The following is a 288358-nucleotide window of genomic DNA, read 5'->3' on the forward strand; positions in this document are numbered from 1 at the left end:
GGGCGAGGCGCCCCGCGAGCCCTCGGGGCAGGTCCGGGGAGCGCTGCGAGCGGGGCATTTTGCTGGCATGAAACTCACTTCCATTCCACGCACAGCCGTGTGTCTATATGTGTGCTTTTATTTTCCTAGACACATTAGTTTTAGTTATTTATCCATTTGTGCTCCAGATAATTACACGCTGCGGATTCAATTGGATGCAGATTTATTCTTCACTTCCTGTCCTAAATTCTCCGCAATTAAACAGCTGCTGTGTGCTTGGTGTAATGAATTTACACAAAATCTGTGAGGGTTTGGCATAGCAGAAAGGTTGTTTGGCACGGGCCTGGGATGGCTACGTTACGTATAACTGGCACCCCCTGCGCGGGCTGTGCCTTCTCTCCCGAGCGAGCACCACCGCGCCGCGGTGCAGCCGGATCGAGCCATGAGCGGGATGGAAATGGTTACAGATTCACCACTTGATTTGCTTGGCTGTTTTGAATGTCCTCTCCCGATTTGAAAAGAGAATTTCCTCAGCTTTCGATGGGCTAAGTCTTTTGGGAAGACCCAGATGGAGAGGAAAGAATTATTCAGGAAGCCTCCGCCTGCAGAGATGCCTCCACACCGTTTTGCCAGGAGGAGCTTTCTCCCGCTGCTCTGCTGGGAAAGCCAGAAAATACAGAACTGGGCTCTTTTACATATTTCTGCGTGTACCGTGGCGTTTTGCAGCGTTTTGCATAGTCATTGATCAAATGCAGATCAGGAGGTTATCCTACCCCTTGCAAGGGCACGCAGAGAGCAGCATCTCTTGGGCCTCGCTGCCCTACACCCTGTCCTGACCCGCCTGGCTCGGGAAGTGATGCCGGAGCCCCGTGTCGTGCAGTTCCCTCCCGATACCTGCCTGTTGTCCCCACGGTGTCCCCATATCCCCATGGCACCCGCAGCCTCAAGTTACTGTGCTCAGTGTGGGTGTGTGGGCAGCACTCAGCCCTTTTGGGGAGCAGATGCAAAGTTGGCTAGAGTGGGGCTCAGAGTGGAAATCAGCGATGCACTCCTGTTTATGAGCTAGCACACATGTCTTTTTGTTTCCCGATACCTTCTGCATAATGAAGTCAATGAGAGTTAAACTCCTCAGCTGTGATTCACATATTCATTAATCTTCTGTAATAAGAAGAACAAATTTTTACGGCGCATACAGTACGCTTATTACCAGCATAAACAACTTGCTGCATCAAAAAAAAAAATAAAAAGGAAAAAAAAAAAGTGTTGTGGGAATTAGGTCCCATTGTATTGAACTGAAGGGAAGAAGAGTTAGAGAAATCTGCTTTGCACCGCTGGCTGGGCTCAGGCGGCTGCAGTGTGGTTGTCACCCGGCAGCGATTCTGGATGTGCTCGAGAGAGCCAGCCTCACGGCTCCCACAAGTGTCATCGGGGGTTGCTGAGGCCCCGCAGGAATTAACGGGGATTTTGCAAGCCCTGGGAGTCGCTGAGAAATGCCTACAGAAGCAGCGCATCTGAAAGCAGGACAGATGATTTATCTAACTTATCAGTGTAGTGGTGAAAGAAGCAGAGAGCAGACCATGCCGGCAATCCTGAGGCATCTCCTTTCTGAGAGATCGCCCCGTGGGACAGCTTTTGGGGCTGGGATATCCGTCCTCGCAGCAGATGACTTTGAACTTCAGTTAGGATCACAAGAAACATCCACCTCTTCCTTTCCACCCCCTCCACAACCAGCGCCTGTATTTGCTGTGACCACCTATCCCTTCTCTGGGAACATGCCTGTTGCTTGGCTTTAATAAAGGACAACCTTGGGCATTTTAAAAAGGATCATTTTCCATTTCCCATCCCCCTTGACTCAGCTCCTGCTCATGGTATAGTGGTTTTTTTTTTCCCATTTTTCCCCCCACGGAGTTCAAGAGGAACAGGATCAGGCCCGTGACATAACACTGTGATACTCCTTGTGCTTTCTGCTCCTCGAAGGCTGAACTCCAACCCACGCTCTCTTCCCTCTGTTAAATGAAGTCGGAGTTCCCAAGGCTTCGGGTCCAGCTCCGGGGGAGCTTTGGGCCAGACAAAAACTGAGCGGACAGGAGCTGCAGCCCGCAGGTTGCTGGCTCCTATAAAGACGTACAGAGAGCAGCATCTCCGCGAAGGAGGCTGACGTGTTTAGTGACATAAAGTGGCTTGACTGTTAGCTTCTTTTTTTGCCTCCCTCCAAATGACAAGACATCTCTGCTCCCCTCCAAGTCCCCTCACCCTCCCAGCCGCCCCCTTCCCCCTAGATGCTTGGTGTTTCTTCTTTTTAGAGCGAAAAGAGAGAGAGGGAGGGAGGGAGAGAGAGAGACATTTTCTTTCACACAAGCCCTCAGAATTACAGTTCATGAACTATTCAGTAAACTGACCAGCATGAACCTCCCTTCAACGGCCTAATCTAAGGGGTGGATCTATGTGTTTTGTTGCTTGTCAAAAACAATCACTGCTCGGCCCATTACATTTACAGCACGTCGTCCTTTAATTGGTGTAACACACTGAGGGCTGAAAGGAAGAAAGTCCTACAAAAGCCCCCGAGTGAATGAACCCTGACTCACACAAAAATACTCTTCAGAAGTTCAGAGCTGGGCACTAACAAGGGAGGTAGAGAGTTAGCTTGAAAAGGGGTTAAGTTCAGAAATGTGCCACCTTGAAGACCCTCCCATCAAAGCCATGATAGCATTGACAAGATGCAGGGGAAAAAAAGTTAATATTCTGGCCTTTGGGGGGCTGAGGAAGGGAGGGGGGAGGACTGGGGACTCTTCTCCGCGCCCCTTCCCCATGTAACCCTTTTCGCTTCGGGGGCATTCCCATTGTGTCCTTCGGCTGCCTAAAAAAAAAAAAAAAAAAAAAAAAAACGAAAGGGGAGAAGGAGAAAAAAAGGAAAAAGAGAAAAAAGGGAAAAAGAGAAAAAGTGGAAAAAAAAAAAAAAAAGAAAAGAAACCAACGACGACAAGCGAGGTGCGGCGCAGCCCGGCCGGCGGAGCTGGCCCCGCCCGGGGGGGACAAAGCCTTCCCTCCCCGCTGCATGCCGCCTCCCGGCCCTTAATGATTAGACTAATTAGCAAAATCGATGTTTAAACGTCCGAAGCCACACTTCGGGGGGAGAGAGAGGGGCGAGGGTGCCGGGGCCAGCGCCAGATCCGACATCCAGCGCCCCCGGGAGCCCCGGGGAGCCCCGGCGGGGCCGGCGGCAGCGCGGAGAGGGGGCCGGGGGGGCCGCTCCGCCTCTTCTCTTCTCTTCTCTTCTCTTCTCTTCTCTTCTCTTCTCTTCTCTTCTCTTCTCTTCTCTTCTCTTCTCTTCTCTTCTCTTCTCTTCTCTTCTCTTCTCTTCTCTTCTCTTCTCTTCTCTTCTCTTCTCTTCTCTTCTCTTCTCTTCTCTTCTCTTCTCTTCTCTTCTCTTCTCTTCTCTTCTCTTCTCTCTCTTCTCTTCTCTTCCTCTCGTATTTTTCTTTTCTTTTCTTTTCTTTTCTTCTCTTCTCTTTTCTTTTCTTTTCCTCTTTTTTTTTCTTTTCTTTTCTTTTCTTTTTTCTTTTCTTTTCTTTTCTTTTCTTTTCTTTTCTTTTCTTTTCTTTTCTTTTCTTTTCTTTTCTTTTCTTTTCTTTTCTTTTCTTTTCTTTTCTTTTCTTTTCTTTTCTTTTCTTTTCTTTTCTTTTCTTTTCTTTTCTTTTCTTTTCTTTTCTTTTCTTTTCTTTTCTTTTCTTTTCTTTTCTTTTCTTTTCTTTTCTTTTCTTTTCTTTTCTTTTCTTTTCTTTTCTCTCTCTCCTCTGTCCCACCTCTGTCCCACCTCTCTCGCACGGACTCTTGCTGCCGCGGGATTTTTTCGCTCTCCCCCCGAAGATACAATAACTATTTTGATGTAAATGGCGAGCCTTGGGTGGGTCCCTGGGGTAGAGAGTTAATGATTCTTCTTCCACCGGGCTGCGCTTTCACTTTTCCTGTCTGCACCGTGTTAATAAATTAATGCACCTTTCATTACTCCTACACGCATCAAACCCCAGCTTTGCATTTTCCGGACTGACCCCCGTTCCTACACTTTTGTGAGCGAGTTGCCCCCATGCTAAGGCCGGGGCACTTTCAAATGCAGCCCCATAGTCCTATCCAGGTTTGTAATCCGTCAAAAAGCCGTTGATTGCTGCAAGCGTTACTTTTCATTAAGAAAACTTAGAAGCAATTTGGAAGAACCCTTCTCAATGAATACATTTACCCCCAAATGCTTTTTATTCTTCGCCTATACTTGATGAGTTTCTCTGGCACAAATCAGTTCTTACAGGCACAGAATGGGCAATCCCCTGATCCCCATCAATTGTCATCCAGAGTTTGGGCCACTTTGACCGCCAATAGTGGGGAAGTCAGAGCTAATCCTCAGAAGGAATCACGGGAAAAGAAAAGCAACAATAACCAAGTCAAGCGTAAAAAATGAAAGAGAAATCTCTATTATCACTCACTACATTTCCCAGCGATGTACTGAAAAAATCAGCTCGTTTGTCATTCGAGTCAGACACCCGGAGAAGAATATGGGGTCGTGGTGGGTTGGTAGACTCACACGACGTAAGGAACAATATTTTAGAGCGAAAGGCCTCTTCATTTGCCAAATCCTCCTCACATCCGCCATAACCATTAAATACAGACTGACTTTATTCTGTATGGGAAGAACAAGGGGAAGGGAGCCTTCAGCCGCAGAGCCAGACAAAAGTCCCCAGGGCCGGGGACAGGGGAGCCGAGGCGGGAGGAGAGCGCGGGCTGCGTGTCGGGGAGCACGCGTGGGGGCGAGGGCGTGGGGGGGTGTTGGGGGGTTTGGGGGGGATTTAGGGGATCGTGGGGGAGTGCCGGGACGCGTGGGGGTGCTGGGGGCTGCGAGGGAGCGGCGCGCCCACGCGTGGGGCGAGCGATGCGTGGGAAAGGGGCTGCGTGCGGGAAACACGCGTGTGCACGGACAGGGGGGCTGCGGGGGGGGACACATCGCCGCTCCCCACGCCGACACCCCCGGCTGGCTCCCCAGGAAGGCCGCCAGTCCTTTTCTCCAAGCGAGGGGCAAAGGCAGCGCTCGGCCGGCAGCCGCCAAGCCTGCCGCGGGTGGCGGGGCTCCGGCGACTCAACAACTTCAGAGCCACCCGGGGGGGGGCACCGGCTATTTCGGGGAGCCCCCCAGAGCCCCGGGGCCCTCCTTGCTCCCTCGGGCTGCCGGAGTGGGGGGCACCGTTTGATTGTTCTATTATTTTGTTCCTGGTGAAAAATAAAATCAGTTTTTAATTTTTTAACGGATTTGAGCAAAGCTTTGATTTATTTATTTTTTTCACCATTTTTTTTTTTTGCCTTTCTTTCTCGGCCCCCGTCCCCGCAGGTCTCGGGGCAGGCCCGGCTCTCCCCGGCGGCCCGGCCAAGGGCAAGGGGCGAGCCGGAGGGCTAGGGACAGCCGCGGGCCACTAGCCCCGGGCCACCAGCCCCGGGCAGACCCCGGCCGCTCTCGGCAGTCCCCGCCGGGGCGCAGCGCCCCGGCCGCGCTGTCCTGCCCGGGATTTACATAAAAGTGCGCTCTCTTTGCATCATCCCTCATCTCGAAAGGGTGCTTGAAGAACTCGAGACACTCTGCAGTCCTAATTAGTGATTTTTGTCCTCTTGTTACGGGGCTCAGCATCTCATGCAAATGAACTCTTCATCGCCGGCACCATTACCCCTGCGCCAGAATTAACTGACTCTTATCTTTAATGATATGCCGCTGAACTTCTCGGAGCCCGGCTAGCTTTTTATCTTGATTACTCTAATCAATAAGAAATGATAGAGTAGAATTATAAACTCTATTGGCTTTTGAATGTTGCCGACAAGCCCTCTAGATGCGCTCCCCTTTCATTGTTATTTATTAAAATGATCTTCAGCTAACGGCGGATGCAAATAGGGGAACGAGCCGGAGCGGGGGCCCTGCTCGGAGGGCCCCCCCCGGCCCCCCTTGGCCCAGCTTGGAAGGGGGCAGAGGGGCTTTGTAAACAAGTGCCTCCTTTTACCAGAGGCGAGAGTTAAAAAAAAAATAATAATAATAATTAAGGAAAAAAAAAATACAGCGCCACAAAACCAAACCTCCCCCTTCACAACAAATTAGGACACCCCCCCGACACCCCGCCCCGAAGCCCCGCACCCCCGGCAGAGGGGGCACCCCAAGGGCCCGATCCCGGCCGGGCTGTCCCCCGGGTACCCGGGGAAAGGGCTGCGGGGTCCCGCGGAGCCAGCGCCCCCCCCCTCCGGTAAGGCGGCCGGCAGCGGCTCCCGGGGACGTGCCCCGGCATCGGCGCCCCCGCTGCAGCCCCTCGCTCGTCGCCAAAACGGTTTTTGCTTCTCTGTCAGCAGCAATTAGACACCCTCCCGGTGACACGCAGCGCTTTGCTTTCAGGGGGAAGGATGCGGGGGTATGCGCGCACACACACGCTCCCGCTAATAGAGAGGGCGAGTTTGGTGGCTGCCCTTTTTCCCCCCCCTTTTTTTTTTTCCTCCCTTTTTTTTGAAGCTAAACGAGTTGGGCTGCTGTCAGTCCGTCCCGTGGCCGTGTGTCCCGCCGCAGCCAGAAGGCGTGGGGTGCCCCATCCCGTCCCATCCCATCCCACCCCATCCCTCCCATCCCACCCCATCCCATCCCACCCCATCCCATCCCATCCCTCCCACCCCATCCCACCCCACCCCACCCCATCCCATCCCTCCCATCCCACCCCACCCCACCCCATCCCATCCCTCCCATCCCATCCCATCCCATTCCTCCCATCCCATCCCTCCCATCCCATCCCATCCCACCCCTCCCACCCCATGCCACCCCACCCCATCCCATCCCACCCCACCCCACCCCATCCCACCCCATCCCATCCCATCCCACCCCATCCCTCCCATCCCACCCCATCCCACCCCACCCCATCCCATCCCTCCCATCCCATCCCATCCCATCCCACCCCATCCCACCCCATCCCATCCCTCCCATCCCATCCCATCCCATCCCATCCCATCCCATCCCATCCCATCCCATCCCATCCCATCCCATCCCATCCCACCCCACCCCATCCCATCCCACCCCACCCCATCCCATCCCATCCCATCCCACCCCATCCCATCCCATCCCACCCCATCCCTCCCATCCCATCCCATCCCATCCCATCCCATCCCATCCCATCCCACCCCATCCCATCCCACCCCACCCCATCCCATCCCCTCTCCCTGCCCGCAGCGAGGGGTCAGCGCCCTGCCAGTGCCGCAGAAATGTAGCTAAACTGCCAGGCATGCGAATTTTCGAGGACTGCCGAACAGGGGAGGATGCCTTGGGTTGTCGGCGTGGAAACGAAACGAATTTTGGGGAAGGGAGCTCGGTGGGGAAAATCCCCGTGCTCTGGGGCCGTCGCTTCGCCCCTGTACGAAGCTGCACTGCGCTCCCCAGGCGCGGTGCTCAAGTTAGCGCCTTGCTCTTTGCCTATCGGGGAAACTCTCCGGGGCGTGCGGATCCCCGCTGCAGACACTTTTCCCTAACCGCTGAACCGCTGTGATCCTTTTTGTAGGGCCCTGTGCTGCGTACGAGCCTGGCCCCTTAGCGGGACAAGTGATCAGAGAAACGGCGGCGAGGGCGGAGATGAGTTAAACGGGGAAGAATCGTAAAAGTAGCACCGCCGGCCAGCCAAAAAAAAAAAAAAAAAAAGTGTTTTTCCGTCCTCAGGAGGAGCACACTGGGATTTTCGGTGCCGCACCCGGGCGGCGGAGCGAGGCCGGCAGAGGCAGGGGCAGGTCCCGCATCGCGCCCCCACCCCTGCGGAGCCAAGTCGGGCGCCACAAAGGCAGCCCCGGCCATGGGGGAAGGGCTGAACGTGGCAAAATCATGTAAAATCCCGCTTCTTAGTAACATCTCGTTATTAGGAATGATGACTAAACCTCCGGGATTATTCTGGACTGTAAGTTATCAAGAGCCCACTAATTTCACATTAAAACCCATTGACTGCAACGGCGTGATTGAAGGGTTTTTAACAATTAACATAATCAGAAAATGAGCGGAGATAATTTTTATTCAACTCATTACTTTTTAATCATGTATTTCTTTTAATTAATATCTGCTCCGTGAAAATAACAAAAAGCCGAGTCCCAGCGCGGCCCCGGGCAGGGGAGGCGACCCCGAGGCGGGCAGGGACGGGCCGGGGGGGGCCGGGGGCGGCGGGGCCGGGGACAGGAGGGGACCGGGGGGCCGGGGGGACCGGGGGGGATCGGCACCGGTCCCAAAGCCTCCCTTGGGGCTGCAAAGAGCCCTTCCCCGGCGCTGATCCCCGCTGGCTGGGGCTACGAGGTCCCCCGGCCCCCCAGCACCCCCCAGGGGCGAGGGGCAGCCCTGCGCCTGGGGCTCCGAGCCCTCCTCGCTGCTCCCCCCCAGCCCTGCGGCTGATTTGAGCCGCGGAGGGGCTGCCCCTGGCCCAGGCGGAGCCGCCAGCGAGGGGAAGGGGGATCCCGACGTCTGTCCGTCCACCCGTCCGTCTGTCCCCGCAGAGATCCCAGTGCCCCCTCGAACAGGGCCGAATCCTGCCAGCCGTGGGGAAACACCGAGCACGCAGCGGTTTGAAGACCAAAAGGTTGTGGGATTGGGTTTTGGTTTTGGTGGGTTTTTTTTCTTCTTCTTGTTTTTTTGTTATCTTTTTTTTTTTTCCCAAACTAGCTATTTTTTAATGAAAAATCAAAAACTAAATGAAATATATATATATATATATTTCTTTTTGGAAAAGAAGCCAAGCATACCCATCCACACCATTCTACCCATTTAAGGTGCATTCACCACGTTATATTTACCTTTGAGAGACTATTTTTTGTTTTTTAATAAGTCCCGTGGGAACCCGTGGGACAGGGGAGGTGACTTTCGGGTTAGAGCAAAGGGCCCAAAGCCCTGCAATCAGCACAGCCAGGTGTCGCAGCGGCTGCTTACAAAACATCACCAGGAGCCTTCGATCACCTGAAGCCTTTTGGAAGTGACTGCTGGATCCTGCCAGCATCAGGAAGGACGTGGGGCATTCAGCGTTGCGCTTACTCCCCCTCGGCCAGGGCACGCTCCCTTCCGTGCCCACGCACAGCCTCGGTGCTGAGCAGACCCGCAGCCTGGCAGGTGAGCAAGCTCGGCCCTTTTGGGGACGCCGACGCCGTCAGCACACCCCTGGCTTGTCGTCCCGAGCAGCACCCAGCTCTGAGCGGAACCTGGGCTCTCCCCCAGCCGTGGTCATCACCGGCATATTGCTGGTATAACAACCCGAAACTGTGCTGTGGGGTCTTGGCTGTCTTTTTTCCTTTTTAACCCTTGCGGTCAACAGCCATCTGAGAGGAGGTGGACTTGTGGAGCTGGGGAGCCAGCACCTGCCCCAGCACGTGTCCTCGTTGCTGGGGGTCGCTCATCGGGGGCTTTCTCCACGTCTGGAGGGCAATCCCTGGGCATTGCCAAAAAAAAAAGAGAAGCAGGAAGCGGCATTGCAGAAACGTGCTGCTTGGCTCTGTGTGGAAACGCTGAGAAGACAGACAGACAGACAGACCGACCTGTGGATCTGAGGTCTGCTGAGGCCTGGCCTCTTCAAAAGTCATTTTTTTTTTGATGCATACCTACCTTCTTTATCTATATATTTACTACTTCATCAGTATCTTCCCGTTTTACTGTCACGAAAGGCATCCAGTCTAGCAGCTTTTCTTTCATTTCATAACGAATGACACAATTAAGACTTAATTAGAAGCATATGAATAAGGAAGTGGCACGCCACCCAGGACCTTAAATGTGATATCATTCAATTGCTCAAGTACAGCATTCTCCTGGAAAAAAAAAAAAAAAAAGCCTTTTCAATCTGGATCTTTTCAGACTGATGTGACTGACTACTGACAACTAATTGTTTTCTAGTCATGGTTCTAAAAAAGATAATGTGCTTCTTCTCCCTCCAACCCCCCCCAGCAAAAACTGCTGACAGGTGCATGGAAATGACACTTCTCTGTGCATGGGATCCTCAGAGATTATTATATGCAAACATTCAAGGTCTAAGCAAAGATCATGTGGCCCTATATGATTCCACAAGCTGTTACACTGTTATGAGCTTACAGAAAATAAAAGCCTTCAAACCAAAATGCGAGGTTGTTTTCCCTCTTCAGAGTGTGATGGTGCTAAAGAGGGAAGGGCCGTAGCTGGCAGATCTCCTGTTTATGATTGATTGTGAATGACAGCATTAATGCTGGCTTTCTGGCTACATATCTCAGGTCAGTTCTCTTCCCTCTGATGTTCTGGCCACAAGGACAGGATAGCATCCACGACTCTTCCTCCTCCCAGATCCTTCTGGGCGAAAGTGGCTGGAGTATCCACCAGAGGCTACAACAGCCATGGGTTTCAGAAGAGGATGGCTATGGAAAAGTGCAGATGAATGCAGGGCAGGCCTCTGTGATGGTCAGAACTGTAACCTCTGATCCCCTGAGGATCTCAGGTGCCGGTTCAGCCTCCCCCAAGTGAACCAGCTAGCCGTAGGGAGGAGGTAGATGTACCAGGTGGCATGTAATCCTCACTAAACCTTTCTCTGAGGTGGGGGAAGCTCCGAAATGAGAGCATGGTGGTTTGGGTTAGGGTGGGAAAACCATGCGCTCCCAATTCCCTGTATCATTGACCAAGACAGGCACAATGAAGATCCTGCTCGAGCTGGACAGTCAGGCATAAAAATTTTAGCCACCAGCTATTTGGAAAATGTCAGTGCTATCATTCTTCCTTGTTTCTTTGGTGAGTTCAGGGAGACAACTTTGACTTTCTAGAAGGTTTGTAAAAATGTGTGAGGCATCATCACCCTTTTTCTGTAGGTCTAAAATTTCTGACATTTATTTGGGAATAGCATTTCTCATGTAGAGTGTGCTGTCTGTGAGTGGCTTCACATCCCGAGTGTCTGACCTGCCCTGATTCCCACATAGCCAAAGCATCTTTACTGCTCCAGAGTGCTAGAGGATGAAGGACAGGACTACTTGGCATCTGATTTGCAAATCCCCTGGTAATTTTGGGGGTTCTTCAGAATTAAAGACTGAAATTATTTTAAACCATCAGTGTCAATATCACTGAACTGTGATTTTTTTTTTCCTAACTTGTTCTTTTGCTCATTCTTCATGATTTAGAGCAGATGTAACTGTCTTCTTGCACTGAGTGAAAAGGCTTTAATATTCTTTGCTATGCACATAGAAAAATAATACTCTGACAGGACTGTGCTAACAGGCACCATGTCTCAGGCTGGCCAGAAATATTGCAGCTAGACAAGGCTTTGTCAATCATTTTTAAACAAAGGCTCACATAATCTTTTGAAAATAAGAAATTGCTTAGACAATTATGCAGCATTGCCAGGATGATTTTCACTTGCAAGCAAACAAAAATAGATCTACAAGCCAGTAGTTTATTTAACATATTTGTTCCCCCCCAGGTTCATTTTCTTGGGTGTGATGGGGATGTGTGCATACCCGTAATTAAGTAGTTGTGCAAAACTGCCTTCTGGACTGCTGTCTGATGCTTTGTGGTGTCTGGAAAGCAGTTGTTGAATGTGGTGATCACTGCTGGGCTTTGACGTAAGCCATAACCATCACACGAAGGAGCCAACATTGGCCCTGTGAATAATCAGGGACAGGCAGGGCTGTGAGGGAGGCAGGGAAGAAAAGCTTTCCATAGGCAGGAAATGTTTTTTTCAGGAAGGTGTAATAAGCTGGTCATGTTGAGCTTTGCCATCTTTGCAGTGAAATTATTTAAAATTAATAAAAACATTCCTATTTTCCCCTCCTCAGAGATGCCTCTGCAGATAACACTCGCACTCCCAGCTCTTGCTGGCCCCTGTTTCAGCTGAGGACAGCCGTGTCAGCTCAGGGCATCAAGTCTCAGCTCCCAGGGATGTAAATCAGGAGTAAGACCACTGAAGGCAGCCGGGAGACACTGTACAGGCAGAGATAAGAACCAGGTTTGCAGCTCCAAACTCATCATTTTCTCCATTTCAGGCTGACATCTCCACAAATCCAGCAAGACAGCATAGGAAATCAATACTCGCCTGCTGCGTCCTGCTTCTTCACTGTTAAGTAAAGTCAGGCTCTTCCTCCTGCTGAATTATACGGACCTTTTCCTGTAGGCAGGGTGGGCACCGATGTACTTTCTGTGTTTTCAGGAATAACTGGGACTGTACAATAATGCAAGCCTTCTGATAGTCTGAGTGTTATTTCTGAGATTTCCTGGTAAAGGCCTTGCTTGCTTTAGCCATGAGTATAAGCACTTGAGCAAAAAGGTAACAGCACCGCTTTTATAAGGAAACTGATCAAGTTTGCTCCACAGCCAAGCTGTCAGTTAGGGTAAACGCTGATTTCTGCCTGATAACAAAATTTGTCTGTTATCAGAGAAGAGATGTGGCCCCTGCTTTTCTCAGACCCTCTTTTTGATCCACAGCCGACAAAGTTCATGAATTTCTAATTTTGCTTTGTAATGTCAGGGTTAATACTGATAAAAATGAGAAGTACTTAATGACAGGATGCCTTTTTTACGTGTCTGCAGCAACGCATTTATTAATGCCAGAAATATGTGTATTCAGATTTTATTCTAAAACCCTTTAGACTTGTCTTTTTTCTTTCCTCCAAAGGCCAGTTTTCCACCCATAGGAAGAATATGTGCTCCATCGTTTAGGAGGAGGAAAACACACTCCCTCGAAGGCCAGGATTTAGCTGCCACATGCCGTGGGACAGCACATCCCTCCTGACCTGGGAAGACGAAGCTGGGGCCACCAAAAGCCCCAGCAGGTCCTTCCCAGTGACCGTGCCTGTCTGCAGGAGGGAAAGCCCCGGCGAGGAAGGCTGCTCCGGGGATGCGAGAGGCTTGTCCGTCCGTCGGCCCCCGGGATGCCAGTTTTCTGCAGGAAACGCTGGCCTTGGGGCAAGGGGCGAGCGCGGCCGCCATGCGCCCGAATGCTGCTGCCCTCTCCCGGGTGGATGCAGCCAGACAGGACACATCGGGCGGGGACGGAGAGCCCAGGGGACACCTTCACCCTGCTGGGGGGCAAGAGAGAGCAGGGCAGGCCTCACCACCAGAATAAAGCGGTCCCCAGGCTGGGAGATGCCGCAGGGGCACCTGGAGCCAGGGTGATGTCGCCAAAGCTCCTCAGACTTCGGGCTGCACGTGGGAGCACGGGCCACGCTCAACTGAAGAGCGTGTTGTGGCTCTCAGGCTTTGCCCACCCTATCAAGGGATCCTGGTCTTGCAAACGTGGTGCTCTCGGCCATGCTTGGGCTGAGCCTGCAATGCCGGGTGTTATGCAGGAGGACTCGGCCAAAATCTCTTAGACTTGGCCAAAATCTTGGCAGGGTCAGCTCCGAACACGGAGCCACAGGGCTCTATTCTGCCTCTGCGGTGTGTATCTGAGCAGAGAGCCTGAGCCCCGGTGAAAGGCCCGTTGAATTCCCAGGACTCTGGTGACACGGAATGGGCACAGGGTCAGGGTCCCACCACCACAGCCGCTGGCACAAAGCGAGGCCCTGCGTCTGCTGCCGAGGAGGCTGCGTGGTGCCATAACTCACACTGCGTGCCCTGGCAGGGACCTCCTTCAGGGGCTGCAATTTTGGGGGGGGGAAACACAGGTACAGCTGGCAGGCGGGCACGAGCAGCGTGCCCAGCTGGGGATTGCATGGTGGGGTGTGCACTGCAGGAGGGTGTGCGCCATTCCTCACCGGCGCTTTTTATGACCGGGGGATCACTGCTGTAATTACTGCATTTTTAGCACTTTTTGGGTCGCTTCCTATGGGACAGACACCTCACAGTTCCCCCCACCACACACAAGCCACGCCCACAACCACAGAGCCACGCCCCTAAACACGAAGCCGCGCCCACCCCCATAACCCACGCCCACCCGATAACCCACGCCCACCCCAATAACCCACGCCCACCCCCATAACCCACGCCCACCCGATAACCCACGCCCACCCCGATAACCCACGCCCACCCCCATAACCCACGCCCAGCCCAGTAACCCACGCCCACCCCAGTAACCCACGCCCACCCCAGTAACCCACGCCCACCCGATAACCCACGCCCACCCCGATAACCCACGCCCAGCCTGTGAGCGGCGCGGCGCTTCCGCTTCCTCAGCGGGGCCGCCATGGCGCCGCCGCCCGGCTTCCATCTCCTACTCCTCCTCCTCCTCGTGCTGCTGCTGCCGCCCGGCCCCGCCGCGGGGCTGCAGGCGCTGGGCGAGGCGGCCGAGATGGCGGCCGGGCTGCGGGCCGGGCTGCCCGGGCTGGAGCTGGAGCTGCCCGGGCTGGAGCTGCCCGAGCTGCCCGAGCTGGAGCCGCCCGAGCTGGAGCCCGAGTGCCGCCGGCTGCTGGCCGCCTTCGCGGAGGGCAGCGCGGCGCTGTCGGGGTGCCTGGCCCGCCGAGCCCGCCCCGTGCGGCTGTGCCAGGCGTGCCGCGGGCAGTACCGCAGCCTGCTGGGCCGCTACCGGGACATCGCCCGCGCCCTCGGGGTGGGTCCTCGGGGAGGGGGTGGATGGGGATGGGGTGGGGGTAACGGTACCGGGGGGCAGCGGGGGCAGCTGCCCCGCACCCCTTCGGGAGGCGGTCTGCGAGTACCGGCGTGTGTCCGAGCGTTGGCTCGGTGCAGAGGGGTGCTTGGGTGAGGTTTGGCCTCTCCAGGGCAAGCGTCCGGCCGGCAGTCCTCTGAGGTGGAAACCTGTGCCGTGTCTGCTCGGTTCTCACAGGGGGGCTGTTCTGTAAGGCCTCCGATCAGGTCGCGTGGAGGCGAGGGATGGAGCACGTAGTTCTCGCTTTTACGTGGCACCTTGCCTCCTGAAGGGTTTGTAACGCGGCCGAAACGCTTCAGGGTGGAGGCCATCGCTGGGGAACTTTCAACATAATGTTTTCATTGCCAAACAAATCCCGGTACTTATAATGTGTATGAACTCGCTATGGCCTCTGTTCTGGAGTACCGGCAGCCTGGGAGGGCAGGTTCAGCATTTCGCCTGAAATGCACGTCTGTGTTTGCCTTTCCCTCTGTGCATGGATTGCCTAACCGAAGAAATAAAGGAGGCAACCCCTTGTGACCTAGGTCCATGATCATAAAAGTGGCCAGATACCTGATGTAACCTCGTGTTCTGTCCTGCAGTAATGGCACTGCAGCATGGAAGAAGCGGCCAAGTTAAGTTTTGGACAGCTCTGCAACGCAAAATCCTCAGTAGGCTTATAAATAAGCTAGGCAAACATCCTTAAGGAGTGATACAGTTCCACCAGATCCAGTTTGGGATTTAAAGTGTTTTTTTTTTCCCCACTCAGGATTAAAGCTGGTGAGGAAGCTTCACAGTTTTGACTCGCTTCCTGAAGCAACCGGGGAGTTTCCTGCATAAACAACTGCCTTGCATGTCTGCATGCCACTTAGCAGAATGGAAGCGTGGGAGTTACCAGAAGTGACTTCTGCCTTTGAGTCTCATGGGGAAACCTATTTAAAAAGTAAACCCATTTTAAAAGAGAGAGGTGCTGGATCTCTCATAAAGCTGTGCAAGCAACATGCTTCTTGCTGAAGGGATTCTTTTCTTGCGTGTCCCATGTTGCTCATCAAAGAGGCTTTTGGCAGCCTTGGCAATTTTGGGGAGTGCTTAAGGCAATTTAGCAGCTAGAAACCAGGAACTGGAGCATGGGAGTCAGGCGACTGGAGAGTGTGGTTTTCTATCAGTGACTTGGGGAAGAAATGAAAGCTCTGGAGGAGAAAAACGTTAGTCTAAGTTCTGATAGGGATGCTTTGTTTCCTCTTTATTCTGTAACTGCTTTTGGAGTGATTCTGCATTTTTTACTAGCTTGGTCCAGAGAGTAATTTGCTGTAAGAGTTCTGCCACGCCTCCCCTTGGAGGACGGGGTACATTGGATGGCTCTCTGAGATGAGATCAGCCTGGTACCTGCACTGGGTGAAGGAGAGCCTGGCCAGACACCAGGCTTGTGCGAGCGACCGCTGTGCAGAGGACCCGCATTCCTGTATGCGGGGGGGTGGCCGTGGTACAGAGTGTTGGTACGGCACGGCCAGACCTTGCTCTCTCTTGTTTGGGTTTTGTTTGCTTGGAGGCCGTTCTGTTGGTTCAGCTCCTTCAAATAAGTCTGCAGTCTGGTGAGAATGGTACCCTACCCATCTCTGGCTTGAGCTGGCTCCTAGGGCAGCAGCCCAGAACTGGATGAGTACACGCTGGCTGGCAGAGGAGGCTCTGACTCTGTGCTTTCATGCGTCTGTGTATTTTTGACCAACAAGCGTGCAGTCCTAGTAGATCTTCAAAGACCGTGTGCACTAAGCTGTGTTGCGTGTAGGGTGATTTGGAGGATCAGAAGACGTTTATCGTTCAGTTGATTCTGCTCTAGAAATGGCAATGTGATGAGATGCGTTCATTTAGCTGTGTTTACCTAAAAATACTTCTCAAACTTTCACTTCATATTTTTAACACCAGATGGCTTTTTTTTCCCCCTTTTTGTTCTAGAATTCTTCTGAGAGCCACAATTGTGCCAAAAGCATCTTGACCTCGGACAGGCTGCAGATAGTTGTGACCCTTTCAGAGTTCTTTAACGAAACCTGGGAGACGGCCAACTGTGCAAGTAAGTGACTCGTTCTGCAGCTTTCATGCCACTGTTAAGTTAAGTCCTAACTTTGGCCCTAAGATTTGCATGGATCAGATTTGTATGTATTTGTTTAAATACATACAGTATATAACATAAAGATCCTAAACTAGAGCAACTCCGATGAGGGCTACAGGAGGTTTTTATTGGTTAAGGGATACTGCCAAAAATCTGAGGGTGTTCGTCTATATAAAAAATTGGAAGTTACATGTATTTGTTCTAGGCAAGCCTTTCAAAAGGAGGTTACATTAGGGTTGTGTGTGTTTGTGCAATCTGCAAACCCTGCTGGAGACTTCCCTTAGTTTCACTGTAGCTTCTTCTGTTTTTCCCATCTTTCCTTTTTTTTTAATTTATGTAAGGAACTTTGACTTTTTTGTTAATAAGTCAGTAACTGCAATGCTTACTTGTATCTGCCTCCACAGTCATGCCTGTGATTTCATTTCATGGGTGGAGGGTGTCCAAGTCCATCCTTGTGCCTCGCTATCCCCATGCTGATGGTGCTGTGCCATGCTTGCAGATGAACTGCAGCTCTTGGCTCTTCCCCAGGTGTGGGAAGTGGGACGCTATGCTAAAAGGTGCACTAGAAAATGGAGGGAATAGCACTGTGAAGCTAAGCATTACGGATAATGGGGCTTTCTACAAAGTCCTCTGAGAGCCTGGAAGAGTGTTGTGGTTTTTTTTTCATTTGCGAGTCTGGCTCCGTGAGGGCTGGAAAGGCAGTGTGGAAGGAGCCCTTTGGTCTGTGCTGTGCTGCCATGCTCAGATTTTGATCTGTGTGCTGCCTTCCCTGTGTCCTTGTGAATGCCCACTCAACGCTGATGGTGCTTCCTTCTTTCATGAGAATTTTCTAGGATGTCTGCTTGCTCTCGTAGTGCTGTTGCTGAATGTCTAAATTCCCAAACCCCTGTCACTTCCAAGGATTTGTCTGGTTAGAGCACCTGAAACTGGGTGGCTGGCTGCCTGGGAGTGCAAATGGGCTGGGGTTGAGTGGGTCTGTGACTTGGAGGAAAGCCCCAAAGCTCCCCTGAAAGCTGGTGAAATGGTCAGTTCTTGTATTAAATAGCATTAACCTACACTCTGATTTCTAACGCTGTTCATGGTCCAGCTTTTCCCTGGGTGCCCCCCCTTTCATCTCTGCTTCTGATGATTCTGCTGCCATATAATGGCTGTTACTGTTGCTGGGCAAAGCCAGATTTTCAGGGTAGAAAATAAAAGTAATGTCTTGTTTTATCTTAAAGTCCAAGGATAATTCAGACCTCCTCTTCAGAAAGCTCTTGATGATAGTCTTCATCTCTCACTTAATCAAGGCCAATTAATTCTGAAAAATGTTCTCGATGAAGAGTTAGGTCAGCAGGTCTAAGACATCAGTGGCAGGCGGATAAGGAAAATGCAGTGTTGACTAGACCTGTCTTTTATAGTCGAGAGCTCTCTTTGCAAGAGTGGAGTGCCTGGGGCTTGTCAGCTATGGAAATGTTAGAATATCCTGATGTTTTTCTTTCTCTTTGACAGATTGTTTAAAGAACAACAGTGAGGGATTATCAAATTCTACTGTAGAATTCCTGGATTTATTCAATAAGTCTCTGACATGTTTTGAACATAACCTTCAGGTATTTATGCTGTTGTATTTAAGAGAATCACTAAATCCTCTAATTGCTAGAAAAATCTTGTTTATGCTGAATAAACTGCGGATACGTATTAGGCAAATAAAACTCTCAAGCTCGCCAGCAGTTTAGGCACATAGATCAGTGATCTGCAAAAATGTGGTTATTTACAGACTGAGAGCCTAAAATTAATTCTAATTGATATTCACCTTGACTTCATTTTGTATGTAGTTGCAATGCTACTTCACATCAGAATTTCTGAATTCACAACAATTGATAATTACATAGTAAGTACGATAATGTCTGACTGCTGGCACTTGTTCCACGAAGAGGTAGAAATGTTGTCTTCTGACTTAACAATGCAATCTTTAAATAACCTTTTGATAACATAGACTAGTTCAGAAACACCGGCTACCTTATATGATTGTTACAATTCTCTTGACTAGTGAATTTTTTGGTAGTCCGTACCAGAAAGGCAACATAACGCACTTTGTGAAATAAATGTGGTAATTTTCCTTAAAGAAAATGCCATAAATCGCCTAAGAAAAGGCACATAATCCATTTCATTTGGAAACTAGCCAAGTTCTGACATCATTCAATAGGAAAAATGGGAAATGATGGGTATGGTACAATTTCTGAGGGAACCATCTGTGTTTTTCATTATTAATGCTATCTAGGAAATGTGCCTGGATAGGCCTTGGTCAGGTGCAACACGGAGTGGTCTGTCAATCAAATATCCAAATTTGATCTTAACCCAGTGGTCAGTGGTTAGCTGATACAGTAATTACTGGGTTTGGAATGTCGTTAGAAACTGTAGTTTTGTTTTCAAGTATGTTCTGTTGCATTTGGTGATGGTGAAGGCCATAAGTCAAAAGGGTTGTTTATTATGGCAAAGTCTGTGGTGGTCAGAGTTGCTCAGCAGTAGCAACAGTTACTTGCCTATGGTCAGATGATCAACCTGGTCAAATGAAAAAAAAAATACAAAACACTGTTAAGGAACCTGATCTGTGGCTCCAGAATAACAGTTAGTTGCTTGCAGTTTTTCTTCTGTCTCTCCTTCTGGGAGCTGGTACTTTTAAAAATGTTTTTTAAAAAACATAACACCTGCTGATTCAAGAGATGCATAATCTGCAAAAAAAAAAAAAAAGGATCTTGTCACTAGAGCAGCCCAATGAATTAGTGTTTTGGCCCCTTTTCCTCCTGCATTGTCATGTGAGTTGTCTGTCTGGGCCTTTCCTCAATGTGGGTTGTTATAAATCTGAATTTTGGTTCAAGCTTGACTGTAGTTTTTATAATTCCTTCAAACTCTGTGTGAGTGCTGTTCTGTAACCCTAGGGACAAGCCGTCGATGTGTCACCAAATAACTACACCGACGTATGTAAGAACTGCAACGGAACCTACAAGATGTTGAACGACCTCTATAACAACTTGCAGAAGCTGAACAGACACGGCAGTGAGTCTGGACACTCCGCGCACTTGTGTATCGATGTGGAAGATGCAGTAAGTACTTGTTCATACTCAACAGGGAGACCTTAATCTGTGTCATGCGTGCTTTTCTTGCTAGGGATTGCTTTTTCCCCATTCAGTTTGGGACCAGCAGCAGGGCTTTTGGCAGGCTGATGTCCAGTGGAAGGGAGGGAGCCGAGGGAGGCTGTCTTGGTAGGTCCTGTCCTCAGTCAAGCAGCGGGAGCGTGACTGAGGCTCCTGATTGCCTGAGCACATTCCAGTTTGAGTAGCTGCACTTTAATTTCTTGTTACAGTGAAGGGGGTGGATTTAAAAAAAAAAATCTCTTAATCTTCTGGCTTTTAATGCAAAGCTTTACTGCTATTGTTCTAGCCGGTGTGATAATTGATTCCCTATTACAGCAGCTGTTTCTAGGGGTCCTCAGTGTTTGCCACCTGTGTTTGGAAGGAGCTTTGCTACATTGTGAGGTTTCAAGCAGTTGGGCAAAAAGAGTGTTACTGAATGTGTGAGATTAACCCTGTCCCCACAAACTGTCAGTGAGTTCTGCGGCAAATGAGCATGTGGCATTGTCTACATTATATCTGAGTATAGTCTTTTTTTTTTTTTTGAGGCTTGTTGAAACTTTGATGTGAGATTTTGGCTCCACGTAAATTGCATGTTTCTACATTTCCAGGGATTTGCTTGTTTTTTTGGGGGGAGATCTGTTCAAGCTGTTTTCTGAGGTCATGTTTGAGTGCTTGAATATCCTGAATATCCGTATAACCTTGAATCCTTGAATATCCTGAATATCCATATAATACGTTCTCCTTCACCGTTTCCTTATGTTTCCGTGTAGATGAACATCACTCGGAAGCTTTGGAGCAGGACTTTCAACTGCTCCGTTCCCTGCAGTGATACGGTCCCGGTGATTGCAGTTTCATCCTTCATCCTCTTCCTACCTGTTGTTTTTTATCTTAGTAGCTTCCTTCACTCAAAGCAGAAGAAACGGATACTCATTCTGCGTAAGTGATGTTGCTGGCATTGTGCTGTTAGAGTTGGGTGGTGCCAGGGACTCTCTTGGCTCCCGTGGGAGCGGGGGCCCAGCCGGCTCTGCCTGCAGCTGTGCTGACAGCGCTAATAGCGACTATTAGTCTGCTGCTGTCCCCTGAAGAAGGGTAGGAAAGAGCTTCAGCCATATCTTTTCATTAAAGTTTTTGGACGTGAACAGAAAGCTGTTTGCAAGTCTGTGGCGGATAAATAGAGGGAGTGGAGAGACGAGTTTTGTGGAATTCTTTGTGTTTAATTTTCATATAATTTTTCCCTTTCTAGCCAAGCGTATCCAGTCAAATGCCAGTCTTGTGAACATCCAAGAAAAATACAGCTGAGCTGCAAAACAAAACCTGAGAACTGCTGCTGGTATACAGTGGGTACAATTGTGTTGGAATGAGGCCGGCACAAAAGAGGAGTTAATTATGGTTTAGTGTAATGATACAGAGCAACACAAGTTAAACAAAATGCTGTCTGACTTCTAAGCAAGGATATTAACAAACATGACAAGGCAGGGCTGTGTGACACTGTATGGACTCTGGCTTTGAAAAATCTGTGGTTTTTTTTTTCAGTCTCAGGCTGAAGCTGGTGTTTTTCTCTCTAAGCTTTTGTACTTCTCACCAGTAGAATAGCTATACTTTCTTTGCATGTTTTTTTTTTCCCTCTTTATCATATTTGATTCACAGAAATCTATCTGAGATTCTGGATCTTTTTGAGGTGATTTTCGTAGACAGGAAAAACTTGAAGTAGTATTTGATGTTCCTGTTTGAAACATTATTTCCATGTAACACTCTGTCTTGTCAGACTTGGAATGGACAGGAAAGCTTCAAAAAAAAAAGTTCCCATCTTTTTGATCCTTCTCTCTAAAGTCATGCTGCTGCTCAGTTGATTGTAATGGTCTCTGTGAAAAGCATGAAATATGCAGAGGAAGTGGTAATATTTAATGTTTAAAGCCAGCAACAAAAGCAACAGAACTGCCAGTGCTAGACGTGAATAGTGATCATTGATGACTACAGTATTCAGCTATCTCTGATATAAGTGGCATATTTAGTCATTTGCACACTTCAACCACTAAAATATTTGCTTTTCAAATGTTATATTTTCAGAGGCTTATTCTAGGTGTCTGCCCAGGTCACTGGGAATGCATCACTGTTTGTCTGTTTGTGTTGTTTGCTTTGCCTTTAAAGTGTGGGTTTTTTTTGCTTTTTTAAAGTGTTGAGGTAAAGTCAAGTCACTGGACATACTGAATTTCCTAGCCTAGAGCTTGCTGTGGCTTAATACAGAGGTATTTACAGGAGTGTGGTAGGGAAAAAATGGTCCTTTCATGCACAACATGTATTGTACAGGTAAATGAACCAGGGGGTTCATGCAACTTGAAAACTGTCTTGAAGGACAGTGAAGATGCTGTGCTTGGAATTTGATGACTTTCAAGAAATAGTCTTTAAAAATTAGCCCTGTGAAACAGATGAATAATAAATACAAGCATGTGGAATTCCAAAGCAGATGAAAAATCTGTACAGTAACTGCAGGGATGGATAGTGCTGCTGACAGGCAGTGGGTACGGTTCAACAAGCAGCAGCTGCAGTGATACCAGAGGTTCAGTTTGGCTGATGATGGTGCTAATTTGGGAGAGTGATGGGGTTGAAACAACTTATAGCTGTACTTGATGTTAATGAATGGCTTTGCTCCCATTTGGAAATACCTGTTTTTATAACCATGAGATAAAACTAAATGGCCATATCATCTAAAAATCAAATTTCTCTTGAAACCTGCGTGTCTGACTGTGGTCAACAACTGTATGAAAGTCTTACGTACTTGACTTGCATTTGAGCCTAGTTTGTTTAATTATTTCTTTGCACAAGGGCTCAAATACATATATAATGGTTTAACAAAACAGTCCTGAAGTCATCCTAGTCATTGTGTTTTTTTTTGGTTTTGAGCCATGACATACTGTCAGTTTTAAAGTCAAGTTGACACTGTGTGTTTGTTATCAAGTAAAATACTGTGTTAGTGATTGGCTCCATCCACATGACTGCTTTTTTTTTTTTTTTCATTCTATGACTGAGAAGTATTTATCTTCCTCTGTTAAACATGAATTACTAGGTCAACCGTCAGTTTGTTCTAGGTAGCTCGTAACAATAATAGAAAAGTTTTTCTTCTGGTTATTCTATAAAGTTACTTCCTTGTGGCTAGGAGAGGCATGTTGCCTTTAGGAAAAAAGACGTTTAATATTTTTATATTTGTTATTCTTAAACTTCAACTTTCAGGGACTTATTCAGCTGCCTGCTCTAATAGCATTACATCGATTTGGGACATCATATGATTGAGAGCTGTTCAAAACAATCTTTCATTCATGCAGATAAAGCCAGTTTGTATGTGCAGCACTTCAGAATGACAGCTTTTATACTGTAAGCGGTGGCTTTTTGAGCACATTCGTGCTAAGTAGGTCTCAAAGTCATTACTTTTGGATATGGTGGTTAAGCACTTTACAAAAAAAAAAATAAAAAAAAAATCAGCTTTTCTTATTTTCCTGGCTGCTAAGCCAAACGGAAATACTCATGTGACTTTTTTTTATTTTAAAGCAGCAGTAATGTTTACACTTGAGATTTTAAATCTTATATCCACTATTTCTCCTTTTTCTTTTCCAAACTTTGTACTGCTAACTTGCTTTACACAGTTATATTTTTGGTAGGATGCTTCACATATAAATTGACTGAATTCTCTTTATAATCTTTCCAAGAGTAATGTGGAAGCACACAGATGGTGTGTTTGAAGGAGAACTAGAACTCATTTTGCTGCTAAACTTTCATCTTCGTTTATTTTTTGCCTTTTTGGTATTATATGTACAAAACAGTGAACTTTGGAAATACTGGTTGTTTGTATCCTTTTGTGCAAATAAAGATTTCTAACTGTGGGGTGGCACTTCGATTTGTATTTATACTTATTAGGAATCCTCTAAATGCTGAGAGTCAGCTTTAATAAAGATTGTCAATAAACAGTGAACAGTGTGGTTTCTTAATTGCTCCATTTATAGGAGTTTTATATTCCTGCTGTTCGGGGTTTGTGTTTAGAGGCACCTGCTTATTATTCCTCATTATGCCATTTGCAGGAAAACAGTATCGGAAGGACATTTTCAAAGCGGCGCTGCAGTGAATTACAGAAGAAATGAATTGCAACTGCTGAGAAAGGGTGGAGTTTGAGTGCAGTTAAATCCTGCAGAAGTATACAGAAAGAGTCTCATTAGCTGCAATGGAGTTTCTTAGACAGTTGTCTGGGGGTAAGGGTACTTGGGATAACTTGGTGTCCTTGTGGGGTGGCTTTTAGTTACCTGCACTGGCCCCTCTTTCAGCTCCAGCAGTCGCATTACGTCTCCCAGCATTGCAAATAGTATCTGTTCCTACTTGCTAGAGTCAGCCAGGATGACCTGTGGGCAACTAGTCATCTCGTGTTGTGCCAAGGGTTGAAACGAAGTTGTCTGCTGGAAAGATGGTGCTGGTCCAAGCTGTTTTCCCCCAGCATCTGCTCTGAGGTCCAAGGAGCTGCCTGGGGTGTTCCTGATTTGTGTTGGCAAACGTAAACGTGGGAGCAGCCACAAGCACATCTGCTTCTCTGCGGCGGGCTAGGATGGACCTTTGTTCCTTGCACAGATTAGAGATAGGGAAGGAGGAACATTTTTGTCCTGTGGGGTTTTTGTAACTTTCAGCCCTAGACAGAGAAGAAATGGTTGTCTCTACCCCTAGACAAAACAACCTCCTTGCCCACCTTTCCTGTTGAATCCTGACTTTGAAATATTTGTATACGGTGACACTGACTTTCACTGTCATCAGTGTTTTATATGGGATCTCCACTCTATATAGATATTGCCAGATTGCTTATGCTGTGGTGAGGCTGTCTGCTATCAGGGAGCATTTTGCTCTTCTATTTAAGCCTTAACTGTGTTTCTTGTTCTCTGGGCATCTCTACTTTGAGACCGCTGGAGGTCACCAAGTCCAGCTCCCTGCTCAAGCAGGACCATCTCTAAAGCTGGATCAAGTTGCTCAGGACTCACAGACGTGTTTGGTTCCCCGCTTTTGGGCACTATGGGGTTCTGCTCCAAGCAGGCTGTGCTTTCAGCTCCCCAACACGCAGGGGTGCAGGGTGGCTGCCACAGCTTGAAGAAACAAGTCTGAAAAACTGATGTCCCCTGCTGCCAGCCCATTGTGGATAAAGAATACAGGGATAGTTTATACTATGGTGTAGCTTCGAAAGGAGTCTGTGGTTTAAAGTGTGAGCTGTGTTTGGTTTTTTATTTGTTTCTGTGCATCTCACCGATAGAAGTAGGACTGATCAGGTGGCAGGAGGGCAGGGATGCTGTCGCAATGCTTTGCAATCGAATGCAAAGTTGCAGAGTTAACTGCTAATTATTATTTTTTTTAAATTACTTAATGATTTTTGCTGGAAATAAGTTAAATAGTTAAATGAACCCTGAAATCTTCACCTACTCCCATCTAAGGTGAAAATGTTGGAAAGCTATTTCAAATATTTAATAACAGAGAGACACTTGCTAGTAGCTCGGTTGAAGTTTTAACTTTTAATACTGAAAATTCCACTCTAGTGCCAGCACAGTAAGTATCATGGATTGCTGCAATTAAGCCAGTGCCTTAAGTTATTCATAATACACTTTCTGGGCAACATTCCCACCTGCTTAATCTCTGCTCTACAAGCGTTTATTAGAACTGACTGTTGAAAACACCAAGCTAAATCAGACACTGAAAAAAATAATAAAAGAAAAATCAATCAATATGATGCCTTAAACTGGTTTAATGTCTTTCCTCTTCAATAATCCTACACGTTACTGATTTATTTGCTGTAATGAACATGCCATTCAACCAAAACAAGATTAGCTGAGAACACCACAGCATTAAGCACAGAGCAACTTTAATGCTGCTTTACATTTCATTGTAATGCTCAGCACTTACAGTGTTGTCTCTTTCTTTCCTCTGTAATAAAGAGTTTGTGTGAGGATCACGAAGGGCTCTGAAGTGTTGTTTTGTTAAAGCATTTGAAGCAATAGATTTGAGTCTGAGTTGCAACGCAGCAGCTCCTTCGTCCAACCGTAAGTGGAACCAAACTGGTGAGCAGGATTAATGCATGAATTTCTATTCCCTGCAGGATTTTTCCGGGGTTAACCATGAAATAAATGGCTTATGTCAAACTGATCTAGGTTAAGACAGAGAGTACAGCCACTGGCAATCAGAATATTCCTTTGGACTTCATTCAAAAAAAATTTTTTTTTTTTTTAGTAGCATTTGGAACAGTAGCAGTCTTCTGTGCTGCCGGAAATGCACACTGCAGTGAGCAGGTACATTGTTTTTTTACAGAGGAGTCCTGGGATAGCTGTGGTAAAGACAGATGACTTTCAAGGCAGTCTGTAGAAAGAATTGGGAAAATATGAATGACAGAAGTATCTTATACCTGGCCAAGCTGTAAAAACAACACCTGGCTAGGTATAATGCAAAGTCTGAAGACTGTAAGCTCTCCAGCATCCAGGTAAAACTGTGTGTACCTGTCTTCCCATTACAGGGGCAATCCTCAACTGGGAATCTCTAAAGACAGTGGGTTTAAATTACTTTGTTGTATTTTTATTTTCCCTCGGTCATGGAAAGAATGCTTTAGACAGTAACATTCCCTTCTTGATGATTAAGAAGCAAGTTGTATTTGTTAGGACATCCATATAATCTCCATAGTTCTAAAAAAAAAAAAAAAAAAAAAAAAGAATTTTCCAGGGATGCTGCTTGCAGTACAATGTTATTTTTCATTTTCTTTGGAAGACTATGATAAGTTGCATGTGTGTACTTCAGCAGCTTTTTGTGTCTTGGAGTCAAGACTTGCAGTTAAGTATTGCAAAAGTGTGCTGAACTGGGAGCAATTAGTCAAACAGAGAAATGAGAAAAAGGTCAGAGTGTTTGCACTGTGCTGGAAGAGGCTTTCAAATGTGGGTTGTGTTTCTGATGCTGGAATGTGCATGTTTCTTTTGGCGAATGCTGCTTTTTTTTCCTGTTGATCAGAACAGAGAATTGAAAGTGATCTGGCAAAGGGAGAGTCAAGAGATTCAAGGCAGCTGTTGCTGGAGGAGGAAATGGACTCTGAAAGTCTGCAGCCTTACTTTACATGTCTCCATTGAAAAAATAGTCTGAAGATGCTTTCAGAATGTCTGCCTGGAAGGTGAGTGCTGGGGTGCAAAGAGAGGGCTAGCAAGTATTGGCAGAGATGCTAGCTTGCCATTAATATGGCAGGATTTCCTGAAAAATAGAATCTAAAGCTGAATGGGATAGAGCGCCCAGAGGGGAGCATGTGTGCTTGGAAGGGAGAATTTCTTCCAGAACAACTGGTGTAAAGCTGGACATGGGATATAAATAACAGCCATGTTATTTATATGAAATTTGGCCGTGCCTTTTTTTTTTTTTTCTCAGTTATCAGAAAACACCACAGCACCATTTACTCTTTTGCCCAGGCTGCACAGGTATTAGCCATGACTGCATCTATCAGTGCACCCCTGCAGTTTAGCTGCTTTGCATTACAGCAGACTGTTTCACTAGTGCAGAATTTGCTTTGTTGTCTGTTACACAGATAAGCAGTATAAAAGGTGTATGTACATACATGAGTGTGTATTTATATATAAAAGAATATGTGTGCTTTACTGTAGCCACTTGTGTGAGTTACTTTAGGTCTGCTCATGAGCCCCCAGATGCGTTTTATTTAAAGACCAAGTGATCTGTGTGATCTCCTAAATCATGGCAACGGAAGCACTTGGACTGACCTGCTTGGTGTCCAAGCAAACATCAGGAGAAGGGACAGTGAGAAAGAAGGAATGAGGCAGAAACAGCAAGACTGCTTAAGAGAAAGCAGGATCGAATAGTTCTGGGAAAGCCTCTGCCCAGCCTTGGCTTGTATAACGGGGACTTATACAACACGTAACCCAATCTGACCCTGACCCTGCCAGTGTTCAGAGACTATATTTTTACTGAGATTAAGCTTTTATTTTCTTCCTTTTTCCCGGTACAGTTCCCTTGGCTTTCAGCTTGCCTGTTGGCTGTCTGTCTGGCATGGCTGAGGCTACCTTACCTGTTTGTTCCTATGACACTCGGCCAGCTGCCCTTTGCGAAGGGCGGCCCTGTGCGTGCCCAGCCACGCCGTGGTACCCCACGGCGGTGCTCACCAGGGACGGCCTGGTGTCTGTTCTCTGCTGGCAGCAGCACTGGCAGGGAAGGAGAGACGAACACGGTAAATGTAACTGCACCTTTCAGTTTGGCAAAGCAGCTGTGAGCTTCCCAAATAAAATGTCACGCTGCATGGGAAGTGGCAGAGCTTGGATCCTCTGGGAGGCCCTGTGTTTTTTTCACCTTTCTCTTCATGGTAACGTGAGGGAGTGGTGTCATGCCACCTTGCTGTCCTGCCTGCTGGCCTCACCCCTGGAAAACGCTGAGATCCCCATGCCATGAGAAAGGCCAGGGGAAGACCCAGCCCTGGAGGCTCCCTCAGCCATCCTACGCAGCACGGGGCCACCATGCAGCCCCCTAGGCCTGCTTGCCAGAAGCATGTGGGATGGCTGCAAACTTGTGCCCCGTTTTCACACAAACAAATCATCTTGCCTAAAGACAGTCCCAGCTCAGGATGCCCTTGGTGTCCCCCATTTCCAAACCTCTGGGGGTGCAGACTGCACTGGGCACGTGCAGCCCTGTGTCATGGTGAGGAGCTCCTGCTGACTGCCTCACCTCCTGCTCCCCTGGCCTTCTGGGGACCATCTTAGAATCATAGAATCATTAAGGTTGGAAAAGACCTTCAAGATCTCCCTTCCTTCCAGGTCTGTGTGGTCCTCTCAGTGTCTTTAGAGTGGGGATGAGCTTTTTCCCTAGCTAGGACACAGGTCATGGATGCAATGTGGGCCTACACCGCTGGCACAATGGTGTTTTTTGGTCTCACCTTTGAGCTTCCTGGTTTTAGCTTGCTCTCATCTCAAGCTGCCTGGTTTTACACTTGCAACTTTAAAGCATCTCTCCCTGGGATAGCTGTCCCCACCTCTGTGGCACCATGGGGGAACAGGTAGGAATTCCAAGCGGAAAAATGCTAAACATTTTCCCCATTACTGACTTGGGAGTTCAAACCTAGCCTTCAAAAATGTGCTAAAATCCACTGACTCAGAGTACTGTGCAGCATCCCAACAGCCAGGGCACTTGAAAGGCAGGGCTTGGACTCCTGTGAGACTCTGTGATTGCTGGAAAATATTCCTCCTCTTTCAGATACTAGGTATTTTTGAAAACACTTGGTCAAGTTTGGCATGCAAGTGGTCATTAGGTCATATTTCTCAACTTATCTCAATTGATAGTTTCCTGTTTTTTCTCTAGTGGGGCTTTGAACATTCTTATCCAAGGGCTGCTGTACAGGGTATATGGACTGGCTTTTCCCTGTCACCCATGAGAGGGCCCTTCAGTGCTATGTGTCGTGCCCCTGGGGTTGAAAGCCACCACTCAACTCAACCTTAAGCTGTTAGGGTCAATGCAAGGATGAGCGTCTGGATGTCCCTGGCTGGTGCTGTAAACCACACTAGCCTCAGTGCTTCTGACCGTTTCTCTTGGATTTAAAATCTTCCAGCAACACCTTTCAGGTGTTCTTCTGTGCTCCCAGGTCTTGGTGGCATATCTCCCTGCTCTGAATTCCATGATCTTCACGGCTTCTTCTGGCTCCATACCATTGCACCACGATGCGGTAACATTTGCAATCCCAGGATGGTTTCTTCACCCCACGGTTCCCACTCTGTCTTTAATACTTGCCGTCCTGATTCAGGCAGGTGGGTGCAGCTCCCTGTGATGCCATCAGATGGGAGCTGGGTTCTCGTGATAATGCAGAAATGACCATGGCAGCCTTCCCAAGGAAGCATTGCTCAGCCAGCTGAGAGGGAGAGCAGAGACTCGCAATCACTGGGGGCTGAAAGCAAAGAGAAGTCTGTAGCCTTGAAGGGCAAAAGAGACCGTTGGAGGTGAAAGCAGATTTAGGTAGACTATCTCCCAAAATGCTGAGCAAAGACAATCTTGCAGCATAATCATTTTAACATTTGATATTTTGCAGCATGAGCAGATTGTGGATTTGTACGAGGAAGAATTGTTTAACCCTCACCAATACCCAAGTGCTTCAGAAAGAGCTTTCCGCCTGAACACAGATTGTCTTCCCAGTCACACATCCAGCAAGAACTCCAAGTTCACAGTGACTGACCATGACAAACACTTGAACTTTGTAGGCTGCCAACCCTGCTCCTTCCTGCCCTTTTAGCACGCTGGGACCTACGTGTTCACTGTTTAAGCTAACTCCTCTGGACCATCTACAACATCTAGAATACATCAAAGCTGGGAAAACCTGTGTTTTTGTCTCTAAAATGACTCATATTTATGAATGCTTCAATTCAAGATTTGCTTTTTTTATTTTTTTTTTTATTTTATTTTTTTCTGTACTCAGCTGAGAGTGCTGAGTACAGGAACAGTATTGTCCTTTACATGATCAGGGCAGTTATTAAACTGCATGTTATGTTGATGGTGTGATGCTATGAAACTTATTTTTTTATTCACACTAGAAATTCATTCCAAGGGGACAATAAGCATAAGATAACAGGGACAGGAAAAAAAATAGATTTATAAATATATATATATATATTTCTTTTTCTGCTAAGTGCATCTTCTTGATTTCAGAGCACATTACCTAGCTGCTGCACTGTGAGTCAGACAATTCATGAAGTGGGTTGCACAGATTGTCTAATTTACTCACTTTCAGGGTCTGAGGGGGTTGGTAAGGGAAAAGGAAAAAAATGTTAGGGATTGTTAGATGTAAGACTAAGAGATCCCATCTTACTGGTAGGAAAAAAAAAAAAAGATACATACTGCTAAAAGGAGATAAAAAGAGCATAAATTCCAGTCAGATGTGCCTCTCGTGAAAAATGACTAATTAAATGACATCGGTAGCTTAAAAATAGACCCTGCTTTAATGGGAAAATATTTTAGAGGTCATTTAAAGAGAAATCAAAACCCAGGAAAGATGAGCAAGTATGACTGCTGGCCTGGGCTTTGTTATTTCTTGGAAGTAAATCTCATTTTGGGGGCAGTTTCAAGAACAGTGATAAAGCCCAGCACACCTACAGTAGCCATGCTCATGCAAACAAGCACCGTGCAGCCTTACAGAAGGCCCATGGAGGTCAGAAAACAATGAACTGAGCGGTGGATAAATGATCCAGCTATGGGGTGAGGAGTACAGGAGGGCAGCCCTGAATCCAGCCCGTAGGAGCTGCCGCGCTGGGCCGGCGCTGCTCCAGCAGCCTGCCTCCACCCTGCGCTGCCTCGCGCACCGTAAATAACCGTTATCGGTTCCTGTGATCCACCCCGGTCATGATTTCGTAAACCTTTGCCATTTCTCTTCTGCAGTTGCCCCAAATAGATATTTCTCAGACCACGTGCCCGAACACCTGCAGGATGAGGTTTGGTTTAAATTTAGTTTACATGCTGAAAACATGAAAAGGATTAATGCAAAGGGGAAGCGTTTGATCTCTTTGACCAAATAACCATATCAAAAGCTCTTTTCAATGCCTTTTGTTGAAACATATAAAAGTCATGAACTCCCAGGCTTCTAGCCAAATACACCCGAGCGTATGGGCCAGGCTGTTGCCCAGTGTAAGCCAATGTCACTCTGCTGATCTCGAGGGATATGAAGTGACTTTCCCCATGTTTGGACCCAGCCTCCGGGGATTAACAAGGTGCTTGTATGAGCAGTAATGCTGATCAGCCTGCAAAGAAGTGGGACAAACGGGTTTGCAAGCCTGTGACTGTATCTGAGAGGAAAAGCTAGCTCCTGAAGTAAAATAGATATTATCCCCAAGAGGAACTGATAGATTATCTTTGAGATGATTAATAGGAATAGGATTAAAAGCATTATTTTATTCAAAGCCTCGATTTGCTCTGAATACTTCGGTGTTGACTTCCTGCTTAGTGCCAGCTGAGGTGGCTCCCCTGCAAAGGAGAAGTTCCCTTTAGTTCTCATTTTGATAGCAGCAAAACCTGATAGCAGAAATTCCTCACCCTCCTGAGCTGCGCCGATGGTCTGAAGAGAAAAGAGGAGGTATCTTACTCTGTTTGTTCGCCCTGTCCTTTACTTCAGAGGTTTTCCAGCTTACTAGGAGGGGTACTGATGGTTCCCCAGCTGGGAACCGCCAGAGAGCTGTGAAGCTGAGGAAATCCCTGCCGAAATGGGAGCTGGAGGCATTTCGTGGGTTGCTCAGAGCAGGTGTCCCAGCAGCGGTCCAGCTCCCCACAGCTGTGTGCCCGCAGCAGGACAGCCAGCACAGCTCCTGGAGTCTGCAGGGTGGGAGAAACTTCTCCTCGTGTCTTGTCTGCAGCTGCTTCTGCCCATGTTTCACGCAAGCCCGTGACAGGGGTGGAAGCATCCCTCCTCGGTGGGGTCTCATAAAATTGCAGCCTGGCAGCAGTGGATGTGGCCGTGGTGCTGGCGAGCCCTGCGTTTCTCCAATGCAAGAGGCTTTTCTTTCCACTTGGTACCAAGGAGTTTTATGCTGAACTGACGGAATAAGACTTTCCAGCAGAATAATTTTCCTGGAAGATTAAGAAAGTCAAATATTTCTTAGGATCTCTATCATGTCTGAAATCCCCTTATCCTGCATATGAATTACTTTTTTTTTTTCTTTTCAAACCAACAAATGCACTGATGCTGAACCCGATGCTTTCCCTCCCAGCTGTTGCTGCTTAGCTGCTCTCCTCTCTACTTAAAAACTTTTTTTTTTCTTTTTTATTATAGAGAGAGCCTGAGGGAGGTCAGATGGAGCATAAGTGCTCTGCTTTTTTCTTTCATTAGCACAAGTGATGGCTACCCATGGATTTCAAATTTGTTTCAGCTCTTACTGGGAGCTCTTTGCAACCTGAAGCAGGGATTGATTGTCGGTGAAGAGGCTCTGCAATAACAAAGACAGAAGTCATACAGCAAAGGTCTGACATGTGAGCTGTCAGAGGTGATGCCACCAGCAGCTGACCTATCATAAGACCTCCGGGAAAAGCCACCGGGCGCCGTGCTTGGGAGTTTCTAGTGCCCTGCTCCCCGCTAGTTTGTGCTTGGAAACAGATTGACTAACATAATAGAGTGATTTTGTAATCTGTCATAATACCATAAGCTACAGATCCACAGACTTTGACCCCTCGCAGGTATAATGAGCTCCTTTATTCAGCTGCACATGCTCTCTCGATGGGGGAGGAAGGGGGGGGCTTTTTCTAATTATATATCCAAAGCATATGTTTTGCCCAGAAACAAAGCATTATATTCATTAGCAAAATCCTATAAGCTAGGCTCTTTTTATTAGCCAGTTAACTAATTGACAGTTAAGAACGTGTATTAATATCACGGTGTAACCATGCAGTCACTTAATCTGACAGCTTTATTAAAATCATAGCATTGCTCTTCTAAGTTGCTGCAGCGAGAGGCTGTAGCATTTGCATTATAAACCTCGGTGTTCGGAAATGTTGGGTGCTCAGCTGCAAAAAAAAAAAAAAATCGATACATCATCATGCAGGCTCAGCCTAGTGGCTGTCTCCCTTAGTGCTTTGACAGGACCGGAGAAGAGCGCTAAAGGTCCTCGCATTGTTCTTTAAAAATCCGCTCAATCAATTTTAAGTAGGTCTCGGGAGCGCGCAAAGCATATGTTGGTGCATTTTCTTTCTCCCTTCCTAATTCAGAAAGTGATCTCACTGGAAGAAAATGCAGAGCGTCGCGCGTCTGAAAGCATACTGTGGGATGCTGAGAGCAGCACGGGGCGGGGGGCGTATGTCGGGGAGAAGGGGGACCCCGAGTGCAGCTGCGGATGTTGCACCGAGCAGAGCCCGTCCATTTGCGATGGCGGGTTAAAGAGGTGAGTGACTTGTGTATGGAGACGCTTAGGGAATAAATACCGGTAATGGAACCAGTGTCATCACAGTATGAAGACGTTGTACAAACCAATCTTCCATCCTCACTTCATCTAAATAATAACCCTCTACAGTAGCCCATGCTTGAAAAGGCTTTGGTCACAGATTTATGCCGCAAAGCACGGTGTTTTGGTGAGGAATAATAATAGGGGCTCTGCAGGATTACATTATTCCCTTCGTTAGGCTTGCACAGCCTCTGCATTTGGCTTATAGATCATTATCACTCAGTGTCGGAGGTGGAAGATGGAGAATACAGTATGAAAACACACAATGATGTTTTCACAGGTGATGTCACATTTTATTTCATATACCTTGGCAGAAAACAAGGGAAAAATGTTTTCAGCTCCCTGCCCCGAGCTGCCACTTGTCTGGCTGCAGCATTCCCATTGCAGCTGGGAGTTTTGTGTCTAGCTGGGCTGAAGCTACTGGGTATTTGCTGAGCTGGTGGGTGCGATCACTAGGCAGGATAATGCCTTGCTAATCAACATTTTGTGGAGTGCTGGCCCAACCTTTTCCATGGCAAAGACATGCATGTGTGTCCCTGCCCTCACTAGGTCAGGCTAAATCCCGTTGATTTTACTCTTCCTTCTCTACCCAAATCTCCCCAGCCATTGTTTCAGCTCACTGAGCAGAAGATCGCCGCCTGGCACCGAGGACCATCTTGCTCCTGGTGCCCTGGGTGCACAGCCCAGGCAGGTGGGAAGATACAAGCTGCTGATGTTCTGGTTTTTCATGATCTGTCCCAGCTTGCAGGAATGATCCGGGACGGGATGGTTTGGACCAAGTTAAAATCATCAGGGCTGAGGAACTTGAATTTGGGCTGGACATTTATAATGCAGAAGCAGAGAAGTCAACAAGTCCTCAAGAGACTGTTGATCATACTGCAGATAGGAAGGCTGCTCATGAAAAAAAGGCAGTTTTTGAAGCAAAGAAACCTCTCTACACAGATGTCAGTGTGTGTGCATGAATATAAGGACAGGCGGTGCTCCTTTCACTGGACAGTGGCAACAGGAGACATTTCTTCTCAGAAAGAGCAGTCAAGGAAAGGTTGGACCTAATGCTTAGGGACATGGTTTAGTGGGTGACATTGGTGGTAGGGTGATGGTTGGACCAGATCATCTTGGAGGTCTTTTCTCCCATGCTAATGTTGCAATATTTGTGCGCAGCAGCGCTTCCTATCTTTATTCTTCAAAGCTTTGTAGACCTCAAACATGCCCCTTCCCACCATCCCCTCTGCAGAGTCCCCACCTGCCGAGTTACTCCTTGTGCTGTGACCACAAGACGGTTCCCTCGATCCTTCCAGTTGCCCTTCCCTGTGCCTCCTCTATCTCCACTTTCTCTGCCAAGTGTGTACACAGACAGCCATTCACTTCGGCCACAAATGTGAGATGCGGTTCAGTTCAGCCAGTGGGTACTAGCTTCTCTTCAATATATATTAACTGTATTTTAATCCTCATGAAAAACATTTTTTACCCTTTGCCTTCTGACACTTTAATCAAAACTCAGGAGCTCTTACCCCCTTAAAAATAAGCAGAGGACAAAGTGAAGCAGAGAACTGTAGTTAATTATAAATTGTTAATGAAAGCTGACAAAAGCTTTCTGGAAGCCAGCACAAGTCCTGATGCGTAACATTTACATGCATGGTTCTACAGCTATTTTTAAGGCAAATCTTGCATTGGTGTCTATCAGACAAGAGTGTCAGTGGGAGTTTTGCCTGATCACTGGCAGCATGATTGAGATTATTGAGAAATAAATAAAATGTCAGGGAAAGCTCTTCTTAAACATTCAAACAACATTCATTAATGAAAAACAGGCACGGCGAACAGACTGTAGAGTTATGCTGTGCTAAGCCTCTGTAACTTGGGCCAGGCTTGTGGGGTGGGCTATAATATCACACTTGCTGAGCATTTTCTGAGCAGCAGAGGAGTAAACAATACCTCTAATGCGAAACCAGAGGTAAAATGAATTAGGTGATGATAACCCTTTAAAAAGAAAAGGTATTTTGTGAGTTTCTGTGCAAAGACCTTTTGAGCTCTAAGCTTTATAATCAGCTTGGAAAATAGTTTAACCCAGAGGATCTTTGTGACTTACTTCTGTCTTCCCCAGTTTACACGGTCAACCATCAAAACACATGTTGTTTGAAGAACTCTGAATGTCAGGCGGCAAGGTCAATTTGTAAATCATTTCCCAGTTCTAAAGGCAGTGCCACTGCACTGTTTTTAGGCTATGATTAATATCATGGCATAAAATAGTTAATTTAAACAAACAAACAAAAGGGAAACTCAGTGAAAAAAAAAAGAGGTGCTTTTCAGATAATCCACTTACTGCATCTTTGTTGTGCCTATCGTCATAATACCCCTCAGTCCCAGTTGCTGGATTTAGCCACAACGCTTTCTAATTTCCAGAGAGGCAGCAGCAGCACACCAGCTTTTATCGTTAGTATTCCTGATATGAGCACAATGTCCTGATGCCTTTGCAACCCTGCGGCAAAGTCTGCACCTCCGCAAGGGCTGAACCTGCAGGCATGCTCCCTTTGTGAGGCTGGCGAAAGGTAAAGAAAAGGAGAGAGGGGAGAGAGGAAGAAGAAAAAGAGAGGAAGAAAAAGCAAGAGAGGAAGAGAGAAAGTTGAGAGAGAGCTGAGAAAAAGATAAGAAACAAGAGAGAGATAGGGAGAATAGAAACAGAGGAAGAGAAACAGAGTTTGTCTTCACCGAGGGCCTAGAAAGACTGGAGAGAGAGCTCCCTTGGAGAACCTGCATTTTGGACCTAGGTCCATGGAAACCCCCTACCCCTAATGCACTGCTCAGTGTTCCCACTCCCAGAATTATCCCAAGCACCCAACAAGAAATAAAAAAGTAGGCCAAAATGCCAACCAATTTGATTCCTGATATAACTTGTTCCATCCTCAGATTTTCATCTGAGGGTAAGACTCCAGGGAATCACAGCCCAAATGTTACAGAGGAGCTTATGAGGTGCACGAGCTCTTCTTTTCCCACTCTGGGCACCATGCGTTGTTCAGGAGCATTATGTGTGTTTTTTCTGTTTGTTGCTGTTGTTTGGTTTGTTTGTTTGTTTATTTGTTTTCCTTTTCCCCCTGACATTAATCCCTATAAAACTGAGATATAAGTTCCCAGCAACTTGCTCTAGTAACTTCTGTCCTGAATTTGTCATCTCTAAGTAGGAAATACCCCTGATTTCCTACCATCTTTAACTACAGATGTGAACTACAGACAGATGTGAACCACTGAGAGAAGTTCTGCAGTATCCAGCACACTGCCCATGAAAGCTCCACTTCGCCGTCCTACAGATCTTCTGCCATCGCTGCCCTCCAGTGCTTCTCCACTGCCTCCACCATCCCCTTGCTGTCAGCCTGGCCAAATCCTTGCACCTAGTCAGGAGTGGATCTATGGAAGCTTTTGTGGAAATCACTCCAAAATGTTGGGAAGCGTGCCAAGGAGAAGGTGTTACATGGCCTTTCGCATCTCTCTTTGGAAACAAATCAGGTACTGGGGACACAAGAATGTGATAATCCCAACCAGAGGGAGTCACACACTTGTGGGAGCCCCAAGAAGAGGTTAAAACATAGTACTTTTCTCCCTCATATGGTCGTGTTAGATGCGTTACACAGTGAACTCCTTGATGGCCCTGGGCAGCCATTGTATTTGTTGCCATTGAAATCAGCATGTAAATCCTAAGGTGACAGGTCTACTCCAGTCCCAGGGTGGATCACGGGGCCATTTATTTGAATCTGGCTTCTCTGCCAGAAACAAGTAAAATAGCAGCAATAAAAAATGCTAGCCAGATAAGCAATGGTGTTTGCAGGGCAGTGAAGGCAGGTATCCATCCATCCTAGTACATTTAGCTGGAGGCACCTTCCCTCCTGTAGTGTATTTGTCTTGAGATCGTTTTCATTTCACATGTGTCCAGGCTGGTCACATACAACCTTTGCTGACTGGAACTAATTGAATTGACCACCTTGTGTCATGAAACATGCACACAGGAAGAATATTTCTAAAACAGCTGGGCCAAATACAAAGGCTCCTGTGTGACATGGTCTGCAGAGCGGAGGAGGCTGCGAGACGAGAAGCAGGGGTCCTGCACTGCCACTGAACACAGCTGGGTAGCCTGAGGTGGGCCACAGCCACATGCACAGTGCAGAGCCTGCTGCCTGGCTCATGCCTGTAGCTTTTCCACGGCTACAGGTGCTTTTGAAGCTCTTACAAAGAGCTATTTTCTTAGTAATGCCCATTTCAATTAAATATGTCATGCAAATCTGTTATCTTCTCTCCTTCCCACCTGAACACACTAATAGCATTCTTCCTTTCTTGGTTTAATGACCCAGATACGGTAGACTTATATAAAGTCACATTGCATTTTGTTGGAAACCAATACACTTGCAAAACTGGCAAATTGAAATCCGTCACCGTCTTACCGGACGTGTTTGGCAATGGCATGAGCTGGAGAGCTCCCCACGGCTGTGTTTGATCGCCATCTGCCGGCCATTCCCTACCTCTGGAAATTCCTGCTCTCCGCATTCCCTCGGCTGTAGGAAGGCAGTTCACCACCACACAGAAGTTCAGGAAGGTCATGACATCTGGGATACGAGTTCCCACAGCTATAGGCATATCTGCTAAATTGTAATTACCATTTCACAGGTCGTAAAATCTTACATTCGGGTTTGAAACTGCCTATTTGTTACACCAGAAATGTTCTACATTTCACCATTCCTACTAATTCCTGCTAAAACAGTCCAACTGTCATCTTTGGTGCCTTACTAGATCTGTAGTAGCTGTTCTTCTGTAGAGATTATGGGATTTTGTCAAAGCATTGTCTTTCTCCTGACCTGGCACCTCCTCTTCTTGATTCACGGAACTGTATGGTTCCCTCAAGCCGCTTCTGATAAAAGCGCAGGTGTGCTGCTAGGTAACACAAGGGGCAGAAGATTTGTCCAGCTCATCAGAAAATGGACGTGTTTTCAGCATGAATATGCATCAGTTGTTGTGCAGTTTCAGATACCAGGCTTACAGCTTTTCTGCCTTCACGCTACCATTTCTCCTTTCTGTGCCTTCTGCAGCCAACCTTACCAGTAGTTTGGGTCTCTGGTTCATGTTTAGGGATGAAGGTAGGACTGAAGATAGAATGCTTTTTTGTATCTTTCCTTTGATGAAAGTCCCAACCTGCACGCTTGGTAGAGGTAATCAGCAGCTGACAATCTCCAGTGACACTGGAAACAACATCAGAGGATATGCAAAAGCGATGCTGGTGGCTGTGAAATCACTGTGTGAATGACCATGCACATAACACCAACCCCACAGGTCAATGTTACCAAGCCTTTTGCACTGGAAGGAGAAGTCAGACTGATGAGTGTGCTGGGAGGTGCAGGAGGCAGCCCCCGTGCTTCTGGGGTAGTTGCAATAAATCACTCTGCCCCTGTGGAAGGGCCCACTACGACTGCGAGTAGTGCAGCAGGGGTGTGTAATGCAAGAATGCACTTTTGTGACTTGACACAATGAGTGTTAAACGTATTCTGAGAGTGTTTGGGGAAGATCAAATTCTTCTAGTTTAGAAATAGCTATCTACTGGGGTGTTCCCAAAATGTTGTCTCTACCTCCAATAGACACAGCTGCACCTGAAATGTAAACAGGTTGGGGTTGTTTGACAGGCTGCCAGTGGCAAAAGCAACACTGATTCCTCCCTTTCCCCATGGAAGTAAGGGATAACCATTACTGTTCATGGAGAAATTGTGTACATAAGGAACAACACTCAAACAGACTGTTAGGGTCTATGCTAGAATGGCCTCTGCTCATTGCTATTCAGCTTCTGGGTGACACACCTCCTAACCAGGAAGCCCAGAGCTGGACAGCAGAAATTATTTTTCCAGTGACGGTTCCCTGATAGCTGGAACAGGCTCACAGGGGAAGAGCAGAGACAGGATGAAGCCCAGAGCAGCCTCCAGGACTCCCTCACTAGATCAGTTAATGCCAAGGCAGCCCCCTCACAAGCCAACTTTGCCAACACCTGACAGAAAATCAATAGCTGGGCTCCATAATAATGGCATTAAGAAGCAGTTTTGTGACCTGCCCTGTGAGAGATGCCTGCTTTCCTCCTGATCTGGCTCCTGTGACCGGCTGAATGCATCGACCAGAGATTTGTTGCGTGGCACTTACACACACTGTTCCCTGTGTGGATTGTACAGTGCTTAGGTAAGATGTTACCTTAGCTCACCCACTGCTGGTCCTTCACCTTGGAGGACCCACAAATCTTCCTCATCCAACAGGTTAATTTTGCAAAACCTGTAGGAACTTAATTGTCTTTGAGAGCTCTACCCCTTTATCTGAAGAAACGGACTCGGCAGCTGAACACAGTGGCAGGAGCATTTCCTCTGCTTATAAAACCAGGCTAAGGTTCTTATTGATTTTTTTTTTTTTTTTATTTTTACTGTACGGAAACGTTTCACTGTCTCACTGGGAAATTTAGGACTAGAAATGTTCTCGGGGGGGTGAGTGCTTTATGTATTCAGGCGTCTTCCAAAACAGCTATTGCAAGAGCTGTCGCTGCTGCAGGAAGTACTCAGTGAAAGGCCACGCACGTAGCAAAAGACATAGCAGGAAATATTTTATTCTGCCTATGAACTCTGCGAGGGCCTGACAGGGCATTGTTACAAAGCCACCACGCGCCCCCCTCAGAGCCCCCAGCCCTCCCTCACGGGCCGCACCCGCCGCGCGGCGCGGGCGCCATCTTGTGGCGAGGGGAGCCCCACGCAGCGCGGACAAAATGGGGGCGTGCGCTGGGCGGGAAGGGGCGTGGCCACGGGCGGGGCGGGCACGGCCCCCCCCCCCGGCGGAAGGCGAGGGGCGGGGCCTCGCTCGCGGCGAATCACAGCGCGGGCGGCCGGTGCGGGCGCGGCGGTGTGACGTCACAATGGCTATGGTGGCTGCGCAGTGACACGTCTCCTTGCGGCGGGGCCGGCGGAGAGAGCGGCGGGGGGCGCGCGCGCGCGCTCGTGGCCGTCTCCGCGGGAGCGCGCGGCGCGTGCCCGGCGGGCCCCGCTTCGAGCCGTTTGAGGGCGAGGCCGGGCCGGGCCTGGCGGTGCCGCTGCCGCCGCCGCTGCCCACGGGCGGGCGGCCATGGCGGGGCAGCAGTTCCAGTACGACGACAGCGGCAACACCTTCTTCTACTTCCTCACCAGCTTCGTGGGGCTCATCGTCATCCCCGCCACCTACTACCTGTGGCCCCGCGACCAGCACGCCGGTGAGCGGCGGGGACGGGGCTGTGCGGCGGGGCTCCCCCCACCCCCACCCCCCCGGGGGGCGGCCCCAGGGGTTCCCGGGGCGCTCTGAGGCGTTAACGTGTCCCCCCCCCCGGTGCTGCCCCGCTGTTGGGCTTTGTGGGGTGCCCGGGGCCGGCGGGGTGCTGGGGGCCGGCCCCACTGGTGCCTCTTTTAGGGGATTTGAGCCGGGGATAAACCCATTTCGCTCGCCCCACCTTTCTGTCTCGTAGTTATTTTTCACCTTTGTGTGCCATTTTAAAGGGCTTACGTGGTTCGCTTTGACTGGCTTTTAACCGCAAAAGAAATGCTCGACGGTGAAATCTCCTTCCATTAGCTCCTAGGAAGGAGTAAGTAGGAAAAAATCCCAGAACTAGTGTCATTTCAGTGCTAGATCGCAGCTGTTTACCTATCTCCGTTGCTGGCAGACATGCTTGGGGTTCTGCCAGGGCACGCTGGCTGTAGCGCCCCTGCGTTGGGTTGATCTCTGCCCTCTGGTGCTACCTGTTGTATGCAGGGGAGTTAGCCCTGTCTGTTTGAAAGGAAGGTTTCTTTGCCTTGTCTTGTGCCGAATCCCGGCTGTTGCAAGATGTTGCTGGTGTTGAAGACATTTTGTGGCCTTTTGGTTGCTCCCGAGGAGCAGGAGATCAAAGAGAGAAGGTAGCTCTACTTCTGGACCTGCTCCCCCAAATGCAAGACTTTTGTTTTGCTGTTGTTCTGGTGAAGGGTGGGAGGTAATGGGAAAGAAAATCATTCTTTCTCTTTGGTGATGGTGTGCTCACTCCGTAGTTTTTAGCAGCTACTGCTGGGGAGAGCTGCTTGCACGTACCTGAGGTGCTGTGCGGGGTGGCACGGCCAGCAGTGACACTGCTGCTAGCTCCCCGGCTTCGGGGGACTGACAGAAAAACCAGGATCCATAGGAACATTGCCAGACACAGGAACACTTTACTAGCATTATGTTTGAACCTCATATATAAGGTTATCCTTACAGAATGCCAGAAAATGGGAACATAAATTTGGAGTACAGCTTCATGGGTTGTACCCGATTTCCAGTTAGGTCTGCTGTTAAACGTTACTCACTTCTTCCCCTCTGGCCAGCGTTGTCTTGCATGTGTGTGGAGAGCCTACCGCATATCCTTCTGCAATTAGACCTGGGTTCTTACGAAGCTGTAGCAGACCACTCTTTGAAAACACAAGATAAATTTCATTGCAGCGTTGGTACAGAAATGAGTCAACTAAGTGAAAATCACCAACCGTGGTAATGAGTGGAAATGAAAGAATGATTTCTGCCTCGTAATTGTCTTAATGGGTTTTAAAATGTGAGCATGGTCCAATTTTTAGCGTATGGCTTCATCGTGTGCCTACGCTCTCCTGGCGGATGTCGTAGTTGCGTTTCATTCCACGTGGCTCTTTCTACACAAAAAGTTGGTGTTGTGCAAGATCCCGTTCGGAGCTCCTGGAGCCCTCTCCTGCTGTATTGGGTTGGTCTTGTTGTGTGTGTACGGCTCGCGTGACAGGTTTCCAGCAAAATCCCCTGAATAGCCTTCACACAGCTTCGTATGTATTCAGCCATATCTGTTGCAGCATTTGAAGGGGATACCAGGAATAAATTAAAACCTTATGATGGTGCAAAATGTTGGTTGTTTAGCCGTGACTTCTTGTTTCTAGAATCACACGCTAGTTTAAAGAACACAAAACCAAAACACGTGTAATTTGGGAGCAAAGAGATCTGATCGGGGTGAACTTTGAAGGAAATCACACAGCTGGCGTCCTCACTTCAAGACCTTCTTGCAAACCACAGCACCTTAAACACAGAGTAGGTTTCTTTTGGGGATAAAAGCTACATTGGAAGATGTGCTTCAGACGCTGATGGGTGTTTGATTTGTGGGAGCAAGTCAGAGCTGGTATGAAGTAAGAACGAAACGTTTGTAGTGTGTGGAGGTCAAGCCTTCAGTGCCCGCTGTTTCATCCTACAGATGCACTGCCGTGGATTACTGATGAGTGATTTCCAGCTGGCTTCAGATGATGGTTAGCATCGCAAGTCTGGGAACTGCTGCTGTTCCCCAGCATCTTAGTGTTTGCTCTGTGCTGTAGTTTTGTAGTAAATGCTGACAGAGTAAATGAAAGGGGGGGGGGGGGGGGAAATCAAATGCGTTTTTGCCCTAGTGAAGACTGGAAGGTAGGAGTATATATCTATATTGCCTCATTGCTTAGAGAAAGCACAAAATGTTACCTAATCACAAATTTACAGTAGGACAGTGGTTTTGGCAAGCTATTAAGATTTTGATCTTTGTTCTTTCTGGAGTAAACTTTTGAAATGTCATTTCAGTGCTCCTCAATGCTGAAGAAGAGCGTGACTTAACTTCTTGCATCTCTCAAATACTGAGTAGAACTTGACCTGCTTTGATTTCATGGTTTTCTGAGTCTGCTTTATCAAGGCACTGCAAGAGAGTCTGTCTGAAGTGTTGCTGCAGCCTGCAGTAGGGATCAATATTTTTTTTTTTTTTTGAGGGGGAGAAAGGGAGGGTTGTTGCTGTCCTTTGGTTGTCACAGAATGCACTATCCTATAACTTCATTACCTCAGCTTTGATAAACCAAACAAGCAGGTAATTGACTTTGTAAAACGTATTTGTCCCAATGACTTTATTTTCCCGGTGTTCATTGTGAAGCTAATAAGGCTGCTGTAAAAGGTTAATTGTTTGGCTTTGCAGCTTGGGCTGTAGTTTCATAACTGCAGGGTAACTTCAGGGTAGCGGTGCTCTGACAGAAGACAACTTGTATTTTCCCCTTTCCCGGTATGCTAAGCAGAGCATCTGACTGCTGTGGTGGAAGAAAATGCATTGAGCTGAAGCTAAATTTTGACTTTTTCCCCCCTTGCATTACTTTTTATGAGTATTGGTTTCTGGATAGGGTTGATTCATGGATGTCTGCGCTGGCACGGGGTGGGAATGGTGCAGCTAAAAGCCTGGGCAGGCACCACTGATTATTTCAGGGATGGTGCTGGCTTCAAGAGACAGCGGCACTGCTGTGATGTTTAGCTTTGACTTGTATCTTTAAAACACATATATGTGTATGTTTAAAAACACCCAGCTCGTGCTTTTTGTGGATTACCTCTGTTTTGGGTAAATATTGGTATAGCTTTAGCATAATTACTGTGAGTAAAACTGTTGCGAGGACTGTTCTTGACTTGGAACCAAATCTGCTGTTGCTAAAAAGTTATTCTGGTCCAAATTCACTTCTTAACTGAGGAGATATTTTCTGAAATGAGCATTTTAAAGTTGTTTTTCAAAAGTTTCATCTTGAGGGTTGAAGAAACGATGTTTATTCTGAGCAGTTAGGGATGGATAAGTGCGATCCAGAGCATCTGCATGTTGCTGGAATTGCTTTGAATCGGTTTAATTGTAAGTTTGTGTGGATTAAGCAGCAGCAGCCAGAAAGGAAATGGAGAGCAAGAGGTGAGCGAATTTAGTTGGGTAACGTGTCAGTTGTTGCACAATGCCGATGTGTTTGCTGAACTTGGTGTGCTTCTTGACTTACACCTGTGCTGCTGAATTGAGGCACGCAATTATAAAACTGTGCTGAAACAGGTAGGGGTCGATTGCGGTGTGTTTTGTAGTTACTTAACTACACCTCTCTGGGAAGGCTTGTCATTCCAGCCAATTTTTGAGTTGAGTTAGGTATACTTTAAATAAATTATCCTGTGGTAGAGCACTGGTTATTCACAAAGTGTTACAAAGCTGCTGGGAAGAATAAAGGTCTCTATCCCGAGCCTCTTACGGTAACGTGAACAAAACAAGATGTTGAAAACAGTTCAAAGCCCACAAAGAATAATAGCTGTGTGAATGCAGAGCTTAATGTTAATGTAAGTTTTCTCTCTTAGTTTCTTCAGTGATAGAAAAGAGACTGTAGGAGCTATTCTGCTTGGGATGTCAGCCTTACTGAAGTGAAAGAGCAGAAAAACCTACTGTAAGAGTGGAGGTGGGGGGGAAGGATGGGCTGCTATGTTTGTATTATTTAGGAACGAAAATACTGACGTGAAATGGATAAAAGGTGTTCAGTTTACTTGTGATAAAAATCTGTATAATTTGTGCAGGGTTTTTTGGGTTCTTCCCCTTTGCCTGTCCCAAGACCCTTCTGCTCCTGCTCACCACCCTTTTTCCCCCTGCATCCTCCCCTCTCAAATGTCTGTGCCTGAGACGTAGCTAGAGCTTTCCCAGAGAGCTAATACAAATAAATACTTAGGAAACCTGGTTAAAGGAGGCTATTCCCTGCTAATATTTGGAGATGCCATACCTCTAGGAAGTAGTGTAGGCAGTCTGAGAAACACTCCTCTAGTCCAGCCTTTTTGCATTGAGGCTGGACAAAGTACAGAGATACATGTGTAGGTAGTACTTGGTACACATGTTCAAAGCCTTGAGCGAAAGTCCTGAGAAAGTCCTCCCATGCAGGTTTACTGTTAGGAACCGTACTTCTCTGCATGTCTTCCCACTGTGCTGGTTATTCCCATGTATGATTTTGATATGTTTTTATTTTATTTTTAGTCTGTTGATCTAAAGGCTCTCATCAGAGGAGTGTATTAATCCCCTACTTTAAGATGGAAGTAGAGGAGCGGAGGGAGGCTACAGTTCTTTGTCTCTTTAAGGGCAAACAGTGAGTCTGCAACTTGGATTTGTCTCAAGCCCACGTAAGGAATGCAGGCAGCGTTCCTTCTGTTTTATTTGTAACAGAGTAATGAGCACTTGCACCTAACAGCAGCTGTGGGAGGGGATCTCAGCCCTCCCTGATAGTGCTGCTTCCGTTCCAGGGTAGCGCTCTGTGCTGCTCCTAATCTCCCAGAAAGCTAAAATAAAAATAAAGTTGGTTGGAGCGGGTTGACTGTGACCGCCATCCTTGCTCACAGCTCACTGAAATCTCTTTAACCTTACCTCGGAAGGATTTCTCAGGATTTTATTGTGTGCTGGTACGAGGCAGGATAAAAGTACTGGATGTTGGTGAAGTAGAGGATAAGGATGCAGGATGCCCTGCTTGCTCCTGATGCTTATGTGATGGACGGGCATGGGTGTGAAAACTCGTTAGCTGTGAATTTGAGTGTTTTGTGCTCGTGTGTGTGTGTGTGTGTGTGTGTGTGTATCATCTCAAGTTAACATAACCTGTGGGTGTTGTGTCAGGAAGTGGAAGGAGGAGTCAGTGACACTCAGATACGCATTTAAGAATGATTATTACAAACAAATTGATTTTTTTTCCAGTATTGAGTGATTGAGTGTGCTGTGGTTAACTTAAACTATTTCAAGTTCAGAAAAATACAGCTTATTAGGTGACTATAATGAGGGAGAAGAGAGTATGGTGGTGATATTTAATGTTTTGTCACAGTTTGGAAGCAGTAGTGTTTTTTCAGAAACATTGGAAGAAAGGGCAATCATCATGAGGTGTCATTGGTAATGCCTGGCAATTATCTCACAGAATCCATTTTAAAACAAAGCTTTTGGACAGTTATTTAAACTGCTCTTTTATTTGGGAAAAAAAAAGTCCTTTCATAGAAGCTTTTTGATTTACTGTAATTTTATTATGAACATTGTAACATCCTAGCAGTAAAATAAAATTAATAACCCTGTGTTGGAGATTAGTTGAGTAGCTTCAAGACTGTTCAGAGCACTTAATTCTGAAAAGCCTTTTGTTGCAAGATAAAGACCAAGCTATTACAAGAACTTTATCTCTCATTACATGTATGTGAAAATAAAGCTGTTTCTATTTTTTTAATTAAACCTGTGTGATGGAAGCTTATGGAAACAGCATGGTAAAAGTGGCATTATGTAGCTTGCTGTTCATGTTCTACTTTCTGCAGGGATGTGATGTAGCTCAATAGGGTCTACATGAGCAGACAAGGATGGACAGGCAATGTGTTGGAGAATTCAGGTTAGTGACATTCAACCCAATAGATCCAAGGGTAACGTATGATGGTTCAGTTATGGCTTTGTGAGCAGTTAAACCGCCCTCACAGTAGGGACAGGAACTTGAGAGAGGAATGAGATAGAAGACGCAGAATGGGGTCATCAGAGACTGCAAAGTGAGAGTTTAGGGCTGGTGGTGGTGGTTCTTTCAAGTCATGCCAGTGAAGAAGGTGCAGTTCTGCATCAATTCGAACAAGTCTAGACCAGGACTGTCTCGTCCTGTGTTCCTGCTGTCTTTGCCCCCGTGTTTCTGCCTTCTGCTGAGGGAGCTTGGCTGGAAGCCACCTCACACACGTGTGCCTGCATCCGAAAACGAGGGAGGCTGTGCTGGCTGGACCATATAAGGATTAGATGGTGCCTGAAGCAGGTACTTCATTTCCTTCCACAGCAGAAAGATTTCTGCCTGCACTGGTTTTTAAATGATCATACAGTTTAGAAGATTGAAGAGGTGCCTTCAGATTTTCACCTTTACTTAACATTTCCCTTGTACAGAAAATTACTTCTAAGAATTGTAAATACAAATATGTTGGTGATGACGCATTTTAGACTCAAAAGGTGCCTTTATGTTGGTTGGCTGGTTGAACTATTTGAAACTAGCATAGTTGCTCACAACAATGAAGTGCGAATAGTGCCTAAAGAATATGCAGGGTTTTTATTCTCACTTGTTTAGTTTTTGTGTGTCCTTACAGAAGTTGTTACAGATGTGGATGCATCCCTGTTCTGTTACTTGGATGTATCCCAAGGGTACCAGGACCCTGATCCTGGCTGATGGTGTGACCGATCAAGTATGCCACCGGTTTAGAGGCTCCTTGTCTGATGACCCTCCTCAGTTTAGTTTGGTCGTGTTTTGAGTCTGAGAGACCGAACAAAGGAGAGGCTGAAAGGGAGTGAAAAGTAACCAAGTTGTCTTTTTTTTTTTTTTTTGGCAGAGTCATCCTGCCTTTAAGTTGTTCAGCTGCCTTTAAGAACTTGAAACTGCGGATTGTTTCACATTAGTGTTGCTTAAGTAGGGACCTGTAGGTTTATGTTTATCTTCACAAAGTATTTTATGTATATACACAAAGACAATGTAAAAGGGTCCTGAAAACTCTAACCCAAAATTCATGTTGACTTAGTGAACTGCAGAGTTGAATTAACAAAGGGCAGAAATCGTTAATGTTGCTCCTAACCTAACTTCTCCAGTTTTCTATCATCTGCTGTATTTCTCCTGTTAACTAATCACAAGTTTCTTTATTTTTTATTTTTTACAGGGATAAGTATATTCATGCCAAATTATGAATTCCAGTTATTTTTATGAATACAGTTTTTCCCCTAAACTACTGTACGAATTGTAAAGGGAAAAACAATTCTAAGGATGTCTATTGCAGTCTTGTTCGTGTTGCTTCCGTCATGCTTTTTGTAGTACTGAAAATGATGCATCAGTTACGGCTGAGGACCTCTAATTATTTTTTGAGCTATATTATCTGAGCTTTAAAAGTCTTCTTCAAAAAGCTATTACCGTATCAGTGTTATTAAAAAAAATATGGCTGAAGGGTGATATTTTTAAGCATCTTTTTTATTGTTTCTCTCATTAATGAAAATAAAAATATATTTTGTTGTTCTTTGCAGGAGCATTGTGACTTCTGCAAAGACTTGTCAAAAGGTCCAAATATCATCAACATCTATAGAAACAAAAGAGCAGACATACTGGGTCAGGTCTGATGTTGTCCTTACACGATACAGCAAACGCTCTGTTTTATGTATATGCCTTAATAACAAGACAAGTATAAATAGTGCTTCTTTTGCATATTTTTCCAGTTGTCAATGGTTTTCAGTTCAGTGACTTCTTTAACATAGCATCCTATGGCAAGCAGTTCACCAATTCTGCTGACTGCAATGCAAATAATCACCTTTGTTTTATATCTTTCAGGTTTTTTTTCCCTCCTCAGTTGTTGTGCTGGAGGAGGCAGTAAATACTGTCATATCTGTCCTGTCACTTCTGTTTTTTACAGCCTTCTATTACTTCTCTTTGCACTTCTCTCTGTCTTCCGGGGTAAAGATTTGTGGCTTGTATTTTGGATGTAAATCTTATCATAGTTTTGATGGCACTTGTTGACCTTAATTGAATGTTTTCTAGTTGTCCCTCTCTGGTAGGCGGGGGCCAGGACTGTGTATCATACTTAAGGTTGTGTATACCCTAAGCTTATGTGGTGAAATAACAATATTTCCCTTGTTTACTCATAACTCAACATTTGCTTTGCTTTTTATCAATAATAAGTGTTCGTTCAGCTGACATTGTCATAGAACTGCTTCTCACAATAACAAGATGTCATTCCTGAGAGGTAACGGTCAGCTTTCATATACTTGTGAAACTAGGATAGTCCCCAGTGCTCTTTTTCATGTCCTGGATCTCTCGAGTCATTCTGTTGTCCAGTTGATATTCACAGCTCTTCAGGATGCCCTCATCCTTGCTACCCAGAAGAGCTTAGTATCATTCACAAGCTTTATTTTACTGCTTGTTCCATTACTCAAGTTGCTTATTAGTAAAACTTTAGTATCACAGTTCAAACACTGATTCCTACAGATCGTTTGATTTTTTTTTTTTTTTTCCCCCCCTGTGAGAACTGGCCGTTCCCTCCGTCTTCTAGCCACGTGCTTAGTTTTGCAATATTTAAGTGGCTTTTCTAAAAGATTTGTAAGAGGAACTCTTCAAAAACTTTTTGGAAACCATAAACTGTATCACTAGGATCTCCTTTCTTATGTTTACTTTCTTTAGAGAACTCAGGTTTGTAAAGCTCAATTTTCCTTTACAAAAAAATTCTTAGTGATTATCTGTGGATGTATGGTACTTATCTGTCCTTTATTATAGTTTATTGAAGGTATGCATAGGAATAATACTGAATACAGGTATTTTAGTAGTTGATGGTGTCCTGAATGACTTGCTTACATCTTTTCTGGAATGACTGTGTTCTGTTTTCCTCAGAGGTCCCCCACATCAATTTGGTAAAGTAAAACTAATAATTCAGGAGTGTTGGGCTCCAAGACTTCCACGTCCTATTGATTTCATCTAAAATTATTAACTGTGATCTGTGTGGGTGTCATTCCGTATTAAAATGGCTAGGTTTTGACTCTTCTCAGCCTCTGTTGCAGGTTTGCTGATGCAACTATAGGTATGGCCCAACTATAAGCTTGATAATTTAGGTGATGTAGATTAAGACGTTTATATAGTTAGTCTCACTAGTTTTGCCAGCACAAATGAGACGACCAACTAATAATGAAGCCAATCACTTGATAAGGAGTAATTGTAATGTGGAACTGTGCCCTGAGACCAGTGAGGCTAACCGTAAACAAAATCCAAGAAAAATCTTGAAAAAGTTAACAACTTCTTAGGGTTTAGTTGTTGAATTATCTTAGTCATCAAATAATTAGTAAAAAATATTATCTTTTGGTCAGCAAATATATGTGTAACAGTATGTGAATGTAAGGTTTGGCTATCTTTTGTCCCATTTGCCCTTAATCTCGTTACTGCAAAAAAAAAAAAAAAAAAAAATGCCCTGGAAGGTAAGGCTTGCTACTGAGGACTTGGACAGGACTTTCTGTTGGTTGTGAACTGCCTGGAGTTTTAATGGTTAAGAGCAACATGTTACTCAAACCCTTCTGGTATTTTGATTACTTCTGTGAATATTTACTGGACAGAAGCAATCTCTGGAAAACAACTAGAATTAGACTATTCAGCTGTAAACATTTCAGTGAAGAGGCTAACATGGACGTGTCCTCTTTATGGATCAACTTGGGGTGATGAGGGCAATTCTCACAATAATAGGTATTAAAATCGGAGAGCATCTATTTAATTTGTTGACATTTCTGCTAATATGATCAGTTCAAAGTCTTTCACCAGTGTTTTATGTGACTTACCTCCTGAAACATGCTTTCCAATAAAAAAAAATCTTAACCAAAACACTAGTGTTCATTTGAAAGCTTTTGCCTTTGTACAACTGTATTTTAGAATGCTGTTAAACCAACTTAATTTACTTCATGCCTCATAGCTTGGGGTTTTGCACTGAAGTCAACCCTTTTGTAATAAGGTTTGAAGTTATTTAGCATTGAGCTCCTGCAAGTTTGAATCTTGCGTTAGTTCTTGGGGAAGATGGGTCACTGCTTTAAAACATCATTGTCAACTTGTCAGTGTCTTCTTTTTAAAGTATATGTAGTGTTTTTCCTTATCTTTACATTCTTTTATAATATTCTCAGATACCCTAGGTGGCCTAATAAGTCAGTGCGGCAATGTTGTCGTACTTGTATTCATCACCTGCTATTTGAGAATCGGTTCTGTAATTTAACAAAGTAAATTTGTTCAGAGGTCCCCAGCTCAAGACTTCAGTAAATAAGTTGTCTGTAACGTTGTTTAATTTCCGTGATTGCATAAACTCTTAAGACGTCAGCCTTTGCATAAGTATATGTATACATAGCTTGCATTAAGGGCTTGTGAGTAACTGGTGAAAGGAAACAGTAACCTTTTAGTGCACAATTTACAGGATGAAAATTATCAAACAGCAAACTGTGTAACCTTGTCTGATTCCTCAAGAGGAGGTAGAAGATGAGAAAAATCTCCCTTTTCTTTTGGCTCACTTGTTGGAGCCCTCAGAACCTTAGACAAAAAGGTTGGGCCTAAAAAAGCACAATTTGTCAAGCTTGCCTATGGATAAAATGGAGCCTCCTGTATTTTCAAAAACAAGTAAATGAAACTTTTCAAGCACTTCAAATAGTAGAATAGTGAAGACCGCTTCTGCTCCTTTGTCAGAAGGGAGCAGGGCAGGAATTATTTCTGAAGTGATGGATAGTGTAGGTTCGTTTACACTGGTTACTAAAAACGAAAGAAAACTATTACAGTGTTGTTGTATTTGTATTGCTTTATGGTGTTTGCCTAAAGCCAACTTAAATCCCTGATCTCTTTTTTGATGTCTTAGCATAGCTGAGTTAATGGGTGCTGTTACTGTCCACGGTAGCAGTCCATTCTCTATCTGGTACTGCTTTTATCACGTTTCACGAGGTCGTGCCAATGTACACCTCAGATCTTTGTGTCACCAGGAGGACTCGTGTCCCTGGCTGCCTGGCAGGGCCCGTGCTGCTGCTGTCCTTGCTGCTCTGTCGAGAGAAGTGTGTCTGCTGGTAGTCCTCAGCGTGATCGGGCTGTGGTAAAACAATGTGCAGTCGCTGCCTTCTGTTAAGGCCTTGGATTTGGAAGACAGTGTTTGTGCGGGATGTCAGAGACTTGGCATCTTTGTGATGTGGTGGGACGGGAGGGGAGTGTGTGTGCCAGAAAGGAAGGCTTGGGTATGGGTGAGCATCAAAAATGTACAACCAAGTCAAGCATGGCCGAGTTGTTGGCCGCAGATGGTATGTAAGCTGTAGAAACTGTGAATCCAGCCCATGGTCGGCCTCTTTCTGTGTCTGGGTGCCCTGTGCTCCTCACCCTGCCTGTGATGGGTAAATGGGATAGACTGACACGAGACCTTTTATTTTCCACTGTCAAGGTGATCAAACACTGGAACAGGTTGCACAGAGGGGCCCCTCTCCTTGAAGATACTCAGAGGCCTACAGCCAAGGCCCTGAGCACCTGCTTTTGTTGGCCCTGCTGTGAGCAGCAGGCTTAGACGACGTGACCTCCAGAGAGCTCTTCCAGCCTCAGGTGTTCAGTGGTTCTGTGATACCCAAGAACTACGTGGTCTGGGTCACCCACCCAGGAAAATTAGGCAAGTCTGCCTTACTCATCCTAAAATCACTCCCTCTGAAGGTGTGGCTGTTCAAGAGGAATACATAAGTTCTGACAAAGAGGACAGGGTTAATTGTTAATACTTAAGAATTTCCTACTGATCTCTGTATTGTTGTCCGGAATATGAAAAGAAAAGCCTTAGTCACCAAGTAAAAGAAATAAAGACCAAAGATCAAAGACAGTCCTTTTTATTTTTTTTTTTTTAAATAATTGCTTTGAGCTTGTTGTTCAGAATGCCTCTTTGTATTCAAGATAAAGTAGACTGTATCTCTAGACCAATGATTTCCAGTCACTGTCTAGTTAAGGTACGTAGTCAAATGGCCAGCTACCGTTTAAGGAAGAAATGCTTGTAAATTATTTTCCTCCAAAAGTAGTAACCTGATTAATATACAAACAAACTGTACTTTTTTTTTTTAATTAGATATCCATAACCTAACTGTGCCAGGGTCTGATTTTATTTTCATTTGTGTAAAAGCTTTGGACAGTGTTGGGCTAGTCGATTAAAATACTAACTAGTATCACTGGAGGATGTGACTAGTTCTTCCCAAGTAATTGAAAGAGGTGGCCCTGATTACTTTTTGTACCAGTAACTTGTTAATCTCTCAAGAACCTAAGGAGCGTATTAAGATTCAGTTTTGTCCGGATATTCATGGACAGTTATTAAGATACTGTAATAGGCACTTCTGAAAACCCTGAAAGGTTTCTGAAACCTTTGGGAGGAAAAGAGTTATACTGATGAAAAATATCATGTGAATCTCAGGAATTCTGGATGCATCTGAAGGAATTTGGGGGGCAATGAAGGAATCGTGGGATGCTTCCCCAGGTTACTGACAGGAATGAACTGGCACTCTGTCCAAGTCTGAGAGGGGTGCTTTAACAATACCACGATACATGGATTATTGTTGGTGAGATTAATTCAAAAGCTCATGGATGCATTACGCCTTTGCTTTTCAAGGCTCTCTAATACCTATTTTTGGAGAAATGCACTATTGTTAAGGATTTTACCCATCAAATGAGAAGTCACTTTGACCAGAGGAAACTCATTTTTCCCCCCACTTGTCTCCCTGTAATCCCATCTCAAAGGGCAGTGTATGAAGGGCTCTTAGGCTTTAATGGGGAGCCATGATCTGGAGTGAGAAGAAACAGAACTTTTGTGTGCTTTTCAGACTTTGAACCTTTTTCCCTGACAGAGCAAGGATTCCAGAGCTAAGATCTAAACGCGGTACAATTCCTGTTGTATGCTGCTCAGGGTAAAGCTTTGCAATGAATTTATTTATTGGGTAAAAATAAAGGGTATTCCTGCATGCTCGGGGTCTGCAGGGGATCGCAGGGGCAGCATGCCAGTTCTGTGGCATGGCAAATCCACTTGTGTGAAAGAGGGACCCTTGGGAGAGGAAGGCAAAGCAAAAAAGGACCTGATTTATCCACAGCTTGCTCATTAGGAATACATTGCTGCTTTTGTTAGGCACAGTAATTATCTGGTATTCAGGCTCTAGCTAGGCTTTCTTTTTTGTTTTTCTTGTGCAACCAATTTCTTCCTAACAAGATAAGTGTTTTCTTTGGTGCAATCTTACAGGTTATCTCTAAATAAATAGGAAGTCTTTTTTTTTTTTTCCTGTGTACAGCAGAAATGTCATGTATCTTTCCTACTCAGGGTGTTGTTTCACCAGTAGCTTTCTGCCTAAACTGGGATGGATGCTGTCTTTATTCTCTCTTCCTCCTCCCAAGTTTTTGAATTCCACAAGTTAATGTGTTAATGATGAATTATGACAGAGGGGAGTGCCTGGGGGTAGTTCCAAATAATTTGAATAGTCTGGACTTTAGCATCAAATTGAGCAAGTTCTGGTTCTCTTTATGTTCCAGACAGATACCTATAAACAATCACTCGTCTTTTTAATGCCCTGTTACCTTGTGGGGTTGTTAATCAAATGAGACCATTGCAATGCCAAGATTGGAAAGAAATTAATGATGTATTTTTGCTCTGATAGGGTTTAATTGTAGTTAAATTTGATCCAAAGTTTTTCATGTGTGTGTAAAATGCAATGACTGCTTGGCACATATCTTAATTCTTTATTAATTTGAAGGGGTCCCCCTGCATGGCATTGCTTTTCCAGAACATCATTGCCGTGACTCTTGTGTCTGACTTGGGTGTCATGTTTACACATCTGAAGGGCTTAACTTTTGCTCCTACCGCTCGCCTCATTTTTCTTTTCCTTGATGCTGTTTTCAGACTGTTCACAAAATAACACTCCTGCAGCTGTTACTGGAAGGCTGTTCCAAAACCTCAGTTCTCAGGCTGCTACAAAACACCTTTAGTTTCTAGCCTCATTTTCTCTGTGGTCAGTTTTTATTTGACCTAGTGCCAGCTCTAACTTACCTCTTATAACTTCTTCCTTTTTTTTTTTTTCCTTCTATTTGTCTTGTCTTCCCTGTGGGCTTTTTGGAAGTTTTTTGGCACGGTAAGGTGAAGGGTGTTGGCTGTTCTTTCAGGGAGGATGTAGACAGGGAAGAAAGGAGAGGATCATCTGGCACTTGTCAGGGCTGGACAGCAGGCAGATGTGGGAACCGGGGCATTGTGTCACAGCGTGGCACAGATCTTTAAAAGCAGGGCAGAGCATCTTGTTAAAAGCCTCCTAGGAGAAACACGAGGAGTCATATCCTGTTAGGCTTTGCTTCACAGGATTAAGTAAAGCAAGCTCTCTTAGTCACCTCTAGGTCCCCTCCAAGTTCTCTTAGTCACTTTCTGTTTCTCCCAGTGCACTGGTAATCCATTTTCACGTTAGTTCTAGGAATTTCTCCAAGCAATGTAGTCCATCAGGGCAGCTACCGAGCAGCAGCCCCCCCCCCGGCAGCGTTGCAGAAATGCCTGTGGGGCCATGCCGTGGGTTGGGTCGGGTAGCTGATCTCATCTGATCTGCTTCAGTTGAACAGTTGGCTTCATCTGGCTTCAGCACAGCACGAAGGTACAGATAGAGTTTGAAGTGAAAGGCTTGTACCAGCACGTGTCTTGTTTTAGAAGGGTAATACCTGATTTGTTCAAGTATCATAGATGGCTGTAATAAAAACATAGTGCTGTGGCTTGTAGTTGTCCAGCGGCCATTTGAAATCCCCAGATTGTTTTCCTGCCTATTTCTGTAGCAGAGTTCTGTAGTCCCCCAGTACTTAATTGTCCGGCTAGTCTTTAATGCAGTCAGCTTTTATGATACACCAGATCTATGTGCTGGTAATGTCCCTTAGCTTTACATTTAAAAAAAATCTAATTTTAAGTAACAATACGCTCGTGTCTAGTTGTGTCAAATTTAGTTCTGAACCAGTAGAGCTCTCCCACAATTTTTTTCTTAAAAATAAAAAAATAAAAAATTCCGAAGACAAACTACCAAATTAGTTTGCATTCTTCCATTAGGGAGTCAGTGTTGCATTTTAACCTTGTTTTCATTGCCTTCTGAATCTTCACAGTGCCTTACACAACAGCGAGGTGAAACTAGGTTGGCAAACCTTGTTAGTTGCTAAACCAAATACTAACCATATCTTTTTGTTCAGAAGTTTCATGTTTAATACATATTTTAAGTATGTGACCAATCCCTGCAGATGGGGAGAACTTCAAAGTATCTGTGCAGTTTACCTATTATACAAAAATGGGAGACAAGCTTGGAAGGTTATTTTGAAGCCCTGTAAGACTCGGATCAGAGACAGGGGATTGAATTATCCTCTCTCGTCTCTGTCTTCAGGGATGATAGGACAACTAAATTAATCTTCAGGAAGAATCATGTAAAGCTGTTTAGCATTATATTGAGTTTCTGGGAAGATATGCTTTATAGAATTAAGGAGTTCAGAAGAAGTTGATAACATTTGTGTGGTTCAGCATTACTGTGCGCTGCTTTGACTTTTTTTTTGTCTGCTTTACTAGTTTGTGGCTGATCAGGTATTGTCCATGTTCGCATTCTTTCTGCCAAATCAGCCAGAGTTTAAAACGTTATCCTGTGCTCACATCTGATGCAGATTTAGTTTGAATTTGTGGTTGATCTGATGCACTGTGTTGGTATTTGCAATCGTGTTTCTCTGGTCTCAGATAGTTTGGTGGCTGCACGTTGAAGTTTCTAGATATTTCATTTGAATTGTGTGCTTACAGATGCTTGTAGATTACTGTGCTGTCGCTGTTACTGTGATAGATTACTGTGCACACACAAACTCAGAATAAGTAAACAGAGGTGGTCATTGTCTTCCACTGTAACCTTTTAGAAATTTGCCAAAAGAAAACATTTCCATGTATCATAAGCACAATTTTAGTTAAGACGAGGCCATCACTTTGTTAAAAGTACAAAGTTCAGATTTAAGGCTAACTTAGGATGTGGTCGATGTGTGCTTTGGATCACAGTTGTCGGTATAATTCAATGACTCATTTTAAAATAGCAAATTTAATCGCTTTATGTTCACCAGCAATATCTAAAAGTGTTGAGTCAGGAGGAAGATTTTCTTCTTAGCTCTTTTTCCTTTAGTCTGAGAAGTGGTTTTATTCTCATGCCGGTCAGGTACGGTGTCCACTGCACTTGAGGAGCATTACGGGTCAGACTGCATAGCCTCTAGGTAGGTGAGTTGCTTAAAGGAAAACAAGATCAAAGTCACTTTTATAGCATATAATTTCATGCTTACAGAAATTCTTTACAAGCTGTTTGCTTTCTACCAATTTTTTCTTGGTGTGAAAGACTACTTTAACCAAGGCTAGCCTGGTCTTGCTGAACACTGAAATACAACTAAACTTCTGTCAATGGGAATTGCTTCCATGCCTTGTCATGGTGATGACAATGTATATGTCAATATAATAAAAAATTGTTTCCAGCTCCATCTTCTCCTGAAAGGAAATGTAAGGAAATCTTGTTGGCTGGTTTGTTTATTATGGATCCAGTCTTACTGAGCTACATGGTTTACACATAAGTACTAACTTTTCCCTCCTTTCCCTGCTCAGTAGGAAAAACCTAAATGAAGGCAACTTATAAAAGGCAAGCATTGCAAAGAGGAGGAAAATGAATCGTAATTTGAATTGAGAAAATAGCAGTTGATCTAGCCTTACTCTTTAGCTGCATAAAAAGTTTTGCACTGTTTTTTGTGTACACAGTAGTTGATGTAGTGAAATGGGAGACTTGCTGGAGTTGACTATAAAATGGCAGAAGAAAAATCTGCAGATGGCTTCAGGCGAGCAAAGACTGGGTTCACAAGCGTTGGTTGCTTCATGGCAATAGGAAAGTTATAGCAGATTCCTTTTAGGTAGTAAAGAATAATTTGGACTGACTTGTTACAGTTATGGAATGTGCAGACTCACTTAAATGGATGAAAAGCATTCTTTCTTCCAGTACTGCTGGTCTTTTTGTTAGTCCTCTAACTGGCCTCGCAATACCTTCTCCAGGATGATGTGAGCATGTGGGAAGTGCTTACGGCCCCAGGCCTGTTGGTGTTGTAAAGAAGCTTTTGGACAACACATGTAGATACGTGGTTTAACTCTTACGCTGTCCTGTGTGGAGCCAAGAGTTAGTCAATGATCTTTGTGGGTTCCTTCCAACTCAGGATATTCTGTTTGCTATTTTGCTTTTTGTGAGATTGATTAATCAGAATCTCTCTCATTATTTTTTACAGAGCAAATTCGGTTAAAGAATATAAGAAATGTATATGGAAGATGCTTGTGGTATCGCTTGCGACTGTTAAAACCACAGCAAAACATAATTCCCACTGTAAAGTAAGTATATTTCACTTGCATGACTTCCATTAAAACAATTCCTACATCCTACTTTTATAAAGCTATTTTTCTTAATCAAAGCAGCTGGAATTATTTGCATTGTAGTTGTTTTTGTGTCATAGAAGAGACATTTGCAATTTACTATATTTGAATAATACCTAATCATTTTTATCTAGTAGGGCTTGAAATCAAGATGAATGCTTTATCCTTTATAAAATACATGTTAAATGAAACCAGTGAACCTCAGCACTAATAAATATGTAAACAATGCATTTATTTGTTCAAAAGATGCTCTTCCCTCACAGAAATTAGTGGTGCTAGTGATATCTTTTGATTTAGATATTTGATGTGTAAATACATATATTCAAGTATACAATAGTAATAATTCGTATGTTCAAAGCTGAAGACTATGTATCTTTCAGTTTCTTGTTTCTTACTCCTGCTGTCAATATTTTACCTTGTAATGCATTTTTTGCCTTTAAAAAACAAGAAAACATTTGCCTTTGTCTAGGATAAGATTAAGGTCATTCTTTGGAAATACGAAATGTTACTGTATGCCTGTTGAGGACAGACAGTTAAAGAATGTGAAGGGGCTTTGATAGGGGCTTGCCTGTTTGTTTGTTTAAAAAAAGTTGGAAGTCAGGTCAGCTGTCTTTATTTGTGCCAAAGGTAGAGTTATAACTGATACTTGATACCTGCTTTAAAGCACTTTGATATTGCTGTTTGAATATTGTCTTGTAGACTGATATTTGTAGAGTTACACTAGACCTAATGCATTTGTACATGTTAAAAATTTTTTCTTCCAAACAGGAAAATAATCCTCCTTGCTGGATGGGCATTATTTTTGTTTCTTGCATACAAAGTTTCCAAAACAGACCGAGAGTATCAAGAATATAATCCTTATGAGGTTCTACATTTGGATCCTGTAAGTAATAGCATCTTTCAGTAGTGTGTACTACTGTAATTGTATGTTTTGTGTCTAGATGTCAAATTTAAGACTTATTTTTTTAAACAAAAGTTAACTCCAGTGAACACATCTGATGGTTTTGTTCCTTTTTTTTTTGGCATCTGAAAATTGCTGCTGTTTGTTGTGAAGTCCACCATTAGATGTTCTGTGTATATGAATACTAATGTATGACTTTTGCATCTAACAAATTCAACATTCAAATGACTTTCTTAATGCGATGAGGTGGATTTCTTCAATAATTTTGAGGCTTACTTTGGTGTTGCTTTTCCCTTTTTACAGTAAGAAAAATTCTGCTGTGTATGCTCTGTAGAAAATCCTCTCAATAGCCATTTTCAGGGATGCTGCTGCATAAGCTGTATAAACAAAATGCTGATTAATTTGACTTTGTTATATAGTGATAATTCTCTTGTAAATGGAAGAGTTTGCTGAAGGGTATTGGTGATGTGCATTTTGGAGTAGTGAAGGCTGCCTTGAGTCTCAGTTGCATCTGTGAATGGAGCATTGAAAACCATAAATTCTACACAGTAATACAAGTCAATTAGTTTATTAAACTGAAAAAATGTAGTGTTGCTATAGAAAGCAGATGTGCAGTGTTTTCTTTATATTGAAGGTCTGATTAAAAATGAATATAAGAAGTTATATGTCTGGAGGAGACAAATAGACCTGCTGGGCATGTATTAAACTCTTTGTCTTAACTGCAATACCTCAAGCAAATTTTCTACTGATGGTAATTATTTCCTACTCTGAGTATTCATAGAGTCATCTTTTCAGTTCTGAAGCCTGACACGTTACACTCTCCAGTCTAAGGAAATGCACTCCGAATACAGCTCAGCACAAGAATAAGGAAGAACTCTGAACGTACCCCCGTTTTGATTAAACTTGACTTGTGTTGTTAGTGTGGGAGAGCTTAATATGAATACGAACATTTACAAATACAGCTCTTGCAAGTAATGACATGGCTTGTCAGCATAAGGATAGGCATCGCTGGTACTGCTTTCTGTGCTAAGAAAGCCATTGTAGCAGATGTGTAGATCTCATCCTATTTCTTGCTAGACAGGTAGAACAAGACTTGTCTGTCAAGTGCGGAGGCAAGTTATTTAAATTCAGCCTCTGCTCAGTTTCTCTGTGAATTGACTGATTGCTGACTTACCTTTTCTACTGACACACGGGAACAAGATAAATTTTTTGCTACTGAATAGTATTTGTTGGAACTGTACAGTTTAAATGTTCATATATCTGGGTTAACTTTGGTTAAACAAATCAGGCTAGGGAGTAGGTCATCAGTGTATTTTCTTTTGTTGTCTTTAGAAAATTTCTATGACCCAGTGGGAAAAAAGTGTGTAGGTACTGAATTCTAACTTGATGTTTATTAATAAAGGTTTGTGAGCGCACTCAAGACACATGAAATTTATCTAGGTTGTAGTGAAGAATCCAATATGGGAACGCTCAGAGAACTGGTGCATAGAAGGAGCGTAAGGACAAGTTGAATTAAAACTAGAGATGTTCTATGGTGGATGAAGAGATGTGTGTGAAGATAAATAGTTGAAGTAGGGGTAGTAGAATCTAAGATTCCAGAGAATAATAGTGTTTGATGCTTGCGCTATCAGAGATGTCTGTTGTATTCCCCTAAAAAACTTCTGTACTGGACTTAGGTGAAAGCTAACAGCTGCCTTCCAGTACCATTGAAGTGTAACCTTTAGAGTCACTGCCAGCCCTGTTCATGAATGATACACCTGTTGAAGTGTTGTTAAGTAATGGAAATGTTTTCTTTTTCCTGCCCTTTTCTTTAATGGCAACAAAACTTTCATTTTTTCAGAAAAATAATGAAAGGGTTGCAGATGCAAGCATTTGAAAGTTTCGATGCACAATAATTCATTTTCTTTGCATTCACAGCAAGGCCAAGGTTATTTTTTAATCTTGTGTTAGCATACAATGAGGCTTTTCCTCTAAAAGTGAACCACAACATGAACGAAGTCCAGTTAATGTACAAGAACCTTATCTTATATACAATATCAACACAATAGCTCTTTTTGGAGCACATCATTTACAATTCACAGATACACAGGGCACTGGGATGGTATTACTGGTTTATTGAACAGGCAGAAAAGTGAAGCACAGTATTAATTATAATTTTAAATTCTTCAAAGAAGACAGTCAGGGCCTTAAACTTTAACGTAAGCAGTTAATGTAGGAAAGCTCTGTGTTCCAGGCAGGGTGCTGACTGACAGGAACTATCCTAGGCTGTTAAGCATTTATGTAGGTCAGGCCTAGTCTCTATAGCCTAGCACTTGAAAACGAGGAGTAAGCAATTAATGATACATGGAAAGTTTATCATCAGTTTATCTGGCATCACGTGCTAACCTCTGGTAGAGGAGGAAAAAACACTGGGATTTCTTCTTATTTTTTATGTGCAGGATTCATCTGAGCCATGGAAACCCACCTCTTCCTTTCCAATGAACAGATTTTTTTTGCACTTTCCAGCTTCTGCTACTCATCTGTCATTCTTTGTCTAGTCTTGAGGTGGTTGTTATTACCAGCTCTAATTTATTGAGGATTAAATTCATCCCGGGTGTTAAATAAGGCAGGCATGCTGTTAAAATATAGTGTTGGAAAATGATAGATACTTTGCATAAAGAAAGATAAAGTAACATAGTAAATGAAGCCTTAGGGTAGGTTGATTTCTGGCTTAAATGTATTAAAACTGTATCATTATTTTGAAGTAACTTCTTATGTGTTTTTTATATACTTAATATCAGCCTGTTAGACCACCAACTGTTGAAAAGCCCTATGGGTAATGGGTCTGTGAAACTTAGCAGATAACTTAGTAGAAAAAACTTTTCTGGATTTCCTTGACTAATGTAAGTGCAGATAAAGTTTTAATGAAGTTCACGGTCCAGCCTGAAAGTTGGTGCACATGGGTGTGGGCTGGTGGCATTTAATGACGTGCTGTAGTAAGATAAGGGTTGATCTTTTCCTCAAGTAATGTGTTCTGTTTATTCAAGAAGTTTGAAATTATTTATGAATAGAATGATTCTGGGCAAAGGCATTCTGAAGTGGCAAGGCAATCCACTGTTCCTAGTGACTGGCAGATTTGTTTCTGCCTAAAAGCTGCAAGTGAACCTTCATGCTTTATCTATGAACTGTTTGCCTAAACAGTGGACTATTGCAAATGAGAATTCTTTGTGTTCTTCAGTGTGTTCAGGAAAAGATGAGATTCCTCAAACTGGTGAGGAAACCTTACTTTTTTTTCTATGAATGGACAAACAAGAAATCCAGAAGAAAATAATAGCCAATTATCTGAATGTCTTTTTGTTAGGCGGTAGCTTCTAACTTGGTTTAAAAGTAAAAGGTTACTTTTGGCTGCTATAAAAATGCTATAATCATGTTTCCATGAGATGCATATGTAGTTTCATCGTCATATGAAGAACATAATTCATATTAGAACATAAATCTTTAAACATGAATGGCTCAAAAATATTGCATAATGCGCTTTAGTATACAGATTATAGAAGAATGGGTTTGATTTAAGGTATTAATAACACAAAACTTTCTCTTTTAAGGGAGCAAGTATATCAGAAATTAAGAAACAGTACCGCGCACTATCATTAAAATACCATCCAGATAAAGGAGGAGATGAAGTTATGTTCATGAGGATTGCTAAGGCTTATGCAGCGTAAGTTCCTTTTTTGCCTTTGAATAAAATTGGTATCTTGGGGGGTTAAACCTGTAAGGTAATAACTGGACTGATCTAAGCAGCCAGGGAAAGCGTGTTTCGATATGTAATGAAAAAAAAAAAACAACAACAAAATAAATCAATGTGTGACTCAGTTCAGTGCATGCCTGTTGTGTGTACAAGTTAGGAGGGATAATTTAATTGTTAGCAGCTGTCAGAATACTGTAAGGTGTTAGTTCTTTGTATTTAACTTTCATGTCAGCTGGGAAAAGTGCTTCCAGCGTGACACATACTAAGTCTTAAAGATGAAAAAGAACAAGATGTGTTGCAGTGTTTAAGCAACAAACCCTGTTATGCTTCAGAATGGCCATCACGTAGAGAATAAAGGTACTGTTCATTTCACCTGGTGGTAAAGCCAGAGTAACAAACAATATTCTAATCCTGTTCCCATCTGGCAGCAGAGGTGTTTTTCTGGTTCTGATTCAGTTTTCTGTTGGCTTGCAGACTTGATTTTTTGACTCAGTGGCTGTTTCGTGTTATCTGTGTAGTTCTTAAAAGAAGATTCAAGGATTCAGCTTTTCCTCCACTGTATTTTTTTTCAGTCATGCCTGTGTTTGTAGCTTGTTTTTTTGGATCTGAGTGAAGGTGTGTAATATTAGATTTTGGCATAAAAGAAATCCCTTTTTCTGAATTTCTCCAAAATAAAAATGTGGATTTTTTTATAATACTATTTGTACACTGAATCTTGTACAACTTTATATTCTTCTCTACTCTAAATAATCATCCAAGGATCTAGCAAATTGTAGAATTCTGCTTTAAAGTGAGTTGCCTATGTGGTTGAGCTTACTGATTGAGTGTATTGTATGAGATGAGAAGTTCGATACTGAGATGATTTGAGTTTGATAATGAGATGAGAAGGAAAGCCAACACCGTGCTCACTTTGAGCAGTTTTGAAATTATTCTTTCTGCTTACAAATAACTGCATTATTGAGATGCTTCTGTAGAGTATTGCTTTATAAACTCATGAAAAATCTCACCACTGTTTTGCAAACTAGCAATCAAATGTTAGGTGAGTACAGTCTCATACTTAATATACTTGTGCAACAGCTACGACAGAGGCAAATCTTAGGGAATGACAGTGGAGTTCCTTAGCTGTGCTGTCTGGAAAGAATATAAAGCTACATATTCAGTAAGTCTGTTTGTTAACAAGTGTGAGACTTAGTCAGAAGTCTCCAAATCATTTCTGATTCTCCAGATTTCTTCTGTGGCAAAGTCTTCCGTATGTGTGGTGAATGAATGCGTGGTGTTGAGTGTGCGGCGTTGTGTGGTGTTGTGTGTCGTAAAGCAGAAAGTTCCTACTTCCTTGTTGTAGTAGGGATTCTTCTTGAGATTGCCTGTTGCCAACAAAATGTCATTATGGAACAGGTATAGAAACTGTAAGATTTAGGAGGTAGTATCTCATTTTTTTCTCTCTTCTTAGATATGGAACTAAGCAGTTCCAAATGAAAAAATCAAACAAAAAAATCCCCACAACTGTACTATCAAATGTTAAGTATAGAATAACAGAATATAAGCTTCTAGAGATAATTCTGACTTATCAATTCATCTTGTGTATTTACCTTCTTCCACCCAAAAGATAGCATCTTCAACCTTCGTTGTCTTTCAAAGCTTGCTGTACTGTAACCTGGTGTTGAAAGGTGCTTTTTGTTGATGGATTGAGCAGTCAGTCTCACGAACGGGAAATGTGATTCTGATTTCTTGTAAGAGTGCATCCTTTTGTTTCTAATTTCTTTTGCTGTCAGATTGATAAAAAGGATTTTCCTGTGTATCATGAAGGAATGCAACAGAATTGTTTTTATCAGATTTTATGTAAACAATAGAATTTTTTTAGTCTCTGAACAATAGTATAAATGCCACATTTTAAAGTTTCTCTTAATTATTTTGACAAAATTCCTTTATTTCTGTATTAACGTAATATTTCTTCTTGAAATTAGCTTAACTGATGAAGAATCACGGAAAAATTGGGAAGAATTTGGTAATCCAGATGGACCACAAGGTAATAATTATGAATGACTGAAGTCCTGTATTTTCTGTGCATTAAGATATAAAATGTCTGGTCATTTGAGAAGCTCTCAGATCTTATTTTACGTAAAATATTTTTTCTTTGATTTGAAGATATCTAATAATTCTTTGCATGTAAAACTGGCTGTGGTGTGTGGATGAGAGAAATGGAAAGTCAGGAAGGAGTTTGCTTTTAAATTTCTTATTTTTTTTATCAAAGGGGAAAAAAAGCTTTGTTACTAATGAACCAGCTTCAGTAAGTACCTAGAGAGAATTACCAGTGTTAAAAGGAGTTTTAAGTGGAAAATAGTCCATTAGTCTTCAGAAACTTGTCAGTTTAAAACACTTTTTGGTATTTATAATCAGGTAATATATGTAAAAATAAACTGGTAGGCATAATGATACACATCCTCACATACATTGCTTCAAAGTGTGTGTTTAAGTAAATACTGTATACGCATCTGCCTTCCATTTGCTGGAAGCTGTACTGTTTGGAGGTAGCTCTATGCCACTGTCATCTTGAGGAGTCCTGGTGATTATCCCTATGCTGGTCGATTGATCCTGGGTGGGTAGCTATATGGGAATGATGTCTGGTGATATACATGATGATGGTATACTTAAAATTTTAGCTTAAGTGATACAAACTAAAACAATTGAAGATTGAAAGTTACATTTTTTCCTTGCTGTTTGCAATCCCGTCAGTCACTTGTATAACATCTTTGTAACAGTTGTTTGTGTACTAGTTGTGAGGGAAATTATTACATGTCTCTAGCTGCCTGTAATACTTGTTACAAACAAAAAGGGAACCTGCAGCCTGATAGGACGGACCTGTGACCTCCGTAGATCTCTGGTTGTTGGTGCTATGTAGTTTGAGGGACTAAGGTATGCTATGTATCTGCACGGAATGAGTTAAGGGTGGCTTGGAAGTTGGAAATAGACTTTAACTTGAATTGACCTGCAGCTGTGACTTCAAAACAAGATTTGGCCAAAAGCAGATGAGAGTTTGAAAATGAGAAGATTCTTGCATGGTTTGCTTAGAGAGCTTTCACAAACGTGAGGGGCTCTGGATTCCTGAAGGGCAAAGTGAAGTGATTTTGTAGGGCAGTAGTTCATATTGTTGACTTGCAAGCCTTCTGCTCTTCTGAAACCTTTACGGTTTGTGGTGGAATGAGAGTTCTCTGCTTTTTTAGATCTTGCTTTGTTGCTTGATCTGAATGGTTGGAAGAAGCCTGAATGAAATTCTCCTTCTCCCGTTCTCTGCTCTGTAACCTTGTTCCTGCAGTGTGAGAAGAATTCTCATTTAGTGAAATTAATCTTTTCATTTAGACACCTGTAATGTAAAGATCTGTATCCAGGTCATGTGCTGTAGTTTTTAGTTTTGTGTAGCCCAAGAATGGTGACAGACCCTCTTACAGGTACATTCTGGGATGGGATGAAGCACATGTTACATGCTTAAAATTAGACGAGGTGCATCCCACCCTCTGTGCCCAGCACAGGGAAACAACAGCAAGCAATATGCATTCCTTATCCAACTGAATCAGCATGGAGGTTAGAGGCAGGCAAACAAGATTTCCTCATCTTGCTTCTTTACTAAGTAAAATACTAAATGTGCAAAAGAGAGTATTTAAAAGCACATGAATGGATCTGGGGAATAAAAATACATGCTTTTAGGAATGTCAGGCAGTTTCGGTAAACTATTTTCTCTTAGTATTTGCTAGTTTTTCATCCTGATGAGCATGGGCAAAGAGATTCTTCAATGAGAAGAGAGCTTTGTATTGAGCTACTTCTGCCCTTGGAATAGTTTGGAACTACAGTCCTAAAGATCAAAAGCATCGTGAGAAACGAGTTGATATCACCAATAAAAGACACATTACATTTTTAATAGATTCTTCTGAAAATCTGTAATGATTACAGGTAGAGAAATGTCTCCGGACCCTCTTCTCCAACCAGAGCATTTCCTGTAACATAATGCAGTAAATTCACTTTGATGTTCTGTTGGACTATTAAGCGTGAGGTCAGGTGTCTAGTTGAATTTTGACAAATAGTAGTTTCTAATGTAAGAACTACATAGAGGTTATGTTAGACTTGTGCATAACAACTGGTTGTCTGAATTGCTAACTCTCAGAACCTGTTGGAAACAGTAATTTCTAAGTACATAGGGAATCCTAGTCTGTCCTAGTTTAAGGTAATGCTCCTCATTGGTCCTTACCAGTACAGAGGAAAAGATTTTTTTTTTTTTTAATATAGTAGATGGTGGACTTTGGAGCAGGCCTGTAAATCTTTACAGTTTTTTTTCAGAACCTCTGGTGTTGCATGTCTGAAGGCAATCTATTTAATATTCATTCTGTATTCAGTTCTGTGCACTGTAGATGTTAGGGAATCATGGCTTGTATTTTCTCCAGCCGAACTCCTTTTGAATTTACAAGTGTTGCATTCACTTTCTTACCAATCACAAAGGAATGTGAACTGGTGGAGGGTTTTGTTTTTACAATGTACAACTCACGACACTTCCCTAAAGTTAAAAATAAATAAAACTTTCACTGTAGAATTCATTTACTTAGTTTTCTTGCAATTCATGTGTTTACTGATCTATGTGTATTTAAACTGCTGAAAGCTCTGTAAGGCAAAGCTCATAAATCTTTCCACCTGCGAAGTCTTCTCTCCTTTTTGATTATATAAATAAATCTTGCGTGTCTATTTCACTGCAGTCTGTTAAGCTAAAATCTTAGGTATTTCAGATGTTGCATTTAAGTCTTGTCATTTCATTGCATACTTGAGTGTGTTTCTAGTTTGTTTTTTGATTAACTAAATTTGTTAGAATTTTACTGATTGGAGTGCTATACATGAGGTGTGGGGTTTTTTTTGTTAGACTTAATGTGACTTTTAAAAAAAAAACCTGCTTAATATTTTACAGCATATTTCTTTTCTCTCATCCTACAGCTACAAGCTTTGGTATAGCTTTGCCGGCTTGGATTGTGGATCAGAAAAATTCGATTTTGGTGAGTCATCTCACTTAGGTTGAGATTTTAAGATGAACATTTAAGTCTTCACCTTAAAACATGTGCCTGTGCTTAATACTTCATGTTTAAGTCAAAGCACATGGTTAATAATACTGACACTGTGGTCCAAATGCACCTCTGAAGCAAGTTCCAGGAGTCAAAAGTAATAGAGTATCTTTCTACTTTCGAAAACTATATTTATGTGCTTGGAAGAATTTTGCTGTAGTGGTAATGAAGTGGTACTGTGCTGCTGCTGTGAAGCATGTGTTTGCTGTAGCAAGAAAGCATATAGAACTGTTTCTGTTTGCTGGATGTCTGTAGTCCCATGTGGCTTGCTTACTAGAGATGCTGTAATCACACAGTGCCTAAGTAAATGCTATTTGCATTACATTTGTTGCTGTAAGGTACTTAGCTTACCTGCTTGCTTCTTGTGCAGTAATCTCCTCCGTCCACTGAATCACAATTAGCTGCCAACTCTTCAATAATTATAGAGACCCACCCAAGACAATGCACGGATGATTTAAAAGATTACTTACACTGAACAAATACACTTTATTTAAACTGTATTCAACTGATTGTATTGCTTGTAAGTTCTTCAGAAATAATGAGAAGTACTGTGCAATAAGCTTGTATTAATTTGTAGTAGATTTCTGATAATACTGCTTGATCATATTTTAGAAAAAATATTAAACAAGAGCAGTATTAAGTAACTGAAGTACCTAATACAGTACGTTTCATATTTTTTTCCAGGTTTTGCTTGTATACGGATTAGCATTTATGGTTATTCTTCCAGTTGTTGTGGTAAGTATTATCTAATTAGTATTCTACCCGCTGTAAACAAAGCTTTCTCAGACTCTAAATGAATTGCTCATTCTTTCCTTTCATGGAGAGGGAGAGCTTTTATTTTTTTAATGTGGATGTTCTCCTTTTTTATGGAAAAAGTGTAGTTGCATTACACTTTCCAAAAAACACAGTGCTGTGTTAGAGAGAGGGCTGTTAGGAAAATACTAGATAGCACAAGAGTTAGAAATTCAATCAGGTAATTTGTCTTACACCTTCTGTCATGTGTAACATGAAAATTAATACTGTGTGATGAACTTGAGAGTATATTCAGTAGTTGTTCAGTAGTGTTACTGTAGTTATTTGGTAGTGTTACTGTAGAGCCAAGACAGATGTCTTTAGCTGTGGGTACTAGAACAATTGCTGCTTGTGGAATAAGTTGTTTTGTTTTGTTTCTCTTGACTGTCTTTGTTTTCATAATTTTAATTTTTACTGATCATCTATACACAATGAAATGTCTGCTCTTGAGATTTCTTTGTGTGAGGAATCAATTGCAAGACGAGTGATATTTCAGGGCTCCAGTTTGCCCTCCAGTACTGCTTTTGAACAATGTCCCTTATCCAGTGATTGTGTATAGTTGGGGTATGGCTTGAAGACAGACTCAGAAAATTGATTCTCATAAACCTTCATGCTCTTGGGAAAACGACTTTCATTTGAGAAAGTCTTCTGGGATCTTGACAACTGCTTATGTCTCTGTGTACTGAGAACCAGCCAGGCATTATCACTTGTCTTAGAGAGCCTTTCTGCCTAACTGAAGATCCAGCATAACACATTCCTGGTGCATTGATTTCAACGAGTTGAGTAACAAGTTTAAAATTCAGAGTAAGATGTCTACCTACACTTCCTTCTTTGTGTTTCAGTTGATGCGTGTTGATGTTTTTTTGTACACGTGTACTTCTAGTGATTTATACCAGGTTCATCATAGCTCAAGTGAAAGTAAACATCCTTTCTGTTGTTATGAAGAAATGTCCTGAGTGGAGGGGGGAGCGGAATCTGCCTGTTCTTGCCCCTCTATCAGATGTAGACTTATGCATTGAAACTTGTCATTGTAAATTTATTTTATAGTCAGTGAAGAGGAATAGTTATTTTTATGGAGCAAGTTATTGTATCATTTAATTCTAAGCTAGGCATATGAGATAATTCATACCTTTGATGGGTCTGTTTCTTTTCTGTTAAACAATAAAGAAGCCTAAGTTAACTACAGTGTAGTCATCCAGTATCTGAGATAGACATCTAAAATTAATTAAGTCTAGTTCCATCCTTTGAATCCAGATGTAGAAAAGGGAAAATACTGATACACAGTTCTTTGTAGACTTCCATTAACCTAAATAATATTCTGTATATGTACATGAGGCAAGAGAAACTATCTGTGTCTGCAAAAGGAGGTGGGGCAGCCTCTTTCATTTAGATTTGGACTGGCTGTAGTTGCACTTTTTCTTTTCCAGTACCTATACTTAGTTTGACAAAAAGTCTGAGAGCTATGGAATTGTAATATATACTTTTCCACAGCAGAACTTTTTTGTTAAAAAAAAAAAAAAGGTCTATTCTTCTGTGCCAGGGTTCATCTATTTATGGAAGAATCAAACCTAATTTAAAACAAACTAATTCTTCTTGTGGGGAGCCAGTCCTAGAACATTTTCGAAATAATTAAGTAAATTGCAGAGTTCTTGCTGTGTTAGCAGAATTTACACGATTGCCTATTAAATTAATAATAGTATCCATCGTTTGTTACTTCATTGCTTGCTGCGTTTCACTCATGATAAACTTTGTAAGAGATGGTGATTTATCTTGAATGTTTTTCCTAAGCTAGTGAGCTTGGTTTACAAGGGCGATTTTAGTGAGCAGACTGCAGTTTAAGAAAGGTGGCATGATAAGTTATAAAATTATAGAGTACAATCACTGTACAGTGAGTTCCATAATTTGAAGTGTCTGTTGTAATGCTAATAAGGGAATTGTTGGAAATTCTGGAAGGAAATTCTGAAGGTTTGGAAAAATTCTTCAGTCAGCATGAAGGAATAAGGCTCAATTTTGAAAATTTCCAGCAAGGACACTGGGTCACCTTTAGATTCCTCTAGTGGAAGGTACGCCTGCCCATGGCAAGGGAATTGGAATTAAATGATCTTTAAAGGTCCCTGCCAACCCAAACTATTCTATGATTCTAAATTTTCTAAAAATCATTTTCTAATTAGGAGACTTAAGGTAAATTTGGCGGGGGGGGGAACAAAAAAACTTGTAGTTAAAGAAATCTTTTGTTTTGGTCTTGGCTTGGACTTGGTCAGCCTAAACTGAGTTTCATTTGGATGCTGTGTTACATGGTAAGGAGTTACCGCTTTCTATGTAAGGGGTAACTCCAGTGGATCCACTGTTTAGTGGATTCACTAAAACAACACCATAAATAAACAAAATGGTGTGTGCATGCGTGCAAGCTTGTGCTGGGAGAGGGTAGATTCTTATGGCAAAAAATCATCTCAGTTTTTAGCATCACGTTCTCTCAGACGAGTATATTGATGTGTGTTTAAGATTACTGTTGCCAAAGATATTTTTGTTCTTTCTGAAATTCATTTGACTTCAACATAAGTAAAGTCAGTTGGGGTAAGTAGTTTTTTATGAGGTACGGTTTACCTAGTTACAATGAACAAATATGAGGTGATCTTGCATAGGTGTTTTGATACTGATACCATTGTGCTGATGTCATGTTGTTCTTACTAAACATTTCAGGGTTCCTGGTGGTACCGATCGATACGATATAGTGGAGACCAGATTCTCATTCGGACAACTCAAATATATACATATTTTGTCTATAAAACACGGAACATGGACATGAAACGTAAGTGAAAAGTGTCTGGACGTGCTGATTTGTTGATGTTAAAATGCTTTTGCTTTATAAGCTTTTGTTATGTTAAAGTATTGTTTCTGATACTGTAAGAATGCTTTTAAAAAACTTCATTTTGTTGAGGTGAAGAGTATAAGAAGACTTACTGGGGGAGGGAGTTGCATAGATGTTTATCTGTCATGTATACATTTAAAAAAAAATGTATGTAGGGAAAACAGAAGCAGACCTGCGTAAAACCTTGAAGATTCTTTGTGGCCATTAGAAATGCAACCTTTATCTGCATGTTTTCTTCTGTTCCTGTAACAAAATAAGTGTCTTGAATTTTCTAAGGGTTGTCATAAGACTTTTATATTACCAAAGAATTTATTCTTTGTGATATTATACCTAAATTTCTGTTTAATAGTTTTGCTCCCTATCAGTTTCTTGTTGTTTTGTTACTTGTTTATAGTTGTTGATATACTTATTTTTCTTGTCTGCTCACACTTAAGCAAACAAAACCAAACTTTTTCTAGAGAAATATGTAGATGCATTACATTGGACCTTATCTTGTTCTACAGTATCCTCAAGTTCAGGAATTAGATCCTTCAGTTTGGAGGTTGGCATGGGCCTGAAGAATTAGCATGATATTAGTTCTAGCTTGGATTTTACTGCATCTCATGCTCAGAGTGACTGAAAAGCAGAATTAACAAACTAAAATGAAAAAGGTGTCATGTAAAATATCACCTCTTACTCCATTAAATTGCAGTGTTGTTCAGTTATAGATTTGCTGAAAGGTTACTGGAAGCATCCATTCTTGATGCATTCTTTTCCTTTTGAACAGAAAGGCTTCTTAGTTAAAGAAGTCTATGAGATACGAGTACAGAAATACACTAGCATTCTAGTCACAGCAAAAACAGGTTTACGTGTGTGGGATTAGTTCAGGTTAGTTTGTTCTCATACTCTTATGCTTTTACCTTTCTCCTCCTCCAGACAGTTGAGTGTGAAAGGATGAAACGGAGACTAGATGAGATTTCTTAGAAGTTTAGAGAGATCATTGCAGACATGTTCTCTTCTTTCTCCAAGCTTGCTGTCAATAATTGAGTTCAACATGAAATAACCTCACGTTTGAGGCTTTCATTCTCTCTCCTACAGATCAGTAAAAAGTTACCCCTAAGTTTAAGTGGCCTTATTTAAGGATTTACCATTTTCAGGAAGTCCTAGGTTCAGAGGCAGGTCAGTTTTGTTTTTTTTTTTTCCACTGAGGTCTGTTGTACAGTCTGCATGAAACACGAGGCACAACTGAGATAGCTTAGACAAATCACACAGTGATCAGGTAAGGCCTTTGCTTGGTTGTGAATTTCACACTGGTGAGGTACCAGACCCAAAACTTGGGGCTTAAGCCTGGGATAATGTAATCAAACTAGGGAAATGGTGAGACAGATCTGCATGATGTGGCTTGTTTTTTTATACGTATATGTGCGCACACGTGTGTGCGCATGTAAAAATATCTAGATTTCAAGACAAATGAGTTTTAAAGACTCTTTTTGCCTTAGGATCTGTAATTATGAAGCTTAAAGAATAGGAAAGTCTGAAATAGTCTGAAACTCGTTGTTATGCCATGCTCAGGAAGTAAACAGATAATTGAGAACAGAAATGGAAATTGGTGCTCAGGGAACTTAATTGTTGGTAGGTGGAATTTGCTGAGCACTGCAGGCAGGCAGAGTAACTTTGACTTGCTCAGAAAAGAACTTGCTCAAAATACAAGAATGAAGCTTGAGTAACTATAGCTGAAAAAGTTACTTTAACTGGAAGAAATGACGGGGGGGTGAGTTTTCTTGTTTCCTATAGCAGAGAGGTCTGACACATTCATGAGCAGAAAGCTGGCTAAAACATCCCAAGTGTTAGATTTTTAATCTTAATTAGATGACAAAAGATTTCAAGGTAGTATGGATTTTCCTAATCACATTTTCTGCTAGCAAAAGAGCTGTCTATCTTCATGGGATTTGTTTGCAGGGGTACTTATTGAACTGCTCTTCTAATCATTAAAAGAAAAAAAATGGTGAATTTTTAATGTCAACTGAACAGAAAAATGAGTTGAAATTTTCTCTCCTGTCTCTTCTACAATACACACATTGAGGGGCAGCCTCAGGCATATGAATTCTGAGGTGAATGGTTTTGTGAGCATGCAGTAGTAGTCAAACTGCTGTGTGGTGACGTCTGCCAGTCCCAAAGAAACCAAGCTATGGTTTTGTGAAGACATTTAGAGTGTTTAATGCCATCCAAAATGGAATCTCGAGCTATTTCAATTATCTTGTGCCAAGCATCATGTTCACAGTAGCTTTGCACTGTAGCAATAGTAACTCATCCCATAGAGAATATGAACACATGGTTACTGGGAGAAGAGTGGGGGTAAGTTTTGTGGCTGAGATTTCCGAAGAAATCATTCGGTGGCATAGGATATTGATGACTGTCTTCCATTATCTTTGCAGGGCTTATCATGGTTTTAGCAGGGGCATCTGAATTTGATCCTCAGTACAATAAAGATGCTACAAGCAGACCAGCAGACAACATTCAGATACCACAGGTTAGTTATATTGAGAGGTGTTTCATAAATAACTGACCCCTTCAAGGGAGGAGGGTGATGGTGTTCCTGGTTGACCAGCTGACAGAATTTGATTTCTCAATGCATTAATTTTGTTGAGATTGCAACTGTGTCTTTTCAGAAACAGGAATTAAAACCTAGATTTAGAATTAAAAGATAGATTTAGAATTAAATATATATATATAGATAGATAGATAGATAAACAACATTAACTGGTTATAATACTTACCTGAAATAGAATCTGTTTAGTATAAAAACTTGGATTGCTTTTTTGGTGGAGGGGTGAACTAAATAGGGAACTAAAGTATTGGTTCCTGTAAATTTTGTGTGTCAGTGTTAGGCAATTACTGTTTGATAAAGCTTCTTAGCTATAAACAGTTGTATCAGTAGCAAAGATCTGGTTAAATATGTTAATATTGAAATAAGATTATCTTGCTTGAGTTAATAATATTTTTAACTATTATAAAGACTCCTTCATGAATTTCAGGTCTCCTCTGGTTGCCTTTTTTCATTTTCATTCTGTCTTTCCAACAGAGATACAGTAATATATACTGCAACAAATAATTATTGCTAGCAGAGTTTTAGGAAGACTTATTTATCAGAAACTGATGTTTTGGTTTAAAGCACCATGTACAACATGCTCTACATGAAAAATATTTTGAGTTAACAAAATGAGGGGGAGTAGTCCCACTGATTTAAACTTTGCATGCATGCAATTGGATTTTCAAGTCATAAGCATGTTTTCATGTCCTAAACATTAAGATAGGCTAAGATATCTCCTTCCTTAATTGTCTTCATCTCTTACAAATTCTTCATCTTCTTGTAGGCTTTGAGAAAGACCTAAAACTATGATTAGGTGGCTTTCTTTCTGCAGGCATTGTGCTCGGGAGCACGTGACTGAAAGAGCACCTTGATCATCAGGTCTTCTGTGCTGTTGTAAGCATTGGCATTGTGCAAGCCCTTTACGTTTAGCCATTTTTCGTTTAAAAGGCAGTCAAGCCTTCTGTTCCAGAACTTGCTGTTCTAGTGGTTAGGAATCTTGTTTGTGACCAATTTATATCCGTGGGTTTTGTCATCATTATTCTTGAGTTTGTTTTTCTTGCTCTGTATACCCTTAACGCATGTATAGACAGAAGTGTTAACCCATGTGTTTTCTTCTTGCCTTCATTTAGCTAAACTAAGAAAGCTGCTACCTTTTCTCTTTCCTACAAGGCTCTTCACTTCCCTCATCCTGCTACGTGCTAAATGAGTTACTGTTCACTGTCTTTATATTTTTAAATTTAACGTTATTTTTTTACTTTGGTCAGAGGTGTCCATAATATTCCATTGTTAAGTCTCAGCATTGCATTAGTAGCATTCCCTTTATTTCTGCAGGGAGTAACTGTCCTGTTGCCCACAACTGTTTCATATGGGTGACTTAATGTAATCTTGAAGCCTCAATTCTTGTTATTATGCAAGTGTGTGGTGGCTTTACCCTGCTGGGCAGCTGAACTCCCCCATAGCTGCTCTCGTACTCCCCCTTCTCAAACGAAGAGGGGGAGAAAATACAATGGAAAGGGCGCAAGTGTTAAGATGAAAAGAGGGTCTGCGGGGCTGGTTCTCATTCCTCTTTCCCAGCTGCTGTGGCGCAGCAATTTCTTCTGTTTCTTCAGTTTGCTCCCCCAGAGGCCCAACCAACATTGCTCCCTGGGTCGGCTCTGGCCAGCAGCAGGTCCCTTTTGAAGCCGGCTGGAGTTGGCTCTGTAACATGGCAGCTCCTGGGCTCTGTTCACAGAGGCCACCCCTACAGCCCCCCTGCTACCAAACCCTTGCCACATAAACGCATTACAAAGTGTGACCTTGCGTTTTATACTATTGAATCTTCCATTTCTAAAGCTCCAGTCATCAGTTTCATCTGTGGTTTTTTTTTTTGATATATGACAATACAAGTCCCTGAAGCATAAATACAGGAAGGTATTGCTAGTGTTTTTTGTTAATGCATCTTGCTTTTTGTGCCATGATCATTGTTCACATTTTTATTTCACCTTTCTATCATAAACCCAATACAGATAATTTTTATAAAAGATTTCTTATCAGAGCTTTATTCTTCTTGGTTTGGTGTTGCACCATGACTTGTTTATTAGGAGCTTTTTATTAAAAGATCTTTTTTTCAAGTGTAGGAAAAGACTGGTCCAAAGTTAGTGTATCCTGCTTGTTGATATCCTACCTTCTGTTTGTGGACAGATTTTTGGAACTTCAGTCCCTCCTTAGGTGACTTGTTGACCTAAAAAGTGAAGCTTCTGGGTTGTGTCTTGATTCTTATAAACGATGAAGTTCAGTTAATCAGGTTTTCAGCCTCTCTTTCTAGGGTCTTCAACAAACTCAGGTGAGAGACCTGTTTGAACTGTGCATCTTGGTCTGGTCAAGATCAAGTTATGTCACCCTGAATAAAGAACGCCATGCCTTTTCCAAGTTGGTGCTGTTTATAAAAACTTAAAATACTTGATTGTCAGCCTACCAGAGAATTTACGCTTAAAAACCACATTCTTGTGATATTTGAGTCTGTATCTGAGGAAGCTGGCTTGATCTTAGATGGGTGAAAAGTCAAGGTAATGTTGTTGCTAGTGCATATTGTGTATAGTATAACTACCTTAGCAATATGGCTGAATCTGGTAAACCTTGGCAATAATGACAGATTCTTCAAATATTTAGCTATCAATATAAATTTAATCAAAGCTCATTCAACGCAAGTTTCTTGCGTGCAAGTTTTCCCTTCCCCCTCCTTCCACAGTTGAAAAAACACAGTGAAAGATACCTCTTGACTTGGTGGAGCTGTATTAAAAATAAAATGACCGTGTTCATCTCTACAGAACATTCCAGGGCAAAGTTACTTAAAGACTTGCATAAATGAATGTAACCTTTTTCTCTTTTGAAAACGGTTGTCCTCACATTTGTTTCTCTTTGGAGCCAAAATAGCCATTTGTGTTTAATTATTTTATTTTAGCTAATCAGAGAAATTGGTGGCATAAATTTAAAGAAGAATGAGCCTCCACTTACCTGCCCGTACAGCCTGAAAGCCAGAGTTCTGTTGTTGACTCATCTTGCAAGGATGAAAGTCCCTGAGAGTCTTGAAGAAGGTAATGACTTTTCTTCCTAATCAGACATTGCTGAAACAGAGCAACAAATTGCATGCTACAGTACTCATAATTTTTATCCATTAAAGAGTTGCATTGGATCTCTGTTCAATAATCTCTACACAGAACACTTAGCTTTTCAATTTGAATGACTCTTTGAAAACATTTACTTAGCATTTTATCATTCTCTTGATAGCCCTGTAATACTAGTATTGTAGTTGTTGATGCTTTTTGCCTGCAGATGTAACTTTGGAGTGTTTTTTCTTTGTAATACACCTCACACATGTAATGTTTTAGTCTATTTCCTTCTCAGAGCAAAGAAAGATGAGCATAATATTGCTCTCTAACTTTTCCATTCATGTTTTTTCACTTCCACCCTAACTCTGTGTGAAGCAAGGGAGATTAAATTAGAACGTCAAAATATCAATTACATACGAGCTTCAGTTACATATTTTGCAATTCTTCATAATTGTAAATGTTCAGGCAGAAATGTTTCAAAATGCAGTTCTTAAGTTTCATCCATGAAACTCATGGCTTCTTAGGCTGACCAGTGAACTTGGTGTTCCATATTTTAAAACTTCCTTAAAAAAAAAAAAAGGCTCTGGTTTACTTTTTTGAAAGCAACTGGAAAATCAGATGATTTTAAATCTCTACTAAGTAAAGTCCTTCCTTTCCTTGTTACTGAGTTGTTTGTACTTACATAGATCTTTATAACTAGATAGTACTTTACAAATTGTATTTTTTTTCCCACATTCATACTTCACTTAAATCCCTCTGTTAAAAACCTGTGATTACCTAAAGAATAACACTGTTTTAGTAAGAGTGGTAAATTGTTTGGACATCCTGTATTAGATTGATTTAATAAGTACTTTGAACTGAAAGCTGTTGTCTTCTGTACAAACCTTTTATTCCCTCTTAGCACTTTCTCTTTCCTGTTTTGTTAAAGAATCCTATAGACAGATGCTTCAGTGAGAATGAAGTGGTAGTTTCAATAATACAGGAATGAATAGAAATGAAGGCTATACCATTAAACGACCAGTTCATGTAAACTATTCCCTTTTTTCCTAATAGGATGCAGTATAATTGCAGCAAGTTTTGTCTTGCAGATCAGCAGTTTATCCTGAAAAAGAGTCCGGCACTACTTCAAGAAATGATTAATGTGATCTGCCAACTAATAATAATGGCTCGAAGCCGTGAAGGTAAGGAAAGAAACAGTATAGTTAAAACAGGTAAATATCATTCTTCATTGCAATACTTCAAAAAGAGTCTGTGGTTCTTGAGGAGAACTTAATCTATGATATTTAGAAATGCTTAAATGCGCTTTCACTCTATTTACTGTAGTGAGAGAGTTCTCCACTTTCAGGATTGAAATGCTGCTACTGCCAAGTCCTACTCTGAAATCTTGAGAATCTGTGTTCAGCTTTTAATTTTTGCTATTAAAATTTTCTCTTAAAATGCTTTAAAAAACATTTTCTTAAAGATCTGGTTCATTTTTGTCAGCATAGCACTTAATATAAGATAAATCGAACCTTGTGTTCATCTATCTTTTAATTGCACTCTTTTCTAGCTCTTCCCCTCCTGTTATGAGCGTCACTTGTTTCAGCTCATTTCTTTGCTATCATTTCTTCTTTTGTGTGTATTGTTCAAACTTCTTCATTTCTGGTACCAGTGTTGTTTAGCCTGCTGTGTATGTTTTCGCTGTAATTGCTGTAAAAAATTAGAATTTATTTGAAATGTAATATTTAAGCTTTTTCATTTTTATTATAAAAAGGGATTAAGCTTAAGAGGGTTGTTTGTGGAGTAAAGACTCGGGTCTTATTCCTTTATCACAACAAATATAAGCAGGGCATACTTATGGCAAACTGGTGACTATTATGGTAGCTGTCAAATAATACTCATTGGCCGGTCTTCACTAGACCCAAACCCTTTAACAAGCGTTATAGTCTTCTAACAAGAATAGTTTTGGGGAAGATCTTCCTCAGCCCTATTGCATGTGGTGCTGGAAATGGTGCTCCATAATCCGGTAAAATGAGAGAGAGGACACGAATAGATAAAGCTGTTGCATGCTGTTTGACTATCCTATTTGAAAAAGAAGCAACAAAGAAGTTAAAGAGAAATACACATTGTCTTTACCAGTCTCTGAGACTGCTGGGGAGCAAACTTGAAACCTAAAAAGAAACAACAGATGTATTTTTCATTGTATAAGTTATTGTAGCATTATATTTAGTAATGAGAGTCATATTAGGAGCTCAGCTGTATGTGGATAGATACTGGGTATGTTTTTGTGAGTGTTCTCTGGACTAGCACCACAGCCATACTGTAAAGGAATCTCAAATACGTATTTAACATGGGGAAACCAATGCTTTCAAGCTCTATTTGTTTAATAGTTTAATAATGTATTTCATAAAAAGCTAAGTAGCTGTTTTGGAAATATTTTTTCAAAGTTTTGCTAGCTCAGCCAGGCTGAGTCAACATATTCTAGCTAATTAGAAAACGCACTTGTATGAAAACATTTTTTTCCTTATAAGCCCTTGCATGTGCCAGATAGAAGTATTTAGTCTTTTGCTATTTAGTTGCTTAGCAAATTTAAAATGTTGGCTCTATTTTTAATGACAGCACACATGCAGAATTTTACTCCCTGCTGACTTTCTCACTGGGAACAAACTGGAAATTGAAAAGCTGTTGTTTATTTTCTTAAGATATGAGTAATATAAAAGATATTGCAGTTTTTGAAAGACTCTCTTTTTCGTTTAAGTCTGTATTTGCCATCTTAGTGTAATATAAAGTACCTTAAAACTTGAACGATGGAAGTTTCTGGTTTCAGTTCTAATTTTCAAAATAATGGCATGGTACATCAAATTAATTATCATGTTCTTTAATTAGCAATAGGTGTCCAGCAGTCCTGATATTTTAAAATAGAGGTGAAGGCATGGGGTTAATATTATCTGAAGAAACATTTTGTGGATAAATCATATTTTGTGAAAGCTAAATTGATGCCTGGGTGAGGAGTTTTGTTTTGCACTATGTTCATTTGTCTTTCAAATATCCTGAAATAATACTAATAATATTGTAGCAGTAGTATTAAAATCTGTGCTTTCAAAAATTCTGTAAGCATTTATGCATACTTCTTTGTAATCAAGTCTTGAAGAAAAGCACCTTGAAAATTAATCTTCAGAAACTTGACACTTAGTTTCCTAGTTAACTTTTAAAATGTCCATACAGCATTCATCTCAATCCCATGTCAGCTGTTCTTGAAGGAGATGCAAGAAAGAGTGACAGATACTAAGGACAGCACATCGTGGAGGGAGATTTATGAAGTTCCCCTGACAGGGACAAGCATCCTTCCCCTGTGGATAGCAAAAGTAGTGCTGCGGACTGTACTACTGCTGTGTATCCCCATGAAAGCCATGGACACTACCTTTCTTAGCAAGCCCTATTAGAAATAATCCATCATAAAAGAATGAATGCAGGTCTTAATTTTTAACAGAGCTGTCATTCTTTGCAAATAAGTTTGAGTTTATTATTTGTTATTTGCAAATAACAGTTTGAATTTTCTTTCATAAAAACAAAATGGATGTTATTTTCATTTCAGTCCAGTCAGAGTTTTATTCGCTGCTATGATTTTTCCAGCCTGGTGAAAAAATGTAGCAGTTGTGAATTACCTTCAGATAAAATGTCTCGTATGCTCTTTCCAGATTTCTGCATAGCCTGTGAGACTTTATTTTGCATTCTGCTCCCTGAAAATATGCCTTGCTCTGTGGCATCCCTTGTTTGCATCCATTGTTTTGTGGTGACAACTGGTAGTTCAGGCCCACTGATTATCAGCTATCTTGATGGCTTCCTTGAGATCATCCTTTAAGTGGAAAGCTGCCCTGTCAATGCGGTGTTTGTTGTCAAAAACATACAATATGCTCTAGAAACTGTATGCAGGAAGGTTAAACATCAGCTGAGCTGTCCGCTCAGCGTAGGCTTCATAATTCAGACTGGGAGATGCAGTGTGACTTAGAGGTTGTGGTTTGACCCATTCCCTCACAAGCAGCTGTTATTTGCATTTAAATTTGTGATCGACTTGTTTCATGTCATATGTTTTGGATGTCCTTGTGTTTCATAGATTAAAGGTCATCTTATCTTGTGCACTTTGACAAGCAGAAGCTGTCAAAATATATGCAGTTATGACACTTATGTAGAGGGCAGTTGGGTATTGTTAAAAGCTATACTGCTCTCAAATTCGCTCTCAGGCGGATAGTCCTATGTTATTTTCAGGAAACCAAAATAACGTTGTCCAGCTTGGTTAAAACGTTTTCTACTGTCATGTGGATGATGAGTTAATGCTTTGAGAAACAGGAATATCAGCTTTGACTGGTGCTCTGTGGTCTCAAAGCTCTAGGTGAATTTCCTGTGAAAGCCAGTTTGTCAGAGAATATTTAGGACCTTTTTATTAATGTAGCTTGCAGTGTGACTTTCCTTAGAAGCAGACGAAAAAGATTACAGGGGAGGTTGTAGATAGGTAAGACAGAAATGAAATTTTGTGCTACTTAGTTGGAAGGTTAGTCTACCCATTACTGTTTTTTGAAAGGTAGAATTTGCATCTTTGTTACTTATCAGCATTTCTAGCCAGATGGTTCCCTTCGTAATCTCTCTGGTGTTATTTTTCTCTCTGCTTTGTATAATCTTTGTGCTATTTATTAATATATTGTGTTTAAAAAATAAAAAGTCCTGTTGCGTAATTCGTTCTGATAGCTGATTGTATTTATAGCTTGGTATAATTCATGAAGAAACAGGCCATAAGGGGGGAGAGGGGCCAGTGGAGCACAGGAGATGGAGCAATCTTTCACATGCATTTAAATGCAGTATGAGCTGCCTATAAATGTGCAGAAAAGTAGTGGTGTAGATGGAGAACATATACCGAAGACATCAAGTTTGTTTTCTTTGATCAGATTTGTTACCTTTCCATATTTCCTCTGTAAAAGGTTTTAAAATTAATATAAACTTGTTTTGTATCAAAATTCTTGGCCACTGGTGCTTAAATAGAACACTTGGCAATTTTTGTTTTGGTATTTTTTTTGGTGAGGTGCAGGTTACAGCCTGTCTGCCCTCTGATCCAGGTGCAAGTAAACCTGTTGATAGCCACATCTGTAACTGCCCTGATACTGTGGTAATCATGATTGCACAGCTCTAGCAGTGTGGGTATATTCCATCTTACCATCCATCTATTTATTGAAAGATGCCCGTGTGCCCCTGTTGTAGCATCTCAGACATACCACTAACAGTCAAATCCAAATCCATCTATACCAAATATACATATTTGTATACACACATGTATATATTGGTATTTGTATGTGCACAAATAGTTGTATTTATACTTATATTCAGCATAGAAATATATTTAAAAATAGCTGTACAAGTCAAGATAATCAAAAATTGATTGTTTCTGGGAAAAGTTTAGGAAAATGCATGCACGGATTTATAGATAAGCTGACAGGCTTTGTAACTTATGTCCTTTCTGTAATGCTTGTTTAAAACTGCCTTCAGCTCTTTCATATGCCACATACGGGTTCAGAAAAGAATTAAGTTGTGTAACTTCCTTTTGTCTCTCTGAAGAACATCTAACTTATTTTTCTGTTTCAGTGGAAAGTGCATATAGAGCAACCTGAACATTGCCAATTTCATACTTGCAACAGCTCATGAGCTGCTGGATTCTGAAATGGGTTTCCTAAACAGGGTTTTCTGAAATCTTATTTACGAATTGACAGTTGTCAAATAAAGTAGTAGAGGACAGTATGTGGAAACCTGTCTGCCTTGCTGTTCTTTTTTTCTTTGCAGACATGATGAAGAGTATTAAATGGCATTTTTTTTCTTTTGCTGGGCTCTGGTTAAGACTTTCTCCTTGTGTATCTTCGCTTTGTTTAATGATGTAGCATGTATATCTCTCTGTACTTAAAAAAAAAAAATCTAAATGAAAAATTGTGTAGATGTTTGCTTAGACACCTATCCTCTAGGCTTGCTTATAAGTCATCTTGCCTTTGATATTTTACAGCTGTTCTTACTGCCTTCCAACATAATATGCTCTGCTTAGCTTCAGTTATACCTACATTTTTTTTCTTGCATGTGCTAGGCTGCTACTTCTATGTTTATCTCTCAAGATGATCTTAGAACCCTTTTTAAATCTTGGAAATAATGTGTTGCAAAAGATTAATGATAGGTTATATTTAATGATATACTTACAAAGTAGAGCTAAATGTGTTAAACATGCACACATACATAGTATACAAACGTAAAACAGGTTTCTGATGCTGTGTTTTTTTCCCACAAACTTTGTGGTGGAGCTTCTCTCTGTAACTGGCAGCACAGATACATTGTGCTGTTGTTCCCTGAGACTGTTAGATGGAAGTCTTTCTTTTCTTAGTGTTCAACTATGATAGCTTAAATAGGAGGGAAAGAAAATGTCTGCTGAACTATGTGACTGCAAGGAGAGTAAAAAGGCTGCCTAATTAACTATGCTGAAAGCTTTAAAATGCTACTTTCTTCTGTTCGGTTTACTGAAAACAAGGTTGCCTGTAGTCTATAATTCAAATATAGATTGGAAAAGTGTAAAAGGGGAAAAAAAAATAAAATGATGTGGTATATTCCTTTCTCCCCAAGAAAGGGAGTTCCGTGCTCCATCTTTGGGATCTCTGGAAAATTGCATGAAGCTTTCCCAGATGACTGTCCAAGGGCTTCAGCAGTTCAAGTCTCCACTTCTGCAGCTGCCTCACATTGAAGAGGACAATCTTAGGCGAGTCTCCAATCATAAAAAGGTATAAGACTAGGAATGATGCTTGTTAATTTATTAAAACATTGTTTTGATTAACCTGTTGGTCTATAAGGAAACAAGGTCACGAATTAACTATGAGAAAAAAGAAAATATCAGTATTTGTGTGTGTGTATATATATCTATGTATAAATAGGATGTGCATATATAGGAGTATGAGGAATTCAGTGCAATATACCCTTGATCTGTGTGCTTTTTGTATTTTTAAATTCTATCTCTGTTAGGAGGTAGGAATTAAGATCAGATATCTGTTAAGTATAAAAGGCACATTGACCTCAAACAGAAGAAACAGTTTCTTTCTTATTGCAAAGTGTTATCTTCTGTTGAATGCAGCATGTTTTCACAGTACAGCTGAAATATGTTTTTTTGCTTGTTTGGCTTTACACCATTCTGTAGTCTAGTTTGATAGAAAATGTGATTCGGTGATAGCACAAAGGACTTCATAAAGGGAAAAAAATAGTTAATTACTGTGTTTAAGTATTTCAGGTTTTGTGATCCTTTATGTATGAAAGAGGATGCATTTAAAAAACAAAGCTATTGCTGTGTAGTTGTAGTTGGATAAGTATTGATATTTGTAGAATTTAGTACAAAAAAGATCACGTGACTATGTTGTCTGAATACCTGTATACATTTCTTTATGCCTGTTGCACTGACTAATGCTGTGTTCAAACCTGCTTATTTGTAGCATATCTTCCACAAATTCCTGGTTAGAAGCAAGCAGTTATATTCTAATAGAGGCTGACTTTTGTGACAGTCTTATGACAGTGGCTAATTGTGATAAATGTTAAAAATATTTTTATGTAATGAAAGCTTTGTTTAGCTTTAACTACAGCATTAGGTGGTGTTTAAATGCTTCTTTATTAGTGTAAAGATAACGAATTCTTGAGTGCCACATTTTTCTTTTGATTTACTTTGAAGATGCTCATTCAGTGGCATTAGTCTGTTCCTTGGCATCAAGTAGAAGAACCATTCTCTTACAAGTATTGTTAAATGCTTATTTTCCTTAATCCAGCTGCAGTCTATAGGGAGCATACAAAAAAGTACACACAATTTTGAATATATTTTTGATATGTGTAGTGTTCCTAAGAAAACAAGAATTTGACTACTTTGTAATCCCACTCATGTTTCTCCTGAAGGAGAGGAGACCAGTTTGTTAGGCTTATTTGTACAGGATTCCCGTGCAATTCATTTGAAATATAGTCCCCTAGATGGAGACATGATCAGCCTGCCCGGAGTCATGATCAACCTGCCTAGATACGTTAAGTTGATTTTAATAAAATACATGCTTTCTAATAGTCTGAGGTAATTTAGTGTTCAGACAAATCTGTTTCTGTCCTTGCCCCTCCACTCTGCAAATCTTTAAAAAGGAATAATTTTGGATTTCTTTGTAATTCAATATAACAACTAAGTACAAGTTACTTAGCTTTTTCCTACTAGTATAAATATCAAAGCACTGAGGTAGTCCAGTTAAATAAAGAATTAATAGGGTTTCTTGACTCAGCTTTCTGAAGGAGCTGAGCTTAAATAATAGTTTTGTAACAAATCTATTCAGTTTCTAAGGGATTGCATTCTGTGGAAAACACCAATGTTCAGACCAGAACCATTAGGTTAGAATGGAACCTCTTTGTTTTATTGCTTTGCAAAACTTGCTAGTTTTCTAAAATGTGGCTTTTTTATAAGAACAAATCAAATGTTGTGTATGTATTAGTAATGTGGGGACACAAGTGATGTATTAGCAAGAGTTTTTGTGAACTGTGTTCTCTGCTACCATGTGGTTTCTTTTTTTTTAATTCAGTATAAAATCAAAAGTATTCAGGATTTGGTGAGTTTGAAAGGTTCTGATCGTCGGAATTTACTGCATTTCCTTGAAGATAAGAAATATGATGAAGTTATGGCTGTCCTTGGTAGCTTTCCTTATGTCACTATGGATATAAAACCACAGGGTAAGTCGGAGGTCTTTTTGTTCTATATGTGTCAGCCTTCTGACATTTTGGTAGTCTATTGGCAATAGTCTTTTGGAAGACTGTGAAACACAACTCACTATTATTTATGTGGCTTGGAAATGACATTTCTTGATTGGCAGACTCTTGTATGTGAGATTAATAGTCTGCTAAGATAAAATACATTAAAACATTTCACAAATTCCCAAGCCAGCAATACTTTTTCCTACAGGAGCTTATCTGGTATTTCACCAGTTGATTTAATATTTCATGAGTAATATGGAATTCTGGTTGAAATGCCACTTTTATTAGCTATCTTAAAAAGTTGTCCTTATACCAGAATTTATGCTCAGCTTATTCCAGTATGGAGAGTCAGTTATGAAATTTTTGAATTGGAGACCCTGATGACTAAATATTCATGGGTCTATTTGTGATAATCTTTCTACGGTTTTCATATATGGTAGAATTTTTCCATGCTATGCTTAGATTTTTTTTATGCACTGTTTCAATGAGTGTATCTGTCTTAATCTCTGAAGTTTAGGTATATTATTAAGCAGTCCCAGTTAGGTAGCTGTTTAGTGGCAAGTGGATTGGTTCTTCAGTCTCCTTTCCTGTGTGGAAGATCAGTGGTACTAAATCTGAAATATATGAAAGGTTGTTCTAATACTTATTTATATTGTTACTGTGGTGGCAATGATCAAATTCAAAATGTGATGCATTTTGTTTGGGTAGCCTCATTTTTAACTTGTCATATGCATAGTCTTCTCTGAGAACAAAATGTTAATGAAAATGCCTGTTAAGGAAACAAAAGTCTGTTGAGCTTGGTATTTCTAATTTTTTTTTTTTAAAAAAAAAGCAAACAACAACAGAAACCCCACTACTTTATTGTACTGAAGTTATATGGAATATAATGAAACATTGTATGTAATATATATATGTGAAACTAGTGAATAGTAAAACTGCTTTCCTGGGGCAGGGTGGGGTGTAAATAAAAGTTCCACACTGGGATATAACTCTTCTTCCTCAACCTGAGACATTCTCCAGTTCATAGACTGAAGAGAGAAACTCCTCAATGGCCTTCCTGCGGGTTTTACGTTTGATGTTTTAGTTAAAGTAATCATTGCTGTTCTTTTATTTTCCTTCTCCTTCTACTTAAAAAAGAATTAAATGCATGATTGTTAAAGTGGCATTGAAATTGAGTTGTTAATCATATGAAAGTCAGGAAAATCAAACTTACGATTCCCAGAACAAATACAACAAGGTCCCTTTGGTCGTATGTGGTATTTCATGTTTCTGAAGTTTTATGCTTTAATATATATAATGCACAATATAATAGAATTATGGTTCCCACAGCAGCAATAACTTTGAATTTTCTAACTTCCATGCAATTAAAGTTTCAAACTCAATGTTGCTATTTTATAGTTTGCTGAATTACCAGCCCTCATCCTGATAGTATATTTGATGTTGTAAGAGACTTTATTTAATAATATTTTGAGATTGTTTCTGTTATGTCTAAATATAAGCATACAAATTCCATTTTTTGACAGAAAATAATGTGTAATGGAAAAAAATGCTTGACAGAAGTGTAACAGGTAATTTCCATTCCTTTTATCCTAGTTTTGGATGATGAAGACAGCAACAATATTACAGTGGGTTCTCTTGTCACTGTTCTGGTCACACTGACAAGACAGACCATGGCAGTAAGTATTAACAATACTTGTTCTTTAAGGTTAACTGCAATTATCTGCCAGTAAGCAAGCATTTATTCTTTGGGAGCTAGTGTAGTGTTTTGTTAATATAGCTGTAAAATAACGATTTGAAATTGAGAACTTGTGCTCTTGATCCTCTCTATATTTCTGTTTCTGAATGAGTCAGTTTTCTTGGGGTCAGATTGAAGCTGAGTCAGACCCATTGCAGCTCTGTAGAAAACAATAAAAGAATATGGCAGGTGATACTGCCCTGAGGTGTGTAAGTAACAGTGAAAGACATTCAGAAACTTAGTTCCTGAGCTAGGATGAAGTATTAGATCAAATACTTAGGATAGTGTTTGAAACTGATTTCACTTTGTGGGCTCAATGTTACAAATCCATTGATTTTTTTTTTGGACACTTAGGAAACTCAGTCCAGCAGAGTATAGCATATGCATAACTTAATATAAAGGAGAAACACCAGTGCCATAGAAAGTAGACTGGGTAGCAACATTATGTAACCAAAATAATACTACACCCTGAGAGTTAAATTTCCGACTTGTGCTTACTTTTTATCTTAAAATGTAGTAATGACTTTATTTGAATGAAAAAGGTAGTACACAACCTAAATAAACTTTTACCCAACAGAGCCTCCAGTATATTTTTTTACATCTGTACTATTTGTCTAAGTAAATGGAAGGTCTTGAGTTAAGTCACTAACATAGGGCATACAAGCAGGAGTATAACAGTTGGGGACCAGACTACACACTGAAGGCAGTTAAACACAAAGCAGTCTGTATGTGCAACTACCATGTGTTCATGTTGTGGAATTTCAGAATGCAGCATCTCGATGATAACTGAGGATGCAGTAAGTAGAAAGTAAAAGCACCATCACTCTGCTGGAGAAAGCTGAAAATTGTGAGCAAATTTAACTGTACTTCAAAATTAATTAAGAGGTCTGACAGTGCATAGAAAACTCATTTAAGGTGCTTTCTACAGGGAACTCTACTAGGCGGTCTGACCTTGATATACGTGGTCTAAACACTAGAACTAGCTCTTTATAAGACACTTTTTGTGGTGGTATCTCTTGTTTGCCATCATTCTGTAAGACGTATCCCTGTAGCTGTTTTTATGTTCTTTTTAATGGCACATAGTATGCTTTGATGAAAGAAAGACATGGAAAACTTCCATTTATGTAGATATGTTCTAGTGAACAGAATACCAACTTTGTGTTTTTGTCTTAATGTTTCGTATATCTAGCTTGATTGCTTTCCTGTGTCCCTGATTAGCAGTGCAGCTGTTAGTTTTTAATGTTTTGGCAATTGGAACAGCATTTGCATTTTACTACTGTTTGCTTTTGTGATAAAGGATTTATTTTTTATAAAACAAGCAGGTTCTTTGGAACATGATGGCACGTTGTTACTAAATTTCTTTTTAATGTTAGTGGTGGAAAAATCCTAGACCAAATGTTTGAAATAGTCTAATTTTGATGTGTTAATCCCCTGTTGCGTTTGTCAGTGGAAAAAAAATTTTGAATAAAACCTTCAGAATGAATAAAACCTTCAGAACGGATTTAGCTATATTTAGTTAAGTTCAAATATAAATGCAACTCTTTAATCATTTGCTCGTTTGGTACAGAGAGGCATTAACAGTTCTCACATCTTTCTCTAATCAGGAAGTGTTTGAAAAGGAACAGTCTATATGTTCAGCAGAAGAGCAACCAGCAGAAGAGGGGGTAAGTTGAGAACAAATGTTCCTCTTGCTAGCCGAAGAGAACTTTGAGTTACTATATTTGCCCTTCTCAAGCATCTTCTTCAGAAGCACCTACTAAGTGTCTCTTGAACTCTGTTTTCTAACTTTGGTTCTCAGCTTAAAATGCTTGAAGTAGAGTGGATACCTGAAATTTGATGAACAGAATAAATATTTTAAATACTACTTTCTTACAGCAAGGAGATGGCAACAAAATGAAGAGCAAAGGATGGCAGCAAAAGAACAAAGGAACCAAGAAAGCTTCAAAATCAAAGAAAAAGAAGCCATTAAAAAAGAAACCTGTGCCGCCTTCATTGCAGCCACCAAAACAGCAGAAGCAAAAACAAGCTAATGGGGTAGCTCATAGATTCATTGATATTTTAGTTTTATGTTCAGGTTATCATTTCTAATCTGATATTTTTGTTTTGTTTGTTTTTTACATTTCATTCAATGCTTCTGTAAAGCGTGTTTCCTAAAATACTCTTTTTCTTGAAATTAAAAAAAATTACGGATAAAATTATCAGTGAGCCCCACCCTAGTAGTGTTTCTTGTGGCCCACTGAAAATTGTGCCTAACTAGATTAGAAGTCTGGCTTCATATTCCCTTTTTAATAATTTTGTTATGCTGCCATCTGGGATATGGATTGTTCCATACCTTTTACTTTTATTTTAAGGGCAAAAAATGAATAAGGTGAGATTTTCTTCTGGTAAATTAAACAGGGTTAGTACCTTTATGCTCCCACTGCATGGTGTTTTCTCCATTTCATGGGTCATGTTGTAGGTATTTCCTTATGTTCTCTCTAATTTTTGTATGACTCTTTTGAAATGCATCCCTGGAATCAAACACTCCTTTCTCCTATTTGTGTTGCGGATACCATATGGAGAAGGAAAATTGCTTCCCTGCTCCTCTTAGGACATGAGGTGAAAAAGATTAATCTTCATTGTAGATGTACTCTGTGACACAGGAAGAATGTAGATCAAAATAGGAAATGAGAGCTATGACCTTAAAACAAGTGCTGAAAATGCTACATACTACAGTAATGCAGACAAACTAAGTTAGAGGTGGGTGGTTTTGTTGTTTTTTTCCTCACTAGGAAGTAGTTGTGAAGGAAGAAGAGGAAGAGATCTCTGATAAAGGAAGTGAATCTGAAGAAGAAGAAACAAACAGGGACTCTCAAAGTGAAAAAGATGATGGAAGTGACAGAGACTCCGACAGAGAACAAGATGAGAAACAAAACAAAGACGATGAAGCTGTAAGTCTTGCTTTTTCTTGAAGGGTAATGTTGCCTCTAGGCTTGAGAGAAAATGCATTTTAATCCTCTAGCATCCCTTCAGGCTAGGCAACACTAGGATAAAGGAGTAATACCAGTACACCAGAGGTTTTCAGGTCTCATTCTGGCATAAGAGCTCTGTCATTGCAAGTCTGTTTTAGAAAGAGTAGTGAAAAGTCTTTGCAATGTAGACAAAGCATAAAAATGAAAAGAGAAAACTAGCTTAACTTCAGGGAGTGATTGCAATGTTTCTTTCAGCTTAATTTGATTACTAACTGCTGCAGATCATCATATAATGCCTCTCCTTTGAATTTTGTTCTTTATATACAGTAGCTATTTTATACTGTATTATACATACTATAAGCATGTAGTAGTTGAAGGAACTGGTACATGTGCTTAATATGAAAACTCTACTGTTGATTATTCGGTTAGTCATTTGAAACTGGGGATTAAGAGGTTGCAATTGAGGATGAGGCATTGTGGTTGCAGATGACTTCTGCACCACAGTGGAAGACTTAAGAGAGACAGCTGGAAGTCCAATACAGGGTGAGAATAATTTTCTGACTGGGTGGGGAAAAAAAGCTTTTAATCAAGACACTTACAGATTAGATGAGTGTTTATAGGTTATGCCATAGTAGAGAGTTCTGAATGTGCAGACTGATTTTGCAGATCTGTTTTTTGTTGTTTTTTTTAAATACCTGCATTAGTGGTTTCATTATATATTTATATATCAAATAGTAAAACTATATTTTGCTTTTAATTGTACTGTATAATTTAATCTCTATGTGCCTTTCCCATTTATAAAACGTAGTGCAGTATAGTGTAAGAGCTTGTCCTAGGTTTTTTTTCATAGGCTAAAATTTTTCCTTTTTTTGGTCAAGAGATGGTTAGTGCACAGTAACTCTTTAAATTTGTCTTTGACAGGAGTGGCAAGAATTACAGCAAAGTATACAGAGAAAGGAACGAGCTCTTCTTGAAACCAAGTCAAAGATAACACATCCCGTTTACAGTCTCTTTTTTCCTGAGGTCAGTAATAGAAAACATTATAGTTGTGAAACATGAGAATTAATATAATAAATAATCACTCTTTATATAGTTTTCCTGTAAATACTGGACTTCAAAAATATCTTAATACTTGAAGAAATTGTTAATCTTTACTTGAAAATGTCTTGCTTTCTAAAATCCTCTTAAAAAATCCTCTTAATTTTCTCAGATAGTTTAGTAAAACCTGTTGATATGTTATTCTTTCTATCTAGTTCCCAGAGCTTGCAAATTTGTATATAATTTAAGATAGCTTTTTGCCAATGGCAACAAGCTAAAGTTTTCTTCTGCTGATCTACTACATACAGATACATTCAGAATGAAACCTTTCAGATCTAGGGCTCTAATTTATAGTACTCTCTTCCATTAGTGCTGTGCAATGTGAAAGCACAGCAGTTGCTCTAAATAAAGAGTTAATGTAGAGCATTACCTGCTCTTTAGCTCGCTGCAAGCCCCTCTGGGAGGGGGAGGTCTTGACTCCTCCTGTGTTAACAAAAATGACCGGAGAGTTTGGGGAGTCATTTAGATCAGCAGTTGTTCTGGCTTGCTGCTTGACTTCTAGTCTCAATGCAACAGCGTGGTGGCAAAGGAGGGTGCAGCTGTGGAAGATGGAGAGGGTTAGTAAAGCTGCCTGTCTTTGTACCACAGCATAGCCTGGAACCGGCATAAGCCAATCATGGAGCACTCTTTTCTATACAGCTTAAAAATATAAAGTCAGCTGTGAGGAGGTGCCAGAGAAAGGAGAAGGGGATGTATTTAAGAATGGTGTCTCAGTACTGTAGGTAGGTTGGGGTGTCTCTACAGCAGCCTTTGGTTTTGCAAGTTCTGTCGGTTGTTACTTACGCAAACTGCTGGCGAATTTGCAGGTGGCTGAAAACCCATTACAACAATGAAACCATGAAAAGGATGGGATTTTTCAAAGTGTGGGTTTTGTGTTCTGAGCAAGTGAGAAAGCTCAGTGGGAGACGACCAGATTGGAACCAGAAAGGAGGAGTATTTGGCCATGCTTTCTTTCCGGGCCGGTGGTTCAGAGGGTTCCCTTTGCTTCCCTGCTGTCTGACTAGGGAGCTAGTCTAGGGTCTCTTCTCCTGCATTGTGCTGGCTCCAGTAACAGGGAGGAGATGCAAGGCTTATGCTTCCTTTTGTGGTTTAAAGGAGGTGACTGAGATAGGAAAAAACAGGAGAACATTGGAGACACTGTGTATCTGCTCCTTCTCTTAACTCCCCAAGACTCTGTGCTCTGTACGGCTTGTTGCACGTGCAAAGCATACACTGTTGTACCCATGCTTGTGATCCTACTATTCCTGCTGTCTTTACTCAGTTCTGCTATTATTAGAAAGCAAAGTGTGGGAAGCAAGAGTCTTTTGGACCTCGTAGAGGTGAGGATGTAATTGTGAGGACAGGGATCTGACCAGTGTGCCTGCACTGTCTTCTGTGACTTCTTTGTCGTTGCTGAGGAGCCAGACAAGATAGACGAACAAACCAAAGAAACTCTTCCTAAAGGCCTTAGCTGAGAGTTGTGCTGCCTCATGACATCTGGTTTTGTAAGAGATTATTGTAATGCTGCATTTTCCTGATGTTGTTAGGCAACTTCCCATCTCTCAATACAACTTCTGACTGTGCACCAGTATGAAAAGAAAAGCTGTACTGGCATTTTGCTCTTCTGTCTGCCTTAGATCATGTCAGATAGCAGCAGAGTTGTTGCTTGTTGCTGCAAAGGCAGCTGGCTTTGGTCATCAGTTTAACCTCAAATAGTACATACTATGCGCTGTGCTACAGGGGTGCTAACTATTAGGTTTTATTTTTACTGCACTAAAGGTTCCTTCAGAGACTTTGCTTATGCTCTCAAGTAATAAGCTGCTGTGTGTAACAAAGCTGTTGATGGATTTTATGATAAAATCAAAATGCAGTATTTTGTTTAAAAAAGAAAATATAGTTCTGGACCGAATATTTGAACTTGGAGGAAATGCATGGTGTTGCAGTTGTAAATTTTCTGTTTTCTCTGCACTGATTTCCCAAAAGTTGAATGCAGCTGCAGTTGGAGCATATTCAGAGTTGATTTGCAGAATCTGAAGGAACAAAACCTGAAGAACAAAACTCTCTGGTTTATTTTTTCCTCTGTGATTTATGGTGTACTTAATCATGATTGTTGCCAGCTCAGAGATGCAGAGTTGAGGATGAAGTGTTGTATTAATCTTTGTATTTCCAGGGTTTATGGATGTTTGAGTGTTGCTGAGCCTCATTGGGACTGCATCCTGAGGACCAGTATATGCTTTCATCGAAGTTTTTAGGCAGTTGATTACTCTGCCAGCGATGCATCTTTAATCTATGCAGGTTCCTAAATAATTATCTTCTGCTTCCGCAACGATAGATCCAGAAACTGCACAGATTGTAGTTTTGACATTTTTAGGTAGAAACTAGCCCTGGTATTCCAATTTCATGAACATACTGGTTGCCTGGCATGCCAAACCTTGCACCCATCTGTTAAAGGGCATTTTGCCCATTTGCCTGTTAGCTTGCCAGATTCTCACAGGCACAAACTTTAAATTCTACCCAATAAGAGAACAGAAAATGACACTCCTGCACAGTTGTCCTTTCTATAAAAAATTACTTTGCGTTCAGGTTCTTTACTTCCAAAGAGTTTACTCTATAGATTTATTTGAGCACTAGAGTAATGAATGGTATTTCTTTCCCCACTTGGTTGGGTGTTATTTTTACCAGTTTTTCTGAAAATTCAGATGACAGTTCTGTTCTTTGCTCAAAGGAAAAAAAAAGATTCCTTGCCATTAAGTGTGATGGAAACATACCCAGCGTATAGCAAGTCAGCACAGTATTTTAGTAATGTCAAAACTTAGATCTTGGTATAGAAGATGATCTTCTCTATTATGGTTAGAGGCCTCATAGGCTCAAAATGGCAAGTAGCCATGTCTGTAATGGTTCTACCTTCTTTAATTCTTGTTCTTGTTAGTACTGCTTATACTGTTTATCTTTCTGTTCCTAGAGTCCCCTTGGCTGGGAAATAAACATTTCTACTGTGTAAGATTCGTCTTTGCTACAACTGTCAAGGAGATTGACATTGTATTTTCTGTTAAAATTTACACTTAAAATAATTTATGCCTTGTAATCACATGGAACAGTTATTCATAAAGAAGTCACTTGGAGTAGCTGCAAAAAGGGCTTATAATTCTACAAATTCTGGTCTTAAATTGTGTATGAATAGGTGTTTTTTCTGTTCTTAGTGTCTATTCTAACCATGTGAAGAAATGCTGTTGCTTTACTGTGATGCAGTTGCTTGTACTTTCATACGCTGCAGTATGGGCATTAACATATTGAGTTAATTTTGTACTTCTCTGCTATGGGACTGAACAGCGCTGATGAGGGTCTCTTGGATGCTGTTGTATGTGTTTTGATGTTATAAATCTATAGTTTGCTAGGTGAATATTCCAGTGAGATGTTGATAATGCTTACCAGCATAACTAGTCAATTCAAAAGAAGAAAGTTATTTAGCTTTTGTGACTTTTTACGTGCATAATCTAAATTTTACGTTAGCGAACACTGGTTCTGAAGTGTTCAAGAAGAAAAATAAAACAATTAGGATTTTGGACTAGTCAACTGTTTTTTTAGTCTACTATTTCAGTAGACTTAAAAAATTCTTCAAATTCCATACATGAACAGTATTGGATTCCCACCTGTGGAATTTGGAAGGGGCTCAGAGGTTTACTGGGAAGAGTACTTTGTCTTTCAGCATGCTTTGCTGTGTATGCTGACCTTTTCACCCAGGCTGGGTTTCTGTCGAAGGACTTAAGGTAGTATTAAATGGAGTTGGGGAGCGTTGTACTTGCATGAACTTGCTCATTAATCCTCAGTGTACACAATTCTTCAGAATGGTTCCATGTTGATATGGTAAATCGGGTTGGCTACGAATGAATGAAACCTTTGGAGGCCAACAGTTACTTGTGATAACCTGTTTTCTTTCAGCGTGTGGCATATACTATTTATATTGTTAATACATAAATAAGAATTATAAAAAAAAGAAACACAACATCCCTTGTATCTGTATTATAAGGACCAATGAATCATAATTAACTGCTGTAAACAGTACAAATATGTCTTTGTGGCTTTAATATTCCTGTTTTTTAATATTTTATTTTATTTTTTGAAAGGAAAAACAAGAATGGTGGTGGTTATATATTGCCGATCGAAAGGAGCAGATGCTAATATGTATGCCATACCATGTTTGTACACTAAAAGATAAAGAAGAGGTAAAGTAGTGGAAAAACTTTTTCAGTATTGCAAAGCTGTACTAAAGTGTATTATGGTATGCAAATACATTTAATTCATTTCAGTTTTATTTTTTTCATACTTGACTCTTAAAAAGGGAAACAAATTTTACTGTCCTGATAGAAGTATGCAAGAGCCTTTTAACCGTGAAAATTGATAATGGAAAAAGAAAAAAATAATTTAAACCTTTCAACTTCCTTTCCAGATCATAATTTTTTCCTTATATCAAAAGCTGATCAACCCAATATTCATACAAAATGATCATTCTTAAAGAAAGTTATTCAAATATGTGAGAAATACTAAGTGCTCTTTTTCTGTAAAACATTAGCCTTGGCTCATCTGAGCCTTTTCGAGACTGTAACCTTTCAGCTGTGTTCTTTGTGTTTCTGAAAACTGGAGACCTGATGTCTTTTGTTCTTTTAAAATAAATTTTGTGTTCCATTTCAAATAACAGTAAACTAATACTTTCAGCAGACCAAATATTCTTCTAAATCCACAGAGGTTAGAGTTAGGAAACATACAACAGGAGGAAATTGTATGCTTAAAAATGTAGAGCTACTTTGGTCTAAATCAGGAAAAAAAAATTTGACTACGAATATTAATCTTTCTTGGAAGGTATTGTGCTTGGGTATTCTTTATTTTTCTGCAGATACTCTGTCATATAGGAATTTTCAAATATATGTCACTTGTAAAAAAAAAAAAAATATATATTGTTCAGTAATAGTATTTATTGCTCATTAGAGTACTTAGTTAATTGTTCTATTGTCATTTCAAAGTAGTAGGAACTCATGGAGTGAATTCTCTTTTGCAGGTAGAGCTGAAATTCCCAGCACCAGGCAAGCCTGGAAACTATCAGTACACAGTTTATTTAAGATCAGATTCATATATGGGTTTGGACCAGATTAAACCATTGAAGGTGATGCTTAACTGTATTGTGTTTTTGTATTGTATTAAAAGGTACTTCATATAGCTACTAAAATCCTCAAAGCCTCATTATCTCTAAGAATTCAAGATGTCCTAATTTTAAAATAGTTGCAAAGAGTGGCTTTCAAGTGGTTTCTGCCTAATCCCAGTAGTAGCAGTTTTATGATGGATTTAAATGGGACTAAAGGTTGTGATGCTTTCCAGTGTGTGCGTTTTTTAATATATATTTTCTTTTTTATTAAATTTTGCAGTGTAATTTGCTCTGTCATGCAATTTCTCTTTTCTTAGTCCTAGATACATCTATTTAATGGGAAAATCTAGCATGCCATATTTCTGGAAGCAGTATTTTTTTAACTGTCAGTTTTGTGTGGCATGTCCTTTTTGGTTTTGTTTTGTTTTCTCAAACTGGTGTGTATTTTTTGTAACTCTTTTCTCCTCTTTTCTTTCTTTCTCTTTATCCAATTACAGCTGGAAGTTCATGAAGCAAAACCAGTGCCAGAAAATCATCCTCAATGGGATACAGCAATAGAAGGTGATGAGGACCAGGAAGACAGCGAGGGCTTTGAAGACAGTTTTGAGGAGGAAGAAGAGGAGGAAGATGATGATGATTAAACAATACTGTTAATTGACTACAATATCTGCACACACTGCAAACTCTTGGTCTGACTGTGGAACTGTACAATAATCGAGAAACACAGTACAGAAGCTTTGAGAAGGCTGAGTTTAATTTTTCTTTACCAATTAAGAGTGCATTATGTAACTTCTCAGTGGAGGTGAAACAAATCTGTTGCCATTGACACAACCTTGGAATATGCTTATGGCTCATTATAGCCTTCAAGTGCAGGATGGTGCATTTGTTTCAACTGAAAATAAAAGCTTTTTTACTATAAATGTCTGAAAGTGTGGGCTATATATCGTCTGATCAGTTTAGGGTCAAATTTAAATAAAAGGTACTATTAGCTAGGAGCCAACTTTAAACAAATTTTTCTGCATTAGGAATTTATTTTAGAAGACATTTCAGTATAGTCGACGTTATGAATCTTTGTTGGTTGAAACAACATCTGCTCAACTTTCAAACTTGGTTCTGTGGTATTCTTTCAATATTTTGCTGTGATACTGCTCACATCATTCATAGCTTTAAAAATCTGTTTTACTTAACTTGATTATTCTATATTGACTTCATACCCATTGCTACATTCCATATATTCTGGAGGGCTGCTTTTTTAGAACTGTTGCCTTTTAATGCCCAAGATTATTATGGAAATCAAACTTTTTTGACTCTGCCATAGGAAATAGTAATGGCTTAAAACATTTTTTAAGCCTGTATTTCACCAGATCAGCAGAAGATCTGAATCTTTTGATAAACACAGTGACTGAAAGCAACTTTGGGACCATGTGTTACATAAGTTAGTAGCTTTTGCTTAATACCTTTGTAAAAGGTACATGCTGAAAGCTGAAGTGCATTCTTAAATCTGAATCTATGTGACACTATCAGAAACATTTTAAGGAGTAAAATACAACGTGCAAAGAGTGCATGTTTTGTATCAGTTTTGAATTCCCACTGATAAACTGGATATTTTGATGCCTGTTTGCATTTGTAAATGTGCATCTCTTAGAGGTCTTTTTTTATTTTCAGTCTCCTTCAGGTCTGTAAACAAGGCAGGGATTCTACCCAACTCCTGCTCAGAAAAAATAGTCTGATTGGGCAATAAGTTCAGGGAAGAGAGAATCAAGGCTGTTGGTTTATTGTGTGACTTGTCAAAATCCACAGACAGATTCTTCTTCTCAACTATGAAAATGTGATGCTGTGAGACATGGGGCAAGTTGTCATACTGAGAAATTTCCATCCTATGAAAATCACCCAAAGCCAGATCAGCTGTGCACTAATTTGTGACCTTGTTTATTAAAAAGGGATGTCACTTTAAATGCAAATTTACATTGATATATTCTTTGTAATTGCAGTAGTTGCAAATAAAATTTGAAAATGTTCTAAATGAGATTATGGTATTTTTCAAAGTACTTCTGAAGTGCATATCACGCAGGAAAAACTTGTAAAACATGAGAAAACATATGCAATGTCAGATGTTGAAAATAAAGTATGGAGACTAGGTTTAAATTAAACAGCTTATGCACTTGACACCTTAACTCCATTCTTCATTTGCAAAATACAGTAAAGAATTAAAAATATAACAAAAACACTAGTTGCATTTGAAAGTCTTTCAAGCAAAGTATTATACTGATGAGAGAAATGCTTGAGAAAGAGGTGTTAGACTCAGTGTTATCAAGGAGGCAAAATGAATGCCAAACTTGCATTGTTCTGTCAGAGCAATTCCTAGCAAATTTGCAGTTGTTAAAAACTGGAAAGTGATTATAGTTAGGAGTTAAAATTGATAACAGCATGGGAGAAAGTGGGTGTTCTGACTACTGGTTCCTAAATTTTACTATTAGAAGTCAAGTTATATACTTGCGAGATGTGAATGCATTGAAGTGGTTTAAAAGAAAGTCTCTGGTCTGTACAGTGAATTATTTTCTTCTTAAAGATTAAAGCTGACAGCTGGGATTACACTGGAAGTCTGAAAACCATGGATAATTATTGAGCTAACAAAGACTAAATCTAATACTCCAAATGTGGGCCTGCTGCATAGCCAAGGTAACTTAATAGAAGATGCAAGGAAAGGAAGTGAAGTGGTATTGGAAATCTAGTTCAGAATGTGAAGAAGGCAGGTTGGTGCTTTCTCTCCTAAAAATATTAACTATATAGTTGTGCGTCAGTTTACATCCTCTTCTGAGAGGGGTGCCAAAGTGGGTGTGAGGAGGTATTTAAGAGCTTCATGCAAATAGAAATACCAGGTGCAGATACACAGCTCTGAGTGCTACATTATTGCATTGTTAGTTGGCTCCTCGTGTGGTCTGACCATTAATAACAAGTTTTGAATAACAATTTCAATTGTTGCGCAGAGATTGAACAACTCTTACTTGAGTAAGTTACCCGTATACGTAAAACTTTTAACTGGAAGAAGCAGTATTTTGCATTTACCGTTGTCTGTCTTGCTTTTTGAGAGGATTGGAATGAATTGAACAAATTTTTACACTCAACTCTTCTGAAAGTCCGGACTAGTAACTTGAAGAGTAAAGTAAAAAAAAAAAAATAGCAGTAGAAATAAAATGTGCTCTGCTGCTGCACCCCCTGCGCACTAGTGTCCTATGCATAATTTAGAAGTACCTACTTTTATTTCTGTGTAAACAGACTTGATTTCTCCCTCCTGCTGTCATACTCCATTTTTTTTAACCTGTTGGAGATTGGAGCAGATACCCGTGCAGCTGGACCATCCACCTGAGCAGAGATGCTGCAAATCACTTCAGGGCTCGCAGAAGCCATTTCCGTAGGCCTGTGCTTGGATTTGGCTGCAGGAGGCAGATGGGTGATGCAGCACAGCTGGCCATGCTGCTTCTGGCCTAGCTTAAATACTGATACAGGGTGCGGTGGTAGCTTGTGGTTGGCAGATGTAAGTACTGTGAAATACATTTAAGGTAGATCAACGCCACTTTTTGAAGTTTGGGATACATCTGAAGTAGATATGTGTAAATAAAAGGAACAAGTTATAAAAGTGATTTTTGTTTGAGCGTGATGTGACGTTCCTGCCCCCCAAAATGTTGTCAGTGGTTGGTTGATGCTTTTTCTAGTCTGCTGCACGATGAGTAGAAAGTTATGGTCATGCAAAAATGTGCTAAACACTTTCAAAATTGCAAATGTCTTGTAACTGGAGGGAAAAAAAATCTTCAAGTTGTACGAGAAGAAAAGATGCTTCTATTCAAAACTGCTTAATTCCAGCAATTCCAGCTCTTCCTCCAGCAGGGGGAAGCAGGGGCATAAATTTCTTCAGGAAACATTGGGATTGTTCCAGTTGACACCTAGTTTGTTTTTAGCTGCAGGTTTGGTTTTGTCCTCCCCCTTTCTGGAGGAGGAAGGCATAGATGGAGGTTTCTTTTATCTATTTCTTGTGTTTTAAACTATTGTTTGTTCAAAACTAACATTTTCCTCTATTTTTATATCTTTTTTTTTTAACCAAACTCTTTGCTGACTATTCATTTAAAGACTGTTGAAGGAAACCCTTTATAAGATAGGAATTACTATAGGATTATTTAAAAATAAAACCTGTATTGGAAGTTGATTGTATGCTTAAATTCCTTTTTATTTAGTAGTTTAAGCATCTGCTTTATTTCCTGTGTTGTGTTGGGACCTTGGCAAGTCACGAAACAAACACAAGTGTACGAGATATCTTTGGTTGATTCCTGCTTGGTATTGAACTCTAGATGTAATACCAAAATTGTTCCCATTGCATATCTGTATGATTTTCATGGCTTGCAGTTTATTTCATGCAGTGTGTAAACTTGTTTTAACGTGCAACTTGAGCCCACACAGAAGCTATTTAGTTGGTAGAAATCATTTTCTGCTGAAATCATTTAGCTTTGTCACTCAGTCAAGTAGTGGAACAGTTACCACCAATGAAACTTATAATAAATCTAATTAGCATAATAGATTGTAAGGCTAATTATAATATTTTTAAGCCAAATTACATACACTAAACTTAATGTGTGTTGAATCAAGAAGCACTTTCAACTTCTCAGTGTGTATAACCCTTCCACATGTATGCTTTAAGAATTAAACAGGGGAGTTACATTGCCTGCATAGGATTTAGTGGTACAGAGGTACTTCGTGGACCACAATGAGAAATTGTTTTAATTCATCCACCTTCATTTCAAAATAAGTTGAGTGCTTTCCTTTTCATGCAAGCAACATAACCAGCTTCATGGACAAAGCTGGAGATGTTCATATGTTCTGGAGAGAAAACCTAGAAAAAACATGTATAAGGTAAGTTGGCAGGAGTTAGAATTATATTTTATTTTCACCCTAAAGAGTCAATATGACCCACAGAGTGGTGACTTCTGGGAATTTGGTGGGTATGATCACAGCTGGGAACAGCAAACTTTTTTTTACGTCTAATGCTGATGTTAAATATCGGATGAAATTGCATTCACAGGTTAAAGGGTTTGGGTCACAGATGTGGGAACCCCTGAGCTGGTGTTCTGCTGAAGGCAGAGCACTCTTTGTAAGGACAATCTAGGGACAATTGAGGTGCGAGATCTAGACCTTAGCGATACTCACCCCCCCCCACCCCCCACCCCCCCCAGTGGAAAAGAGTAAAGGTTTATACAGTATTTGTTAATGAATAATAGTTCTGGTATTGCTGACCTTGATGGATGTAGTCTTCAGATTTACTCCAGGTTCAACAGCAACTTAGAAAGAGGTTGGCTGTTCCTGTAAAATCCCCCCCAAGATCATCTAGTTCTAATTACCATAGGCAGGGGCATGGATTTACCCCCATTGGGAAATTGGTACGTGAGGACCACCTTTGAATAAACTGCTGATAATTAGTCTTTCCAGAAGCCTAAATGGCATGCCCCCAAATGTCCTAGTTGAAATGTACTTAGTCTTGTAGCCTTGAGACAGTGTTTTTTGCCTTTTGTGTATATTTATTAGCTTTTGAGTGCTTGCAGGAGAAACATTTGTTGTTCCTTTATTAATAAAAGCTAACCAATAATTAAACAAATGGAGTGGGGAGCAGGTACGTACCTACCTTCTTTGCTGTTCCTTTCACCCATTTGAAACTCTCCAGGAATGCTAAATTGTGCCACTGGATGCTTTCATTTTTCACCTCGGTTTGTGGAACTTTCATTTTTCAGCTCAGTTTTTCCATCGCTGGAGTTGTTCATGTGCATGCCACAGATGCACCCTGTTTTGCAGCCATCACACTGCAACCCACCCCAGTCTCTGGCAGACACACACACCCCAAATGTAGACAGGGATCAGAACGAGGCAATCGTCACTTACATGCCAGTTGTTTCCCACGGCTGGGAAATAGGATAGCAGTAGCAACGGGGATGTTTTTTCCTTTTTTCCTTGTATTTCCAAATGCTGATTGTGTACCATCCTCCCATCGAGGTGCTTCAGGAGAGTAAGAGGAGTGGAAGGCCAGCAGCATATTGTTTATTGGGTGTTTTGTTTTTTTCCTTCACAGCACACAATCATTTCTCCATGCCTTGATCACAGCTACGGAATTCGTGCTTCCTAATATATGCATGTGCAGTAAATTAAACTCAAATTGAATGACCAATTTCCTTACAGCTGAAGCTCCATTAATTATTATGTGTAAATCACATTAGATGAGATTAGGCTATAATGGCTGTAAAATAGATGCTGCCCATGACAGGGTGGTGAGATTCCAAGGCCCAGGTGACAATCACTTGGGTCACCTGAAATGAAAAGATGAAGTGTGATAGTCCTTGCTTCATTTTGCACTGGTGGGTTGATCTGCTTGAGTTGCCCAAACAAATTCAGATGCACAAGAACCTGCTCTTCTCTTGGTCCTATGCAGAACACACAGGCAGCAGCTTCCCATCACCCTGCTCCTGTCATGAGACGATTCGAACAACCTCATTTATGTCTTTAGCTTCCCTTTAAATGTCATGTGGCACAAGTGACTGCTGGGCGCAGGTGCTTCTTCCTGAAGTTATGAAGATTTACTCTTTGCAGTTAACTTCCTTATGTAAGGTTTTATCTGGTTGTATCTTTTTATGGTTCCCTCCTGATATAGATTTGTTAGGTTGGTTTGATCTCTTCTTTTCCTTCTCCTTTGCAGCAGGGACTGAATGGTTCATTCAGATGATGAAAAGCTGCCCCATTATATTTTACATTCAAATTCACATTTAATATATAGTATGAATGCTAAAAATTACTGGTGATTTAAAATACAGAGACTTCTCTACACAGGCTCTTCCTTTGCTGGCAAAAAAACTGCCTTTAGCACATCTGGTCCATATCTGAGCCTTGTGGCAGGGTGCGAGGCATCCATCTCCCCTGCTGGAGAAACCAGCCCTGCCTGGTGCCTCTCTGTCCTTCTCCTTTAGAAGGACCTTGGTGGGGATGCCTCGAGCAAAGTCCATGAGACATCACCAGGGCACCCACACCAGCGGCTGTAGGTCAGACAGCTGCCCACATGCTACCCAGCAAGCCCTACACAGCACAGCAATGTCTGTGCTCGCTGCTAAAAGCCAATTAAAACAAAAAAATAGAGCTGTCTTGTTCAAACCCCGGCATCTCTTAAAAGGGAAGCACAGCCCCCTTGGTCAAATGTGAGCCTGGGAGACTTGCAGGAATGACAGCAATTAAACATCACATTGCTTTGAATCTCCATGTAAGTGCTAAGTGTTAAATATTACAACAGCACCAACACAGGGACTGACACCAGCCTTTGTAATCCAGGTCTCTGTAGATGCGAGGTTTTAGGCTAGGCAGTGATAAAATAATTCGGCTTGTTAGGCACAGGCAAGGCTTGTTGGTATGCGTATCATGCCAGCCTGAAAAGTGATGGAAGTGTCAAAATAGCAGAGGTGGGGAAACGTAGCGAAAACCCGAAAATCAAACCTTTTATTTCAAAAACATCACCACTGAAATTAGATTAGTTTTATTATAACTATAATATGATTTCTGAAGTTTAACTTCTGAGCAATTAATTGACTAGCTCTGATAACTGCTGTGAAGCAGGCTTTGATTCTGCTCTCTTTTCTTCTTCTGTTGGCAGCTATTCCGCAGCTGGAAAGAAAATTTGTCCCATCTCTGGCATTGCACAGAGGCCTCTTGCAAAGCTTAAACCTGCTTTGCTAGGTCAAATAATTGCCTCCCTGTGACAGGAACTGACAAGTCCTTGCAGAACTATACATGGGTGAAGGACAACAGAGCCTGTCTGGCGATTCCTGATTCCATGCAACACTGTGGTGCACTAAAGTACTAAAACTGCACTAAAGTACTTCCACTACCACCAGTAAAATAAAATCCAGATATAAAAATTATTCTCAGAGGTTACTGAGGGATAAAACGGGCTTTGATGTTTTTCTGGTCACTGATAATATTGTTTGTTTGTTTGTTGTTGATGGTTTTTTGTTTGTTTGTTTGTGTAATAAAAAGTGCTGCATGGTTGTGGAGTCTCCTCCTTGGAGATCCTCAAAAGCCACCTGGATGTGGTCAACGGCAAGAGCTCTGGATGTCCCTGCTTGAGCAGGTGTTGGACCAGATGGCCTCCAGACGTCCCTGCCCACTTCAGCCATCCTGTGATGCTGTAACTTTGTCCCTTTTTATTCCACGTGCAGACCAACCAGAAACCAAACCTGATGCCTGGGGTAGGAGGCAGCCCTGCTCTAGCACCGATTTCTCCTCCTTGTGCTGGGTTTTGCTGAGTGCAGTGAGCAGGGATCGAGTGCCCGAGCCAGGCTGCCTTGCGTGGTAGTCCTGTCGTTTGACAGGCGGCAGTCTGTGCCAAATTTTGGCTACCAGAGAGGCTCTTCCCATCCTTGGTGGTACCAGCAGATGCTGTGTGGGGTGTTTCTCTACTGAGTTTGTATGCAAACAACATACAGCTCCTGACTGATGATGGCTATCCAACTCCCTGGCTAATTAAAATCTATAAACTATGCTGGCATATGTAATTTAAAAAATAGCTATACTATAGTATGACTATGCATGCATATAGACTAAAAATAGCACTTGCCAAGAGAAAAAGAGATAATTACAGTGAATTTGGATGGTGACTGATTTTATTCCTTTTTCTTCTATTGAATTAAGAAAAATGAGTATGCAAACGTGTCTTATGTGGAGGTATATATTTTTACCGCCTTTTCAGCTATGGCAAGAAACCAAAGCTGGTGGCCCTGGACGTTTCGGTAGGTGGTCACTGCAGGAAGGCGCTGGTACCGCCAGGCCTCCCGCACAAAATGGCGCCCCCGCACAAAATGGCGCCCCTGCACAAGATGGCGCCCCTGAACCTCGCCTCAGGCATGTGAGCAAGCGGTCAGCGTGGGGAAGACATGCTCCTGTGCCGCTGTGTCTGCTGCCCAGCCCTGTCCCCTGCCTGCTGTAGCTGTGAATGGTTGGAGGACATGTTTTTGGGGCTGGGTCTCTTGGTAGGAAAGGCTGGCTGGGCGTCCACCCCCTCAGGTGTGGTGTGCATCGCTGTTATCCCCCCCAGTCCAGTACCTGTGGCGCTGTTTCCTCCATGATCTCCATGTTCAGATGCTCTCAGGGTGCCAAATTTGGAGGGGCTGAGAACAACACCGGCTTCCCTGGTGCTAGGGCAGCCTCCAGTGCCTGAGGGAGGAGACAGGGAAGGGTCCACAGCAGGACTTGGCACCCAGCTACTGCTTCTCTTCTGGTCGTCTGCGCTGTGAAGCGAGCGTCCCTTCAGTGGGGCTGGGTGTAATCCTCCTTGTGGCCCAGGAACAAAATCAGGAGGCGCCTTGCACAAGAGGGAAACCGGGAGCTGCCAGCACGGCTGTGGGTGTTTGGTGGCTGATGTGCCTTAGAGAGGCCCTAGGTTGGAAAATGACTTCAAGACATGAGACTAACCCACGTGGAAAAAAAGAAATCTGCAGTATTTTGCTTTTTAACTACTGCCTAGGCACAGTCATTTTATTTCTGTCCATTTATGCTACTAGAGATGAGTTATTGGAGAAAGGTGCTTGGAAAATGAGATGTTGAGATTGTTGCTTCTGTTATCATTTCATTGAACTAGCCATTGAATTTTTTGTTTATCATGGCATTTATTAAAATAGATACCTTTCACTTGTCATAATGCAGCGCTTCCCAGCTCACAGTCCCTCTCTATACGACAGCCAAAAGTTCAAGCTAAGGTGCTGGTTAATCAAATCCTAGAAATTTCCCAGAATAAGAGAAATCCCCATTTAGGAAATGCTGCCTAAGAAAGGTATGTTTTTAGGAAAGGTGCCCTGATGCAATTTAAACTGTTTTGTTTTCCATGGTGGTAGAAGAATGACTGGGTTTTCACTGCAGAAGCAGCATGTGAGCCCGTGGGATGCTGCAGGTACATGGTGGGAGCTGCTGTAAGGAGGGGGCCCAGTGCTGGGGCTCCCTGGGCAGCTCTGCAGCCCCCTGCACTCTCCAGGCTGCCATCCCAGCCTTTCTTCTGTTTTTTCTTTGAACTTTCTTTCCCCCCATCCAGCGCTCCCCTGATGGGATGTCTCTCTCTGTGCCCTGCTGCGGTTCTTACAATAAAAAGCTGACGTTTCAGTGTGTTGCCTCACAAATAACAATTCTGATGCGTACTCAGTGAAGAGTTTCTAATTCAGCTTTTCAATGCCTTATCCTTGTCAGGCATGGCTAATATAATTAGCAAGGGAAAGTCGTGCAAAAAATAATCCTGACTCTTCCTTGATCTTCACGCGGAGAGTGATGCAGTAATTGCCATCGCTTCAGTGTTTCTGAAGCAAGATGCTCTTCCCAGCATCTGCTCAGCTTGTGCTGAGCAAAGACCCTATGCTGTATGATGCTGCAACATTGCATGTATTCTGCAGGGAACAGGTTTGGAAGCAGGGGCATGCAGGTTGCATCAACAGGACAGAGACTGGCATGACCTCCTTGTGCCACGCCTGCAGGCTCATCAGTTTTTAAGCATCACTGCTAGCACTGGACAGGCAGATGTGGTCCACTGGAAGTTTGCTGCATAAATAAAAACATCAAAAATGAACATTGGTGTCAAGGCCCTTAACCCAGAGGCAAGAAAAGGGCTCTTTGTTCCTTAGCTGCAGCAGGCTGTGGTGGTGCTCCAGTTCTGGCTATGGTTATCATACCTTATTGCACCTGCCTGCTTCAGGTGTGGGGAATTTTGTCCAGGCACTCAACTTTTTGGGTGCTGTCACTCCTGCTTTTTTGCCTAAAATAAGCTCAGAAGGGAAAGGAGAAGACATGCTTTCTGCAATCTAAAAGATTATTTCTTTTATTGCTAAGGATGCCGTGTGACTTTATTGCCTTTCTGAGCTCTTTAACACAGCAATAAACGAGCTGTTAAAATATTTTAAAATCAATAAGTGTAATAAAGAACCAGGCAAATTACAAAGCCGCTCCTGACATTTAGTGATTTGGGAAATAACCGTGTCCTGAAGCCAGGGGCAAAGTGGCGAGGAGGAGGTGCTGTGGAGCTGCGGGGGGGGGCGAAGGCTGGGACGTGTATTTTGGGAGCTGCCCCTTGCCTCTCTGAGGCTTGCTGGGGCTTGGGCTTCATCTTCAGCTCAGCCTGGTGAGCACATTGCTGCAGCCCACTGCCGAGTCTCAGAAGCTTCATTCAGAAGTAGAAACATGAAATGTGGATGCCTACGTTGTTCTGGGCAAGCTCTTGTGCCCCAAGTGCCATTTGTGGGGTGCTGTGGTCCCCCCGCAGTGGGGGAAGGCGGTGGGCAGGAGGCACATCCCCTTCCCCCCCCCCCCCCCCCGGCTTCATGCATCTAAAGGACTTATTAAAGGATGCCTTCCCTGGAGACCTGTTTTCTTGAAAGATGCTGGTGCTTTTGTAATTAAGGTGATTGTTTAAATTCGTTCCCTTAGACCAGATCACATCGTACCTTAACCAACTGTATCTCCCCGAGTGTGGGGGGATTGGAGAAGGGTAAGGGTGGCTGTCGCATGATTAATTCAGCATCCGGAAAGATTTATGGGTAAAAACCTCGTTAAACTGAAATGCCTAATAAAGATGCAGGGAAAATCACATACAGGGCATAACCCGGGCAGGCAGCAGCCCTGAAAGACCCTCATGCAGCGGTCACCCAGGGGCTGGATGTCACCAATGTCACCCTCACGGTCAAACATCTGCTGATGGCAGCAAGAAATGCTCCAGGCCCCCGCCTCGCTGATCTCATGCCCACGTACCAGGCAGGGCTGCGCACGCTTAGGCTGTTTCGGGATATTTAATTTCCTTTCTCACTTAACCTGAATGCTTTCTGATTTCATGGAAATCCGCAGGTAATTGAATGTAATTGTTTAAAGAATCAAATCGTTTAAATTACAGGGTGATGCTTGAAATAAAATGACAATCCGTGGGAGTTTATTAGCGTCGGCGGTGCTTTTCCTGCCTGGGACAGGGATTTGGTGTGATCCTGCCCGGTGCTGGGCTGCAAGGGAGTGCAGATGGGGGAAGAGGATGGTGTGAGGGTAGGATCCGGCACCTGCTCAGCCCTCAGTGGGATCAGCGCTGTTCCCATCCTTGTTCCCCTCCTTATTCCCTGTTGCCAGTGTGGATGGTGATGGGCACCTGAGACTGCCGCTCAGTCGAGCACAGAGGGGAGTGGAGGACGCAGTGAAGAAGGGAGCCCAGGTTTGTATTTTTGTTGTTGTGGGGGGCTTTTCTGTTTCTTTTGTTACAGACGTGATAACCATCTCAGATAAAAAATGCTTTGAACCATCCCCCAACGCCATCTCATCCTCTCTTGCTTTTGGAAGTTGTGCAGCCCTACAGACCAGCTATTATTTTTAACCCCAAATTCAAAACTCTTCAATTTAAACTTTTACCATCAAAGAAGCCCTGCAAAGAGCCCAGTCTAAAGAAACCCGCCATCCATAACGGGGCAAAACTTGCTCTGCACTCAGTGGAGATGCGTTTTGAGGACTGCAAACTCATGCATGGCATTAAAAGCAACAGTAAAAAAAAAATAAATAAAATCGCGATCCCCTCCCCAGCACTTTGCTGTTGCATTGCACAGTATTAATATCAGATTTTCTGCAAGAAGCTGCAGCTGATGCCTCCACGCTGTGCTGCCGTGCCCACGCTGGATGACACTGGTAACATCGTGTGACACAAATAACAGCGCTGGGTGCAACAAGCCACAGCAGCATCGTGCCTGCTGAGGAAATGGGAAGCGACAGGGATGGCTAAGTGTCACGGTCAAAATTTTGAACAGTTTAAAAGAGAAGACAGGCTTTTAAAAAGATCCTGGCATCGTGATTACTTTTTTTTTTTTTTTTTTTAATCACTCTTTTCCCCATGTATCCTGTTAGGGAACTTACAACTGAGATTTGCATGGGTTGACAGCCACCTTCCATTTTATTCTTATCGGGGAATCTGTGAGTGCTGGCCCACTGGCCCTGATTTTTTGGAAATAAAGAGAAGAGGAAGAAAGAGGGATTGCAGGACTTTGCCGGGACGAAGGCTGAGCTGTGCTTCCTTACCTAGTGCCTTTGCAAGCACCACAGGTTTCAGACACCAGCAGAGGAAGACAGAAAATGGTTGTTCCAGTTCTCTGCTGATAATATATTTTTTCACACCTAAGATTATCTGTTGAATGCAAACAAAAGCAAAAACAGAAACAAACAAAAAGAGAAACAAAAAAGAAAAATGCTGCCTTGATTCTCCAAACCTCAATTCTTTTATCTTTAGGGGTACAAAGCTTTCCTCTTTTAAGAGAGAGCCAAGCACTCGGCCATCCCACAGGTGGATGGATGCCCTCCTCCCCGCAGCTGGGGACGGCTCCAGCACCAGAGCCTCGTCTGATACTGATGGGAAGGGTCCAGGAGTCAGGGTGCCTTGCTTTTCCTCTCCTCCTTCCTCGTCTGCTTGCTCATCCCACCATCTGTGGTGATGGGTCACCGGTAACTCCCCTAAAACCAGCAAAGCCAGGCTAGCACAGAACCAGTGAGCAGGGACCACAAAACCAGCTGAACCAGTGCCCACAGCTGCAAACACATCCAAGGAAACATTCACAGGAGTGGAAATAAAGGGAGGTGAGGAGCGCAGTCTGGCAATAAATACCGGGTAACAGTACCTGTGAGTGTGTGAAGCGGGCAGCGGGGAGCTGTGCGACACTCGCAAACAACTGCGACAAGCCCCTTTGCTGGTACAATTTCATCTAGCACAGTCAATGGAGCGTGACGGGATTACTATGATCATTATTTATTATGTGTATTATATTGGGGGGGTGAGGAGTAAGAGCTGCTGGTGGTACGATAGATAAGGAAAGAGCCGGTGCCTTCTCAAAGGTGAGTAGCTGAAAATGCAGTGAAAATCTAGTCCTGCATCCTGCCCAAGTGCAAGAGCACGGCTATGGTGACCAGTATCTCCAAGTATTATGAATATCATCACCTGGCCATACCTGTGAGATATATCTTTGAGCTCCAGGCTCCGTGTACGTGTGTGCAGATGTGCGAGTGTGAGCACTGCAGTACCCACGCGCTCCTGGTGTTGCCGGCAAAAAGGTCCCAAGCGCCTTTCCCCCAGTTTGCGTTTAATTTGTCCGAAACTGGAGCGCCCGGTCCTGCCCATCGCGTTAGCTCGGTGTTGGGCCACATTGCTGCAGGATCGGGACAAAGGGATGATGATACAGGCTGGTTTCTATGGCAACAGAGGAGGGGTAGGTAAAATGTAGAAATGTTGCAAGCACCCGTTCTGCTCGTTGCACCGCACCGCACGTTGCTGCGAAAGCTGCTGCTATGTGGGAAAAAAAAGTCCGGCTGCCTTTACCTTTTGGCTTGCAGAGCTCTGAACTATACAGACATGGCAATTTTTTCTCCGTTTAGCCGGGAAGAGAAAGGAGACACGGCACACGGGCCCTCGTTTTCTGCGTGTAAAATGTGTGTGTTCTTTAAAAGGCAGTGGTTGGCTGGTTTTCCGGACATGATGTGGTTGAAGCTGTCATCGTAATGGAAATTCATTGCTGTAGCTATGGTAAATCGAGTTTTCTGCCTGTGCTGAATGCATTAGTCTAATGAGATGTTTGCAGCTGGAGAGCTGAGCTGCTGGAGGCTTGCACTGTGCTAAGAGACAGGGAGAAGATGGCTTTTGCCGGGCTCTGGGTGCACGTGCCGAAAGTCCTCTGCCCTGTGGGTCCAAATGCCCGGGCTCTCTAAAGACACTGCCTGGTGTTTGAGCAGAGGCAATAGGTAAGGGGAAAGCATGCTTCTTTTTCTCTGCCTGATTTTCTTGTTCTTCAGCCTTGTTCGAGCAGTCCTCGTTCCACTTGCACGCTAACTTTACAGCTCCTAGATTGGAGACCCTCTGCGGGAGAGCCGGGTGCCGCTGCCGTCCTGGCACCCATCCCCAAAGGCACCCTTCCCAGCCCTACCAGTTTGGGAACTGGTGCCAGAGCGGGATGTGCTGGGGAAGGTGCAGCGGGTCAGCAGCGCGTACTGCAGGGCTGCTCCGTGCCGTGCCGTGCCAGCAGCACCTGCGTGCATGAGTTTGTGCACACTTCTGGCTGCAGAGCATGCAGGCTGCAGGGCAGCGTCGGGCTTCTCCAAACCCTGCTCCAAGTGGGGATTTCTGTTTTGTTTTGGTTTGGTTTGTGTTGTTTTTTTTTTTTTTTTCCTGCCAGGTAAATGCTGTTTTAAAAGCAACTTACTTTGCGATATACTTAGCAGGCAGTATTTATACCACAGATCTGGGGTTTTAGTGCAGCTGATAGAGCAATTAGTTTAACTGCAATCTCCTCATATCTTCCAACCAGATGCTCAGTCGAATTGCTGCCCTTTGCTGCAAAATCGAAGGGAGCGGTGCTGCCTGTGTGCCGGCTTTCTCCTTCAAGCCCGAGGAGTAGCAGAGTTATGTCTCTTTGCCCTTCCAGGTGCTTCCCAGATAACTTCGAGGGAGGACCCCACGCCCAGAGGAGATGCACGCACGTCCCGCTCGCCCTGCCAGCTCCTCCCCGGCGTCCCCGGCCACCGCTGCATCCCCAGCCCCATCCCGCAGCCAGCGCCTCGCTCGCCGAGGGTGAAGGCCAGCGTGGGTCAGTGAGTAACTCCGCGGCCGGTACCGGGGAGCTGGTACATGGCAGAGGCTGCGGGCGAGCGGGGTTTGCTTTGCCTTGGCTTCATCCCACAGCAGTAAGCTGGCGGACAGGAGTTGGGGCTGGTTTTGGTGCATATGGGGCTTGTCACGGGGATGTGAAGTGCGTCTGGCAAGATGCAGGGGGAAAGTTGTTGAAATTCTCTGCTTGGGGAGGGGATTTCTGTTTCAGCCTGTTTTTAATTCAAGAGGCTTCTGAAGGCACTTTGCTCAAGGATAGACCAAGGGCTTTTAGAATGGGCATTTAGAGACAAATGTAGAGCACACAGGAGGGGGGTAAATAGCAAATACTTGGAAACTGCAGGGATGTTGTTCTTTGTGGGTGCAGGGATGCAATCTAAAAAGTGTCCTTGTGCCACAGCAGTGCTCGCAGCATCCCTCTCATGATGTGCTGCCAGCCCCTGGTCCAGCTACACACAGCCGGGTGTTGGTGTAAGTCAGCATCACTCCCTTGGCTCCAGCCTCGTACAACACAAGCTGAGGATGTGGCTGGGAGATGTGAACGTGCAGGTTTTGTGGTTTGGCGTAGGTCAGGGGTCTCCCAGACCTCTCTGGCTGCAGGTGATTTCTCATTTTAATTAAGATGTCGCACTGATTTTCCCAATGAGGCAGAACCCTTTTGCCCCATCATAAAAGTTATTTGGCTGATGCTCATGCTGTTCGGGTTAGAGAGGCTGGCAGGGACATGAGCTTGTTAGCAGTGGATTATGGAAACGTGGCAAGAAAAAAACACACAAAACTACCAACCACAGAAAAAGTACATGTGCTGCATAAGGTCAAAAACTCTGCGGAGTTGATAAATGCTTTGTCGATGTAGCACAGTAACTCTGATATTGTGATCATTTCATTTAGCAACAATGTTTAACTCTGGTACTTTCATATTCTGGGGAAAAGAGCAGGTAGAAAGAGGCAACTTTCTTTCTTGAGCAAGGAATGCCTTGCTCTGAGGTTTCTCACCTGCTAGTATGGGTGCTCAATTGGAGCTGTGGTATCTGAAAAGAAGAAATTGCAGTGAGAGGCTTTTCCCCCAGTCCTTCTCTTGTCATTGTGCTTACCACGAATAATGTATTTTGAAATATTTTTTAAAAGTTTAAAAGTGAAACACTATAGAGCACGCTGTCATAGTACATGGGTGACACTCCAAGCTTCAGCAAGCTGAGAACTGACCTTACACAGGTCTCTGTTGAACATCTTCCTTCCCCAGAATTTAAGGTAATAAAATAAAGAAGAAGAGGGCACTGACAGCAAGGAGAGGCGAGGAAGCAGGGTGTGGGATGGTTTGCTGTCCACAGCCCAGGAACAGGAAACACACAAGTCCATTGGCTGGTGCGCCTGCCTGTTCCATCACCAGCCCCATGGGGGCTTGATGCTGGGATGTGATTGTCCTCCACGTCCCTGGCCATGTCAGGACCTATTGGCATCCTCAGGGGTTTTAGATTACTTTCAAAAGTACATCGTACAGTGCAATGTTTTTTTTTTTTTAAAGAGAAAAGCATGATGGTGAGGAGAAGAAATCCCCCAGCTCCCTGAAATCCTGCCCTACTTCTCTACCTACAGCTTTAAAATGGTGCAAAGGAGGAGTCAGCTGCATTTACATAGAGCACTCCCAGCTGAGCTCTCCTGCTGACCATAACGAGCACCTACAGCAATTAATAGGTGATGGTCAACACGGGTGTGCTCGCAGAGTGACTGAACAGTTATTGGTGTATGTGTGCAAGGAAGGATATTCCAGGCTCACCTGAAAGGGAAATAATGAGTTACGTGTATTAATTTTGTCATAGCAAGTTGCCTCATGAGGAACTGGTTCTCTGTGCAAAGGAAGAAAATTTTCTCTGTATTGTGCTGTCTTAAAAAAAAAAAATCATTCAAAATTGTGCATCTTTGTCAGGGGATTGCACACTGCTGTGTGAAACAGAATCACAATGTATGGACTCATTAAAGGCAGTGGCTAAATTTGCTATTGATTAATAAAATTGAAAGTAATCTACAATCTTGGAAGCATCTTTGCACCAAGTTTTCTTATTGATTAGAATGAAGGAATTGACAAAAGAAAGGGAGATGTGCAGGGAAGCTAGGGTTAAAATCTACTAATTAAAGATGTAAATTTCTGATATTCTACTTTTCTAATAAAACCTTACAAAGATGATGAAACTGTAAGTCATTCATTAAGATTGACTGCTCCCTTTAGGAACTAGTGCAAATTTGGCCAGAATAAAGAATTGCCCAGAGACAGTCTGGATGTGTAATTATGTTACGCTGAAGGATGAATAATTCTTCTTGAACTGAGCAGTTTGCTGCTGCCCTGCAGTTTATCCTGACCCCATCTTCAGAGGTGATTCCCATCCTACGGGAGAAACGTTGCTGTAAATGCCAGCCCTTTGCTCTCCAACTGTTCAGCTTGCTCCATTCATTTTGGGTGCAGGATGTGAAGGACGGAGTTTGCTTTCCATCCCTCCTTCACCCTCTTCCCCACCTCACCCTAGCTTTTTCCACCCTGTGTCTGTGCCACCAAATCATCCTCAAAGTGCAAGTGGGTTTGGGGTGGGGGGTACTTCTTATAAAGTTAATGTATAAAATGATCTGATTTCCAAAGTCCATGCCATAGGTTTGTTTCTATCTGCACCTGTGGACACAGTGGGGAGGGAAATATCTGTGTTGGGGGAGAGAGCAAAGACTGAGGGAGGGAGTTTCCAAAGCTAGCCAGAGATAATGCTCAGACATTTCCTTAACATATGAGGAAACCACTGAACAGGGAAAGGGGTGCACAGGGTACAATCCCACAGGGCAACATTACAAGAGGTTTTTCAGCATTAGGGACAGAGACTGTTTAATATTTTCCTCTGCTGTCATTTTTATGTGGAGCTGAGTGACCCAAGGTCAAATATGAGCCTAGGCAGTGGCTTCGGCCTGCCTGTCATGACATCCCACTGGCACTGGCACTGCTGCGCCCTCCAGCCTGGACAACTACACCAGCCCAGAGGTGACACCAGGGATGGTGGAAGGACCTAGGGTGTTTGCTAGTTTGCTGGGATTCCTGCAGAAAAGGACTCACAACTTTTGATATGGATGTAGCCCAGCAGAGTGCTGTGGAGATTCATAGTACCTAAGGCCTCATAATACAGGCATGTGCATATAGCCATGAGTATGCTATGTAGCACAGGAACCATAGAACCATAAAATCCAGTTGGAAGGGACCCACAAGGATCACCGAGTCCATCTCCTGGCTCCACACAGGACCATACAAAAACCAGCCCATGTGTCTGAGAGCATTGTCCAAACTGCCCTGGGGAGCCTGTCCCAGTGCCCGACCACCTCTGGGTGCAGAACCTTTCCCTAACCCCCAGCCTGACCTCCCCTGTCCCAGCTCCATGCCGTCCCCTCGGGTCCTGTCGCTGTCCCCAGAGAGCAGAGCTCAGCGCCTGCCCCTCCGCTCCCCTCGTGAGGGAGCTGCAGGCCGCCATGAGGTGAGCTGTTGAACTGTGCAATAGAGGATTTTTCCTAGTTTTCTATCCAGAGGAGTAAACATGTGAATCAATGTTACTTGATTTATTACCATTAGGAAAAAGCGATGATAGTTCCACATCATCCTCCATGTGTGGAAGACACATCTGTTTGGCATGGCACCTTCAAGATTTTGCAAAAGGAACTGAAGGAGGACTTCAGTACTACAGTACCTGATGCACTTCAAAGATCTGTTTACTACAGAAGATATCTTTCCTCTGCCTTGGAAAATCACAGACCTTATGAGAGCTCTTTCAGATGCCATGTGAAGCTTCTGAAGAGAATATCTATGAGAAGTAAAGGTGCAAAACTCTCTCTCCACTCCTCTGCCCTAGGCTCTGTCAGAGGAGGCACCCACACTTTGGTGCCAGGAAAAGAGTGAGTCACAGCAGGTAGCCAACTCTTCCAGGAGGGCGTTCTCCACTCCTGCAGCTGGGCAGATGCCGAGAAGGCTCTGAGTGAGGGACCCTGACCAGGGACAGGTCACCATGGCCCTGCTGTGTCCCTGGGGGACATGAGAGAACCTGGTGCTGTGACAGGGAACAGCGATGCCTCAAGGAGTGGCATCAGTGTGGGTGTGCAGTGGACACACACGGAGTGAAAATAAACAGGAGAGAGGATGTTGTCAAGAACCTGTGACCATTACTTATGTGTATCTGGGGACTCAGTACCCTTCCCCCCGTCGCCTTAAAAAATGTTTATAGCATTTATCACCTGATTTTGTCTGGCAGCCTCCGTCTATTTCCTTATAAACGATGAATGAGAGATGTGCCTAGTAACTGTCTCTTATGGCTCAGTAAATACTTGAATTTATTTGCATATTAAGTCAGCTGCGCTTATACTGTGCTCGCTAAATGCAGCACCACGAAATGCTATGCAGAGGAGGCCAGTCGGCCATTAACATATTTAGGATTTATGTGAATGACTCCCTTTAACATTAATGGAAGTTATCTACACAAATCGTCTTCCAATGGGGGAATAGGCCATAATGTATGTAAATACATCTTACTCACTGTCGTTTAGTCATTTAAAAGGATACCCAGCAATGTAAAACACTGCTCTGGTGCTGGTACTCATTTTCCCCTAAAACATGGAGAGGTAGGGTGCTGCTCATGTAGGATATCGTGCAGTCCATCAAGCTTCAGTGGGCTGCAGGGAGAGCCTGATCTCATCTCAAAGCCCTTCTCATAGAGGGCAGGGGGGTCCCTGCGGACGTGCAGCCAGGTGCCACTGGCCTCCCTCAGGGCGAGGGTCTTTTTCTTACTGATCTGTCACTGTGTCTCCAGGGTGGCTGTGCCAAGCAGAGCAGATACTGGCTTTATTTCTTTGCAAATGTGTGCCTGCTTTCAGGCTGGGCACTGGGGCCTCTTTATTTATGACCTCCTACCACTGCAGATGTGGAGCCGGATGGTTTTGACCGAGTTTCGCAGTGAGTGTTGGAAGGAGCCTACAGCACTGGAACTGAAAACCCACAAATCCCAGCGAGGTGAAGCCACAACACTTCTCAAAGGCAGGGCTTTGATCTGAATTTGCCCTTTCTTCATTTCCTGCTGCTTGGGGTAAGAAGCCAGCAGGGGCAGAGGGGGCCCATCCTTGTGCACCCCAACCACATGCATGGATGGCTCTCTCATTTTGAGGGCCCCTTGCCATGCTCTGTCCCTTGCTCCATGCAGTGGCTGGAAAATGGACTCGTAGGACAAACCTCAAAATTCAGAGGCATTTTTATTAACAAAAGATGCTAGAATTCACACAATCCCAGGTGTTTTGAAACTTATATTAAATCTACCTGATATAGTTGCCACAGATGATTTCTAGTTAAATGAGGTTATTAAACGGGGAGACAATATTGCAAAAATTATTATTGATCTTGTGTCCTCGGCCATTATTTTTACACCATTAGCAGTGGCAGTCTCTGTTGACAAAAGGGAATGATGCTGAGCCAGTGAAGAAACAGGATTACTTGTTCCTGCTGAAAAGAGAGGTGTGCTCAGGTGAGCTTCCGTCAACCTGGTGCCAGGCCTCATGTCCCTCTGCCAGCTGAGATCTCCCGGGATAGGAGGAAGTCTCACAGGAAGGGCTGATGCAGGTATTTATGTACCTTGGTAGGCAGGAGAGGCTTTGCCATGGAGGTTCATAAAAGCAAATTATTCCCTTATCTCCCCCCTGTACCTGCCAGCCCAGGGGAGACGCAGGACCCCCAGGCTGAGAGCAGCTTGCTGCCTCCTGCCCAGAGGGCAAAAATAACATTTTGCTGCTGATGAGCCCCAAAGTTCAGATGACTGTTAAGGTTTTTTTTGTTTGTTTGTTTTTGTTTGATTGATTTTCCTTTCCTGAATTCCTACAATTACTGGTTCTATTTTATTTTATTTTTAAACAAACATGAGCCAGGGCAGAGCATGGCTATCCCATGCCTTGGTGCAAGCAACGTTCAAACCAAACCGAGGGCTTCTGCTGGGGAGACTTTGGTGAGGGTCCTGCCTTGCTGCTGCATCCCACCAGCGAGTGACCTATTGCCAGGGTTCCCAGCACCTCCCCAGGAAAAGTGAAGGAAGGTCCCAGTGCCAAGGAGGAGAAAAAAAAAAATTCTGTGTGCGTGGTCTGGAGGAGGGCAAGTGAGAGCATTCCCCACTGAAAAATGAAGAACAGGACCAAATGAGGCTTCTGGTGGGTGGTATATTATGATTAATTCAGAGGTGAGGGATTTCTCCTAAACTCATTCCTATGTAGCTCTGCAAAGTCCCATGAGACAGCAGTCCCCCACAGCCAATGGCTACATCCCCATGCAGGATGGGCTGCTGGAGATGGCCCACCACTTTTTGTCTTATAGTTTTTTGGCAACAGTGAAATGAGTGACAACAGAATAAATAAATAAAGTCAGCCTCTGAAAAGGTCACATTTGCCTGCGCTTATAGTTGGTGTGCTTGTTTCTCATGCTAATTTTGGGGCAGTGGGAAACTTGACGCTGCAGTCCTGTTGCCTGGTGATTGCTAGAAAGGGCAGCATGGGCTGCTCAGAGTAAGGGTGTTAAAGCATCGGGAGAGAAATGATGCACTGGGAAGGCCAAGAGAGCGTCCTCCATGAGGGAGAACAAAGTAGGAGTGAAGTGGAAGGAAAAGAAAATAAATAAAGTCTGAAATTTCTCCTGGTATTTGCAGGGCTCCATTTATCATGCACTGTGGATGGCACCGTGCCTCGGTCCCTCGCAGGCTCCCTGCAAGTGTAGAAGATCTCCCAGCATGAAGCGTGATAAAGTCCTCTCTTCTGAGTGGTGATAAAGGAGCTAAGAAAGCTTGAGGGCAAAAACAGGATAAATGCTGAGTGGAGGAAAAAGCTTCAGCCAAAGAGTCTGGGGCATAATGGTGACCCAGGTGGCGCTGGGTCCCACCTGAATTACTATGCTTGAGAGTGAGTCTTACACTGGGCGTTGAGATTCAGAGGTAGGCATTTGCAGTGGGGCACTTTGCCTGTCCTACTACTGCTATCTTAAGCACCCCTGATCAATTGGCATTCACCCTGGATTTTCAAGAGAGATACAAGGAGCATTTCAACCTGCTATTTTCTGTCCTTTGTAATTTCAGAGAGGTTTCATGAAGAGATACGTACCAATTGTTTCAAACACTGTACTGCCCCAAAGAGCTTATAATACATCCCTGAATGATGTGGTGACACACAAAAAAAACCAAAAAGGATTACTTGCCTCCAGATAATGTCCCCATCACCTACGTGTGGGTGGGCAGAGTGAACTACGACCTGCAGATACTTTATCTGTCTTATAACCACTTGTACTTTCTCACTGGCAGAAGAAAAGTGTTAAAAGCTGGAATCTTTTATTGAACAATTTTGAAATTATTCTGCTAAGTGTGAGAAATAGTCACAAAGGTGACCAGGACCTCTTATGCAGTGCTTATGAAGACCTTTGAGTTAGAGATATTTTTAGGACGGGGTAGCAGCATGCACCCCCTCCTCACCAGGCTCTTGTAGGCACCTTAGGTACTTCTCAAGGAGCACATGCTGTGCCTGGCAGGCGGTGAAGGTCTTCCTTTCCAGAGGCAATCAGGAGCCACCGGTCATGAATGTGTTGTTTGTTTTCCTGTGATTCACATATTGGGACAGTCCTCAGACACAGGTACTCACTGCCTCCATGTCTGAAAGCCTCAGTGCTAAATCAGAACATGACACGAGTGGCTGACTTGTCAGAATCAGGGGTACGGTGTGCCCGAGTCCGTGTGCATGGATATTTCTTCCTTGGCAGCACCAGGCATTGCTGTGGAGCTGTGAGTTGTCTTTGCTATTTGCGTTGTTGTCCCAAGGAGCTGGAAGAAATGTAGCCACAGTGGAAGACATCGCCGTCCTGTGCTGGACCTGTGTTGCCAACTTCATGATACAGACATATAAAAAATGAAAATAATGGCACCTCAAGAACCATTAAGAAATTCCATGTGTCATGGGGAAAAAAGCACCATGTGCACTGGGTGGGTACAAAATATGAGCTCCCCTCTGGTCCCAGACCACTCTTTTGGAGGCTTAAACTGGATGGCACGAGCATATATGACTTCTGCTACTGCTCTCTAGTGCTCTCACCAGTCAGTGCTGGAGTTACACGGGGGCTGAACTTTGTGAACAGTTTCCATAATGAACCTGAAGGTTTTCCTTTAGTTGCCCTCAGAGCTTGTTTGGAGTGTGTCTTCTCCTGATCAGCATTTGCAAGGACAAAAGCACTGAAAATTCATCCAATGGTGCCTTTCATCTCTTCTGTCTTTTTTTTTCTGTTCTTTAAAAAAAAAACACAAACTCAAAGCAGTTAAAGCAGACACTTAATCAGCCCAGTTTTGCAAGATGTATTGCCCAGGGTATACACATGATGACACACAAGCCAGCTGCAGCATCTTTGTTCTCAGTTTAAAGTTCCTAGGTGATGAACAGAGGATTGTTGCCAAACACAATGTAAAAATAATCCAGAAAACAGGAAAAAGTGACTCATTGTAGGGGGGGAAATGTACAAAAGAAGTTCTGAAAAGTGAGAGTAGCGTGTTTATTTAAAAACAAATTAATGATATAGTCAAACCGTGGCAAACATCACTCTTGCATGCTGTGTGCTGTAGTGACCAGCTGCAGTCAGTAAAGCCACACTCCCCAGCCACACTTGGTCCAGCTTCACTAACTTGCCACTTGGTGTTCCCACGGTCTGAGGTCCAGGATGTTTGTAGTTTCCCAGCACGCTTCTACTCCAGATGTGTTTGCTGTGCATCTTGAGAGCCACCTGCAGCCTCCCCCTAAGGCAGATCTGGTGTCCATGAGGACAGCGAGCCTGCACGTGGGGTGCATCAGAGCACGAATCACAGCTGATGGCCCAAAACACCACCAGCAACCCCCTCCAGCCAGCACGGCAGCTGCTCAGGCAGGAGGGTGGCTGGTGGGTTCTTGTCCACGGGGAAGCCAAAGCCATCTGACTGCACTGTGTGCAGTGGGGCAGCTGGGACCTCCTCCCACCAGGGGTCTGGGGCACGAGCAAATGGCTTCACCTTGCCTCTTGTGACGCAAGTAGAATACATCTCAGACACTGTGTGTCACCTTGCCAGGTGGATATGTTAATTTAAGTTAACACAAATAGATAATTGTGTTGGAAGGCTCTGGCTTCCTGAACCCATGTGAGCTTACCGAAGGGTTTGGATCACACCAGAGCTTTTCTTCTCAAGCAGGAAGCGGTGGCAGTGGGGTGACTGTCTAGTCCTGGCTAACACAGCGGACTGTAGCAGTGATGCACGTGCTTTTCTCATTTCTGTGCTTAATGATTAAGTTCAGGATCCTTATATTTATATCATCTGATTCCAACGTTAAAATGTGGTTTGAATAAAAACGTGTCTCCCATGCATAGCAATGAAAGCTTGGAGCATCTTCAGAAGCTGTGGTCCCTGAAGTCTCTAAAGACTGAAACCTAAGAGCTACTCCAGTTAATGCCAGAAAGGGACGGACCTTTTATAAGTATTATTGCTCACAATGTAATATAAAAGTGCAGTGGATCCCTAAGGAATAAGGATAACTTTATGTGAGAAATGAGTGAAATTCTTGCACTGTGTCTAAGAAAAGTTATTTCCCTATTGACTTTTGTAATATCACTTCTTCAGATTTAGGGGGTGAATTTTTTTCCTGAGGCAGCTCCCAGCTCCTCTGACTTGCGGCCACGTTTCACGTGTCCCAGCCCTCCGCTCCATGCCATTGCTGTGCCCATCCCACCGCAGTGCGGCGGCCGGTGGCTCTTGGTGGCTCGCATCCCTGCTTGCCTATGGGGCCGTGGACAGAGTGAGGAGGTTTGGTGGGCTTCTCTGTGATGTGGATATAATTAGCACAAATGAAAAAGCTGCTGTGTGCATGCCTATGTGCAATTTTTGTGTGGCAGGAGAAAGAGCGAACGGTTTCTTCAATGCTCAGGCCACCTGTAGAGCAGATTTTGATGGGAAAGGGGTTTCCCACCTCTTTTTCAAATAGGGACACATTAGCCCTGGTGATTTCATTCAGTAGACATAATTTAACAAGGAGCAAAGCACAGAAGTTTTAGTCACTCTTGAGGACTCAGGCAAGGCAGGGAATGATGGGGATTGTACCCAGGACCAGGGCTGTCTCTGTGTCAAAAGTGCATTTACTTGGTAAAGTAATCGAGGAGAACAGTATGCAAGCAATAAAGAAATGTCTGGAGTAGCACAGGAGGCAATAATGCCAGCAGAGAACAGCCAGATCACCTCAAGCTGCTCATCGTGGCAATTTCTGTTTTCCGCTATAAAATTTGTTTGTATTTCTTACTACACAGCTGGAGGTCTCCTTTTTTACAAATAGAAAAGGTTGAGAGCTCCCAACCCTGCTTACTGCTAGCATCCTCCCTGGCCTGCTGCACAGGGCCAGCCTTAGCCACGTGGATGCTCTGGAGATGGGCATTAGTCCTGCTCCTCTTTTATTTAGTAGCATAGTTGTTGTTAAAGAGATTCCTGCTCAGTTCTGAGTGTGATGGGGACCAATTTCATGCTCCCGTGTGCTGGGGATGCCTAGGTGGGGTTGAGGCCACCTCCGTCACTCCTTTCCAACCCTTCCACCTGGATATGAGGAAACTTTTCCGACAAAAGTTTTGTTGTACCCTGTGATTTCCTGCAAAATGTTCACTTAAAAAATAATAATCTTGTACATTGTGATTTCGGCAAATTCCCAGCCATCTCTCATTGTAGTGTGCACCAGACAATTCGGGATAGGTATCCTGAACTCTTGCACATCTGCTTGGTTGTATCACGGTGGTGAGACTCTCTGCTGCCTATTTCTATTTATTCTCCTCCATCATCCCCATAGGAATTTGTACAAAACCTGTCCTCATCTCGTCCTGTGCCAAATGCACTCGGGAGGGATTCTGTGTGGTGAGGGGGCAAATGAGGTGTGTAGGGACGTTGCCTCTTCTTCCTCCCTGTCTCCCTACATCTGACCTGAATACATTGGCCTTCTCTGACTTAGGTGTCTGGTCCTTCTTTCTGCGCAATGTGAATATCAAACTCCTTTTTTTTTTTTTTTTTTTTTTTTTTTCTGCAGGATGAACAATACATTGATGGTTCAGGAAAACACTGGAAGTATTTCAGGGAAATTACTTAGATATCTGGATTCTTCCTGGAAGTGAGCAAGCCACTTTGTGAGGCTTATCCATTTATTGCAGACACTGCTTGCAAAAACTATAGAAAACTGGGGAGAAAAAAAAAAAAAAAGCCAACAGCTATAAAAGCAAAGGCCAGAGTACTGCCAGACAAGCAAGAGGCAAAAAATATGAGTATTAGCCAATTACAGACTCAGCTGGAGAACTGAAATGGCCATAGTATAAATGTTGCTCATTTTGCATTCATTTGTTCCAAATCTTTGCCCCTGAACATTTAACAGAGAGCAGAGAGGGTCTGCGGCTTATTGGTGATGAAAGCTTCTGTCTCCTGTGTGAAGCATAGAAGATGAGAAAGAAAGTGACTGCATTCAAAAGAGAAGTTGGTGCTTTCTTCACAGGTCTGAAGATTGTAGATAAATAAGATTGCTTTGTGAGCCTTTAGTTCAAGGAGGGTAGGCTTGTTAACTGTGCAAGTTCCCTGGTAACAAAGCTAATGGCAGGAGGGGACCTCTGGAAAGCAACCTGTAAATCACACAGGCAAAATGTGTGATCAGAAACAAGGCCGTCTGAACCAGCCACTGCTTGACTGAATATGTGAAGCAGGACTCGTTAAAATACAAACCCCAATTTAAACTTAATTGCTTCTGGTTCGGGATCAGCCTCGGTTTTGTGGGTTGAAGTCCTGTCAGGGCTACAAACACTCATGTATTTAAGAAAAGATTTGTTTCAGCGTCACCTAATTGATTAAAAACAGATGCCCTGGGCATCTTTGCTTTGCCGGTATCCAGGGTTTCAACCAAGGAAACTGAGGCTGGAGGATCCTGGTGTTGTTAATCATATTTGGTGGCTGGGTTAGAAGAGAGAGGTGTGCTCTGCATTACCATCCTCCTGCTTTCTGGGAAAGTTGCTTGGTCCTGGACTGAAAACGGCCAGATGCAGGCCAGCAGGGACGCACGCAGCAGGCCTACAGGTGGTATCTTCAGCTGACTGCAGGTAAGAAAGGTGGCAGGCCTCCATTTCACCTCCCTACACCCGCAGAGATGCTCCTGAGGAGAGGTAGAGTAGCAGCCTGCAGAGGTGATGAGGGAGGACCCCCCTCCTTTTGAGGGAAGGTGAGGAAGACGAAGCTTTGCAGTCTGTCAGTGAAGAGAGGAGGCCAGGTGGAGAAGGTGAGGAGACAAAGTGGAGGAAGGCTGACAGGAGGGGTTGGCCGACAGCCGTCATGAGATTGTAAGTCCGCAGGAGTAGCTACTTTTATAAAAGTCACTAAAATTAAGGTGCTCAGTCCTCCACCTCAGTTCTCCATCCTGCCCCTCTGAGCTTGCACAAGGAGATTTCCTTGGCTCCTGGGCTGCTCCACCAGCAGCCTACATTGTGCTATCATCAGGATATAAGAGGAAAGGATTTTAACTCCTTTTAACAAACCAAAACAGCACCTAGGTGCACCCAGAGGCTGATGCAGGGTTGTTATTTCACTGGGACATTGCCCTGCAAATCATAAACCACAGACTGCAGTGAAGACCTGCAAGAAGAGCTCAACCACCTGCTGCAGAGGTCTTGTTGAGGTGGTAGGCTGGGTCCAGGCCCCATTTTTCTTCTTGTCTCTCTGCACTGCCAGAAGTGGTACTGCTGCACCTTATTTCACGAAAGAGACAGGGACTTTGCTTTGTTTTCTCCTGCCTGATCTGCCCACAGGTGGCTTGACCACCTCGGCAGAGCAACCCTTACCACTCACGTGGCCTTCTCACATCCATCCTCCGATCTTCCCTCTGGTGCTCCCTGCCCGTGCTCACTTGCTCCCTGTAGTCTCATCTCCCCGATTCCCTGCCACAGGCGACTAGTCTGCCAAAAAACATCAGGCCAAATGAAGAAAGGTAAGCTTGAGAGGCGAGGCTGGCCTCGGCTGCTCCTGGGGGTCCCATTCTCACAAGGGTTTCCAGGTTCTTCTGGCTCATTAAGCAAACCTGAGCGAGCAGGGGCAGGCAGCACTGCCCTACCTGCTGTCACCAGGGTGCTATCCTTCAAAGGAACACCTCCTCAAGGACAGCACTGTCACTGCCTTGGACTGAACTTGAAAAAAAAAAAAAAAGAGAGATCAGGCTGTAAGATGACACTGGGAAACATTTTTTTTTTTCTTTCTTTTGCTCTTAGTAACAAGGCAAGGAGCAGACACCATCAATGCTTTTTTTACGGGTTTTGAAGAAGCTGTTGCTCTGCCTAACCCACTCTTTACTCCTCCATTAAGGCACCCAGACACGAGAGGGAGACGAGGGCAGGGTGCAGCTCTGGACCCTGCTCCAGTTGTGCCCTGTTCCCCAGCAGAGCAGCAGTGAAAATGCCCAGTGCAGCCCAGCAGGATCTGTGCTCAGCAGTGAGGAACGAGCCGACCACGGGGCTCTGCCTGAAAGTACTGCTGCTCACGACTGTAAAGAAACCCACAAAACACCTGTGGCAGAAATGTTGCTGGCCTTCTGATGCATTCAGACATGTTTGGGAATGAATAAAAATGCAAGAGTAAAAGGGTATTTTCTTGTTTGAACTCTACTTTGGATCCATTGGCAGATTATTTAATAATAATAACAATAATTTAATATATAATATATAATATAATAAATAATAATAATTTAATATATAATTATTTAATAATTATTTAATAATTATTTAAATAATCACCATGTGATTGTCCTTGCAGCATAACCTGCAGCACATCCAGCAGCTGGAGAGGTGCAGGTAAAAGGGGTGAAACTAGCTGCAAAGAGAAATGCCATTTTCCAGAGATGCAAGTAGCCAGGCAACAGCATGCCAGCCACATTCAGGCTGGCTGGTGCAAAGCAGGCGACAAGCACAAACACAGAGAAATTAACAAATGTGTTTTGCTCTCACCTGTGTACATTTGACATCTCATAAGACAGGTGGCCAAAACTGGAGGGCTGCAGATGTCAAGAGGTGGAGGCAGGGCTGCAAGTGCTGGTGGGGATGTCTGGGCTTGGGATTCCTGGGTCCCTGCAGCAGGGACCAGGGGCTGTACTGGAAGTGAAGGGAATTATTCTTCAGCTGCTGTGAGGTGAGCACCTTTTCTACTTGACTGCACTTCTGTGCCTTGCTTTGGCTTAAGGCATGTACTGTTTCCTCCTTCCCTATGCATTGTCACTGTGCCAGTCCAGGAATGGGTTTGCGTTAGACCTGGTGTAAACCAAGTTAAAATGATCATCCTCTGGAATTACCGACATAAAATTTAATGTGATATTTTTACCTTCAGCCCTTGCAGTTACTGGAGCGCAGGTTAAAAGCTGCATTTATTACAGGCATTTATTTTTATTAAGAACAGATCTTTGCAGTCCATCAAAAGTCCTCAGTTTAGTAGGAAACGCACCGTAGCTGCCTCCATTCCCAGGTGTATTCGCCAGCATGGTGAGCTGTGTTGCCAGTCTTACAGCCTGTATACCAACACATGCTGCAGGGCAAGCACGTCGCAAAGCCTGGGCTGTTAGAAACACCCTGCTGTGCATGCACAGCTGCTTGGGGTCCTCTGGGGAGAGGACCCCCAGGGTGGGACAAAGCAGCACCCTTCCTGCAGCGCTCACCATTCCCTGTACCCTCCTGCCTGGGACCTGTTGGGGAGATAAGGAAGGCAGGGTTGGAAATAAAATCGTGAGGTCCTACGGCTTGAGAGGACAAGGAAAGGTCACTCTGTGTTTAGCCCTACATTAAGGGAAGAGAAGCCATAAATGTAAAACAGTTTCCTGCTGTTATTTTTAATCTAAGTATAGAGTGATAGACCCAGGTCAGACTGAGGCTTCACCACGCTGAAGGCTGTCCAAAGCTAGTTCCTTAGGAAAAGTACAAGGACAGGGCAAAAAGCCACAGATTTCCATCCCCAGATACTATCCCCAACTATTCATGCCACAGCAATTTCCTGAACTGGGGAGGTGCCTTCGTCAGCAGCCTGCAATTTGCCTCCTTGAATTCGCCCTTAATTTGCATCAGGTTCTCTGAACCTGCTAGGAGGCCACCAAGCTTTCCAGGAGCTGGGCTGTGGGTCAAGAACAGATGGTGGCAATGTCAGAGCTACACGAGCTGCCTCCAGCAGGACCGGGGAAAGTCCTTCTGAGGGGATGCCCTGACTTTGCTGGGGTGGCAGAAAGGGGGACCCAGCTGTCACATCCCATGGGCACCCCATCAGCTGCAAACCATGAAATTAGGACTGGTCCTTCAGCGCTGCCTTGTCCTGGGAGGGCTTCCAGCACACTGAAGCCAGCAGGACTTTGAGAAAGGGAGAGAAAAGTTTCTAATCAATTAAAAGAAAGGCAGTGTGGGCAATGAAACCCACAGGGGCTTCTCTGCGAGTGAAGCTGGGGGTGAAATGCTGGCCTCAGGGTAGCCAAAAGCGGTGCCTCCATCTCTCCAGCAGACTCACAATTTGTTTGCATGTTTTTCCAGCCTGGCTGAGAGCTTTCTCCTGGCTGTAAAAGGAGGTCATGCTGCCACTCCCCACCATGACATAGAGGTAAATTTTATTTATTCCGCTCTCTTTCGCTGCTGCTGGAGAGCACTCTCGCCTTCCAGGGTCTGCAGCAGAGTAGCACAGCAAAAGTCACCCAAGATGTCCTCATACTTCCCGTAGCATAAAAGAAGCGAGAACCAAGTCATGGCTGGGTTTATAATTAAGTGCAGTAACAACAGCTTCTATACTGCGGTTGACTTTTTGTTCTGCTGTACCTGTTGAAATGCATTTCACCGAGATTATGTGTGCACAGTCCAGTTGGTTCTTGTGTGTGGCAAGGAGCTTTAGAGGCTTTTCCAGCGCACAGTGCCACACATCTCAAGAGCAGAGGATAGGGGATGAAAAAATAGTGACTGCTAATATCTAGTGTGTTTCCTGACTGCCACAGGTTTAATGTGGCCGATGGGTCACAGCCTGCCAGCAGCGTGGGAACCACTGCTCCTCCCCAGGCAGGGGCAAGCTGGGCTGGGCTGGCCCTCCTGATCTCTGCCAGGCTGTGAAATCCAGCATAATCCTCACATTTCCCCTCCCTGCTCGACTCCATGCCCACAGCTAGCCTGTAATGTAACAGCCAGGGGACGTTGTGTTTTGGGAGGTGGGAGAGAGACAGAGGGTATCACTCAGAAAGCGCTGCAGGGAGGAAGATGCATGCAGCTGTAGACAGAAGGGAAGTGGTGATGCTCGGGACAGAGACAGCCTTTCCATTTGACTCCTGCTGTGGTGAGCTTGATGCTTTTAACCCTGAAACTGCAGTCTCCACAGTCACACCAGGCTTTTATTTGGTAAAAATCAGACCCTCCTGGCGGGCTTTCAGCCCATTCCTGATCTGACTGAGTATACCTCGAAGACGCAACCATATTGCCCTGGGCAATTCAAAATTAAATTTAAAAAATATATAAATTAAAAAAAAATTACATTAAATGCTGCAGGTTTGTCACACAGTGCTTTCTCCAATCTGATGTTAGACATCCAGTGTTTGCATGAGAGTTTCAGACAGCTGATGTTAAGGACCAGAAAATTTATATTCAAACTGTAACTCCTGTCATATGTAATGGATCTGTCTGAACTGAGCAGATACTCCTAATGCCATTGTAAAAATCTGTTTGTAATGTATTGCAAATAAATGCATTTACTGGGGGTTGGGAGCCCTCTATTTTTTTCCTCCAACAACAGACACTGTAAACTACTGAATGGGTAAGACCAAATGAGTGAATCATTTCTTACTGAGTCATGCTTTCAAAGTTGTGACCAGACAAAACATATTTACCTTTAAGACAGGGAATCCCCTGCTGCAGGCACTTCCCACCAGACAGAGCCCCTGTTGAGCGGTACCCTTCACACCACACGGGAGCACAACCCCATTTTTGCTGCCCACAATGTCAGCTTGACTCAGTCCAATCATGCTGGCTTCTGAAATTATCAGATTTGATTTTGCAGTTTCGTAGATGTTGTAAAAATCTGTGCTTGTCTGTAGTAATAAACAAACCTCTGCTTGCTTTCTTTTCTGAGCTTCAAGGATGCTCTTGGACCACATCTTCAGGCTGTCCTCTGTAAGCGAGAGGGCCAGAAGCTGGTTCTGTAAAAGTGTAAAGCAGGGAGTCTTCCTTTATCACTGGCCTGAGGGAGCATGAAATTGAAAATGTCAGTTGTTGCAAGGTTTATCATAAAAGCATGAGAACTGCTCATATGCTTCTGTCTAGCAATGTCTGCAGGCTGGGGCTGGGCTAGTATTCTGTCCATGCTCAGGGAAGCAGATGCCTGCACAAACCAACATTTGAAAACCTATTTCTGCAGGGTTTTTTTTATTGACCTTTGTTAGCATGCGACCCTTGCTGGGAGCTGTGAAGAACGCTGTGTATTCCCTTGATACTCCGTGTATGGTTGCCTATTTGTTTTCTTTATTAAAACTTGGACAGAGGGAAATGGAACAGATTCCACTCCATTACCCCTGCTCAACTTCATCAACTGCACGGAGTTGTGATGAAGTAACAGCTTTTGATGGAGTACATCCAAAAGCCCACTGCTAGCATGCACGGCGACAGATGCTGTAACGTTGCAGAGAGGAACGGCTTGGCAGTCCTCCTGTTGGGTGGCTACCTTGTGCCACCAGCCGTGTGGTCCCCCCCGAGGCTCTGCCTCCCTGCTTGGGAACACTGCACAGGAAACGGAGGGAAGCCCGTTTTGTATATGGTAGCTCCTCCAAGGTCAGGATCTGCAGGAGCACTGAATCCTAAAAAAGTTCAGGTTGTCAGGGACCGCAGGAGGTCTTCTCCTCCAAACCCCTCTGAAAACAGGGTGGAAACTGAACTTAGAGCACGTTGCTCACCAGTTGAGCTGGCTTCTCACCTGTTCGCTGGCAGTGGCAAAATGAGGATGCACCAGAGACACAAAGGTGTTATCTAAGGGCTGTGGGAAAGCTCTTCATCATCATCTTCATTGTGCCTTCATCAGCTCATCTGCAGGATGCAGGGCCAGCCTGCCAGTGTGGGATTCACAATGAGCCACCTCTTATAGAGACCTCGCCACTTGAGCCAGCTCCCTGTACTGTACTCACGGTCAGAGGAGAGAACGGAGCATGACATGGGGTTGGTCTCTCTTTGGAGAAGCTGAGCTGAATGGGGTCGGTGAGTCGCACACAAGAGAGAAGCCTGTAGCACATCCGTCACCGCTTTATGATCAACAGTAAATGACAAAATGACAACGCGAGAAAACGTGCAACTGCTCTGCCTCCAGATGAAAAACCTTGAAAAGAAAAACCTTAAAAAGAAAAATATGTAAGAAATTATTTTCTCTTTTCTTTTTCCCCCTCTCCTGGCTGATCTGCAGCTCCTGGGCACATGAGCGCCTCTCCACCACCGCCCGCCAGCCGGGACCCCGGGGCCATGCAGTCCCCCCGCATAGCGGGGAGGAAGCGAGGGCGACCCCCGCTCCAGCCTGCGCCCATCAAGGTGGCTGTGCACAACCTCTTCTCCGCACCGGCTGGGGCTCTGCCGCTCGTGAAGATCCCAAAGAAGAGAGGGAGGAAGCCCGGGCACAAGGTAGATACGTGGTTTTCATGCTCCTTCTCCTCCTCCTGCTGTTTGTAGTGGGTTTTGCCCTAGGATTTCAGGTGCAGTGGAGGAAGGGAGGCTGTGTTGTGTAAGTGTTGGGTGGAGCGACGCAAGGAAAACAAGAGAAGCAGGTTTCTCTTCCACATGAGCTGCTGAAAAAATAGAGGAAATTTTCTTTTAGAAGTTTAAAAATGTTTTAATTTGAGGTGTTTGGAAATAACATGTGAGAACACCTCAGCCCGTGGGAAGACAGGACTGTGATGCTGCAGGAAGGGAATTTACTCCAGGGAGTGAAAAAGAGCTGTGTTCGAGCGAGATGTCCTGCTGCCAGTAAATCACTGTGTTATTTTCCATCCTTTTCCGCCACCAGGTAGGTGCACAGTGCGTGTTTGCAGTACACACTCCTGGTTTTCACCAGGAACTGCTACAGATGCACCCTCTGTTTCACAAGGACAGCAAATTGCTGGATGTTAGCAGATCAGAGCTGCTGGAGCTCCTGTTGCCAGAGCAAGTAGCACAACAGTGTATTCAGGGGGCAGCCCCAGGCTCCCTCGGTCACTGCTGGGTGGCAGAGGAAGGGATACTGGCCAAGGAGAGCTGGACCAGCAGCAGGCTCAGTATCCCTCTTTGGCTTACCCCAAAACTGTATAGCAGCAGTCCAAGAGAGAACCACATGTCCAAGCAAAGACGGGGGCAATTGCTCTGGTGTTTGGTAAAATGTGGCATATGGAAATACTTACCAAGAAATTATTTTTCACTTCATTATTAGGTTAAAAACATGGGATGGAAACATCTGAATTGATTTACTTTAGTTAGCTGCTGCTACCAATAATTTAAGCTATTATCAGTATTGCTGGGTCACTTGTAGGCTCTTTAGATCAAAACCATCCAAGTCTGGGATAATAACACTTGGGAGACGCAGTGAAATTGAGTCCCTGAGATGATTAAGTGATTTGCCAAATCTCACGGTGTCCTTATATGTGAAGTCTCAGCAGACCCCAGCGTTCGTGTCCCTGAGTGTCCTGCTACCCTCCATTTCTTTTTCCTGCATTTACAACTGATCTGTAACTTGAAAAAAAATATCTGGGGAGCATGTTCTCTTCCACCCCAAACGCACCCCTCCTCCTGTGAGAAAGCGTTTTTGCCAAGCAGCACACATCTGTACGCAGGAGAAGCTAAAAGGCAGGCTCACATTTGCTGTAACATCGCGCTTCGGACCAGCGTCCAGTCAGCCGGACATCACTGGGGGGATGATGTTATTTCCCGGTGAGTGGCAGCTAGAAGCAAGGCATGCTTTTGTAATTGATGGCTGAGGTTTCTGAAGCTGACACTTGTGATCTGCAACATCCGAGGCATCTGGCCCCGTGTTATTTATTTGCGTTGCAGGATTTGTACACAGAAGCAACGTTTTTCTGAGAGGAGCCTTTATGCGGGGTGCGCTCAGCCGAAGTGAACCACTCTCCATGAAAAACACTGCCAGAGCACAAGTCAAAGATTGCATTTTTTGATGGGTAACTCGAGCTTGATTTAATTAGCTCGCTAATTGTATGACTTTCAGATACCAGGAGACTTAGATGCATTTTAAAAAATGAATCCATGCCCAAATGGCAGACAACCAAATTCTTTATAGCAACCAGATAGCTGAATTATTACAGAGCAGATGGAAAAATACTTCTGAATTTTTAGCAAACTAGGAATTTACATCCGAGATTTAAATTTATTTTGACTGAGATGTGAATAACAGACATTTTTAATCACATGCTCTTTATAGCCAGATGACCCATTGTCAGTTTTCATTGATATTAAAGCAAATATCTGTGTCTTCCTAAACTGACATTTCATCACTCTTCACCACAGAGCAAAGACCTTTTCCCCACTCTCCTCTTTATTTTTTCACAGCTTCGGTTATAAAATTTCATCAGCTGTTTTTCCAAAAAAAAATTTATTTTGTACCTGATGCTGAGCTATTTGCCGTAAACCACTACGTTTTCCCTAAACGCGGTATTTTTTTCTGACTGTCTGAATCTCATTAGGAAGAGGTCCATGCCGGCAGCCCCAGGATAGCGTGGTGGATGGGCTGGGATTGCTGCCCTGGCTGGAAGCAGGAGGAGCTGGCACCTGGGGCTGCTGCAGCTGCAGGAGGGGAGGACGTGCTGCGCTCCCTGCACCCCCAGAGCTGCCCGGCTGTAGGGTGTGAGCGGTGTTAGAGGGTGTCACAGTGACAGGCAGCAGAGGGGCTGTGCCCACGTGGGCAGCGCCCGGAGGGGGAAAGATGGAAGTCACAATTCATGGTGGCAAACAAGCACTCAGGACTGGGAGATGCTGGGATTAAGACTGCACAGACCACCTGCAAGCACCCTGTTTATTCATCTGTCGTGTGATACAGTCTTGAATTTCGAGGTTTCATACGCTCCCCTCAAGGCTACCTGCCTCACTCACTGCAAAACACTTTGGGGATGTGGGAGGCTGTGTGCACACTCCCCCGCACCAGCTGCTGTGGTGAAGAAAGCTATCGTGTGACACGAAGAAAAGGTGAGAAGGAGGAGCCTCTGCCCTCCTGGCTGGAAGGAGTGAGGCTGGTGGGGACAGGGTGAGCCCCAGCCTTGTCCTGCAGTCAGGACAAGGGACAACCAGTGCACAGGAACTCAGAGCCATGAAGATCCGTGGTCTACATGGTTTAAGAGAAGTAGGTTGCATCACGGTACATCTTATTTCTTTCCCATGTATAGTATTAAACATGTTGGCAGAGAACCTGTTCAGAGGAAGAAGGAAAAGCTATATCTGGGAAATACTCTTCCCCCTCTCTCACTCATTTTGGTGTGGGATGACAGAAATAACCGCTGCATTATTCCTGACTGCTCCGTAAGTGTGTTCAGGTCGTATCAGAAACCCCAGGGCTCACCAGGGTCCTCCGTGCCACAGTGGTTGCATACTCAGATAAGCATGCAGCAGGTATCAACAGCACGAACGCCCATGATCTCGCTACATCTAATGCACCACGACTTAGAATGAGTTGCCCAGGAAAGTGGTGGAGTCACCATTCCTGCTGTGTTCAAGGAAAGGCTGGACCTGGTGCTTAGGGACATGGTTTAGTGGGTGACGTTGGTAGTAGGTTGATGGTTGGACCAGATCATCCTGGAGGTCTTTTCCAACCTTAAAGTTTCTGTGATTCTATGATTTGCTGAAGCAGATGGACCTATTTTCTCTCCTAATTCTCTGTTCAGCTTCCTCTGGTCTGTTTTCAATGGTAGAAGGTCTGTAAGACAGGGATCTGGTTGAATGCCTTGTTTTAGAGCAACTGCCTTTTTTCATTTCACATTGTACGTACTAAAACTTGTGGCATTTGATATTCAAAAGAAGATTCAGGTGCTTTACTGTAAGGACTTCCCATAGCGCTCTGGCAGATTTGCTCTGTCTCCTCACTCTCCCTTTTTCTATACTTCACCACTTTTTTCACTTCTGTGTGTCTGTGCTTTCTACGGCCAAGCTCTCAGTCAGCTGGTGGATTGGGTTGGCTTTTTGATAGAGAAGAGTCAGTCCAAGGAAAAGAAAACTTTAAAGTAAATATCTGGAGATATACACTTAGTGATACAGAGGGACTGCTCTGCATTTTGGTGTCCAGAAGATATTTAAGCCATGTTTGCTGCTGCACTGTCTCCTGTAATCAGACATTGTTTTATTTTGATTGAACGAAGGAACATTGTCTGCTACCCCTAATAAAAATGGCATTTACCTCTGTATCGAGAGGCTGTAGAGTACGTACTGTTGCAATTAAGTTTGCAGTAAATTGCTCACTACACCAGCAAACTACCAAGAAGGGGCTTCCAAGCTGGTGAGTTTACACAAGTCTTCCCCTCTGTTTGTTTGCTCTTGAACACAAGCCTGCCTATGCCTCCAAGAGCCAAGGACCATGTGGAGGAAGCTGCCTGCTGGATGCTGGCAAACCTCTGCCCCGTGGGCAGCACACAGCCAGAGGTGCCCGGGACCTGTTATCTGTGGGGATGTGTGTGAGTGTGTGTGTGTGTGCATATTGATATATATGCATGTGAAAGTGTGTATATATCTATTTACAGATGTATGTACTTGTAGAAATGTGCGTGTGCTATGCATAAACATGCATGCAGATACATATGTTTATTATGTACATATAGATGTGTACAAGCAAAACTGAGACCAGAAGCCTAGCGTAAGGGCTACCTGAAATTTCGCAGCATCTGCCTGTTTCACCACAGGAAAATGAAACGTTTATTTCCATCCAGGCTTACTGTGCCCAGCTTTTCACAGGGGTTGCTCTGAGGGAAATTCTAGGTTGTGGCTACGTTGTAAAGCAGCAAGATTAAGAAGGTCTTGATGGAGATCTGGCAGGCAAAAATCACATGCATCTCAACAAAGATAGCTTTTTTGTTTGCTTTGATAGGTACCATCCCCATACATGCTACCGTGCTACTGAAAGCAAGAGAGACCCTCAATCCTTTCTTAATGAAGCTCTTGCTGGGATAAGCCAGTACCTGGGGAATGGTCCAAAATCCCAAAGATTTAATGATAAAAATCTCACTTGGGTGGTGCTATGTCCAGTAGTCTTCCCTCTCCATTCCTCTTTCTGCTTTTGCTTACACTGAAACAGTGATGCTTATTTTACACAGTTGCAATCATAAATCACAAACAACATATATCTTTATCCAAAATAACCTCTACTCCCCACCAGAACTTGCTGGAGGTTTGGGTCTGTAGCTAATGGTCTGCCTTAATTTCTACCTAAAATACATGGCGATACTGTGCTGTAAATTCCCACTGTTTCACTTCTCCAAGCCGGGCTGCATGTCACGAAGATTACTGTAATGGTGCAGCAGTTTGTATTTACTACTGGGTAGTAGCACACTATGGACCACGGTCTGATATTATTTACACGGGTGCCAGCCCAAAGTAGCCTCGCGATGTCGCTGGATCTACACAAGATTTACACCTCTGTAAGCAAGAGCAGAATTTAGCCCTGAATTATGATGTGGATAAAGACCCCAAGTCTGCCCCGTTCCGAGTCGTGGGGGAATTATTTACACCCACATGAAACGGGCTGTAAAATGCTGTTGCTCTGATTTGTTAGAGTTTTACACCCAATTTGCTCAGGTGTAAATAACTACCCCGTGGGTGGCATCATATTTGCATCCCACAGCTGAAGGCATCGCTGCCTGCTGCAAATCAGCCAGGCTGAGGGCTCCTGCATCCTCCCAAGGGCAGAGCTCCCGTGGAAGGGGATGCCGTGGCAGACTGCTCATGGGTGGGAGATCCCAGAGAGTAACACGTGCAGAGCAAAACTGGAATATCTGGTGTATGTTTTTGTTACCCCCCCTGGTTATTTTTTGCAGCTGAAGTCTCGTGTTCTGATGACTCCCTTAGCAATCTCCCCGCCGAGAAGCACGCCGGAGCCTGATGTTAGCTCGATCCCTCAGGACGCAGCGACCATCCCCAACTCGACTGCCCCGCAGGCTCTCACAGGTATGCAGACTTAAGCACACCATGGCAAAGGGGTGAGCAGGTCCCATGGGCTGGCAGCCAGCTGCTGTGTTTTCCAGAACGAGCAGAGCTCATGAAAATTGGATTTTTCCCGATTAGACTGATGGCCAGTCACACAAAGCAGACGTGTCCTGCAGGACTGTGTTCTGACAGCTATGTGTCAAGTTCGGTACAGACCTTGAACCCATCCCTCTTGAAATGTGGACATCAGCATCCCGTAAATATTACCAGTTTATTCCCAACACTCATCCCACCAGCTGTGTCGCAATGACAGGACCAAACACCAGCACGAACGGCGAGCGTCTGTTACCTCTATGGGAGAAGGAGGGCAGAGGCAGGGTCAACCAGCACCTAAACCCCGGTGGCTCACAGCAACAGCAGACCTGGTCACTTCTGCTGGTAGTCTTTGTTGTTGTTGTTTTGTTTTTGCTTATCTTAGAATATACCAGAAGAAACATAAGTCAGTGCTTTTAAATTGATGTAAATGACAAGAAAATCAACAAGACAGTTGATTTACCCTGAGATTTCAGCAGAGAAATGGATTAGCTAACATTAAATTCTGAACTAAACATATAAATCCCATTATTTCTTAGCTGGGATGCACAGAGGAGAAGTTTTCCATCTGCTCTGGTAGCAAAATGATACTAAGCGTGGCGACAACGACGATAATAATATATTTTATTCTCATTTGTCCCTTCGCATTCAAAGGCGGCAAAGTGCTTGGCAAATGCTAGCCGAGTGGCATTTCACGTTGCGCTGAGAGATGCGCTTGGTGCCTGAAAGCTACATCCAGAGCAAGGATGAAGATGATGGAAGCAGGTCCGAGCTAGCTTTTGCAGATTTGGTGGGGTTTGGCAGCAGGAGAGCTTCACTCTGTTGACCCCCTGTGACCCGTGCGTGCTAGGTGTGCTGTCCCTGGGTTTGCTCAGTGCTCTGAATGGGTGAAGTGCTGTGTAATGTTAAGTTTGATCACTATTGTGCCCCCGTGTACCTAGGATATACTGTCTAAGCCCCTTCTGCTGCTCGGTGAGAGATGTGGTGGCAGAGAGTGCCGTGACAGTCGCACTAGATTTTCATTACGGTGATGCAAACTGTAAATTATTTCCAACTTTACGCAGCTGTCATCATGTCCTCCGCACCGCTTGATGTTTTTTAGTCACATATCTGATTTCTGTCAGAGGATAATGTTATATTGTCTGAGAGCTGACAGCTCCAGCGCACTCAGCCAGCTATTATAATATGTCTCACTTTAGCCTGACTTCAGGCTGTGTCTTGGTAGCCTGTAGTTACCACAACATTATCTCCATGCCTCTGAGACACAGTTAGCCTTGGCCAGGCTTAAACAAGTTCATGCAAGCAAGAGGAGACTGATGATTTTTTGGCTATTGCAGGCAGGCTTGATGACGTTGAGTAAAACTGCCTGCACGCACCTCATGCACCATCCTGAGTCCCTCGCGGCCCTGAGTGTGGCACCGTCACCCAGCTGTGGTCCCCAGTAGGGTTTGGGCTGCAGACAATGTGCTGCTTCCCTCAGCAGCACGCAGGGCACTGGGATGGACGTGGAGGGTCAGGAAGCTGCCGCAGGCCGTGGCATGGCACTGCAGCAGAGCATAGACCCCAGAAATCACCCTCCAGAAACCACAGCGGCATCACGGGCAGCAGCAGCAAGGAACCACAGCGTCCTAAAGCTCAGAGCAATGCTTCTCAAAGGGTGCCTGAAAACACACAGAAATAAATAAATAAATAAATGAAAGCCCAACAAAACACCTCAGGCTAGAGTTCACCCGTTGCTGTAAGGTCACCCTGCTTGCCTCTGTCCTGCACTCCCTGGGCCTTTGCTCTGGTCACCATCTGCATGCACGGGGGAGCCTGCAAGAAAGCAGAGCCCAGGCACACGGAGGGGACGTGTGGGAGCTTCTGCAGTTGTGTGCAGTTTGTGACACAGTTTGTGTGCAGTTTGTGACACAGTTTGTGTGCAGCCTGTGACACTGAGCGAGGGCCCCAGCTCGGCACGCTTCGCTTAGGCAATGGGTAATTAGTGCAGGGAAGCCTGACAGTGCCATCACAAATGGCAACAGTTCACAAATGGATGAAAGAGCTTGTGAAATTCATGGAAACACATAAACCGAGCATTTGCCGGGATGCTCTCAGGGCCATTTTGTAATAACCATGTTGGTGTTTTGTGCCCGCAGCCTGCATTTACGTCAACAAGCAAGCCAATCTGGGGCCCTACCTCGACCGAAAAAAAGTGCAGCAACTGCCGGAGCACTTTGGGCCCGAGAGGCCTTCCACGGTCCTGCAGCAGGCTGTCCAGGCTTGTATCGACTGTGCCCTCCAGCAGAAGGCCGTCTTCTCACTCATCAAGCAGGGCTATGGAGGAGAGATGGTGTCAGGTACGGTGTTCGTGTACAGGGGTTGGGAGGCTGTTAATGAGTGGAGAACCCCAGGGGTCAGTATGGGGTCCAGTTCTGTTTAACACCTTCATTAATGATCTGGATGATGGGGTAGAGTGCACCCTCGGTAAATTTGTGGGTGACACAAAACTGGGGGGAATGGCTGACTCACCAGAAGGATGCGTAGCCACCCAGAGGGACCCTGGCAGGCTGGAGAAATGGGCTGACAGGAACCTCATGGAGTTCAGCAGGGAGAAGTGCTGCACATGGGGAGGAACAACCCCGGGCACCAGGACATGCTGGGGACCAGCCAGCTGGAAAGCAGCTCTGCAGCTCCTGATGGACGTCAAGCTGAACAAGAGCCAGTGGTGTGCCTTTGCTGCTAGGAAAGCTGATGGTATTCTTGGCTGTGTTAGGTAAAGTATCACCAGCAGGTCAAGAGAGGTGGTTTTTCTGCTCTTTTCATCATTGGTGAGGACACACCTGGAACACTGTGCCCCGTTCTGGGCCCTCCAGTACAAAAGAGACCTGGGCATACCAAAGAGAGTCCAAGAAAGACACAAAAATGATCAAAGGATGGGAGCACCTCTCCTATAAGGAAAGCCTGGGAGCCTCTGGCCCCTCCAGTAGCTGAGCTTTGCATGCAGCTGTACAGTGATGAGCAGCACTGCAAGCCCATGTGAAGGCCACGTGTTGCTCTGAAGGAAAGCTTGCACAGGATTCAGCTGCTGGTGTGTCCTGCTGCTGCAGGCTGTGAACCAAATCTGCTCTCAGCTGCAGGAATTGCAGGAGTCCTGCAGCAGCCTCCTATAGAGCAGCACTACAGAAACACATCAGGGCAACCAGAGAGTATTTCCCAGGAGGAAATGGTCCCAGCAAGGTCCATGAGGACCTTCTCATTGTCCCAGAGTGATGCTTCTCTCTTTGTCAAGATGGTCTCCCGTGTCCCACCCTGAGTCACCTGGCATGGCTCTCAGACTGAACGTGAACTTTTTTCTTTTTTTAACAACATCAGGAGGTTTGTGTCACAACACTGTTTGGGCATGTGGGGATGCAGTGGAAGTGAAATGACAGGCGTGTGGGAACAACACTCTCCAAAGAGCTGCTGTGATTGATTCAAGCCATGCATCACAATTCCACGTGCAGGGTCCGTGTCCTGTGTGGGAACAGCACATCCACACCACTTTCTCCCTCTCCTTTAATTATCTTTTGAGCTCTCTAACCACAGGTGTGCCTTCCCTAAGGGACATTCGGAATACTCTGAGAATGATCCAGATTAGTTCACAGAAACATGAGATTGAAGTAATTTAGTGCACTTTTTTTTCTTGGTTCTGTGCTGTGTATATGATTTTAATTTCAAGCAGGAGAGCCACATTGTGCACCAAGCCTGGCAAATGCTGGGCTTCATCTAAGCTGGCCCAGCCTCAGGTACCTGAGCTAAAAGCACCTGGCCAACATGACTCCAAACTTCTCACCTCTTCTAGTCACCATCCAGGAGGCGTGATGGCCCTCTGGCCATGGTGGGGCTCTGAGATTGCAGCTCCCTCCCAACCCAGCAGCAGCACAGGCAGGTCTTGCTGTGGTCATCATCTTAACATGGCTCAGCTCACAAATGCTAGATTGGATGAGGAGCACAATCCCTTGTGGCAGCCCAGGCCGGCAGGAAAAGTCTTTGAAGCCATGCCAAGGTAATGACTGAGGACTGCAACTTAGACTCAGCAGTAGTAACTAGAGGATGGAAAAAACCTGGGTGGTGGAGTTCAGGCAGCCATACCATACCTCTCTGCAAACCTTTTGACAGCTGAATGTGTCCTGCTACCATTGATCCTGCTGGGTCTGTGGTGATCCCCCCACCTCTCTGATGGCTGGGACCTGTGCCCTCTTTGATTCCTGGCTAAATATACTCCTTGACAGCTTTGTCCAGGAATTTTAATTGCTCTGCTCTCACCCTCGAGTTCAACCTTAGATGTATTTCTAGAGAGCAGCCCTCATCCTCCTAGGCTGAAGCACAGAGTTACTTTCAGGTCCTCTCGACAATGTGAGGAAGATTGCTCTTGGTGAAAAGAGTCCTGGCTGCAGGGGTCTCCCCACGACACCGTGTAGCAGAGATGGTGCTGGCAGCAGTGCCACAGGGAAACTTTCTGTTCCCTGGACATCACTGTGGCCTGCCTGTGCACCTCTGCAAGCATCAATTCACGTTTTTTGAGCCCAGATGACCAGAATGATGCCTATGAGCACACTTCAGATTTCTCCAGGAATTAACACTCCCTTGTCTCTCCTGGAAAAGTCTTGTCCAATCTCTCCTAGAAATACATTTGCCTTTTTCATCAATGTGTTACTTTGGTGGCTCGTGGGCATCCAGTGAGCTTGTCCCATCATTTCTTCTCCTGTCAGGTCTTGTTGAGCCCCTCAAAAAATGATGGATTGCCTTGTACTTTATGTATTGTAAAACAACAAAATCTTTTTGTGCCAGCATGGACCACTACCAGTTCCTCCCCAGCACGAAGGCTCTCCTGCTGGCACAGCCTGCTGGCTTCTCCTGACCCACCTCTCATAAGCAATCATTTCCAGTTTCACAAAAGATTCCTCATACTTTAATGACCAGAACTACCACCCTTCCCTTCTCTATAATGCTATTATATCACTAAATAAAGATCCCTGATTTAGTTTGGCAGACCTCTTTTCAGTAAAACCCTGATATTTTTTTCACAGACATGTCTTTAGTTCTCGTCTCCCCATTTTCTTTTAAAACCGTGGTTTTTTTGCATTGTAATTGCCTGCTTCTGATCATACAGTACATTTTTCAGTCAGATGCATGTATTAGATATCCTTGCACTGCTGCCCATGCCTGGCTGCATCTTTCTGGGGGAAGGTAATGTGGTTCACATGAACTCAGCTCCTTAAGATCCTCCAGTTTGTTTTGTACTTCAGGTGGGATAATTGGGTAGAATAAGTCATGGAGACAAATACTGGTATGAAACCTCTTTTCCCTGCTCTCAAATGACCCCCATCCATACGTTGCTGGGTACTGAATTGCTCTCGCTTGCTCTCCAGTCTCAGCTTCTTTCGAGGGGAAGCAGCATCTCCTGAGCCTGCTGGCAGTGAACAGCATCGGGTACGTCCTGCGCTTCCTGAAGAAGCTCTGTCGCAGCCTCCTGTGCGACAACCTCTTCAGCAACCAGCCTTCCCAGCAGTACAGCACCGCGCCAGAAGCCCCAGAGGTGTACGAGAACAGACGGGTGGAGGCAGGTAGGCTGCCTGATCAACTTGTGCTCAAGCTTTAATGGGGCAGAAGAGAAGACTCTCTCCTTTTGGTCGTGTCCTGCATATGCTGGAGATCTGCAGGTCCCCATGGGATCTTTCCAGAGGGGGACAGGTGGATCTGCAGTATTTTTCCTGGTTAGCTACAGAGGAGGCTTTCAGTTGAGAACCTCTGTGTGGAGGAGCCCCAGGAGTGACAGGGATGATTTTCAGACTATTTTGGATTTATTTGCCTCTTTTATCTCTTTTCCTAAGGAAGCAAGGCTCATGTGGTCCCAGTGTCCAAGTTTATGTCAGTTCTGTCCCATAACTTCTCGCCTCCTCAACCATATCTAGTCCTGGGGTAGAAGTCTCAAAGGGAGTGAAAGAAAGGTGCAAAGATAAGGCCCTGAGCTTCTGCTTCGCTTGCAGGCCTCACCCCAACTTAAATTATTGTGCCTTCTCTTTCTTTAATGGTGATGTGGGCACTTGGGGAGCACATGCTCTCTCTCATACACCCAATTATATGCTGGCAGCTGAGAGAAGGGTGGTTTTGTGTCCACAATTATTATCCACAGATTGTTTGCCAGGAAGAATTGCAGAGTGTGCTTTACGCACCAAGGCTGAGAGCAGGGAGTGCACACACAGTGCAGAAACCTCCTTTTTGGGCAAAGAAATCCAGCTGCTGCTCTTACACGTAAGGGAGGAAACAAAGGAGCCCACACTGAAAAGCAATTTTGTTTTCCTCTAGACTAGGGCACTTGCAGCAACCCGAATGTTTCTGAGAGGCCAAGGGGTTTCAGTAGCACAGAGTGAGTGACACCCAGCAGGCCTGGCATTTGCATTTGCATTTACATTTGCATTTGCATTTACATTTGTATTTGCTTCTTTTGCTTTTGCTTTTGCTTTTGCTTTTGCTTTTGCTTTTGCTTTTGCTTTTGCTTTTGCTTTTGCTTTTGCTTTTGCTTTTGCTTTTGCTTTTGCATGGCAATGCTGTGTGTGATGGAAGGCAACTCCACCGCTGGAGTTTCCACCATGGCTGTTACACTCTGAGCATCTCCCCTCCTACACGATTTCACTGCAGATACCCCTGGCACCATCCACACTGGCTCAGCCCAGCTACTGAGGAAGGGGCAAAGCATTATCTTTGTTCCAGAGCAGGCAGGGGATGTGGATGTAGGGAAAGACCTTAACCCCAAGGCTGTCGCGCTGCTGGGGGCAGTCACTGGCCCTCCTGGAGGCAGTGTGGGCTGGGGCTGCCTTTGGCAGGGCACGTGCTGGCCTGGGCTTCTTTCCCTCACCTGGGAGTGGGATGGGGCACAGAGTGGGGCTCCCAGGCTTTTACAGCTCTGCTGTCAGCAGCACCATGGTAGAGTGGAAAATGAGTCCTGGGAAACAGCTGAAGGAGACACAGCTAACAAGCCGGTGTACTTCAATCCTGCATCACAAGAGACACTGATTGTAGATTACTATTTTGGCTTGCACTTAGCATTTCTTCAGCAATTTTTTTTTTCCTTTCTCATGTTTGAAATAACATTCAGAGACGTCCAGGTTTCTGGGAAGGGAGTGCCGAGAGCCAGGTCCTGCTATCACACATGGCTCACAGCTCATCCCAGCCTGGCTGCTGCTCTCCCTGGTACTTTGTCACCGGCAGAGCAGGGGGCTTAACAGCAGCAAGGGGGCAGCTTGGTTGCAAGGTGCAGGAAATGTTGCTCTGGGCCCCGGGATATAGGCTCAGAAGCTGCTTTTTGTACAGGCAGATAAATAATATTCCTATTCGTAATGACAGGCTGTATTCAATAGCTGGAGTAACACCAGGTTTAGGCACAGGAGCTTGAGCCTCTGAGTCTCTCTGTGTTGCTGCATGGCCTGAATCTCCTTTCCATCCCCTTGGGAGCCAGCATTTCTCTGCAGCAAGGTCGGCACAGGGGCCCCTCTGTACACAGAACAGGGACAGGGGTTCCCTGTACTGGCGATAACCAAGGACAGCAGGAGGTCTTCATGCAGACGGCTCCGAGAGAGCCTTTGTTGGGACAGGTCTCGCATGGAAGGTGCAGGGCCATAATAAAGCACCACGGGAAGCCATGCAAAGCAGCCCCATTTTTCATGGTGTCTGTTCTCCAGCTTGTAGTCGAGATGTTCTTTCTTTCAATATCATGTGCCTTTCAGCCTCTGTGTGCCAATGAATTTAACACGTGTATTGACTTCGGTGCAGTCACTCTTGATTTACACTGGCAGATGCGAAAGGCGAGGCCGGCGTCGTGTCCAGTCATATTAATCCACTCACACCATACGGGAGCCACCTTTTAACCTTGCCCTGAAGCACATGCCCCTAAGCCATTACTCACCTCTGCTCGCAGGGAGCTGCCAGATGCTAATGGCTGCACGCAGGCCAGGTGGGATTTGTTGATGCATGTGTAGATCATTTGCAGCAAGAGCTGACTTTGCCTAGGAGCAGCACCTAGCGCCTGGGGTGAGGGTCTCCCCCCCAAAGGCAGAGGTTTGCCTTGTCTTGGCACATCTGGGGACATACCTTCCCCCCTGCTCTGTCTCCTGGGCGGTTGTGTCAGCTGTAAGGAGATTTGGGGGGCTGTGAGAGCAATTTGTGGGGGCTGCTGTGGGAGGACTCCCAGGGGTTTGGCTGGCTTCAGGTCTGCATCAGAGCAAAGCCTGAGATGTTACTTGTCCCCATGGCACCAGGGCTCAAAGCTCCTCCACACCCTCACCCCAGAGTTTTCCACATGATTGGTAGTGAAGTTTAAGTTAAAACAAAAGCAAGATCTGGATTAACTCTGCAGATAATGCTTAAAGTGTGCCAGGGGCTACACAGATGAGAAGCTAATGGGGCAGGGATCCTGTTAAGTGTTCCCATCCACACCCTCTTCATTCAGCTTTCATTAGTCCTCCCACACTGAGCCAATAGAGGCTTGGGTGTGTGCACGGCGAAAGGACATTTCTGGAGAACCCACATACTGCTGGCATGCACCTATGCAACGTTAGGGTGCTATTTTCCTGAGGAAATCATGTTTGCCCTAAGACTTCTTGCCAGCCTAATCCTGGGTAGGGAAACCGAAGCAAGTTTCTCAAAATACATGTTGGGGTGTTGGCTTATGTGGGAATCATCAGGCTTGATAAACAGCTTCTGCTTTCCCCTTTGGGTCAAACTTTTCTTTGCTCTTCCTGACCTGAAGCTTGGGCTTTGGTTACTTTGTGCTGTTAGACAGTTGTGCTTCATGCAGAGCATGGCTGCATGTCAGCAGTAGCTGCAGCAGATCTTTCTTTGTCCAAGGACTCCCGTGGCCACCAGATGTATCTTTGTCCTTAGTGTGTGTGTGTGAGAGGGGGTACCCCATATCTACCCCAAAGATACCATATGGTGTTCCTTATCGCTGTCTGTAGGAGAGGAGCACCCCTTCTTGTGCTAGGGGCTGGAGGTAGGGCCCCAAATGGAGCAGAAGCACAGCAAGAGGTAGAGGCTCTCTGTTACAGCAGTGCCTCTCTGCAGGAAGGTGGGCTCCTCCTATGTACAAGCACTCAAAAGGTAGTCTGAGAAGTGCTGTAGGAAGGCGCTGTAAGAGCGTGAGCAACAGGCAAGACATCAGGCTGGGATCTGTGTTTTAGTCAGAGACTGGATTTTTGCCCGAGCTGGATTTTGTCAGAGACTTTCCCACTGATTGCATGGGTAAGTCACCCCTCCGTGCTGTGCCTTTATTTGAGCATCTGTCCAGCGAGGGCAGTGATTCTTGCCACCACGTGCAAAGCCCTGCTAAAACTGACAGAAGAAAAAGAGCAACATGATAGAAAACTACATATTATTACGATCGATATTTCCTGTTCAAAGCACCACATAAACAGCAGCTCAGAAATTTCAAGCCCTGAGAGGGCAAGAAAAATGTTGTCTTTTTTTTTTTTTTTTTCAAGTACTGGGACTTGTTTAATCTTGTCTTGTTGTATGCTATGAGGATCAGGGCTCCTGGCTTCACAGCACAGTCAGAATAGATGGTTTTTATGGCTATCAATAGCTTTGGCTCTCTTCAGTGTTTAATTACCTGCAAAGGCCATTTATTGCCTCATATATTCCTCTGCCATGAACATTATCCTTTAAACAATAAATAAAATATTAAGGTCACATTTAAAGAAGGAGCAGAGGAACGGCACAAGCCAGCCATACACAGTGAAGTCTAATATCAAATCTTTGTCTGGGCTTCAGGGAGTTTGATCTGAAGCTTGCAGAGAGGCAGGAGGGTGAAGGAAGGAGGACATCAGGAAGTGGTCCTGGGGGGTCCCAAGGGCAGTCATACAGTTTGGGTTTGGGCCCTTTAAACCCAGAAAGACTAAAGAACAGTACACCAAGGGGCAAATCCTGGCCTGACAAGAAGAAAGATAAGAGATGAATGGGAGAAATGAAATTTACCTGTAATAAAATTTGCACGAACTCTACAGAATTGACAGAACTGGATAAATTGACCTCTCTGACCCTTACGGTGTATGATTACTGTTTGTTAACCCGCAAATGAAGGAAAAGTCCCCTTCTGAACCTCAAAGTTTATAAAATTGTATCTCCTTGTGGAGACAGAGGCAGGAAGCTGTGTGCAGATCTCCATCCAGCAGCCAGCCCAAGGGCAGGCCTCCTTCCCTCCCGGCTGCTGTACCTCTACAGTCTTGAAGGAGTGGAAGAAAATCCCCCATTTTGGAAAGGCTCCCTTCAAAGCCAGGTGGTTAAGCACTCTGCTTCCAGCTGTGGATGAGGAGAAGCCCAAAAGCCCTTCTGTCCTCCAGCCCAAGATGTTCTCAGGGCCATGGTGCAAGAAGTGGTGGTGCTGGAGATGGCCCTGGCAGCAGCTGTGCAGGGTAGAAGAGGGGAGCTAGGCTATGAAATGAAGTTTAGAGAATGAAAAAAAAAGAAATAAATCCTTTTTTTTTTTTTTTTCTCTATCAAAGGGTATGCGTAAGGAAAGTGGATGAAATGATGGGCATAAGTGCATGAAGCATGATGGATGAGATGATATCCACTACAGAAAAAACACCCCTGGGTATAAGCATTTAATTCAAGCCTTGCATGCTCAGTCACGTGGAGGAAGCATAGATGCTCTTCTAGAGCCCTAGTCAGGTAAATCGTGTGACTGCAACTCAGCTTTAGCTTCAGGTGTATCTTTAACTATGCTTTAGCTGGTAATGTCTGCAGAGCTATATTATTCCTTTAGGAGATATCTGAAATAAGGAGTCCAGTCTTTGATTTAAAGTGGCTCACATGAAAGTCGAAACACGAATTTCCATTGCTAAACTTGTAAAATGTTGATACAAATATCTGCTATCCACTAAATCCATATTCCATGCAGTCAGATCAATAGGTGTAGCACAGGTAGCAGGCCACAACCGATAGTGAAAAATGCCAGGGAGGAGAAAATGATCCTCAAGGTCCTGACCTTGTGCCGGTTCAAGCCGTGCTAGGTAAGTTTGTTGGGAGCCACAAGCAATGTGTCAACGTGTGCTCTGCTATCCCACGGAAGCTGCAGGCAATTTGGTTGTGTAGCGTCTTGCTGCAGGGCTGCTGTCACATCCAGGGTGATGGAAAGCCTGGCATTGGCAGTGCAGGGGATATGAGAGTTGCCATTCTCATTGCACAGGTTTCAAAACTGATTTTTTTTTTTTTCCAGGCAGCTTACTAAATTTTCCTTGGATGTTCTTTATTTTTTTTAGCTCCATTTTTCGTCCTCCCCCACGTTAGCCTCTTTATTAACCTTTTAGATTAAAAGCTTAAAAGGGTCTTCTTCCTTTATCTGTCTTCATCTATCTTCTGTTCCAGTCTTTCCTTTTCCATTTTGCTTCCAAATAAATGGAAACCCACACGACACAACTTGCATTTCCACTTCCATGGAAATAAAACACCCATTTTTTCTTGAAAACTCTTGGTCCTGGTTTAATCAACAGTGCTCCCCAGGATTTATTTGTTAGCAGTAATTATACAGACTACATCAAAGTGCCTTTCGGAGAGTAGCAACATGCAGCATCTGCCTGGAGAACATTCATCTGTTGGCAAAACGAGTTCAGAGCAGATTAAAGCAATTAAGAGAGAATCAGAAGCAAGTTGCAAGGGGAGTCCAGCTCCAAGGGGAGTTGGGTGCTGGTGTTGGGACGGTGCAGGCGGTGGGCAGCAGCGAGAAACATAAGGTGCAAGGTGATGGGAGCACTGCTAGGAGCTGGGCAAGGGATGATGTCTCCACCTCTCACTGAAAATGAAGTGGAGATGCGGGTTTGGGGAATCACCAAACATAAAGTGCTTATGGTGGGCTTCTTCGTGGATCTGCGAAGGGGAAGTAAAGCCTTAGGGCCAAGCTGTGTTGTGTTTATACCGCAGAAGAAATTCCAGAAGAAATATCAGAAAGTCCAACTGAGCAACAGCATTGGGCAGAGAGAAATGAAGCACAGACTTCATAAGAGATCTTACACCTGTGTATAGACACATGCACAGGCCCATACTTTATATGTGCTCTACCTAATTACTGGATGAGGTTATTAGTTATTAATGGGTAAATATAGCTTATTTTTGCAGTTACTGTGCTTCACTGTAGACATCTCATATAATATATCTCAAGTAATTTTTTTTTAAACACATCGCTGTTAAATATTTTAAGTCAGTGCTAACCATACAGTTCAGGGAGACTCATCATGCTGATAACAACAGAAATGCATTCAGCACTTTATCTGCAGAGAATGTCAGCACACACCGTGTTGCAATTTCCAAATAACGCGGTCATTTTCATACAGTCTCTTCTATACACAGCTTTTTGTGACTTATCAAGGCTGATTTATAAGCATACAGGGTGCTTCACAAACTGCCTGGAGAGAGGAGCAGCCCCAGGTACTGTTGGAAGCTGGAGGCAGAACAGATGGATGGCAGCCTCTCGCCTCCCTCTGCCAGTGCAGAACTACTGCTACGCTAAGACACAAAGCCTTGCAACCCTGATAAATCTCCTTTTCGTGAAGTACACCCTGTTGGAACATAAAGGTGAGGGAGGTGGAAAGAGAATGGAGGAGTGGTTCTGAAATCACGAGGAGGAGACCAAAGGAAGACTTCCTAAAGGCTGGGTCCATATGTCACTGAAATCCCTTCACCTGCACTCACGGGTTTTCAGTACTTAACAATTTGCCTACACTGTAAGGTAGGACTAAAATGTCTCCATTGCAACACAAGGCACTTATTCAGTCATCCCCAAGCACTTAAAAAAAAATCCTCTATGGGTTATTTATACACACGAGCACCTTTTATTATTAAATCTAATTTATTTGTCAGCAGCTAGCTTGCAAATTTACTCTACCTTTTTACTTGGTTTGGACAATAAAGCCATGTTGATCTGTTCCCAGCCAGTTTCATTTCCTGGTTCTACTGCATTAAACACAATGTGGCTGTTGTCTAGGCTGCAAACACTCAGGGGAAATTGTTTAAATAATGAAAAAAAAATTGCCTGAGCTGAAATCCTTGTAATCAGGACAACACTGGGTTTTGCAAAATTCTCTAAAAATTTCAATTCTTGACGTTAACTGACTGGCAGCTTCTCCCAAGGGGGTTCTGCATTTCAGTTCCCAAAAAACGTTAGCAGCTGGGGCATGGCAAGGTGATGCGTGGTGCAGTAAAGCCTCAGACTGAACCCTTGAGGATTCATGGCAGGTTTTATCCCCACAGTGTGATCATGGTTTCAGTGTTCAAAGCGCATTTACAAATGGATGAGGCTTATTTACATCTTCCTGTTCAGATTGACGAGTACCCCCTTTTCTTCCCCCACAGATGCAGTTCCCCCACGAATGCTTTCCCCTTCCAGCCAAGCCATGGGGTCCTTGCCCGGCGTGTGCGTGCAGCAGAGCGGTGCTGAGGCGCCAGGGGAAAGCCTGCTAAGGGGTGACCTCATGTTTTCATCACACTGCATGTCTGGGCAGGCGGTGGAGCCAAAAGGAAGGGGATGGTGCTGTCATCCCAGAATAAATCAAGGCAGGATGAGCTGGAAAGTCTTAATCCATCACAGGAAGCTCTTATCTTCAGATAGATGCATGTAGGCTCAAGCTACAAGGCAGATAAGGTGCATGGTCCGTTTCTGACTGGCTGGAAATATGCGAAGCTGCTTGGCAGACACAGAAAAAGTTTTTTTAATCTTCTAAGAGCCGATGTTAAAATAGAAGATAGCAGTTCAGAACCAAGGCATATCTTCACGCTGTTAAATACTACTCCGATCTCTCTGCTCCCTCCCTCTCCAGCTTACACTAGATTGAACTGATGGCTAAACTCACCTGAAGTGGTTATTTCTGCATTTCTGCTTTGGCTTTTTGTGTTTTTCCCAGTTTTACTTGTCCTTACATGAAGGCTGAGATGCAGGGTTTCTAACCCTTGGTAATTGGAGCTCATTAGACAAAAATGTAGGTTTTTTTTGGAAATCGTCCTTGAAGATCACTGCTTACAGGGACCCAAAGTGTCTGGCCACTTGTGCCAAGCTTTGTAACTAAAGACAAAAAGACATGGCTGTGTGTTGTGATGGAAGTTTTACAGGTCATAAGGCTGTGTTTCCACTGGTCTCAACTAAAGGAAAAGAAATACAGACATTTAGAGAGCCTGTTAATGAGAACCAGAGGAATCTGATTGTTTCTCTGGAGAAACGTTGGAGTGAGAAACTGCCTGGTCCAGAACCTGAATCTCCTTTACCCACTTCTTAGCAAAGGCAAATCAATAAGCTGAATACCAGGGCAGGAGTTAAATGCATGATGCTGGCCAGCAGGACTCTCCCCAGCTGCTGAAAATCATCCCCTCTGCCCCCCCACGGCACCCACCCTTGGGCAGGGAGCTGGGCAAGGACCAGGATGTACAAAATAGAGGGAAGGTAAAAACATATAAGCAGTCTCTCGACGGGACTTTGTTGCTGTGGTTAGCTCCTCTCAAAATGACTGGGAGATGAGGCAAAGCTGGCCCTGGCAGGGGGAGAGGAGATGTCTGGGGAAGCTATGATATCATGCTGCTTAAAATATTGAGTTCACATCTGGTCAACCCATTATAGAAAATATATGGTAGCACTTAAAAAGGTGCAGGGAGGGGTCAGAGGGCAAAGCCCATCACTAAGTAATATTGGGAATAAGAGACGAGAAAAAAAAAAAGGAACAGTGGGGCAGAGAGAGAGAAGAAAGAAAGAAAGAGAGAAAGAAAAGTTTTATATTGACTGTGAAGAAAAGTTAATGGGGAATTGAATTAGAGCTAATACAGATGGTAGAACATTGCAGGTGGTGGAATATGGTTATGGAACAACACAGAAGCACTAGTCCAGAAGTAAGGGCTGTTGTCCTAGGAAGCTACCAATGTGTGAAACAGGACCCCAGCTATGTCAGCACCCCACAGGGCAAAGAGGGAGGGTGCTGTAGTAGGTGTCCTTGCTGGGAAGGGCAGTGAAAGCAAGGTGTCTGTCTGCCCTCCGTGCATCCTCCCAGGGCGAGGTGTGAGCAGGAGGTACCCCATGGTAGCTGCCCCTGTGCAGGACGTGACCCAATAACTGTGAACGAGGCCCCTGGCCCTAGCTCACTGCCCTGACCCCAGACTCTGCTGTCCAAGCAGTAGTTGAGGGATGAACCCACAGAAGGTATCAGGAAAGGGAAAGCCAGGTGAATGAAAGCATGATATGGGGAGAAGGTAGATGCCTGTGGAGGAAATGACTATGCAGGTCAGCAATGCAGGAGGAGGGAAAGCAGAAAAGGGAGACATAAAATAGCTGGTAAAATAGAAAAAGGGTGAGGCTGCTGGTGTGGAAAGCTGCAGAGAGGAGAGGAGAGGAGAGGAGAGGAGAGGAGAGGAGAGGAGAGGAGAGGAGAGGAGAGGAGAGGAGAGGAGAGGAGAGGAGAGGAGAGGAGAGGAGAGGAGAGGAGAGGAGAGGAGAGGAGAGGAGAGGAGAGGAGAGGAGAGGAGAGGAGAGGAGAGGAGAGGAGAGGAGAGGAGAGGAGAGGAGAGGAGAGGAGAGGAGAGGAGAGGAGAGGAGAGGAGAGGAGAGGAGAGGAGAGGAGATGCTGTCAGAATTCAAGAAACATTTGGACTGTGCACTTAGTCATATGGTCTGAATTTTTGGGTAGACCTCTATGGAGCCAGGAGTTGGACTTGATGATCCTTAGGGGTCTCTTCCAACTTGGGATATTCTATGATTCTATGATTTCCTTGAACACCCCCAGGGACGGTGACTCTACTGCTTCCCTGGGCAATCTGTTCCAATGCCTGACCACTCTTTCTGAGAAGAAATGTCTCTTAATTGTTTTAATTGTTGAAGAGTAGTGTTCTTTGTTCAATTCTTTGTTTTAATTGCTGAAGAGTAGGGGCTTGACGTTTCCCTTTTTCCGCTCACCACTGACATCACTCGACTGCCAGGACTCGTCAGCTATGATGGAGAGAGGCTTGGCAGCTACATCAGCCAGTTCCCTCCGCACCCTGGGATTCATGTCATCAGGTCCCATAGACTTGTACCTGTTGTTTAGATTCATCAGGTGGTCTCGAACCTGCTCCTCACTTACAGTGGGTGGGACTTTGCTTCCCCAGCCTCCATCTACGGGTTCAGGGAAATGAAAGACTTGGGAAGCCCGTCTACCAGTGCAGACAGAGGCAAAGAAGTTGTTGAGTACCTCAACCTTCTCCACGTCTGTCGTTACCAATTATTCAGCTAGAGAAACGCACTCCTAGGATAAGAAATTAGACGCCTATAATTGCTTACACACTCCTGTTTTCACCCCTCAGTCTACTATTTGCACAAATGTTAGAGGTGCATGGTGGCCCTCACAGACTCCTCCTGTCACCCCAGCGCAGCAGCCCGAAGGGAGCTGGGTCCTCCCTTGTGCTCTTCCTCGAGGCTCTGTGCAGAAGGGATGCCACCTCTGGCACAAGGGCTGGGGGATGGGAAAGAAGCACTCAAACCCCTGAGAATTGGCAACAGAGTGGTTTATTGCCGGGACATCTTGCAGGCAAGCCTGCGGGATGTCCATGGTGTTTGGGGGCTCCAAGCTAATGCTTGGGATGGAGCCTGTGCGATGACGAGTAGGGGGCTGGCTGGGCACTGCTGCGACGCTGTTTTTGTGCTCAGATAGCAGAGAGCAAAGACGCGCCGCGGTACTCCCAGGTCTGTTCTGGCTGAGGTGGATCCACTTCCATCGGTTCCTCCACGTCTGCTGGTGGATCCACCTCCATGGGCTCCTCGGTGTTGGGCAGAAGGCTAAGCCAGTCCTTGCCCGGGACTGCCCAAACAGGATGCCTTCCGTCCGTAAGGTTTCCAGGCCAGAGTGCCGAACCACGGGGTTGTCCAGTTCCACGCCTATGTCCACTGTCGGGTTGATTTCTGTGCGTGGGTCCAAAGTTGTTCCATCCAGGAAGTTTCCAGGCCGGGGTGCTGGACCACACGGTCGTCTGCTTCCACGCCACAGTCCCATGCTACTGTTTGCTTCATTTCCATTTGTGGGTCTGACGCCGCCGTCTGTGTTACGGCCATGGCTGGGTCCTGCACTCTGTTGTGAACGATAGGCACGCCTGTGGTCCACGCGGCTGTCTGCCTGACGCTCCTGCCTGCTCCCCACGCCGCCATTGCGCCACTGGGAAGGCCCAGGCCCCCTGTCGCTGGATGGCTGAGGGGCCGGCCTGTTCCCCACGTCGCTGCGGTGCCAATGGTACCGCTTATAGGGGTCTGTGGGCTTCATGCCAGAGCTCCCTTGGGCACTGGTGTCTGTTGTGCCGCCAGCGCTCTGCCTCTGCCCATGATGCTTCTCCTTCTCATCGGCTGCCTTCTTTCTTGGTGCTTGCGGGGACTGCATTGCCGTCCTCTCACACCAACGAGGGCTGCCTCTCGCCTTACTGCTTCGGGTCTCCTTCCTGCCGCACAAGCTGGCAGTCAGAGCGCCTAGATGCTCAGCAAGTGGTGGGCCAGTGGCAGGGGTCCTGTTTTATAGGGCCCGCAGCAAAGGCAGGGCAGTGGTGGCCACTGTGACCTCAGCAAGCCTCTGTGATGGAGTGGCCCACGCGTGGCCAAAGGCGTCTGCGTTGGGAGCAGCCTGGAAGATGCCCTCATGTGGGAGGAGGAGGAGGGTTGGGGGGGCTGAGGGCCCCTTTTCTGGGGCTGGCTCCCCCGGGCCATTTGGCTTGCCAGACAGAAAGGCTGTCCCTTGGCCACAGGGACTGCCCTCCACCTCCATCCTGTGCCCTGGGTTTAGTGAAAGGTTATATCTGCCCAGGAAAATGTCAGCTAAGGATCATCTTTCCTAGATATATTCTCTTCTCCATTTCCTGCTTGACTTGCGACTGATCTTCATTTGCTTTCCTAATGGGAAACTTTTTTGTTGTTGTTCTTTCTGGAGTGCCTCTATTCCCAGACAATATGAAAGGTCCCTTGTATGTGTTCTGCATTCACACATGCAGCGTTACATCCACGTGGCACCCTGCAGTGACATACAGATGTACCCCCAAGGAAAATGACTAACCAATTACTTTTCTTCATGCTAATGGAGAAGTGTGGTCCAAAGGTGGTGGATAACCTGACCAAGGTCACCCCAAAGGTCTGCAGCAGCACTGGGAATTGAGCTGCAGGTTCTTCTGCTGACCCATCTTCAGGAGGTTGGCTGGGAAATGTGCAGACTACTAGTTTAACAATCTCAGCTAAAGAAGCCTGAATTTTTAAATTGGGAAAATAGGTGTGTTTTTTGTTTTTGTTTGTGTTTTTTATTATTATTATTATTATTATTACTATTTTTATTTTTTTCTCCTCCTTTGCTACATTTTAAGGTGTGCTAGATGTAACAACCTTGCACTTTTCAGACCAGTTGCCTGTGGACCATTCCTGGACTGGAAAACTAATTCAAAATGGCTTGTGCATCTCAGGTGGTGTAAAGTTATAATGGAGACTACTGTGCTCAAAGCAAAGGCTCAATACAGCTTTCTCATAAACCGTGCTTTAAAACATCGCATACTAATTTTTCAGTACTGTGTGCCCTTCTGCTGACTACCTAGAAAATAAAATACAGAAGTGCAACAGAATACAGAAGGGCTAAGCTACAGATTTATGAAACTGTTGCATTTTAAACCTCAATGGAGAGTTATGTTTTCTTCTATTGTCTTAGAAAATATGTTTTCCTCTAATTGGTCAAAGTGGGATTAGTATCTGTGAAAGCCATGCACTTTACAAGGCCTTCAGGGAGCTTACCAAATGCAGCTATTTTGATACACATCACTGCTTGAGCTGCAGCTCGTGCAGCTTCTGTGTTTTATAAACAGGGAGCTGGAGAACTATGAACACAGAAAGCTTCCACAGTCTTTTGTGAGCTTCTGGACAGTGGAGTCTGTCCCTCTTGCTGCCTCCCCTGCCACTGTAAGGGCCGTGGGCCCCGTACATCAGCCTTCCCCATGGTCATTCTTCACTCTTTGTGGCTGCTTACCTGAGGGGAGAAGATGTTGATCCAAGGACCAGAAGATAATTCAGGTGGGAAGGGACACCAGGAGGTCTCTGTTCCAGCCCCCTGCCCCAAGCAGGGTTAGCTATGGGATCAGACCAGAGTGCTCAGGGCTTTGTCCAGCTGGATCTAGAAAACCTCCCAGGACAGCGTCTGCACAGCCCCTCTGGGCAATCTCTGCTACTCCAGCGCTGTCTTCACAGGGAAAAGGTTTCTCCTTACATCCAGTCTGAATATCTTATCCAGTCTTTGCCTGTTGGTTCTTGTTGTCCTGCTGTGCACCACTGTGAACAGCCTAGTTCTATCTCATTGGTGACTGAGAGGTGAGGTTGGACACATCTAGAGGTCCCTTCCCTCCCCATCCCAACCACGCCGTGGCTCTGTAGTTGTCATCACTGTACGTAGCTGATGTAGTTGTCATCACTGATGTAGTTGTCATCACTGCATCCACGGGAGCTGTGTTGGAGTGTGTTTGAGCCCAGGGTGCCCTCCATTTGGGACCATGGTGGGGGGCTCTCAGGAAGCCCAGCCTGTGAAGCAGAGCCAGGCAAGGGGCAGCTGGTTCACCAAGGGCTTTGGTGCACATGTGGCCAAGATTTTTACATTACCATCCCTCCTCCCCAACAGACTGTGCCCATTGATCCTCCAGCTTTCTGCTACTCTGTTAGCTGGGAGACTCTCCAGCTCCTTTTGATTGAGGCTTTTTAATGTTATCTCCTAGCTCGTTAGCTTCCTAATATTGGTGAACATGCTATGTTTTAGTAATTTTTGAGTCTTGTCTGTTCTGGTGACGTCGAGATGGAAGCACCTGGGGGTGCTTCCCACTTCCACTGCTGTGGTCCACATCCCACCCAGCACGTCCTGACTGCAAATGAAGAGAGACATTATAACCTCTCCTCCCCAAAACCACATGCTTTTGTTTCCAAGAAAATCCAGGTGTTTGGCCTGGGCAAGAGCTGCAGCAGTTCCTCTGCACAGTCATGGCTTTTGGCAAATGAGGCTGCATGTGAGGGTGGCCCCAAGCATTGACTGATGCATCCCAGCTAGAAGACGTGGTGGCTCACGTTGCATCAGCCAGTGCAGTTTTACAAAGCAGCCCACACTAACAGTGAGTGCAGAAGCTGACCAGCATCTTTTAAAAATGTGTGAATTAAAACCCTTAGCCACACATACTTGAATGCAAAGTCTCCTTTTTCCCAGTCTGTGAACTGCCTTTCCTCCTGAGCTTCTCTTGGTCAGGAGGAGATGACTCTGGTGAGTTGCTCTTGTAACGCACTGATTACTTGTGTCATCCTGAAGATCAGGAGCTCTGAAAAGGCTTGCTTAGAAACCTGGCTGTGTGAGGCAATTCCTGCTCCCCCTTGTCTAATGACATGAAAATCACTTTTCAAACTGCCAGAGCACCTTCATCTTGGGCATGTTTCAAGCAGTAATGCTCTTGGTCCATGGCAACAGGTGCTTCTGCTCCAGTTGCTGAGCCCAAAACAGAGACAGGTGGAACAAATTGACCTGGATTAAGAGTTTTAGGCAGAGTTGGGAACAGAAATTATGGCATCTGGTTCCTCATCCTAGTCTCATACAAAACTCCTGGGTGTCTTTCTATCAGGAGACTTCATCCACACAGGTCTTATTTTACACAGATTACCGAGAGAGTCTGACATCAGTAAAAAATCCCGGGTGTCCACTCGCAAATTTAGGAGTCATTTATATCCATAGTAATAAAAGCCGTATGCTGTTTATTTAGCAGGGCTGTTTTAATATGCTGTTTGTTGTTTGGATAGTCTGTATCTTCTTCATATTGTAATCATATTAAAAGAGCATTCTTTTCCTGGAATAAAGAGGTAATGATTCACAAGAGGCATAATTATTCCATGCGGTGCAGGCAGGATGCTACAGAAAGAGCTGTCTTCTTTATGCATAAGAGGCTTTTATTGCAAGTGTTCTACACAGTAATTAAATTCCTTTGAATGAGAAGGCTTGATTGGATTTTCTTTGGTTTACTGGGAGGGGTCTGAAAAGCAAGGTATTTAGCTCAATTGCTATACAATTTTGGCATCTGTCAGAGGCGAGGGAGAAAGGTTCATAGCGTCTGAATCCCATCTCTCTCATGCTTGTGTTATGTTCGCTGAACGTCACTGAATTCAGCTGAATTACACCCTGCTTGTATTTGTGAGAGAATCAAGCTCAGAAACCCCTAGCAGAAAACATTAGGATACTAGAACTTACTCAGTAAGAATCCAAATTATTTAAGGGGAAAAGAAGCATTATAAAAGGAAAGTTATTTGTAGTCACAACGGCAAGTGCCCCAAAGTGAGGAAACTTTACATTTACAGCTCTTCTTCAGATCTGATGGCTGTCTGGGCCCAGAATGGGCCAAAGTTTTAAGAGGGAGCAGCAAGTGAATGCAAAGTCAGGAAACCCTGTAACAGAAGCCTGACACACAAGCCAGGATGCTGGCATGGTGCAACTTTTGTGTATTTGAGTTGTCAGATTAAATCATGTTTGTTTAACATCAACAATTGCATGCAGCCACCAAGGATTTTTTTTTTCATAGGAAAACAGTAAAAATGTAATTTAAAAGGAAAACTCTGTTATATACAGCCTCAACATATAGTAGCAATGGGGTTTGGGTCTTGCAGCAAAATTACAGCATGAATTCTTCCTGTTACTCAGTAAGGCTACACGATACCTCAGGAGAGTGCTAGCTCAGGCAGGAAAGATGTGCCACACCACAGGGGTAATTTCACCCTGCTCAGATGTCTCTAGAGGGACAGTATGCACAGTCAGGACTGGGGCATTTTCGGCAGCTCAGAGGAACACCGTGGGGCAAACGGGAGGCACTTTCCTAATCTGTGGGCTTCCTGCTTGCCAGATGCTGACACCTTGTTTCAGCAGGCCTGAGTGGGAACCTCTAAGGTGCAGGTTGCAAGTATTTCTAGGGGTTGGACCTGTGATTCTTGAGGCTCCTCAACCTCCTCCTGTCCATTAGACCCCCAGCCAAGGGGGCTATAGCTCTGTAAAATAGGTCTGTAAGTGCAAAATATTATACATACCCCACGTACACAATGCATAAAGTGCAAAGCAGAGGTGAAGAACCAGAGGAAAGGTTTGTAACCATCTGTGATGCCAGCGCCCATCTGAGAAACTGACTCATGCACCTCTGCTTGCAAGCAGACACTTGGGAGTGCTTGTAGCCATCAAGCCTCTTCTCCTGGCAGAACATTGGTCCTGATGGACGTCTTCAGCTAAGAATATTTTCTGATGAATTTTCATAATTGCAGCCAGAACACTTTGGTTTATTACTGTCACTCCTTCCTAATTGCCTGCCAGGCATTATTAACCTACAAGCTGCCCCTGTCCTGTGGTCCTGCTCTTCTTTCTTCCGTTCAACTTGCATGTTTTTGAAACAAAGACAGAGAGAGAACAATAGCTGCACAGCCTTCCGGGCTTGGTGGTGTTCAGGGAGCACCCTGAAGGAAGTGAAACCTGTCTTTGCCTTCCCACCAGACAGTGGTGGGAGAATATCACACTAAATTGATGACACACATGAGTCACACCAAGCCAAAATTTCTCTATCGTGACTCTATCGACTCTACTGACTTCTGGGTGGTTGTGCTTCCTTTTATTGTTTCTCGATACTCAACAAGGATGCCTTCTGTATCTTTCTGCCCCTCCTGTCCAGCTGTCTGTACAGAAAGTTGGACATGTAGCTAAACTTTAGTTCCATTTTCCTGACATTTCTTTCTCTTTCTTGGCTTGCTGAGCAGAAACGGTCATACCTGAGGATTACCTGGTCGATCCTGTGCACATGAAGCGGTACAGCGTGGATCCTGCCGACTCTGCCTTCAGTTGCATGGGCTCCATGTACGCCACGCGGCAGAGTCCTGCAGATGGACGTCCTGCTGGAGTCTCCTCTTCCTCCTGTAGCCATCGTCCCACCCAGACGTCTTCAGGGGGGTCCTCCTCCACTGGCCTGCGGCACCAGACCTCCAGTCCAACAAGGAACGGGACCTACCCTGAAGGAAACAGAAGTGGTAATATAATATCTTCCTGTTACCAGTGCGTGTTACTATGCTGGTGCCATGCTGGAGTCTTAACTCATTCCCAAATTCCCAGGAAAATTAATAAGGGGCGCCTGGATTGACATCCACACAGACAATGCATGCTTTCACTTAGAAGGAGAAGTAATAACCCATGTAAACACAAAATCAATCTGTTCATCATTAAGTAAAATGGCGAATGTTTTCTAATGCTGTTATTAATTATGTAAACATATGTATTATGTATAATCGAGTGGCAATCAAAACTGCTATTATCAACTTACAGATATAAATATTAATACATAAGGCATTCCTCCCCAAGATTGATACAGCCTGCAGACAGGTACCTGTTAATGGTACAACACCAGCTGTGTACAAGGTATGGTGCAGAACAAACACAAATATTGGTGTCTACCTCAAACAATTTAGCAAAGATTTTGTTTCCTAGCTGCATAGCCCACCATGCCCCTTTAATTATGAACCAAGCCAGACTTTACTTGAAAAAAGATTGCCCACCAAAACATATTTTTAGAAATCATCCAGCTTACTGCTCAAGGCTTTTTTATCCTTTGGGGAAGCAAAGTCGCAAGAAGTTTATCTGCAGATTCAAGGGATGCCATGGGAACCACTGCTTTCAATAACCCTTCCTCTGCCCTCTCTTTGTATTTTTGCCCAGTTCTCCTGATAGGATTTAGGTTTGTTGGGTCATTCACTCTGTTCTTCAAGTGCACTCTGCTGGTGCAAAGCCTTCTTAAAATGGGGCTCGGTGACAAGAGTAGGCTTCCTTCCAGGAAAACTCCTTTGACAGATGAGGTGAGGGGAGCAAGTGGGACTAAAAGGGCAACCTGGTGTAAGGCAGAGCAGCTCAGAGGACAGGGTGCACACAGACAGGCAGGCAGAAGTTCATGATATCATGGGAAAATTGGCCGTGGCAGTGGCAAGTGTGGTTTCTAAACCTGGGTTGTATTTGCCCTTCTCCAGCTTACTGCTATATTCCCTGTTAGCAATGATTTTTTCACCCCCACAAATGACCTGGGTTCATCAAACAGGTTAGGTAATTATCTGAACTTCTGCTAACTTTGTCTTTTTTTGCATTTTCTAATTTCTCAATTAAAAGGTCCTTATCAGTAGTGATTTGAATAGTGTCTTCACCCCTTACTAATTATTCAAACTTCATTTATGCATTTTTCATCTTGAAGGTAGATCTAACAATGGAGTTGAGTGTCTCAGCCATTTTTAAGTCATTAATTTTTTCCCTTCCTCATTTATTAATGGAATCTACTGTCACTCTGGGTGGTTCTTTTTTGTTTTTGCTTTTTTTTTTTTTTTTTTCCTCTTGCTGAAGCCTTGCTGGTTCCCCCTAATCCTTTTGTCTAGCATTAACTCCTTACACTGTCTTTCTGCCTTGCATTTCAACTGGAGACTGCAGGTGATTCTGCAAGGAGCTAAGATTTAACTATGCTTTGCACATTTTCAGCATCCAAAAAATACTGTGGTAAAATTCCTGTGCTTTAAAAATATGCTGTGTGGAGAAAAGCATTGGTATCACGGGTTTGAATCTGTGTTCAAGAGACTGAGGTTCAAAAACAGGGCTCCTTAACTTGGTCATCTGCACTACTTTCCCTTCTTGTTTCCGACTGTGAATGTCACTCTTTCCCAGACTTGGCCAATGTCTTGTGCAAGTTCATCAGAGTCATAAGTGGAAAGCTAAGCTTCAGGAGGCAGCTCTATCTCTCTTATTGTGACTCCCCCCAAAATTTGCAGTCTTTGCAACATGAAAGCCTAAAAGATAGCAGGTTATTTTTCCAGAACTAAACAAACAGGAAAGTCATAGAGGGCCCATGCTATAGGCTTTGCAGGTTCTTATATTTCCCTAGCTTGAAACATATTGCAGCAGTTTGAGAAGCAAAGATGAGAACGTTGCTTTTAGACTGGACGCTTGTGATGTTCGGGCATCTTTGAAGCAGCCACAAGTGACTTCAAGCTGTTAGATATGGTATTTTGGGATAAAAGGACTTATCCCAAAACTGTTTAGTTTAGTTTAGTTTTTGTTTGTTTGTTTTGTGGTGCATGGTTTTGACACTTGCAAAGACTAGCTCATCTAGGACCTCTGGGATATTTGGCCAACTCAACAGCAATGGCTCCCTAAAGCTGACAGATATACATTGAAGACCACCAAAAAAATGTTATTAATATCTTGATATCATTTGTAAGTATCAACAATTTTTTAGACCCAGTATCATCCATTGTACATTAGGGTCTGCACATACAGGTACCTGCAATCCCATACAAAAATGGGGTTGCTGTCAAGGTCTCCAACAGGAGGAAGGGCAATCACCTGTATTCCAGGTGCTCTGTGCACCTCTGTCCATCAGCACCAACGGCCTGTGCATGTTTGTACCACCACCATCCCATTGCCTCTGAACTTCTCAGCTGCTTTCTGGAGACTCCAGCAGAGGCTCCCGCTGCCCATGGCAGGAGCTGGTTCCTCTGAAGCAGAGGAGAGCGGTTTGTTCTTGGCTAAGGCTAGGCAGTTTTCAGTGGCTGTGATTTGTAACACAGTGACAACCATGAAGTCAAGGTGCCCACAGATTTATTATGGTGTCCCTTCTAGCATTAAAGAAACCGCGCTGCTTCTAGGCACAGCCTGGTTTTTAATCCTTCTCTGTTTGTGATAACATCGGTTCCAAAGCGCAACTCAGTAACGCTGGAATACCCACCATAGATTTCTACAAAGCTTTGTCTGCTTCTCCTTAAAGGTAGAGACTGTATTTTTTTTTCTCAGCTATCATATTTTTCACCTACTGTGCTCCTTCTACTTTTACTGGCAATCCCAGCCGTTTTAAATATATACCTTCCTGAGACTACCTTGGTGCATCTACACTGGAGTGTGATTACCATCTTGGCAAAATCTCTCTTGCAAAGGTCTTAGGAATCTGCACCCTCACTGTGATGCTTCTGCATGTGTTTTTCCTCTTTCTAGGGACAATTTATATGCTGCTGAATCATAAGCGAACAAAGATGAATAATTGGTGCATGCCAGTATCTGTTCTAATCCTCCTCAGTTTGCATACTCACAAGGAAGGGATAGGCAGGACTCATTAAAAAGAGGAAGGATTTCTCTCCAAAACCTCAAGCCAATCTTCTTTATTTAACGGATATTTTTGAAAAATAGCATGCGTTATTTATCAGGGTGTGCAAATATCATGGAAAAAATCATAACCATAAAACATACCTCAGTGCAGAGCAGAAAATGTTTTTCAAGAGGAATGGATGAGATTAAACCTCAAAGCTCTCATTAATGCGATTGGAAGCATGATGCCTAATTCTCTCTGATTATGCTAAAAAATTCCAAACCAAAAAAAAAAAAAAAAAAAAAAGAAATGTCATTTCAGAAAACCAGTTGGGGCTGCTAACAGATAAACATGCACTTTTCTGTCATCATTTGCCAAATTGAAGCTCTTAAATCAGGGAAGTAATAGTCAAGGACATCATAAACCTTAAACCTTTCCAAGCTTGCTTATGTAACAGACAAACAAACCCTTTATTCCAAGCGTGAAGAATTCTGTGTTCAGGCACAACAAAATAACCTTAACCTTGCCCTGTAGCTTGCTGGCTTTATGCAGATTTTATTATCCAATATTAGCAGTTAATTATTATCACCTGAGGGCCTTCGTTAAAGAGGCAATCCTTGCTTGCTTAATACATTCATTTCCCGAAAACATTTGGGGGTGCAGGGGCTGAAGTTTCCCTTTTTCCAGAGTAATGCTGCAAGCACCTGGGGTGGGGAGGTGGATCCAGCATCTCCCCCAGGCAGTGGCAAGGGATGCCCAACCCTGGTCCCACTGCTTTGGCAAGTGCTGCCTGCCTGCTAGTTTGTGAGGACATTTACAACATGAAAGGTTTGACGCTTCCGGTGAGATGCTCTTTTGCTTTTTCTACTGCAAAAGAGAAACAAGGCAAGAAAAGCCCGAGTAAACATTTGTCACCAGTTTATGGCTATGTCTCATTCAGCTGGGTGGCTCTGGTGGCCACCATGTCCCATCCCCTGCAGGACACAGGTGCAGTGCTGGTGGGATGGGGACAATAGCCATTGTGCACACATCTCCTGCAAGGGGCTTTCCAGCACACATGGAGGTGTTAAATGCAGTCTGCTTTCCATGCCTCTCTGCTGACTGCAGCTCGTTGAGCCTCCCCTGCCCAGAAATATCCTGTAATTGTATTCTTCCACCTGCCTGCTTTTCCAATCGTCCTGCTTCCAACCATCTTCTCCAGCATGGTGCACTCTGGCCTTTTAGGAAGCCTCTCCTTCAAATCTTTCCTCCTGCCCTTGTTTGCAGTGGGAGGATTTTTTTAAAAAAAAAATTCTTATTTCTCCATGCCTTTGAGGGCCTGCTACTTTGGCTTACTTTCAGTGGATCTGCTGCTCCTTATTATCTGCTCCAGTGCGATCAGAGAGAACCTTTTAAAATTTCATTCCCACCCCCTTCCCCTGAGGCAAAGAAATCATTTAGGCCTGCAGCAGTATTAAAGTTCATCTGTCACTCCCTTTCCACTCTTATCTATCAATGGCCGCACTCCCTCTGGGCTCTGTTTGTTTGCCAAGAACATATTTAGGGAGTCTGTTATTTATCTTTCCTTCTTTCACAGGTTTAACTCCATTTTAGCATTGTATTTCCTCACCACGGCTCTGCAGCCACTCAGCTGTTGGCTCCCCCTCTCTCCATCCTCCTTCTCAGGAAGGTCTGGAAACAGAAATGTGGGCGAGAGCTCAGCCGTTGGCTCCATTGCACCAAGCCCATCTATCTCACCATCGTCTTTGCTGGGCACTGGGTGCTGACCTGGTATTTCCAGCCATCCCTGGCAATGGTCTCAGCTGGGATGCCCCGAGAGCCTTCCCCAGAGGGGAGCCCCCTCCCCATCTTCCCCTGGCACTGCTGCAGGCAGGAGGGGAAGCATTTCCCTTTGATTACCTGAATTTCCATATCCCATTCCATTAATCTGACAAATTTTTTGCCACCTGTCAAAAACAGGAAATTGGATTTGACCTAGATTACAATCTCTAAAAATAATTATTGGTCCCGAGCACTCCCATCTCTTTGTAATCTGAGTATTCATTATCATCTTGATTAATTCTGATGACAGAATGGCATAGGATACCCGGGAGACATGAGACTTCCTCATTTATCTAATTCTTAGGTTAAGTGTGAATACCTTCTGATAAGAAAAAAATGTATAGTACTTGCCCTGCTGCCATCAAACACTTTTGTGCTTAATATAATATTTTAACGAGGTGATGCTATTGAAACATAAAACCTCTGCCTTTGTGTAGGCATAAAATGATTTATTTTCTTTTGGAAATAAAGAAATAGCACTCGTGTAAATCACAAAGTTAAAAAGCCAGAGTAAATTTAAAAAATACATTTTAAAATATATGCAAAAACAGACTGCTTCCAGCCTCACCATCTAATAAATGCATTCGAGAAATTTGTCTGCAAACTGACAGTATCCCAGTTTTACTAAGAGCATTTAAAGGTAGTCGCTTACACACCAGGAAAATAACACATCTTAATTCATGAAAAAGCAGCAGGGAATAGAGGACTTGGCTCCAGGTAGGTAAATACAGATTTAAAATAAAGAAGAGTTATGGCTATGCATAATTCTCGTGTTTATATTGATGTATTATATCTCAGAAAGGGATTTGAAAGGGTTATCTTCACTTGCTGGAGGCTGGAAGAGTTCTAGCCATGTAGTCTCTTTAGAAAGGTCATTTATACATTTGTCTTTAAAAAATTGGATTTATGCTATTGATTGCTAGACTGCAGAGGAGTGAGTAGAGTTCCCCTGTCATTTCAACCTTTCCTCCTCACCCCCTTCTTTTATTACCAATATTTCTCATACCCAGAAAGGCCCCCAGCTGCTCCCAGGGGCTCGCTGCTCCCCTTTGCCCTTCCCTGGCATTTCTGCAAGCTGTGCATTTTGGGCAGCAGTCACTGGGACAGGGCCTGCTCTCCCTTCATCTGGCATGAAAGTCCTCTGGGTTTCTTTGTATTTGTACGAATTTAAGGGAAAAACTGTGCTCCTCACTGAGGGCACAACATCTCCCCAGACCACGCTGTGGCTGTGGTGTGGAAACTTCTGCAATCCTTTGGGCACAGCCAGACCTTTCCCCTCTTTATTTTTCCACTGGCTCACGAAAGCCCGGTTTTCCCCCTGCCCCTTGGTTTGAGGTGCCCAGGGGCAACATCTCCCTGCACCAGCTGCCACCGGACCAGCAGCAGATCATGCCGCAAGCAAGTTAAGCTACAGGATCCCCTTTCCAGGTACTTGCTCCTCTGCCTACAAGGCAAGTCTCGGTTCTCCCGCTCGCCCCTGACAAACTTGCTCGATGTTACTGATGATCCAGGGGCTGGCCGAGATTGCCCCATTCGTTTCATGCTCTTTGTCTTCATCGCATCATGCCAAAGAGTCCAGATGGTGTCTGTACCGCTGTGTATTGCATTTATTCTGTGAGCAGAGCCCAGGGTCGTGTGAGTCCGTACGAACACCAGTCCTCGCTGTCTAATTACGAGGACCCGCGGCTATTCCTTGTCCTTTATATCCAGAACAGTGACTTAGCAAATGAGAGCATAATTATCATGATATTTACATCACATCCCATTACGAAGCCCATTGACCAGATTTACACGTTCATAGCACTGCTGCTTACTGGAGTTCATCTTTCATAACTGCAAAATATACCCCATTACATTATACTGTGGGATGAGGATGGTGCGAGAAAAAAAAGGACCAATATGCACATAAAGCTGTTATTGTGCATATATGGGCAGATCCTCCGCTCACATAAATCAGCACAGCTCTATTGAAGTCATCAACATGATTTACATAAGCCACAAACCCAGCCCACTACATTTGGTCACAGGCATTACAATGGTGTTTTGAGCCACACGTGGTGCTTTCATACATTTTATCGATCTTTATAAGCTCAGGATTTCTCTGGAGGGATCAGTCCTTCTCTCCTCAGCAGCTCTGAGCCATTCTGATTCCGCTCTTGGCTACCTAGGGCCTCTCCAAGTTACGGTTTGGGTATCTGTGGTCTGCCTCTGTTTGCACTCTTCTGCTTCCTTTCCTGCCCTCTGTAGTGTCTGCTTACTTATCATTTGCAACTCTCATTGAAAATTGGCCTTAACAGAAAAAGACGAGCAGGTCTGGGCAAGTAACATCTAATACGTTTATGTGCTGTGACCTCCTAATGTAAAGTTTGCTTTGTGTGGATACAAACAAAAGTAAGCAGCTTTCCTGTAACCTAGCATAATGTAGTTCTTCGCGAAGCAACATAAAGGTGTGTGTGAACAAATTATATACACATGGAGGCTAAGATTTATAGTTCTGCAGAGGCTCAGGATAAAAACATAAATGTACTTTCATTCCAATGTGCCTTTTTTCACTTGATTTAGAGCTACAACAAGCCAAAGTGACCTTAAATCATCCAGGGCTTGTACCATTAAAGAATCACATGTGCAATGTTCATCTTCGCATGTTTTAGTAGCTCTCCAAATCAACATTCACTGGGGACCCTCAGCTTTGTGTGAGACTAAGATTAGCAGGGTACTGACTAGGAACCCTCCTCTAAGCTCCAAAATAAGTCTGAATATCTGTATGTAAAGAAAAAAATTATCTGCTGAAGTCTGATTTTGTCCTCTGGCCTTCACACTCAATGGCAAGCTCCTTTGTTTAGTGTCGAAGCGCTTTCTCTCCAGGTGGGAGGGTGGTGTCTTCTTGAGCCAAAATCCCCACTGCTTGCGGATCAGACAGCGGGGGCAGCTCAGTTTAAGAGCCTGGCAGCTGGCACATTTTTCCTTCCCCAGCAGGAAACTGAGGGTTTCATGTTTTTTAACACAATTCACCAGCTGGGATCATGTCTCCCGGTAAGCAGCCGGATCTGAAACTGCCAAGCCCCCTTCTCTCCCCGCCCCGCCATCTCAGGCTGATACACTCAGACCTGACATCCAACACATGGGGCTGCTGCACTGCTGCATGCTCACAAACCAAGGAAGCCACTGCATGCCATTGTATGCACTGCTGTTGGCTTTTTTTTTTTTTTATACTGACAGCCTCAAGTCCTTCACCAGAACGACAAGACTCGGCTCGGCCATCAAGCAAGAATCCTTTGACCTGGACTGTGGATGATGTGGTTTGGTTCGTGAAGGACGCAGACCCTCATGCTTTAGGTCCCCACGTGGAGCTCTTCAGAAAACATGTATGTAAAAGGCTGCCCTTGGTGTTTCTGGGGAATTTAAGCAAAGTGGACAGGCAGTCCCAACAGATAGCCAGCATGTCTCATACAGACAGCCTGCCTTTGGCTGCTAGAGGCAGCGCCTGTGCTCAGCCCGGTTGAACACAAGGCCCTGCAAGGGGTTCAGCACTTTTGGGGGGGGGGAGGGAGGAAGTGCTGAAGAAGAGCTCACTTATTGTTCAACGAAAAGATCCTACGAATGTCTTTAGAAAATGCTTGCTATTTGTTCCCAGTGTGCCAGCATAAATTGTTATTATGCTAAACCTAAGAGAAAGCACAGAGGATCTAGTGTTCATTTTTCATTGTCAGATTGGCACAAGAAAGCCTTGCCTCAATGACAATTTATTCTCATGATACCTATGATTCTTCTCTGAAGAGCATTTTTTATGTGTCTCTAGATATTTAGCAGTAGAAGCCCAAAAGAGCCAAGATGCTTTTTTTTTTTTTTTTTTTGAATTATGTAACTACATAACCAAATTTAACAGACCTGCTGACTCTCTGGAGAATATGATATAGTAAAGAGGACTGTAAACATACATCTGATCAGGACTTCCTTGTTCTGCTGCTGCATAAGGTGTTGGCAGCACTGCATCCAATGGCATTCCCAGCCTCCTCCATCACTACTTGACCAAATCAGAACACCAGCCTGGGGCATTGAGACAGTGTGCTGGGATGAGAACAACAGAGCATGCACAGTCGTGCTAGGACCAAAGCTGTGCTTACATGCCGGGTGCTAGCCTGTTTTCCCTGCCTTCTGCAGAGAAGTGAGATTTGCACAGCTGTTTAATGAAAACACGGCCTGTGTTGATCTTGTGGGCACAAGGCAGATAAATAAGCCACAGGCAGACTTGCTTTGGCATGAGCTTTGAGACTATCAGAAGGGGTTGTGCACCAGGAGAGAGCCCTGCACGCGATGGAGAGAGAATTGCCATGGTCTGCGAGACATTCCTGTACATTGCAAAGAAGAGAAATGTTTAATCTTGTGAGATATGTACAGTGCGAAAGCACCATTTTTGTCCAGTTTCCACTCCTAGCAAAGAATGGCACTGCGTGTTTTTACACAGCGGCAGGGCGGTGACACACTCTGGGCGGTCAGTGGGCCAGCTGCACCGAAGCATGCCATGCCACAATACTGCTGCTGCTCTGTGACCGGGGAGACCAAGCTAAATTGCCCCTAAAGACCATCCCCGTCAGCCTTTGTGAAGCACCCGGCACCTACGGGCTCTACTTATCACTGGCTTCCTTGTAAAATATGCAGCAGGATTGAGAACCTGGGTAAGATTACCACACAACTCAATTCAATTACGCCTTCGAGTTATATATGTCCCTGCAATTTTTCAGCCTTCAAATCTCATCTGGATTAGCATGGAGACCTCAGAGGTGAGAGACAAGTGATTAGTCCATTAACCTTAGCCATATCTTCCTGCGTGTTCAATCTTTCTATGAAGCAGGTGCATAATTTACTTAGAAGCACTTACTGTCATTGACAAGGCCCAGCTATCACCTGGAAGTGTTGCTTTGGCAGTCAGCTCATCTCAGCTGTGACAGCAGGAGGAAAAGGGTGGTGGGGCCACGAGGAAGGGAAGGGTGGGGGAGGTATCCTGCATGTGGGCAGATCTCTTTCCCATTGCTGTATGAAGCCATTTGGGTGTTGACCACAGTGCCCAGAGCTGGCTCTCCCAGCAGCAGGGAGGTGTAGCCTGCATCGGTCACAGCTGCAGCGTGCCTTGCGGGATGATCGTGGCTCTGGCTCTGCTCTTCTCACCACGAGCAGGAGCCTGTTCTCTTGCCAAGACACCCAAGACAGCTCCTGAAGGGTCCACCAAGACCACGAAACTGCCTACGACCTCCCCCCCGTCATACAAAGGAGCCGTGGGCCTGGCAGGGACCTGGCGGCAGCTCTGCGTGAGAGCCCCGTGCAGTGCTCTCTCAGCAACACGCAGGCCATGGTAGACAGGCTGGGGGAAGGGAAACAGGGGAGCAGAAAGAGCTATGAAGGGAATTAGCAGGTAGAAAATTCAGGCTGGAAGGGCTTGAAGAAATGTTATGGTCTGACAGTTTAATTATGGCCGGTGATTGGCAAACGCATGTATGGAGGAGACAAAAACCTTTGAGTTTAACATAATGAATACCATTTATTTAAAGAGAAACCTGTCTCTGCCAGTGCTAGACATCACACTTGTGAGCTTGCATCTTTCCCTAGACTTTCTTCATATCAACTGTAGGGGCACTGACTGCTGAGCTGCCACTTGCACTCCTGTTACAGGTGGTGGCCTTACCAGGTCTGGTGTCTGTTCACAAGACTGTGGAGCACTAAAAAATAAAAAGTTTTTTTATTCCTATTTGAGATATAGATCCTCATGTTTTTGATTTTACTCATAATTAATTGCTTAAACACTCATGAAGATCTGGACTTGCATCTTTCTCATTAAAAGTCTCACCCACAGACATCCACAGCCCGGTGCAATTCTTGTTCACATGGCACGGGGCTTGTTTAGGGGCTACTCTGCTTTTTGAGCTGTGTCCTCAGACCAAGTTCTGCAAAAACCTAGCACAAACACAGTAGTACTCATTCCTGCATGTGGAAGCTGTATGTTTACTCCCCCTGTATCATCTCACAGCTCATACATTTGCTGCTCCCACCCCTTGCAGGAACACAATGTTGTCCTGCAATATCCTAACTTGCAGTGGGCCAGATCTCAACTAATGTGGTACAAACTAAGCACGCTGAATTTTACCAGCTCCAGAGCCTATTCAAGACCAGCTGGCTGGGGCTACTGCAGACTTGGGGAGCATGTTATAGAGTCTTTCAATTTTAAAATTATTTTTTAAAGGGCTGACACAGTAATACTAAAGAGAAGTCGAGCCAACAATCTGCACAGGGACATGGCTAATATGGGATATTTAATTGGATATGAATGCTCCCTCTGGCATACGCTAGTCATGGAGTTTAATTTTGACCCCTACACAGAAATAATAAAGGAAATAATAAAATGCTGAACTCAACATTTAGAAACAGCTGCAGTCACACCAAACCCTTGACAGAGTTTTTACCTTATGGCATCACAGGTCCAGGAGTTTGTTTTTCTTTCTTAAGCAAATATTAATTATATGCAATATTTAATCTTCCTTTCCTTAACTTCCTTAAAATAATGGAAAAGAGAGGGGGAGGAAAAAGAGTTCCTGTAATGGATAGAGTGGGGGTTGCAGAATGAAGAGCATCAATTGATTGAGTTAATCAGAAAGTGACCTTAACTGCTCATCAGCTAAATCATCTGCTGAATGGAATAATAATGATCAGGGCAAATTAGGATCCATAGTATTGCTTAATTAGTAGGTAATGGATCACAGAGGAAAGACGTGACCATCGAAAATGTAGAATACAATATATACAGCACTAGCGTGTTTGTTTGTATGTATGCACACACACGGCATTAGTTATGTTTTAGCTGTGATGATCCAAGTAAGGAAGTGGAGACTGAGAGGAGAGGTAGTATTTTTAAGCAGATCCACTAATGTAGCTAGGGAAAAAAACAGACAAGCTCAGGATCCAAGAAAGGACAGTGCATTTGAAAGCTTCTGTGTTGTACAGTCACAAGAAAGTCCATAGTAAGACAGTGTCCTGTGTCTGTGCATCGGTGCTATCCTCTGCTCAGTACAAGAACTTCGTAATTACAAAAGGTTTTCAAGCCAACAGGTCTGGGATAAAGAGCTGAACTTGGTGACAATTTCCACCACTTAGATGAGGGTAAAATTAAATTTGAATAAATTTTGTTAATAAATCCAATTAAATATGTTGCTACTGTCTTCATTTCAAGAAATATATATATATATCACTGGGTGTAAGAGGACTGGGGATATGTGAAATGTGTAGATAATCAGGGACAAAGCTGGAACTGAGGGTGTGCTATCAGCAGTTCATGAGGCCACATCCTTCTGTCTCTCCATCACTCACTCCTTTCTCTTAAGGTCAACTGTTTTTTCTCAGAATTGGGTTTAGAGCAACCCTGATTTAAAAATTAAAAAATAAAAATCCTCATGATTTTATGCCAAGTAATTGAAAACATAGACGAACCTTAGAGCTCCTTGAAGAACAAAAGTAATATTTGATTAAAGCCTCCTTTAGAGCTTCCTTTTTTCCTACCTTAGCTCTCAATTTTTTAATGAAATTTCAGAATTCCTGGCATTTCAGCCAGCTCTGTTCTAAGACATGCTGTTTCTGATTCACCTTGTTTAATGCGTCAGGACGCAGCTCTGCTGTCTTTCTTTCGCAGTGCTGGAAGGGAGGTTAACACATTTTGATTCTCTTTCTCTCTTTTGAAACCAGGAGATTGATGGCAATGCTTTGTTGCTGCTGAAAAGTGACATGATCATGAAATACCTGGGGCTGAAACTGGGACCTGCGCTGAAACTGTGCTACCACATTGATAAGCTCAAGCAAACCAAGTTCTAACAATTTCTTGAACAACAGCAGAACCTGACCTAAATCTAGACAGAAAACTAAAGGTAACGTGCTGCCTTACAGAAATGCATTATTTTGCAGATTGTTTTCCCCTCTTTTTTAGCAAAGACTTTGCCTTTTTTAACATTTGTGCATCTTCACAATTTTTTTAATCCAATGGGAGCTTTTGGGTTGTTTGTGTTAATAATTTGCCAAAAAAGTATATACTTATTTTGTACCATTGATATTATTATGATTATAGTAAGTCCTATTTTTGTAATTGGAAGTGGGAAATCAAAAGCAAACACAGCGACGGTGTACGCTGAGGACTGCTGGCAGACAAACCGAGGGTCCTGCACCTGCTGCAGGGCCACCGCTGGGTGCCAGCTCCACCGCCGGTGCTCAAGGCTTTGGGGAAAGGGTGGCCTTTGGTCCTCTGTCTTGTGATGGGAATGACCCTGTGTCTTGCACTATCATCTGGAAAACTTGAATTCTGCAGTTTGAAAATGAAAAAAAAAAAAAAAAAAAAGGAAAGAAAGAAAAGGGGGGAAAAAAGAAAAAAAAGAAAAAAAATAAAATTTAAAAAGAAAAAAAAAAGGATAAAAAAAGTGGGATTGAGGGATTTTTTTGCAGCCGAAGTACTTTTTCCCACTAGAGGGAGCAGCCCTAACAGACTTGGGGCTGGAGCCCTGATGACACAGTGCTTTCTGTCTGATGAGCTTTGACCATCGCAACTCTCCCAGCCAGCACATCTCTAAATACTGACAAAGAATCGCAGGCTCCCAGCAGGATAAGCCGTCACCGTTTACAGATAATTATTTCAAGAAAAGCCCAAATGCAGAAAGCATTTCTGACAGGATGTTTCCCGTTAAGCCGAAGAGGGGGTGGATGGCTCCCATGGTGTCTGGCGTACTCAGCTGTCGTCTCCCTTCCTTTCTGGCTGACGTATGGTTTTTGGCACTCTTTTAAGAAAAAGCAGAATTTCTGTTTTTGGTCTCGTTTGTGCTTTTGCAAAGTGAGGGGGCCGGGTGGGAGCATTCCCCATGAGAAGCTGGCAAGGCAAGGCACATCACTGTGCTTGTGGACAGGTCCGGGGCAGATGCTGTAGGGTCGGTGCCTGATTGCATTGCTGCAGAGGGCAATGCACGCTTGCTTTCAGTACATATGCAGCTTTTCTGGGCTTTAAGTCTCAAGTGGATTCAAAGTAATGCCCTCCTGCCTCTTACTGAAATCTAAAAGGTGCTCGTTGATACTCTGTGCAGCCAGGCTAAGAGAAGGACAGGTCAAAAGCCAAGGAGGCAATTTGTGGGGTGGGTGTGTCCTCAACTTCATCCTTCACAAATAAAGATGATGAAGGGACACATCCATGAGGTTTAAACCCCTTGGTGCATGACAAGCAGTGGTGGCAAATGTTTGTTGGTCATGCCGGTTATTTTAGAGCACACCTCAACTGAACTGGGAGTTCAACTGAACTGGAGGCCTGATAATATACAAGATGTCAAGCCATCCGAGGCTGTTTATGGGTATTACCAAAAATACTAATGGAATACAATTCAATTTGATGCATGTTGCTAGAATATAACTCTTATGAAAAGGTACCGGTTCAGGACCTAACCATGAAAATCCTTGCAGCCTACACATGTTTGCAGAATTGGAATTGGAAATTGGACCAGTTTTCAGCAAATCTTGTCTTCATGTTGAAACAACTCCCAGATGACTAGCTGAACAAGTGTGCTAAATGAAAAGTCATGTATTACCCAGTGACGTAATATACTGGACCCTAAGCATGCTGATACTTAGGACCCCCACCTGCATCTCTTTGTGTCCATGTGGTACGGAATGGATATCTGTTCAGCCAGATATCTGGTTGAGACAGAAGCCACTTCACATCAACATGAAAACTGTGCAGTTTATTTTCCACTCTTGCATTTTTAAAACATGAATCTTTTCCCACAAAGATTCCCAAAATACATAAAAAAATATTGCTGTATTAGTAGTATTACCTTCAGAATGTCCTCTGACAAACATTTCTCCATACCTTGGAACTTAATTAACCTTTTTTTTTTTTTCCAAAAGATGATTTAAATTCCTCCACTTAAAAACCCACCTTGCTGTACCAGGTAGTCAGAGCTGGTTAGAATTTATCAGATGGCTTTAATGCTGGAAAATACAACTTTGTCAAAAGCAAAACTTTGTAAAATCACGTCACTTTCAAATGTAAAATTCTATTTAACTGAAGCTGTAGTTTTTGGTAATGTCAAAACATCATTTTGACATTTTGGAAACGAAACATTTTTGTTTAGAAAAGATTTTTATTGTATTTTCATAAAGAGTCTGTAACCTCACTTTTTGTTCTGAGAGTGGAAAAAAAAAAAACACAGAGCTACATAATTTCCTGAAAAAGAGTCATTCCCATTCAGCTCTGTGTCTCACCTATCTTCTGTCTTCCACCTTCCCACCGCAGAGACTGCAGCTGCGAAGCCCAGTAACACCAAGGCAGTATTTCTAGATTCCTTAGTGGCAACGATGTTCATACATGTAGTGTGCTGATGTCGTTTTCATGTATGTATCTAATGTATACAGTCAATGGTGCTATCTATCTCATTTCATATGAAACTTCTAGACATGACAGGACGATTCAGGCCATGATATTTAATGCACTGCCTTTTACAGGGGAGGTGTTTAGGGACTTCATTTTACATCTGAGTAAAGTTTATAAACGAAATCCCTCACTGTGTGTTTATTCTCCAAAAGGCAATTAGGGGGCAAACATTACTGCAGTAATATTGCTATTAATAACCAATTTTTCCCTTTCGAGCCTTGCCAGGGAGGGTGGTTAAGCTGTGCAGAGGGTGTCAGGCCATTTCCTGGGAACAAGCCCTCGAGAGTCAGAGAAGGCATGTCACCCGCCTCTCAATTAGCTGCTATTTTAGACGTTGCCAGAAAAAATTGCTTTGCTTGCTTTCCTCTTCACAGCTCTCACTTCAGCCTGCCTCCAACCAAGCTGTATTTCTGAACTCTTGCAAACAGGTGGGTGGATGCGCCTGCCCCCAGGTGCGCACTACATGCGCCTGGTTTCTGCTATTCAGCACTCACAGCTGGATCAGGAGGCTCTTCGCTTGCTTTAATCAATTTCAGTACTTTATGGGCATTTGCTTTAAACACACACACACACACAATATGAGCAAATTCAAAGGGTTTGAGGAGAGCTCTTCCTTTGCTGAGGTTCCTGTTGCAAAGCATGAGGAGCAGCAGAGCCGGTGGTCCCAGGCAGAGCAGCTTCTCCCATCCGCCCTCGCATGGACCCGCTGTCACAGCCTCTTCTCCCACGCTGACAAATGCCTCCCTCCCCTGCCAGCCTTCACTGAGCTTCCAGAAATGCCCATGGGAATGCTTCCACTGCTCTGAGCCCACTTTCTTGCTTGAGGAGCACGGCGGCCTTTGCAGTGTTAGCAGCTCGGCTCAGCATGATTAATGCAGCCAGGCAGCCTTGAGACTGGCATGTAAAGCATCACTCTGGGCTGTTATTGCCCTTAAATTGATTGCTGGATTTCTATAGGTTGTCAGCAGTCTTCAAGAGTCACACATCTTTCTTTCTTAAGGAAAGGATGGCTGCTAAGTGGAACATTATTAGCAAAAATAGCAATAATCAGCGAAAGAATAAGAAAATGGACGATGAACTTTAGGCATGAACAATTCCCTTGTGGGGTTAGTGGCAGGGGCATGAACAATCCCCTGGTGCATTTAGCACTGCTCCTGCAAGGCAAGATGGACATAACAGCATGGGAGCGTGGCATTGGGGAGGCAGAAGCTGGAAAGCAGGACCAGGACTCCAGCAACACATCTTCCCTTCCCTTCCCTTCCCTTCCCTTCCCTTCCCTTCCCTTCCCTTCCCTTCCCTTCCCTTCCCTTCCCTTCCCTTCCCTTCCCTTCCCTTCCCTTCCCTTCCCTTCCCTTCCCTTCCCTTCCCTTCCCTTCCCTTCCCTTCCCTTCCCTTCCCTTCCCCCTTCCCTTCCCTTCCCTTCCCTTCCCTTCCCTTCCCTTCCCTTCCCTTCCCTTCCCTTCCCTTCCCTTCCCTTCCCTTCCCTTCCCTTCCCCCTTCCCTTCCCTTCCCCCTTCCCTTCCCTTCCCTTCCCTTCCCTTCCCTTCCCTTCCCTTCCCTTCCCTTCCCTTCCCTTCCCTTCCCTTCCCTTCCCTTCCCCCCCTTCCCTTCCCTTCCCTTCCCTTCCCTTCCCTTCCCTTCCCTTCCCTTCCCTTCCCTTCCCCCCCTTCCCTTCCCTTCCCCCTTCCCTTCCCTTCCCTTCCCTTCCCTTCCCTTCCCTTCCCTTCCCTTCCCTTCCCTGGCTTGGCTCTTCCCAAGCAGCAAGGAGAGAAGCAGAGGAGGCACCCAAGGGTAAGAGCAGGTACCACAGTGCCAAAATCAGCCACTGGCATGTCTGTCCGTCCCTACACAGATTTTGTCTCTGCTTTCCACCAACCCACCCCTCTGAGCTGGTGTTAGAGGATTGCTCCGCTGGCTCATGCTGCTTCCACATCAACCCGCTTGGGGTTGCTAGGGAAATAGTTCATTATAGGCACTTTGGGGTAAAAATTCAGGGAAATATCAGGTCAGCAAGAGCCCCTCTCCCCTTCCAAACGTTTCTGCGTGCAAAGCCTTAACACGACAGCTCCAGAGCAGGTCCCACGCACTGCTGCTCCCCTGCCACTGGTAACTGAGTTGGCTGGAGCCGTGTGGATTTTGCTTCTCACACCAAGAAAAGTAGTCCTAAATTTGCACCCTTTTACCTGAGAAAGCAGGCAAGTCTGCGCACACATTGCCTCCAAGTCCCTGCGATAGTCACACGCTGCCTTCTAATCCGTGGTCCCTTCATGGACAATTGGAAACCCATCCCCTTGGAAATCTAAAATTCTGCTTGAGAAAGAATCGCTTTTATTCGCTGCCACGAGTTAAATATTATGGAAACATGTCTGCTAACAATTTGCTTTGTGTAATTTGCACTAATGCTAATAAGCAACAGCTGCGATGCTTCCTGCTGTAAATTCTTTTGTGGTTGCAGTGGTATTATCACATATGTACTTCACAAATACGATGGACTCTAGCACAGCTCGCTCCTTCTGGCACCAGCTCTGGCAAATCCCCTCGCCTCGGCATTACAGCTACACGGATGTGAATTTATGGTCTCGTCTCCCTTCGTTCCCCGAGCCCCAGCTCCCCACCAGGTGCCTGCAGCCGAAGGGGCGAGTAGGTCAGGGTGTGCATGGGGCGGTCCGAGGGGATTGATGTCCCCCGCCAGCCAGATTTACTGGGGTTTGGGCATGGAGGTGCTGGTCGGAGGCTAAGTGCGGAAGAAATAAAGATTCACTTAAGGAAAAGAAAGAAATGATGGTGTGCGATGCACTGCCACCACAAGGCTTCAGCTGAAACCCAAGAATCTCTCAACTTAAGCTCGAGAAAAATGTTTCCCTCGCTCGCAATGCTAAATAAAGCACGCCAGACCAAATCCAGGTCCCACCGAGGTCCACGTAAGTTTTCCTATTGGATTCGTAAGGGCTTGGCTCATAAAGCAGGTCAAGCTTCAGCCTCGTCCCGCAGCAACTGGAGCCTAACAAGCTATTTCATCCCCCCTTGCAAAGAGCGGAGACGGCCGCCGCCGGCCAGCCCTGCTCCTCTGCTCCCGGGAGCTCTGCTGGCTTCCTGGTAGAGAGCTCTTCCAGCTGCACATCGACCTGATCCTGACACTTTCTCCTGTTCATTTTGGGTTGTAGCTGCAAGTTTTGCGGAGCGTGGTTTGGGTTTCCCGCTTAGCAGCAACGCAAAGCGCTGAGGATTTCAGCCGTGCCGCTCGGCAGAAACTCACCCCGGTCTGAACATGACTTCACTGAGAGATTTCCACAAGTTCTTGAGGCGAAGCCCTCAGTGGGATTTAAAAATAAAACTTTTCGAAATCAACCCCGGTGACCTACGATTATTGGCTCCTTTAGCATCTACAGCACTTCATCATACTTCAAACAGCTGAGTCTCTTGGCAATGCCACAACCGAACGGGGATGGCTGACGGGGCTTCAGGAAAGTCTCCATCCCTGACTGCAGAGCCTTGCTCCTCTCGGCCTACGGGCAGCTGCCAAAAAGCAGCAGTTGAGGCTGGACAGGGGTGTGTACGTGTGTCGGTGAGTGTGTCTGTGTGTCTGAGCACGTTGCTTGGAGAAGCCTGCCTGGCTGCATGGACAGGCCGTGAAGAGAGTGAAGTAAAAGCAGAGTAGAGCAGCTAGGAAGGATGGCCCTCAGAAATGGCCAAGGCACAGGCTTCAGTGGTGTTCCCATGTAGTTCGTGCCCTTTTCCAGGGCACATACAGAAACTGATCTTTCCCTGAATAGAGAAGTATGTCTTCATTAACCGTGGTTTTCCCTAGGTGATATAAAGGACTGGGATCGTGCTGTCCTCTTCTTTCTGAGCACAAAATGCAGGCAACCAACATCCTGTTATCAGAGATCTCTAAAAGGATGGGGAATAGGAAAAAAAATAAACCCCAATAAATACAGAGACGAGGACATTTCAGAATGGAGCCGTTTCACAGCTTTTAGTGTCTTTCAGGTGAAACATGGGAGAAGGGGTGGGGAAAGGGCTTCTGAATTGCAGTGAATCCAACGCAGTGAAAGACTAGTGATTAATTTTATTCCTCACTTTGATGGTTTCCTGATCTGTAATGTGTTTTATGGCCCTGAGCATTTGCTGTAGTGGCAGTATTGTGAATTGATCCATGTGTCCAGGTTCCACTGAAACCAAATGACTGTTTCTAAAACCTATCCGTCTTCTTCATGGCATCGCTAATATGTTGTAGCATCCAGAAGGCTTCTGACAAGCTTGGCATGAGACAGTATTAAAAGAAAAAGATCTTTTTTATTTCCTTTGTGGCACAAAAGCTTCAAAAAGCAGCTACAGTCATAGCTGTTTAGCAGGTTAATATTTACCATCTTTTCATTTTATTCCTCTTAGAAATCTTGTAGTAAAAGAAAGTCTCTAGTTTACACAGTCTATGTGCTTACAAGAAGTCAATCTAAATTCCAGTCTTCCACTGACGCTGTTGTAAATTTGGTAGACTTGTTCCACATCTTTACCAGTGTCAATGAGATCTGTGTCTGACACTACTAACAGCTCAACTACAGGTATGTTAGGCTGCTGTTATCAGAACTTGCTATAGGTATTTGTGTTACAATGCTGTGCAGAGATTGTGCCTAGTGCTGTGCAGATGGATTATGAGGGACTCAGCCTGCCCTGGAGAGCTGACAGCCTCATGGGGCAAAGAGACAGCTTAAGGGGAAGGGTCTGCTAGAGGTGGTTTTCCTTCCCTTTTCCAGGCAAAGGTTAAAACCAGACAGAAGTCAATGGCATGAATTTTCCTCCAGACACATACGGTAAAAATAGCAGAAGACTGAGAAAAATGAAGCAAAACTTTCATGAGGGGGAACCTTATTGCCTCCTTCCCAACACTGTTAATCACCTTTGGTGAAGCCAGAAGGCTGACCCCAGACCTTCTGGTCTGAATCTAGTGCCTTAACCAGAAGACCATCCGCTCTCACCATATCCCGACCTTTCTCCCTCTGCTGTCCACATCTGACTTGCTCCTCACATAGCCCTTGCCCACACCTTCTTTATGTACCTACACAGGCTTTTAAAGGTCGTATAGTCCCTTATCCTGACAGCATTCTTCTCCCTCTTAGTCATCCTCCACCCTCCAGTCCTTTCCCCTGAACCTTCTCAGCCCTTTCCCTTCCTATTTCTCCACTGTAGTTACATTCTTTTTTTTTTTTTTTTTTTTTTTCCTCCTCAGGTCCTCTCTGGCAAGATCTCTTCTTCTCTTCCTTCCTTTCCATCTTTCAGTGACCAAAAATGTGTCTCCTTCACTCTTTTTGCAACATCTTCTTTACCTTATGGCTCTTCTCTGCTCTTCCATTCTCAAATTTGTTTCTCCTTTCTCTTTCTCTGTAGTTTTCTGCAACCCTTTCTTTCCTTTCAACCAAGTGCCCTTTACAGGAGATCCTAGGACCAGTTCTGCTGTGACAGAGTACCACACACCAACATCTTTGAATTAGGTTGTCTGTATTTTTTTTACCTCTTCTTTATCTTGCACAAAAAGCTTTCCACTGCTTTTGTTCACCAGCACGAAAGGCACTTTTTGAGGCTGGTTTTTAACCAGTTGGCCGATTGCTATTTGCAATAAATACCTCATTAAAGGCTCAGCACTTTTACACAGGGTGAGTGCAGTTTTCCCCTCTTCCGTCCATCTTTCCCCGTCCTGCCTCTTGATGGCCAAGCAGCTTAAATGCTCATAGGTTGGAAGGGACCCGGTTACACTGCTCACTGGAATGAATCCTCCGCTCTTGCCCCATTGCTGATGGGTGTCGAAGCCGAGCCTGGCCCCGCGAATGGCACACCATTAGGCAGGTGCGGGCAACCGGCGTGCCAAGCTCAGAGCCACCAGCGTCACTCCCACGGTCTGGAGAGGGGCCAGCTTGCCATCAGCCTGGATTGGAGAGTTGGTTGGAAAGAAGAGGTGCCCACTGCCAACGATAAGGACAGCAGGAGGTGGGAAAGAGCCACCCAGCTGGAAGAAGAGTGGCGTTGGCCAGCTGGGAGGCGGAGGTGGGACAGATGAAATCAGCAGTGAGGGAAGGCCATGCTCGTAAGCCTACATCAAGCACTGTGAGGACGCCCGTGTGGCAGCGGGCGTTGCGATGTGTACAGCATCATCCTTCATACTGAAATACGTGCAGTAACGCAGGGCAGATTCACACATGGATGCACAAGTGCGAGTTTAGAGTAATGACTGTAGCTTCTGTGGGGCTACTGCATACTTCTACCAGTGGGAATGAGATCAGATTTTGGCTCTAGGTCTCTGTTTCCACACAGTGTGAAGGATGAGAGCATAACAGCTCTCTTCCAGCTGGAAAGGGGCAGCCTTAAGTCAGGCCACAAAACAGCGCAAGTCCTGCTCACACTTCTTTTTTAATGGTGCTCCGAGCTCCCTTCCAGTTCCTCAGCTTTAGCTTCCAAGGCTAGTGAAGCATGCACGGGTTTTTTTAATGTATGCACAGCTATCAGTTTTTCTATTGCTAATTGGACTCAAAGTGTGTTAGCTTTGATTTTTAATATGATCTGTAATTTGCTAGATAAGCCTCAGTTTCTGCAGCAGCTGGATAAGCAGGGCTGCTTTCATCGCATCTCGCAGGTATTTTTACAATCTTGGACTTTTTTGCCTATCTACTGTATACTAATCTTGTCCTCCTTGAATGGCGAACGACATCTCTTTCATGGTACTGTACAACCTTCAGAAAAGGGCATCACACATCAAGCAAATACATAAAGCTATTTTATTTTTGTCAAGCATATACAAAATCTGCCAGAGAGGAAAAAAAAAAATCTGAATATACAAACAATTTATTTATAATCAAGGGTTCAAACACACACTGCCTTGCATTCAGCCGCTCCCAAACTTATTACAGTCCATACCACTTAATACTGACACAGACAACGTCTCCACACCTCACATCATTCGAAAAATGTGTTTGTGACTGCTCTTATCCAAATCCCACAGGAGCTAGCAGGAGCCCATCCAGCATGCGGCACAGGCTTCTCCTCCGTGACTGGTCTCCGAGCAGAGAAATCAGCTGGCATGCACTCGCTCACCAGGCTTCCTTCCTCTGCCAGTGTATATACAAAAAGAGAATGTAAATAGCGAGATTTCCTTTTTAATAAAAATGTGCTGTAGTGATAAGATTATGGGCTTGAATGCTGTTGACTGCAGTCTTAGGTCTCGTGACTCAGTGTAAGGTCTGCATAAGGCAGATTTATTTTGGAAGTCCGTGGCTGGGATTCTTTCACATGTTTTCATCATTCTGCCTGGTTTTACTCCACACCAGTGCCACCAAGCTCCAGCTTTTCCTGATGGCAAAAGGCAGCTGGGTTTATTCCACCAGCAGCGCAACTTTGCTAACGGCAGCCCTGTGGGCTATATGACATGAGTGATGCTGTCTGGGGCTCCAGTGGAAAGAAAAGTCTGTGTCCATCGCCCGCTGATGGTGCCTCCTACCCCATCTGCAAAGCGTAGCACCATCCCCCTTCTCAGGGTGTTTTGCTCCTGTCCTGCTGTGTAAACCTGCCCAGGCTGCTGCTTCTCTCACGCGAATATAAATCCAGTCTATCCCCACCAGAGTCAAAGTCAGGATTTCTCTGTTTTACACGCTTTTGCCTTAGTACTGATTTGGTTTTCTTTCTTTCAATGAGAGAGAAGCAAAAAAAGCATCGTATCCCATGAACGCTTTGGGGTCCCAGTCCAGCCGTGCAGTTCAGTGACGTTTAATGCCAAGCACACACCTGCACATCACTGACCTCAGTGTGTCTTGAGCTTTGTTCCAAGCTGGCCACCTGACATGTTTTTCTGAGCCTAAATATTTTCTAATTCTGTGAAGTCTTTGTAATTCTTTCACTTAATGCTCATTCTGCTATCCATTCATTTTACTTAGCACAATATTCTAGCATTAATTTATTTTGCCATTATTGTCAGGAGGTGCTAAATAATTGGGGGTTACAGAAAGAGCTTATATGCCAATGACTTTTGCTAATGTGAGTCTTCTCCATTTTCAATCAAGAACAGTTACTAAAGATGATACACAAGATATATTGTTGATTATGCCAGGGTTACCATATGATGCTAACAATAATCAGGGAAAAGACATCTGCCCCTTAGTTCTACTTATTTAAAAAGCAAAGCAAACCCTTTAATACTTTGCTGTTTATCAGCTATTAAAACCTCCCCTAATAAATAATCTCCAACAGTGAACATTATATTATACTGAATAGTTCTGTATGCACTTTGCAAATATGCAAACAATGGAGAGCTGAGGTAAAATGAATGTGGAGTTTATGGATTAGAATAACACGAGAATAAAATACGTGGAGCCCTAGAGCAGCACGGTTATGACAAGCAGCATATTAGTATTACTCTCAGCCCACTTTAAAGGGTTTTATTGAAGTGATTTGTCTTCAGCTGTGGAGGTGTGTGCCTTTCTATGTGTATGTACATGCAGGTCTGATGTACGCACACAGATATGCACCTGCCCACCGTGTGTACATGTCATACATATGCACACATCCTAACAAAATGGTAACTGTTGAATTAGCATGTTTTGTATCGGTGGGTCCAATTTATCCATTCTTAACATACGCAGTGTCTAAGTACATACGCAACCATTTTGCAAGCATAGTGTCAAACTGTGATTCTTCTATTGTTCCTGCAGGCATTGTTTTTTTATTATTTGTAACTTACTCCTTCCAGTGGATTCTCCATCACTATATAGAGGCATGTATTTTAATGTATAGCTGTATATTTACTGTTCTGTGTGCTGTATGCTACTGCTTGCATCTTAATTAAACTGAGTGTTACTGGACTTAACATACTTAATTTTGTACAACGGAGTTTTGCTTGGGTTTCACGATTTGATGCAGTATGTTTAAGAATGTAGAATAGAGGGAGATCAGCTATGAAAAAGCAAGGATGTCCCATACTTTCAGATTTATGTTTCATAGAAAAAGCCTGTACTTTCTTTTAGTATTACAAAATTATTTCTGTATTTTTAATAAAGAATTGGATTTACTTGGTTCTATGTATGTTTTATCTAATAAACTGTATTTTTTAAATAAGTGCCTGGTCTCAGCTGAGGGAGCTGGGCTTGTTCAGCCTGGAGAAGAGGAGGCTCAGGGGCGACCTCATCGCTCTCTACCTTTATACTGGACTTAACATACTTAATTTTGTACAACGGAGTTTTGCTTGGGTTTCACGATTTGATGCAGTATGTTTAAGAATGTAGAATAGAGGGAGATCAGCTATGAAAAAGCAAGGATGTCCCATACTTTCAGATTTATGTTTCATAGAAAAAGCCTGTACTTTCTTTTAGTATTACAAAATTATTTCTGTATTTTTAATAAAGAATTGGATTTACTTGGTTCTATGTATGTTTTATCTAATAAACTGTATTTTTTAAATAAGTGCCTGGTCTCAGCCTTTATACGTGTGTCATGCTTATGGACACACAAAGCATTTTTACCTATCAAATTCCCTGTGGCTGAGTCCGCAGCTCTGCTAATGCCAGAATTGCCTCCTACCCTGGCCAGTGCAGAGCTAATCTCACATTTTTTATTCACATTTCTCTGCTATGCAAATAAGAGATGGATACCGAGGTGTCAGCTTCTTGATAAATCTCCACTGTGATACATTAGCATCAATGCTCATTTGCAGGGCAAGCAGTTTCTTTGGTTCTCTGCTGAATTAAGGGTAGGGTGTCAATTTGAAGCAAGGGTGCAGCACACAGGCAGATGCCTAGTCCCTCAGGCTGCATCTACATGGGCAGACCCTGCTCTCATTTATGCTGATATAAAACTGAAGTGGCTCAGCTGAAGTCATTACTGTTATTCTGGATTTGCACTGGGGAGAAAACAAGAAGAAAATTTGTCCCAAGACCATAATATTTCAAGGTTGATCTGCCCACTTTATACACTGCCAGCTAGTGGAATACTCTAGCAATGTCTCAATAAAAAGCCTGAAAAAGAGCCAAAAAAATCTCAGCTCAACTACTATTAAAAAACTTCCCCTAGAAAGTAAGAAATGCTTTCCCTGTTATGTAGAGTCAGCTCTAGCTATCCAAGAAATACATTGCAGTGAATGATTCCCCTCTTTTTTGCCCTTTAATTACACTTTCCTCTATGATGCTATCAACACTACAGCATGATGAAGTTTCCCTTGAAGTCAATTTGCCATCCATGTCAGTGAAAGCGAGAATAGGCCACTGGATAATAATCTTTGGGTCTTATCTTCTTATTGCTCTCCGTAATTGGGTAGAAATCAGCTGCAAAAACTAGCGTTATTGAAAAGGTAGCTGCACGTATCCAAGAAATGATAGCAAAGAAAAGTGGGTTCAGGTCACCCCTTGATTTCTGGCCCCTCTTTATGAGCCCTGAATATAAGGTAGACTCTAAAAAATGTTTTGAAGTTGTCTTTCCTTTCACCATTCCTTTTTGTGCTGAGACCAAAGATGAAGCCCTGTGAGGTAGGTAGCAACCCAGGTGCTGCTCAGCCCCAGCTGTGGCTTCTCGCTTGTGCCTCCGTTCAGGGGACAAGAGAAAGAGCAGGAAAGTACGTGTCCCAGTGTTGAGAGCCAAAGGCCTCGACGAAGTCAGCAGGAAGCCCTGGGCCAGCTCCTGCTGATGGCCACAGTGTCCTCTCCCCCGTCATGGTGCCCCGTGGATGGGCAGCGGATCGCGGTGCTAGGCCATGGTTGGTACATCAGGCCTGACCTCGGTCACACACCTCCCTCGTGACCCTAAACAACGGGCTGCGGCACTTGGGCTCTTCTGGCTATGAGAAATTTGCCTTTTTTCACCAGACTGCTCTTTTATCTCCAGACTTTAAAGCCAGAAGGAAGGTTTCCTTCAGACTGAATATATGCAGGAGCTGTGTGAAGTCACTTAGAGCCTGGCTTCTAAGGTGAAGCGATTTAACTTCATAGTTGGTTTACGTGCCTGCAAAGTGCTCAGTCCTCCTGGTTCGAAGCTCAGGCACCGTCTGTAATAAATATTGGGGGGAGGGAAAAATCTTCTTCCTTTGATTGTAAGAAGCCTATGGAGTAGACTGGACTCCAGGAAGCCAGCATTGACCAAGATCACTGAGTAACACGGGCCGTGCAGCAGTTTCCTTTGCTCTTCTCTCCGAAGCTCCCAGCTGGGGCTCACGTCCCAGCTCCATTAAGAATCACACAGGGAAATAAGACATCAGCACTCCTGCCCTGCCCAGCTCACAGGATAGGAGTTACACTTCAGGCAATGGATAAAAAAAACATATATACACATATATATAAAAACATACACATGCGTGCATATATATATATATACACGTATATATAAACACCATGTGCCTGAGCTTGTAGTCCAAAGCAAACAAAGGATCTGTAAGCACTTTATAATTGCTACGTAAGTATAGCAGGCTCTTTTCTCTCCCTAATCATTCGGTGTGATGCCAACAGTAGCCTGACTGTCCTTTCCCATATGAGAGGATGCTCCACACAGGACCACTCAGTCATTTGCTCATGCAGCTGCCCACCTCTCACACCTCTGTCAGGAACCTACTCTCCAAAAGCCCAGATATGGGTGGTGATCAGGTTTTATGTAGCCCCCATGGTACTACGAGACAAAACTGAGCTGCTCTGTACCAAGGGCATTTCAGCCTGTTCAGGTCTCTGCAAGGAAAGCCTGCCCACCTCTCCTGTCATCACTTACACTGAACATGTCCAGGAAGGATCTTCATTTGCCTGTGTTTTGAGGAGAATTTCTGGTCAGAAATATGTCCAGGCAAGGTGAGTTATTAAGCTGGAAAAAGCTGTTGAGAGACAGGAGTGGCTTCCCATGCCCTTGACTCACTCTGCACATCCATGAGAAGAATCAGAGAGATTTAGCAGGGATTTCCTTTGGAGGCAACAATACACACTTTTCCAACCCTGTAAATGACTCCAAGATCTGTCTGTGTGAGAGCTGTTGGAGGAAAAAAAAAACGCACCCCGCATTCATGCCCTGACAATGAGACTGGTCCTAATGAACACATCTATCTGACAATGCCGTCTTGATGGCACACATGCCACCGACGGCTGAGCAGGACTTTCCTTACCAGCTGTTTATACACCACGGTGACATCTGGCACAGAAGCTCAGAGGAAGAACAGACATATCCCTCGTGCACTCGCTCAATGCCCTGTTAGTGCCGAAAGAGCGTGAAGGAGAAAGAGGAATCCTGAGCAGGGGTGGAGAGCTGGGTCTGAGGGACAGGGGTGGGTGGAAGGCAGGGATCAAACCCCAGAGATAAATCAGAAGCTGGGAGATGCTGCAGGGCGCAAAGCCCTGCCAGGCTGCAGGCAAAACACTTGCCCCCATGCCGCCGTGCCGGCGACAGCCTCCTCAAGTGGGGCTGGGGGCCGGGAGTGCAGATAACCCCTGGCACCGTGGTGCCACTCCAGCACACCCTGCTCCTCAGCAGACCCTCTCCTGGCTCTCCATGAGTCCCACACCTTTCTTTCCCATTTCTCAACCTCTCTCATGCGTTCATTTTTATCCCTGTCTCCTCCAACAGACTGGAGCTCTTTGTTCGAAAATAAACCATCTTTTGAAATACCGTTACTTCTCTCCTTGAACTTTTCCCTGTGAATGACTTGACATTAAGCTGATAGTTGCTCTTAACTAATTGTTAACCTATTAGTTGAGACCATAAAAATTATTGAAAGGCCAAGGCTAAAGCTGTTTAAATGAGAAATATTTCTACAGAACTCCCCCGAGATGAAATAAAAAAGCTCCTGCCGACAGAGCGGCTGCCAGTTTCAGACTAACGGGTTTGAAGATGATGTTTTGCTAACAGCAGTTAATCAGTAAATTCCCATTACTAATAAGGCCATCACTCTTGGCTGAAGCCACAAATTACATGTTATGTTTCTCAGTGCTGAAGATAAAGAGTTCTTTAAATTTTGCATCTGCAAATGTAATGTTTAGCACAAAATGCTATCAGGAAAAACAAGAGGAAAATTGAAAAAGTGTCATATACATTCAGCATCAATTTACTTCTCTGTCACTGAAATTACATATCATTTTTATTCCAGTATTTATTGCCATCTTGCAATTTATATTTAGGAGGGGAATGGAAACCTAGAGGGCTGGGTTTGATCTCAGGCACACTGCTGCTGCATGACAGCCATCAGATAAAAAAGTGAGAGCAGAACATGGACCAGCCGCTTAGGACAAAATTAAAAAGGAAACAACCCCAAAGTTTCATTATAATGTTGCATCTTGATTGTCTGCCAGATCTTTCGCTCGCTTACATTGCTGCAAGCCTGGCTTCCTTCCACTGATGCAATAGACATTCCAGATTTCAACTCTCTTACTAGAGAGCAGATTTTTTGCTGTAAGTGTCCAAAGAAGAGTAAAAGAATGTGCTTTATTATGGTTAGAAAGCTGCAGGGACTCCTTGATTACCAGTCCCTTTGGAATTGCTTTCCTTGTCCCAGACACAGCTGAATTCAGAGTCGAGTCAGTTGCTCAGAAATGGAAGGTGAAAAGTGCCAATAGCAAACTAGACAGTTGTTTTTTCCCAGTATGAAGTGTTCTTTATCTACATTCCTAGAGACAGCTATACAAAAGTCAGCTGCTGCAGGCAAAGCTCCTCCCTCCAGTGCTAAACGGTCGTTGCGGGGACCCAACAGCCTCACCTCACCTCTCCTGACCACCCCATATTACAGCCTGCTGCCTTTGCGCCTCTCCACCCCTGGTACCCTGCTGCTACCCTCATCAGCATCCCCAGACTTATTCGGCTATTGGAGAGAGCAGGGTTTTGCCCTGCACTCTTAGATCTGCATAGAAATGAGTGCACACGTATAGGTAGACACGTGCCAGCAGCAGCAACCACGGATGAACACTTGATGTTCATGCACGTTGGCTGTGGAGCAAATAGTTCAGCCTCCACGCTGAGCACGGGTGGGCGCAATCAGGCAGCCCTTGGCATTGGTGCTGATGGGGGTGTTCCCTTCCTGGTGCTACCAAGGTTGTGCTCAGGACCGATGGCCCGTTTGTGTCCAAGGCTGGAGGGCAGACCCGTTCTGGAGCACAGACAGAGCCACGGTCCCCCGGGTAAGGAGAGATGGTGTAATGGCGTGCAGGCAGCAGACAGGAAATATTGCGCTTCGGTCCAAGGGAAGCTTATTCCCTCACAGGGAACAAGCTGAAAGACAGCAGTTATTTTGATGGAGAAGCTTATGTGGCCCAGGAGAATACCGAACACGTTGCATGTGCCGCGATGCCCTTGCCAGCAAGCGGCATCCGTCAGAAGTTGAGAAGGGCTCAGCACCAGGGGGTCAGAGCCTGCTACCAAAGCGCCTTTTGAATTCCCGGTGCTGTGTTTTCTTGGCACTGAAGAACTTGCCTGTGAATTTCTCAGTCAAGATGATGCCGGCTGGTGATGTCTGGTGTTTTCTTCTCCACTTTCTTTTCTGTTAACACATCTTCTGCTTTCTCTAGTATGTCTTAGAGCTATGTACAGTTTCCTTTTGGGTGGAACTGTGTATTTTTTGGCCGTGCTCTACTTTCTACATTTTCTGCACATATTTTCCCTCTTTTGCTAGCACCTCTGTATCCTTCCTTCACTTAGCCATTAACATTGTTGAAATCATGACTTTCCTCTCCCTCGCTCCCCCTAGTTAGATAAACAGCTTGGTTCTTCTCTTACGCCTTTGTATTTTCCACCAGAAAAATCCCCTTCAAGGTGGATCTTTCTTTCACAATCTGTGTCTAGGAAACAGGATCTCAGCTGAGAGACTTCTACCTCCAACCAGGACATGCTGACAGGCATGAAGTTCAAGTTCCAGGGAGCAGGTCTAGAAAGCTGAGGACTCCTTTTCTGTTGCGGCTGTACAACATGAAAGGATACGTGTAGACTCAGGGCAAGCCAGTGACCTCCACTGCAGTTCTTAATTTTTCTTTTCCTGAAGCCAAGGAGGCTTAATGTTTCCTTGGTCCCATTACCTGATCTTTGCCTCAGCCTACCTACATGAAAAGGGACATTAATCATGATTCTTCTCTTGATGAGCAGTTTTACACAATATTTCTCATGTGCTGGTATCCACCTGAGTCTCAGCTGCCGTAAGCTTAAAACTAGGCACAGTGAAGGAGTACAAATTGTGTCATATAGAGGCTCATGCACATATAAACATATCAATACATACATATACACATAAGAGTGCCTATCTGCACCCATCCCCTGAGAAGCGACACAACCTGCTTATCCTAGAGAGGCAGGAGATGAACAGATGCTGAGATCCTTCCAGTTTTACCTGCGGAGTCCTCATGCTGACACAATCCTCCCTCTGCGAGGAATCCAGCCTTGCCCTTGTCATGACCGATGTCTCCATAGCCATGAACAGCCACTACTACATTAGGGACAAAGGTCCCAAACTGATCCTCGGAACTTTCTCCACAAAATAAGCATCCTTCTGGCTTCTCTTGTCTGCAGGGCCTAGTCTGGCAGGGATTTTTTAAACTTCCTCTTGGAAAATATAGATTTGAATCACTTGGGCTAAGATCTATTCTGGTTTATTCCACACTTCAGCAAGTGATCTAGCCACCAACCTGCCAAATAAAAGACCCGCCACCATGGCACCAGGTTGTCTTTTGAAAGGACTTTGCTCCTCTGAGGTTTTGAACAAGCAGGCTTGTCTCTTAGTTCTGGGAGGCTTAGGGCTGTGAATCTTAATTCAAATAGAGCACCTCCTTCAGCTTATAGAGCTCATCCGCCCTGGAGGGGCATAACATTTAAGATGAGCCCATAACGTTTCCTATCAGCAAGCTTCAGGTGATCTCTTCCTTTGTAGACCCACAAATTAAGGGGCTCTGGGGCCTTGTGCAGTGACCAGGAACATAAAGTCAGATCTTAAAATTTTCAGTACTGTTATGAAACGGGTCGTTTACAAATCTCCTCCTAAGTAGTTAACATAGTCAGCTAAGCCTGGTGTGAGTCGGGAGAAAGTCCTCATCTGAAAACAACAAAACCGCAGTGGATTGGGGGTGTGGGGGAGGCAGGAAGGGGATAGTTTTTCTGTAGTCTTTTTCTTTTCTCAATTTCCATATCCCAATTTTCCATTTCCACATGTGAAGCCGTCTATCTCCTGCGTTTTAATTATCCAATTTGAAGCATTTTGACTTGGTCTTGATTTTATTGACTTAGGTGTTTTTGTTGGCTCCACCACCAATCATCGGCAGGGACTGAGAATGGATCCTTCACAGCCAAAACCATATCCTGTTACTGCCCGAGTGCAAGAAGCATCACCAATAGCTACGAGCAGCAGGGGTCTTCTATCTCCTCCAAAGAAAAACGACCCGAAACAGGACGCAAACCTCCAAGCCAATGTGTTATATAAGAAAAAAAAAATCCATTAGAGTGAATGGATTACTCTGGGTTTCCTTTAGCGGTTACTGGAAATGTTAATGAGATCACTGGCTGTTTCTTTTGCAGAGAACTGTGAAATGTGGGTTTTCAAATCTGAACTGGTTTATGGTAAGCCAACTGTATCGCTCCGTACACCATCTGCATAGACGTAGAACTGACACCCTTGTTTAGCTCAGAACAACTTCAGATGAACAATCTGGGGAAGAGACTCCCCACTTTAAGAAGTAAACTGAATTAAAAAGCGTGATGAATTGCTACAGATTATTTAGCGTCAGACTTCTCTGTTTTGCACACTTATCAGAATAATCAAAGCACCTACACTTGGTGCTAATAAAAACTCTATTAACGCTAATTGATTTTCTGATTGTAAATTTATTACCTAGAGTTTCATGCTACATGGCCATGCAATATAATATATCCTACTGTCCGCAAACCATGTATGGTTCTGAATAGATGCTGTCAGTAAACTCCACAAGGAGGATATTGTAATTTCCATACCCATCCCCACAGAGCCCATCGCAGTAGAGGTCCCTGAACCTTATGGGATCGATGCTCAGGTGACAAAAATGGTCACTAGGCTGACTACAAAGGCGCTGGTCACAGGAACCACCGAGCCTGCTCAGTGGGTCTGTGAGGAGTTTTGGGTCACAGAGCCAGTGCCAAGCCTGCAGCCATGGAGAGAGAGCTGGGGGAGCAGGTAGAGGGAGCCACGGGCAGGCAGCATTGGTTGAATATGCCTGGAGCTGAAGGGAAGGACGCAGCAAAAAAAAAAAAAAAGACCAAGTGAAAGTCAGCTGGACCTATTCAAATAAAAAATAAGAAATAAAATACTGCATATTCATCCAAATTGCAAAGTGTCACTCATTTCTGAGGTTGCAATAGTTCTGTTTGCTTTTATTAAATTTTGCTTTCTTAAATTATCACCTCTGCCTGTATGCTGCCGTTTCAAAAAGAGATGAATCTTTTTTTTTTTCTCCCTCATTTTTTTGCTCCAACCTTCCAAAAACAACCCTTCACCTTTGGGTAGAGAGGAGGCCTGGAAAATTTCAGCCTTCTAGGTGAAACTTTTGGATAGCCACGAGCAAGTGAAAACAGGGAGATATAACATAATGGAAACACTTTGGCAGCCTCAGCTGTGGCTGTCACTAACACTCCAGCCCTAATGAAAACTTTCCTGAAGCAAGGCTGGGATGGATGCATTAACCCAAAGAGGGCCTTTCCTATCCTCCCGGTTATTTAACGGAGGGCTGAGCCCCCCAGGACCGCACATGGGGCACACTGGTGACCCTCCTATACCTGTGCCAGCCTCCAGCTCCATCACTGGTGGCTCCAGGCTGGCGGGAGGCAGCGTCCATCTCCTTGCAGCCACCCCGCTGCTTCATGGACACAGCGTTAATCTGCCCAGGCTGGGCTTTCTCCTACGTGCACCACATTGGATGAGGCCTACATGTGTAAACCAGAAGGTTATTTCTCCCCAGAGTTTAGCCAGGCAGGGAAGCGGCCCGGCTGTGAAGATTTGCCCAAGACAAGAGCTCTCCACATTCCTGGTTTGCAGGCGACCTGGCCTGGTGTTCCCTGAGCACCAGCAGCGCCGTTCTGGACAGCTTCCCTGGACCCGCCGTCCCGTCACCCGCCAAGTTTCCATGGAAAGGACACTCAGCCTCGCCTGGCAGGAGACAGAGAAGCCGTGCGCTAAGCTGTTGGACTCCCAGCAGGGCCAGAGGCCCAGACAAATAACCCCGTCCCACTCCATCGCCCTCAGCTGTCGGGTTGTCCTCCCTCGCAGGGCAGCACCAGCAGGGTCAAGAACATAAGCCCAAACGCAGGTCCCCAGCCAAGCGGGGAAGGCCCCAGGAAGGCTTGTCATGGCTCTGCCACAGACAGGGTCACCCCAGCCGAGGAGACAGAGCTGCACCATCCCCAGGACAGACAGAGGAAGCTGCAGAGCCTCTTGGTGCACCCTCGGCCCCAAAAAGCTCTGTGTTTGCTTGACATGACCAATGGCCCTTTCTGTAAAAGGTTCATCTACCGGGTCAGCTGGTTTGCAACATGAAGAGCCAAAATCTGCTTTGATTTTAAAAATCTTCTTTCTCATAATGTATCTAATTATCTTATAATGTGTATAATTTCAGGAGAGACCTCAGGGCTGTGATTCTGAAGAGAATTATCATGCTTCCCTGCTGGTAAAGTGCCGGAGAGGTGAAAGACCTCTGTTGCCAGCACTCAAGTGATGGGTTTAGGCAGCTGCCCCATGAACATGCTGACCATCCTTCCCTCTCGTGGGGTCTCTTCTCTACCTACACATTGCACGTGGCCCCATTACCAATCTTCAGAGACCACCGCAGGAAACCCATCATGTAGGCACATCCGTGCTGTCCCAGCTAAAGTAGATGCCCTGGGTCTACCCCAAGCCCTATTTTCCAAAAGCATCTGGGGCCTGTACTCAGGGCCTGTACAACCAGAAAACATGGAGCAGCAAAGGTGATTTTGTTCTGCCTGCATTCAGAGCCAGCCAAAAGCCAGGCAGCCACAGGGCAGGGCATATCGTTTCAAGGCCAATGCTGGACTACATGGTCTCGTGGGTTTGGATTAGCTTAGTGACAGGATAGTGCTCACATACCACTGCCCACAGGGTGTCCCACACTGCATTGACCTCCTGTAGAGCTCAGTCATGAGCTCAAACTTCCTAGCACCACGAGGGGTAAAACAAAGCTGGGGTAGGTATGCACAGTCCTGAGCTGAATGAGGGCTGAGCAGCCGTGATCCCATAGTTCTGGTCTCAGCACCTTCAGAACATCAAACTTTGTTTCAGCTTTGTGGGCCAAAATAGCTGCAGGGCAGGCACAGACAAAGCTGTGCAAACACCACAGCCTTGAGGCAACCACCAAGGGCAAAGAAAAAACAGGTCTGGTAGCTATCAAACTGCCCTCTTGTCACTGTCCTGGGAGCAACGCACGCAGGCCCAGACCTTGTCAATGAGAGGCAGAGCAGGAGTAAAAACTGTTCTTTTGCCCATGGGCAACAGTGAGGTCTGAGCTTGCTTGGTATCTCATATTTTCATGTCTGCATGTACTGCTGTATAACTCTTACATCTCTATAAACAGATGAGTATAGATCTATATCTACATACACAGGTTTTTTTTGGTAACTATCGGTCACGATCGAGTCAGATTGAGTCAGGTTTTCAGTTGTTAATTTTGCTCTGGAAATGCAATTGTTCATTGATTTGGAATAAAGCAATAAAAAACAATGATCATTTGCGAGTTTCTCCTCCTCTCTTCTCAAACGGAGGTTTCTGGCCCCACATCCAGAGTATTGCTACACAAACACGCTGGACTTTGCTTCCAGCATGACCAAGGCATGGGAAGGAATGTGTAAAGGATCTTCTAAAAGCAAATCTGCCACTGGTGGAGAAAGCTTCTATTGTGTCAGAAGCTGCCTGACACAAGGCTTCTGCCTTTTCCCCTTCCCTGTACATTTCAGCCTCCCTCCTACAAATCCCTGCCTCTGCCAGGGTGAACCAAATAGCAACAGCAACCTTTGCAGATCTACTCCAAGTCAGGGCTAGAAGCTTCCAGGAGGGGTTAGGAACAAGAAACTGTGACTGCTGGCAGAGGTTAGAGGGAAATTTAAAACGATAATAAAAGTTATAATTCGTGAAATTATAACTGGTTACTGTCTAGCAAACCTACCCGTGATTTGGATGACACTAATATTGAAAACAGGTATATCAGTGATGGCATGTCCCTGGGAAAACATTACATTTACGCACAAAGGCTCTTAGAGGTTCAGTTCACAACATCTGTCTGACATACAGGTATCAGGCCATTGAAAGGCCTAGATATATGAAGCAATTGAAAGGACACACACTGTAATTACTGGGATATACAGATATGCACATTTCAACCTTCGCTTCAGAGCAATAAATCTTTGTTAGGTAGATAAATCTTTGGCTGGTAAGAGAAGACTTCTGCAGCTGCTTTCTGTAAAGCAAATGTGCTCTCACATTAACAAGCCTTAATAGTGAATAGTTCCATTAATTTTGTTGGGGTTCCTTGCAAAAGAAAAGATGGTAAGGTTTCTTCATTGGAAGAAACCTGATGAGGACACATTTTGCCAATGTATTTCAGGTATATTGCCAGTAAAACTTACTACTCCAAACTGAGGGTCCACAACTCTCACAAAAAATGCCAAAAAAATGAGTGTAAGTACCTTCAGGGCTTACCACCGTGTAGGTACAGGATTGAATTGCTCTGGTTTTGTCTCATGCAAGTGGTTGTCCTATCCACAAAGAATTGCCTAGAACCTCCAAGTCTATTTCAAACCGTAACACCTTTCTGACTGTCACTCACCGGGAGCATCAGAAGAAGGTGCCAAGACCATGAATATATCTATATGTTTTGCCAGTCACAACCAGCTAACAGCTGGATAGCGCTCTGGAAAACATAACTCTGAATGTTCTTCCCTGTGTAGACATGTCACCCTTTTAAAAATTCCTCTAGCACCAAAGTCCTGTGGCAATAGTTTTTTCAGGTTTTGATGCAATGCTAAAAAAACCCTTGTACTGATTTTTAATTTCTTTCTGCCATTGTTTTGTTCTTCTTTGTAGCTATGCCCCTTCACTCTTTAAAACCAAAGTTGCATCCTTTCACATCTCCCTTTGCATGGAAGCCTGCTCATGCTTCCAATCATTTTTGTTACTCATTTTGTTATCCACTTATTTCTCCCACGGTTATGGTCAGGTAAACAGCTCTACCTCAAAACCAGCACGGTCATACTTTTTCCTAGTATTACTTTGCCAGTCCACAGGTAGTGGATGTCATTTACCTTACGCTGTGCCAACAAGCTCTTTGGAGCTAGAATTGCCTTTCCTTACTGTTTGGACAGTCTGTGACCCTGAGGGGCTTTGTCATCTGTAGAGGTTATTTAGGCAAAATAAATAATTAACCATTAATCAGCTGAATAAGTCTTACCAAACTCAGCAGGGCTTAAGTTAAACTTAGTGAGGTTCAGGAAGCTCAGTGGCTTGTAGGATTGACTTCTTTTGCTCTGAAGCACTTTCCCCAATTAAGCCACAGTTCAAAGGAGGCTGTGGGATTTGGCTCATTATACGTGACACTTCTTGGGAGTTCTGAGGAAAGGGCCAGAGGGAATAGTCCCCTCTTTCACTTGAGCAATGAGGTGGCTCCCCTGGAAACCACTCCTTTTAGTGCCCTATTAGTATTCTGACATATCGTTCATCCTATTAAAAATTACCTTGTCACCCATGCCTTTACTAACTGTCATCAGCACAGATGGGCATTAGCAGGCAATTCGTTAGCTCGGCCCTGTCTGAAGCTATTTCACAGCTGCTGAGGAAGGGTGTATTCAATATAGGACAGAGCCTGCCCTAGAAATATAAAGATGCACAGACCTTTGCACGTGACCTGTGGGTCATGATGCTGTTTTGCTTATGGTTGTCCCCAGAGCAAGATCAGATGGGTTTCTCCCTTATTCAGAAGAAAGTTGAAAACGCAATGAAGCTAACAGGACTGTCAGGGATTCAGGCAAGATCAGGGTGAGATCTGGCTGAGTTTTGAAGAAACGTTTTTGCCCTTCACCAAAATCCCAAAGAATTATGCAGGACTACTACTGAAGATCTACTATCCCTTTGTGTTTTTATTAGAGTTGCAGAAATAACTTTTTATTTCTGTTTGCATTTCAAACAGTAACTGTTTGGACATTGAGAAATAGTCAGTTTGAGTATATTTATTAACTTTCGAGTTGTTTCCTATGCTCAATTTAGGCTAATTCTGATCCTAAAATGAAGTTTGTTCTATTTGTTTCTCTTTAAGTTAGCGGTGTTTTGTACATCCTGCCGGACCCAGGACATGCTACAAGAAGGCATATTTATACATCTTTTTTGTTGTTATTTATTTGGTTTCTATGGTGTATATATTCTGCAGGAAATCTACATGTAGCTCTTTATTTGGGAAAAGGAAACTTCATTAGTGAGGCCTTCTTTAAGCACAAATACCTCAGAGAACAGAGTAAAAGCAGTGACATAGAAGTCTGACCCAGAGTCAAATGAAATGGAAATGAACGGAACGTCCTGGAAACTTTACTGTTAACTGCAATGTGGCCTCTTCTGCCAAAAGCACCATCTCTGCTCTCTAGGTGTCACAGGCCATACATGGGGGAAGCAGCTATCATCCTCTTGTCTGCAAACTTAAGACAAAAGGAGAACCATGGAGAAATCATCTTGAAATTACGTGGGACTAACAGATATAATCCAAAAAATCTTCATCATGTGCAATTATTTGGATCAGGTAACATTGCTCAGATTGGAACTGTTTCCTTGAAAATGTACTGTTTTCCAGGACTGACGTTTCTCAATGCAGACAAAGCATTTTCTGAGGCACTGCTCAGCCGGTCGTAATCCTGCAAAGGGGCAGCCACAGGTTTACTCACAGCAGAGCTGAATGTCAATCTGAAATGAACTCTAGAGTTCATAAAGAACAGCTAAGAAATCTGTTTCCTGCTCCTTACCTAGGGAACAAGGAACACTACTTTGGGACCTGGCTTCTCTCTAGACATCATAAATAACTACACATAGCAGGAAAAAAAATTTCCATGAGTTAGGCACATACTTTAGGAATAAGTAAATCACTCTGTTGTTTCCTGTCTCCTACCAATAAAAGGGGACTTATTTTAAGTATTATGCATGCTGTTCTACAACAGAACCGCTACACTTTAACAAAATACTGGGGTAGTTTTAGCAAAGTCCACCAGCACACTGGTTCCAGGTTTGCTGGAGCTGCCAGATCCTGTGTGCTGGCTTCCCAGCAGGGCGTCACAGCCTGGAGAACAGAAGACTAGAGGATTGCCCACAGGAATGAGAGGGCTCATGTGGCGGGGACCTCGGTGTGAGATCATTTATTTGGAGATCCAAGTGTGTTGTTTGAGCAGTCCAGCAAGAAATTCACCTGCTCACAGTGGGTGTAAAACTCCGCAGCCCCACAATGTTGAATGGGGCCACCTGACGCAGTGCGATTTCAGAACAACATAGCAGCACAGGTCCCAGAGATTTGTAGTGGCGTTTCTGCTCCTAAACCATACAGATTCAGCCTCTGATGGTATTTAGGTGCCTAATTCCTACCGAAGTGCTTAGCTCCCTTGAAATCTCGATTAAAGAACTCGCCGCAAGACAGCAGCCTTTGCAATGAACTGGCCCTTTGGCACCTCTGATGAATGGAGGAGTCAGGAATAACGCGCTTATTTCTGTCATCCCACACCACTGAGAGAGGGGGAAGTACCAAAGAGGGAGAGAGTGGTTGCGGGCGCCGACCCCTCACCCGGCCCCAGCCAGGCCTCGCCTACGGGGCAGCCATTTTCTCGCCAGCCCTGCCCCGCGGGGCCGCGACCCGCCGCTCGGCCGGGGCGGGGAGAACCCAGCCCCGTGTCCCACAGCCGGGACCCCCGGGGCCGGCATGGCCGCGGCCTCGCACCCCGGGGAGCCGCCGTCCGGCTCGGCCCGAGGCTGACACCTTGTGGCTGCCGGGCAGCATGCCTGCCCGCGGCGGCGGCTGCCTGTGGGCTCGGCGGGGCCGGGGGCCGCGGCCGCCCCGGGAGTGGGCTTGTGGCCGGCCTCCGGTAAAGGGGGGCCGGTGCTGGGCGAAGCCCCGCGGCTGCCTTTCCCTCCCGGGCCGGCCCGGGTGCTCTGCGTCCCCCGTGCTGAGCGGGCGGCCTGGGGTGTGGGCTCGTCTCTCCCAGGATGCAGAAATTGCTAAAAAAGCGACCAGGCTCTGGTTGTTGACCTTGCCGAGCCGCAGCTGTTCCCCCCCGAGTCCCAGAGCAGGGCAACTCGTAGGCTTTCTGTCATCTTAAACTATCTGGCCCAGGAAATGGCACACAGGGAAATGCGCTTTGTATCTGCAAAGACACAGGCACAGGTTTATGGCCTCTGCCTGCAGATGTGTTAAAAACACTGGTTTTCCTTTGCTTTTCTTTGACCCACACCTTCCCGATACTCCAGTGACATCCTGAAAGATGGGGAGATTTCAGGAGCTGATGTTAGCCACAAAGGGTACATCTATCCGTCTTGTCACAGTCAGAAAGCACAAACTTTGGCTTTTTTGGAATAGAAATAACGTGCTTTGAACAGAAGAGCCAATCAGTGGATTTTTTATGCCATTTCCATCTCTCTGTTGTCCTTTCGGGAGCTGCTGACCTTTCCCTTCATCATTATTTACCAGAAACATCTATGACTTTACAAAAATAGATCTTCTCGGTGGTGCCACGTTTACAGCTTCTCCCCGTTTTGTGTTCAGACCGCCGGAGCTGTCTCGGCTGTGGCAGCGAGGACGCCCGCCCGGCCCCAGCCCAGCTGGGGCAAGCAGCAGAGCCTGGCGTAGCAGGCTGGCACGCGGAGGGGACGCGACGAACCCGGGTGACTGCCAGACTCCGAGGTGAAGTTACGGAGGGGCCTCATCTGACTTTGCTCATGCAGCGTTTCATTAAAGGACTTTGCACACATCAGAATGATGGAGCGTAGGCCAGCGTGTTGGCTCTGCAGGCTAATTAGTCTCTCAGACCTTCTGCTCCTCTGGAAGTCCCAGCCCTGCTGGGCAGGATGGGGCTTTGTGTTGCTCGTGTCGAGTGGCCAGGTTCCACATCTGTGGTGCTGGTATTTCGCTGGTCTGCAGGGCTCTCATTTGGCCTATAAACCGCAAACATCTGCTGGGGTTATGGTCGGCTTGTTGGCTGATTTCAGCAGGGGTGGTGACCTGCTGTACGAGTCGATCAGTTCTGGAAGAGCAAACTGGATGCAATGTGGAGGAGTTAGAGAGAGCAGGAAAAGCTCTCAGCCAGTCCAAAATAAAAACTAGGTGAAAAAAAAAAAAAAAAGAAAGAAAAAAAAAAAGAGAGAGCTGTAGAAATGGTAAAATGCTGCGGCTTGATATCCCCATGTCCTTGGTGTTTCCCATGCACGCTCTCCCTTGACAGCTAGATATTATTTTTTAATGTGTGTTGACAACTGCGCAGGGTACTTTATCAACCCAATAAGATAAACAAAAATCTAGAGTCACTTAAGAGGAAGTAAATTATGAGAAGAAAATGTGCCTCATGCCTACACTGATAAAGTACCCTTAATTTGATTTAGTCGGGGAATAGTTTATTTTAAAGTGATATAATAGCAATTAATTCACCATAATAGCCTTGATCACAATGACGTCTTCTGCTATTAATGCAGATGTCATGTGCATCTCAGAGAAATGTCACCCTAGTTCAGCAGGCTGAAGAAGGAAATGTGTAAAAGAAAAGACTGTTCTCCATCGCGGAACAATTCCACCGACCTTTCCCTCTAGTTACTGTGGATTGACACAGAGGTAAATGAAGGCAGGACTGGGCTGTCAAACACTCAGTGTTCACCTTCGTTCCTTTAAAAGCAAAGTCCCTGACACTGCTCTGATTCACCTCCCTCCCATACCAGAGCAGACTAGGAATCACTCTTTCTGAAAGAGTCGACGGATTTGTGCTAGCTGAGAGGAGATCTGGCCTTTCTTCGGTGAAACATGCACAGTTCTTGCCATATAAATTCAGTTTAGATGCAGTCGTTTGGGTGAACAACTGTAGAAGATACTTATCCCACCAGTTATTCTATAGTCTCACTGAGCATTTATTTCCAGGGCAAGCAGGGCAGTACATGCCGAGAAGGAGTGATGGAGCACAACTCAGTGAAAATAATACGTTAGGCCTGATCTGGACCCATTTCTGCTGGCAAAACAGACTCTTTGTTCAGGAACTTAGTCCAGTTGGGATTATTCGACAAATGGAAGTGTTTTGTAGTGCAACCTTGTAAACTACTCAGGGATTTCAAAAATAAACAAATACAAGAAAAGGCCCTGTGGCTGATCCTCAATGCCTGATATTTTCTCATGTGCGTGGAGGGCAGAAGACAGATCTCTTTCCTCGTGGCTATGAACCCTGCCATTTCAGGGATGTCACTCACTGGACCGCATTATAAAAAAAACATTTAATGAAGTCTCCCCTTGGGTTTGCATTCCTGAAGAAAGCCGCAGCAGCCCAGAGTACAACTCACATCAACCAAACAGCTTTCTGAGCCCCTGCCCATCCTGCTGGGAGAGCTCCTCAAGGGCACCCATGCAGCCAGCCTCCCCAGACCCCCTGGTCCCCCTGGGACCCTCAAAGATCCCAGCCAGCGTACCCGCTGGTGCGTGTCCCTCTCAGAAGAACCCAGGGGGGCTGGACAGAAGCAAGGTGAGGAGCCTTCTGTAAAAAAACAGCCTGCAAGCCCACGAACTTAATGCAGGGTGGAAACCGCATGTTTTTTTTTTTAATCAACCGCTGTAAGTCTTAGAGTGGGGATAAAATTTTCTATTAAGTTCTGTACGATGGAAAGGTTATCACTTTCTATCAAATTCTCCTGGATTTTCCTGTGAGGGCAAATGTGTCTGACTGATAGTGCAGGCTATCAGACACAAGGAAAATTATCTAATTTATAGCCAGTATCGAGAAAGCCACCAGCAGCAGAATAAAATAGTTCTCCATATGGTATCGTAAAGCTTCCAAAAACTATAGTTAAAGAAAACAACAATGCTGGTAGACAAATTTTTCTTTTGTGTATGAAGTAAAGGGTTACAACAACAAAGCAGGTAAAGACTGACAAGAAGGAACAACATCTTTGATTGTCCTATATGAATTTATAGCTTTTGTGCACAGGATTACAAGTATTAGATGCATCTTTGTGCTAACAGGGCTCATGTTTTGAAGTACAAGAAAACTCTACAGTTACATTCTGTGGAGGCTTCAGGACACAGTTTGCCAAATGGAAAAACATTTGGAGGTTTGGAAAAATCTTGCACATAAATTACTAAAGGCACGAAGCGCCTGAAAGATGGATGAAATCAGAAGCCAAGGAAAAGCAGCGTGTGTGCCAAGGAACAAAAAAAAACATGTAATGATTTCTTTTAATGACTCTCCTGCAAAATGGAGAGCAAGCTTCCAGGGCATGTCATATTCTCATAAAAGCAGCTTGCCTGGGTGATGAGAAATACCCTGTAAGTGGTCAGACCAAGACCCAATTTTTCATCCTTTCTGCACGTAGCTCTCCATTGATTATGTTAAGTGCTACCCACTGGTTAAAAACACAGAAAGCTCATTGTCTCTGCCTGTGGCAAAGGGCAGCTACACACTTGTTAATTTCCTGATTTATGACACCCTATAGAAGAAATTGAAAGTGGGCACATGGCGGGGGGGGGCGAGGGGGGAGCGCTATTAAAGCAGAAGGAGATCAGGAAGTTTGTGATAAAGAAAAGGCAGGCTCTCGTCTGACATGTAATCTCTCTTTTGGCTTGGAGTAAACCTGCTCCTTCAAGGCTATGCCATCAGCAGGGTCCGGCTCAAGTTTCACCACTAAATCTGAGTCAACAATCTCTAATCTGGACACTGGGCTCGGGATCCAGGCTCAAGTTGCACTTGGAAGCAGACAACAGGGACATGGGAAGGTGGGGGCCGGGGGGAGTGGGTAGGGGAGGAAAAAGACAATCTTTGTTTCTCATTTGATTGTCCACACAAGGCTGAACTGAGGTCATGTGTCTTTTTTTTTTTTTTTTCCTTTTTTTTTTTCCTTTTTGTGTCATCTACCAGATAAAACTTTGCACCTCTCTGGCCTTGAAATTGCCTTCCTGACACTTACATTAAGTACAGAAGATATATGCCCGGGAATCAGGGACGTAAGTTTGTGGAGCAGCTCAGATTTGGAGTTCTTTTCATCTTTCTGACATGTGATACCGTGACATAAGCTGCCTGCAGTGGGGTTGCTATGCAGATATACAATTTCTGAAAAGTTACACCAGGAAAACTAAAACCTACCGATGGATTTAGCATTTCACAAAGAAGCAGGGTAAAATGTGTAGCAGTTAGACTAAAAAGCTAAAAAAAAAAAAAAAAAAAGGTGAATTGAACTTTCATGAAAACAATCTCTCTAAAAAAAAGGATCAATAAGTATAAAAGGATCTCATTGCATTCCCAGCCTTTGGGCTAATCCAGCTACTGTATATAATAAAGGAGACACTGTATAATAATGGCAGGAACAGAAAGAAAGGGGAAATACTTGGGTACTATTCCCCTAATTCCATCCTCTTTCCCCCTCTTTGTCGCTGCCTTGCAATGATTTTATTTTGAAAAATAAAGACTAGAATAAAAAATATGTTGTCTGAGGCTTCAAGCCAAAAATGTGCCAGCACTTTCCCTTCCCACCCCACCCCCCCAAACTCCTTAGGCCAAAAGCCTTAACAAAAGCTGTTTTCTGTTTGGAAGATCTCTGGGTCCTTCACTCTCTTTCCTAACCCCTAACACAGGAAATGATTTTATAATTCACGTTATTAAGGAATTCGACTCACGCTCCCCCTTCCCGCCCCGCTCCCTGGATGTCGACCGACGAGAAGCCTGTGGCCTGGCACCCGTCCTCGCCGACCCTTTTGTGTCAGCTCCTCTACCTGACCCTGCCGTAAATCATCCCCTTGGAGCTTTCCAGCAGGCACGCAGCAGCCAGCAAGCCCCAGCATCCAGGGGCACTTGCTTATGCTTGTGCCTACAAAGATACCCACAAGCCAGACAGAGGGATGCTCCCGACTCCCCACAAAACACTACATCCCAGCATATGCATGCAGCGTGGATGCTGTGCCAAAGGCCATTTTAGAAGGCAATCAGCCAGCCTCCTGCGTCCCTGGTACCTGCATCCCAGTGCTAATGGGGTGACACTGCCACAGCCGCTGCGGTCCCGGGCACTTCCCTGCCTTGCTCTGCAGCCCTGGCAGCCTGGAGGATGGTGGACCCAGGACCCTGGTGGGTGGATTGAGGTGCTTCTGCACAAAAAAAAAGGTGTCCGTAAAAAATCAGGCTTTGTTTCAGCTCCTCTACCTGACCCTGCTGTAAATCATCCCCTCTAGAGCCTCCTCTGCACATCCTTGAAGTGGTCCCCATCAGACCCTGTGTTTCAGGGCCCTCAGCTGGCTGGGGAAGGTTCCCTTTGCCTTGTCATAGATCAGTATTTACTGCAGCAGCTCTGAAACCCTTCTGGGAGCAGAAGCAGGCATCCTTGTTGCAGGAGAGAGCCTCCAACACTAAGCTGAGGGCTGTGCTCTCTCGCCCTGGCCCTGCAGATGCTGGGTTTGTGTCTCCTCCACAAGGAGTAAAGAGTGGTTCTGCCCTTCTTGGCAGAGCTCATGTCCCAGTGGGCAGGCCGGGAGAGTTTATATCTCATCAGTCCTGGCCTGGGACATGGGAATGGACGAGAGTCTCTCTCAACACCTTGCTTTGTGTGAGCCTGTATGGGCTTGATTCCTGTAGCTGAAGAATGGGAGAGGACCTGAGTCTCCCAGTCCCCCAGCAAGCTGTCTAACCACAAAGTTTTCTAGAAAAGAAGACGTCATTGCTTCTTTCTCAAGCCTTTTCCTTTTACTAACTAGGTCCAGCAAGGTCTTGCAAAGGAAAAGCGAAGTCACGTGGATGCCATGCCATCAGGCCCCATAGGAAGCAGGGTGAGGCTGCCCCTTCTCCCGTGAAAGCCATGTGCCCGGGCACCCCAGGTAGGAACATGCAACTTTTACATACTTACCTAATTCATAAGGAGAGGTCCTGGTCAGTGCACCTGGCTCCATCTCTCTCAGATTTACATCTTCTTGGAAAACTATTTGAGGAGAGCAGCAGGTGAAGTGGCTGGGACACTCACCTGCTCCACTTGATAGGTAATGGCAGAGACACCAGGGAACGGCTTCAAGAAAAGAGAATATCAGCGGTCTAAGTTACTCTTTTTTTGCCTGGTGGCTCGGTCAGTTTCTCACAGTGTCACTGAAGCTGAAGTCCTGACAGGCCTTGACTTGGCCAAAAAAGGCTGAGGCGCATCCCTGTGTCAGAGACCCCCACCTCCCTCGGAGGCGCTGCAGCGCTCTGCAGTCAGCATCCGCGGGGCTCCGAGGGGCCGTGCTCCCACCGTCGCTGCAAGGAAAGCAGCCAGGAGCAGTTTTCAGCTGGCTTTTTCACAGCTCTCTCTGTCTTTGTTTTCCTGGTATGTCCTACGCTTTGTGGAAAATGGGTGCTCAGTGCCCCATGCCATTTCTTTGCTCAGTACCGCATATACGACAGGTAAAATGTGTGCAAACCTAAAGATGTTCTGCCCATCTCAAGACGTCTGAGCAGTTAATGTGGAGCAGATTCAACTCAATTTCTGACTCTCTCATGACTCTCAGCACGTGGATGATGCCCCAGTTCCGCATTCCTGTCCTCCCAGATCCCAAACATAGAGTCAGGTTGGGGTGGGAGTGGAAAGCAGAGCAGTTCAAGGGCTGCCTCTTTTCTCAATTAAACCTCTGTAAATCCAGAGCCACTCCAGGGGAAGCAACCTGCCCCCACCGGCACAGGCAAATTTGTTCCGAGTTCGAGCACCGCATGTTTGTCATAGTTGTTATTAAATGATGCCTTTACATATTCCAGGCCTATTTTTAAAACAAAGGCAATGAAGTTAGGGCATCCAGTTCTATATATGGACACTCCAAATGGCACTGAAATGCCTCGTGCATGTGTTTGGCTGAGTGTTGATTTGGGTGTCCAAATAAGGACCTCAAAATGGGATATCGGACTTGGATAAGCATCCTTGCAAATTTGGCATGTGGTGCTTATTTGAACAAAGCAAATTTATTTCCATCATTTAGCACGGAAAAAGCATTAAATCCTTTCATTTTATGGGACCTTCTTATTCATGGAATTGGGCTAACCACATACTGAATTGTGTAGCAGTTCTGAAAAAAAACGAAGCCCTCAAACCCATCTAAGACAACACCAGGGGTGATTAATGCAGAGCGTTTGCAGCATGAAGTCCCCCTCTTATCGCAAGGGCAAGACTCCTGCTGACAGCAAAAATTCAGTGCCAGCAGAAGGACCGGGGTGGCTCGATTGCAGCAAACTCCCCCTCTGCCCGGCAGCATGAGGGGATGCACACAAGGCTGGCTGCTGGGGACCTGAGGCAAAGCTGCCTCCTCTGCTCATGAACACGGCCTCTGCGTCTGAAAACTGCACGTGTGCAATAGCTGGAGCCGTTTCTGCTGCAGGCAGGAACCTTCCCGTGTATCTCCCCGTGCACTGGGATTTTCTTTGGCTCCTTGATGGTAAGTTCTCCAGGAAAAGGCTTGGCTCGATTATTATGTCTTAGTCCATAATAAATAATGTCAGCAGCGAGTGAGCAACATTCTGCATCCCTTTGCTGGGCTCCTGTTAATTGCAAGGGACTTTCTCACATCCTTTGTGTAATTCCACTCGTTTTGTTGGCATTATGCAAGGGATGGATTTGGCCTAAAAAATAAAGCAGGTTTCTTTTGCATAATGTATCATACCATTTGGTCTACATTTCACTGAAGGTTTATGTGTACTTGGAGATTTCTCCACAGATACGCAGCTGTAGATATTTTTAAAATAGCAAACAATGAACTGATTCAACTAAGTCAGTTCAGATTCTGAATTCTGGGGAAAGTCGTTTGAAAAGCATAATGTAGGCAAATTTTCAGGAAAGCTCAGGTAAGTTTGTGATCACATGAAATGCACAAAGCCAGCTTCAGCCTAGATTGCTTTCTATACCTCTATATGGTTTTTGACAAGCTGATTCCATTTCTGGAAAAAGCAGCTCACGAGAGAGAAAGATTTCTCTAAAGAGTCTGTTGTTTTTCAGAGGAGTGAAAATGTGTGCTAACAATTCTGGACCACTGACAAAAGCAAAATCAATACACACGGCCTTCATTTTACAGCCAAGTTCAGATGAATAAATAGAGATGTAGCAAGCTGTTTACTAGGAAGACAAGCTCTGCTCTGCATGCCCTTCCAAGCAGGCGTGCTTATGCTATTGTTGTTTTCCTTACATGACTGGTTAATGAAATCAGTCAAAAAGTTACAGAGCTCACCGGACATTTCAACCTCCTCCATCAGCAGCGCCGGCCAAGAGCTGGGAAGCAAACAGCCTTCTACAAGACAGCTCAGGGCCTGCAAATACGTTGCTGTTGCAGAATTTGGGGGCATTTGGGAGGAGTTTGGTGCTTGGAAGAGCCTAGGCTTGATTTCAGGGGGAGCTGATGCATAAAAAGCCCTACATCCTTACAAAAGGCACACGGAGCACACTCCGTACACAGGCCCCAAATGCATGGGTATGAGCAAACTTGCACAGATCTCCTTGAAGTGACCAGAGCTGCAGCCAGAGCATCCATATGGGGCTCTTCTATAAGATCAGGGCCTAACCCTGCACTGCTAAGTGCATTGTTTGTTTTTTTTTCCCCACACCTTGAACATTGCAGAAGCTGAGAGATGATGAGAGAGGAGCAAAAATGGAAGGGACGTCGACACAGCCTCCAGGAACACTTACGCATATGTTTCTGAGACTTCAGAGTGAATTTCACTTGATCTGTTGACCAGGCAGGTAGAAGGGTGAATAACTGCATGCACCAAAAAAAAAAAAAATAAAAATAAAGAAAAAAGTAAATAATAATAATAAAACAACAGCACATTTAAGTGCATTTTTTTTTCTTGGAGATTTATTTTGTTTTAATAAATCTGACACCAGTCAGGGAGAGAGAAAATTGTTGCAAGCCCAAAAGGAAAGCAGAGCACACTGAGGGTGCTTTAGTGTCTTGCTCTCTTGAAGATGTTTCATCAGTATCTCTTTGAACTCTCTCCCTAGACTCAGGAGCTGTTGGATTACCCCCCTGCCCTTTTTTTTTTTTTTTTTTTTTTTTTTTTTAAAAAGCGAGCTTGCTCGCCCGGTGTGTTTTCCAAGCTTTCACAGCTCTAATAAATAAGGAGCACCTGTAAAACAGTAGCTTGACTTAAGTGAATCTGTACAAAGGAAAATATAGAAATACAGTATATACATAGTGCTCATAGTGCACCATCACTACAAGGCTCTGGTTCAACTGACTTGGATACCCTGCTCCCAGCACCGCTGAAACCATCAGAGACACTGCTTCTGCAAATTGCTCCTCACTTCCCCGCAGCAGCCTTATAGAAAAGGTGTGCTCTGAACACTTGAGAGTGAACAATTGCTTTATTCGAGTTAGTAAACAGTTACACTGAATCACAAGGTGATCTGATTTTTTTTTTAATTTTTTTTTTAGTTTTTATTTTTTTTGTATTTTTTGTGTGGATTTTTTTAGTTTTTTTGTTGCTTTTTTGTTTTGTTTTGTTTCTTTTTTGTTTTGTTTTGTTTTTGTTTTTTTTTTTTGTATTTGTCAGAATGGGATACTCCACGACTCTCTTACCAATTCAGTGCCAGTATAACATGCTCTAGTGTACTTTTGGACTCTTGGCTACAACTGTACAAGTGCACACAAGTAAATTCTACCCTGTTATCCTCCACCCACTGATTGAGGATCGAATTGCACATTTCTCTTAACCATGACAGGAGAAAGCAAACAGTGAAACAGAATCATGGGGGATCTTTCTCACTTTACCCTTGTTTTCATTGGTTTGTCCATACCATTCTAATTATCATGAAAGGGCTATGCATATGGAGAGATTGTCTCACTGCCTTCCTGGATCACTGAAAACCATCAGGGTTGAAATTTCATCCAAGTCTTTCGTGACGCCCAGCAAATATTCCCCTCAGATTATTTTACACCTTGAGGGAATTTTGGTCTTTAGTTCAACACTCTTGCTCTGTTCCCAAATGGGGCGCTATTTAGGGGAATTTAAAGAGAAAGCTGAGAAGAATAAACATTTACTGAGTTCTCTTGGCATTCAGTCTCTGAAAAACCACAGTATAAACTATTCATGCTGCTTCTTACATCTGTCAAATCAAAAATTAAAAGCCATAAAAGTGTAACACTGAAAATATGGCATTAGAAAGGATAAAGGTGGCCTTTGTAAAAATAACAAGGAAAGTATATTAGCCAATAAAATATTCTAACTCTTCATTTAAAAGTGCATCATGGGTAGGACAGAGATGACTCTGAAGCGTTGCTACTCCAGTATTACCCCTTTCCCCCATCAAAACTTGAATAGGTCCAAAACCATACAATGCAAATCACGATTCTTAGTGTAGCAGCAAAACCACAGCAGTTTTTCGAAAAAAAAAAAAAAAATCCATATCACTGTCCAGTCTCAAATATCTGAACTTTGAAGTCAGGGAGGGAAAAAGTACCTATGTTGGTCCATGTGGTTTTTGAAACCAGGGTTAAAAATCCCCGCAGCAAGAAACCAAGAGGAGAAAGCGTTCCTTGGAGGAGAAGAGGGGGTGGTCGCAGGAATGCTGAGCACACTGTGTGGGTCCATGATGTGCTGTCTTCTGGGTCAAAGGCACCCGTGGGACTGAGGCTTCCTCGGAGGGACTTCGTGATGGGAAGCTGCTTTATTTGCTTGACTTTTAGCCAGAGGGGATGGTGAGCGGACCAGCTGGTGTCGTTCAGTGGAGTGACGTGGTTTGCTCTGCTCCCTTTCTCCATGCAAGGTACCCTGTCGGTGAGCATTCCTGCGAAGCAGAAAAGGAGACAGGGTCAGTGCCAGTGGGATGGGATGGGATTCATCACAGGCACGGTGGGCATTGCCTGAGCTCACACAGCCCCACCACTTCCACCTTTGCTCTGCCTCTCGCTGCAAGGGCCACCGGTATGTGATGCTGCCCTCGCAGTGAGGTGGCTGGAAGGGAGGATGCAGAAATCCCTGCAATAAAAAGCTGTAAATGGATATAATAATAGTTCATTCTCTGGGTTTCATAGAGCGCCTTTCATTCCACAAGATCACAGGTGAATAATAATGCATCACAGTTATGTAGTAGCCCTCACCCCTTGATCTCACCGTGCTTTACAGAGCTTGGAGGTATCACTGTCTGCACTGCACAGGTAGGGAAATGGACTTGGAGGAGGAGACACATTTGGACCAGGGATGGTGATGGGATGGGGAACAGAGCCTGCCTTGCAGCTCACTTGTTTTGCCATAAGAACTGGATGCCTCCCAGAAATCCAGATTTCCCCCAACGCTTTCAAGTCAGTTGAAAACTGTATTTCAAACATTAAAATTGCAGCTTATTCCAATTCTTCCTATGTTTTTAAAGCTGTCTGTAGTGCAGTCCAAGTGGCAGGGAGCTGGGCTGATATTTCACTTAGGGCCCCCCAAATAACAATTGGGGTTTCCCTTCTGCCATCTTTCCCCTGCTCTGACTGGAAGACAGAGCTCCCTCATGAGGAGTGCTCCCAGCACCATGCACAGTCAGGCTGGTTATTCATCTTGTGCAGAGTCATTTAATATGACCATGTGTTTTTGCTCCCAGAGCACTAACATTCCCAGAGCACTTCAGCCATGGGCATTAGAGAAATGTTTCAAAACCCTCTCCCCATGGCTCACCCTTTGTCGTTCCTTGCTGAAGGGGCTGTGTCTACACTGCAAGTCCCAGGGCTCCACAGGGACAACCTGAAGAGTGGGCTGGATGGGCTCTCAGGCATGACCGAGCCCAGTCAGTAAGCACAGCCGGACAGGGCAGATTGGTCTCATGGAGAATCTGAGATAGTACCAGGAGACAGCTCCACTTGCGGGTTGACAGAAATGATTGCCTCACTCTGCTCTGCGCTGGTGCAGCCTCACCTCGAGACCTGTGTGCAGTTTTGAGCACCACAGTATAAGAACGACATAAAACTATCAAAGTTTGTCCAGAGGAGGGCTATAGAGATGGTGAAGGGTCTGGAGGGGAAGATGTATGAGGAGCGGCTGAGGTCCCTTTGTTTGTTCAGCCCAGAGCAGAGCAGGCTGAGGGGAGGCCTCATGGCGGCCTGCAGCTCCCTCACGAGGGGAGCGGAGGGGCAGGCGCTGAGCTCTGCTCTCTGGGGACAGCGGCAGGACCCGAGGGAACGGCATGGAGCTGGGACAGGGGAGGGTCAGGCTGGGGGTTAGGGAAAGGTTCTGCACCCAGAGGGTGGTCGGGCACTGGGACAGGCTCCCCAGGGCAGTGGTCACGGCACTGAGAAGGATTCAGTGGTCCTTGTGGATCCCTTCCAACCCAGGATATTCTATGATTCTCATGCAAATACACATCTCCCAGTAACAGAGCTAACTCCCCACCAGTACTGTCCATGCTACACATACTAACCAAAGATGCCCCTCTTGGCCTTTCCCCCACTCATACAAACAAAAGACAGATGCTCAAGACAGCAAAACCTGGCTGGGGTGAGGGAGATCGGGCTGGAGCCCTCCATGATCTCCTTGGTCTTTTGGCATGCAACCACTTACACCACGATAGTGCCTATTGTGCTGAGGGGTCATAACCAGCAAAGCACAGTGACTGACATGCCTAGTTTGGCTTCTTTTCTCATTTATTTAGGACATGAAGGGGACACATACCACAGAACTTATTCAGACAACCCCCTTGTGAAGCCAACTGGTGCTTTGACTGGGTAACAACAGTGGAGCAAGCACAACTTTATTGATTTGAGCCTTTCAGAAAGCTGCATGATAGCTCCCCTAAAATAAGGTAAGCATTGCCAGTGGTGAAGGCCAAGACCATGAAAATCTTTGGAATAATGTTTTTAAAAAATCATCTTCTCATCAATCTAATGGAACTAAAAACAACACAGTGGTTTTAAATTCCTTATGGTTTATCTAGGGGCTACTAGGTAACGTGCCATGACCTCTTCTGCTGCTTCCCTTGTCACTTGACCATGCAGACTGTTTGCAGGAACTGTCTTCTCTCTCCACAAAAGTTGCTTTGGTCTCTGTCACCTTGGATGGGATCCACTGTTCCCTAAAGTCTCAAACTGAAACTCAAGTACTTAATGCTGGTGCTGGGTCACATTTTCCTTCTCAGTCTGCTCCCTGATCTCCCTTTCACACTGACTCCTCTCATCGCTGCGCTTCTATTCCCCTGCCAAATCTCCACCCTTCTCAAAGCAGAGGCTGGAAGGCACATTGACTGTGTTGACCAGCATAAACTCCCAGAGCGCGGAGACCACTATATCAAGGTTAAGGAATAACATTTGGGCTTTAGGGCAATGTGCCCAGAGGGATGTGCAGCTTTGTGCACAGAGAGTGCTGAGGAGAAGAACTAGACTGAGAATTGGGATGTATCCACTTCCTGAGTATTCCCCATAAAGTACGTTACTGCTTTCTGTCACTTTTTGGCTTGAAATCGTGCTCTGAGATTAACTAAAAAGGGAAGCAGAGAAAACAAAATTTGCAGCCTCTCTATGAACCCTCACTCTGCACTTCAGGTATTTTGTCTGTTCCTTTCTTAACATGCATCAGTGAAAATGAATTTCCATCCCTCACGAATCAGTCTCAAATGGCAAGGCACAGTGCAGAGCAATAAGCGGTTTGGGAAGGAGGGCATAAAGATGTTCCCTAGTTCTCGATGCTTTCTGCTTGGAGCAGTCAGCTGGCTTTTTAAGGCCTGTCTATTTTCCCCTGCTGCAGATAGAGTGCAGACTGGAGAAGCATCTTCCCTATTGATTGGTTCACGTGACAGTCATTGTGTTCGATGAATGCATCTTCATAGCAATCAAGTGACAGAATAAAAATCCATATCAGGCATAGCATGCAAAGTTTTATAAAGAAATGAGAACATACTAGTCATCACCACTTCACAGTCAGATGCTTTACACCTCGTGCCAACACCAGAGTGCATGACCAGCACAATAAAATCAGCTATTTATATCTCTCCCCCCCCCCCCCACCCCAAATTACTTTTTAGGAGAGAAACATATGCTCTTCACCCCAGTTGAACTTGCACCCATCACACAGCAGAGTGCTGATCAGATAGAAAGACTGTGTCAGCTACAAAAGACAATTTTTTGGTAATTATAAAACCATGGAGCTGAGCTTATGTGAGTTGCCCTGAGGTGGACACACTGGGTTTTGCCTGCTTTCCAGCACTAAACAGGATTGTGTTGATCTGGGGAGGGAAAACCACCCATAAGTCAGAGGTGTAGTCCTAACCCCACAAGGCATTATGGAGAAGAGGACAGAATGAGAACAAGTAGGAAGGCTCCTCACTTTCCAGGGTAGGGGAAGAGAAGCAGAGAAAACAAAATTTGCAGCCTCTCTATGAACCCTCACTCTGCATTTCAGGTATTTTGCCTGTTCCTTTCTTAACATACATCAGTGAAAATGAATTTCCATCCCTCACTAATTAGTCTCAAACAGCAAGGCATAGTGCAGGGTGATAAGCGGTTTGGGAGGGAGGGCATAAAGATATTCCCTAGTTCTCGATGCTTTCTGCTTGGAGCAGTCAGCTGGCTTTTTAAGCCTGTCTGTTTTCCCCTACTGCAGATAGACTCAGTGCAGGTAACCTGGAGGTTCACCTGTGCGGGCTTAGATACCGACACAGCGCTGCTATGAACAGTGAGCGAGAGCTGTGCTAATGCCTTCTGCAGCTGCATCTTAACCCGAGGAGCAACGGGCAGCTGTGAAGCACGCTCCACCACCCCAGAGCTTCCTCTTTGGTTTATGTCCCTATGTGTGAGGATTTCAACCCTTGCCCAGAAGAGCACAGTCTTACAGCTTTGCATGGCAGTTTGATGACTAGGGCAAAGCCTTCCCAGGGAGCTTCGTCCCTCTCTCTGCAGCTACCTAGCTCCTTCCAGGTGCTGCTCCCTCCTGTGCTGCCCATGCAATCAGTGTGAAGGGGAGCGTGGCCCTGCTTGGTACAGCCAGCTGCTGGAGGTGCTCCTAGCTCCATGCCTCCATGCTGAGGAGATGGGTAGCTCAGCTCTGGAGCAGTTTCTTTCCCTTCTCCCCCCAAACCCAAGCACTGCATGCCTGCTCCCAGTGCTGCCCCATGAGCCGAGTGTTGCCACGCTGGCAGCACGCTCCTGCAGGCAGGGACAGCAGCCAGAGAGCTGCTTCCATCATGTCCCACCTCCTCAGAGGGCCATGCCACTGACATGGCTTTGGACACACACGTACACTCACACAGAGTCTTTTTCCATGGCTGCTCCCCCCCTCATTCTGCGCTCCATTGAACATTTCTGTCTCCAGATTCACATCATATTGTTCAGGAAAAAAATAGATGCTGGGTGGGGAGGGGTGAGGCAGCCGTTGATGTGGGCTGGTGTGGCAGAGTTTCCATCATTTAGCACAGCAGTTAATTCACCCGGACAATGAACGTTGATGTGCTAGAAGAGGCCTAGTTCATCTGGGACATGCATGGCCTTGGAGAAAAGGCACTGCAATTATTTTCTCAGGGAAACTGCTCTGAAAATAAACCACAAGAGTGCAGCTAAAGTCAGCATGGGAGCAAGCTCAGCCCTGGAAACACTCTGGAGTCATCTGTTACTTGTAATAGTTCTATAATTTATTCCTTTTTTTTTTTTAGCAATTCTTAAAGCAGTTCAAGCTTCTTCATTAAAACCTTCCCCTTTGAATACTGATGATTTATCTTTCCATGAACTAACTGAAGGGATGCCACATTGCAAAAGTCAGGGAAGTCAGGGGAAGCCTTTAGCACGAATGGAATAACAACTCGACTCCTTATGCACCATCCCTTGATTTTGAGGGTGGCGTTTTCCTTCTGCTCTGCTCTTGCAAGCTATGGATCGTTCTTGACTTTGGGTCAGATACACAGCTTGGGCTCTGCCACCTACTGAAACAAGAGCTGTAATCCGAGCAGATGTTGTGACTTCAAGGAATGCATCAGGGAAGAAGCTTGGGTTTGCCCTCCTTATGTATTTTGGCAGAAGCAGCGCTAGGGACAACTTGGTCACCCCTGCCTCTGTGGTCAAATTGTTGCAAGGATGCTCCGCAGTGGTGTCCGCTCACTCTGTAGTCAGAGCAGAACCTACAGGGAGAAACACGAACTGGAAAGCAGAAGGCCTGCTATGTACTGGCTCCTGCTTCCCCGCATCTACTCCTTGAAAAGCCTCAAGGGAAATTTCACTAGTTCACGTCTATGTTTGGCCCTTGCTGGCACATTTAGTATCTTCTCTCACCAAACTCAAAGTATGTTAAATTGAACCCTCACACTAGCTAGTGACATTAGGAACAGGGATACATGTCACCATGCCCTTGTTAAGTAGCAAGGAAATGTATGAAATCCAGTTCCAGGGTCTTTTTTATGCTACTGCACAGCCTAGATGAAACACACATCTTAAAAAGAAGCAAAGGAATCATCATTGTGGAAGAGACCCTGAGAGTGGCCAAGAAGATGTAGGCTCCACAGTCCTGAATTCACGAGGCAGCTGCTGGCACTGAAGAGAGATGAGACAGAAATCCAGCCCTCTGCCACGTTGGTGACAATCATTCCAAACCCTCCCCAAAACAGGAGTACAATCTTGGTCTGGGCAAGCACACAGCTCTTCTTCATAGCCATTGGAATTAGGATTCCCAAAACTTAGCAGGGAGCAGCCACGCACTTGGGGTGAGTGGCCTGGGCTGCTGTAAATCCTCCTCTGTACCACCAAGCAGCAACACAGCTGCACTGTGTGACTTGCTCTGCACAGCCCCAGGACAGGGCACATCCCCTCCCCATCAGGTCTGTGTATTCCTAGGTAAAACAGAGCTCACCAGGAACTCCTGCTCCAACATCTTAACCTTCTGTTTCCACATCACTGTGTCCTTGTCCTCCTTCCCAAACCCAGAGGTGCTCCAGAGCAGGCGCTACCTTAGATGCTCCAAAACATACCTGGGAAGAGCGTCTCTGTCCACCAGCCAAGGTGGATAGAGGGAGATACCAGTCTCGGTGGGCTAAACTGAACATTTGAGTGTGATTCCCTACATTTTAGCATTAGTGCTGCGGTCAGGTTTCCTTGCCATTGTCATCTTTCCATACCATTCACCTACATCACTTTCTACTGTTCATAGTAGCAATTTCCCCAGAACCTCTGTAAATATTTTCTTCATATAAAGTTAAAAAAAAAAAACAACAAAACTTTATATAAAAAAGAAGGAAAACCAAATCCAGACACTTTCTCCTCTCCTTTCCTGAAAACAGGCAACCACTGCGATGTGATAACCCTTCTTTAAGTCTCTGATTTTGTCTAACTCAGAAAAGAAACTTAAACTTGAATTTCAGCAACCTCCTGTGGGTCCAAACCACCAGGCTTTTGGCTATTGTAAGGTGCTTCTCAATTTTCTTATCCAAGCCGATTGCTCCAGTAAAACCAGATAAATAGCCAGAAAAAAAAAAGGCAGATTAACTGTGGGTAGCAGTGTGCAGGAGGACGAAGGGTAAGAGAGGGCCTTGCCATGCAACAGCCCCATACCTCTTTGAGAGAGTCCTCTACCTCACCTGGTTTACACCTGGACCTGATGTTCCTGATGTTTTCATCTGAAATGCCATTAATATTTTTTTTTTTCAGAAGCATCATTTTAGTGAAACGTGTCAGCCTCTCATACCAGGAAGCGATCAGTGTTTTCTCATGAATGACCCTCTGACCGACTGGGTGCTGGCATGGATGTCCGTGGGGCCAGGGGCTGCGGCCCCTCATGCTGCCACGCTAAGGCAGGACCAGGGAAGCGGTGAAGGGAGAAGGCAAGAAAGGCTCAGTGCCAACCAGCAGCAGGACCTGGGTGCCACCTTGGGGTGGCCATCCTGTTGTGCCATTGCTGGCACAGCTGCTGGGCATAGGAGAGGCTGGGTGAGGAGCTGTATCACCCAGCACAGGGATGCTGCAGATTTCCTCCTGGTTTTCATAGTCCCATCCTGACTCTTCTCGGCCTAAGCAAGAGCAGGTGCAGACTCACCCAAGGGCAAGAGGGGAGTGCTCAGGTGGCCAAAATGTCAGGCAGATTATACTGTGGAGGAAGGAAGGGGAAAAACTTGCCCAGAACACATCAGGAGCAACTGGGTGAGAGCTGGCATCCACCCTGGTGCAGTGCCAGGCACCCTAGGGCATCTCCTGTCCCCAGCACTGCTGGCCACACAACAAACTGCATCAGACCCAACCAGGGTTTCAGATTTTACCTGTTCCCCACCTCCTCCCCAACCCCAGGAAAACAGAAACATTTTCACCACCGAGATAACTCGTCCAGCAATAATTGGTAAGCTCCTTCAAATAAAACAGAAGTGACATTTTAATTGTGCTTTGAAAGTTAGGGTCAGAATTCAAATCTTCAGTGACCTCATCTTTTCTTTTACACCAGCCTTTCAGCATCTCTCAATTGGAGAATTCCTGTGGAAAAGTGGTGGTTTTTTTTTTTCTCCTTTGAATAAGAAACTTAGAAGTGGCAGCACAAGTGGTTCATGAAACCTTATAAATATTTGGAGCATAAGCAGGCAGCAGATCATAATGACACAAAGTTCTGCATTTTACCACGTGGGCTCCAAATAAATAGCTAAAAATTGCTCTAACCATAGGTTTAAATATCAATCGGCCAATGATGGGATGCAGATCTTTCCAGAGAGGTCGCAACTCGATAGTTGTTTTATTCTGCACTACCCAATCCCTAAAACTTTTTTTTTTTTTGAGGGGGGGGGTCAGAGGGGAGGAGGTGGAGGGAATTGTGTGCTTCCATAGGAGATGATTACATTACACAGCCTCAAGTCCAAAACCAGGGCTGCAAGAGGGAGTACAGCAGAGTCTGGGGGTGTCCTCTCAGCAAGCGCAGCTCAGCCTCTTTGCCTCTAGATAATTTGTTGTTGTAGGTTGGCTCAAATTTAAGACAGTAATGTTTCAGAAACACTTGGAAAAGCAAGCCAGCTGCAGGGAGGATATCGTTACAAATTGAGACACATGTTGTACAGGAATACCATTCTTTTCAAATACCAGAATCGTGTCTGGGGAAGTAAAGCCATGCAAATGAGTCAGAGACAGAACCTCATTCTGTAACGTGCAGAGAGCCTTCAGCTTTCATTAGAGGCACCAAGAGCTGAGTGCACCAAATACTTCACAGGATCAAGCCCAGACATTTAATTAGCTGTTAATTTCATGGCAGAAGCAAATGCTGAGTATGTGAGGGTTTTGTAAAATGTTGGAGTTTGCTTTGATTCACATCTCTCATGAGATGATTGCACACACTTCCAAACACAGCCTCTGGTCCCATGAGTGAAATGCAGCTCCTTATCAAGAAAGTGTAAACATGTTAAGGTCACAGCTCAGGTAAGACTCAGCTGTGAGGCCTCAATTGGTGGAGACACCCAGCAATGTGCTGAACTTCCCTGTTTTGCCATAGGAGACCTAAAAAATAGACAAGGAGGGACTCAGCAGGTAATCTGGAAACAATGCTTCAGAGAATCTTGCTTGCCATAATCTTGATTTCCTCCTGATTTCTTGTTCAAATTGCTGTGCTTCTGCTTTTCTTGATTCTCCCATAGCTTTTTGAACAGGAATTTATATTTTTTTTCTTAAAATCTACTGCTCACTGCTTGATTATGTCCAGCTCTTTCACAACCACCATCCTCAAAAGTGTTTTGCTTCATTCTAATCCACTTTTGGCTATTGCTCATGATACTGAGAAACAGTTTATAAGCTCTTCACAGTTCTTCAGAGTTCACCACTCAGCTCTGAAGCTGGCCATTGTTGTCTTAAGGTCAAGCTTCTCAAAGGCAATGGGGTGCTTAGCTCCTTATCAGATTTCAGCGGCAATCAGACACATGCTCTCCAGGATCTTGTCCTCTTAATGTAAAGGCAATCTGATTATATTTTTACAGGGATGTCATCTGTTTTACTGTGATCTTTGTTGTAATATACTCTATATTTAACCACGAGTTGTACTTTTTTCCTCATAAACTTTCCATACACCACTGGCTTTGGTAGCTAACAGCACAAGAACACACTGATGGCGAGCCTTAGCCTCCCCCTATGCCCATTTTACACCCCACACTTTTGAATCCAGCCAAATTTGTTTTGCGTTGACTTAAACAAGAGGAGGATTAGCCCTTAGAAGAGATCTGATGATTCTGGTCAGCAGGACTTGAACATGAGCCAGAAGTGTGCCCTAGCAGCCAGGAGGGCCAACCATACCCTGGGGTGCTGCAAGCAGGGCATTGCTACCTGGTTGAGGGAGGGGATTGTCTTGCTCTGCTCTGCGCTGGTGCGGCCTCACCTCGAGTGTGTGTGCTGTTTTGGGCACCACAGTATAAGAAGAACATAAAACTATTAGAGAGTGTCCAAAGGAGGGCAACAAAGATGGTGAAGGACCTGGAGGACAAGACCTATGAGGAGCAGCTGAGGTCCCTCGGTTTGTTCAGCCCTGAGCAGAGCAGGCCGAGGGGAGGCCTCATGGCGGCCTGCAGCTCCCTCACGAGGGGAGCGGAGGGGCAGGCGCTGAGCTCTGCTCTCTGGGGACAGCGACAGGACCCGAGGGAACGGCATGGAGCTGGGACAGGGGAGGGTCAGGCTGGGGGTTAGGGAAAGGTTCTGCACCCAGAGGGTGGTTGGGCACTGGGACAGGCTCCCCAGGGCAGTTTGGACAACGCTCTCAGACACATGGGCTGATTTTTGGGTGGTCCTGTGTGGAGCCAGGAGTTGGACTCAGTGATCCTTGTGGGTCCCTTCCAACTGGGGATATTCTCTGATTCTGTTCTACGCTTATACGTATTAAAGTGCCTGGACAGTCTTTAAAGCCTGACAGACAATTATGAGTGTCTCCTTGTTTCAATAGTAATGTTTTACCAACTTAGAGAATGGCATGGATGAGATGCTTAATTCAGTTCAAACAATTGTCATTTCACAAGACAATGCTAATAAGCAAGCACTGCAGTGACCTCTGAAGTCAATGGCCGCAGACCCTGGGAGCTACCAGGCCGGCTGCAGCCTCCAGGAGCCAGAGACCCTCTGCGCTCCTGTGGGTCTGTTAATTGAGCTATGGCATTTCTCTGCTGGCTGAAGATCTGGCCCTGTGTTTTATTTGCCAAGAGCTCTAGATGTTCACTGCCTTGTGAATTAGACCAGGTGTAGCTATTTTCTAAACTGGGATCAAGAATCAGATTTCATATTTAAAATATACACCCTGGGAGGTTTTATGGAAAAGCAGGAGAAAGCCATCAGAAATCAGCACTTGTTCCTTTGATTTCAAGGCATGTACAGTGATCTACGGCACCGTACCACAAGCCTGCTATTTACTGCCACTGAGACGGAAGTTAGCGCTCCCACACCCCGTCAGCAAGATGTGGGAGCTGAAAGCTGCTCTGCAAGTATGTCATTTTATACTTCAACATTTTGAGAAGCCTTTTTTTTTTTTTTTTCTGGGAAACCCTTTTCTGATTTAATATATCTGAGAAGCTACCCAGGCAATTTTGAAACATAAGATCACCCTGCTAGAGCCAGGCAGCTCTCAAGGGCAAAGCTTCAGTTCCAAGCAAATGTGTTTAAGGCTTTGTGGTATTAACAGTCTCTCCTTTCCCCCTTAGAATAAATGGAAAAATTCTGTAGGCTTATAAGATGCCAGGTGAAGGAAAACTTCTGAACCAGAAGAGTAGGTGTTAAGTGTATGAGTCCGATTACTCTGCTGATTTTAATTAGTTTAGCATCAGCGGAACTACATCCAGTTAAAATTAGCTAAGGCTCTGGCCCATAGTAGTGTGTCAACAAAGATGACTGGCGCAAAAATGCGTGTAAATATATAAAATCTGTTTTCAAGCATACCTTTAGGGTCAAATTCTGTTCCGGTCAGAGCAGCGAGGGCAGGGTGTGATGCTGGTAGATAGATGCTACAGTGACTGGGGAGCTATAAAAACTCTTAAGGCAGAAAGGGAGGTTAATAGCTATGGCCCTTGCCTCAGGAATCCCGACCAGAGCAGGAAATCTTGTGCTGGACCATTATGGGCAGGGGAGTTCACAGTGGGATATATATTACTTCTGCCCTAAACTGGAGCATTCTGCTCGTTGTACATTTTTACGACTACAATGTATGGACTAGACAGATGGAAGTTTGGGCTTATAACTCAGCAGATGCTGACCCCAGGACATATGGATTGGCTCGGTAGGTGGCCATACTCCTACTATTTCCATTACTTTTGGGAGAAATTGTGCTTACGCAAGCAGGAAAATTCCTTCCTTTCCTTACCCCTCTGCCCCCAACACAGGACTAGTCAACGCACACACACGCACAGAGAGAAGCTAGTTTTGAGTTTAGCCTGTGCCATTTAATTTTCCATTCAGTTATGGTAATAACTATTATGTTAAAGCCAAGCAGCCCTTAGCATTTTCAGTTATTCGCTTAAGAAACCTTGCCCTACACCAAAACTATGGGGTTAAAACTGATCCTGCCTGGACATAGAGCACACGGGTAGGCGACACTAACACTAATTTTAGAAACCCTTGTTGCTCAAATTTGAAAAAACTGCATTCAACTGAATAGTCTTCCTTGCTTCATTGCTTTATCATAGTAGGACTTTGGCACTGGGACATCTTTTGCTGGTTCTTTGAATTGCATCAAACTAGAACAGCTTGACAGTCCACATCCTGATGGAGAGACTAAACTTTAACATCGAGGATTATGTTGCTGATTAGCACTTCCAATAATCAAGTAATTGGTACATTAAATAATCTGGAGTTTGGCGACTCGCCCAAAAGGGTCATGCTTGCATTGATTCCTTTTTAGAGAGTCCATGTTGCCATTACACGAATTCAATCTGTCTGTCCAGAACTCTAGCGTAAAAATATTTGGCTAATTTCCTTCATTTCATACAATTTGACAGGAAATAAAATCCAGGAAAAGCTGCACATTATGGCAATGTGTTCAGACTTTCCAGCTGGGGGATGGGGAGCAGGAGAAAAGAAAACTCTCCGGACATTTTCTTCTCCCGGATCAGCATGGCCAGTACAATGCACAACTCCAGGGGCCCAAGTCAGCACAATTAGTAGTGCAGAGCCTACCCTCTTTGTGTTTTATTAGAATTTCTGTCAGGTCAGGAGTCTGGTGAGGGATGTTCCCCACAGCTGTATCGCTGACGGAGCTGGATTTTACCTCCACCCTTCTCGGGGCCTGGGCAGGGAGGCCATGGGAACGGTGGAGGTCCAGGCAGTGGCGCAGGGCTGCACTGATGCTGTTCCTCCCCCTCATCCCCTCTGTACGGACACAGATAGGCTCTGAGCCCCACGCAGCTTTCACAGACAGGCTTCCTGAAGGCCAGAAATACAGGCAGCCCCCCTGGCCCCCCTGGACGGGCTATCACCACTAGCAAAAGGAGGGCTCTGTGTGAAACCAGAGAGTCCTCACCTCAAATCAGTCATCAGGGCTGCACAAATCACTTGTGCGTGCCTTGAGAGACTCAAAACCCACCCACATTTCACTGAGGTACCCGCTGGAATGAGATAGTTATCACCCTGTTTATTTCTGCAGCGTATTTTGGGTATCCTCTTTCCCTTGAAACACACAAAGATCCTGGTCTCATGTGTATTCTGGCTACTTCTTTTCTTTTTGGGGAGGAAGGAGGGATGAACACAGCCTAATAACCACTGCTGGGCTACGCTGAGCTATTGCACAACGTGCACAGCAGCATGACAGACACCTAGGCTGGGCCTTGGCTCTCTTAACTTCCAGTGTCTACGGGGACATCGAGGTCTGTGCCAGTCACCCTTGGTTTCCTTCATAGCAGAGAGAAATAGGCGCTCCTAGGGCACAATTCATCTCGGCTGTCTTAGTTGTCGACTCAGGATGAGCTCAACTGTCTCTCTGAAGTGCCTGTTTCTCTAGGCTGGTTTTAAAGGGAGTTCAGACAATTAGCTCAGCTGCGTCTTCGTTACCGATGTCTATATCGGGTCAGATTAATCTTGCCTGGCAAACTGAAGACTTTCCTGTAAGACAATCCTTACACCGAGACAAAGGAATATGTAAAAGTCAGTGAATGGGAAAATGGTTATTCCTGAGGATAACCAAAGTGGCAGTTATTGACATTTAGAGACTACAAAGAGCCGAGGACAATAACCTCAGTGATAAAGCATCCCTCTTGCCTTTTCATTGCAGTCTGTTCAGTTTACCCACTCTCTCTGTCAAACACTATCCCCGATGTCATGTATAATTGTGTCAACAGGCAAAAAAAAACACAACTCAGTGAAGCCAGAGCTCTCTCTGAGTTTAAAGACTCTGGCTCTGGATGACGATAAAACCCTCCCGGGACCAGGACCTCAGAGAGGTGGCATTACCGCAGCCTGGGTGGTCCAGGCAAGCAGTGGGCACGTGGAAGTCAACGCACGCTAAGAAGCAGCCTGTCTTAACTACAGAGTCAGCACGCAAATGTGCAAGTCTGTTAGCACCGGCTTGAAACAAAAACACAGCTATGGGGAGCCTGAGCAAGGGAAAGGACGTGTTAACCATGGCTGTCCTAAAATTAAATAAAAGGGGTACAGTCAAGCAGTGGGCTTCTCACTAGATCAAATCACTACCCCTAGGTAAAAGCACACGTACGTTTATGCAGAGACAATTTTTCAAGCTCCAAAGGTGGCACGCTGGGTTTTGCAAAAAAGATCTTGCTGCTGAAATAGCCAAATAATAGAATAGATGGGCATATAGTCCATCCGTACCTGGAGGGGCTTAGGAAAATCCCTACCATCAGCACCTAAGAGAGCGTGAAGGTCTTAAATATTCATTCAACGTCTGAATTATTGTATATGTTGGTTATTAGTCCAAGAAAGTTACAGACTTCCTCTGTTCTTACAAATGTGTCTTTTAAATGTGTCAGCACATGCCTAGAGCAAAGAATAATGGTTCTGTTCCACCGAAGAAAGTAAATAAATACTGCGTGTGATCAAAGGGGGTAACGTTTCCGGCACTGCAGCCAGAATAGGGAACGCGACAGCAACAAATAAAAAGGGAGTCCTGGCTACACTGCAGTACCTTTGATGGTGCAATTAGTCTGCACTGATGGAGCGGGGAGATATTGCAGTATCCCAGCTCCCACAGCATGCACAGTCTAGGGTTGGAGACGCCACGCTGCTCAAGGCAATGTTCATATTGCACTGCTGCAGTCGCTATTTGTGCTACCAGGGACAGGGATTTACTGGAGGCTACAGAATATTCCGTGGATTGTAATGAAATCTGGCATCTCACCAAGCCACATCCGGCAAAACGTCAGCATTTTGCTGCTGAACAGATTTCTTGCAACACCCACCATTTTCCCTTTTCCTGAAAGAAGCTCTCCATGCTTGTGAATCTAAACAAATGCAACTACATTTGTTTCTTGCTCACAGGTTTGAAGCAACAGACATGTACTGAACTAACAGTTTTATAAAGGCGCTGTTGTAGCAGAGGGATTCAGTAGGCTGGAAATAAGGAATGAAGGAGGGGGGAGGAAGGGATTCTGCCTCTGGAGCATCATCCTTGGCCAAGCCACACTTGTTGGTGGACTTATCTGTATTGCCTCGCTTTGCAGCCCTCCAAGGAGCTGTATGCCTACACCAACCGTGGGGCTGAGGGAAACCTCAACTGCTTTTCTAAAGGGGCAGACTTGCCAAAGACAAGGTAAGAGAGCAGAGCCCCGTGGGGCAGGCCGTGCCGCAGCTGCCCTCTGCCCATCGAGTGCCTGTCGAGCTAAGCCACAGCGGGCAGGTCCGACAGCAGGCAGTCCTGAAGCACCGACACCGGAGAAAGGGAAGCTCAGGGAGGGGGAGCTCACCCCTGGAGAGCAGCCCGGCTGGAAGCCAGGGCACGATCTGGAGGCAGACCAAAGCAAGATGGTTGGAGATGACCATTTGGTAAGTCAACTGGATCCGAGCTAGCAGTAAGCAGCTGGGGCGTCCTGCTCTACGCTACGCTGTAGGGCAATTTCAATCATCATCATGAAGGCTTGAGTTGCTGCGTAACTCAGCTGGAATAAGTAAGCAGATTAATGGCCCAGACCTAAGCCATATCCTAGGCAGAAAACCACTGACTTTGACATACACCACACACAGCCAGCACCGCCACAAAGTGTTCTGTGAGCAGGAGCGTAATGAGGCTGCTGATGGATGGAGTACTAACAAGTACAAATGCAATACAACACAAAGAACAATATCAAAGCATAAATACCAATAGTTTTCTGAAAGTGCTGATAAATCGGAATCTGTATCTTTCACAAAGGCCACATCCACACGAGCTCGGCCTCCAACCTGGAAATACTCATTGTACTCACACAGAAGGCAGTAGCGGGCACACAAACCTTTACTTATTCTGATTTCGAATTCGGAGGCACCTCCTTTTCAATGGTGGCTCCAGATCCTCTGGCCCTGTGCTGAGTATTGGCGTTGACATAATGCACGGCGCGATAGCAGTCTTTTCTGCTGGTTTTGGCACAGGCTGGATCACGCAACCTGTCTTGGGCAGCATCCGCAAAGCGTACGCATGGTCCTCGTCCGCTGGATTGTTGAGGTTCGGGTCCTGCTTGTCTCCCCCGGCCAGGGGCTCCTCCCCACTCTTCTTGCCAGCGTCCCCCTCGAGGTGGCAGTTCGACGCGCAGTTGTTCTCCTTTACGGACTCCAGCTCGCTCACCGCCAGCTCCTCCGGGGGCTGGGGTTTTTTGGGCTCCTGGGGCGGCTCCGGGTTCTTGGAACCCTCGGTGCTCTTGGTGCCGTTCACGATGACGTTGCACACCGCCGCTCCGGCTTCCAGTCCCGGCGTGCCGGAGGCCAAGGAGACGGGGCAGCAGTGAGCCGCGTCACCGCACGGTAGCGTTTTTGAGTCCACTGGGCTGCAGTTGTCCCTGCAGTCGCTGCAGTTCCTTTTGTCTGAGCTACCGAAAGCCAAATTTACAACACTGTTAGGCTCGCGCTCGACTTTCACTTGGGCGTGTAAAGCCCTGTGGATAACATTGTGCAGCCTAGACCGGTGGCCTACCGTCAGGTCTATCACACCGTCCTGTGGGCCCTGCAGCACGCTGGGGAAACCGAATTTACTGTTCACGGGGCTACTAGGTCTGACAGTCAAGTCAACAACTTCATTTTTACCGTGCTCCTGAAGCACTTGAGCTTGGTTTAGGGACTGGCCTGAGCAGCTCGGTGAGGAGTCGGAGGATTTAGACGATCCTTGCTTCGACTCTCGAGGGGATGAGGAGCTGTTGGCTGGCTTTGCCCCAGGCGTCTCGCTGGAGGTACTCGGAATGAAGTTTTCGCCGTTGCTGGAGAAACCATTGGGGGGTTTGGAGTCGTTGATGTGAGGGATGGGGATGGGGATGGGGATGGGGACGGGCAAAGGGACGATGACGGGATATGGCACTAGTAGAGTCGGGGGTGGCACCAGCGGGGCGAGGGATGGCAGTCCAAAGTTCATCATCTGTGGCATAGGCATAGGACCATTTGGCATCATGCTGACGGGGGGAAAGGGAAGACTGGGCAGAGGAGCTCCAGGAGGGGGAGGCGGCAGCAAGCCCGGAGGATTCCCAGGCATGGTAGGGGTTGTGGGGGGGTGGATGTGAGGGGAGAGCATCGGCCTGTGCATGGGGCTAGAGGTGGGGCCCATATTTCTGGGACCACCTGGTGGCGGACCGATTCCAGGGATCATTGGATTCGACAGAGGGCTGTTAGGATTTGAGGCATGGTGAGGCGGCCCGCGGATAAATGGTGGACGGATTTGCTGCATAATTTGCTGCTCCATGAATATGGGCAGAGGAACTGGCCCACGGTTTGTCATCACCATGGGAGGACTGCGAGGTGGGACACCAATTGGAGGCACAATGCTAGCAGGTGGCTGGACAGAAACTGGTGGAATATTTGGATTCTCACTGATGGGAATAGGTTTGGGAACTGGCGTGGGGATTTTAGTGACAGAGCAGTTGGCAGTGTCAGACGGAGAGGCAGTGGTAGACGCTGATGGTCCAGGACCTTGAATTTGGCCAGCTGCAGACGCTGGGGATGGGGCTTTTCTCCGAGCATCTGCTAGCGGTATATTCCAAGAATCTGGAGTCAGCAGCTGTACCCCAGTGCCTTCTGCTTTATTTTCGACTGGAGGATGTAATGTACTGCACAGTCCAGCTGGAAGATTGGCCTGTGTCTCTTTGTAGAAAATGTCCATTTTGTACTGATTGAGACATTTTGCACTGCAGAACTGAAGCCTTCTTTCCCCGTCCCCAAAATCCAGATACTCTTTTGTGTGTCTTATGTGCTTACACCAGTCACATACCTACAACACAGTAATAAAATCAGATCAGGCAAGAAAAGCAATCTTCTCTTCATAGTGATATTTTTAAAGTCATTTTTCAGATGTTTTCTAAATACATTGTTTTTCTAGCAGAAAAATAATAGTTACATTTGTGAAAACTATTTTTCCCCCCAAATACTGGAGAATTGAATGCTACCATGGTCTCAATCCTACCATATACAGTACATTATATATATTATAGCTATACCACAGAGGAGACTCCTCAGCTGGCATAAACTGTTATAACACACATATGTATGTATACAAAATCCATCTGAATATGTCTGTGATTACTCCTCAGTGGTAATCTAAGCACACCTTTACCATCTCTGATGCAATATTACACGGTAAGTACGATAACTGGGAAAGGACTCTGAAAGTTGCTGGAAATGAAAGCAAATCATTTCTGCTAAACTGTAGCACACTCTAATATTTTTTATTGTATTGTACTGTATTAATAGCATTAAACAGTAACTTGGAAAAGGTGCAGAATTTTAAAATGGCATCACAAAGCAGAAGTATCAGTCACCCATTCATTTCTTGCCCATTAGTCCAAGGAGTAACTTGGAAACAGTCAGGAAATTTGTGTAAGGTTCAAATAACCCCAATTTGTGATGTTTCGGCAAGCTGGAATTATTTTCGGAGCTGTTTGCCCACTTTTGTGTACTAGGCACTTTGAGTAAAACTTCCTGGCAAGCAAGGGCCTATTTAGCAACTTTTCAAATACTACCGCAAAAAGTTTGCATTGCGGGTGTTTTTTTTTAATGTTTTTCTCCTTTCCATTTAATCCTTTTCTGTGTCACTATTGGTGTGGTAAAGGCACAGCCAAATTTTTTTTATTTTTTTTAAATTAAGGCTGCAGAACTAATTAAGCCGTGAAAGGTTTTCCCAGTTGTAAACCACTAGACACCAAAGTTCAAAAAATAGTCATTCTAGGCTTCAGAATCCATTACTTCAGAGAAATTATTGTGATTTCATTAACACATTAATTTTGCAACACCAACAGCTCTCACAGATGGTGAAGACATGATCTACAATTCAAATATGACTCTTGTTTGCACAAATGCCTTTCCTTCATATGGCATTTTAAACAAGAATTAATATGAGTAATCTTGCCATAGCTATAAACAGATAAACAGATGTCAGATTTTTCAGTGCCTTACTTTTTTGACAGAATTTTACGCACACACACAAAAAACCATTTTTGTCATTTACATTAGCTCTCAAAATACTCCACTGACAGAGATTTGTGGTGCTTTCTACCAGCACATTGCGCCTATGACCATGTCAGAATACATCACAGTATTGTTTGCTCTGCCTTTTCCAAACAGCCAATATTAGCTTGTTTTGAAATGACTATCTTTTGTATGAAAAAAAGGAATAGGATTGTGAAAAGACTGCATTAAAAGGATAATTAATTTTAATAATGATTGGCCATATAAACAATTCAAAACAACATATGTCGGGCATCTGATTACCCATCTCATTTAACTCTCAGCTTTCCTTTAATATAAACAGTGGTGACATTTTTGAGTTTTCAGTAATATATCTTTAATATATATATACACACGCACACATGCACACCCCCCGACAGGCTATTAGACCGCTTATTTTGACTGCGCAACCTTTGGGTTACCCAGTCTGGTTGCTGCTCGATTCCCTCCCTGCCTCCCCGCCCCATTCATGCACACACTCCCTTTCTCTACCAGGAAGTTTTAATCCCAAGTTTTAAATCAAACTAAATAATTACTGGAGAAATAGCAACTATGAAGTCACTGCTGAAGCATGGCGATGCCGGGTCCAGGCTGGGCACAGGCATGCGGCGCTATGTGAGATAAATCAGAGGGTGCCCAGCCCCGTGGTGCTCTGGCAGCATTACTGCGGGTTTATCCCCCCCACAATGACCCACACAAGGAAGAAAGTGTGTTACAAGCGGGGCCACCCCTGCGCTGAGCATACACTGACAACGTAGCCTGCTAAAAGTCTGCCCAGGTTTTACGGGGGTTTTGCGAGGCGCCAGCTCTCCCTCGGCTCCCGCAGCAGGGATCAGCGCTGGCGCAGCCAGCACGGGGGCTTTGCAACCCCTCGCCACAAATACGTGGCCGTGGGCACTGAACCATCCCGGGTATTTGGCAGGGCGATGGATTTTGCCACCCGCCCGGCAAATCAACACCGCCCCATCCCTGGATGAGCTGATGGAAACACCTTATAATTGACCTCCTGAAATTTTCTGGCTTGCCACAGCCTTCCAAGCAGACAAAAGGGGAATTTGTGAGTCTATGCCGTGAATTAATAAGATGCTGTTCATCTCAGTAATGCTCCTGGATTTACCTTAAAGTAATTTTTGCTCTAAAGCTCACTGCTGCAGTAACAAAACGCTATCTATTTTGCACGTACAGTATTGGGATGTAAACCACTGCACTGCTTCTGCAGGGTAGGCTCTTACTGCACGAGATGAGCAAAAAAGCAGGGGGTCTCCATGGGCAGGCAGGCTGTGGCAGGATGAAGCACACCCCACCCCAGCGCCCATCAGAGCGGTGCCTGTTTGCAGGGGAGAGACCAGGAGAGTGGTCCCAGAGGCGGCCGCTGCACAGGATCTGGGTGTAGTCCTGGGATGGCTCAGGCAAGGCTTGCCCTTCCATCAGGGCAAAGGAAGCAAACCAGCTCTGAACTTGTATGGCCAGTGCTAAAGAAGCACCAATAAATAGGAGAGAGTAGAAACAGCCCCCATATCTTTCTAGGAAGAGCCCCTCGGTGACTTTAATTAAGCAGCCTGAAAGAAAAATACAACAAAAGCAAAAGCAAAAAACAGAAACAAAACCACTTGTGGCTTCTTTTCTAATCATTTAATTTTATTAGTTATCAGTTGGAAAATTCACTGAAATACTTTCATGTTTTATTGCTGTATTGATTTGTTTATCTCAAGTGGGCTCCTATGTCACTGGAAGCTAAACAAATATTTTCTCTTCCTGGGTAAAATATTTAGAAATCCTGCTTAGAAATTCTCTACGGATTTCTCCTGTTTTCAATAATTCACTGAGGTACAAGAAGCTCTGAAGTCTGCCTGCCTCCCTCACATATTGATCACAGACCATTCTGTATATTTTATCACTAGATAAAATTAATTAAAGCCACAGAAATTAAAGGCAGTAATTCTGTTCCTCTGAACATCCTGGCTGGGCCAAATATCTCATCATTATCTCATTGATTTTATGCAACATCCCAAAGTGCTGGAGTTAACATTGGTGAGAAATGTCTATCTACTACATCTATGTGTTTCACTACTTTTGTATCTATTTATGTGAGCAATCAGTCTATGCAGATTACTTAAGATACGAGTATAAAATGTGCATGTCTTATGCAGGCAACAGGACACCTTAGAATACCACACTAAAACACAGAAAAACAGTCCCTGCCATGAGGAGAAAATTACTGGAGGAGAAAAAATGTCACTTAAGAATTAATGAATCAAGTCTGTCTTACAGGATTGATCATTTAAGATGAGGTCAATGAATTTATGATACAAATGGCTATATCACTAGAGGTAATAAAATGGAGTAATATCATTCATTTTACATCTAACTAATGACGTGCTCAGAGTAATTACAGGCTTCTTCTAAAAGCCTACACTGATTAGTTCAGATGTGATAGGTGAAACATATATATCCTTCAGTTCAATACAATAACATTTTATCTATAAAATACGCAGCAAATGTCTTATTTTTTAAGTACTTGTATTCCGTACAGAGCACCATCACTCTTCATAAGCAGCTCAAAACCTCTCTGTTCATCTATTCCTTTCACTTCCTTTTTCCTGCCTTACCTTTCCCCTTCACCATACAATAAGAGGGGAGCTGAGCCGGCGCAGAGGGGCTGCAAATGCCACTTAGGATTTGGCTCTGCCTCCACGTGGGAGCAGCTCCCCCGGATGCCATAGGTTGGTCAGGAGAGTTGGTGCCTCAGGACCATGGCCATCAGGTCTGACCCAGTGCCCAGGAAAGCGATGAACAGACCCCTCTTTATCGCAGTCAGCCAGCTTTGAGCTTAACGGCAGACCCTGCTCAGCCTGGGGCCACCAAGAGCTTGGTCACCGGCCTCTGCGGGAGCAGGCACGAGGCTGGGGCATTTCTGAAGGGACTGAGAAAATACACACTGCAATGACGAGTTTCAGACATTTCCTAACAAACCCAACCATCTCATACGTTTCTATCCAAAAGGAGGTGTGACCCTTAGAGCTGTGACTGACAAGGGACACAGGGCTGTGAAGATGTCAGAGACGAAGGGTCTGGCCTTGCAAGGTGGTGCCAGACCCCTACAGCACCTCCATCTCCCTTGGAAAATACTCACAGCACTGCTCTGGGGCAAGCACACTGCAGACCACAAATGCCAAAGCACAAAAACTGAATGACAGGAAGATCGGTAATGAGATAACTGCCTATCTCATTCAGCCGTAACACAACAACCCTCAAGAAGATTGAATTTACCTAACTGGGGCATGTCCAACGCTAAACAACAGAATGAACATTTCCTTCAGTACGTTTAATGTATTTATATTTTAGTGGCGGGTTGCCAGCGTGCTACTTATAAGCTCAATGACTTGATATCATTCATCCGCTTTCCTGTGAAACGCCCGGCAATCTACACCGCGGGGCTACTCGGAAGACACCGCATCAGCAGAAACACGACTCGCGCCCGATACGGGAACACCGAGGAAGCCGGGGCTGAGGGATCCTGTGACGCTCATACTGCTCCAACACTAAGAGGGGATGAAAGCCGTTCCCGTTGGCATCCGTATCTTTCTTTTGACAGAGATGTCCAGACTTGGCCGCGAGGTGACCCGCGGGCACAACATGGACGTCCTGCAGCGCTGCACAGGGCTGGGCCTAGGCCTTCAGGCGCGGGGTAATTAATGCTTTAACCAGCTGTCAAATGCAGGTGCAAAGTTCGTCCATTAGTGCCATCCACCAACAGCCTCTGAATGATAATCTAGTATCAGACACTATTTCATTAAGAAATACGTGTGCTAAAGCATATTTTCAGCAAAGGCTCTCAGGATTTTGAAGCCTGCCAAAGGCTGGATGCGGCAGCAATGTAAATAGTAGGAAGTGGCTTGAAATGCAGACAGGTTTCTAGCAAACACCCGAAAGAGTCACACCAGTACTCTCACACTCAACTCAGCCCCACTTCCCTGTGCCCAGATCACCCAGCCTAGGGCAGAGGCTGTGGTACGGACACCACAGTGCCTTGCCACCCAGTTTCAGCAGGGCAAGGCTGCGAAGCACTGCCAGCAGGACGCCAGGGAAAATCTCAGTGTATTAAAAGGAAAGAAAGCAGATCTGCATGTCCTGAAGAACCAGGTGCCTAACTGTCTTTAAAGGGTGAAGGAGTTTAAAGCCTCCCTCAGCTCCCCTTGCCAGCCCCCCCAGGTTGCTGGGCAGTGTGTCTTCCTGCTGCCCCCCAGCCTTCCTCCCTTTCTCCACCACCAAAGCTTCTCTTCAGAGCAAGCCACCCAAAAGGCAATAGTCATCTCTAAGCAAATCCCCTCATGGATCCCACCCAGGGTGCTAAATCCTGCACACAGCCCCATCTCTGCAGCCTGTTGCATGACCAAGCATGGAGAAGCTTTGGGCCAAGAGCCTTATCTTGAGCATTGATGAGTTCAACACCTGTGAGCAGGAAGAAGCTCTGGGTCGGACTGACTCCTGCAGCAAGCAGCAGCAGCCACCCAGAGGTCTGTCCCGACACTTCATCCCCACCCCATGCACCTCCTGTGGGCTGGCCCACGGAGCTGCTCTCTCAGAGCCCCACTGGGCCAGGAGGGCACCTTCAGCTATGTTTGCCTCAGCTCCAAGGCGCTCAAGCTCCCTTTTAGCATTTTCTGACTCAGAAAGATGATGAATATTAAGAAGCAGAAGCTAGGCACCCTGCTGTGCCGTCTGGGAAACCGAGCACGTGGAGATCTCCAGCAGGACATGGCCACGCTCTGCTCAGATGTGCAGGGTCAGAGTGAGGAGGAGGAGGAGGTGGGTGTGCTCCACCCAGAGACAACAGCAAAAGACAAACTCCTTTGAGAGGTTAGCAATAATCAGCACAGTGGAATTCAAATTCATAACTGAAAGGCTTTTTTCCTTTTCATAATGCTGTTGTGCTTTTTTTCCGTCTGAGTTACTGAACCAAGTGACAGAGTGGGTGCAGCCTCGTTAGAAGCTGCAAAACCTGCCGTTGCTCATCGAGGCGTCCTGTGTCTCCATACCCAATCCTCCTCCAAAATGCAGCCCCTGGACCCGTTCTGCACAGGAAGGCTTCCTCCTGAGAAAGACATAGTGCCTGGGGAGGGGACACAGAGCTCAGTGTGTCCAGCACCGTGTGCTGGCCCACAGGGAAGGATACAAACTGTACCAAGAGCCAGGAGCAGTTCACAGCATCTACTTTCAAGACAACTGTAACCAAAGTTCATGCCTCAGCCACCATTACTAAGAATTAATGCTCTTTCACCACCAAATCTCAAATAATAGGTGGCATCCAGCACGGTGGCTCTAAGCAGTTACCCAGGCTCAATCGCCATTTGCAGCGTGCTTATTGCACAGCATTCAGCGTGTTTATTGTGTCAGGGTTTTTCTGCCCAAGATGCCTCATGATAATTTTTCATTACGATTGTTCCACTTGAATGGAATGATTATTATAAAAAAAAAAAAAAAAAACGTCATTCCAGATGAAACCTGCTGCGAAGGAACCCCGAGGCAGGCTCTAACTGTGAATGTGGTTATAATACAGCTCGTAGCAATGCTAGGTGTGAATGAAAACAGATTTTTACAATGTTTGTAGCTTTGTGCAAAAACAGTTTACAAAACAGAACACTGCAGTCGCCTACAACTTAAAACCGTCCTGCAACAAATCTGAAGTTTTTTCAACCTCCCCGTTTAAAAGAGAGCAAAGCTTTTCTGCTTGCTTGCTTTTCCTTTTGATGATGTAACCCTCCTAAACTTCTCTACCTGAAAACCTTTACTGCAGTTTTTTGAGGAGTGAATACTGAATTTCTGTCATTTAAATGCAAGACCTACCCTGTCTCCATTTTTCACTCTAATTATGCAAAAATCTAAGCTACATGAAGCATAAGGAGAAAATAGAGCTATTTGGTAATTAATGGCTAATGATAAACTGATTTCATTTTTGAATCATTGCGGTTGTCACCTGTGTTATTTAAAACATAGTCTTTTCAAAGCACTTGTGTACCTTTGTTTTGAAGGGCTTTTTAGTGCTTATGGCCAAAAGCAATGAATGTAAGTTATGCTAATGCCCGGTGGAAATCCAGGTTGGTTCTCGTTTCATCAAAGTGGCTACGTATTTGATTTTGCACATAAACAGCTGAGCTCTGTGTTTCCAGCTTTGAAACCGCAGTAAGAACTCTGGATCTGAAAGCAGTGGTGAAGCCCACAGTACGGTGGGCAAAACTTCAGGGAAAATGAATGTAGTGTGAAGTGGGATTTGCCAAGAGGGAAGTTCTTCTCCCCAGAAACCTTCCTGTCTGAAATAACACAGAATGGGACAATAATAGCATTTAAAGCTTAAAATCTGTAATGCGGGGTTTTTACACACATGCTATAGAGGAGCTGATTACAGGGCACATCCATACTGCTGTTTCACTACTGATGGCTATGGCCATCACTCCAGCAGTGACATAAGCCCTGAATACAATTAATATGCTGCAGAAGACGAAAGAAGGGCAAGAACAGGAGGGGCAGGGGTGCAAACACCTTCAGCAGGACAGACAACCTGTCTCACCAAGGCTCACGCTTTCTGAAATGCCTCAAGAACCCAAATGCCCTTTCCAAGGATAATGGAGGACCTGAGAAACCTTGTCAAGTCAATTGGCCTTGGAGCAGACCCACAACATGCGAAAGATTTTGGGGCACAGCAAACCCCAGCTCCAGCCACCAAGCCCCAAGCTCAGGTCTCAAGCAGCCCTCAAGCCTCAAGCTCATCAGATGGCTGATGCAGATCTGCAAGCAGCAGCCCAACATTTGCACGGTGCTGCGCCAACACCAAAAGGCCAAGAGGCAGTTCCTCTTCCAGACTTAGCCTGGCTGGACAGGAGACCACTCAGGTGTGTCTGTAGCCTCGTTCTTAGCAAGCCAGATTTGAGGGCAGGGAAGTGTGGAGTCAGCTGAGTGTCTGCACCGTGCTGCTCCTTACTCCGTGGGTGGCACTGGGAGAAGTCAGCTTGGCAGACCGGTGGCAAGCAGTCTGATTTGGGCTATGTGGGCAACGGTCAGCCTGAAGACTCACTTCCAGGCCAAGACTTCCCATGATGTGCATTCCTAAACTTCCCCTGTTCCTGAAACGATCTAGGAGAAAACCGAGCAGCCAGAAACAGCTATGTTGAGTAGGTGGAGCGGGGAGTCTTGGTGAACCACAGTACGTGCCGTTCTACAGACAGGTGATTTTCCTTTTCTGTGATCCTTAAGCTGTTCATGCCACAGTGAGAGCTTTGCTTCTTCCTAAAGGTGACAGTGAAGTGCCTCCTCAAACTGCTGCCGCTAAAGCCCTGCAAAGCACGAGCAGTGAGAAGTGCTGTAAACACCTTGAGAAGCGGACAAGGACTGTCGGCGCTGAATACTCAGGAAACCAAAAGAAAGAAAACAAAGCTAGCGGCTGGAAAAAACACTTTAGGGGCCTGTAAGTACTTCTTCACAGTGTCTCATGCCTGCCACCGCTTTGGGGCAGCAGGGGAAGGTTTCACTAGGACATCCCCCCCATCTCCCTTTCCCTCAGAGAGTGGAAATGCATTTCCTCTCCAGCCCTGGAGCCCCACGCTCCCACCCAGGGGCTGCAGGACAGGGCCGAACACCAGCACAGGTTTCTTCTGCAGGGCAGATGTCAACCAGCAGAAAAGGAGGAAATAATGGAGCCCGCACGCTTTCCAGCACTCCCTGCAACGAGCCCCAGCAACCACAGAAATGAAGGGAAACTGCGAGCCATTAACACTGCAAATGCTTACAGCAAATTGCTTTGAGAATTACAGGTGCTGTTAAGCACAGGAAACTCAAAGGCAAAAGAGGAGAGGGGCACTCTGCTAACCTTGAATAGTATCTCCCTTACAAAATGACCAAAATCTTCACTCTTAACAACCTCATGCTACCATGTCTGCAGAAATCTTAAGAAGCCAGATGAAGATTTATATTCTCTAATTAATTCACTTTCTTATTCAATACCCGAATAAACATGTTCGTCCTATTTTTCTGAACAAAACTTTATTCTGGTCATATAGCAAAGTAACATTGTGAGACAGAAAATAACCCATGTGGCTCATCTGTCCAGAATTTATATCTAGTAATATCTTATATGTATTTTTTCTCCAATATATTTTCCTTTTAATATTCAAGAGAATATAAAAATAACAATAAAACCCCCTCCATTATGTTTCCAGTGGCTCATAAGATGGTTGACAGGACTATAAATGTAATAATGAGGAGGTTTGAGGGGCAGGTTAATGTTTTTTGCTAACACATGATGCTTTTGCCTAAGGCTTTGCTGGAGGCCAGTACCACTTCACCTGGACTGAAATCACCACCGAACACCCATTAAATCACTCAGACTTAAATGTAACACTACTGGGTCCAGAAAATATTACTGTAATCCAGTTTTGAAATATCATAAGTCTGTAGAACAGCAAGTAGGAATGCAATCTGAAACCTAGAGAAATCTTTATTTACCTGCAATGAAGAGTTTTAAGTCTAATTCTTCCTCTCACCTCTGCCATTTCACTGTGCTGTAACCCTCACAGATTTGCGTGTTGTTTCTTCTGATTTATACTTGGACAAGCAAGAGGCTTATAGAAGTCTCTGGGTGCTTTGCACTATATATATACATACAAATGTATATATGTGGTGTGTATATATACATTTTCCACCTGTCTATCTAGGTCGGGGATCTTCAGACTTTATTATTACATGGTATTCTTTATCATTCAATAACATCTAGAGGCCAGGACCACTTGCTCCATGTGCTATAAAATATACATTATTACCACAGCGTGGGCTGCAGCAGAACTCTCACCACCTACCTGGGGCAGACCCCCTGCACACTTTTCCCCACCTCTCCCAAACATATAAAATCCTTGAGGGACTACATCAGCTGCTTACTTGGAAAAATAACATTAGGGAAAGATTGACTTGATTAGGGAAAGATTGACTTGAGTGTTAGTAAAAATGGATGAAAAAAAAAGATCAAAACTTTCCAAGAGGAGCTTTGCCGGGTTTCGGTCCACAAGGCTTTGAAGGGAGTCAAAACTGTTCCAGATTTGACTGCTTGTGATTCACACTTGGAGAATTACTGGTTGGTAATGGTACGCACCACCCCGCACCCCAGCTTAAAGAGCAGCCTCCTCTCTGGAAACCACATCTGATTAGAACAACCCTGGGCCAGATCCAAAATGTGCCTGGATCAAGGAAAAGTTTGTCACACTGGTTTCAGAGCGGGACCGAGACGTGTCCCATCTCTTGCAGATTAGGCATGGAGAGTGGAACTCATTTTCCTGCTTCCCCCGGAGTCGGGGTCTGGAGCAGATGAAGCCAAGCACATGAAATCACTCTGCCACGCACACAGGCCTCATTCTGCATCCCTCCAGTTCCTCCTGCTCTGAAGCTCGGATCCCAGCTAAAACCCAGAGCCCGCTGGTGTGGTCCCGGCTCCCCTTCCCCTTCTCTTAGCACAAAGTCAGACTCAGAGTGGCTTCCACTGAGCGACTGCTAGACTCACTCCTAGGCACTGGCAGATGGAGCAGGTAAGGCTGAAATTAGGGACAGGGAAAAGAAAAGGTGGGGAAAGCAACAGCATGCATGTCCTCCAAATTGTGAGAGACGAGAGGAGAGGAGAGGAGAGGAGAGGAGAGGAGAGGAGAGGAGAGGAGAGGAGAGGAGAGGAGAGGAGAGGAGAGGAGAGGAGAGGAGAGGAGAGGAGAGGAGAGGAGAGGAGAGGAGAGGAGAGGAGAGGAGAGGAGAGGAGAGGAGAGGAGAGGAGAGGAGAGGAGAGGAGAGGAGAGGAGAGGAGAGGAGAGGAGAGGAGAGGAGAGGAGAGGAGAGGAGAGGAGAGGAGAGGAGAGGAGAGGAGAGGAGAGGAGAGGAGAGGAGAGGAGAGGAGAGGAGAGGAGAGGAGAGGAGAGGAGAGGAGAGGAGAGGAGAGGAGAGGAGAGGAGAGGAGAGGGAGAGGAGAGGGAGAGGAGAGGGAAAAGGAAAAAGAAAGGAGAAAAAAAGGAGAAAAAAGGAGAAAAAGAAGAAAATAGAAGAAAATAGAAAAGAAAAAATAGAAAAGAAGAAAGCAGGAAAAGGAAAAGGAAAAGGAAAAGGAAAAGGAAAAGGAAAAGGAAAAGGAAAAGGAAAAGGAAAAGGAAAAGGAAAAGGAAAAGGAAAAGGAAAAGGAAAAGGAAAAGGAAAAGGGAAAGGAAAAGGAAAAGGAAAAAGGGAAAGGAAAAAGGGAAAGAGAAAGGGAAAGGAAAAGGGAAAGGGAAAGGAAAAGGGAAAGGAAAAGGAAAAGGGAATGGGAAAGGGAAAGGGAAAGGGAAAGGGAAAAAAGTTTACTCTGTCGCTGGTAGGAGGATTTTACCATGACTATTATGGCCACTAGCTATCTTAAACCACTCTTTTCCAGGATTTTAGTCTTAATAAACGAGGAGTTATGAAGGCCTGAAACTGCAGCCTAGAGCCAAACGTATGGTGAAGAAATGTGTGTGAAAGCTTCCCAGCCTTCTTCCGCCGATGCCCCTCTTGTTTTACTAAGGCCATTCCTGCCGTGAAGCCGGGCTTGCTGTCACAGCACTTGCTGGCCGTGCCGGTGGGGCAGCCCCCAGCTTTGCTGGTGACCCAGGCCAGCAGAGGGCCAGCCCTCACGCCCTGCACTGCCTGCCGCGGTGCTCCGTCAGGCCTGAGGCACCTGCTGGTGTTCGAGCCATGGGAAATGCCCCTTCTTCCACGGTGGTTTGCACCTACCTCTTTCTAAGCAGGGTAATGTGAGAAAAACGTCCCACTAGGTCTTTTCTACCCAAAGGAAAAGAGAGAATACGCTTTGTTTGTCCTCTCTTTAGCAGTGTTCAGCCCTGGTGCGTACCTGACTCCCGGCTATTTACACAAACCAAGTCTATTCTTAGCGAGCCCTGGATGAACCTGGGGTAATGCCACCGGAGCCAGTGTTGTTTTTTCAGTTTGAACCATGTAACCGAGAGCTGAATTTGGCACCAGGCATTAACTTCTCACCAAGGAGGGCACGTTACGGCACAAGGCACCAGGCGCGCTATTCGGTAAGCAGCACGGTGAGAGGGATCCCGCAGGGAATGCACTCACTCCCTGCCTCTGTGGGTGATGCAGGCTGCGACTGCATAGATTTTAGCACGTGAATACATCATGGCAAACACTGCTATACTCGGAAGATCATGCAGATGATTCTCTCACTGCATAGCGTGCACGACAAAGCAGCTATGCGGAAGATGCACAGCAGGACCGAAGAAGATAATGCATTTAAACCCTCACCCTGCAAGCGACTGCATGCAAAGCTCTCCAAAGTGCTGTGCCCTCTAGACTCCTCCTCAAGGACTAAATCCACCTAGCTTTCTCCAGCCCTTCTCCTTCTGCTGGTCTTCCTGCAGAATTTCCTTCTGGCAGCAGCTGTTGTTTCGCTGGGAATGCTGCTCATCAAACCAGCCGAGAGCTGGCTGCCAACTGAAGACCAGTGGCCATCACCTACAGACTCCTTGCCATATGGTTGTTCTATGCAGCTGAAACGTTTGCTTTTATTTTAAGGGCTTTTATTTACATTTATTTTAACACCAACCCTGGGTCAAGTGCTTCTCCTCCAGTGACATCCAGCAGTAGAAGAAGGAAGGGAAGGTAGGTAAGGCGCTGAGACAGGACTCGCCAGATTGGCATTAAGAAAACAGAAAATCCTTGAGTAACTTTGCACAGGGGGAAGGGTAGGGAGTGAAATAATGTGGATGGCCCAATTTCAGGCATTGACTTTGATTGCCCAGCTCCGGGGCAGACTGTAGGCATCTCCGGAGGGTGGATCATGGCAGCCACATAATGAGGAGCTTCTGAATTGGTCCCGGCAGACTCTCTCTCCGCTGATTACAGAAGGAGCAAGTTAACAGGCTCGTATGTTCTTTACCTTCACTCTGTATCTTTAATCCTCCTCTTAAAATGGGGAGAAGGCTTCCCCTTACTTGGCTCGCCTACTCAGAGTATGAGGTTTTTGAAACGGGGATCAGGTTTTCCTGCAAGTGTTTAGAGCATCTAGTGCAACCACACAGGGTGGTCCTTGAACCACCACCATCACATGAACAAAGTGCAACATTACCATGGGGCTCTCTTTCCACTCTAGGATCGGCAATCACGAGGGGCTTTGCCCAATCCCAGACTTTAGGATTTGGTGCTCTGCAGTGAGGTACACGTGTGAGCACTTGCACACTCGTACACACCTTGTTATATGAAACGCTCATTGCAGGATGCAATACAGTAATGGGGGAAAGGAAGACAGAGTTTAGTGCAGCGTATTTACCAGTAGACATGACTGGGAATATCGACTGCTGTTCACATTTACCCTGCACATTTATCACCCTGCGATATAGGAAGGGAGATGACTGGGAGGTGGGGACGTGCCAGTTAACCTCAGGCACTTGTCCAAGCACAACGAGAGGTCTGAGGTATGCACGAGGGCTGAAATTCCATTATAGGTTTTAAATAATTAAGCACTACATGTTTGGAAGCTCGTTCCTTCCTATTACTTTTTAAATAATTAATCTGTATTTACATCTATTGAACTTCATGAAGCTGTACACATAACAAATTTGAGTCAAGTTGCAGAAGGAAGATTTTCTTGTCTGACTGCGTTACAAATGATTCCTGTTTTATGCAGTAGCTTTGGATATGTGGGATCAGTCAAAATCCAATTCGGCTCAATGCTGTACATCACAGACACACGTGTAAGGGGTTTTCTATCAGTTATTCACAAGTAATCAAAACACCAAGAGAAGCTGTAAATCCCCAGAGGAAAAAATGTGCTTCTAACAAACATCTTAGAATAGCAAAAAGTGATTTGAGTTAGAAAAGAGTGAAAATATATATATATAGTTCCTATTGAACATACCCATTACATTCAGGCTAATGTGATCAGTCCTGTGTCACCTGCAGTACAATTTGATAAAAAAATTAACACCTTTCTGCAATTGAAAAAAGCTAATTTCAAAAGCTAGAATAACAGATACAGCAACAAGACCTAAAACAACAACAACAAATCTTTATCTAGAGTACTTCTCTTCCTACGACATGTTATTTCCCTCTGTTTACTTCAGGTTCAAGCTGAAGAAGGTGTTATACACCCTGCAGTTTCCACCTAGCTGGGACTACACACGATGCACCCAAGCAAACGACCAGTGCTGCTCAGACCTTTGAAACAATTGAGGCGCTGAAATCAGACTCCTGAAACCCCAGCTCTGCCTTGGGAAATGAATCTGCAGCAACGGCAGCAGGATTACATGTTTATCGTGCACGTGATTTCCAGCTCATGTTAGCTCCTATTTATAAGTAAGCAGATATATGTGCATTCACTTATGCAATTCTAGCTGGCATTCCTGCAAACTCAGTCCGAAAGTACAACGAAGTTATTTCCGTTTCAAACAGAATTACGACTAATAGAAATGCTGCTGGCCAAACAGTTCCTTCAATTATAATAAATGGAGCAAAGCTGCCTTCAAACTGAGATCTCAGTTACACCTGCACAGTTATTCTGGAAGTTAATTAGATTGCACAGGGGTAAATATGGACTTAATGTGCTCTTCAGAGGCCTCATAATGGCAGAAGACGTATTAGGGATAGAATAAAGAAACCGACTTTGCTTTCAAATCCCTGGCGGTCTTTGCAACGAAGGGAGAAAAAACATCTGTACCTGGAGGTGAAGCAGACTGGTGTTAGAAATCACGGAAAGAAAGCCAGTAGCCATTCTGCTCCGTGGCAACCCTACACTGTCACCTTGTAGGGGAATGGTGCGCTTAAAACACTTCTCCCAGTGCTCTTATTTTGTAATTGTTTTAAAAAAACAATAACGCATAAATCAAGGACGGCCACCGGATCCCGTAATGACGACTCTCTCGTTTGCTCCTGTGACCCGTGCAGCGCAAACCCAGCATCTCCAAGCAGCAGAGCACAAGCGGGGCTGCGCGAGCAGAGACCGCGAGGTCAGCTCCGAGAGAAAATCAGGATGCCACGAGATCAAGGCCCGGCTAACTCAAAGCACAGGCAGAACCCGTGCTTCAGATGTCAGCCGGCTCAAGGTGCTGCTGGTGTCAGTGCAATCATCAGAGCAGTGCACGCGCCAGGCTCCTCGCTGCGACAGCCGAACCTGCAGCCTTCCCTTTGGATCCCGTTTGGGGATTTTGTTTCCCTTTCAGACAAAGCCAACAGCGCACAGCCTTCACATTTCAAGGCTGTTTTAAGGATCAAAACCCATCTTGCTCAATAAAAAGGCGAGCACGATTCATTGTGGAAAATTATATGGGAGCTTCACGTGCAGTAGGTAGACAGGATTCTGTGACTTGTATCAGAGATACTGGTTTAGAGATCGGTGCTAATAACAGCTTCTCAAAAATGCCTTCCCCCCCCAGAATTCATGTTTTCACATAAATCCTGATTTTGGCATACTACTTTATTGTGGAGACATCTTCTGTGTACTGGCTGGCTTATGCAAATCAACCACATGTCCTATAAATTAGCCTTGAAATGCCTGGGATAATGAGCTGCTAGCACAGCGAGCAGCGCGGCGTTAGAGGAAGGGCCCTGCCCAGGCTGGGAGAGCAGGAGGACACCGAGCGCGCCCCAGCTGCACACAGCAAGGCAGGACACTATGGCTCTCGTCCCAAAAAGCAAGGCTGACTGACCAGGATTGAGAAAAGCAACACTAGGAGATACCTAAAGATCAAAACCCGTGGTAATTATGTGGTGGGAAGACGATGTGCCCCTAGCTGCTGAAACGCAAGCCCGCAGATCTTGGCTGTCTTGGCCGACACGTTTAAACTGGCTGCGGGCTGGGTTTTCATCCCTGCATAATTATTTTTTTTCTCACTGAAGCCCTTTTGACACACGTTACGTGTGTGAATGTTACGGCATTCGGTGCCTTTTCTGGAGATGTTTATGAGCCAACCAAAAACCATACCTTCCCTGCATTCCCTCCCCAAGATGGAGGGAATACCTTGAAACTACCCCCCGCTGGATTTTAAGAAGAAATGTTTCTGTTGGCTGCTGCTTCCTTGTGAAGCACAGGGTTAGGAGCAAGCTGTCCGTACACAAAGGGCTGGTTTCTCTGCCCCTGACTCAGGCAGTGCTGGCTGAGGTGTGTGAGGTGAACCATAATAAATCAGCTGTCAAATCACAAATGCACCGCTCGCTTTTGGTGTGTGCCTAATTGGCACCGCACGTACAATAATTAAAGCTATATTGAATTTGTGTGTGGGCACCTTAATTTGCAACATTACAATAATTAAATGACGCTAGTGTTCAGAAGGAGGTATCTGAGAAATAAAGTGCTATTAGCACGACTTGGCAGGGATGACACTCTCACAGATCCTTTACCCCGTGTCCAGCACAGGCTTTGTCCTGGGCAGGGCTATTCTGAGCTGGAGGCGTCTTACCCCAGCCGACAACGGTGTGGGCAAAAGGGACGAGATGAGGGCAAAGCAGGCAGGAGGAATTTATCGTCACGACTCTGTATCAGCTTCAGATGTGCAAGTATCTCCATTGTATGAGCACGGAGCAGAGACAAAGAGAGATGAGGGGACTTGGCCGGAGTGACAGGCGATAGCTGCAACAGAGCTCATTAAGGGCTGGCCTAACACTGGGCATTACGGCCACCTTCCTGGTAATAAACTCATGGTTTGTGCTCAGTCACAAGCCTCACAGTTTGGATGTATCGAGAAATCAAGCTGTGCATAGCAGGAGACAACAGCCTGGTCTCTCTTCGATGCTAAGAACCCCATTTAGTAATAGCTGGGCTTTAGAGCATTTAGGGAAGGGGACTTTCTACAGCTAGCAGAACCGAGGAGCCAAAGAGCACAGGAACTGGGGACATCAAAAATCTGTGACGTAGTTTGTCGTGGACATGGGGAAGAAGATAGCTAAACTGAGAGAAAGGGAGCTGGTAATGGAGGAAAACATTCAGAAGGGGAAGAGAGACCGAAGGAAAATGTTGCAAGGAGCAGAAAACAAAAATAAAGAAATAAATAAAGGGCAAGAAAAATAAAAAAGGATGAATTCTAGATGGAGGAGTGTGCTCACGCTGGGGACAAGCGCAGGGGGACGAGCTGCTGGCACCGAGGCACTGGGGCAGGTGAGAGGCAGCAGCCGTGCTCTGCTCTGGCTGCTCAGCGGCTGCAGCAGGCGCGGTGTTAGCAGCAGCTGTTTCAATAACGTTTTAAACCCTCCTGCCCTCCTTTCCAGAGCTTCCACATGTAGATTCAAATCCCTGGACATTCACAGGCAATTATTTTCTAATGATGCTAGAAGCAAAGCTTCCAGTCCTATAGCTTCAAAAAAGCTGCTGCCCAGCCGTGTTCTGCTGCTGACCTTTTCAAGACCTAGATATCTGCGAGATACCTAAATAAGATAATTGGCCAAATACAATGCTGGTGTAAGCCGGAGGCCTTTCACCAGAGGTGACACAAGCCCACGGTAAGCAGGAGAGAAGCTGCAGGAGCTCCATCCTTGCCGGTTTGCCCCCTGTGTTCAAAGGCTTCTCTGATGCTCACAGCTCTCCTGATTCTGTGTGATTTTATTCATGGGCGTCTCAGGGTTAGGTTTCACGGTGGCTATGCTCGGCTGCACAAACTGTGCCAAGCGAGCTTACAGGAATGGCAGCGTTGTGCACAAGATGTTACCTCTGCAAGGGCAGGCCCAGATCCCTATTTCCACCGTCGCACGAGAGCAGCCTATCGCAGCGTGCAGGACACAAGCATTTCGTGGCCTCGCGGACAAGCTGGAGAGGCAGTCGATCCATCGCCACGACCCCGATGTGAAGGGATAAGGAGCGAAGCCGATGGCTTCTGCCCAAGCAAGCGAGCAGAGAGGCAGCGTTTGCTCGTTTCGATCTGCAAAGCTGACTTGTTTAAATATGAATGTGCTGCTCATAGCCAAATTTTAGTGACAGCAGCCCCGTGGCATCTATCACTGTTTGCACTTTTGCTAAAAATAGTCGCGCTGTCTGGGGATCTTTTCGGATGCCACATCTGCAGGAGGTGTTTGTTCCCCCACCCCTCTCTACCCGCTATGTTTTCCTCCCCCTCCTGGGTACGCTGTGCTCAGGAAGGCATCCAACACTCGCGTGGCGTCGCAGCAACCTGAAGTCACTTCCCTGTCCTCACCAAAAGCCCGTGCCCTTTTCTCTCTCTCTCCCTGGGTTTCTCTTCTCTCTCTCTTCAGGGTTTTGGTGCAGGACCAGGGCTTTGCCCACCAGGACGCGGCTGTGGCGGTGCAGCGTGGCAGCGATGTGCGGGCACCCTGACACAGAAGGGAGGCTCGGAAAATAAAGGGCAGCTCTCCAGCAGAGATCACGGTTACTTCAGGCAGCTGACGTTTCGGCTAGGTCCCAGGGAAGGATTTTGGTAACAAAGGCAGAGAAATGTCCCCCTTTATGTGGGGGCCGTGCGGTCAGCCAGGCCCTCTGGTTATCTCCCTTGGCTGACCACAGCTAATCTGGGGCGACCTCTGGACAGCTGGCACTCACCCAGGCCTCAGCTTTCAGCCCCGGTTTGTGGCTGGAGGAAAAACGAGACAAAAAGCTGGGCTCCTGGCCTGTGCAAACACATCAGCTACATATCCCTCATTAAGTGAGCTCGGCACGGTGGATGAGGAGGATGACAGCGCAGCGCCCAGTGGCAATGCACTGCGCAAACCCTCTGGGGAGAAAAACATTTGCACAGCTCAGCCTCCTGCAATCTCTCGGAAAAGAACCGAAATACGCACACGATGAAGCTGGAGATGTTTTCCAGAGCCTGCACAAAGCCTGTCCCTGCGACAGCGTGCGTGCACCCGCCGCGCAGGCGGCTCCTCCCCGGGCAGAGCCATCCAGCCGTGCGAGCACACCTGGGGCACTGCCTGCCTGCTCTGTGCTCGCTGCCTCCCCGTTGGCTCCCAAATACCTGCTGACTGAGCTGAGAGGTGAGATTTATTAACAGAAAGTGAAGAATAACCGACAAGAGAAGCATTTGCCTTTCCTCTGTCCTCAGTCTATTAGCTCTCTAATATTTCAGCTTCAAGCATCCCTCACCCCTTACACTCGGTGCCGGGCCGGCTGCAGGACGACCAAGCAGCACCATGCCCTGACACTATCTTCCAGCACCGCACAGACCCGCGTTTGGGCCAGATTCTCCTCAACTGGAGACCCCTTTACACCACTCCAGCAGCGGAAAGGCACCCTGGGAGTACATCAAATGCCATTACCACCTTTTCAGACTTCTTCCTATCGACAGGGGGGATGTAAAGGCATCCCAGGCTCAAACCAGAATCTGCCCCCGCTATTTAATACATTTAACAAGGGAAGCTGCTGCTGGGACCCCAAAGGCACAGAGAGGGGCAGTGACTCCCCCGGCGGCTGGGAATCCACCCTGGTACAATGTGGACACGTAGCGGGTGTGCGAGCTCCGTGGTGGAAGGAAAAAAAAAAAAGAAACCTCAGAAAACGACTGTTTCCCCATCTTGACATTAATTTCAGTGGCATGTGCAGTAGTGTTCATTCAGGACTGGGCACAGGTGGTCAATTATTTTTCTGCCTGTCTAGAAGAAGCGTGTTTATTCCTCATAATAAAAAGTATTAGTACAATGCAGAGTTTATTGCTCAATTAGGAACGTGACATGCAAAGAGTTACAGCCTCTTGCGGGGAATACAAATAGAAATGAATTTTTGCTGCTGAATGAAATACCACCCTCCTCCCCATCAGACGTGCAAAATCTAAACAACTTAAGGGCCAATTGACAGCTTTTTGAGGACCCATATTTAACTAGCCTGCGCAACAGAATATTGTACTGTGTATTAAAGCTCTATAATATAATCGGGTTCCTTTCTCTGTTTAAAACATTTTTAATTGATCGTTCATGCACAGATCAAAAAAAGAAAAAGAAAGAAAAAGCAACCCAAGCACAGAATTTAATTTGGGTCCCAAGTATAAACAAAGCTGTGCATTGAGCAGAATTTGAGAACATTGTACACATGCACAGTTTGATCACTTTGTGGGATCTACACTGCCTGCTTCAGCTCCTGTGCACTGCCTGTGCAGGCAAATTGTTTTTAAACACCTCAAGGTAAAGCGGGGAACCAGCTTTGCACCATTATGTCGGCTAGCAATTCATAATAAATGAACCTCTCTGCAAACAGCAAGGGTGCTGCTGCTAGCTATTCAGAGTATCACACAACTTTAAATAATAGATATCGCTTTGCACTTCTAACGTTTTAATCTCCATCTCCAATTGCATGTAAAAGTAATTAAATAACAGCATCCTCAATCCAAAGCTGTAGACACCTCAACCTAAAGTTAGCAGACATAACTTTAAGCCTACAAGAGAGTCCTCTGCTTGAACAGAATGGCTCTATGAGCAAGCTTGGAGTTGTACAGATGCAGAAACACACCGCTCAACTGACAATTACAGCTGCTGAAAATGCTGGTGTCACATGGAAAGTATTTATCTAGTTAATGGGCAGATGCAGGCACCTCTAGAGATGCTGTAACCAATCCTAGATCCGCGCCTGATTGTTCTGAGGAACTCACGCTCTGGAGGTGCTTGCCTCCTTCCATCTACTGTCAGCGGGACCTGAACAGAGAGCTTGGCCCTGATGTTGAACCCTGAGATGCTGCTACAGGTAGGGACGTGAACCAAAGCGTGTCCTAAGCCAGAGGGTGCTGCGGGACTGGGAATACACGGGTCACGGGTGGGAACCAGAGTGAAATACCCGTTGCCTCAGCTATCAGTGCACCTGAGAGCCACGTCTGACCACCTGAATTGCAGCGTCACCCTGTGGGATACCTACAGCAAGGCACACCATCCTCACAGAGGGACGCAACCTCCAGCATGATGAAGGTTTCACTGCAGTTGCAAATACTAGTGTGGTGCAAGGCGTGCAGCACTGAAATCATCTGAATTCAGATTGCTACGAGCAAAACGGACCCTGTGTGCCAGGAACAGCTGTGCTCACGATACTCCTGTGTGTTAACCTGCATGTACACCCACCTGAAAGATCCCCATCTAGAAATGAAAGCACTAACAAGAACGCTTCGTGTAGGGAAACAGACACTGCTTCTCAGAGAGAGCGACAGCAGCGCATCGAAATCACGCTGTGCAAGACAACATTTATAAAAATGTTGACAGATATCACCCCCTATTTGACTTATGGAGCCATCAAAAGCTCGCTTCCACGGAGTGTTTTTGGGCCCTTCAGTTGACTCAATCACCAATTTAGAATCTGTCAGACTTCATTATGCAGATTAAGAGCCTCTCCTCGGTTTCATTTGTTATGCATTAATAAGGGAGCATCGGCGAGCGTATCCCCTCGCACAAGCACAGCCTTTGTGCCACTACATAGTAAATTTTGTTCTTTCGAGCGCTCGAAAAAAACCCGGGCACAACAGCAACATGGCTTAGTTGCTATGCTTGGACTTAGAGCCTCTGCATAGGGATCAGCTCCGGAGTCTGCCCCGAGCCGAAGCACGCCGGGTGAATTATTCCTGGATGTGACCAGACGCATTTTGCCTGTTCCTCCCACCTACAGGGGCGTGCTCGGTCCTGGCCACCCCGGTACCCCCAGAGCGGCGCGATGCCTGGTGCTGCTGCAGCACCCGGCACCAAAAGGCAGATTTATTATGAATGCTGGTAGGGCTCTTTTTTTTTTTTTTTCTCTCTCTCTCATTGACTAGATGTGACTCAAAAAGTTAATGGTAATTGCTCTCATCTTCATTTAGCAATGAGAGAGAGAGAGAGAAATGGGAGCAATTTGCAGATCTGAGAACAGGTCATTACAGGTGTGTTATATTAGTGTATTCATGAGCCCCCTGGGACAGCCATGCTGAGATATCCAATAACTTTCTTAATGTGTAATTACACACCATTGGACTATAATTGATTAATTGAAAAGAGAATGTAGGCAGATGCTAGGCCAAGGCTTCTGCTGCTCATTAAATGAGTATGTCCTTGCTTCTTTTTAATAAGTTAAGTGAACTACTCAAAAGCAATTAAGTGAGAACTGAAATTCATTAAATTTTAAGTAATTATTGGTATTAACTTCCGTAATAAAATGCAGGATTTATATTTTGGGATTTTTTTCCCCCCACCCTGGAAGCGACACAATAAATACATGTCACTGATGTACCACAATACATGTCACAGATGTAAAAACGGCACCCTGCTACAGAGAGGACACTCCTTGCAGACAGGCTTTCCTCGGAGTGCCTTCAGGTAGCTGTGTGAAGTTAACCTGCCCTGTTGGGGCATCACTCCTGGAAGCCCTGCACGGTCCTAAGGGTTCCCAAAGACAGGGGCTTGCCACAGGCTGGGCCTTAATTCTGAGAACTAAAAAGAGCGTCGGCTCCTGATTGTCAAAACCCTGCTGTCTTAAAGTTGGCTCTCTTTATCTGAAGGATGGCAAAGCAATATCTCTTCAAACTCTTGTCCTTTTTAACGTGGAGGGCAACGTATTCAGCAATATGAGGCATAAGCCAACCGCAGCTTGACAGACACTCCCCCGGCCCATGTAGCATCTTCTCGGACCTTACAAACCCCATTCTCATTGAACCCCTGCATGATTGAGGTAGAGGTGCAGCAAGGACCAGGACCAGGAGCCAGTTCTCAGGACTGACCCTGGTGCTCCAGGTACAGAGGTGTGCAGGGCTCCCGGGGTGCCCCATGACATCTCCTCTGTGGAGTCGTCTGCCCCTTCTGCACATACCCCAAAAAGGAAAATATTTATAGCTCTGGGGGGGCAACTGTGGGAATTTTATTTCCAATTTGGGAGGAAGGAAATGTGATGAATCTTATTTCACCGCACTTCACTTCCTTTTGGAACAAGGCAAATCTTTATTCTTTAACATTCTATAAAAACTGTCTGAATTTTATTTAAATCGGTTATGAATGCCAGTTTCATAAAGCAAGGCTACGATTCACAACTCGTTTTCTTTCCAAGAGATACAAACCTGTGTGTTTTTTTTCCAGCTTTATAGAGGTTTGGGTGGGAGGAGAACTAAATTATTTTTTTTCACGCATTTTTACCTTTAAATTTATTGCAATCATTATTTAAAAAAACAGCCCACTAAAATGCATTTTCAGCTAACAGTTTCTTAACTTCTTAATTGTTTAAATTCCCAGCCAATAAAAAGATTGGCATTCCTTTAAAATCATTTTTGAAAAAGCAGTTTTTCAATGAGAACATGTTTAATATGAAAATTATAACTTCAGTGAACACATCAAATGAGGAAAGCAAAGAGTAAAGCGAAAAGTAAAAATAGAGCAATAAAACACAGCACTGCAGCGAGGAGAAATTAAGGGTGGAGAAATTATTCAGAGGTCACCAATAATTGCACATTTATTAATAAAATATTTAATGCTGGTTCTGGGAAGGAAGATGACAGAACTGGAGCAGTAATGGGATTTTAATTATTTTCCTTTTTAACAAATGAGTGTTTCTTCTTTTTTTTTTTTTTGAAATAATAACGCTAATGTCAAAAACTAGAAAACTGCCTCCTTCTGAGGAAAGAAAAGCTTGTGCTCACCTCGTGCCAAGTGTCACATCCTAATGTGTCACATCCTTGCCTGGTGCTGTGGACAGCGGCCGCCCTCGCCGACCCCCAGCCCCAAAGAAATGAGGTGTGGGTCTCGTTTCTACAAAAGCTGCTACGTTGGGCTTGCTACTCTGTCTGGCAGGGGTGTATTTTCTGCAGGTTGCTGCCCATGGTCTCTGACCACAGCCTTCAGCTTAGATATTATTAACAAAGACCATGTTTGCTACGCTTCCAATGATCTGTTTGCAGGCCTCCAGCACTTTTTGGTCACAGAGGGGGAAGGCACCTCTGAGGAGTCGTTTGGCTTCCCGCATCTACAGAACACAGGGTGTGATCCAGAGCCCGCTGCGAGTTTAGGGAAGGGATCCTATTGATTTCACAGGGCTTTGGACCAGACATGGGCAGAGTCCTAAACACGGCATGAGCGAAGAAAAGATGGCAACCTCCTCCAGCTCCCCAGGGCCTACAAAGCACGGGGCCATCATCTACACTTTTGGTGGGGTTTTGGGGACGCTCTTTCTTCAAATGTTCTCCTATAACTCACGAGCAATTTAGCTTTTGAAAATGAAATGCTACAGGCGATGAGGCTACAGCCTGACCTAAGCCTCGCTGTTATTTCAGTCACAAGAAAGGCTGAATTTCGTGTGGCCAACACTATTGAGGTTTTAAGAACATCAGCACCAATTCTCTGCTACAATTCCTTTTCTCGGCATTTTTGTTCCAGAGCCACGACTGCAGTGCTGGCAGCTCCCCGGGCCTGCTCCAAGGGCCCTGAAGCCAACGGAGGGCTCTCCATCGGCGGCTGAAAAATGTCCAAAGTGGGGTCATGCCCTGAAGGCTGGAGGTGTCCCTACGGCCCTGTGAGCCACGGGGCTGCGGGCAGAAAGCCCTGGTGTCCCAGCCTTGGATGAGGCTGAGGAGACAAGGCCGAGGAGGTGCTCTCCCTCTCCCTCTGCTGGCTTGAACCTGAAAGCAGAAGGGAGAGCTACACCAGGTAGGCTCTGCTTTTGCTCTGCTCTCCGTTAAAATAAGGGGGCAGCATGGGCAACAAAAAAGGGGGGAAAGGAAAGCGAGGGGATGAGCAGAACTGTTGCCCCCTAATCCGGTCCTCCTGTGAGGGCACTGTGACTGTAAGCGCACTGACGGGCAGTTCCCTTCAGTGCTGAAGCAACGTCTGGTAGCAGTTTTGCTTGCCAGCAAGCAGCAGATAGGCCAGGTACCTTCAAAAAGGAGAATCCAAACCCTGCTTTCTAAAACCAAAACCCTCGTGGCCTCCAGAGAACACTGATGCGCGCGTTTACATTTACCTTGGCTAGGACTACAAAAAACACCGGACTCATCCAGTCACAAACACCCTCCGTGCTTTCCTAAACCAGCCTGCTAAGTATTAAAGCATCTCCCTGCTCGAGCACGGTGTACCTGAAGTCGACCTGGTCGCACCCTCGTGGGTCCCACGTGTGTGCCATGCTTCCTGACCCTGCCTCTAGTGCAGCAGCAGCCACACGCCTCGAGCATCTGCTTGTAGGGTTTGCTCGTAGGGCCTGCATCTCGGGTTTTGCTCGTATTTGTGCTGGATGTCTTTTCAGAGCTCTCTCTCCCTCTCTTTGTTAGTGATTAAAGATCGCTGGCTGTGGGTGAGTTTGCGTTAAATCCAATAACAAGCGTTTCATTTTGTGTCTTTTACACAACGGCCTCCAAACACCAAGACTATCTCCTAATTCATCGCACGCTGGAGTCACAAATTTATCCTCCCCGAGTAGAACTGCTAGGAACACACTTTTTGATTTCAAAGAGAAAAAGACCACGGTTTTACTGCAGCAAAACCACGGATCGCGGCTGGGTGTGGGACTGGAAATGCATTTTTTTTCAGGGTGTTTATATTTTGTTTTGTTATTCGCTTGCTTTACATCTAATCCCAGAGTGGTGGGTGGTACTCGGATCATCTCCATAAACAAATGATCTGGAAAGCAACCTGGCGTTTAATTTCCTTAACCCATCAGGCCCTCCTGTGCTCATACAGCAGCGCGCCGCTCTGAAACCTTGACTCAATATTCTGGGCAGCCAGGAGGGGGGAAGGACGAGCCGTTGGTTTTTTTCTTTCCCACTTTTGTTAAAAGGCACCCAAGCATGGCTCTTCCTACCCTGACTAACCTGGGTAGGTGCCAGATGGATTTTCCCTTTCTCTAGGCAATGGCTGAGGAATTTCAGCTGGCTGGGGCTGGGGCTGCGGTCTTTTCAGTGGCCTTTTCATCCCAGCCTGCCCTTTCTCAGCAGCTAATCCCATCTCTCTGCCCGTATCCACTATGTGCTGGACTGTACTGCTCTTTTACAATCAGCTTCCAGAGGACTGAATTCTGCCTCTGCCGCACGGAAGCAAAGAGATGGGCCTAAAAGGAAAGCTTCCAGCCTAAAAGGAAAGCTTCCAGCCACTCGTGGAATAAGAAATTAAAATACTGAGGCAGTGCCGATGGCAGTAGGGTGGCTGGCTGGCCAGAACAGCATGCTGGCCCGGCTCTTTAAAAAGAAATTTTATATTATGCAGTTCCCAGTATTTATCATGGGTAGCTAACCTTAAGAAAACGAGATCCTCAAAGCTGCTGAAAAGCTCACAGGGAAAATTTTATGTCCTCAATGACTGGAGCATCTCATCCGCTTTTGCCTTCCGTGCTCTACAACACACAGCGTGACACAGAGCATATCTGGATTTAACACGGGGCATGAATACCCTCGCCTAATCCCATAACTGCATAATGGCTTTCTATGCCAACCAAGATCTTTAATTGTCTCTGCTTTTCTTAATGCACACAACCACCGTAAGCACTCAGGGGGTTATTTTGCCCAAATTGTAACTTGTTCTTCTTCCTATTTCACATCTATCTCTCTCAAAAAAAACCCACATAGCTGAGCAGCACCTCTCTAGCCAAAGCACCTCCTTCTTTGAAGTACGAGCAACGAAGAAAGCACACAACCTGCAACACCGTGGGCTGCTGTGCTTTCAAATCCCTCCAAGTACTGAGGAGTTAAAGCTCTCGCTGGTGCCCGTGACCCAGGCTATTAGCATGCAGCCCGTGTAGCGCGGCTCCTCGCGTGCAGAGCCATCAGCGCCCAGCCCCTGCACCCCGCCTGGCAGCGCCCCCGGAGCGCAAGCATCTCCCCAGCCCGCGCTCGCTGGAGCAAGCCTTGCCGGAAAATGGCAGCTGAACCCTAAAGCAAAGAAAGCACTTTTGAGCCTCGGCTTCCCAGCTCACCTGACAGGCTATCACAGCACTTGCTCTCAGCTGCACTAAGAAAACTCCAAGGATTTCCCAGTTCTCAAAAGCACAAACAAGTTTCAGTTTCTCTTTCCTTTAAAAATCTCAGCTATTCGCTCCTCAAACAGCAAGAAGTCAGCATCTGACTGGCACTGGTAGAGCCTGGGTAAGGTATTAGCACTGGAAAAATATTTTCTAGAGGAAGCAGCTGTCCCTACTCCTTTCCTTCGTATTTTTTCCCTCTCCCCACCTGAAGAGATAGTTGCTAGTAAAAACACAGGAATACTGACTAGCCTTCAGGAGAAAGATACCGTCTTACTGGCCAGTTCCTGTGCAATTCATCTGACTCTCAAGCACATTTTAATATAGCATTGTTTCCAGAAAAGTGCAAATACAGAAGGAAAACCACTACCTCTCTGCAAAATATGGAGCATCTTCAACAAATAATAACACCAGATCCCCCCCACCAAAGCCATCATCACAGCCCAGCATTGTATATTCTCTGAAAATTCATAAAATACACCTTTAAAGATAGCAGAGGTATATACTCATCATTTGTCTATTTTTTCTCCCCGCATGCGAATTGAGTACAGGTTACATCCCTGCCAATTTTGTTTCCAATAGCATAGGAAAAATAGAGCTATGACAAATTGCTTTTATTACTTCCTCAAACAAGAACTGAAACTTGTCCAAAAAAGCACATGAAAGACTAACTTGGATGATTTGAGCTTCTGCCAGGCACAGAAGCGCTATAACAATGCAGTAACTTACATGCATACTGATAGAGGAGTAATTAACTGGGCACCGAAAGAATGCTTGATTTTAATAGTACAAGGGGGGTTAATTGGTTCTTTGATAGCTTGCACTAAAGATAAAGCAGATTTTCAGTCAAAATAATACATTTCTTATTTTGTATACATGCCATTTTGTTATCTCACGACCCTAGCCCTGAACTCCTGCAACACCGAGAAGCCCTGCTGACTTCAGGGGCACGTGGTGGGCTGCGATGGTTCCTCAGACCTGGCCTGAGCTGGGGCACAGTAATTAAGCAAGGCCTTGAAGAAACCGCTCCACTTACTTGGCACAGTAATTGTGACTACAGCGGGGAATCCCTTTTTGTGTTTGTCTCATTTCCTCACCTTAGGACACAACCCTGCTGCCCCTGAAACCAACAGGAACTTCGCGAAGGATTCAAGAGGAAGCAAGATCGGGTCGTAAGGTTCAAAGCTCTTTTTGTCTGGGGAACTATGCTGGGAACCCGCTGACCCTTCTGAGTGACACAGGTGGCTCTAAACATCCTGAAAGCTCTGTCATGACCCAGCAGGGGCTGGCCTAGCACCGGGGATGCTCTGGGGAGTACATCAGCCTATGGTCCCCCAGCACAAGTGCCAAGCCCTTCTCAAAGGGACGGCAGAGTCTGGGCATCTCTCATGAACCACAGCAATCTTGGGGCTGGTTCCTGTGCTGGGTCATGCCAGCTGAGGGGCTCAGCTCCCCTGGACACCCCACCTGGGGGGCCAAGGCTGGCGTTTGGTCCCGTGTTTGCTGCAGGGGAGGCGTGCACGGGTTTCGGTGCGGTGGGAGCGCAGCTTGCTCTGCTGCCGCCACCCCCCTCCCGTGCATTATAATTAGAAAAAAGGCGCTGTGGGTTGTTCCCAAATCTAACCCAGCGTTACAGTTCTCTGCAAATATTTCCAGTTAGCCAAATGACACATTTTACTTAGGTGCGGCCAAGAAGAAAGGCGAGTGTGAGGGAGAGACCTACCGCTTCATCTAAGACTCCATTTTCAAGCGCAGTGTGTGAATCTCTTTTAAATATATTACAATTCATTCTCTGTTTACTTTAGGTAAACAGAAAAACTCATCGTGGAGCACTCATTTTCGCAAGCTAATCAAGAACATTAGGTCCCAACAGATTCATTTAATAGAAATATAATAGGCATTCCTGCTTGCTTTTAATCTTGCCTAGCTGCAAATGCTAAAATGAACAGCGAATTAACCCTGCCTTGGAACAGAGATCCTTTCGCAGCTGATATCGGCTCTCCTTCGGCTCGTAAACACTCCAGGCTCCCTGTCAGTGCTTTCCTGGCTTTCGCTCTTTCCCCGCAGCAAAAGAGAGGCGAGGAGAGGGCTGGGAGGTGGAGGAAGAGCTGAGCCCTACGGGAGCGCTGCCTGCCAGCCCTGCACAGCCACAGGCGCCCGAGGCGATGCAGAGCTGGGAGGTAGATGGGGGCAGATGGGGGCGAGGGGTCTGGAGGGTCTGGGGGACCTCGGAGGCTTTCCTGAGGTCTGGGGGTCCTCGGAGGCTCTCCCAGCTTGGCCAACCACCCCCGACCCAGCTTGCCCCCATGCACCATGCCGAGCCAGGCAGTGCCACAAGGCCGCTCACGTTCTGTCATCAAATACACGAGATTTTCAAGCAATTTGAGATCTTAAAATTGTTCACGGATACCAGAACTAGCATTACAATGCTAAACAGGAAAAAAAGAAAAAAAAGAATAAAAAGAAAAAAAACTGTAATATTTCATAATGTATGTCATAATGAACAAAAGCCTTTCAGAAAAAAAAACGGTTTTCACTGTGCTAAAGTAACAATCTAGACTTGTTGTAAGTATGTTATTCTTACAAGTAGTTCGCAGTTATTCTTGAAGGCAAGTCTTGGAGTTTCCTTAGCATAGTGCTGCTGGGGAAAATTTTCAGCATGTCCATCTTCATCTCTAGCCTGAAGGGAAATATAATGGCCTATTTAGGGACTTACAAATAATGGAAGGAAAAAAAAATAGCTAAAAGCATAACAGCTCAGATCATTAAAACAGACGGGAATCCCCAAATACAACATTATTAAAAAGTTTGCTTAAATACGCAGTACCCCTTTTAGATATGAGAACTTGGGGTGCTGCTTTCTTACACAGCGTAAGTTGAACATGCAAATTCATTGCAGTGTAATAATTAGAACAACAAAAGACAAACCCCAAATGAAATATGTGAGCTGGAAACCGTGAGTAACTTCAGGGTTTCAATATACTTCATTGCATTTTTCAGGATTACATTACATACGTACTCGTTTAAACTTTTTGACATGCGTAAGCAATCCCTAGATAATGTATTTTCAGTTTAACATCAAGGCCAAAAAAAATAAATAAGTTTTCATACTTTGTAATTTACATGTAACACTATTGTGGATAAATGGACTCCCCCCCCGTGCTTAAGCAAAGTCCTGAAAGGAGCAATCATCTAGCAAGAACAGCGATCCTTCAATCAAAGGCGGTAAAAATATTTAATTACGAAGATGCATTAAAAGTTCCTGGTTATTTGGAGCTGCAGTGTTAATTAAGAAAGCCGAAGTTTAAATGGGAGACATTAACAGAGCCCATTAGCAACACTGCTTGCAGATAGCATTTGCCTCCTTGTCTACGGCGCTCTCCGGTTTCGGGCTGAAGCGAAAGGGAGACGTGGGTGAGAGGAGGAGTGTCGGCAGCGTGCTCATTACACTGTTCATTTGGGTGACACTTGCACTCTGTTCCGCTCCGTCTCATCTGATCCCTGGCTGTTCGCTCTCTCCCTCTCGCAGCCTCCCGAAATTCGCAGCTGAGCTGTCTCCCTCGCATATGGCTCGCATATAATTATGCACATTCCGTTTTACACTGCATTAAAATGATGAGATCCTGGCTCCCCGCCAGCCTATTTATTTAAATAAGCCCCGATGAGCTGGGGGGGGGGGAGGGTGGAGGGCTGGAAGCGGGGCTGGGAGAGGGGGTGACAAGGAGGGGACATGGCGGGGGGCACTGGGTAGGCCCTGTGGTGAGGGTGGCGTGTGGGGACCGCCGGGTAGGCCGCGGGGCCGGAGCGCGGCACCTCAGCGGTGCCAGCGCTGCCGAACCGTCCCCGCCTCGTGCGGCGCGAGCTGCCGCCTCTCGCCGTGTGTCACACTCCCGGCGCGGGGACGTTTTTAGCGTTGGCATTTGTGAAAGATATTTGCACCTCGCGCGCTGCGCGGCTTGTTTGCCTCCAGAGAGGCTCCTGCCTCTCCTCTAGAGGAGGGCTGGGGAAGGGGAGCAGCGGGCTGGCGGCACTGGGGGTGTTCGGGAAAACGTGACGCCCTTCAACCTCATCGACTACACCAACCGTGCCTCGGGCCTCTGCTTGGCCGTCCTGCGGAGTTAACAAACTGCACGCTGGAGATAATGCAATTTTTAAAAGCGCCAAGCTTCTCCAAAAGTGTATTTCAAGTGGCGTCTACACCTGTGTATTATTACAAGAAGCGGGCAGCTGAGAAGTAGCTTGTTATGTATGTATCAGAGCAGCTTGTGGGTTTTGTCTTTCACTGCCTCAATGGCTGCAGGGTGGAAAATGTTTACAATTTTTTCCTTCGAACCACAAAGAAGAGGCAGAGCGTTCCCGAGCACCTGAAATCACTTTTCTATCGACAAAGGCTGAAATGTATTCTTCTAATTGTTAGCTTGAAACCGAGACCTTTCCCACGCGATAAAGCTACCTCCCATACCGCGTGGAATACCGAGTCCAAATCCGAAAGTGCTTCATAAAAAATAATAATAAAAAATAATAAAAAAGCTCATTTCGCACACAAACTTTGTCCTTTTTTCTCCTGAGTGAAAGAACATGGCCGGCTCGCTGAAGCCCTTCCAAGCAAGCTAGAACTCAATGGGGGGACGAGCGGCTCAGCAATGCCTTGCACAAACAGAAAGGCAGCTGCCAGCCCAGCAAAAACGCTCGTGGAGGAAGAAAAACCTGCACATGGCCAGGTGATGGGGGACAGGCGGGACCCTACATGGGGCAGGGATGTTGTACGGGGCCCATAGCGCTGCCGGTGCCCCCAGACTCCCGAAACCCTACCTTGGCACTGTGGTGGATGCCGTGCACGCGCCGGGCCGCACGTCGCAGCCTGTCTGGGGGGCACCGTGTCGGCGCACGCACCTCACAACGTGAAATGGATATCAGGGTGTTTGCGGTGCACGTGTCAAAATACAGAGACAAAGCCCCGCTGACCTTGACCCACTTCCCAAAATTGCTGGTTAAACAACGGCTGATCACCTCTGCTGACAGCAACACGCTCCCTGCTTACCTATCCTCGTATCACTTAACTCTGGATGTCACCAAAATTTCCTTGTCTTCAAACCAGTTTAGCTGCATACTGCTGTCATTTACTCAGGCAGCAAAAGCATACTCAGCTAGCTCCTTTCCATGGTAAAAAATACCTGTCCTCAGCAGTCAGAATTATTTCCCCTGTTGTCTTACATGAATTCATCACCACCATCTTCCCGTTGTAAATAATTTGTAGAAGGAAATACTCTCACAACGTTCAGCGCTGTTAGAAGTGTATTATGAGTGGCTCGGAGTTTATCTTGTCATTGCAATATTGCGATATGCCTGTATCTGTACTGGCTCACCCTCAATCACTGCTGCACGCCAGCAAGCACCTGCCTCAGCCCCCCTGCATCGCTGTCGTGCTCCCAGCACGCTGGCACCTACAGCTTCTCCAGCATGCCCCACTGCCGTGGGATGTATTTTGTGTGCTATTGTTTTAAAGGAAGAAACTGGGGGGAAAAAAGCAAACCTAACCTGTCATCTCTGTGATTTTTTAAGTGCTTTTAAACTCCTCAATTGTTACAGAAATGCTCTCATCAAAAAATGCATGCCCAAAGCGCTAGATGTAATTGATTGCATGTACGCAATGTATGGTACGACTGCTCTCACAGCACATTTTGTTCCAGGAGAAAAAAGGTTTTAGCACCTATTCTGAGCCCTGGGAGCCCATGGTGAGCACTCTCAGCTTTATCAGCAGAAAACTGCTGCAACTTTTGTACGGCAGCGTCTCGCCTGGGACTTCCAAGTCTCTCCCTTCGATAGCCTGAGCTGGCCAGCTGGGTAGAGTCCGAGAGGGAAACCTGGCCACCGCCACGCCAGGGACTTCTGGCAGAGGAGAGCACGTTACCCAGGACGTGCTGATGGCAGGGAAGATCTACAGCCGCCTTGGTGGAGCTGGCTTGACTGCAGGGTCAGCGTGATGACGGGTAGCACAGGAAATCACGGCCTTTAATTGCAGGTTAGATATCAGGAAACCCTTCTTAATGATAGGTACAGCAAAGCGCTGGAGTAGATTGCCTAAGGAGGCTGTCAAAGGCCCATCACTAGAGGTTTTTAAGAGCAGATTAGGCGAACATCTGTCAGGAATGACATGCACGGAGTAGCTCCTGACTTGGGGAAACAGGATGGATGAGCACATCTCCTCTCCCAGGTCCCTTCTCTTGCTGTTTCCTGCCCCTGAGCTTTGAAGGAAGATGGCAGGAAGGGTAAGGAAAAATAATTTTGAAAAGAACAGAGAGAGAGATCTGAAAGGACCTCTCTGAAAATAGCACAGCATTTGATGTTCAGAGATATGTGTACTCATTAATAAGTGCATCATGACAACTATCTTTGGCTACACAAACTGTGCTATCTGTTCCTAAGCCAAGCAGCCTATATTTGTGAAAGATGCCAGTAGTTTGGAAACAGACTATATATTAAGTCGAGATTTCTTTTTTTAACAAGAAGGAGGAAGAACAATCTACAGCAGAATTTCCTCCTCTCCACAGTGCTTCAATTTCAGCACGGATATTTGTTTCTCCTTCTCAGAGAAAAATTATCTTGATGCAGACAGGGGATTTCTTAGCTTCAGTGTCTTTTCACGCAGCCTTAGTACTGAGAAAGGAAATCTGTGCTTGCATTTTAATATTAAGGGCAGGATCTTAAGATAGCGTAAGTCACGAGGCAGGCTGAACAGAATAATTTATTAAGATGGAACTTGTTAATGCAAAGCTTTCACTAAAATGGGACAATGCTTTTGCCATGAAATCCTACTGCTCGGTCCACAAAAGTTTAATGCCACTTAACTGAAAGCACCTAACATCTAATTTCTTGGAGCGACGGCCGATTGAGTAATGCAGAGTGACAGAATATTAGTCTGCTTACTCAGTATAAAATTGCCACCTAATTTCCCTAAATGTCCTTTAAAATGGGTGAATCATGTGACAGTCACCCCCAGACATATTAGAGGCAGGCATTAGCTGAGCATCTCTGGTAGGACAAAAAAAGCTGTGAAAGTCAAAACACCACTGCTACCGAAGTGCAGACAACTCCTGCAAGGCTTGCATCCCGTTGCGATGAGCGCAGGAAGTTCACATCGCCCCTAACACTGTTGTCCTGGGAGGCTGGCTCAGATGGGGGCAGAAAGCCCGGTTTCTGTTTTCCCCACAAAGGTTATCCCTCTGGCCAGAGGGGCGAGGAATTCCTCCTCCTCCAAACACATCTCACTGCAAGCCGAAGCAATCCTCGGGGAGACCCTAATCCTTGAAATTCTAGTTCCTGTGGACTGCTGCTGTCCCACATAATCAATTGACATGGTCCCTGCATTCACTGCACCAGCAACGGTAAAAATAGGACTCAGCTTCCATCTGTTGAGCATAGTCTTTCCAGAAATGTTAACGTACTCGCCCTGGCCTGGACTGGGGCTTGGTGGGAGCCCAGGGTCAGGAGCGGAGCCTGGCCAGGAGCACAGCCTGGAGAGGACACCCCAGTGCTGTGCAGCTGGGGAGCGAGTCCTTCCCTTGGGGAAGCCCCTGCTAATATTCTACAGGAGGTTTGCTCCTTGCAAGGACTGCAGGATTTTCCCAAATCGCAGAGCTTTGGAGTGAGCAGAGTCCATTAGCTTGCTGCCCCTCTGAGCAGCTCTCTGCCCACTAACCTCTGTGTTTGTAATTCCTTTGCCCGAAGGGTGCCCACACTACTCATTGCCCCCCAGCCCGGGGGCTCCTTGCCGCTAGCGGCTCTCTGAGCACTCAGTGGTGGTCTATGGAGAGCCCGCAGGTCATGTGGTACAAGCTCCCCTTGTTTCCAGCTGCTAAAATGCATTTAAAGACAGCTAAAAATACATTAAATACTTTCCTAATGTTATTTTTCCATGTAAGCAACTGCTGTAGCCACCGCAGGAATGTCATTTGATCGCCAAGGGGAGGGGAAGTGGTCCACGAGACAATCTGTCTGCTGGAGGTGATCTACAAAGTTAAAAAGGAATTGGGAATGTGCCCTCTTGTAACTTCTTTATTAAGGGCACGGAAGAAAACCAGGAGGGCTTTTGGTAGCTTCTTTCGCTGCCCCTCTCCCACACCCTCAGCGCCGCTATTTAAGCCGGGAGCCCAGGTCTCGCCTACCCTGGAGGAAGTCACCAGCGAGCAGAGGCAAGAGGAGCAGCATCAGCATCAGGACTGAGCCTGCAGGCAGCTCTGTGCCGTTTTGCTGCTGGGATCTGCCCAAAGCCTCCCTCGAAAGCTCTCCCTGGCACTCAGCTGCTCCTGGCTCCCATACATTACGGCACAGACTCCACCACGCTGGATTCTCCTTCAGAGCAAGTGAAGCTGCGTCATCGCAGAGAAGGAAGGGAGATGTCCCTGCAAAGAGGCCATCCAAGAGCAGAGCCTGGGGTTCAACTCCTTGAAGGCATCCTCAGCAAGAAATGGGACCCTTTGGCCAGCCTGCCTCTTGGAAAGAGTTGCTGGTGCTTTCCTGTGGTATGTCCATGACAGACGTTGATGAACCTGGACCCAGACTCCAGCCTTTGTTCAAATTTTAGTTGCCATTTAATTTCTGCAACTACCAAAAGCAAATGCAAAGGCTGGACACAACAGCACTGACGGCAGACTGGATTAGAAAGGCTTTTTAAATCCACACATTTAGGAAAAGGTTTGGTGTGGAAATGACTGAGGGAGGCAGGGATCTGGCTAGTGTGATTAAAACAGGAGAAAATGCATCACTCCGAATATCCTGCAACCTCCTCCACTGTGCTGACATAAGAAATGCTCTCTGACTTTAAAAATAAATGGTCGCCAGGTCGAAGCTGCTATTCTAACTAAATCCATCCCACTCCTCCTCATTGTCCCTTTCTGAACAGGTGTGAAAACTCCTGGGAAACAGGCAGTTTTGCTGAGAAAAGCTGCCCCAGAAAAATGCATTACGACAAAGAAGGAGAAGGTGCCAATTTGTGGAATGATAGGGCAGTGTTTCTGAAATTATCCTTGTCAAAGCAACTGAAGAATGTCACGTTCATTTTCTTGCATAACTGAAGCACACCAAAAACTCTGAACAAATGTGCCTGCAAATCTGATAAACAGTTATTTATGGATCTTTTCTTTCTTTAAATAATGCTTTTCTTCCAAGGTCTATGTCTCAGAATGGTACAGATTTATGTATTAAATTTTTCACTCAATTTCATGGTACAAAATTATCCACAGTTTGTATTTAAAATGCAAGCTGCAAATTCTATTATAATGTAGGTAATATTATAAGGGAATCAAAAGGAAATACTAATAACAGTACTACCCCAGTGCCTGCTAAACTCATAACTTTCATCCTACTGTGTTTAAAAGTCACTCAAAACTTGCACCAAAAAAAAAAAAAGAAAAAAAGATTCAGCTTTCTGGATTCAGTACACCTTTTTCTCCCCCAGTTTTGTTTCGTATCCTTTGCAGAAGAACCCTGATTTCCTGCTGGACTCCTCGCTCATCCTGCTGGGAAAATATCGGGATTTTCTTCTCATAGAGCTTGCAGTGCTGCACGCTTATAGCTCCTTCTTCTATCAGTTAGAAAACACTTGGCCAAAACTGATGATGGGTTTCAGTTTCAGTGTTATCCTGAAAGAGCAACTGAAGGAAAACCCGCTGCCCTGGACCACGGCTCCACGAGGGGTGCAAGGAGCGAGCAGCTCAGCGCCTGCGGCCCCCCAGCAGGTGAAGGTGGCCCAGACTCCAGCCAGGAACTGCCCTCCGCTCTCAAAGTCCCCGTTAAGCCTTCTCTTCCCTTCACATTCCAGACTTAGGCACCTTTTTCCTTCCTCTCCTGGATAATAACCAACCAGGGAGCTTCTGCAGCTTTCCTGGCTTCCCCGGGACCGCGCTGCCCTCCTGCCGCCAGCACGGTGATATACGAGGTGTGTTCAGGTGGCTGCTGCGAGCGCTCGTTTTTCAAACTGCACAAACCTCTGCCCGTATCGTAAATTTTTAATAACCAGTCCTGAATTGTCAAAGAATAAATATGATAACAAACGCATCACACTGAGATAATTCGAAATGAACTTAGTTTATTGCCCCTTTGAACGTTTCTTCGACAAGTCACAGCTGCGCGGGACCTTCATAAAAGTGAGCCTATCCTGCTAATCTCCCCTCTGATTCATGGCAGGCCCGATTCGGAGACACTAATGGACTCTGCTTGACAGTTATTGCAACTTATTCAATACACAGACTAAAATATAGCCAGGAAAGAAATTAAAATATACTACAGACTTCCCAGCAGATTCCATTTTGGTAATGGGCAGCTCACGCCAGCGCAGCCGATCGCTCCCGACAAGCTTTCCCTCCCTCTTCGCATCCCTGGCTTATTACAATTTATGGGATAAAAGCACTTTCCAGAGCCTTTTGTGAGGTTCACTGTCAGGTAGCTCAAGTATTCCTTTGCCCCGCTGCCATTCCTACCAGGATTCCCCAAGCGCAGAGGAGAGGAGAGGCTCCTGCGCAGGGCAAGCACGCATTTCCAGTCAGCCTGCCAGAGATGCAGGGAGGCAGAAAAACAAAACACAACACAGGGGAAAAAAAAATTTTAAAATCCTTGAATGTTGGTTACGGTTAGCTAAGGCTCACAGACCAAACAAATCGCTGTCCCTAATGAATTTGTTTCAGTGCATCTGCTTATTTCAAGCTCCAGCATTGTAAATACCAAAGCAACAATGCGGATTTTCTCTGATTGTGGTATCACATATATGATTAATCATCTTGACTCAGAGCATATTTTTTTTTAAAGCAATTGCAGGCTGGTTTAATGAACTCCTCTCCCACTGGCTTTTATAGACTAGCAATGATCAACATAGCATTAAGATAAACCTCGCGCCCCATCCCTCCCCTCTCTGACAGCTTGCCTTATTTGCCTCACAACAGTCAATATCCAATTAAGAGACAACGGGTTTGATCGATACAGAAGATAACAATAAGACTTCAACAGCTGGCAAATTCTACACGTACCCTTTTTCTTAATTCCCATCTTTGTGGTATATAAACAGTTCAGCGCTTTGAATAAATGCGGGGAAGGAAAAACAACGACCAGATCCGGTTGGTAAAGCTTTCCCTTCAATCGGCTGCGTCTGTGAGCTACTGCACAGTGATAAACACTAAGCTGTGATCAATGCCAGACAGGCAGGAACCTATTTCTGGATTTGTTGTGGCCTTTTAAAGTGTGAAAATAGAAATCTCTCCCTGCTTCGGCTACGAGTGACATGCCACTTGGGCCATTCACACATGAAAACGGAGGGGGGCCGTAATATTTATTAAAGCAATCATTTACGAGCTGGGTGAAGGGATGACCAGTCTGCTGAGGGGGGCAAAACCTGACAGGAATGGAGCATATGCAGGAGAACGGGCAAGGAGAGGGTGAAAAGAAAGGAGGGGAAGCTTTGATACAAATGACATCTCCTACAACCTTAATATCATCTCCCAGCCTTTCTCCCGATGATGAATGGCTGCAATAAAGGGTGGGATAGTGACAGTTATAAGCAGGACAAAGGCAAAACCTGGCTGGTGGTGAGGAGCATTCATTATCCTTCCAGACACCCCAGCTGGAGGTCGGGGACTGAGGCCGCGATACCACCGCCGGCTTTGGCTCTAGCACCACGTACAGCACATCTCCCTCCCCTCCCCGCCACCATTTTTGAGGCCTTTATTCAAAGTTTTACTTTCAAAGACAGGTGGATGTAGTACAAATCAGGAAGCCCCCCCCTTTTCCAGGATTTCCACTTTTCTTTAAAGTTATGGGCACAGAGGATGCTACACTCCTACTGACAAACAGGACATAACTCAAACACCTCTCAGCTTGCTCCAAATACAGGCAAAAAGTTATTTCTAAATAACTTGCCTGTGTTTTCCATTTTCTATTGCAACCCTCTATCACCCGGAGGGACTCCAGTAACATATATCATGCCTAAAAACAGGAAACTGTCTACTCAAGCCCATAAGTTCAGGGCGCACAGACCTTTTCAGGCAAGCAACTATAATTTATCTTCCGGGCTTGCCTTGGGATTTGAAAAGTCCCATTCTGAGTTTTCTCCTTTCTGACACAGTAAGATGAAATCTGCTGAAAAATACCTTTTTCTTCCCAGTTCCCCTCACTACTTTCTTCCACGGGGAACAGCTGGAGGTAGATCCTTGGCCAGGTTTCTGCGCTGACAGGAATCCACTGCTATCCATTCCCAGCAGTTTAGTTCAAGCCCCAGTGTCTGACTACAGTCTTGTTTTCAACTTTGTGCATTGTTAATACATACATATATATATACATATATGCTATTCTACCTCTTAAAGGCAGGCTTAAAACTGAAGATGCTTCCACTAGAAAAAGGAGCAGGCAGAAACATATTCAACATCTTCTTTGTCTTCTGCGTTGACTCAAATGGCTTGTTTAGTTCTCTCCCTAGCCAGACCTGCCCGGCCTCTTACAGAGGCCTGCATTTTTTGCTGTTTTGTCACCTCCGCTGTAATCATGATTTACTCTTTCCTGCTTCTCGCCTGAAGCTCCTGTCTTGAGAAGCATCCCTGGAGGTTGCACTGGACTCCCGCACGTTCCCAGCACCGCTGTCTCCTCATGGGTATGCATCAGCACATCCGTGCCATCCCTACCATTTCAGGGGGCACCATCAGCTTCTCAAAGCTTCCACAGGCTTCCACAGCCTCTCCCATGCTCTCTTACACAACTCCTACTTGTCCAACACTTCCAACAGACACTTAGACTATAGTCTTGTTTACAGCTCTGTCCTTCTTTAATGTTTCCTCTCTGACCGATGGACTATTCGGTGTCACCTCAAGAGTATACCCATTGCGTAGTTAAACCTATTGATATTTGCTGCCACAGGTGATCCTGTCATGTTTTCCTCAAAGATGGAGCTATTGTGTCCACAGGGAAGAAAAGAGACGGGGCTAGGGCATTCCTGCGTGCACCTGGGAGCTGCCAAAATCACAGCAGCCCCCAGCACAGTGACTGCCCCCTGCTCCTCCATTCAAGGGCTGTGCTTGAGGCAGCCAGGTGGGCTTTGCGATGCTCGGACAGTGAGGTGCTCCTGGTGTTCCTCTACTCCCGGGCTGTAACGCCAAAGCTCGACTCTCTGTCACCAGCGCAGAGAATTATGTATCTCATTTTAGGGCAGAGTTGAAATGACATATATGTCTAAGCAAAGCCTGGAGAAACTTGTAGAAATATGGCCTTTGGCCTTTCATCCTCCACGTACAGCTCCACTAATTCCCTGTTGTTTAACCAAGATGTAGAGGCATTTATCTTGGACACAGTACATCTTACAGCAGGAGACAGCAAGGCTTGGGGGAAACCTATGCTCTTGTCACTACCACTGCACAGAGGCAGAAAAGCATCAAGCAAAGAAACAGCTCTAAATAAACACTTTAAGCACGTTGTTACTCTACTGAATATTGCTGCTAGCTGAAAAAAAAAATTGACGTAACTTTCTATTTCATACCTGACCCCATCAACATCCAAGACCCAATTCTCTTGCCTCCATCCAGACACCGGGTATGTTAAAGCACAGCAAAGGTCTTGACCTTTGCTTCAGTCTGCGCCTCAAGCTTCTCTGAAGTGAAGACAGCACCTGCGTGCCTGCGCACATCCACCAGCAAAGCTGAGCTTAGACAAAGGCGATGGCAAGCAAGATATTCACTGAAAGATGTTCAGCCCTGTTCAGACTCAGATGCTCAAGACTGAGGCTGCAGGCCAACAGGCAGGAGGATCAGTGCGTGCTTCCCGGCACCACTGTAAGAGGAGCACCGCAGCAGTGGCCATCGTTGGCCTTTCTTTAGCTGGTCAGAAAGGAGAGAAGCCAAGGAGCTCCATTTTTGTACTCAGAGTGTGAGTTCCAGGAACAGAATTATAATTTAAATTAATTACGTCTAACCATGTAATTAGCATTCATGTCAGTTTATTACAGGCATCTTCACGATCTATTCTGTGAAATGCAACTTAGTGACTTTTTTGTGGGGAATGAGATAGAACAACTATTTGCCTCACTTGCATTGTTTATATATAAATCGTTGAATTGTTGCTATTATTACTATTAATCTTATTACCCTAATTGCATGTGTTATGTCTTTTTACAGTCACATTCCTTCCAGAATTAGACTAGTTCACGCAACTCCATTGTTCCTCTTGTTTTCAAAATCTGATGGGGAATGACTGGCACCAAAGAAAGTGGAAACGAGGAGCTGAAACATCAGCTGCTTAACGGGAAGGGGAAATCTACGAGATTCTCCAACAAGCGGCACGCTTCACAGCGTACAGTGGCAGAAAACTTCACACAGCAGAGGCGAGGTTTAAAAAAATTGGACTGCTATAATCCTTTAAAAGCAGCCAGGGTCTCTTTCTGAAAGTCTAGGTCATGTGCCTGGCACTGCGTCATATGGTGTCTCTCTTCCGCCATTTGTTTATTTGCTTCTGGCAGTTTTGGCAGTGAGGTATCGGAGTGAAATGCACACCACTCTATACATATGGTGGGAAGAATCTAGTGCATCAGTTGAATGCATACTGTACTGTATACACATTCTGTTTTATCTCCGCGCACAGCTGTGCTGTAAAAGCTTACAAAATGTGAAGCCTTCTGTGCAGCAAAAACATCGACAGGAGAAGCTGGCCTATAACTTATTAGGTTGTGACACAAGCCAAAAAAAGCCGGAGTTAAAGCTGACAACTCCTGGCACCGTGATGAAAAGCAGAGCGGCTCAAGTTAAGGAGGGAGTGTCAGCCCCAGCTTTATGTCATGGGCTTTCGCGGCCCTGGGTCCCAAGCATGTGTTGTTCTAGGACAACAGCTCCCAGCACCGAACCTCGGCCTACAGTGTGCAAATCACCCCCAGTGCCCCCCATGGCCTGGAGGCAGCCGGAGCTAGGGAGGGATGTGGGGAGGCCATGGGCACAAGCCCAATCGCAGTAGCAGCTCTCTTCCTTGCCCAACGCGGTAGCCTTCAAGCTGTGCTCAGTCCTGTGCCTCCTACTCCCCCAGCTCTTGGGGCTGAAGGCAGTGGAAACATACGGTAGGAAACTCTCCTGCACTGGCTGGGCCAGATGTCTGCGTAGGCTTTTTTTCCACTACAACCTTGAAACGGGGACTCCTTATTTTAATCTGAGGAAGAACAGTCACGTTGGGTCAGATCTAAGGACCCCTTGGCCAGGTTTGTCTCCAGCAGTGGCCAGTATCAAGCTCTCGAGCACGACCTGAGGAGCAGTGGGCCACCAGTCCTTCCAGGCCTACAGACCTGCCTTGAGGGCAGTGGGACCGGCGTACGAGAGGTTTGATAACCGAGCTTGGCCTGCGTGCCCGCAGCTACTGGATTTTGCAGTATGTCTTGCTGTACGGCACGGAGCTAGGAGAGATCATAGCACACCTCCTTTCCGACCTTCTGATGGACTCCATATGTGCATGTAGGTGTAGGCAGAGGAAACGTGGTGAGTAAGCAAAAGAGGGAAGGGAAACACAAGGTGGGATGGTGTTTTTAGGATGCAGAGGGTCTGCCTTGACACAAAAGCCATAAATGGAGACATCACTTTGCTTCCCTGATCCCCTAGGAACAAACCCACGAGCTGCCAGGGCTGACCTGTGTGCTTCCCCTCCATGCCGGGGAGGACGAAATACAACCCCTGGCTAAGTTTAGCTTGTCTGCCTCATCCCATGGGAGCACACCGCGTGGCTCTGCCATCACCCCCATCCACGGCCTTCTTCCCTAGCCCCATCCGTGACTCCCTGCCTGCTGCATGGCCAAGGGGAAAGGAGACGTGGCTGTCATGCTACCGGGGGCAGGCAGACAAGGAACAGCAATTTAAGTCTCGGCAAGACATTTTGTCCCGTCTCCTATCAAAGACCTGAAATAGAAGGAAGGGAAGGGGAAAATAACATGTTCTTGCCTTGAGCATTAATTGCTACTGATGTTTCATTTTCAGCAACCGGCTTTAATTCCATCTCCACATCGGATAAACCTATTTTCAAATGTTATTGAAATATTATTTCAAAATGCATGGCAGGCTCCTCCCTAAAATCAGGCCAAGGTCTGTATTTGAGGAAATTGTATCAGAAAATGTACAATGAAGGATAATCAGATGTTTGAAACAACTCTTATATAAGAAGATACTAAATGATGAGGACTTATCCCCTTAAAAAAAAAAAAAGACTGAGATTGCATATGATCGTTTTTAAGTTGCTGTATTTTATGTTACCAAAAAAAAAAACCTCATATTTTTGAGTTACCAAAAATGTGGCTATTAACTATCCATTAACTATGCATTGTTTCTCACAATGCAAAAAGCTAGACGCTCAATACATTTGTGAAACATAAACAAAAGAAAATTCTTCTTTGCAGAACAAGTCACCACACTGTACCCTGGCCAAAACTACACACGAAACCAAAAGGAGGGCAAACCATTCTCGAGGGACACATTCACGAGCTGTTAGCAACAACGGTACAAAAGCTCCCACACTTGAATAGTTTCAAGAAACTGGTACAGAGGTGGTGGCTTTGGCGTACAGAGCCATGAACCTTGCCTACGGGATGCAGGGGCTGCCAGGCTGACTTCAGCTGGAGTTTGGCATCATTCCTGCTTCTCTGTCGTCAGGCTCTAGAAATTTCCTTTGGAGATGGCAGCTTGGGATCTGTTTTCAAAACTTGAAAGTAACCTGTGGAAATTCGTTGGGGCTATCATTTCTACTTTCAGAAAAAGGTAGATAAATAGTTTCTGAAAGTGGTGACAGGCTTTTAGGGACACGGGGTTGAGTTTAACATGCACAGCCAGTGCACCTGGTTACACTAGATGTTGGCCAAGAGATGGAAGGGCAACACACATGCAAACCTCCTGATGGCACTGGACATGGAGCAGCTTTTCTTCTTAGACATGCTCTAGGAAAGGTTTGTCATTAAAGGGCTCTTGGATAGGTAAGAGATCACAGCTTCTCTGGCCTTCTGGATGTCTGTTCACACCACAACAATTTTTCCAGATGTTGAATTCTGTTGTGAGAAAGTTCAGTGTTCTTGAAACTCAACAACTCTGAATATCCTGACTTGGGCCAGAATGAAATAACTATACTTCAAGCCCACAGATATGCAAATATAAGTAAGCTTTGCAAGTAAGCTTGCAAATATAATGAGGAGTACGATTTACGAGAGATAAATTTCATTCTGATTCCAAATTTTCATTTCTTCTACCTTTCCTGCATTTCTGGGTTTGACTGCATGGTTATCAAGGAATGCAACTTAGACAATACTCATAGAAACACATGAATTAACCAGAAATGTCACCACTCTCATGATGCCTCTCAGCAGAAGTTTAAAACTTTCCCTCCCCATCTAAGGAATGCAGAGCTGCTCAAAGGAATTCAGACGATTACAAAAGAGCATCCTAGAAAACAACACTACTGGAATGGGAGCTTGCTGAAGTATTACTAGTTACATAGGCACCTTCCCTGTAACACATGAGTGGGAAGGGAAATTACAGACCTTAGGAAATGATTTTGTCTAGACACTCAGCAGGACCCGTAACATTTTCTTTATTAAAACTAGGGTTTATTTTAAAATGAAAATACCAGCCTTGGACACATGGTTAACAAACTTTGATGCTACAGCTTTAACAGCTATACTACCCAGGTCTTTCAGAGCCATCAACAGCCCCACTGGTTTCCGTGAAATCCCCCAATCCCCAGCCTCTTACTAGGGGCAGCCACACATTGTGATAAGAGGTGTAATGGGGAACATCTATGCAGCACAGAGCCACGGAAAGGAGAGCGTAGTGATGGAAAAGAAGTAAAACCTAGAGGCTGTGCCAAGATATGCCATTTCTCTTTAGACGTTTTGGAGGAAAACACACAGAAGCCTTGTCGTGCACATCTACGTGTAGCTGGGTGTGAACCTCTAGCTTTAGTTCCGCTGTTTGTGAGAAGTAATTGGAAACTCTCGAGCCAACTCTCCACGTCCTACAGCTACAACTGAGTTGCTTCAAGAGAGGGTGGAGCTGCCACATGTAGCTGGGGCTGGTCAAACGCTCTGAGAGCTCACAAAAGTCTACGCGGTTTTGTTTTCTTTTTGAATCCTTTTTCATCCCTCTTGGGCATTAAGTGCTGGCTGCTGCAGAAGGGTCACTGCGGGAAGCAGAAGGATTTTAAGAACAAAGCTGAAAAGGGTTTTTTCAACAACCCTTGTTGGATCAGCTAGATCAGACCAACTTCCATTTTTTTCCACATCCTTGCTCATCTCCCCACACACCAGGGAAGACCTGTGTTATTCAATGGATTGACTCATACGGAAAACAGAAGAATAGGGGGCCCAAGGTCTCGGGCTCAGCAGGAAACAGAACTGCAATACTCACAATAAAATTGACAGGCTCGATGGCTGGATGGATTTAAGGAACAGCTGGAATCTGATGAGTTAAAATCACTTCCTGCTAGAAAGCTGATCAGGAGGGTAAATCTTTCATGGATTACACTCAATTAAGAGCTTTCACATCACTGAGAGACAGCTAGAAATCCATGCACAATGTACACTAAAAATAATTGTGTTTCAGGTTCACCCACCCAGGCTGAAAGCACGGACTTCTGGAGCTTGCCTGCCAGGCTATTGACTCTTGGGGATCAACGTGAAAACACAACCAATGCTTCTGGAAGGATGCTAAACCCTCAGCATTCCTCCGAGGGGATCCTCCGGTGATAACAAAGCACACGTCTCTTTTATACCCTTTAAGCATGCCCGATATGCAGGAGATGGGCTGACTCTTGAAACCCGCCACCCGACAATAAAGGCAGGGAATTTTTTTGCTCCTTTTAGCCCTGGAGCACCAGGTGGCCGAGCAGAGCCTGCACCACAGGGCAGGCTTGCTTTGCGAGGACATAGAAGCTGCAGTGCTCTAAGCAAATCTGAGACAGCTCTCCTGGTTTGGGAGTGAACCCTCCGCCATGAAACTTAATGGAACAGCAAAGGCAGAGAGGCAGGTCCTGAACTCCCAGTGCAAAACAAGCCAACAACTGATGGGAAGTACAGCACGTCCCCTAGGGAAAGCGTTTGGATGTGACTGATTCTATAATGATAGTATTTGAGATCAAGCAGCGACTAAATCCAGGGTTCTGAGACTGAACTAGCAAACAGGCAGTTGTGTGTGGACTTTTATAAATGCACGCTTTTTCAACGCTGGATGCTTATAAAGGGGCAGACTGAAAAGTGGCCGTCTTGTTTTGGTTTGTTTTTTTAAGGAAAAAAAAATGGAAGTAAAAGGAAGATCACATAAACATGAACATGAGGAGAAAATCACAGCAGCTCTTCTGTCCCGTCTATCAGTGAGCAAGCAGCCTTCTTCAAGCCAGCCAGAACTACATGTTTTATACTCATTTTTCACCAGAAGAAAGTTTTAAGAGGGGATGATTTCTTGAAGAAATTCCCCATTAAAATCATGTCCCAACAGTAATGAAGAAATTACAGAAAGAAGTTACGATGTGGGTTCTCGATTTATAACCAGTGCTGGAGCCCAGAGCAAGCATGACCCGCTCCCCCAAGGTCACTCGGGCTCCCAGCGCAACCAGCATAGGTTAAGCAAACAAAACCCATTGTTTACTTTCCTTCGGGGAAGCTGGTTGCTTAATTTCGTCACACGCTTTTGGAAATCCCAGCAAAAAGGAAACATTTTCACTCCTTCCAGAGCCACGGTGATGACCGCGGTGCTCGGCAGGGCCGTGGGGCATCCTCCTGCTCCCTCCAGGTGCTCCCTGCTGCTCGCAAAGCTGCAGCGCCTGACCCCATCCGTGCCCCTGGCACCCAGCAGGCAGCTTGGGGAAAACCAGCCCCACGGCACCAACATGAACCTGAGCTCCCTCCTGCGGCTCAGCCTCATTTTTTGTTATAGTGGTGGTTTTTCGGGGCGGTAAGGTTGTGCGTTTCTGTCTGTCTTATAAAATCAACCTGTGATTCAGAAATTAAGCTGCACTTTGTCACTCGTGGCACTAAAAACCTGCGTGTCAGACTTCCCTGCTGATGCTAGCTGAGGTGGGAAGTTATCTAGTCGCTTCCCAGTCGTCTGACGGGGCCAAGATGTCTTTGGGTCAATGCAGAAAGCATGCATGGCATGCAGAGCCACCGTGGAGGTGCCGTCTCTGCGTAACCCGTTTCTTAAATACACTCTCATTTTAAGCAGAGGTCGCTTGCCTCTGTCCTCCAAAGAACAGGAGCTCTGTGACAAAATCAGCCCCAAGAAGGACACAGGATTAGAAACAGGGAGCGGGGATTTAGGAAGCTGAGAGGGTCCCTTAATCTCAGAAAATGCTCCCTTTCCCAAAACAAAAATCTGCCATTCGGGCCTTGAAATCTGATCCCCGCAACATGAACACGGGCTCTGTCAAACCAGCCGGGTTTTCTGCAACTCTGATGAGGAATTCAGTGCAACAGCTCGCGAAAACAGGTGGTGAGTGTCCAGTTCAGACTTGGATGCAGTGGGCTATTGTACGATTCCCATCTTCCCACCCCTCGCGTTCAGAATTTCCGTGTCAAAACAACACGGTCAGCACAGCACACAGACTGAACCACACCGTAAAAGCCATGTCTTTTTAACTGCAACAGTTGCAAAATGCAGATTTTACAGTATGGGAAATGTAAAAGAACTGAACTATTTTGCCATTCTGCTACCAAAGGATCAGGCCCACAGCTTGTAGCAATATTTGATGAATGGCAAAACGGAAAGACTTGACTTTTCATTCTTGGGTCACATTCACAGCAAGGCAACGGCAAAGAATAAGCCCTTCTCTCTTTCGAAGAATTGATTTACTGCAATAAAACCTTAGCCCTCTCTCTCCTGCCAGCTGAAATAGCTGCCTTTGTACCCGTCAGCGAAATCATTAAAAAACGTGTCGGACTGAGGGAGATGTGTTTTTCCCAGGTATTCCTGAAAGCCACCGAGTACAAGCCGGCAATACCAAATCACTCGAAGCACTCGTTTCTCCTCGCTAACAGAGTATCATTGTTCTTATTTAAAGAAATAATCCTCACAAAGCTGAAATAATTATTCAGCCCAAACAGCCCATAGCAAATGAAACAGTCTTTAGACAGCTGTCATGGCTCAGTCTTCCGGAAGCTTTGATTTTAATGAAACTCATTAAGGAAAGAAATTAACAGAAATTAACAGGAAAATATCATAATTTGTCTTGTTTCAGAAAGCCTGAACGGAGACAAAAGGCTCTTTAACATGACACATAATTTGACCAGTCAAAACTCCCCGTTTCGCTCAGTCTCCCGTGCTGAGTAAATCCGTCCTAAGTTGCTTATGCTGCAGCTCCACAGTTTGGTGCGGTGAAACGAAAGCGGTAAATGAGGAAACCCTGGCTCTGCGCACCGAGGAGCCTGTCTTCCAGCATCTATGCCCTACGCTCGTACAAGCACGCGGAAACGTTCAAGGTAATGAATACGCTACCTGTAAATAACCCGGGGTAATGAAAGATGAAGGGTAATAAGCTCTCTGGAGAAGGCAACCATCTTACAGATAGTTCATGACAACTGTTCCTTTCTGCAACACACTTCAATGAAGAGAAAAAAACACCAACGCTTATCTTTTCATACACATATTAGGTATCTAAGTTCTCTCTGATTTCCCGTCCAGAAGCACAAAAAGAGACATTTCACTGTGTTTTTTAATCTGAGTGGAACTGACAGAGGAGCACGCTGTGCTGTGAGTGGCTCAGAAAGGCAGAGATAATAAAACTGACGTATTTTGGTTTACTGTCCTCAGCATCTTCTCTCGCACTAGCTGGAAAGCTGCTTCTTGACCGAGCCTGCTGCACCGCTGCCTGGTCCCAGCAGAAGGCAAGGCAAACCCACCTGCACTGAGGGCTCTGCATCTGCTCTACAAGGACGCCTGGGCTAAAATCCTGCTGCCGAGGAAGCCAACTGAGGTTTACCTTTGAAAGGGCCAGGATTTAGACCCCAAAGAGCCGTGAAAGGAAAAGAACCAGGAGGTGTGCTTAGGGGGAAGCCCAGGGGACAGCTGAGGAGCAAAAGGGGCATGGGAATCCACAGAGCACATCTACAAGCTAAAACTTTCCCTGGAGTCACTCTTTGCTCCTCACCAAGAACTGCTGCAGAAATGTAGAGAACAACTACTAAGAATCTGTTGAAAACAAGTAAACAAAAGTATTACACACTGGGCATCTGCCCCTTGCCACGTGCAGTGGCACAGCTCCCAAGGCAGGCCATATTATTTGGCCATCATGTTATGAATCTACTGACAGTGATAGGGGAGTAAGAGGGACCGTCACTGTCACTTCCTAGCATGAGGAATAGGTATAAATGTATGTTAAAAGACAATGTAGTGCTTCTAGGAAAAAAAGTCTTAGAGATACAGAATTCATAAAGTTTTTTTCTGATTTCTTGCAGAGTTCCCAGTGTTAGTGGCATATCCTGCAGGACCCGTGAGGGCAGACCCACAGAGCAGGTACCACAAACGGGAAGAGCCCAGTGAGTTCGCAGAAGCTGGCGGCAGGAGGCAGAGAAGGACGGGCAGAGGAAATCAAGACTAATGAAAATGTTGCTGAGAAAGTAGAAAGTGCTGAGCTTTCGGACAAAGGAATTTTGGAGAAACGAGCGACAGCCAAATGACTCCCATCCAGTCCACATAAATCCTGAACGTATGACACAAGCCATACAGGATATGGTTTTGGAAACTGGGTCCTACCCAAATTGCCTCAGTGTCATGACAACCTGCATCTGCCTTATCTGGAATCACCCCTACCTCTCTTCTTTTATCCCCACTCACTGGGAAATGCTCCCCTCCCTCTGAGTGAGACGTTTGGCAGAAAGACATATACCCTTTCTAATCAAGAATACCAGCAACATTCTTCATACTAGCAGGTCCATGCCTAAAGCAATGACCCACTTGTGAATACAGCTGCTCCAAAATAAATAGTTAATCTATTAAAATCACTTGAGATAAACTGACGAGAATGACCAGAATTCAGCTCTATAGCCTACACAGTTCATACTGTACACAAATATAATTGTGAGCTTCAACTTATTCTGATAAACTATACGGACTTCTTCAAGAATGAGTGGAAGAAAGCTTTCGAAATATATCAAAAGAGAGAGTACCTCCTTGCGATCTCTCAGGCTATTTATTTATTATATGCCTTTGTCTAATACTGCCATAAGCATAGACTAGGATTAAATTAAGCAAACCCTGCTGCAATGTAGGGAAATGCCTGGATGGCCTCCAGGAGGTTATTTCTGCCCTAACTACTTCTACGTTAGAGCCATTTTAGGCATACAAAGCAGCGGAGAGATTAGGAATGGACAAATCCTGGGTAGGTCCCCCAGCTTTGTGAAGTGGCAGCAGTGGCTTCTTGCAAAAAGGAACCCCACCAAATTATCCTTCTCTCACCTATGCTGCCTTCTCCCTGACTCCGCGAGGGCACTGTGTTTCTTCCCATTGGCACTGCACTCCTCCTCATGTGCTGAAGGTATTGCATCAGATTATTTACTTGGGCCTGAAGACTCTCCTACGTGTCCTCTACCGCACAAAAATGTCGCACATAAATGATTCAGAAGTACATGTTTTATCCATTCCTACTGTTTAAAATCACGTCAGCCAAATACCGACTGCTTTACTGCCACTCAGCTTGGGCTCCCTGTTGCCTTCAGCCTGACCAGGAGCGAGCCAGAGGTGCCCTGCCTTTCCCAGACACGGACGTCAAGCTGAGACCATCGCAGTTCCTGACTGATGAGGTGTTCACAACACCAACAAAAATCAAACCGCTGCGATACGGCTCCTTACATGTTGCTTCTGCCACTGCGGTTAGCACAAAGTATTCCACCAAACCTCTTGTGCTATCTTGATTTGCTTTCATTTATTCTGGCATGTAATACGCTGCGCGTTTATAACATTTATTCACAATAGCTATTTTAAAATTGCTTGCACTTCATCAAGTTTCCTTTTATATCCTCCCCTTTTTTATTCCAAGGAGGGCAGATATAATTTATTCACCTTCTCGTAAAGGAAACCTGGAATCCCGCTGAAGTCCTTTGCAAACCTCCCACTGCCCGAGACCTCCACAATGGAAACTTTATGTTCTTTACTCCCCAGTACTCCTCTTTCTCTGTAATCCCTACCTCTAATCTGCACGCTGCCGGAGTGCCCGTCCCGGCGGCACCTCGGTGACCGTACTGCACAAGTGCTGCTGTGAACACCCCAAGCACCCCTTGGGGAAGGGTGGCACAGCTCCCCGCAACGCAGATACGGCACAGGGGCAGGTACCGACCCGCTTTAGTCGCTGTTCTCTCCTTTACAAAACCCAGGACGACTGGGCGAGGGACCCTTTGTTTGCATCACCATTCTTCATACAACTCGGCTAAGGGGGCCTGCCTGTTCCCTGGAAAAAACTAGACACCCGTAGCCAGAAACCCATATCAAGGACATATCGAAGCAACCCCCTTCCCCTCCTATTTACAGTGAAAACTTCCAAACAGCCATCTAAAATTTTGCCATCACTTTGGCTCTTACTGAAGGGCCTGTCCTTTGCTCTCAGACACATTTATTTTATGCAGCATGACAAAAAGCAGCAGTCAAACCTTTTCACTTCTCTAGTCTGAAAAAAAATGATTTTCTTCTGAGTTATAAAGGAAGAAAAGCTTTCAGGACTTAGTAGGCAGGTTTGTTGATGAAGTACTTTAAATACGAAAAAGAAAGCATCCTTCCTGTGGTCCTTTTTATGAGTGTATTTATGGGACATTTTTTAATTCTGGAAACAACAGCATGTGGCCGCTGCATCTAAAATCTTCAAACCAGATTTCCCAATAGTTTACTTCAGTTTTATAAAAGCGTAATTCAGCCAATTGCCATAGGACCGCTCCTTTGTAAAACTGGGTGATCCCATGAAGAATTTCTTTTTCAGTGCCCTTATTGTCACTTACTGCAAAAATAGCGTTATCAAACATTACACGAGGGGCTATTTTCAGCAGGTATTGCACACACTGCAGGAGCATATGACAATTTACAAATAAAGCACGAGGAAAATGGAAACGCTCGGAGCACTACTTTCATTTACACCTGGTAATTTGTGTGTGTCCTGGATGCAGGTGATGTTTGTTGGTCAGCGGGGATAATTTCCATAAATCACGGAACCGCGTTATACCTGGCACGAGGCTTGCTGCCCCTCAGGAAACGTGCTGTGACTCGGTGGAGACTCTCTTATGGCACTGCCATCACCCTGGTGGCCTCGTTTCACGATGAGACCTTATCGCAGGTTGGTGCGTCCGTGCCTCAGCACTGCCAGACACGCACGTCCTTCCCAAAGGGCTACTCAGAGCCAGCTACGCCTAGCAAATGTGTTTGTGTATGGTTCTTCAGCGATATAGCACACACAAAGCCTGCTAGCTTTTTTCCCTAATATTCACAATTTCTATAACTGTTGATTATTTATACACAAGACCCACAGACTTTATTTCTTCCATCTTATACTATCCATTGTAAATGTGGCGTTGTTGCCACTTGCTCCGTTAGGCACGAATTAATGCATCAGAGGCATGTAATTTATGCATGCTATTTTGTCAAGTCTGCTTGTACAGAATCTGCTTTGGAGAGGCAAGCTGCTCTCTACTCTGTGGCCAGAAATAGTATTCACTTATTTTTTTTCTCCCATCGGTGCCGTGGATCAAGGTAACTTCAGAGCAGTCACCAGGAAATCTCTGACGAGATGGAAATTGCAACGTCCCATGTTTTATGGGGCTTCAGGTAAAGATGATTTGCGTGCATGCAGAAGTATGACACCGGTATAATAGAAGGAAACCCTAGATGACACGGATGTCTGGGGGATGCCATTATCAGGCCAGCCAAAGGACCAAGGACAAAGGAGTGATTTACTCCGTTAGAATAAGGCTGTGCGCTTCTAGGTTTTAAGAACGACCGAGGAAACAACCGGGCTGCCTGTCTTTCCCAGGAAGCAGCGTTACAACACCGACAGCTTGTTCCACTTAAACGCACCCCACTGTAATAACAGAATTACTTGGGAAATGAAGACACAACATAACAGCCTTTTCTTAGTGCTTTACAATTCTCAGGTCAAGTGCTAATACATACTACAGAGCTCTCTCTGGCAAGTATTGTTAGAGCTGTCATTAAAGACCTCCAAAAGTCTTAACTGCGCAATTGAAAATGTTTCCAAATCCTCTTATCCCAAACATAACAAATCTCGCTGTTGTTAAATCTGATGTTTTGTAAATTTGATACTACTTGGCTTATTGAGGGGGTTGGAGAATGTTTTTGTGCAACAGCACAGATCCACAGAAAAGGAATAATGCATCTTCGTGGCGAGGGAGCGACGCGGATCTCTGGGAAGGGATTTACGCAGGGCGATGGAAAAGGAGAAATCAAAGACCACCTCTACTACAGTACGAAGACGATTCTAGGATTAAAAGGCACAATGATGCCGCCCAATTACAGCTCTGTCTGGGTCATGCGCTATGTGTAGCAGAAAGAAGCAAGATGGCAGATACCCTGGGTTATTTTAATTAATTTAATCATGTGACTAATTGGTCTCTGCTGGGTTTCTGTGGTAACTGCTTCCTAAGTGCTGATGGGCAATTGTGTTAAATGTAGCTTGGAAACTGCACGTAGGGTGCAGTGCCTTCTAGAGAGCAAAGGGAATTGTGCAGCTGTGCTCGGAGGGTGCTCCTGCTGGGGCTCTGATTATCTCCGAGCAGACTGCTTACAGCTGTACTGTCCTCCTCGCTCCTCCGCAAGCACGCTTCCCCAGAGAATACGCTTATGTGCAGAAAACGCGCTAGACGTTCTTCCCCTTGTGCGTGAAAGCAGATTTCCTGTAGGGCTACGTGAAGGCACACGGACACAGCAGAGCACATGCGATGTGGGAACAAAGGGGGAGCAGCTCCGGAGCCTTGCGTGCACGACTGCAGCCACTCCTGCGTGCACGGCGTGAGGCCCCGGGAAGCAGAGCCATCCTCTCGCCGGTGGCTGCGTTCGAGGGTAAACCCATTGCTGAACCCCGGCAAAAACGACACGCAAATCTGCTTGTTCTGACTGCTCCCGCACCGCATGTTTTATTCATGAAATCCCTACGTCCACACGGGTCACAAACAGCACGGAGCCCTGCAGGGTGGCACAGAGCGGGGCTCAAAATCGGCGAACATGGAAATGGCTCGTAAAAAGTCATTCCCTTAGCCCTCGAGTTGAATTTCGTGCCACCACGAATAAGAAGTTGTCATCCTGCTGGATCCAAACTTACACACTCTCATCTCCTCGCATGATTAATGTAACAGTGCACATGGCAAGATGATTAATAATAGCAGCCTACATTCCAGCAATCACAATCACACAGAAGAAATGACTGTTTAATGGGGTGGTAACTTAAACCCTGTTAAGCATACAGACATTAAAAAAAAAAAAAAGAGAGAATCTAAATGGCACCTTTCGACAAAAAAAAAATAAATTAAAAAACATCCGTAAGACAATACAAGACATGCAGCAAATACGGAACACAACGTGGAAGAGCGAATGCATACCTTATCCTAACCTCGCCGGTGAAAATGCAGAAATAGGTTAGGAAATACAGCAAGACATAGCCAGAGGGAGGTTAAAAGTTTGGCAGCTGCATTCTAAAGGCTAAGAAGGTTCAATTTAATAAAGCAAGGGGAAGGATAAGGCAGAATGGTGAAGGAGGAAAAATGCACATTACCTCACTGCCTTGGGCTACTGGAGAATGAAGAGCTATCCAGCCTGAGTAAGTGTGACACACCTGGGCTTTATTTTATTTAATATAAATTAGGTTAAATTTAAAGTATCTTACCCAGCTTTATCAGCAAATAGTGCTAGTTGTAGACCATGATGCACACACAGAAATACCTAATTCCTCATTTTTCTTGTTAAAACATCACCACTGCCTTGTATCTTTGGATTCAATTATCACCCCGCTGGCATCAGTGGAATCATTGCCCCTGACATCAGCACACCCAAAGTACCTCCTTTGTTTTGACTCTGGTGATCACTGCCTCACTGCATATTCTGTTCTGCAATTTGTACTGAGATATTCAAACCTAAGTTCAAGGCTGAAGACACAAAAAGCTCAAAATAACCCCATTCGATCCACCATTGTAATTAACTGCCTTTAGGAAATCAGTCTTAGGAAGCACCTTACAAACTGTGCAACGTGTTCTAATATCTCTAGTTGTGTTCTTTGGAAAAGCTTAACATAACAAAGGTACCTGCACATTACATTTTACACTGAAATGTACAGATACAGTGAATTAAAGTCAGCTCTACACGACCCCTCTAAAAATAGCCTTTACTGTGAAAGACTGAACACAACCTCACATGCTGCTTTGATCTGTTTATGAAAAGTCTCCTGTACTTTCTATATTTGCATCAACAGTAAATGTAAAGAAATACGGGAATTTTCAGGATATCTCAAAAGAACAGCATGGTGACACAGATAACTGCATTACCAATTTTAATGAGAGATTTGAGGATGAGTGCAAGTGAGACCAAATATTTTCATGTTAACAAGAATAATAAAAATTTTTCCAGCGACACTACAGCAAATCCACAGATTCTCCAGAGCAAGTAAAAGGTAAATGGAGCTATTACAGTTCCTGGGCCAAAATCGCAACTGATATATGTAGCTCCAGCGATATTAATAGAGCAATGCCTGCTCATACCAGCTACGAGTTTGGCCAACCAAATGGGACATGTCAATTCAGATTTGGACTATGTCACCAAGTCCCTCGAGCTCACTACGCCACCAGCGCAAGCACTCTGCTCGGAGGATGGGGTCTCACCATACTGCTCAGACCATTCATCCACCCAGCCTAGCAAATTGCGCCTATCAGCAGCCAACACTTGAAGGGAGGAGCGAAAAATATCCTATAATTTTTGCAGTTATAGGATGCATCTGAGGCTTGGCCTGGCAGGCAATATCTCTGGTGGATGAGGTTTGTTTTTTGTTCCTGTCTTTCCTGGACTAGCCATGTATTTTGCTAATAATCATCAGTTTTACCAAAACTATGCAACTACTTAATGTAAGCCCTAGTTAAGTCTAAAAACCGGTACTATCATTTTACGGATTAATACTGCCTACCGAACGTGAGTGTCACCCTTTACTTTTTGCAGAAGCAGGAGACGGAAAGCACAACAAAGACAAAGCACCCCTTCTCTCCGCCGGCACCAGTCATGGTGCTTGCTGGGGTTTGCTCACGCCATCCCATCCCCAGCAAAGCCACTGATTTCGGGCCACAGTTGCACGTACTCACACATCAAATTATTATACACTGAAATTGCAATGGATGAAGTTCTTCCCAGCCTTCTCCTCCTTCTCTGCAGGCTTAGCACCCTCCCGTTCCCTAAATCACCTTGGACCGCACATTCCTTAGCCCTGCCTGTCCACGCTGCCTCCAAGTCTCGCTGCTCCTTGCTCCATCCACGTGTCCCAGCCACGTGGCTAGTCTCAACAGCCCTAACCCTGCTGACCCTGGCCATGGCCGCTTAACTACCACTACATCTGCACGGTCCAATTTATTACCTTTAATTAGCCTCAGCTTCAGCCTGTTGTCCAGCTTTACTCATTCCACCAAGTATTTCTTTCAGGGCTTTTCCCTAGATATATTAACTTGCTTTTGTCAAAGCAAAAGCAATTTAGTTGCTTTTTTTCATTATTTCTAATTCCTCCAGAGAATTATTTTGGTATCTGCAACTCCTCCTAGCTCAGTACCATCTGCAGAGCTAGCGAGCACGCTGCTCGTTCTGTCCTGGAGATCATTAATGAAACATGAAACAAGACCAACCGAACGCACGTCCCCACGGTACCTCTCTATCCACACAACCTGATACGCTGCTCTTTATCACCACCCTTTGCTGTATTCCTTCAGCCTGTTTTCAGGCCGCTTGACAGCATTCACATCCGAAGCAATTTGAATTAATCTGAGGGTAAGATTTCATGAGATGCTATTTCAAGTGCTTTACTAAATTCCAAATCCATTAGAACTTCTAATTTCCCTCCCTCGGCTAATTAGCGTGCATGTGTGTACATACTAGCTGTGTTTGTTTGGCAAAACCTCTGTATGCCCATGTTATTTCTTGCCCATATGGTTTAACCGCAGGCAGTGGGGACTTGGTTAAGTGGTTTTTTTTGTGTTGAAGTATCTGCATTTTGTTAAAAAATTCAACTTTTGTTTTTTTTCTAGAAACGATTAATTTTTCCGTAGCAAAGTGAATTAAAAACTTTTGTCACACATATAAAAGCATTCCTCAGCAGTATAAAGTAATTTTTGCGTTGGCACTACTCTCAGGTCCTGCGGAATGCAATCAGCCTCGTGTTGAAATGTCCAACCTCGTATGGAAATGTGGACCGAGGTATGCTGCTGTGCCAAAACGCATTCATTGCTCGCATCAAGATACCCATAGACATCAAATAACGCATCAAAAATAAACAGCCTTATCCAGCAAACGTGATCCGGAGGCCAAATAAGCTATGTTCACCTAAATATCTTTGTCTACTTACAACAGACAATGTTCTTTACAGGGTTACAACCTGCCAGGTCATGTGTAGCTGAAAGTTACCTTATTCTGCCTTTCCACCACTAAAATAAAAATTATTTAGGAACTCTTGACTTCATTTCCAATGCTCAGGAAGAAAGCAACCTTCTTATCTCTCTCTCTCTCTCTCTCTTTCTTTCTTTCTTAACACCAGACAAATGACTTCCAAATTTTCAGGAACAGTTGCTGGTTTTAATGATATATTGCAGATCCTTGTCAATATCTCTGCTGCTTCACACTTTTATTTCCTTAGGAACACTCGGATGAGTACCATCTGGTCCTGGTGATTTACTGCACTCAAGTTGCTGAAGTTGCTCCGTAACTTCCTCCTAAGAGACATCAATTTTTGTTATAAGGCCACACTCTGATTTCCTGTGAAAAGTGTCCTTGGAACAGGAATTTCCCCATCATCCTCTGTGGGGAAGGTGGACACAGAAAATTAATTTAACTTTTCTGCTGTTCTGCTCTTTCAGAAGGGGCCAGAGTCACTGCTGGGTGGCCTACGGGAGCTGGGGACTTAAAAGGGGATGTTTGTTTTATTTTAATAGAGATATTTTTTCTACACCGTCTACAGAGATGTGTATATATGTCTTTCCTTTAATTTCCCTGTTATAACTGACCTTTTGTTATAACTGATCTGATCGTGTCCTTAGATTTTTTGAAGGAGGAGCTTTGTCTTAAAAAAGTCACACACTTGGTATTTCTGGTGCAAGTGTGCCTGGGACCCCACTGGCGTTTCCATAGTTTAACAACCACGCTTCCAATTTGGAAAAAAATGTTTTTTCCTCTCTTGCTGTGTGAAAAACCACAGAAACAATGCGAAAGCAGACCACATGCAAAATACTGAAACGGCCTGTACACAATGTACAGTCAAATATGCACAGGGCCTGATCCAAAGCTCAGGAAAATCAATGGGAAGTCACCCACTGACGCCGATGCAATTTGGACCAAGCCCAAAGTAAGCTCACCAAAAAGCAGAGCGAGTTTTTTTGTCTCATCTCTCAGCTACAGTAATCATAGGTGTTGTTTGCAACAGTAGTAGGTAACAAATTTTCCAGTCGAAGTGTGATTTTTCAGTTGACAGTGTCCCTTTAAGCTTATGCACTTCTTCACAGAACTACGCCAGATTTACTCTCCCCTTTCTACTTTTTCCTTGCTCAGAGGTATATGTACCATCTGTGCATCTAATATGGTGTTCTTAAATAGCCTCCAGAGTGATTCAATGCTTCTTTTTCCTTCTTTAAAACTTTCTCTTGGTTAACCCTTTTCCTCATTATTTCAGGGCCTTCTCCTTCAGAGTTCCTCTTCCTTCCTTTCCTCAGGGTGAAGTTACCGTACGGTGGTACTGAAGCTAGGAGTGTACTCACCTGTTGTTTTAATGCCTATGCACTGGACAAAACTCAGTAAGAGTTGTGTTACCAAAACACTGATACTTGTACATTGCTCCTACAAATGGAGACATAAAAATCAACCACCTGACAACAGCCAGTTGAAGCTGACCATTCCCACCAAGCCATGAAATTATTCAAACCCATCTCCTCATAACATCTAAATGTCATTTTTCTTTTTAAATCCATAGATTAATCTTTTAATACTTGTATTATCAGACTTATCACTGGAAGCTTTCAAAATCAGGCTGGACGGGGCTTTGAGCAACCTGATCTGGTGAGAGATGTCCCTGCCCATGGCAGAGGGGACAGACTGGATGGTCTGTAAGGTCCCTTCCCACCCAAATGTTTGATGGTACGTAGTTCCAGGAGCTCTCATCCACCTGGTTTGGTAGTGCTGTGCAGCACAACTATGAAAGCGTGGAGGCTAAATTGAAAATTATAAGGTTAATTGAGGCCGAGTTGTTGTTTGATTCATAACTTTATGGGTTTCACGTTTGACTTGGCAGTCTGAATTTCAGGGTAGGGAAGGGCCGCAGGCGCATGGGACACACGGCAGCTGTATCTGTGTGCTACGGGGAAAAGTCCTGTATTTGGCCACTGCTAACGGGGGGAGCTGAGCCCCTCGATGGTCCCATGCTCTCCCAAGGGAAGCCGCACGGGGCTGTTACGCTACACCGAAGTTCCTTCCTCATGCAAAGCCCAGCTAAGAGCCAGAGGGCCTCTCTGCTCTGCTTTCCAAGCCAACGGGTGGAGATGGAGCCACGTCCCCACGTCGCCACCTGCCCAGGACACTCCAAAACCTGGCCACCACCCGAGCAGCTCCACCAGCACCGCCGACCCAAGCACCCCTATATGCAACGAAGGCAGAGCCTGGCCGCCGGCTCCTTAGGCAGGAGATGAAATAAACCAAAACCATCTGAAGCTGCATACAGGCACAAAACCCTCCCACCCCCAAAACCAGCAGATACTTTATGACTGCTTCTAAAAATTATTAAACAGATGAGTACATTTACTCGAGCTACAAAATTGCATCCAGGCTGGCAACTTGCAACATATGTTTACTTTCAGCCCAATTTAAATTCAAATGGGTGAGTTATAAATGCTTGGGTTTTTGACAGAGAGCAGCCTGTAATTGCACTTAGCTGGCCAGCAAACAGTCTTTTACTATTGCAGAAATGATTTTCTACAGGAAAGATATTTGACGTTTTCAGACTTCTGCCCTACAAAAACCACCTAGCTCCTCCAGCGAGTTTAACACTTGCACATCAAGCACTACTTGATATACGGCAAGAAGCTGACTTTAACTAACAATTCCCGGTAGTAGATTTTTCTGTTCTTCCGGCAGCTTCTAAATCATATCCATTTGGCCTCTC

The 288358-nt window shown here is 44.9% G+C and overlaps 4 protein-coding genes and 1 long non-coding RNA gene across 9 annotated transcripts in view; 4 read left to right on the forward strand and 1 right to left on the reverse strand.

Moving 5' to 3' along the window:
• Nucleotides 1–14093: 14093 nt before the first annotated feature.
• On the forward strand, nt 14094–23709 carry OSTM1 (osteoclastogenesis associated transmembrane protein 1). Its single transcript, XM_013175548.3, has 6 exons — nt 14094–14489; nt 16479–16593; nt 18124–18221; nt 19551–19715; nt 20516–20681; nt 20989–23709. The coding sequence occupies exons 1-6, from the start codon at nt 14127–14129 to the stop codon at nt 21042–21044; spliced, it is 963 nt and encodes a 320-aa protein (XP_013031002.3). The 5' UTR covers nt 14094–14126; the 3' UTR covers nt 21045–23709.
• A 16898-nt stretch (nt 23710–40607) lies between these two features.
• On the forward strand, nt 40608–99152 carry SEC63 (SEC63 homolog, protein translocation regulator). Its single transcript, XM_066994440.1, has 21 exons — nt 40608–40943; nt 58288–58387; nt 59198–59312; nt 62915–63027; nt 65022–65083; nt 68029–68087; nt 68838–68888; nt 71646–71754; nt 74229–74323; nt 77325–77457; nt 78561–78653; nt 84097–84251; nt 86061–86208; nt 87823–87905; nt 89569–89628; nt 89840–89998; nt 90736–90894; nt 91837–91938; nt 96117–96215; nt 97046–97150; nt 97627–99152. Exons 1-21 carry the CDS (start codon nt 40820–40822, stop codon nt 97768–97770), a joined length of 2268 nt encoding a protein of 755 aa, XP_066850541.1. The 5' UTR covers nt 40608–40819; the 3' UTR covers nt 97771–99152.
• A 10770-nt stretch (nt 99153–109922) lies between these two features.
• On the forward strand, nt 109923–182604 carry SCML4 (Scm polycomb group protein like 4). 4 transcript variants are annotated; one of them, XR_010830427.1, is made up of 10 exons: nt 109923–111719; nt 112615–112776; nt 131291–131502; nt 136878–137007; nt 139218–139418; nt 142473–142667; nt 159869–160135; nt 168256–168401; nt 172765–172943; nt 182472–182604. XR_010830427.1 is itself a non-coding variant. In XM_066994441.1 (9 exons), exons 1-9 carry the CDS (start codon nt 111695–111697, stop codon nt 172888–172890), a joined length of 1464 nt encoding a protein of 487 aa, XP_066850542.1. In that variant the 5' UTR covers nt 109924–111694; the 3' UTR covers nt 172891–174979. The 4 variants fall into 4 exon arrangements, 3 of the variants coding, with proteins under 3 accessions (XP_066850542.1, XP_047935143.2, XP_066850543.1); XM_066994441.1 differs by lacking the exon at nt 182472–182604 and having other exon boundaries at nt 109924–111719; nt 172765–174979; XM_048079186.2 differs by lacking the exons at nt 109923–111719; nt 182472–182604 and adding an exon at nt 111730–111934 and having other exon boundaries at nt 112615–112780; nt 172765–174979.
• Nucleotides 182605–205372: 22768 nt separating this feature from the next.
• Nucleotides 205373–208682, forward strand: LOC125184721 (uncharacterized). Its single transcript, XR_007169088.2, has 2 exons — nt 205373–205494; nt 208243–208682. It is a non-coding gene; the product is annotated as an uncharacterized lncRNA (long non-coding RNA).
• SOBP (sine oculis binding protein homolog) overlaps nt 208636–288358 on the reverse strand; it is a 109980-nt gene continuing 30257 nt past the window's right edge. The window contains exons 5-7 of one of the 2 annotated variants that reach the window (XM_066994443.1): nt 257586–257681; nt 225942–227896; nt 208636–210410 (exon numbers count right to left, since the gene is read on the reverse strand). In XM_066994443.1, the coding sequence (XP_066850544.1) occupies nt 225944–227896; nt 257586–257681 (2049 nt within the window). In that variant the 3' untranslated portion in view covers nt 208636–210410; nt 225942–225943. The remainder of the gene's footprint in view (nt 210411–225941; nt 227897–257585; nt 257682–288358) is intronic. The other variant, XM_066994444.1, reaches the window with a different exon arrangement.

The sequence above is a fragment of the Anser cygnoides genome, chromosome 3 (genome assembly GCF_040182565.1).
Source record: "Anser cygnoides isolate HZ-2024a breed goose chromosome 3, Taihu_goose_T2T_genome, whole genome shotgun sequence".
Classification (NCBI taxonomy): Eukaryota; Metazoa; Chordata; class Aves; order Anseriformes; family Anatidae; genus Anser; species Anser cygnoides.

Coding starts and splice junctions, on each gene's coding strand:
- OSTM1 (XM_013175548.3), top strand. CDS start 14,127: ATGGCGCCGCCGCCCGGCTTCCATCTCCTACTCCTCCTCCTCCTCGTG. Junction 16,594..18,123: donor GGAGACGGCCAACTGTGCAA/GTAAGTGACTCG, acceptor TCTCTTTGACAG/ATTGTTTAAAGAACAACAGT. Junction 19,716..20,515: donor GTATCGATGTGGAAGATGCA/GTAAGTACTTGT, acceptor GTTTCCGTGTAG/ATGAACATCACTCGGAAGCT.
- SEC63 (XM_066994440.1), top strand. CDS start 40,820: ATGGCGGGGCAGCAGTTCCAGTACGACGACAGCGGCAACACCTTCTTC. Junction 59,313..62,914: donor AGGTTCTACATTTGGATCCT/GTAAGTAATAGC, acceptor TTCTCTTTTAAG/GGAGCAAGTATATCAGAAAT. Junction 89,999..90,735: donor AGCAAAAACAAGCTAATGGG/GTAGCTCATAGA, acceptor TTTCCTCACTAG/GAAGTAGTTGTGAAGGAAGA.
- SCML4 (XM_066994441.1), top strand. CDS start 111,695: ATGGAAATTCATTGCTGTAGCTATG. Junction 111,720..112,614: donor AATTCATTGCTGTAGCTATG/GTAAATCGAGTT, acceptor TTGCCCTTCCAG/GTGCTTCCCAGATAACTTCG. Junction 131,503..136,877: donor GGAGGAAGCCCGGGCACAAG/GTAGATACGTGG, acceptor TATTTTTTGCAG/CTGAAGTCTCGTGTTCTGAT.